Source organism: Zingiber officinale, chromosome 3B (genome assembly GCF_018446385.1).
Source record: "Zingiber officinale cultivar Zhangliang chromosome 3B, Zo_v1.1, whole genome shotgun sequence".
In the NCBI taxonomy this organism is placed as follows: domain Eukaryota; kingdom Viridiplantae; phylum Streptophyta; class Magnoliopsida; order Zingiberales; family Zingiberaceae; genus Zingiber; species Zingiber officinale.
In genome coordinates, this window is record NC_055991.1 from 341,768 (window position 1) to 621,033 (window position 279,266).

A 279,266-nucleotide genomic window follows, 5' to 3' on the forward strand; every position below is an offset into this window, starting at 1 on the left:
GCCGAATTTTGATCCCAAAACCTTATGTGACAAACGCTCCATGTCTTAACTACCGCACTACCTAGAGGAGACACCTATCATAGTGGACATGATGGCAAAAGGCGATATGTCAAGGGTGAAGAGAGGGAGACTTGTAAGAATATGTGTGGAGATTGATCTCAGTAAGCCTGTGGTGGGGAAGGTATGGATGAAGGGTCATTGATACAGCTAAGGCATGCGGTTCTTATCAAAATTCTCAGCACATGCCTTTGAATACTGGGGTCTTTTCTCATGGTAGGCCCATAAAAATAAAGGATGAAGTTGTTAATCCTCCTCAAGTACAACAACACTACAACAATTGATCGTGTATGATCGAAAATAATTTTAGATATCTTCATAATGGTATGATATTATCTACTTTGGACCTAAACTCTCATGATTTTGTTATTGAGTTCTACCCAAAAGACCTCATGTCAATGGAAATATCTTTTCCATGTGTTTTCAATGTGGGACTATGCTTGTAACATTGCAATTCCAACAATCTCCCCCTCAAACAAAGGACTACAGACTTCCCACGTCTGATCCTTGACCCACCAGGTCTTCCTGCCCCTCGGTCCACCTGACCTATTAGGATTTCCTACCTGGTGTCTGGTCCTTTTGATCCGAACATAGGAGCCCCCACTTTCTTTATTCGAGGTCAATATTGTACTCACATGACTCAATCAGATCATAGCTCTTGTGCACAGTCAGCGGTGAAATCTTCTGATAGTCTGGGCTCTGATACCAATTATAGGATCGAAAATAATTTAGATATATCCACAATAATATGATATTATTCACTTTTGGCCTAAGTCCTCATTGTTTTGCTCTTGGGCTCTACCCAAAATGTCTCATCTAATGGAGATATCTTTTCTCTTATAAACTCATGATCTTTTTCATGTATTTTCAATGTGGAACTATATTTGTAACCTTACAACCTCAACAGATCATTCCCTCTCCAACGATGATGAATATTTAGTAGCTCGACCCGCACTATTTTTAATTTATTGATGACAATCATCCACCCAACCCTGATTCATCTCATCTTATGAAGATAAATGCCAACACTACTCAAAATAGAATGTTGAGGAAACTCATAATGTTTGTGAGGTGGAGATGGAGGTCTCAAAGGTTTGATCTCTTTTTTTTTTATCTTTTTGAATAATGGGTTTATTGATGGTATTTATTAATTGGTTTGTATTCCTAATCTTATTTGTATAAATTTAAAGATATTACTATCATCTCTAGGAATATAAGGAGAGCTTACAATATTAGGGCAAGAAGGCACATCAAAGAGGTTATTCGAAAATGTCATCTATGTTTATTTTTCTTATGGAGACACATATTCAATTTGAGAGGACTAAAACTTTCTATAATAAGGTTGATCACAAGCCAGTAACTATTATTGAAGCTCGTGGCCAAGCCGGTGATCTCTGTATTTTAATTTAAAATTCGATCAACTATGTGGTCACCGTCATGGATATCTGTCCTTATTTTGTGACTTTTACCATTGCTATAGGTATTAAAAAATAGGTTTGCAAAGGTGTGTATGCGAGTCTCGTTCCTTCTAACTATATTATTTTTTGGCGTCATATTTGTAACAAGAGTTTGATATTCATTCTCCTTGGGCTCTTCTGGGAGATTTTAATGAAGTTATGATTCTCAAGGATCAAAGAAGTGACATCTTTCGCCAATCAAGAGTTTGATGCCTTTGTGAATATTTTGGGCCAATGTAAGATTGTTGATATGCACACTAACAGAGGTAGATTTACTTGACATAGGACTTGTAGAGGGAATAGAACCGCTCCCAGGGCGTAGCGTAGACGGTGGGCGTAATGGTCAGGGATCAATTCTCAGGAACTGACGACCTGGGGTTTACCCCGCCATACGCCTATGGCCTGTGTACCTGCATGAACCTCCCTTCATATCCGTGAAGTCGACACTAGGGAGCCGCTAAAGTAGCGGATCTACCTTTTTTTATAGAGAGAATAGAGTCATTTCCCAAAAAAATTTGATAGAGGATTGACCAATGTTTAGTGGTGTCTAGTCTTTCTTAAAGTTTTTATCGAGGTTCTTAGTGTGATATGCTCGGATCATAATCTCATTCTCCTTCGCTCGAGAGGATTGCCTCAAACTCGAGGCTTTAGACCCTTCAGGTTTGAAGTTGCATGGATTGTGCATAATGATTATAAAAGTATAATGGAAGAAGCCTGGTATGATAGGAAAGGAAGACATGTAGCTATCTCAGAGAAAGTTAAGGAATAATCTATTAAGTTTAATCATGAGATCTTCAGAAAAAAATTTAAAAATAAGAGAGAAATTGATGCTAAAATAAAGATGATCCAAAAGAAGCTAGAAAGGGTAGATTCAATTATTATGATTTACCTTGTGTTGGACACAAACAATTTGTTGTCGGAGATTTTGAGGACTTAGGTGAATTTTAAAATTATACAGAATTTAAATTCAACTTACAATCGAGATGACCTAAATGGATAATCTCAGGCTGCCAGCAGGGGCTGGTTTCTGCTATGTGCCGAAGAGCGACAGATCGAACTCAGTCGTCGAGCGAACATATCTGCTGAGCAGCAGGTCTGTATTTCCGAGCTGAGCAGTCAAGAGGCAGACAGGCCGATCAGACAGATCAGCGGTCCAACCAGAGTGATCGAATAATACGGGCGGGCGGGCAGAAAGGCCTGGCGAGCTGACAGGCAAACAAGTCGGTCGAGCGAAGCAGTCTGGCCGAGCGCGGACAGACCAGTCGAAGCAAACAGGTCGGGCGGTAGACAGGCCGGTCGAAAACTGGCCGATCGAGCGTAGCGACAGGTCGAGCGCAGACAGGTCGATCGGGTGAAGCAGGCACGTCGGGCGCAGAGACCGAGCAAGTGGTTGGCAGGGCTTCGATGCCGAACGAAACCGACAGATCAGAGCAAGCAACGGACCAAGGCCAACGAGAGTCGCAGTTTCCTTAAAACAGATTCGCCCCACCTCCGACAGTGCTTTGAGGCTTACTCGGGTCGTCTGTTTCCCAGGATACAACTGTTGACCGTGAACTTCACCAAGCACTGGTGGTCACGGCGAACTGAGGGGCACCCGATTGCTATCACAGACACTTCGCCGAGCAGGAGTTGTACAATAGAGGAGGAGGGAACACTAGTGGAGAACTTATGCTATTTTTCTGTGACTAAACCTATGATCGCAGCCTCCTTTTGTAGGAACTCAGATCAACGACTGCTTTAATGGTCTTAATGATCATTATTCACCGAGCAGTGCCCGTTTTGATTTTGCATTAATCTCGAATTTAATGTATCCGTTTCACAGCAGCAAAAGGTTTATGTGGCAAAACATTGGTTGTTTCACTTGGACAAATTTTGCCCCGATCGGTCCGGCATTCGCCGCCCACACACGAGTCAACATGGTTCAGTGCAATCCGGGCCCTAGATTTTCACCCCCCCTATACACCCACGTGTGAGAGAGAGTCTCTTTCCATGCATTTGTTCACATCCTCAATGCATGTGAATCAATATAAACCAACTATCATGCCATGAAACTCTCAATGTGGGACTAAAGTCTTATTCACAATGGAGCCTCTTTCTTCTTCCACCTCTTCTCTATTCGCTTTTATTCAACAATCCTTCACATGAATGGAGATAGGGTATGTGATAGCATTCAGCAGTTGAGTCAAGTATAGAATATATAGGTTTTACCCTTTGGACCTTCCCTTGTGAAGATATGGTTACTTATTGGCTGATACTAGACACGATGTCCTTGAACTATACTGCCGTTTGTGTAAGCAATGACAAATATCACACAAGACTCTCCCTGATACAACTCAGTTCTCATGAGTGTGTTCGTTCTTTGCCATGAAGACGCCTGGTTCTGTAAGAAGCTCTAAGAATTATGTCTCCAATTCTCTTCGAAGTGACCCTACTTCTTTCTCATATAGGTAATCCCTTAAGAGTTGTCATCTACTCTTCTTGATCATTAAAAGGCCATCGGCTTACCCCAGTCTAGTCACTATTTCATTGGGATATTCCTCACAGTGTATCTAGTCAGTGCAGATTAGTTGTCCATTTGAACCTAGTTCTTGGGATCTTCAACCAACATAGGTTGGGTGTCCTCTACACTGATTGCTGACAACGGCATTAAGCTCATTCCTTGTGAGGAGCTTGTAACTAACTCTCGATTTAACCCTTTGGTTAGTGGATCCATTAGGTTATCCTTTGACTTCACATAGTCAACAGTGATAACTCCCGTTGAGAGTAGTTGTCTAATGGTATTATGTTTACGACGTATATGTCTACACTTACCATTATGCAGATGGCTCTGCGCCCGAACGATTACTGATTGACTATCGCAATGTATGCATATCGCCGCCACACTAAGAATTGTCGTAGTCATTCAGCCTCTTCACCACATTTGTCAAGAGCTACAAAATCATATTCCATCGTGGATTTGATTATTATAGTTTGCTTAGAAGATTTCCAGAAAAATGGTTACACCTGCTAGAGTGAAGACATATCCACTCATAGACTTAGAGTCTTTTATATCATATATCAAACTTACATCGTTGTATCATTCGATCACAGCATGATATCTTGTATAGTGTAGTCTATATTCACGAGTACCCTCAAGTACCTTAGTACTCTTGTTATCCCTTTCTAGTGCTCAACACCGGAATTACTCGTGTATCTGCTCAGTTTACTTACTGTGTAGGCCAAGTCTGGTCGTGTACAACTCATCAAGTACATCAGATATCTAATTACTCGAGAGTACTCTATCTGAGAGATACTTTCACCTCAATTTTTGATAGATGTTGACTCGTATCTATCGACGTTCGTGCCAACGCAGTATCACCCTTGGTGAATTTCTCAAGAATTTTGTCTACGTAATGTGACTGACTAAGAATAATTTATTCTGTTGTTCTAAGAATTTTAATTCCTATAACACATCAGCTAGACTCATGTCTTTCATATCAAATATTGAGCTCAACATATTTTTGTGGATTTTATTATCTTATCATTACTTTCAAAGATAAGTATGTCGCCTACATAGAGGCACAAGATGACATAGTCACTCTCTGTGAATTTCATGTAGATACATTTATTACATTCATTGATTTTGAATCCACATTCCATTATGGCATTATCAAATTTTTCATGTCACTGCTTTGGTACTTGTTTCAAGCCATATAATGACTTCATCAATCTACATACCTTGTTTTTCTATCCTGACATAAAAAACCCTCAGGTTACTCCATGTAGATTTACTTTTCTAAATCCCCATTTAGAAAGACAACATTTACATTTATTTGATGTATTTCGAGATTTAATAGAGCGGCAATAGCTAACAATACTCTAATGAAAGTTATTCTCGACACTGGAGAATACGTATCAAAGTAATCGAGGTCTTCTCGTTGTAGCTATTATTTGATTACCAATCTGGCCTTATACTTATTAATCATGTCATCTGACTTCATTTTCTTCTTGAATTCACTTGCAAGCTAGTGGTTTATTTCCCGGAGGAAGACTCACAAGTTCCCAAGTGTGATTTTGCAAGATAGATTATATCTCATATGTAATTGCCTCTCTCCAGTGAGGTCCATTAGAAGAGCCTACGACTTCTGAGTAACTTTGAAACTCACTCTCCAACATAAAAGTGATTAAATCTTATCCATAGGATCTTTCTACCCGTACTCTTTTGCTCCGTCTAGGCTCAACCTCCACAAGTTTCTCATCATCATCTTCATCTTGTGTTTCGTATATTCGTTTTGAGGAGCTAGCATCCTCACGGGTCTTATATGTAAACACATACTCGAAGAAAGAGGCATTTCTCGATTCGATTATGGAGTTCTTGTGTATCTCCGGTATGTGTGGCTTATACACACAAAATCGATACACACTGTTGTTCTATGTATATTCAATAAATATGCAATCAATAGTTTTTGTCCTATCTTAATCCTTTTCGGAACAGGCACTAACACTTTGGCAAGACACCCCCATATTCGTAAATATTTGTAGGCGGTTGTATTTCATTTCACAACTCATAAGAGCTCTTATCTATTTTCTTCCGGGACACCTTATTTAAAAGGTAATTAGCTGTTAACACAGCTTCCCTCACATAGACTCTGACAATCCAGAGTTCAATAGAAGAGCATTCTGTTGGTGCGGTTAGCACTAACGATTTAACCCAGGTTTTGATGAATGACAAATAGGTTAAGTTAGTTTTGTTGTTGTCTGACACTTTGATCGAGTGTGCAGGAGAAGTCCAGCTAGGTCGACGGGCTGACCGGATAGCTGGCGAGAAGTCCAAGCGGGTCGACGGGCTGACCGGACGCTTGGCGAGAAGTCCAGACGGGTCGACGGGCTGACCGGACGTCTGGCAGGTAAGTAAGGTAAGTCACTGGAAGGGAGTGACTGTGAGGACGCGTTCCCGGGAAGGGAACATTAGGCGTCGATCCGGCTTAGATCCATTTCGGATATCTAAGTCGAGATCGTGACTAGATTCCGATCTCGGAAAGACGGAATCTAAGTCATACTCTTTTTATCCATCTGTTGAACTTTAACTGTGCTAACAATCTGTTTTACAGGATGTATATTTACCTCGGACTAACTTTGTTTTGCAGGAAAAAGGAGTTTTTCTGGAACAAGGTGGTCCGGGCGCCCGGAAGGCGAATTCTATCCAGCCAAGTCGTCGCCACGTGGAGCATCTTGTTTTGAGCAGTTTCGTCACATTCTAGGCACCCGGAAGGAATCCAGGCGCCCGGAACAGCATATAAAAGAAGCACCAGGCAGGAGCTTCAGAATCAATCAAGCTGAGAACTCTTCTACTGCTGGTCTTGCTGCTCGACGTTCAGTGCGACGCCAACAAAGCTCCGACACTACGCTCCGTTCTTTTCCCTTTTTGTCGGTATTTGTTTTCAGTTTTCATTAGCATTCCCTGTACGGTTCTTTTGTAATCATCATTTCGAATTGCTAGTGATTGCCCAACGAAAGTGGTCAAGGACCACGGGCCTTCGAGTAGGAGTCGTCACAGGCTCCGAACGAAGTAAAACCATTGTGTCTATTTTACTTTTCCGCTGCGTTTAAACTCTTGTTTTTCGAATCGATATTCACCCCCCTTTATCGAATCTAACGGTCCTACAAGTGGTATCAGAGCAGGTACCGCTCTGATTTGGTGCAACCACCAATCAGGCAAAGGGTGGACTTTTTGAAAGAAAAATTAGATATCGTTTGACTTTTCATTTTTTCCCCTCCAAAACTGTTTTTGAAAAACACATCATCATCTTTTCACCGTTGCTTAGTATTGATAAAATATTACATTTTCAAAATTTTGGAATAATATTTTTTTATTAATATTTTAATAATATTTTATTATTTTTTTTAAAATAGTGAAATATTATTTTTTTTCAGCACTGCTAATCCAAGACCAAGTCTTGGGATTTTTTTTCTATTTCTCTGTGTGCAAGAATAATGACTCTTCAAGAAAGACGGAACCCCCACGAACCACCACCATACGATCAAGATTTCAACTATTGGAAGCGATTAATGGAATGCTTCTTAGGAAGCGTAAACTTTGATTATTGGCTGATATTGAGAAAACCTTCTCAGAACTAAGAACTAAACACAAATGTAAGTAAAATCATTTGTAATGTTTTACCTAACAATGTTTTATGCAGAGTAAAAAAGTACAAAGATGCACATGAGCTTTGGACCCAATTGATCAAACTTCACGAGGAGCCGATGGAGCTTGAGGATCAAGTAAAAATCGAATCTGAACTCGGGTTAGATCCAATCGAAAAGCCTACTAAATTAGGGGTTGCGCTCAAGGTTAGTGATATTTACCAAAATACCCCTAGGATATTATCTAATAAAACAAATCTAATTAATTTAAAAAATTCAAACTTAAACCTAAACAAATCTGAAAACTCAAATGATAGAGATGACAAGGTCAATATTGATCTAGATAAAATTAATAAATTATTTAATAATCTAGACAATATTAATCTAGAAAATCCTATCCAAACCCAATATAATTTAATTAATAAAAAATTAAGTTTTAACGATAAGAATAATCTAATAAATTCCACTAATTATATCAACTTAAAAAATAAAGAAAATATAAGAATAAAATCAAACACTTTGATAAAATCAAAACTAAATTTAACAAAATTAAAATTAAATGTTAAAAATAACATATTAAATAAAGATAATCCGAAAAATTCAAAATTAACAATTAATAAAAGGTTAAAAGATAAACCTTTAAGGAAACATAATTCAAACATTCAAAGTTAAAAATGAACAAAAACTTAAACTTTAAAAATAAGCTATTAAAAAAAGATAATTCAATTAACCTAATAAAAGTGAAATTGAAAGAAAATTTAAATACTAAATACATTCTCTTAAAGAAAGATAATTTGACTAATTTAATTAATTCAAAATTAAAAACTTGAATCTAAATTACAAATTAAACATTAGATTTTAACCAAAACTTAACTATAATAAACTCGGAACTAAAAACTAAATTAATGACCAATAATTCAGGGGGAGGTTCCAGAATAGCTGACACCTCCAAAACTAACCTACCCGACAGGGTAACCCTAACCAACCTACCCGAAAAGGGTAACCCCAACCAACCTACCCGTTAGGGTAATTAGGACTAGTTAAAGAGGGTTCAAGTTTGACTTGAATCATGGTACTGGTGAAGTTTTTTGATGATAATACGTTGGGGAAGCTTGGGCATCGCATGTCTAGAAAGATATGGCTTCAATCTGGTGCATTTGGCCAAGTGGAACCGACCGAAGCTACCTTTAAATGGATCCTAACTAGTTAGACCAATGTTTAGTACTAAGCTCCGTGGATAGGATTATTCGGAAAATCTCGAAAGGTTGGTTACTTCTAATGACGTCCATGTGACTCACCAAGCTTAGAAGTTTATCCGAAGAATGTCTATTTGTTGAGACCAAAGCTAAACCTGAATCTAACACAAGTTAAACCAAACTCTGTAATAAAATCTAATTCATCTCACAAAATCATAGGATTCCCTGATTGATAATCTAGATCGGGTGAGATAAATAAGGATTAAATTATTTTCAAACAAAATTAAAATTAGTTAAAATTAAAATTCGAACTTCAAATTACTTAAAATTAAATTTCAAATTAAATTAAAATTAAATTTCGAATTTAAAATTAAATTAAAATTAATTTTTTTTTAACTTAAAAATTTATTTTAAAAATTAAACTTAATTTTTTTTAACTTAAAAATTTATTTTAAAAATCAAACTTTTTTTTAACATAAAAATTTATTTTAACCTAAAATTTATTTTAAATTAAAATTTTATTTTAAAAAAAAATATATATAAAAAAAACCTTTAACAAAATCATTTTTAAAACACTACTTTAAATTTTTTTTGAAAACTATTTTAAAAATTCATTAAAAAAAAAACTATTTTAAAAACTTCTTTAAAAACTATTTTAAAAAATCTTTAAAAACTACTTTAAAAATTCTTTGAAAACTATTTTAAAAAATCTTTAAAAACTACTTTAAAAATTCTTTGAAAACTATTTTAAAAATTCTTTAAAAAATTATTTTAAAAACTTCTTTAAAAACTATTTTAAAAATTCTTTAAAAATTATTTTAAAAACTCTTTAAAAACTATTTTGAAAATTATTTTAAAAAAAAACTCTTAAAAAAAAAAATATTTTAAAACTTCTTTAAAAATTATTTTAAAAAAACTCTTTAAAAACTCTTTTAAAAAGTTATTTAAAAAAAATATTTTAAAACTTCTTTAAAAACTATTTTAAAAACTCTTTAAAAATTATTTTAAATTCTTTAAAAACTATTTTAAAAATTCTTTAAATAAAAAAAACTCTTTTAAAAATCATTTTAAAAACTTAAAAAATTCTTTTAAAATCTTTTTTAAAAAAAAAACCATTTAAAAAAAAAAACTTTAAAAAATTCTTTTAAAACATTTTAAAAATTATTTTAAAAAACTCTTTTAAAAATCATTTTAAAAACTTTAAAAAATTCTTTTAAAAATTATTTTAAAAACACTTTTAAATCATTTTAAAAACTTCTTTTAAAAATTATTTTAAAAACTCTTTTAAAAATCATTTTAAAAACTTTTAAAAATCATTTTAAAAACTTTAATTTTTTTTTAAAAATCATTTTAAAAACTTTAAAAAGTTCTTTTAAAATTTATTTTAAAACATTTTAAAAACTCTTTTAAAAATCATTTTAAAAACTTTAAAAAAATATTTTAAAACATTTTAAAAATCACTTTAAAAACTTTAAAAAATCATTTTAAAAATTATTTTAAAAATCACGTTAAAAACTTTAAAAAATTCTTTTAAAACATTTTAAAAATTATTTTAAAAACTCTTTTAAAAATCATTTTAAAAACTTTAAAAAATTCTTTTAAAACATTTTTAAAATTATTTTAAAAACTCTTTTAAAAATCATTTTAAAAACTTTTAAAAATTATTTTAAAACATTTTAAAAATTATTATAAAAACTCTTTTAATAATCATTTTTTTTAAAAAAAAACTTTAAAAAATTCTTTTAAAAACATTTTAAAAATTATTTTAAAAACTCTTTTAAAAATCATTTTAAAAACTTTAAAAATTCTTTTAAAAAAATTCTTTTAAAACCTTTTAAAAATTATTGTTATTTTAAAAAATATTTAATTTAAAAATTATATTTTTAAAATTATTTTAACTTAAAAATTATTTCAAAAATTATTTTTAAAAAAAAAACTTTTAAAAAATATTTTAAAAATCATTTTAAAACTATCTAAAAATTTTGTATCATTTTAAAAAATTCTTCTTATTTTTCTCACTATAATGAAATTTTGTTAACTTAAAAATAGTAATAATAAATTATTTCTATAGATTATTTTCACTTTAAAATTATTATTTTGACTTTAAACTCATTTTTAATCTTAAACATCATTTTAACCTTAAAATTAAATTTTAATTTGACTTAACTAAAAATTAAATCTTAAATTAAAACTTAATATTGAAATTACAATTAAAATTAAAATTTTTAACTTAAACTTAAAATTAAACTTAAACTTAAATTAACCACTAATATTAATCTAAAATCAAAACTGAATCAAACATATGTTAATTCACATAAAACATATTATAAGAATCATTTTAAATTCCTTTTAAATGCGGTTTTAGAAATCCCTTTAAATTTTTTTTTAATAATAATAATAATTATAACTAACACTTTCATTGACCAACTCAATCAAGTAATATGAAATTTAAATTATTTCACTAAGTATTAAATTATTAAATCAAGTAAAAACTAATCAATAAATTATTGATAATGCTTAACTGTTATTGAATTAATAAAATCTTATCTTATTTAACCTTAAACTAAAGTTAAGTACCTGAATCAAAAATTAATTAAAAATTGATTAATCAAATTCAAATAAACAGTTATACCAAGGATACAGAGATAATAATATATGTATTACTAAATTAGACAAATGTGTTAGGGCTTTAAAATTTAACACAACCAAACCTTAGTATTAAAGGGGAGATATTAAATTAAGGGGAGTAACCAATTCAGGGGGAGGTTCAATTTCTTTTAAATCCCCTAGAAAAATTAATAAATAAGGAGGATTAATAAAGGAATATCAAATTCAGGGGGAGGTTTATTTTTAATTATCTCCTTAAGCGTTATTTTTTAATCTTCTCTTTAAAATCTCTCTAGAAAATTCTACCTCATTTAAAAAAATTTACTTTGAATATTTTTAGCAAATATTTTCAAATTTTTCAAAAGTTAAATTTAACTAAGTTTAATCCCACCTAATTTTTAAACCTTATTTTAAAAATAGCCTTAAAAATTCAACTTTCCAAACTTAACTTTTATCAAATTAGCCTTAAAAATTTATTTTGGCAAAAATTTTACTTCTTGAAAAATTATTCTTACTTGTTTAATTTTTGCTTTGTTTTGAAAAATCGAAGTTGAAAATTTACCTTTTTGAAAAGTAAATGTTACTTAAATATGAAAAGTAAATTTGAAAAACCTGATTTGAAAATTTTTACACGCTTGAAAAGTTAAACTTGATTAACTTTAAATTTATACTTTTCAAAATTCAACTTGTCTCTCCCAAGTCAACTTGACTATTTTTTTAACTTGGTGTTAAAAATTGTACTTTTATCTTTCAATTTTTGAACCAAACTTAGATATGTTTCAAAATTTGATTACCTTTTACAGTAACTATTCACTATGATTGTTTACCCTTGCTTATTTTTGATGAATGTCAAAGGGGGAGGGTTAGGTGGTTAAGTTAGCTAAACCAGAATTGAAAATACAAACTAACTTAAAAACCACATAAATGCATGTTGTTTCTTGCATATGTTTTCACTAACTTAACCAGGTTGTCATTCCATCAAAAAGGGGGAGATTGTTGGTGCGGTTAGCACTAACGATTTAACCCAGGTTTTGATGAATGACAAATAGGTTAAGTTAGTTTTGTTGTTGTCTGACACTTTGATCGAGTGTGCAGGAGAAGTCCAGACAGGTCGACGGGCTGACCGGATGTCTGGCAAGAAGTCCAAGCGGGTCGACGGGCTGACCGGACGCTTGGCGAGAAGTCCAGCTAGGTCGACGGGCTGACCGGACAGCTGGCGCGAAGTCCAGACGTAGCTGGCGAGAAGTCCAAGCGGGTCGACGGGCTGACCGGACGCTTGGCGAGAAGTCCAGCTAGGTCGACGGGCTGACCGGATAGCTGGCGAGAAGTCCAAGCGGGTCGACGGGCTGACCGGACGCTTGGCGAGAAGTCCAGACGGGTCGACGGGCTGACCGGACGTCTGGCAGGTAAGTAAGGTAAGTCACTGGAAGGGAGTGACTGTGAGGACGCGTTCCCGGGAAGGGAACATTAGGCGTCGATCCGGCTTAGATCCATTTCGGATATCTAAGTCGAGATCATGACTAGATTCCGGTCTCGGAAAGACGGAATCTAAGTCATACTCTTTTTATCCATCTGTTGAACTTTAACTGTGCTAACATCTGTTTTACAGGATGTATATTTGCCTCGGACTAACTTTGTTTTGCAGGAAAAAGGAGTTTTTCTGGAACAAGGTGGTCCGGGCACCCGGAAGGCGAATTCTATCCAGCCAAGTCGTCGCCACGTGGAGCATCTTGTTTTGAGCAGTTTCGTCACATTCCAGGCGCCCGGAAGGAATCCAGGCGCCCGGAACAGCATATAAAAGAAGCACCAGGCAGGAGCTTCAGAATCAATCAAGCTGAGAACTCTTCTACTGCTGGTCTTGCTGCTCGACGTTCAGTGCGACGCCAACAAAGCTCCGACACTACGCTCCGTTCTTTTCCCTTTTTGTCGGTATTTGTTTTCAGTTTTCATTAGCATTCCCTATACGGTTATTTTGTAATCATCATTTCGAATTGCTAGTGATTGCCCAACGAAAGTGGTCAAGGACCACGAGCCTTCGAGTAGGAGTCGTCACAGGCTCCGAACGAAGTAAAACCATTGTGTCTATTTTACTTTTCCGCTGCGTTTAAACTCTTATTTTTCGAATCGATATTCACCCCCCCCTCTATCGAATCTAACGGTCCTACACATTCATTATCTCCTTTCGAGTTCGATTCTTTCGCTCAGCAACTCCATTTTGTTGAGAAGTATAATGAGTTGTTGTTTCATGTCTAATCCCATTTTCTGTACACAACTCAGCAAACGGTGATACATATTCACCGCCTCAGTCACTTTGAACCACCTTAATCTTTCTATTAAGTTGGTTTTCAAGCTCAGTCTTATAGAGAGTAATTTCTCTATAACTCCATCCTTACTTTCGAAAAGATACACATAACAGTATTTTGTGTTATCATCTATAAAAGTGATGAAGTATTTATTACCACCATGTGTTGACGTACCTTTTAGGTCGCACACATCTGTGTGGATTAAGTCAAGTGGTTCGTTACTTGTTTGAATATGTTGAAATTATAACCTTGTCATTTTCGCTTCAACACAAATCTCATACTTGTGTTTTGGGTCAAGGTGAAATATAGGTATACTTTGCATATTAATTAATCTACGCAACACATTCCAAGTATAAATCTAGGTACACATGGCAGGTAATAAGGTACACATGCCAAGTATAAATCTCGGTACACATGGCAGGTAATAAGGTACACATACCAAGTATAAATCTAGGTACACATGCCAGGTAATAAGGTACACATGCTAAGTATAAATCTAGGTACGCATGGCAGGTAATAAGGTATACATGTCAAGTAAAAATCTAGATACACATGCCAGGTAATAAGTTACACATGCCAAGTATATCTAGTAGCTAGGCCTATACTTTGTAATGTATTGTATGCCACTACTTATATGAACATAAATACGCATGACAAAAATCAAAAGGCATAAACATAAATGCATAATAGATAACAATATAGGCATACTATGAGTATCAAGTAGTGACATACCAAGCAAATATAAACATAACCATTACTACTAGTTATAACTTATTACGCATATTAGAATGACAATATCGAAAGAGATAAGTCAAAGGTATCCGCCTTTATCGTAGTTCGTATCCGAACAATCCCATGTCGAGACACTCGTCTCGAATCAATGTCCTACAAATCACATGATATACAGTTTAGCTAATCACATATACATTAACTAACTAAACTCAAAACTCAATCTTTAACCTCTTATCATGAATCATAACCCTGGAATAAGTACACAGTCGACACTTAGATCTAATGTATAACGCAAACAAAAATCCTAAGAAATCTAACCCAATTATCTCACAATTTCTTCCGTAACCAATCTTATAATTAACCAAACTCATATCATTAATCATTCCACAATCCAATAGTTTAAACTAAACATAGATCAATGTCAACTACTCACCCAAATTTAGATATGCCCTGCTGACTCATGGCCGATGAAACTTGTTGTCCAAAATTGATGATTGGAGCTACATTGCCTCTATTGCCAATTGGAAAACAATTCCTAAATCCAACTAATTAAGAACCATTATAGTAATTTACCAAAAACTACATCATTATTGAAGTTAAAAGGACCATTACCTAACATTCTTTTTCCTCGACGATGACACAAACAACAGTGACTGGTGACACCAGATCAGAGCAGAGGAAGACAATGACCCTAATAGGTTGGGCTCAACACTGTGAGTGGGTATGTTGCTCTGGTGCGAAGCAGTGGTGATCGATCGATGCCAACACTCAGTGATGTGGCAAAGCAATGGTGTTGTGAGGTGACAGTGGGAGATGGTTGCTACTCCTATCGCGGCCAAAACCTGCGCTGGAGGTTGTAAGACTGAACCAGAGGCATTCGATTGCTTCGTGGTTGTCGGCGATTGCGTGGTCAGGGTAGCTCGCGGTGCACAGTGAGGGGAAGAGGAAATCATGGAGGAAGAAAAGCCACAACTCCCAGCTGACGGTGGTTTGGTGGCTAGGGCACAGGCGACAGATCGACTCGGACGCTCGACTTCTGTCTATGACCCGAAGAGAGAAGATCGGGTGGTGCTCGGCGTCTAGCAATCGACGTTGGGCAGTGGCGGTCAACAGATCGGGCGACGACGACCCTCGATCGAGTGACGTGGCGTGAGGCAGTGGAGTCGAATAGGAGAGTCGACGGAGATAGGGGAAGAGAAAGGGGGAATCGAGAGGTGAGGCAGTGTGTAGCGGTCAGTGTCTGGCGTCATGCCATGGTGGTTGCCGACAATGTAAGGAGGATGAGGGAGAGGAAGGGGATCGATGGTGGCTCGGTGTCGTGAGAGGGGAGAAGGCGACGGAATGGGATCGGGAGGAAGAATAAAGAGGAGAAGGGAATAAAAAAAAAATTAACTTAGGTTTTGATATATACCATATGTTAATTAAATTTATCAACTCTCACTTTAATTGGGATACCTAAACAGACTTTCATTTAGCCTATAAATTCATCCCCATTAAATTCTTCATACAAGCTCCGCAAAATTCTCAATTTTTTTTTTAAAATTTCTAAAAATATTCTTAAGATTATTCGTTTTTACGGTATTTTACACTGTGTTTATATGGTAACACCCCAACTCTTAAATACAAATCATATTGTAAATCAGAAAAATAAAGTAAAATACAAAATAATTATTTTTGGAAATGTTTTTATTGTTGACTAAACAGATCAGAAGGCAACTGAAATGATTACAATGCCAACTCAACCTTAAAGCCCAACTCGGCCCAAATGGGACTCGCAAGTCGCAAGACATGAAACGACGCTGCGAGGGAAAACGTAATGCAATTGGCGGGAAACCCAATCCCCATTTTCACGGACCGACGTCGATCCAACGGCCAGTGACGTTCCTTTCTCCCATCGCCACTCTTCATGCGATCTCGGCCATACGTTACGAGATCATTTGGCGCGAGCTTCGCCGCCGTCCGATATAATCGGCTTCTCATTGTCTCGCCGAAGGAAGCGGCGAGGTTCAAAGAAGCAAGCGAGACCGGTGGGAAAAAAGAGGAGAAATCGGGAAGAAAAGTTGACTCCTCGATCGTTTCTCTGCAGCTGCTCTTATCCACTGTGGGCGATCCAAAAGGTAATCTTACGATCTGCGCATGGCGAAGTTTCTTGGTTTTTTGCGATGAGGAAGTCTGGAAATGAGGGTTTTCTTGTACATCCTTATAATGTGATTACTGGGGTTTCGGTGTTAATTTAGAATAGCATCTGCCTTTTCAGATTCATTATTCGTCGAAGAGGGTTTTGATTAGTCTCCGTTCTTCACATCCTCAAGGGATACCGTTGTCGAGAAATTTAGGATCTTGGAAGATGTTTGACCTGGCATTGACAGCCTAGGGGTATCTAAAACTAAAAAAGTGTTGTTTTTTTTACTTTTTCGGTAGTGACTGCTATATTTTCCCTTGTAATGCGATTCATTTTGATGTTCGTGCTATTTACAGGAAACCCTTTAGTTGTATTGGAATTTCTGGAGTTGTTTCTTCCCATTTTTCATACCTGTTTTGCGAAATACTCTATAGAGTAACAATGACCTCTCCTGGTGCTGCGGTCACTGACAAAACAGATGAATGCAAACTTTCCAAAGTTGTCAGGGGCGATATGGTTTTAGACATTTGCTCAGGGAAAGAGGAAGACAAGGTAGTTCTCAACAGAGCCCTTGAAAACTACGAGGATCTGATGGTGCTTGATGATAGTCTTACTGAAGCAACGGAAAGGGAGAGCACCAAAGATCACTTGGATGAGAAGTCAATTCACTCTACCAATAGCACGGGCCTTCCTTGCGGTTCAGTACTGAGCTCAAACAGGCCTTCAAAATTAGTTCAAGATGTTGGGGAAAAGGTGAAACGCCAAGCCGAGTTGAAAGATGAACAGAATGGGGGTAAAAAGAATTTGAAAAGGAAAAGGATTGATGGGGAAATGATTCATAACAATGAATCACTTATAACACAATGCCAGCAAGAATTGGATGAACTTGTTGATTATTTTAAAGAGTTTTCTGGTCTTAAGCTACAACTTGATGATGTCAACTCTTTTTCAAATAACTCGATGATTGCTTTTTTGCTGGAGGAGAGAAATCTTCCATTTTCTAATTTAGCAGAGGAAATTTATGAGAAGTTGAAGGAAAGAGAAGCAGTTACTTTGGCTTCAGTTCGCTGTACTCTACTCTCTATTGGACAAAGAGTAATGTATGGCATTACCAGCCCGGATACTGATGTGTTGGAAGACAAATCAGATTTGTGCCTTTGGTGCTGGGAGGTGATACCTTACTTTTTTTCTTTTACCCCCCTTGGTTGCTTCTGTAAATATGATTTTGTAATTGACCTTTTGTTATCTGTTTACTTGGTTTACCAGACAAGAGATGCCAAGTTGCTTCCTGCATCCCTTCGCAGTGTTGTACATATTCGACGCATAGCTCGGAACAAGATCCATAAGAGAATTTCTACTCTTCATGGTGAGATTATCACTTTTTAGTGCCACTTGCAATTCATAGGTTAGAACAGTGTTTTTAAACCTGAACTAGTAATTGAACCTGTGGTCCTGCTTGTTCCTAGGCTTTGTATGGCCGGTTTGTTTTGGTTTTGAAAACACTTGGTATTAGGGTCACACAATTGCATTTTGCCACATGCCTATGCTATTGTCTTTGTGTTAATTGTGTCTTGTTTATTTGTTTTCTATAATTTCCACTTGTTCTGTTAACTATCTCAAATCCATACCATCCTAGTGCATTTTCCCCCCCCCCCCCCCCCCGCGCGGTATTGGTGCATTAGACTGACATCTTTGCCCTTGGATAATTTCAGAAACATTGTCAGCGTTAGCAAATTCTCCACAGACAGAAAGCTATAAGGCTGATCTGATTCAAGCGTCAATAAAACTTAGGAAGGTATTGAATAAACAAGGGATCTCTATGTTGGTTGATAGATTGTCCCAGAAGAATAATGCTGACATGTAAGAAATCTTTCTTTCCTTATTCTTTTTAAGCTTTCTATTTCTTGTTTTAATCATTAGTTCATAACTTATTTAAAATTATCCTTTTGTCATTCAAAGGGCAAAAAAGGAAGCCAGGTTACAAGAAAAGGAATTAATAAAGGCTTTTGAGAAGACTAACCAGAGTGCTGAAAAGGAAAAGAAGAAACTAGAGCGGGAGCTTCAAAAGGAAAAACTTCAAAATGTATGTCATTTTCATGTTGAATGCCATCTCCTGCTGTTTGTATAATTAATTGCTTTTAATACTATGTACCAACAGCCTTAAATAGATATTTGAGAAGAATGTAATTTCAAATATTCTATACCTATATATTAAAATTCTGCTAAAATTGTTATCCCAACATTCTTGAATGAAAATTGATAATCAAGGTTGCTGATGTTATATATCTTCATTTTGTTGTTAGTTTCATATGCTACTTAGGTTATGTTATTTCTTCTCTAAATGGGTCATAATTTTTAGAGAATTTATAGGGTTTAATGCCAGTTACTTGAAATTTTGTTGAAGAAGCGCACAATAAGAGAAATTGGGAGCATATATTTCCTCTGTATGCATATATATCCTTTAAGTAATATCTTCTACTTGGCACTGGGCCTTCCATTCTCTTGAAAATGTGGAATGGTTATTATTACAAATAGTTTCCATCTTTTCTCACGATTACAGGTTTCCTTCCTGAATTGCAGGAAAAGGAACTTAAGAGGATGCAGGAAGAAGCTGAAAGGGAAAGAAAACGTCATGAAAAAGAACAAATTGAACTGAAGAAACAAATTAAGAAGCAACAAGAAGAGGCTGCTAGGGAACAAAGACGCCGTGAGAAAGAAGAAGCTGAATTGAAGAAGCAACGGGCTGTGCAGAAACAAGCTTCTATGATGGAATTGTTTCTCAAGAGTAAGAGTAGCCATAATTCTGATATCCCCGATGGGAAATCTCCCATGATTAAACCATCTACTGAGATTGCTTCGAATGAAGAAATGCTTAATGCTGTTACATCATCAATGGATGTTGCTTTGCATCAGCAGCATAACATGACCATAGAGGATCTTCGCAGGTACTCAAGAGGATCTTTGTATTTATATTCACCTTATTTTTCTAACTTATGGCCTTCTAGGTTTCTCTATGCTTCATCCGTGAAAATGGATTTTATTTTGAAAACCATTCTTGTACCTGATGGTATGGATATGCTCAAAGGCAACTAATATTGTCTAGTTAGGATACTTAAATTGATTAAAATAAAATGTATAAGACAAGACTTTAGTTAACATAATGAGTGATTTAATTGATTTCAGAAGCAAGTCCAATGGATAGGATCCATTTTATATCTGATATCAAATGGCTGGTACAAACATGGGTTGTTGTTAATGATGAATCATTCTTGTTCCAATATTGAATGAATTAGACCATTGTTAGAATGATCCCTTGGATACAATTTTTTTTATAATTTAGTTTTCTTCTACAATAACTCGAGGGTGCTATTTTTGATTGTGTACAAATTGTCAGAGCAACATCTTGGTTCTTGAAGGTTTAATTAGATTTTGTGTGTATTATGTATATAGTTTGCAGATGTTGCAGTCACGGGGAAGTAATTAAAAGTTTAGGAAAACCTTTTGTTGCAATAACAAGAATTTGATCTTTAATTTTCCAGGTTCCATGTTGATGGCTGGCGAAAGTTGGCTCACTGCAATAGATCTTCATGCTGGGGTGTTAGGCATAATCCAAAAGCTAACTTGACGAAGGAGATTAAGCTTCAAAAATCATCCTTGTTAGGTGAAACTCATAAAAAAAGTGCTGCTCCAAAGATAGAAAAATCCTCTTGTGAGGTGATAAGTTATAGCCTTTCAAGCAGCGATAGGCTTGATGAGGAACTAGAATCTCTTGCAGACAGCATGTCTAGTCAAAATGATCTTGTTGTTACCTCAACATCAGCTCATTCACTGAAGAAAAAGCTTTTGCAGTTTGACAAAAGCAATAGACCGGCATATTATGGTACTTGGCGCAGAAAAAGGCAAGGTTTAATGCTTTCTAGTAGGAACTAGCATTTTTTATTAAAAGAATTTGATTACAACTATTATGTCTTTAACTTAATCTTTACTATTATAGCCTTGTTGTTGGTCAAAGGCACCCATTGAGGAAGGATCCTGAATTGGACTATGATGTTGACAGTGATGAGGAATGGGAAGAGGTGCTTGACACTTAATTTCTTGTATAGTTGTATTAGTCCCTTTGGGCAGGATGTCAAAAAGTACTTACCATGTTTTATGAATAGGAGGCTCCAGGTGAAAGTCTTTCTGACTGTGACAAGATGGATGAAGAATCTATTGAAGGAGAAACTTTGGAAAATGAGAATGATTGTGAAAGTGAAGATAGTTTTGTTGTTCCTGATGGCTATCTCTCTGAAACTGAGGTGCGTCTTAAAAACACTTGGGAAAAAACATATATCTATTTTGTTCTGTTCCTAGTGTGCTCATTTCCAAACTGGTCTCTGTTGTGTTACTCTAGAATACATTTTCAATTTTTCTGATTAATTGAAAGATTAGGTTTTTCTTCCAGAAAAGTTATCACTCTTTTTGGGCATTCATGATTCTTTCTGATACTTTTTCCAATGTGATTAGCAAAGTTGTGTTTTTTTCCGCTTCATTGTCATGCTACCTATTGGTTTTGAATGCATCTTCACTATCAGTCTATAGGTAATATATTTTTTTATCCCTCTCATATACTAATATTGGTCATGAATTAGTTGGTGATGTGATATGATATATTTGTCAAGAACAACAGTGTAAATTGTTACAAATGTAACTGGGACAAAAAGTAAAATGGACTTTCACAACTGGATAAATTTCAGTATTACCTTTTTTTTCAGCTGCTCTCAAATATCTATGCCATTTGTTAGTTGTCTTCTATAATTCCATTGTTTATGTATTTCTTGATAATATTTGAATTCAAGCTTAAGCTGAATTTCTACTTTGGTGACTATTACGAATCACAATGACAGCATGTGAAACTGAATGTAAGAACTATTGGTTTTGCTTTTCCCTCTAAATTTTTACTTGAATTCCTGGTGATTTTTCATGTGAATCACTAGTATATTAGGAGCATTTTTTGCTCTGGCATACATTTTTTTTCCCGATAGGTTTGAGTAGTAAGCTGCATGAGCAACCTTATACATTTTATAATTTTGTGACAATGTCAATTGCCATTTACATCTTTGGCATCTAGAATTTCCAGGATCTGTGATTTGTTAGGTCACTGCAGTGTGTAAAATGGAAGTGACTCAGTTATTTTTGTTCTAGATTAATTTCTGTTTTTAGTTTTTTTCTTATAATCTAAAACATATTTATACACAGGGTGTTCAGCTTACTCCAACTGATTGTACTGAGAACGAGGTGAAAAACTCCTCAACTTGTAAGTTGGAGACTGATGATGTTGCAAAATTGCTTTGGCAGCAGAAGGTTCTTTTTAATTTGACTGAGAAGGCTCTTCGAAAGAGCCAACCGTTGGTGATATCCAATTTAAATCATGAATTATCTGAACTACGGATAACTGAAGAGTTGTCTGGCACAGCTAAAATTGAGCAGATTTGTTTACAAGCTCTCTGCATGGTGGCCTTCCCTGGATGCCCCATCATTTATGTCTCTCCAAATCCTAGTACTTTGAACGAAGTTCAACAAGTTAGTGAATCTTCACAAGAGACATCCACTCAACCAGGGACTTCAGAAGTGATATCAGAGTTGGACTTGCCAGAATTTGTAAGTATATTGTTGGATATGCAAAGCTAGATTGTTTAAGTCTGATGTCCTTGTTTGTTCATCATCATTTTCCTTTTTCTTTATCCCACAGGTTAGGTTGGTTCAGTCTTGCCCACATGGAATTAACAAGATGGTAGAGGTGCTGCAACAGAAATTTCCATCCATCTCAAAGACACAATTACGAAATAAAGTACGAGAAATATCTAGTTTTGTCGACAACCATTGGCAGGTAAAAATCTAACTTCACATGCTATCAAAGTAATCACTTTAATCTAAAATATTCCTTCTTTTTTTGGCTGAATTCTTATTGTGACAATCTTTGCTAATTTGTGAATGCAGGTTAAGAAAGATATTCTGGAAAGGCTTGGCATGCCTGCTACTGAATCTTCTCCAGGTACTTACAATCTACTATAGTAAAATAAATCTAGGAGACATGTCTCAATTGGACTTCCACTTTATCATATGGAACCTTTGTATCTGGCTTATTCATACCACATCTAAGTGGTAGCTTGTTATTCTCGACAGACACTGTTAAGAAGCAGAAAAGCATAGCAGCTTATTTCTCCAAACGCTGCCTGCCACCGCCAGAAGTGGTGCCCATGATCCTCTCTGAATCTTTGCCGGAGTCATCGTTGAAGTCCAAGACACAGGACTTGAAAGCTGAAGGTGAGTCCGCAGAGTAGTGTCTGCAGTTCAATGTTCACCAGGAAAATAGTTAAAGACAGTTTCCTTTCTTCGCTGCAAATTTTGGGCTTTTGGAACTGTATCTTCTTAAAAATTATGAAGATTGAAATCTTGATGTACATAGAGGTGCGAAGTGACTGGCTATTCTATTTTGGCTAATGGCTAATAGTTTATCTTTTGAAACCGTGGTGGAACTGTATCCGCTAAATGTACTTTCTTTGCCCTACCAACACCTCTTTTAAGTTGTATTTCTAGTTCGTTTATCAAAATACATTGCCCTTTGTTCTTATTGTCCCTTTACGTGAAACAACTACAGCTCCTCAACTCTTCATATTGTCTGTGTTCTCTCTTTTATGTGACAAGTCATAAAAAAAAATTGATTTTTATTTAAGTTTTGGCCGAGCTTTTCATGAGTTTGTAAACAAACACATTTATAAAAGCTCTAGAATGGGTTAATCAAACTCGTTCTTAACACATTAAATGGACACAATAAATTCTTATTCATAAACAATAGCCTTCATCAGGCTAATTTTATTTTTTATTTTTAATTGGTATTAGATATCTAATTTGTATTAATTAATTTTTAGAGTGACTAATTTGGTTTTACGGAAATTTTTTACTGACTATTACTATAAATTAGGAAGCGTTTGTATTGGATGACTTATTCGCATAACGTTTTTAGGTTAATTACTTATTAAAAAAAAATCTGTTGATTTATCAAAGTTGAAATTCAATTGTTAGATGTTGGCGAAATTAAAAAAACGTCCTGATGTTACACCACCATTGTCCGAGTGGTTAAATTTTATAAGATCTGTGAAGATTTATATATGGATCCAAACTTGAATTTTATAATTATATATATTTGATTTATTATTGTGTTTTATAATTTAAATTTATTTATTTTATTTTATTATTTATTTAACATATTGATAAAAGTTTATTAATAATATGATTCGTAAATATTATTTATGAACGTTTATTCATGAATATTGTTTATGAACATTATTCACGAACATCATTCATGAACGTCATTCATAAACATTAACGAGTTGAATACATATATGTTCAAGTTTGTTTGTTTAATTTAACAAGTTGTTCAATCTTGTTTGTTTAATTAATCTTATGTATATTGAACGAATATAAACAAACTCTTACCAAACTGAATATTAAGTTTGTTCACGAATGCTTGATTCATCTACAGTCAGAGCCGTACCTGTATTCGACGGGGCCTGAAGCGCATACTAAAAAATGACCCTTTTACTACGATAAATAATGATAAAGTTCAATTTACAAATAATATATATACTAAATACATAAATAAATAAAAAATAATATATTATTATAACACTGCTTGACTAGCTATTTTAGAGGTCAAAATGTTTATAAAATCTGAATAATTCAATTGTCAAACTATTTCTTTCTCAATCTATAACATTGATAGTTCATTTAGTGTATCTTGTAACACTGAGACTAATACGGTGGCCGTAGGTAGTAGCAAGGCGACAAACAGTAACCACCATGTAATTAGGTTGTCGTTCGCACAAACGACCGGGGTAGCGTGCGACAGCCACCGCGCCGTGCAATTAGGTCACATGAGCAAAGACCAACAACCACCAGCCCGTGTTGCGTGAGATAGCCACTGCGAGAATGGACGTGATTAGGCCGCACAAACGACCGTTGTTGTACGATTAGGATACAATTAGTGTCGCGTGTTGTAAGACGAAGAAGAAGGTCAAAGAAGAAGATTAGGATTACCTCTTGTTCAGTTAATCCATGCATCAGTAGAAAAGAAAGCTAGAGAAGAAATCACGTGCAAAGAAGAGCAACATTAGAGAAGAAATTGCATTCAAAGAAGAGTCGCACATCGATGCGTGCCTCGAAGCCGTGATTTGTTTTAGGTATAATTAAAAAAAAATGGGCCCTTCATTGAGCTAGGCCCTGAAGCGGGTGCCTCTCTGGCCTTATGAAAGTTACGGCTCTGTCTACGGTCCTACAAGGGTGATCAAAAATTCATTTAAACTGAATAAATCAAATTTTAAAACTGAGTTTGGATTTGATTTAAAATTTCCTATTCGATTAAATTAAATAAATCAAAATTTTAAATTGAATTAAATTTTTAGACTGAAATTTAACCGAAGTTTTAGACTCTAATTAGAAAATTTTGATAAATTCGGTTAACTTGATTTTAATTGATATTTTATCGGTATGATTTATTTAATTTTTTATTAAAATTTTTAATTGATTTGTTTTTTTTTTAAAATAAATTCTGTTAATTTCATTCATTTCAATTTCAACTGAATAACTTTGTGAAAATTTAAATATTGATTTCAAACTTAAATTTTATAATTGTATATATTTTTTTTAATAAATTCACATGGAGAATTTAGCACGAGTTATTGGGCCGAGCGAGTCGGTAAGCAGATCAAATCAAGCCCATTTATGACCATTTGAGATCGCAACCGTTGGATCTCGTTATGCGATGGCTTAGGGTTTCTGTAAGAGCCACCCTATTTTAAGCCCCCTTCTCCTATCCTTCAACTCCACAGCGGCGGCAGTGCGTGGGGAGAGGAGCAAGATGGTGAGATGCCCTTGAACCCTCTGTTTTCTATCTAGTTTTATGAGTTAAACGCATCGTTTTGCTTCGCCCTTATAGCGTCTCCGTAGCAGTAAGGTTTTCTCTTGATCCGTTGTACACGATCCATGATGATTAATATCGATTATGAAGACATGTAACCTTTTGCGATTTGTGATACATTTAAGGTTTCATATCCGGGCTACTTAGCTGTTTCTGAAAATTTGCGTCAAGTTCTACTGCTTCCGGTAGTTTACTGGTGCTGCTGGTTATTAGTTTATTAGATTTTGGTTGCTCTGTAATACTATGCCCAGATCTAACTCTTTTACGTTCTATTTTTGACTGGTTGAGCTGTATTACATCTTTGAATGACTTATGGGTTGGGTTTCGTGTTTGATACTGCAACATTGTAATTTTGTGGCTTGTTGTTTTAAAGTTGAATATGTTAGTTTGGTTAGCGTGGATTGGCATTTGGATTTTGGCGTTGTTGCTCTAATGTTTTGAAGGTGCGCGTTTAAACCGGTGGCTCTGAGTTCTTGAAATTAAAATTGAAAGGCAAGTGATCGGAATGAAGTCATGTGTATGGATCACCAATTTTTACCTTTTTAAAATTGTTAGCTATTAAATATTCTTCTTTCGCACCTATGAATTGTCTTGATCTGTTGTCTTCTATAATTTTTTTCTTATCTTCTGTGTTGTTTTTACTGGGATTTAAGTAAGAGGAAAAAAGAAAAGAAATAAAACCATAAATTTCCCCTGTTTTCTTGAAATCTTTATTTTATATTTTTGCAAAATTGTAATAAAGTATATGCCATCTTTTGAACTCAAAAAGGTGATATTTTTTTCTTAATTAGTCCAAGTAAATAAGAAAAATGAAATAGAATGAAAGTGAAACCATATATTTATTTCCTTTCTTTTCCCTTCAACATTATACTTAACTATTTTGAATCTTTAGTTTTTTTTTGTAAAAGCATGGTGTAACTGAGTTCCCTGTTTTTTGCTATTTGTTAACCTCAGGTTTTCGTCAAAACTCTAAAGACCAAGGCTTACTTCAAGCGATTTCAAGTCAAGTACAAGAGAAGGAGAGGTCAAATTTTCATTTGTGTCTTTAACTGTCATTGTGCTGTTGGTATTTATTAAGAATTTTTTTTGATTGCACAGAGGGAAAGACTGATTATCGTGCACGAATCAGATTGATTAACCAGGACAAGAACAAATATAATACACCTAAGTATAGATTTGTTGTCCGATTTGTATCCTCAAAAGTGGTCTTTATATTATATGATAGTTATTACCTTTTTTTACCATATATCATTCTCTGGATATACTTCTTAACCTGATTTGCTATCAGACTAACAAGGATATTGTTGCACAAATAATATCTTCAACCATTGTTGGTGATTTGGTTCTTTCATCTGCGTATGCCCATGAACTCCCACGATATGGGCTTGAAACTGGTCTTACAAACTATGCTGCAGGTTAGACACCCATTTCCTTGTTTGTTTATGTTTGTGCTTCACTACCTCAACCTGTATTTGTCGTTGATTAGCATACTGCACTGGACTTCTCTTGGCAAGGCGTGTCTTGAAGAAGCTTGAGTTGGATTCTGAATATGAAGGAAATGTTGAGGTGTCTTTTATATTCTTGGTCAATATCAAATTATTTTGTCAAATACTTCTTGCATCATATCATTTCTCCTTCAGGCTACTGGAGAAGATTTCTCTGTTGAACCCACTGACAATCGAAGACCTTTCCGTGCTTTACTTGATGTTGGCCTTTTAAGGACAACTACAGGCAACAGAGTATTTGGTGCTCTCAAGGTATCTGTCTAGTTAATACATTTATCATGCAGCCTTATTTCCTCTTTCTAGAATAGAATTAGCTTTGACAGCTCCATTTCTTGTGAAGCTAAGTGCTCACATTAAATAATAATATTTGAATGTTCGATTGAAGGTTGTTCAGAAATGATTAATTACATGTGCAAAAAGAAGTGCTTTAGATGTTTTAATTCCAGAATAATTTGTGTTGAAAAATGCTCTACTAATATTATGTGTGGTTAGGTACTTATATAAAAAAATTCCTAATAAGGTTTTTGGAGACCCAAATGAAGAATGTTGCAATCTTTGAATTGTTTTTGTGATGTATACAACGAATGTCTTATCTTTAAGAATTTTAAGATTCCAGGACAAACTATTTCATGTCAATTTTTAGGTACCATTGAATTGAAGTTAATTGGCAAATATAATTTTCCTACTTTGAAAATGACAGTTCATGACTCATTTTGTATGTGATTTATATGCATTATGGTCTTTTATAATGAATTTGCAGCAAGAAAGTAATTTTATGTTAATGCGTTCTGAAATTTATGCATGTTAAATTGCTGGTTGTGTTCTTATGCAATTACTGTTAAGAGTGAGCCGTTGAGTGGATAAAATAATGAGTCTTGGTCTCAATTTGATGAACACTGCCTATGAATGCAAGGAGAATTGCTTTGTTCTTATTCTTTGGTTGCATGTATATTACAATGTTTGATCAGAACATTAAATAGGGACATAAAATGTATTTTTCATGGGTCATGACAGGAAGCTGTTAGATCGTCTCATTTGAAATAAAATGATCAAGCACTCTGCTGACGTGTTATTGAAATTTTAGGTGTTTTAATTTTACTGGGAGGCTAGGGTTTTTAAAAATTGGACTTTGTTTACTATTTTTTTATTGTTAAAAATTTGTGCTTTTGTACTGTTCGTTACATTTCACTGCTTAAAACTTAACATATCTATTTCTAATTGATCCCCTATTAGGCTGCAGTGTGAATGTTTCTAAATTGGACGTGCATTTGCTTTTGCTGACACCCCTATGAAGTGTTGCATTTGTGTTTCTTTTATCTAATCTCCACTCATGTGAATGTTCAGAACATTCTTACAATTCACTGCTATTTCATTATTGTTGCTGTATGTTGGACCCATAAAATGTTTCTTGAATCTAGGGTGCATTAGATGGTGGTCTTGATATCCCCCACAGCGATAAAAGGTTTGCTGGTTTTAAGAAAGATGAGAAACAACTTGATGCAGAAGTTCATAGGAAATACATTTATGGTGGTCATGTTGCCTCTTACATGAAGGTCAGTTGCTTTCACTGGTTTTCATCTCTCATTCATTCACATTTCATTCTTATCTCAATGGTCTTGATATATCTAAAACCATTTGGTACTGTTCATATATTGCAACTGTACATCACATTATTTTTAGTTGAAATATTTTGGTAAATGATTGTCACCCCTAATTTTTTTCCCTCAGAGTCTTATGGAAGATGAGCCTGAAAAGTATCAGCAACATTTCAGTCAATACATAAAGAAAGGAATTGACCCTGATAACCTTGAGGAGATGTATAAGAAGGTCCATGCTGCCATTCGTGCCAATCCAACTCAAGTGAAATCCACAAAGTCACCACCAAAGGAGTACAAGAGGTATGCAATAAATACACACATTAGATGTTTGAATTCTTTGAGAAGCAATGCATTAGTCATCATGTTTTTGGCATCTTTTCTGTACAGATATAACCTAAAGAAGCTCACCTACGAGGAAAGAAAAGCTAAGCTCATAGAACGACTGAATGCTCTTAATTCTTCTGCCGGTGCTGATGACGAGGACGAAGATGATGAGTGAAAATTATATCAAGTGTCAACTTTTGATATTCTACTTTTAATGGTTGCATAAGCTATAGGACAATATTTGGTGTTGAGCAGTTTAGTTGTTTTGATCCAACAGAATTTATGGGACTTAAACTACTTATGCAATTGGTTTTGTTTTCATTATGATTTTGGTTTATGCAATTGGTTGTCACCATCTTATGATTTTCATGCGTGCCGCTTTTTCTACTGTTAATCCTCTCTAACCAGTTTCTGATTTTATCATTGTGATGCCATCAAATGATTAGATTACAAGTATGCTGTTATCTGATTTTATTAAATTTCCTGTTAATTCATCAATATTTCTTTGTTTGTTAGTATAAGAAGTGGTATTCTAATCTTGTCAACGTTGTTGTGGGTGGACTGTTCCCTGATTTAAAGATTTTGATTTTACGTTAGATAGGATTGATGGCAGTTAGGACAAATGCTTTTGAGAAAGATAATGCGTTTTTGAGAAGGGCATTATTAGACCCATAAATTAAACATTTCCACTTCATTCCTCAAATCATGTTTTACTTTCACATCAATATAAACAATGTTAAGATTGAGATCATCCTATTCATCTCTTGCGAGTTGTTTCTGTTTTTAATTTGCAATTGAACGCATTTATCATTGCCTTCCTCTTTGTATAAACACTCTTATGTGACAAAAGATATAATGCTCATCCTATACGGTTACGCTATAGTATTGTTGGGTCTCTTAGGGGCCTAATATAAAGACTTACTATTATCATCAATCGATTTATAGGAATCGATCTGGTACACATTTAAAAAATTATCGATTGGCTCCTTGCACAGCTAACCGCAACCTAAAGATGAAAAGTACGTAGCTGATCATGCCCATCACATGCATTTTTGTATGCATTTGAATGTTGGATGCAACTTTTTTGTTACTTTTTTTTGGTTACTGATTTAAATCATATTTGACCGAATCGTTTGATCTACATCTAGATCAAACTTATTATACTCACTCAATGGTCCCAAACCGTCTAAAAACCAAGTGTGAATCAATTAAGCTAAGCTCATCGAGTCTGTCATAAACTACGAAACCAATTGCCACTGGATTCTTCTCCACACATGCCTGCCTCTGTCTCTGCCTCTGCCTCTGAATTAAAATGAAGAGATACTCTCGCAGTTTTACCTCTCTTGGAAATTGGAACCCACAAAACACAAACAGCCGATGGAATTATTGAGCAAAATGATGAACGGAATAATTGGCTGTGGGGTTCGGTGAAAATGCAAGGTGAGAGAGAGAGACTCTGTCAGGCTCCAGGCTTATTCTTTTGCTTTGCTGAAGCTTTTTCCATGCAGCGTGTCAGAGTGAAATCTACTATTTTTTTTTGATCTTTCTTTTCTTTTGCTGAAAGCCATGCATGGATTTATTTGTAGAAAGGCGGGTGGATCAGCGTGCGTCCCCACCATTGGCAAATGGCGATCCAATCAATTTGGCATTGCTGAAGATTCTCATCACTGTTCCTTCTCCAATGACCTCCATATCAGATCTTTCCGCTGCCTTCTCTTCGGGATTCTTCCGGACGCACGCAGCTTGCTTTTGCTTTTGCTTTTGCTTCAATCAGTCCGACGCGATGCACGGCAGGCGTTCTCTCCATCGACCTTTCTTCCCTCTCGCTTCCTCTTCGCCGCCCGGTGAGTCACCGCCCGGCTCGTTCGCTGCACCGGACCACCTGCCGTTCTTCTTCCCCGTCTACTCCTCCACTCCGCCGCCGCTGGCGACCGTCGCCTCGCAGCCCACCTTCCCTGCCAGTTTCTCCTCATTCGCTGGCCCCGCGCCGACCGCCTTCCACAACTACAAGCCCGCCTTCGTCGTCTCTCTTGCTTTCCTCGCTCTGCTCGCCGCCGCCGCGGCGATGTACTTCCTTCACCGCCGGCGGGGGCTCTGCTACTTCGACAAGGAGGGTGCTCGCTCCGACTCCCAACGGCTGTTCGATAGCGTCGCGTCCGATGGCGGCGCTGCACCCAAGAGTTCTCCTCGCGTCTCCTCTGTTTTTGCATCAAAGCTGTGGTCGCCGGAGCTCCGGCCGATGCCGTGGCTACCGCGACACGCTCGTGGGCGCGGAGAGGAGGAGAAGGTGGCGGAGGACTCGTCAGGGCGGGAATTCTACTCGCCGAGGCCGTCCTCGGCTTGGAAGGGGAGCTCCGGAAGGTGGGAGAGCGGGCGGATATCGAGCTCCCGGTGGCCGTTGCCGGCAGCAGTGCCCGAAAGGTGCGAATCCCGCAGCTCGACGCTGGACACGCTTCCCTATCTGTCTTCGCCCCTGGTCTCGTCGGCGAGGTTCGGATCGAGCCCCGGCCATTCGAGCCGGAGATCTTTAACGTCCATATCGGAAAGGATCGCGCCCGGAGATTGCCGCCTCACAGCTCCACCGCCACCACCTGAAACTCTGTCTGCAAATACAAAGGTGGCGACTTTTGATCTCGCAGCGCACGGACATCAACAGAGTCACGTTCCCCGGCCGCCGCCGCCACCACCGCCGCCGGCTGGATACTGGGAGACGCAAGTCCTAAGGCCGCCGCCGACACAACCCAACGATCAAATAGCCATATCAGACGGCACGGAGAAGAACGAGGACGCCACTCGCCCAAAGTTGAAGCCTTTACATTGGGACAAGCTTCCCGCCAGCTCCAACCGGACGATGGTGTGGGATCAGCTGAAATCAAGCTCCTTCCGGTGAGATTTCTCACCAAGATTCAATTTTTCTTCCATTAAAGAATCCTTTTCAGCTGACGAATCAACAGGGTGAACGAAGAAGCGATCGAGACTCTGTTCGTCTGCAACACAGCCAAGGAGATCAACAAGGTCCTACCGGTTCTTCTTCCATCGCCGACTCAAGCAACCACGGCGCTTGATCCGAAGAGGTCTCAGAACATTGCTATTCTTCTGAGATCATTGAACTCCACCAAGGAGGAGGTCTGCGAAGCATTGCTGGAAGGTGACATTATTTCTCACCGGCATTCAATTTCTTTGCATCTCATCTTGCTCTTCTAATTCATCACCATTGATGAAAGCAGGCAATGCAGAGAGACTGGAAGCTGACCAGCTCGAGATACTGCTAAAGATGGCTCCGAACAAAGAAGAAGAACATAAATTGAAGGAATGCAAGGATGATTCTTCCCCACCATTCAAGCTCGGTCCAGAAGAGAAATTTCTCAAAGCTTTGCTGGATATTCCATTTCCATTTAAAAGAGTGGAAGCCATGCTATTCATGGCTAATTTCGATTCAGAAGTCAAATTTCTCAACAAATCCTTTCTAACTCTCGAGGTAGATTTGATCTCTTCTTAACTACTTTCAAAGTACATTTGTTCTTAAAGATTGTTCTTGGCACCGACTATGAATTCGTCATCAATATCAGACAGCTTGCGAAGAACTACGCGGCAGCCGGCTGTTTCTCAAGCTTCTGGAGGCTGTACTAAAGACCGGGAACCGGATGAACATCGGGACGAATCGCGGCGGCGCACAAGCCTTCAAGCTCGATACATTGCTCAAACTAGTTGATATAAAGAGCAACGACGGCAAGACCACACTCCTGCACTTTGTTACTGAAGAGATCATCAGATCAGAAGGAGACGCAGTCGAACACCGGAAGCTCGGTCTTCAGGCCGTCGCCGGCCTGGCTCAAGAGCTCTGCAATGTGAAGGCTGCGGCTGCAATGGACTCCAATGTACTCAACGGCTATGTGTCGAAACTCGCAGGCGGGTTCGGGAAGATCAATGAGGTGTTGAGGATGAATGAAGCATTGGGGTGTGAGGAATACAATGAGAGGTTTCATGAGGCAATGTATGAGTCCATGAGAAGGGCAGAGGATGGGATCATTAAGGTGCAGGCTCAGGAGAGTGTGGCAATGTCAGTGGTGAAGGAAACAACAGACTACTTCCATGGCGACTCGGCGAAGGAAGAAGCACATCCTCTGAGGATCTTTGTGGTGGTCAGGGACTTCCTAGCGATCCTGGAAAGAGTTTGCAAGGAAATTGGAAGCATCAAGCACCACCACCATGTTTTTGTTAGCTCAGAATCTCAATTTCCTGTGCCTGTGAACCCAACTTTGTCATCTGAGTTCACTTAGTCTCGATCTGATAAGGAGGATAGCTCTCGGTCGGTCGATCGGTCGGTCGATCGGTCGGTCGGTCGCTGTAGATTATTATCGGCACCAAGTTGTGTTTGTCTCGGCTATTCAAGATTGACTAAGTAGATGTTTTGAGCAACTATTATCTTTGTCTTAGAGATTAGTAGTACTAAAAAAAGTAATTGAGGCAAATAGAATTCATAAACAACATGAGCATAGGCCTTTACCCTACTCAAAAGGGTGCTATCGCTTTGTGCAAATTAATATTGAAAAAAAAACTGTTTTTTAAAGTTTGAAAATAAAAAAAAAATTTGCACCAGCCGGGAATCGAACCCGGGTCTGTACCGTGGCAGGGTACTATTCTACCACTAGACCACTGGTGCGATGCTTTACTATGTACAAACTTTGAATATTGATTAAAATTTAATTTAAATTTATTTTTATTTTTCCAAATAAACAATGCAAACTTTAAATCTCTAAATCATTTTATTTATGTCTTTTAGAAATTTTATTTATTTGATTCATATAATTTTCATACTTTATTGTAAGATTTTGTTGTTATAAAGGAAATAAAAAGCTTTTTTTATTACATTGAATTTAAATTTAGGTTATAGATTGCGTCTTATTTTTTTCCATTAAAAATTGGAATTATTTAACATTTTCCCCCGAATAATGTTTTTGTGAGGATTCATATGAAATTTTGCCTAATTAAGAGTACTAGATTATAATGAAAACCCTAATACCTGTGCCGTTAACGGGAAATCTCTGCGCGCCGCTACTTCAGGAACGAGAGCCAGCCCTCGCGATTTCTTGTTCTCACGTCGAACTCTTCCCCCTGCCGACCACCCAACAAACTCTCCTCGCGTTTCCTCCAGCTCTTTCTCTGTTCGGTGTTTCCTTTGTTGAACCGTGAGTTATCTACCCTTTCTCCTGTTTTCATCTCGATGTCACAATTTCCAAATGTTAAAAATACGATTTTTAGGGTTCTCGTTTGCTTGAGAAAATCGACAAGAATCGGATCTGGTTCATGCAGTTTCTGTCCAACTATGTTTCTTGTCTCATCGTTTTGTATCCTCTTTGCGTTATATTTATGTATTCCGTCCTTCAAAACTCACTGCAGCTTGTTAACATGATTTTTTTTCTTTTCTGATTTTAGTATATGAATTTGGTTTTAAGCTTTGGCAATAGATAACTGTGTGCATGTAGCAGCTCAAAGAATGTGAAAAATCAAAACTTTTGTCACAGTTTACCCGGTAGTATTAAGGGTTTTTTTTTTTTTTTTTGGCACATTGTCTATTGTTAGCGTGATCTCGGTCTCATCAACATCGCATCTTATGATATACGGTACTTGAACTTACATTGTGCTCCATGGTCCTTGCATGCCTACATTTTTTATCATTAGATGCACAATGGTAATTATTTATAGTGTTTAGTTTTTGAATCATTCTGTTCGTTATTTACAAGAAAACACATTTTCTTCTATACAACATAAAATTTGCGTCCTGGAGCTATATTGATATTAAATTTTTGTTTTGTTCTGAAATTTATACAAAAATGAGTTGACTTTTTTTTTCACTGAGTGCAGTTTTATGCTCCTTTCTAATGTGTTTAATTTATTATATATAATTGAAGGATATGCATTTCCTTTTCCCTTTTACAAAGAGCTTATTATTTTTCCAAGATCATGATGCCATTGTATTAGTTTTTGTTGACTATTCTAAACTTGATTGTCTACTATCGATCTATGTACTTTTATTGAGCTATTCTAAACTTGATACTCTTCTATCATCTATGTGTCAAGAATACAACTGTTTGATTGGGTTTCGCAGATAGTTGTATTAGTGTATGTTCCTTCAAATGATTGATGCACACTGTTTAGTCAATATAGTTTTGTCATTTCATTGACACCTGTTTAAGAAATGTCATACTCATGTTTTAACTTGATTTTTTAATGATACTGTACAAGTGTCAAATGTTTCAACAGTTATACCATCTTTTGATATGATGCTATGATATCAGAAACCTATTGCTTGCATATACCCATCAATTTGATATCAACAATCTAATTTGTATATGTAATCGAACAGCAAGAAGTTAGAGTAATCAGACGCTGTGATGGACTCTGTTGGGAGTGGAGGGCGACCCGAGGAGGAGACTCGTGTGGTGCTCTCTCCGCAATCTTTGTCCTTTCTTGGTGAAGGAATCTCACTTATGTTTTCTCGCTGGACGGCACTCCAGATGGCTGTGGAGAATGGATGGGGTGGGCAGGAATCCCGGTCCAAGTCTGAGGAGCTTGTCTCCACTGTTCTCTCATGGTTCTCCCAATCCAAAGGTTAGTTTTGATCTTCAAAATCAAAGAACCTTCCATGTTTAGTTTACAATTTATTATCCTTTTTATACATTTTTTGTTAAAGTCGGTGCTTTGTTGATTCAAATTCTTCCCTTCCTATCAGACATTTGAAATAGAGCTCTTTGTTTCACTATTTCAAGTTCTCCTGTCTGATATGCTTCCAAAAATTATGAGTTTCTTTCTTTGAGTATCACAACTTCTTTGGTTTAGTCTTTCACTCATTTCTCTGGAACAAGTGATGAGACTTAAGTAATTTTGCAGTTTGGCAATTGATTAGTGAAATTAACCTTTTATGTTTTGCAAACTAAATTGACCTTCTTTCTAGGTCCACTTTATATTGATGATTTGGAAAATATGCTTGAAGAGAATATGGAGGAATTATTCAATACAGAAGTTGAGGACGGTAGCATTGAAGAGGTATCCAATTTCAATATGTGTTTTAAAGAATATGAACCTAACAAATCTTCTCTCAATATGTCATATTAGACTTTTTGGTCTAGGTAGTCATGGCAGTTGATACTTGACATTGAAATTCATTGAGCATTCAATAATAAAATTCATGTGTGCAGGTTGCTGAAGAATTGGTGATTATGCATGAAGATTTTCTCAAGGGAAATTATGAATCAATTGAAAAGCTGAGGAGGTTAGGTCCCATAGCTACCTCGGTTGCTCAGAGTAAAAAGGTAATCTATTTTGAATTCTAACTCTTATGTTCATTATCACTATCACTATCACTTCATTTAAACCCCGTTTAGTTATTTAAATGTTCTATTAGTCTAGGCTATGCTTGTTTGAAAAGGCAGGCTAGATAATAATTGTAGTTTCCAACAAATATATGCCATTATTGGGTTTAGGACAAGACAATGGAAGATAGTTCCAAATATTTAGCCTATGATGCCTCCTTGCCCATCTGTCTCACAATTTAGCCTTATGTTTGAGTATAACCGTCCCAACCTGCACATTAAATTGCCTTTGCATTTTGGCAGTAACAGGCTCGGTTGCAGCATTGGTATTCCACTATTGTATGGTTTAATGTGCTTAGCGACTGAGTTAAATGTCAATTGTTCACCTTGGAAGATTTTTGTTAATCTTTTTAAATTACCTTGTTGTCGTCTCAAGGCTATGAATGGCTCTCCTGAAAAGCTGAAAGGCTCGAAACAAAATTGAATCTTTTACTGGTTTGAGTTATGAAATTGTTCTGAACCATTTATTGCCTGTGATTTTCGGAACTCTACATATGTAAGATGCTGTTCTACTTCTGACGATACATATATTTCACAGTGTTTGATAAGATTCATGTAGCCGACCCTACTAGACATTATTTGTTGTAGATGTATAGTTGAACCAAACTGTCTCTTTTAATGAAATTTCATCCTACTCTTATCATATGAGAGCATATGAGACCAAAATGATAGGGTTCACAAACTTAATTCTCACAGAATGATTGACTTTGATTCGCCCTATATGTTATTTGAGTCCCTTTTTTTGTTGTTTTATCGTCATCGCTTGAGTTGTTTCCGTGTGTGATCTCTATATTGTAGGTGGTGCTAACAAATGCTACACTTTGTGATGCAGATAGTTGACTATGATAGTGATGAGGTTTCAGAAATGATTGTTGATGAATCAAATGCGAGTGACATGGTCGTCGAAAAGCCAAAGTCAGAGCGAGTTCCTGACGAGGATGGATGGTCGACCGTTACTTCTCGACGCAACAAGGGCAAGAAATCTAGATGAAAGCGAGAGTGAACAATTATATACCAATCAAACAAAAACTTGAATCAGATGCTGTTGATATGATTCCAATTTTCTTCAAATGCTTGCTTGTTACACTCTTTCAATTTTGAACTTATTAATAAAAAAATTGACATAAAACACTCTCCCTTCAACTTTTCTCAATTGCAAGGGATAACAATTGAATATGTTAATTTCAACACAAAGACTACGTTTGATAGGGTAGGGTGTAATCTGCTTTGTGTTGATTATTTTGTTTGGTTTAATTTGAAATTTATAATGTAATGTAATCTCAATTATAAAAGATAGTGAAATTTTGTAATCTGGATTACAAAGTAAATATTATGTAATCAGATTACATTATGAGGTCACTGTTTAATCAAAATTTGAATGCTGAATATACCCCTAGTTAGTCGTTGCCCATCGATTGTTCGTTGGTCGTCGTTCGCAGATCGCTCGTCGACCGTCGCCTGGCAATCGCTCGTCGGTCGTCGTCTGTTGGTCGTCGACGGTCGCAAGCTCCGACAGAAGTACAGCGGCCATCGGTAGAAGTTGCAGGACCTTTGATGGATTTCCAGTGGACTTCGTTCCGACCTACAACACAAGTAGCGTTAGTGCTGAATCAGGGAAGAGGTCCCGGTGATGGTCCTCCGATATTCAAGTCAGTCTCCGACGAAGAAGAAACAGTAAACGGAGCAACAAGAACTGTAGGTCAGAGCGAATTCCACTGGAGGTCAATATGAGCGCCACATTTCCAGCATCTATCTCATTGATTTTCGGATAAGATCATATTTGACGCCGTCTGTGGGAACATCATATGCATCTGAGCTGAAAGGATGGAAGACGCTGGACGGCTCACCACCGTGGCACTCACTCAAGAGGAGCTTGAGATGCTTGTTCAAGCTTGAGTAGTAAAAATGATCGAGCAACAACAACAACAGGCGTTGGTCGATCGAATAACGTCACAACTTGCAACATCGACAGCCGATAGGTGAGCGGGCTAAGAAGACCAAGCGGAGCAACTCTCCATATGAGGACAGAATCGAAGGTCGACCGACACTAACACTATTTGTGTTATAGGTCGGAGCGAAGTCCATCGAAAATTAACAGGAACACCACATCTCTAATATTTATCTCATCAACTTTTGAATAGACTCAGCATACATAGTGGAAGTGATGTTCTAATCCTTAGTAATTTGTACAAAGATATCAATAAAAAGGAAAATTCATTATTTCAAGGAGGAGACGACTTCTTTCCTTGAATACTTTAGGAAAGAAATTTATACGACTTTGAGTGTTTCTCTTCCTTTAGTCTTGTCAAACAAGATATTGGATATAATAAATTATTATTATTAGCCTAATTCAGCGCAATTTGGATAATAAAATAATCAATATCCAAAACCATTCTATACATAGAAACGGGCGATCGACGGAGTGAAAGGTCGAGGTGAATGCTTCGCCTTTCTCGGACCGGCGTATATCTGCGAGCTCAGGGCCTTGCACGTTCTCTGCCTGAGAAACCGCTGTCCACTCTGCTGCCGGCTACAGAACGCCTCACGGCGAGGATGGCCTGCGGCGGCGGAGACGAGCAGCGATTCCGCGATCCAGCTTCGAACCCCAGGGTCGTCCAACTTCGAGAAATCATGAAATCCGATGCAAAAGGTTCGTTATCCTAACTCTCCCTCCTTTTTTCTTGCTCGATCTTGCTTGTGGGCGAACTATGCTTCTTTCGTGATGAGGCGGCGTCAGTGATTTAGGGCCGTGCACCATTTTCTCTTCAATTTTAACTGCATGGGATATCCCTAGGAGGGCGCTTCGTGGTTACCCACTCTACATTTCCTTGCACAAAAGCTTGTCCTTTTGGATTTTTTTTTCGTTTTTTTTATTTGAAACTACTTTGAATATTGTAGAGATGTCTTTCTTTGTTTTTTTTACTGTACATCTTACATTAGTCCGGGCCTTCAAGTTAGTAATCAGGTGCCAATTAGTTACGGAGTTATGGTTTTTCTTGATGGTAATTTCTATATTTTTAGTTCCTCTAAGACGTTCTTGTAGGTTCATACCATGCATCTAGTGCTATGCATGTTCTTCGTCGTGTTTCTATAATCTTTTTCAGCGTTCAGAATTGATGTGTTTTTGCCTTACAATGGTTTTTGGTTGATCAGACGGTTGGAACAAAAGCTGGGAAGAGGGAGTGACCCCATGGGATTTAGGACAAACAACACCGGTAGTCCTTCAGCTTGTTCAAAGTGGATCTCTTCCAAAGGGCAGGATTCTTGTTCCTGGATGTGGCAGTGTAAGCTTGTTTCTCACTGTGATGATCATTCAGTTCATAGATGGATGTTTACTGTTCAATCTCCACAGTCCATTGCAAATTGATTGTGGCTTAGTTTGTTGTTTACATGTATTGAGTTTCCTGAATCTCTTTCATATTTAAAATAACCTAATGCCTATGCTGAGATATATTATTACATACCTTTTCTTATTGATATAACTTTTTATATAATTTCATTAAAATTCCCATATTTTCCGAATGTTAATATAAAGTGCAACATGATTTATCATGAAAAGTATACATGTCTATTTCTGACATACTGTATCTGTTGCACTCCGACCCGATCCTTTGTACGCTTGCTTTGCAAAGCTAAATAATCTGATTTTTTGCTGCTTCAATGAACTTAATGATTGAAACATATGTTTAATTGTGTAATCACAGGGATATGATGTGGTCGCTATGGCTAGCGCTGAACGGTTTGTTGTAGGCTTGGAGATAGCTTCAAGTGCTATTAAGAAAGCAAAAGAGGTATTAGTATTACAAGCACTAGTAGAATAAACACCTATCAACTTAATTCGTGATTGAGAGCAGATGCCATAATCTTAGATGTTTAATTATCATGCAAATGCTTGATCTGGTACTTCACTATAAAATTTCTATGATGATTGTTGGCAGAAACAGATAAGTGTTATGTAACAGGAAAGGAAAAGGAAAGGGATGAAAGAGAACATCGTTAAATGATATGCTTCTTATTACTACTTGGAAGTTATATATCTTTGCTTAAAGTTCAAGCATGGGATAAGATACGTGTAGTTGACTCCCAATTGTGGAGACTCATGGCTTGTTGTTCTTGTTTGTCACGTTTTTTGCTATCGGTATCATTTCACTTCAAGAGAGAATGAAATTACTGAGAAGATTGAAGCAATACACACATAAAGGAAAACTGTTATTAGCTAATGACATTATCCAAGTTGAATATTTGCCATGAGGATTTATGCATTGGCTCATTGTCTTAATCTCAAATACCCTTCTCACGTGGTAGCATTAAATTCACAAGTAGGGACTCACATTGTTTGTTTCTCTAACTTGCTACATAAAATATGACCTTGCCCTGCAGACATCTTTTTCCTCGTTATATATCTGATCTTAAATTTTATTTTTCAGAGGTGTTCCTCTTTGCCTAATGCAAATCAGTTCACCTTTGTGGAAGCCGATTTCTTTACTTGGCAGCCAAAGGAGAAGTTTGATCTTATCTTTGATTATACGTGGGTCTTCATAATCATCTATATGCCACCTGTTCTTTCCTTAAATTCAAGCTTATTCATCCAACTGTCTTGCAGATTCTTTTGTGCTATTGACCCAAGCTTGAGGTCAGCATGGGCTGAGAGAATTCGAGAGCTTTTAAAACCTGATGGGGAGCTTATAACTCTGATATATCTGGTATGCCATTTTGAGTTTGTAACTAGTGGAATCCTTGAAAAATATTGTGGTTTATGATAACCTTTGCTTTCTAGAACCATTCACTAGCTCTTATTGTTCTAGAATTATTGCATTTTTTTGGGCAGAATAAAAGAAAAATCAAGCATATGTTACATATAAAGAACAGTTAGATTATTCAATATGGTCTATGGATCGTCTTAAAACTAGTTTAGAAGGCAGCAAACTTTGAGGATGGAGGTTTCTTTTCTCTGGATTGTGCTATGGTAATGCAAGTTTTTAAAGCTGCTTAACTAGGTATGATAATTGTGCAGCTTTGTGTCGCAATCAGAGCCCGATTTAAACCTAATCGGCTCACAGCGAATTCATTGACACCAAAATTGAACCCCCTAAATAACATCAATGGTGGTTCGGTCAACTCTAAACAAAACCATTCCGACTTAAATTTGAGTCTAACTAAAACCTAATTTATAATCAACTCCAATCACAAATGAATTTAAATATATCCTTAAAGTTAACCATTACTCCCTAATTGCCCTCAATTGTTGTTAAATCCAACAATTTATTCTTATTTAAATTTTAGGGTTGTAATGCATACGGTGCTTCCAGTGGTCATGCAAGAAAAGATGTAAATCTTATGGTTTATTGAAGAACACCATCATGATTCGTTAACTCAAGATTAAAAAGTTTAAGCAATAGACTTTTCAATAGATTGTTGGAAATTCTTACCATTTTAAAATCTGCAGTTTGCGTCTTTTGACCTTCAAATTTTCATTTGAATATAAACCATATTGACTTTGTTTTAGATGTGTTTAATGGTTACATTTGTTTTCATTCTTAATCCAGATCAGTGACCAGAAAGAAGGCCCACCGTATAATAACACAGTAGATGAGTAAGCATCTTTTCTTCACTATCTTTTTCCTGACATTGAAGCACTCTTTAAGTTTCCCGTCTTCTTATAGTCAAGTAAATAACCTGTTTCACTTCATAATTTCTTTCATAACAAGTTTATGGTTTTGCAGCTATGAGAAGGTGCTGAACCCTGTGGGTTTCAGCTGTGTCGCGATCGAAGATAATGAGATAGCAGTCGAGCGACGCAAGGTATGCTTTAAATGTACCTCATGATATGATCTAAACACTGCTTCAAATTCAAATAAAGGAAAGAAGAAGAAAAATAACTTTTATGTCGAATGTGTTTTTTTTTTTTTTTTTTTTGCTGCTGATCTGATTATTGCTTCAACTTCTCAGGGAAGTGAGAAGATTGGCAGGTGGAAGCAGCATGTGACCAAGTCTTTCTTATGAACCAAGCCATTTCTCCAAAGCGTTGACATAGTTTATATCAACTTATCGATTAATGTCATATTTAGTAGACTGTAATATTGTAGCTTGAACAATATGCCATAGAATTCACAAATGTGTTGTGAATTTTCTTCAATAAAAGATACACACAGGGAATTTCTATTGCCAAAGAGAAATATGATTTATATCCCTTCCACAAAGAAGGATTGTTATTCGATATTTCGGTGTTAAGACAAGAAATTATCTCGTAATCTTCAGTATGGTTCAGTATAGTCTTTGACGCCTGATGCGGTGATGGTAAGGGACCCCGTTCCGTCGTCACGATGGAGGTCAAAATTAAGAATGTCAACGGATAGACGGTCTAGGCCGGTCGGACGAGTCATATTCCGATCGTGGGTTGAGCACCGATCCACCATCTCCGATACGGAGTAATCAAACCGACGCTCAAAGGATGTGTAGAAGTCGAGCTGAGCGGTCAGCTCGCTTGGTTTAGCAACGGGTGACACGGATTGAGGACTTTCAACCGAGCGGCTCTTCCGCTCGGCGCGAGAGTGGGGTTCCGCCCAAGCAGCCATCTTGCTCGGCCTAGCAATGGACGACACAGATCGAGGACTTTCAACCGGGCCGCTCTCTCGCTCGGTGTGACAGTGGACTTCCGGCTAAGCGCCCATCCCGCTAGACCCAACAACGGACGACGCTCGGGCAGGGGACTTTCAGTCGAGCGGCTATTCCGTTCGGTGTGGCAGCAGACGCAAGGATATCAGAATCCTGGCCGAGCAGCCATTCTGTTCGGTTAAGCAACAGACACAGCAAGGTATCCTTCGATATCCTTTTGAGAGCTAATGTCACTGATAGGTGACATGGTCAGACAGAGGATCATACGACGGAAGCTTCCACTATCACTTCATAGATATGCTCGACCCATTAAAGTACTGTGTCAGGGACACTTTACTGACATGTCTCTTCAGGGAAAGTTTGGGATAGCGTGCCCGCTTTAAGAAACACGCACACACACTACAGGAGCCCTATATAAAGAGTGATCCAGGCATCGGTGGCATACGACGGAAGCTTCCACTATCACTTCATAGATATGCTCGACCCATTAAAGTACTGTGTCAGGGACACTTTACTGACATGTATCTTCAGGGAAAGTTTGGGATAGCGTGCCCACTTTAAGAAACGCGCACACACATTACAGGAGCCTTATATAAAGAGTGATCCAAGCATCGATGGAGTATGCTTTTCTCGTGATTTCTACTGTTGCGTTAGAGTTCTCTTTGCTTTTTCTTACTTTGTCAGAGATTGACTTAAGCGTCGGAGGGTCATCGTCCGGGATCTCTTCCCTGACTCAATACTAACGTTATTTATATTACAAGTGAAAGAAGTCAAGCCCTTTCATATTACAATAGAAACACCATATTTTTAATATTCATCTCTTCAACTTTTGGAGAGAATCAACGCCATTGTTGATCAAACTAGAGGCATAGAGGAGCAGCATGCGAGGGACAGAATCTAAAGCCAAGCCCTTTGACTGTCTGAGTCCGACAATGAAGGAGCCGCCGGATCTAACTTCAATCTATGAAATCTAAATGCGCCACGTGCCTTCCAAGACAATCCATCTCTTCTTATCTCTGCGCGCACACTCCTCTCCCGTCCCCCATGGCTTCTCTTCCGGACCACCGCTTCAGACCAAAAACCAGCGCTCCTCTCCGCTTCCCCGCTCGCGCTCTCGCCAATGCTCTGCCCCTCCAAATCGCGACCTCCAATTTCAAATCCTTCGCTCGGATTCCACCCCTTTCGTCTCCAGACCGCCTCTCCATGCAGCTGTCCACCCTAAAGATCCGACCTTTCTTCCCCGTCCGCGCTTCAACGCACAAGACTTCGCCTCCGTTCACATCTCCACCTGCTTCTCGTTCGAGCAAAAAGCTGACATCTTTCGTCGATCTCCAAGTCGCTTCTTCCACTCTCGCATTAATTTCTTCAATTTCTTTCGCCTTTCCTACCCTCGCAGCTGAAGCGGATCAGGTTTCGCAGAAGATTAACATCGAGCAGATTCTTGTGTCCATTGACGATTTCTTCAACAGGAATCCATTTTTTGTCTCCGGCGTCACCGTCATTTGGCTTGTTGTGATACCTCTGACGCAGGAGTATCTGAAGAAATACAAGTTTATTAGCGCAATCGATGCCTTTCGGAAATTGAGAGACTTGCCCAATGCCCAGCTGCTGGATGTTAGGAAGACGAGGAGTGTCAAGTATATGGCTTCCCCCAATTTGAAGATTTTGAATAAGAGTGCGGTTTGGGTGGAGTATTCGGAAGAGAACGAAGAGGGCTTTGTAAAGGAGGTTCTTCAAAATTTTGCAGATCCTCAGAACACTGTCGTTTGTGTTCTTGACAAGTGAGTTTTCACTCTATATCTTACATTTTAATTGTAACGGTGTTGAGTATAAGCTTTAGTTTTAGAGACAAGAATCCATGGAGCAAATTTACATGATTCAAATGCTGAAAGACCATTGGAATTCAGAAACAGTTGAAGCATCCAAATTTAGGGGTTAGGCATAGTAGACAGTAAGATGATAGAATGCCCAAGATAAAAAGCCTTAGGTTGGAACTTCCAGGGCCAGTTCAACTATGAGCAATGAGAGTGGAGAGTATGATCACTGAAGGTCTTGCTTCTCATATGTGGTTTTCTCCTTGGCCTATGATTACCATGTAAATCCTTGTGTTCGCATGTCTTATCGTTCTTGTGTTAGCCGTGTGCATTTTGCATTACGACCTTCTGTTGAATACTTACTTTCTTGTGTAAGGTAGCTTTGATGTTGATTCTCTTAAATTGGCGGAGCTACTTTACAAGAATGGTTTCAAAGAGGCATATGCAATTAAAGGTGGACTCAGAGGAAAGAATGGATGGCAGGTTGGCCTCTGAAACTATATTTGTCGTCGCTATAATCAATAAGTTATCCTTTTAGTCGATAATAGAGATCATGTACTCTTTTGAGTATGTTTCACTAAGAGACCCATATTGAATTTGACTATTTCATTCTATGCAGGAAACTCAAGAAACATTTCTTCCACCATCTGTACATGTTCATCCTAGAAAGAAGCGCAAAGAATCAAGAACACAGATAGAGGTGAATGGCTCAACTCAAGCTTCCATTAGGGATAACCAGGAGGGCTTGAATTCCAACAATGCTGCTGTAACTAAGATCCATCGTTCAAAACCACTATCACCCTACCCAAATGTAAGTTTCTGAACAGGAACTGTTTTAACTGTTTGTTTATAGAGAAAATTTCCAAGTTTCTGTCTTCAGTTTTCCTTTTTCAAGAAAAGAGTAGAGAAGAAACCTCTCACCATTTTCTTGATGCAATAAAATTTTATTTTATAAGAATAATACTTAATCTTCCCCGAAAAACAATGGAAAAGATTACTATAATACATTGGAAACTCCACATTTCTTTTCAATTTTTGTAAACCAACACGCAGACATATCATTTGTTGTTTATTCTTGATTATTCATGTAATTTTATTTCATTATCAGAAAGGAAACTTTTGGATATGCATCTTTGAAAGATATACTTTCGAGGAAACACTCTTATTTTCTTCCATGATGCTTTTAACCTTACTCATTTCCAGTTTGCAATTAAAGCTATGTTTTATCTGATTGGTTAATTTGTTGTTGTTGTTGTTGTTGTTGTAGTACCCCGAACTGAAACCGCCTTCTTCTCTGTCCCCGACAAAGCCTCCAAGTTGATGCTGTGGTTTTGCTGTACAAAACTAAGCTTTCACAAGCCTTCTTGTATGTAACTAAGTTTTCACAAGCTCTGAAACTGATAGAGTGTATTCAGTCTTTCTGATCTTATTCTACTTTAACCTTGAGCAATGAAAGAATTTGAGTTTTGAGTTACTTTTTAGACAATTTACATCATTGTGAAAATATCAATCTTGATTTAGAGAGATTGCTCTCAAACAATACGATTCGTCTCCTTGAAAAGCAATCCTCCATGTATTTTTTTTCAACTGTAAAAAATAAAACAAAGAAAATTTCAGATTATATTAGATTTCGTGCTATGCGTCTTGTTGAGAGATTGGAGAACTTTCTTCTTTATGTAGGGCTTATCTCTATCACTTGTGGTAAAAGACGAAATCGTTCATCCCCAGTGTCCCTGATCTCAGGTCATCACAAAAAAGGTAAATCATGACAGTCGAGAGGGCAAGTGGTGGTGGGATGAGTTGCACAGGATCTGGGGATTTACCCGACAGTCTTGCGGTTCGACCCCGCGATCTCATGTGGCAAGCATATCACCACTTACCATCTCGGGTGATTTTTGGAGTCACTTATCTTTATCACTTGCTTGTATGAAAAATTTATTCTCAATTGTGAATTCTAAATTAGTTCCTACTTTAATTTATTATTATTATTATTATTATTATTATTATTATGTTTTTTTTAATTCAAGGCAAAAATATACAAAATTTTCACAAAATAAAATAGAAATTTCGAATGCTAATTTTGATTTTTCAAAAAAAAAAAAAAAATCTAAATATTGTTCCAAGGTGTTATGCAGTTCATAAGTTAAATAAAAGCTTTTTTTTTTAAATCATTTTAGTATAAAAAATATATTTTAAACAAATAAAATTGTATGTCAAATCTGAGGTCTCAATTTTTTCTAAAATTTATTTAAAATTACTATTTTTAAAAAATTATTAAACAAATAATTTTAAAAAACTTCAAAATAAAAATTAATTATTAAAATCATGAAATTTTTGTTATTTTTAAATATTATTAAAATTATTTGATCTTAAAAGCAAGCAAATCCAATTAGGAATTTCCCGATATTTTCTCCTTTTTTCCGTTATTGACTTATTGTGCCTATATATTAATCCCGTGCCCATGTTTCCCCCCAACGGTAGGGTTCCGAGTCTCTGCAGGTTCTCAGAGATGGCGTCGGGATCCCTAGGCCTCCAGCTGCCGCGTTCCACCCGCGTGAAGAACAAGACGGCAGCGGCGATCCAGATCACCGCCGAGCAGATACTGCGCGAGGCCCGCGAGCGGCAGGAGCCTGAGATCCGGCCACCGAAGCAGAGCATTACCGACTCCGACGACCTAGCCGACTACCGGCTCCGCAGGAGGAAAGGTTTCGAAGATGTAATCCGGCGCGCTCGCTGGAAAACTGGTACTTGGGTCGCATATGCCGCCTGGGAAGAGTCACAGGGAGACATCGCTCGCGCTCGATCCATCTGGGAGCGGGTTCTTGAAGTCGACTATCGCAACCCTACCCTGTGGCTCCAGGCCGCCGCATTCGAGATGCGAATTCGCTGTATCAATCATGCTCGCAATATATGGGACCGCGCCGTCGCCTTCCTTCCCCGCGTCGACCAACTTTGGTACAAGTACGCGCACATGGAAGAGATCCTTGGCAATGTTGCAGGTGCACGTCTGATATTTGAACGCTGGATGGATTGGCAGCCCGACACTCAGGGCTGGCTTTCGTACATTAACTTTGAGCTTCGCTACAATGAGGTCGATCGTGCGCGTGCTATCTACGAACGGTTTGTTGTTTGCCACCCTCGTCCTTCTTCTTTCATCAAGTATGCCAAGTTCGAGGCCAAGCGCGGCGAAATTGCTCGTGCCCGTGCGGTGTATGAGCGCGCCGTCGATCTTCTTTCTGAAGACGAGGAGGCAGAGCAGCTCTTCGTTGCCTTTGCAGGCTTCGAGCTCTGGTGCAAGGAGATGGAACGAGCTCGTTGCATATACCGTTACGCCCTAGACCACCTCCCCAAGGGGAGGGCTGAGGATGTTCATAAGGAATATGTTACTTTTGAGAAGCAGTATGGAGACACGCATGGAATTGAAGATGCTATTGTCAGACAAATGAGATTAAAGTATGATGACGAGGTGAGGAAGAACCCTTTCAATTATGACTCCTGGTTTGATTACATAAGGCTGGAGGAGAATGGTGGAAACAAGGATATGGTGAGGGAGCTGTATGAAAGAGCAATAGCCAATGTGCCTCCAGCAGAGGAGAAGCGGTATTGGAAAAGATATATCTACTTGTGGTAAGCCATTTTAGCTTGTTAGTGGGCACAATGCGATTCTTCAATACTGATAAATATCTACAACTTTTGTTTTTGTTTGTAATTGTTTGGTTGTTTGATCCATGACTTTTATTGTATCATAGGATAAATTATTCATTATATGAAGAACTGGATGCGCAAGACATGGATAGAACGAGGGAGGTTTACAGGTAAGCATCAACCTCTACAAAGAACACTTTCTTTTGTATTCTTCATATGTGCAAACAAAAATTAAAAGGGTGTTTTTTAAATACAGTTTGTAACCAGATATAAGAGGTTGAACCAAATGATGTCTGAGTAGTGTAGCTCATGGAGTTTGTTAGGATGGAATGTGTAGTTCTTAAATGTGACAGCACTCTCAGTAGGATTTATGCTTGGAGAAGTTTATAATATCATGTACAACCATATTGCACCATTTACTATAGTACTAGACTTACTGCCAATGTTTTAGATAGAGTTAGTTATTTAGATAGTGGTAGCCATGTTTACGATTTTTATGATGAGTATATATGGGAATGGCTTCTAATAAATTTCCATCCATTATTCTAACTTACCCTCCATTCCCAAGTAAATGGTGGCAGGTTTTTTTTAATTACTTTTTCTAAGTAAACAGGATGAAATGTAATTGAACTTAATTCCAGTCATTATTATTTTTCTTTTCACTAAGTTAATTGCTTTGCCTGCTTATTTGTTCTTTCCATGTAACAAGAAAACAGAGCATTAGTATCTTCTTAGCAAAATTCTGTTCATGAACTTTTAATTTCATCCATATCAGGTTTTGCATGTGGTATTTTTATCCTTGATGATATGAAAAATTACTTAGTAGATAAATCATTACTTTTCCTTGTTTTATTGCAATATTTATGATAGATGACATTACGACTGTGTTTTGACAGCATTCTATGTCATATGTTATACAGTTTCTTATATCTGCTTTGTGCTTGATCTAGGGAATGTTTGAAGTTAATTCCTCATAAGAAGTTTTCCTTTGCAAAGATATGGCTCATGGCTGCCCAATTTGAAATCAGACAAAGGAACTTAAAGGTTGCACGCCAAATCTTAGGAAATGCCATTGGAATGGCTCCGAACGATAAGGTACGATGTTAGTTGGAAATGTATAGTAGATTTAAAAGTGTTTGTTGTGGTCATTTATTCTAAATATTTTTATACATTTAACAGATATTTAAGAGCTACATTGAAATTGAACTCCATCTAGGCAATGTAAATCGCTGCAGAATCCTGTATGAGAAATATCTGGAGTGGGCCCCTGCAAACTGCTACGCATGGTTGAAATACACTGAGTTTGAGAGAACATTGAATGAAACAGAGCGTGCTCGAGCATTGTTTGAGCTTGCAATTGCTCAACCTGCACTGGACATGCCAGAGTTGCTCTGGAAGGTATGCAATGTGAAAATTTTCTTGTTTAATGAGTGATTATCACTTGATTAAGTTGATTGTATTGTGTAGTTGTGTTAGGACACTTGTTCTTCTTTTTTTGCATCCTTTAAAGGTGTTGACACTTATATCATGTATAACTTCTTGTCCCTTGTTCTCAGGCATATATTGACTTTGAGATACCCAGAGAATTTGAGAAAACAAGACAGCTCTATGATAGACTACTTGATCGGACCAAACACTTGAAGGTTTGGCTTAGTTATGCTAAATTTGAGGCTTCTGCTGGCATAGAAGACAAAACCATGGATAATGAGGTTCAGGAGAATAATCATGATATTGAAGAGCAACAAAGGAAAGAGAATTGAACGATGCAGAGGTAAATTTAGTTCAATTTTCTTGTTTGTGATTTCTTATCCTTAGGAATTGGAAAAACTTATATCTGTTATTCAATCCCCTCTTTGATTAAAACCTTTTTGCAAGTGCATAGTTGGGAACATCTAACTGTTCAATTTAAATAACCAATCATTTTTCCATCCCAACAGGGGTCTTCGAGAGGGCATTTGACTACTTCAGAAAGAATGTGCCAGAGTTAAAGGAGGAAAGAGCAATGCTTTTGGAGGAGTGGTTGAACTTGGAGAGCAGTTTTGGTAGTCTCGGGGACATTAGCATACTACAGAGTAAACTGCCAAGGAAGGTGAAAAGGAAGAGACCTATTTCATCAGAAGATGGAACTCGCACTGCTGCGTATGCACATCCTCTCATCTTTTGCATTTTTGCATTGGTTTTTAATCCTGGTGTGTGAAATTGAGCTAACAAAAGGTGATGATTCTGATACAGGTTTGAGGAGTGCATGGACTACATCTTCCCTGACGAAGTAGCTTTAGCGCCTAATATGAAGCTACTAGAAGCAGCGTACAAATGGAAAAAGCAGAAAATCGCCACAGATGAAAATTGAGCGAGGACTTAATCGAGAAGTATCATCCTATAGGAAGGATCTGGCTATGAATGTCACTCTTCTATGTATCATCCTATAGGAAGAACTTCAATCAAGTTCTAGAATATTTTCGATTTAGCTATGTATATATAACTTGGACAAAGGGTTCTCTATACTATGTGCTCGAGCCCCACTGTCCCAAGTTATTGTGAATTGAATAGTTGTTGATATTGTTTGTGCTAGGGGGAGCATGGAACACAATGCTGCCTTTTGTATTTCATTTTATTTCATGTTATTTCCATTTCACTTTTCTTTTTATCTCCCTCAATTGCAAATGTTGACAGTGCAGTAGGAATTTTCTTTCAAGCCACTTAATATACTTGCCAAGGGTTTTTTTTTTCATCCATCCAAAAATATCTGACTCATCAAATTATTGTTCCTTTTCAAGATTATGACAAACTGATCCATGGCAAAAGAGAAGGAATCAAGATTCTGACCAAGAGAGAGATAGAGACTATTTCACTTAATTGAGCTAGTTCATCATTTGAATCATGTTGCCATATCTAAAATTACAAAGGCAATCAAGCATTTAGTATATTGTAATCCTTTCTAAATAATGAACACACACGGTGCAGTGCAACAAAGTTACAGTCATAAAATATCTGGAAGATAGATATCCTACTTTAGATACACACACGAGTATAGTTTAAGAACAACACTGATAACTTGATCAATGATCTGAAATTTGAGACCACCTTGAGCACAAATATCGCTTGCGATACACAACATAGTTTCATTCGACAGCGTTCGCTCGTGTATTGATAGTAGTAACCGGAGCTCACTGCAGGCTGGCCACAGACCACGGTGTCAATCCACTGGAAGTTAGCGAAGACCTTATGATGGGAGCTCGCCTCAAGATGGAGAAAGCTTCATTCAAACGAGCAGCATGAACCTTCAACTGGGATGCTTTCTGTACACAAAAGGGAAAAGAAGCCTCAGTAACAAGTTACACTAATCCTATTTTATCAAGCAGATATGCCATCCTATAAGCCAACCAAAAGAAGAATGTAGCTACTTTCCAAGACATGTCCAGTGAACAAAAAGTTGATAACATACCCCAAAAAATGCAAGCTATCAATTTCTTGAGACCAGGATCACATACAATCAAAACATCCAGTTCTTAGACAATAATGAAATAGATAGGATAGGCAATCAAAAACCTGTCTTTACTTATTAAAACACCTGGATAGCCCTGGTAGTGAACAGAAGTGCAAGTCTTTTTTAGCCAAAACTACATGAAGATCAGTCAAACTAACCAAACAACCAACCAAAAGCAATTAACAAGGGAATCTGCTGAAGAATAAACATAGAAAGGATCAATTGAACAAGGAAACAAATAGCAAAAGGCAACCTTTTCATCTAGGATGATCCCGAGTGGAATACTTCTAGTTTTCTCTTTCATCCTGTACAACCTTTTTCCAAGCATCATCAGCCCCAATATGGCTGCCGCAGCTATAGAGATCGACCAAACTGGCTTTACATTGAAAGCGCAGAGCTTTAGAAGCTGAAAAGGGAACTTCCACCACACTGCCCCTCTCTTCTCTTCCCCACCAGCCAAAGCCTTGTCCAAACCCACACTTTTGCCCTCTGAATCCCCTGAAGAAATATGAATCTTCACATTTTCATCAGGTTCTTCTTGGGCGAGATCCTCGTTCACCACACTTATCGCTTGAATCTCCCTAATCCCCTCAGCATCCACAACCTTCACATCCTCCTCTGCATCAGCCCACCACTTTTCGCTGCAAACCAACGACTCATCCGAACCGATTCCGGGAAAACTCACCTCTCCCTTGGTCCGATCATGATCATCGCATCGAGAATCGGATTCAGGGTCAATCCAGCTAGGGTTTTCTGAATCAACCTGCGCATCTTCCTCGTGGGCGTCGTCGACAAAGCCGGCCCCTTTGTGGTAGCGCTTCCCGGAATCGATCCCGAAGTAGTCGAATTTGATGGCGCCGTCGTCGGATTCGTCCGCCGACGATGATCGCAAGGGCTTGGAGTCCTCCACGGAGTCGGACCCAAAAAGGATCTCCCAATCTCGGATTTCGTCGTGCCCCTCCATGGAAACGACGAGCTGGGCCTGAGCGATGCCGGAGGAAGGCTTCGAGCACAGAGGAGAAGTGAAGGTCGAGAGGGGTATCCAAGAGGAAGAAGGGAAGCCATCTACGTTATCTTTTTCTTTTTCTGCAGAAAAAAAAGGACAAAAATGGAAAACAAACTCAATCCGCGGTCGTTATCGCGATCTACGGGAATCTTGATGCAATTATCCTTAAGATTTAACATATTTTTAAAATACCCTTTGATATTAAAATACTTTCTAATATTTTAATTCTACTGTCGAATATTTTAAAATATTTATTTAATCTTCTAAATTACCACTAAAATCACTTATTTGTTAATAGGAAATGGGTATTTGAGAAAATAAAAAATAAATAAAGGTCATTTTGAGGGGAATATGTTAAACTTTGTGGGGCAGGCTGAAAAGGCGAATTACCGTCTCGCTTGTGTGCAAACCCACCGGAGATCCGCGACCTAGGAAAAAGGCCGCGATGGGAGAGAAGTCCGATTCGTCGCCATTAGGGTTCCTGCGGAGGCACTTTGAGGAGGTGAAAAAGCACTGGAAGAGCAGCTTCGCCTTCTCGGATTTCTAGCTTAAAGACTTTGGGGGCGCAATGAATCTCTCCCCAAGCGGTCCGATGCTGATGTCCAGGAGTTTATCGCCTCCGATCCGATCAATGGCCCGCAGGTATTCGCTTTTTCTCCTATTATTCTCTGTTATTCAATGATGCATTTTGATTCGGTGCCATCCAGTTTTTTGGTTGTATATGCATCTGCTATTAACCTGGCTATGATTCTTATCCGATGATAGTTCAAGGTTCGATCTTTTTTAATCTTGATTGGCTTCATTCTGGCACTAACTGTGGAACTCTTTTCGGGACTAACGAGGATTTCGATTTGGTTTAGGTATCTACGCAAACCTCTTTTAACTGGACTTGTGATTTGAGTTGGGAAATGCGGAATTTTGATCTTCAGCTTCCTTGATTAGTTTCTTAATCATTATTTCCTATTTCTGGGGATTTACTGATGCTGTTCATCCATTTTGTTAGACGAGTTTCTTAATAGTTATATTTCATGGCAAAGGATAAACACAGTGCAAACTTTGTATTCCTATAAATCATATTTGGCATTCTAAAGCAATACGGAATTTATTAAATTATTTTCTCTAAGATTATTAATTCGAGTTAGTACTTCTCAAGTAATTGACCACAATGTTCGACATGTTCAACTAGTTAACTTAGGAAAGAGAGCACAATATAGAGTTAATTAAGGACATCCAGTTCAACAGGAAAAACCATGAACTGACTATAGAGACGACAGGGAGTCTGATATTTATATTTCTAAGTATTATCCGAATTTGTATCTGTTTAGATTAGATAACCTGTATTTTAAAGCAAATTTAAGCTTCTCTGGAATTTGATCCGACTATATTATTAAGCATAATCAGGCATTTAAATTCCACTTAAATGGGTTGAATACCCACAAATACTCAATCTTTATGTATCATTATTATCTTCTTTCATGAATACTATGATAGTTTGGAACTATTATCATTAACGATCCTCACTATACCTAGCCATATATTACCCCTTGCAGCATGATTGACTGTATGATTGTCATCATTTGATTGGACTCTAATAGAATTGCTAAGATTTTAATAATTTTGAATCACTTGTCCCATTTGATTAGTCTGATGAGTTAAGTAAAGTATTCTATCAAGTTTGGCAAGTGTCACACAAAAGGTTGTGTGTACCTTATAGCAAAAAAACAAGATTTGTATATGTTCCTATCTGACAAAAAGAGATGAATTACTAATCCAAATTTATAAAATTAAAGCAATTAAAATCCTTAAGACGCAAAGATACAGGGACACATAGGCCATAGTCATCAATTACGTGCACATAGATCACTGAAAAGAGATGAGTTGGTTAACAATTGCCACCTACCACCCTTTAGGTTCAACCACTGACATTAAGATACTCCTTCATCCCATATTTTATAGCTCACGCCGAAGTTAAGCTCCACAAGCTGCAGCTATGGACTTCAGTTGGCCGGAGCCAGAACCGGCCACTGACTATGTTGGCCGACGACCTCTTCTGACAACTGTGCGGCACAGCGACCTGCTGCAACGCCAGACGTACCTGCGCAGCTACCAGTTCACTGTGAGGGAGACCTTCAAGGGCAGGGTTCGCCGGAACCTGAAGGAGGCCAGCAAGGTAGGGAAGGCGATCGTGGCGGAGATCATCGGCCGGGTGTTCGACGCTGGGTTGAAGTTGCACAAGATGAATCCGTTGAGGTGCTTCAGGCCCTGCCGCAAGAAGTTCTACTTGGAAGATACGAACTTTGCTTGCTGATGCTTTAAATGAATACAACAATAGTTGTCGAGTGCATGCGTGCACTTGGTTCATGTTTTATGTTGTGTTTTATTCTGGTGTTCGAAAATTAGCTGATCTTAATTAAGCCTCCGTTTCTTTAGTATAAATTAAATATTCTTGAGGAGAGATTTTTGTTTGTAAGAAGTAGATGGTCTTTCTTTTGTTCGGCTTATAGGGCTGTAAACAAATTGAGCTGAGCCAAGTTTTGGAGTGTTCAAGTTTGTTTGATAAGGTAATCAAGCCGAGACGAGCTTAAAATGAACCAAGCTTTTGAAATGAGTGTTCAAGTTTGGCTTGGTTTATTTTTTATGAGCTTGAGCTTGTTTGAAGCTTGGCTTGAACTTGGTTCGTTTAAATGTTATCAAGCTATCAATTCAATCTTGGTTTGAGCTTGGCTCGAGCTTGGTTCATTTAGATGTTATCAAGCTCTCAATTCAAGTTTATTTGATTATTTGATTGTTTGAAATTTTTAGTTATTTGATTAGTTATTGTGTTTGATAATTTAAATTTATTTATTTATTTTATTTTATTATTTATTTAGCATATTGAAAAGAGTTTTATTAATGAATATGATTCGTGAATATTATTTATGAACGTTGTTCACGAATATTGTTCACGAACGTTAACAAGTTAAACACATATGTGTTCAAACTTGTTTATTTAGTTTAACAAGTTGTTCAAGTTTGTTTGTTTGTTTAATTAATCTTATATATATTGAACGAACATTAACAAACTCTTACCAAGTGAATATTAAATTTGTTCACGAATGTTTGATTCATTTACAGCCTTATTTATCTATCACACTTTATATATGCACATTAGAAGTCGATTGGGATTTAATCTTGGTCCTAATTATTTCTCTGATCAGTGTTTTTACCATTACACTACACCTTAGGGATAAAATATAATAATAAATAATTTGTTAAAAAAGTTCTTTGTTTGGCACAAAGGTAGGATGGATAGTTTAAGTTGGTTCAGATTAGACTTGATCATAGGCTAGTTTCAAAGTAGATAAAACCTTGAATCATTATCAAGTTAATTGGATTGTCGCCATTAGATACGGTTGAATGGCGATTTTTATTGAACTGATCCAAGAATATTAGAGTATTCACATCTGTTATCCTATTTAAAAGTTTTATCTTAAATTTTAGATAGGATAGTTGAAAATTTTTTGCATCAATTATTCTATCTATTTCCTAAATTTAGATTTGATAAATAGTAATTTTCTAAATTTAGGAAATGAAATCTTTATTTTATAAATATAATAATAAAAAAATAAAAGAAATAGAAGAAAATAATAAAAAATTAAGGATAATGAAAATTTTAGGGTAGTTGATATAGTGATGTCTAAATTTAATAAAGTGAATAATTTATTTTAAATTTTAGATATAGTAATAAGGAATTTGATGTGGATGTTCTTATTGACCCAATTGCACCAAGCGGATGGGAATTATTAGTTGATTGAGTGAATCAGGGTCAATTAAGCCTAATAAGTCGAGTTGCAAGTCAAAGTGATTGGCTAGGTCAAGTGTGAGGATTAGGGTCGACTAACCTACAATGAATAGTTGAAATAGTTTGTGACAAAATAAAATAAAACTACATACAATATAATAGACCTTTCATCTATTTTCCATTCACCACATTTTTCTTCTCATATTCAAACACTCGTGGCGGCAGCGTACAATGTGTCAAATATGAACACCTTGGAACGACGATCAAATATCAACACACTAAAAAAGTCAAATTTGTCTTATGCCTCCCTAGTCTCACTACTACGCGTTATAGTCAACGCCAAAACTTATTTGAATTCTTACTTCCTCATGTGCATCACCTACCCTACCCATCTTTGATTCTATGCTTTATATATGCCATCCAATGCTAACCTTTAGCCATAGATATTGCAGCTTAATTCGCTCGGTAAAGTGTTTGTTTCCGCCATGGCCACGGCTCGAGGGACTTCCTTGCTCGTAGTCTTTGCGCTTATCGCTATCTTACTTCTTTCTAGATCGGGTATTTGGAGAGTCGATGCGGCAAGGCCGATGTCGAACACTGCGAATGAGCAAAGAAGCATGTATGAGGAAGTGAGGGCCGCCATGGCAACATTGATGGAGAGGTTGCCTTCTGGTTCCAGTCCCAAAGGCCCAGGCCATTAACATGTATACGATCATGCATGCTGTTTACTAGATTTTTTTATAAACAGTTATACAATAAATTTAATTTGTAGTGAATTTTTCCTTGTGATCATCAACAATATATATTGTATTATTTCATTTCTTAGTAAATATAAATGTCTTCTTTTCCAAGGAAAGTCAAACTGTGTGTGTCTCTCTATATGGAGAGAGAGTTTTGTTACTCCATTCGTCTATGAATTCTTCTGTTTTTTTTTAATTTCTTTTTAACTTAAATACTAAACTCTAAATTTTAAAAAATATTTACGTGTTTTTCACGCATGGATTTGTTTTTTTTTTAAATCAACATCTCCTCACTTAATACGACACGCCGAATTTGTTATTCACGCATGAATTTTTTAATCGAGCCAGCTGATAAATATAGAATAAAATTATAAAAATTGCCCCCATGCAGGATCGAACTACAGACCTTCAGTTTACAAGACTGACGCTCTACCACTGAGCTATAGGGGCATTGACGAACCAAATTCTTTTTTGATAATTATTAAATATAAATTTTAAACCGGTTATCTAAAAATAAATAAATAAAATTTTAATCAGTTAAATTATGTTAATTGTTTAAAACTTGAAAAAAAAAAATATAACAAACGTCGACATAAATAAATATAAATTATTATGTTTGTTGAACAAGAGCATATATATATATATATTTATAAAATTATTATTATAAAACTTCATATTATGTTAGAATATTTAGCCTAACTTGATGAGACTTTAATTGGTCCATGTTATTCTAGGTTCGACCATACCTTTTACAAAATTGACTTAAAAAAAGGCAAAAAAAAAATCAACAAGATTATTTTTATTATCATTTTTGTTAAAAGTGTGCTTTTTTAAGCTCTATTATTATAAGATACAGATGTATAAAATTTGCTTTGCTTTATATCAAAATAATTTTGCTAACTTAATTAAAATTACTTTAAATTAGTTAAAATGACTTTAGCACTAGTACAATAAATTATAGTCATAAATAATACAATACAATAAATTTATTTTAATTAAATTTAAGCAACTTTAATGAAATTGATTAAGTAATCTAATAGAATAGGTTTGCCCACATAATTTTTTTTTCAAAATTAGAATAATTTTATTTTAAATTATAATTATGGTTATAATTAGTTAAGTAACATTAAAATATGAGTATTTTAGATAAGGGAAAGAGAAAATGAGAAGAAGTCAAGACAACTATAATTAACAAGTGAAAGAGAAAATAAAAAGAACACTCTATCTATCATTAAATGAGAATAAGTCAAGATAAAGATATTTTTTATTGATAATTAATATCATAATTAAACAGGAGAAGATAGAGGGTCACTGAGAAAAGTATATATAAAAGAATATGTCAGGTATAAAGAATGACAAGATGGACCTCGATCCCTAGTACTTCACTCTTTTCTTCATCTATTTCTAACTTAAACGTCGGAGGATCAATGCCAAAGACCTCCTTCCCTAGTTTTGATTTTATTTTGTAGAGAGGAGTGAAGTTTTCATCCAGTCAGCGGAACTACCACCTCCTCTACTTTCTAGCTTCGCACCTTCAGACAAGATCAAATAGAATACCAAACCTACCCACGGATTGGATCTAGCTTTGAAGGCGAGTCTAATGTCCTAAAGTAATCTATTGACATTTTCATATATTAATTAATTATTTAATGACTAATTAATATTTTTTTTTTACTATATCGCTATTCTTCTTAATATCTGAAACAAGAGTTAGAGAGTAAAAAAATAACAATATCTTTCAACTCTATTATAATAAGTTTGTTTATACTAATGTGATTTAAAATTTAGAGGGAAGTAGTAAAAATAATTTTGATCATAGAATGATGATTCTGATAATTAAGAGAAAGGTTATTTTTTATTTTTTTAAATTATTCTTACTGATGACCGATCAATATTTACGAGGTTCATGATACTGTTTTTATTAAAGATATTTATAATTTTTAATCAATCTATTAGAACCGCCGAATAGACCATAAATCTGACAATGATATAATTCATTTGGGCAAAGCTTAAATAATTATACATTAAAATATGATAGAATGCTATTTTATTTTTTACCATAGAAAAAGGAAAATATTAACATGGCATATTTTCATTGGGAGTGACGTGTACTCATAAGAAGACAAAATTAGTAGCAGGTTTCACGCGATCCCCATGATTAAATAATTTACTAAATAAACCAAATAGTCAAATAAATTGCATAAAATAAATGAAAAAAAAACTGTGGCAAATGGTAATTCTCCTCCAATTATTGAACGATAGTTACCCGCCACGTGGGTAGGTGCCCACCACCTGTTCCCTGCACATGAGCCATGCCGCCATGCTCATCCATCCATGTCGCGCCATCATCATCGCTACGTTAAACCGGTCCACTTATCGAACCGGTTCACAAAACCACCGTGAACCGCTCCTCTACTTAATTACTCAAGTAAACAAGTAAGTAGCACATTAATCAAGTTAATCGCTAGTAAGTAATTCGGATCCTTTATTGTGAAATTATGTGTCCCCATATTTTCTTGCCGATTAAAAATGGTCATGATATCCTTAATGTGTGTAATATCCGTGATTTGATCTGTCTGATCAACGAGCAAGACAAAGGAGACGTGATTTCGAGATAGAGAATCTGAACTCCGATAATAGACCTCCATTTAAAGAAGAACTGAACAATAAATTTGGTTGTTGAATTAACGAAATCATGTTAACTTCTCTTCCTACTTCCTAGTTTAGCCCATTGAGGTCCGCGGGACTATGATGCAGGCTACCCGCTATGAGCGTTTCTCAATTTATCTTGATGGTTGATGGAAAATTTTCATGGACTCGAATTGATTATCCCAGATTCGATGTTACTTATCCTGATTAATCATTTTCTTTTTTAATTTAGCCCATTGAGATGATGAATTTAACCAAATTAATAATTGGAGATGGGACAACGAAAAGGATATTTCCTTTGCTTCACTACCTACACAAGTGAGATTGTCCCTCCACACACACTTACTTAAAGTTACTCGTGCATTTCCTCACATCACAAGCATTATGCCACTTAAACTTTTTTCCTTTTTCATCAATAAAGTAAAATAGTCACAAAAAGAATATTTCATGACAATAATTTTCTCACCCATATTTTCTTTTTAAAATAATTAAAGTGGAAGTAATTCAATAAATTAAAATTTAAAAGAAAATTTTAGTACTTCTATATGGTTAGTAGAAATACTATAACAATCATTAAAATAAATATTAACACAAAATAACAGTTCATAGCTAAATAATTTTATTAGCTACCAAATAACATATCGTCTCAAATAATTCAATTATTAGTAACGATTTTAATAATATGTTGCAAATAATCAAAGTATTGGTGATAATTTTAATAATTCGTCGCTACTAATTGATTAGGACATTGTAGAAAAAAAATATTGACGATGAAATTTGAAATTATTCATCGCTAATATTTATGTATATTAGCAGTAAATTTAATTAAATTTGTCACTAATATTTACATATTAGCAATGAGTAAATTCGTAGCTAATATTTACGAATTTTAGTGATGAATTAAATTAATTTTATCCCTAAAATACGTTAACAAATCCTGTCGGGATAGAGGTAGATTTAGGATTTTTCTGGCTTCGGCTATTCTTCCTCTCCCTGATGTTCCCTTCTTATGCTATGACGATTCTTTTTCCTAGTGATTGCTCTCTCTCTTGATCTAACCTACTATCCTGACCACTCCTCCGAATCTTTTCTCTCAGATTATAGTAGCTCTTCATATAGTATCTTTAATTTTAATTTTAGGATTATTTTGATACTTAGATGATAATTTTACGTGTATTTTGATACTTTGGTGATGATTTTAGGATTATTTTAATGCTTAAATAATAATTTTGATCAAATTAGCTTGTGCATACGTATGACCCAATTTAGTGAATTTATTTTTAACTGTGCATAATTTTCTTTATGATATTTTTAACATGTTTGTTATTTCTACGATGACATGATGAGAATGTGTGATGAATATATTCAAACACAAGAAGATACAAAAAAAAAAATAACATTGGTTTAGTCTAAATTACGAATACACTTTATGATCAGGTTCTCGATACTTGTTCTAGATATATTAGAATATTTAGAAGTGGATCAAAGCCAATTAGGTCTACTTTTTCGAATGTCACTTCCTCATCCAGATTAACTAACACAATATTGGGTGAAATACTTAAATCCACCGAGCAATGACTAAAAGATACACTGGAGAAAAGTGAGCAAGCACCCAAGTTCAATTAGTAACCACTCAAGATCAGTTAGAATTAATGAGATCAAGAAAAGATATATTTGAACAAATTCTTAACCGGGCTTCGCAATTGGAGTATTACAATCCTTGATTTCTCCTCAGCTCCTCCTCCTCCTCCTCCTCCTCGACCTTAGAATTTGATGGTGTGAAATTGTTGTTAAAGTTGTGAATTTGATGATGCGAACTTGATGTTGTGAAAATTTTGTTGTTACTTGTTATTAAAGTTGTACACTTGATCAGGTTTATGATCTAGAAATGTGAATGTTGTGAAGTTGAGTTGTGATATTGTGAACCTATATATTTTGTACTACATGATATAAATATAAATGAACACTATTCTGTTTTAAAAAATATGGTTAGGGAAGAATTTTAAGAATTCATCGCTAAAAATCACTGATTTTAGTAACGAATCATAGACAATTAATCACTAACCATCGTGTTTAGCAACAGATTTTTTAGAATTCATCACTAACCATCGTCATTAGCGATGAATTTATCAGAGTTCATCACTAACCATTGCATTTAGCAACGACTTTCGATAACTTTGTTAGCATGGGTGTATTCATACGAGGTCTTAAACCTCGTCACTAATTTTGCAAACCATAGCGACGGATTTTGTTAATTCATCGCTAATATTAGGGATGAATTTTCTAATTGTTGTCCCAAAAAATAATTCAATTTAATGTCGATTAGGATTATTTTAGTGATAGTTCTCATGTTATTAATCTTGGAGATGAAATTTTTATTTTCGTTGCTAAATATGGTTTACAATAAGTTTATAGCGACGATGGCAGTGATGAAAAATATTCATTGCTGTTGAATATTAGTGACGCCAACATATATAGAGATGACAATGGGACGGGAGACGGATTTGCTTGCTCCGTCCTTGTCCCTGAAAGATATTCCCGCCCTTGAATCCACCCCAATCCCCGTCCCCTTCTAATCGGGGAATCCCTGTCTCCACCCTTACGAGGATTAAATCCCCATCTTTCAGCCTCATTCCCGCTTCAAATGCCCATTAACCCCAAGTCAATGGGCATTGAAGCGGGGATGAAGACAGGTATAGGGATTTAATTTCCATAGGATCGGGGATGAGTTTCCCCGATTAAAAATCAAAATCTTTGTCATATCGGACCGGGTTTGGGGATGGAGATAGCATCCCTATACCCACCCCTGAACCCGAATCTATATCCAAAAGTTTCCCGAATTCGAACCCAGACGCAAAATATCTCGCAGAAATCTGTCCTCATTTAAGATTTTCTTATAAAACTTTGAACCCATAAAAAAAATTATCATCCTTAGATAGATATATTAGCAACAAAATTAATCGGTAGACATTAGATTTAACATAACCATGATAACATATAAAATATCTCAAATAAAATTAAAGTCTTTTTATTTTAAAAAAGTTAAATTTAAATAACTACTTCAGAGATAATTTTAGGCTCGGCTCATCATTATTGGAAAATAATTTTAAATTATAAAAAATTTGATCGAATCATCCCTACGGCCGTGGACGGGTATCCAGTAGGTTACCCGCCAGTATTCATTCACGAGACAGTTTAGGTGAATTGGCGGGTAAAGCAAACACGTCGCTAAAAAATGAAAAGAAAAAAAAAAATCTTTTGCGGTTTACCCGTTGAGAGAAGACTCGTTTCCTCACCTGCCTGGATCCGTTCGATACTCCGGGTTGATACCCTCTTCCTGTAATCATGGAGCCGTTCGAGATATTGCTCGCCTTGTGCGTTGTCGTTTGCTGTAGCCAGCGAAACTCCCGTGCCATGCCGATGTGCAGTGAAAACGTACCCTCATTGTTAGTTGAGGATCTGGGAGGGACCCACAGGACGTCAATGTGTACAGTCACAACGTACCTTCGCCCACAGGACGTCTAGTAATACAGTGGTTAATCAGTGGTGTGTGAAATTGATTCCTCCCCCCCGCGCCGCAACCATCATCATGATCACATGCATGATTTCTCATGGCCATCCATCATCTCACGCACATCATCATTGGCGAAGCAGCCATTTAAAAGCTTACGGAGATGAGCATCAAAGGAAAGAGGGAAGGGAAGCCAGAGAGAAAGAGAGAGAGAGAGGAAGGAAGACGAGATGGGAGGCCATTCGTTCGAGAGAGAGATCTTGATCCCTACTCCCAAGGAGAAGAGTGAGGAGGAGGAGGAGGAGGAGGTTGAGGAGCCGTTGATCGCGGTGCCGGAGGAAGAGGATGCAGGGGGGATCCATTGGGGAAAGGATTTGAAGCAGGAAGAGACGTGGCGGAGGAAGACCGGCGGAGGAGTGACGCTAGAGGGGTACGTGGACGGCGGCGACGGCATCGAAGACAGGACGGACGGTGTCGCGAGGACGAAGAGCTTAAGGGGCGAGGACCTGGAGGAGCTCAAAGGCTGCCTCGACCTAGGGTTCGGATTCAACTACGACGAGATCCCCGAGCTGTGCAACACGCTCCCTGCTCTGGAGCTGTGCTACTCCATGAGCCAGAGGTTCCTGGACGAGCAGCAGCACAATCGTTCGCTCGATCGCTCCTCCTCGGGCGATTCATTGGATCTGTGTGAATCCCCGTCGTCCCCTCTCGTCGCCAACTGGAAGATCGCTAGCCCAGGTAAAAGCTCCTACTCTTCTGCCCCCTTTTAACGGAAATGAGCCAAAAGCTCGATTTTATTTTATTTTTTCGCATCCCTTGATTTTGATTGTGCTGTTAAACAAACTTCGATCTCGCTCAAATCCGAACGAAACCTTACTGGTTTAATTTAGCATCCTCATCTGGTTCATTTTCTTTAACCTTTGCTGCCAGGAGATGATCCAGACGAAGTAAAAGCAAGGCTAAAATATTGGGCTCAAGCAGTGGCGTGCACTATCAGACTGTGCAACTGATAAAAATTTCATCTTTTCGATTGTTTCTGGTGATGAAAAGGCGTAATTAACCGTCAGCAGAAAAGATTCAGAAAATAAAGCATGAGAAAAAGAGAGGAAGCGATGAGAAGACTCAAAAGATGGCAATGGAAGTACGAAAAGAAGAATAGAGGAAGCAGTAGAAGAGGGAGGTTGAGAGCAGATTGATAACGCATTTCCTTCTTACTGCATTGTTTCTGTAACGATCGAGGTGATAGAAACGTTGTACGATAATGTAAATGAGAATAATGTTGAGGTTGCTCTCTGTAAGAAGTTTCTCAAGGAATTGTGCAACGTGAATGGAGGATCTGATGCTTGCAACCCATAATTGTGTTGATATGTGTTTGGAATTAGAAATATCTCTATGTTTGAGTGTCTTGAGATATTGATAGGAGGTGACTTTAGTAATGCTGGCATGTTGCTTCTAATACAGCAGCAGGACGAATGGTTGATATAAGGAGGGGCACACAAAAATAAAATATAAGAAAAATGTCTCAAGAAGCTGCTTAACTTATCTTTACCTTATCGTTTTGATATCTTAATTTTAATATAATTAACTACAAGTACACGATGCTCCCACCTCAAGAGAATCATTGCTTTTCCTACCAATCGATGCTCAGGCAAAAGAAATAGAAAAGGAGTATGAGCTAGAAAGAACAATGGTACACAGGATAAAATTCAAAAAAATGGATGATCAATATAAAATAGCACGTCTATCTACACGAGAAGATGTAACAAATACTCTACTAATCCAATAAAACCCAGGCAAAACCTGCTATGACGCATTAATCTAAACAAGCGTTGAGTTTGGGGGAGTGATGCCCTTGGAGATGTAGTATGCCTTCTCGGCCTCTGCCAATCGGGTTTGAAACAAACCCCACTCTTTTCTACACCTCTCTCTCACCTGTGCAAAACATGTTATTCATGTCATATTTTTCATTGATTGTCGCCATTAAGATATTTGAAGAATGTCTGTTCAGTTTATGACGTGGGAGTTACTTACCCCTTCCCATGGCGCTCTGCCGTTCTCTGCTTGACCCTGAAAAATCAATAGCGAAGTCGAGATGATGAGCAACACAGCATAAATGTGGTAGTAACCTTGACAATGTGTAGAGGAAGTAGGGCTGAGTCCCCTAACCTGGTTCCCGAGTGAAGGAACCACCTGATGAACAATCCATTGAGCATCTACAACTCCTATTTTCTCATGAGCCGGCTGGGACAGAGGACAATCACACACAAAAAAAGGAAAAATATCAGAAAAGAGAATGCATAATTGGGTGCAACCAATTGTTTAATCTTTTTACACATTTGTAAATGAGTCTCGTTGCAGAGATCCAATGAAAAAATAAGTACAAAAGGTGCATCTTACCTCTACACATTTTCTAAGTGCAAAATCAAGGCCCCATCCATGAACCAAGTCATTCTACAATGAGAGAGTCAGGATGAGCACGAAAATTTGCAAGGACGATTGACAAATAGTATATGGTTGCGGACAGCGAGGACAATCAACATTTTACCTGAATCATATGCCAGACACATCGCCATGCATCCCGAGAAAATACAGTTGCCATTATCTCTACAAATCTGGTCAGAAAAATAAAAATAAAATTTGAGAGACAATGGTTAAAATGCATTCACCAATAAAAAAATATTACATACGCTGCACATGGGGGCAAGAGAGGGTCAGAACACCAGCCTGGTCTTTCCTCTGTTTCTCTATTGAGAAAACGGGTAGGTCATCCATTAATTAGTGGTTAGAATAAAAAACAATTGAGGAAGTTCTGAACTGGCAGATAACAATTTGACAATTATTTTTGCATTAAATGGTACTCAAAAAGCTTACTTATGGACTTCACGATCACCTCTTCTCTTTGTCATTTGCCAAGTTAGACCATTGTTAGGCTCTAAACCAGGCTGTGAAATCTCTAGCCCATGCTTCTTGACTAATTTAATATACCTAAAATGAAAATAGTACCATTAAATCACCCTTTCATGAACGTTTTGGTTAACAAATCTTACTTACTCTTCAGCATTAAAATGCTCGACCCCAAGGTCTTCATCCCATATGAATATGTACTCATATCGCGCCACAATATCAGGGTGCAAAAACCTTTTGGCATACCACCTAACATATAATAACAGGATTAAATTATGAAGTAATTGATTAGATGCTATAAAGATGCCAAATTTCTACTCATGAAAAAAAAAACAAAATAAAAAATTAACAAAGAATTATTCTCTTACCATTTTGTTTGTTTCCTGACACTTACATGAATAGCTCGTTTTGACCATTCAAATTCATCCCATTCAGAAGTTCGGCCATCATAATGGAATAACAATATTGTAAAATCTTCAGAAAACTGCAGGAAAAATAAAGCATCCTCAAATAATGCAATAAGCAAAAGGAATTATTGGATATATGAGGTTCCCTAACTTGTCAACAATGTTTCAATTAGCCAACATAGTCAAAATCTAAAGCCAAAACCATTCCATTTGGATACATGAGATTCTATAACTTATCAACAATATCAAAGCAGCCAACATAATCAAGCAGTGGTGAAATGCAAATTATGCTAAGAAAAATGGGACCTTCCAGGCTACCGTAGCTCCTTAGCAGTGGCAATTAAAATGGACCAAGTGAATCCCAAAAGAAAGCTCCTCCAAAAGTGTAAAAAACATGAAGGGCTCAAGAAAAGAAACAAGCTACAAGTCCTCTAATACATCTTCAGCAATGGTTACTAAAAATCACCAACATATTATCAAGGTACAGATTATCTAATGCTCAAAACAGTGAAGAATTAAGAAGCAATAGAATAGTTATTCTTGGGGAATGAATAGAGTAGAAATAATTATTTCTTAGAGATGCAGGAATAGCTATTTCATGACATTAGACTTTCATGACATTAGACAGATTCATCAAGAATGGAAGAGCTATTCCTGCAAACTAAACCTGGAGTTCATTTTGTTTTATTCTTATTGTTATCATTTTCGAAAACCTGTCATCTACATATAGTATTTATAGTTAAAGGCAGTGTGGAAACAGTTGTCTCCTCATTCATTTTGCTTTTGAGCATCATTTGATTATAAGGTTATTTACAACAGTCATCATCCCATAGCTATACTGCCATTTAGCTTAAGGATGCCTAATCTACATGTATGTAAATGCTGCATTAAATTGGATCGATGAATCTCAATTTGATAACTTCTCGCATCTCAATCAATGTTGCTTCCTCAGTTTTATTTGTAAAGACCATGCCTCCCTATTTGAAGCATAATTTACGTATTTCAGTGTTTTAACTTTAAATCTGTTGATTTACACTTTTCCCTAGATCAACATATTCAACCAAGTCCAGTTAGACCCCAGAAAAAGGGAACTCCAAAAATTAATTTAGCAAAGAGAAAATGTTAAAAGTAAACATGTGCAGTTTGTTATTGACAAACAATTAAGAGTCAGGCCTGCGTCATTATCCTTTCTTCAATGTTTCCACCAACAGCAACACATTCTACCAAAGTGATCAAAGTTCTACTTGTACACATTCAGTAACTCTAAATGAATCAAATGCTTGAAATAAATGTGCATTTTCTGTGAATAAATTGACAGATCCACAACGAATTCCTACATGGTAGTCTGAGATTATCCTTCAAATTACACTGATATGCTATCTGTAGCAATTATGTCATTACCATTAGCATACAATAGTTTTGAAACCAAACAATGTTGTGACTAATATACATACTGGATATAAGTAGCATCGTTACTGAACATAGCTAAACTTGGAAAACATGCCACTTGTACTTTTATTCTAAAAATCCTATTAGCTCATCTAATATCTTACCATGGTTTGAAATAATAATTAATGCTTATTCAGAGTCTTCTAAGTAGAAACATTATTAAATAGATAACTATTTCACCTTTTTAACTGCAGCGTTGATATTATTTTTCTGATCATATCCAACAGTGAATGTCACAAGATACTTCTGCCGTATGGTCAAATCCTGTTCATTTCATGCAAACAATTACAACTTCATAAGACCATGCCATATGAGGTAGCATCATAAAGAAGTTGGCAATAAGTTATCTAATTTATCCATATGTTGGAGGAAAAAAAACTTGATCATGACAAATTCAGTAGATGCGCACGGGCTATTATTTTGGTCTACCATTATAAAATATACTCTTGATTCCTGATTGAGAATACAGGATAAGCTCATGATGTTCATACATCCAATTATAAAAGAAAACATGCTGAAAAACACATCAGAGAGAAAAATTCAATAATATAACGTTGGCGTATTGTAATGGTCATTCAAATCCGGCCAAAAGATTCATGATTACATTGATGAATTACTTCTTAACCAGTGACTATACTGAAGCTATGCATCAAGAAACTATGGAGAAAATTCAATTTTTTTTTCAAATATTTTTTTTATACAAATAATGTAGCTTGCACAATAATTTCACAGATTAGTTAAGAATTTATAAAAATGCAAATTACGGATTACAAAAGGAAAGGGACACACTACAGCGAGCATGCCCTCGATGGTTCCCTTGTTAATTTGTCAAATATTCCCTTGTTAATTTGTCAAACATATACTTCATATATGTATCTAAATATAGTTAACAAACTACCTACCTCATCTGGGTTTCCCCATAATCTGCGTAAATAAAAATCTGATTCAGGGACAACTATCTCAGGTGGTAATCTCTCAGCACCTTTGGGGTTTGTTGGAACATAAATCTGTATAAGAATCAATGAAGAAAATTATGCAATATGTTACAAATATCAAATCTCTTGGCATGAACATAGCTTTTCATTGTTTCATCAACTAAGGAAATCAAACAGAAAAAAGAGTTTTTTTCACTTTAAAAGATTCTGCCACCTATATGTGGATGATGAGACTACAGTGTAAAGTTAGGATGCATTTTATATGCAAAAAGTTATCAAGTCAGTAACAAATATAAATAATAAAGTATTGGTGAGCGGTAACTGATAATTAGAATTTAGTAAGAGCCATGGAAAACAATATACTACACTAGATAACATACTGAAAAAATAGTATGTAATCTCAGGATAGATGGCTAGATAACTGTTAATTGTCAATGTAGTTTCTCATGTACCTCCTGTAGAACTAGAATTGATTGTCAATACCATGTCACACCACTCTAACTGGTATTCTCTTAATATCCAAGTGATTTCCCTTTTAGTTACTAAATCCAGCATTATCCATGTCACAGGCTTAACAAACTACAAACCTTCAACTTGTAGTTTTTCATTATTGATTGACAAAAGATAATTGTCCATACAATTCACCTACCTAACTTTTCCCTTTTTGCCTGAGACTCACAAGATTAGCTTGACATTACAAAATTATCTAAAGAATCAAAAAATATATAATACTGAAATGACTCAATGGATTAAAAAGATAGCAAATAAGAGTATCAGACCATCTAAAGAGCAACGGACCTTTAAAGCATCAGTAGAGTTTGATGTAGAGTTGTTTCTCATCTTTGTCAAAGCATGGTTCAATAAAGTTTGGGTCGTGATGCCTGAGTTCCTATCTTCAATGTAAGATATAATGCTAGGAGGAAAGTGAAGCTGCCAAATTTGATGACGAAAATATTTCATCTGATATTAGGTTATCAAAATAAAAAATAACAAACTAAGCTATTTATTTTACCTTTGTTATGCTAACTGTTGGAAAGGAAATGCCAATCAAGTATCCAAACACTACTCCGATGACAGTTGAAATAATAATCCTCATACTCTCATTTGATTTTCTAGGAAGGGTACTGCTAGTCAAAGAACAAGATATTACGTGAGCCATATTTGTGATTCTTTCAAGCAAATGATGAAATATCTGAAATAATGTGCTAACTTAATTACCCGCGACCACCAATTCCAGGTTTTGCCATGTTTTTTGTCTTTCAACTTCAATGTCAGAAAGCCACCACAATACTAGTAGTAGAAAGAAGCTTGACATTAATTGGCAGGTAACATAATTATTATCTAGTAAAGTGTTCTCATCACAGTTGACATACCATGAGCAACAGCCTATGAGAAAAATCGGGTGTTAGGAACAGTATAAATAAATCAATGAGATAATGTGTCCAAGTTTATAGTGTTGCACATATCAGCATCCAAGGTTGCATAGGAAGCCATCAAAGAAAGCTATCTCTATTAGTTGAAATAGAAATACACTATTAAATACACTTTGTCTGATGTCTCACAACAGCAAAGCACTTGAGTATTGTAAGACTAGTAAAAAAAGCTCTGATTTATGAACCAAAAAAATTATCTATCTTCTCATTTAAACAAAAACAAAACAACTAATTAAGAAAGAAATGGAACAAAAAGTTAATTTTGAATCAATAGAAAACCACATAATTTAAAAAATTTTTATAATCAGTTGATATAGCTATCGAAGTTTACTTGAAACTAAATAAAACATAATAGCTTAGAGATATTCACGTTTAAAAATGCATACATGGCGTATATTAGTTTAAAAGAGTTATTTGAATGGCGAATGGAGGCATACACTAATTCCTGGAAGTGAGATCTTCTCACAGGCCTCGATTTCCATTTGTCTCCAAAATAAAATGAAAAATTCTCTCATCGTCAAAGCCATGCAGTTAGGGTTGCAATTTTCACCGCTACCGCACAGAAGTGTTTGGAAGAACAGCAGTCAAAGAACGATCTTTCACCCACGCAGAATCACATCAAATATATCTAAAAACAAACGTCTTCGCAAACATGGTACTGAAGAGACATACAATTGCGAAAAAAAAAAAATCCACAGCAGAATCGTTTCTTATCCTCTCAATCACCAACAGCCTTTAAACGCACACAAATTTACGGCCACGCTCGCTTGAAACAGAACGTATCGATATGAAGGAATAAAGTCTTTTTATAGAATCCAGAAAGAGCGAGGTAAAATGGAAAACCGAGAAGGATGCGAAGAGACAACCTGGAACAGATCGACAAAAGGCGGATCTGAAACCCTAAAGCCCCAGGCGTGTTCTAAATCCACCGCCTTCAACTCGATCCGGCGATTCTGTCACAGAACAATGAAGATGAAGAAGAATGAAGACGAGGGATTTGGGATCTGGTCGTGGTCGGTTGATTTAACTGCTTAGCAAATGATAAATAGAGATCAAAAATAGACCGACAATATAAATAAATACTAAATACAAAAACAAAATACAACTGCATGAAATTTCTAGGAAAAAGAGAAACGGACTATCTTTTAACTTTCCAGTAGACTTGTTTACATACTGCGTTTTCGTCTACTCCTATCATTACCTTCTCATCCATTGAACATTAGAAGCGAACCCACGTCTCTACGAAGCCCGTAGATATAGGTGACCAGTTGAGTAGAAATCTCTGCGCTCCGAGTTCAAATTGTTTGCTGGTTGACACCTCCGCAGACCTACCCATCAGCATCATTACTTCGTGATTCGATGTTTCAGCGGGCCCCACCGGCGATGGACCAGATGGGTAGGCGAACCACGCGTGACCTGGCCGCCAACAGCGCGAATGGTCGCCGCGGATTCGGGCGACGTGTCGAGATGCGAAACGAGCCAAGCCGGCCGGAATCTTGAGCCGAGGCGAGTAGCTACAGGGAGTGTGCGGTTCGTTTGGAATGGACCGGTTTATTTTGCAATGGATTAAGAATTTCCGAATTAAATTTGCAGAAAATGAAAAGGAAATAATATGATAAAAACCCGAATTTGGGTTCCCCGAATCAATTCGATCCGGTCCAATTTGCGTTCATGGTTCAGCTAACCAACTCGGCAATCCCGACTCACAAAACCCTTCTCTGCGCATCCCTCTCGCATTCTCCTCTGCCTCTCCCATGGCGGCGGGTGTACTACGCCATCTCCTCCTCAAGAAAACCGCTCCTCCCTCTCCGCTCCGCCTTCTAGCCTCCTTCGACAATCACCTATTCCACGATCCTGGCCCCTTCAAAATCCCACCTCAAGCGCTTTCAATCCCTGACGCCCCCGCCGGCGAGGCGCCGCCGACGCCCTCCGACTGCGCCCCTCTTCACGCTTACCCATCCTTTCCTCACTGCTTCCTTCCGGGCCCTATCTATGGTCCTTTACCTTGCGGATCCGCCGCCGAACTCGACGATGCACTTGTGAGGGACCCAGCGCCGATGTGGGCTGACAGCGTGAAGAAGAAGAGGAAAAAGAAGATGAACAAGCATAAGTTGAGGAAGCGGAGAAAGCTCCTCCGCCGGAAGACGTAGGAGGTCGGGTTGGGGTTCGTATCTGTCTGAAGGTCGTTCTTTTCTTCTCTTCTGCGTTTTCGATTTGGTTGGATGTGGTTGATTTATTGATTCCTTCAGCATCATAAGACGGGTAGGAGAAGTGGTTCCTTGTTCACTAATCCATGCATCAAAAGCTCATGGGACATCGTTTGTGCAATATTTACCCAGTACACTGTTTCACCTGAAGGAAGAACCAGAGCTAATTATAGAAACGATATGCTGAAATTTTCTAGTTTACCATGTTCTTTTGCTTCCATCTGCTTCTTTACAATAAAATTCGTTAAAAACTGTTTGATTATCATCAATATACAATTGAGATTCTGTTTCTTTGCCATTTAGTAGGATTCCTTGTTATGCATGCATATTTTCGCTATTGATGCAGCAGCTAAGTTGGGATTCTGGAGTTATAATCATAGACAAACTTTATGGCTTTGGATATATGTTCATTGAATTGCCATTTTAACCAGAAAGTTGTCTTGAAAATATTATGTAAGATAGCTTGGTCTTCCAAGTTTACTTCTGTTCTGGCCAGGGAATTAAATCTTAGAAATTTGTACAAACCTGTCATGGCTTTTCCAATTTATTGATAAGGTTAAGCTTAGACTTGTAGGAAACTTGCTTGCATTGTTTTTTCAACTGTAAATATTATATTTTTAAATAAATATTAGATGGTTTTCTTCTTGAACTTACCACATCATCATCATCTCTATGCTGCTATTGACCTATTATTGCAGTATCCTCTAAATCCACCATCGTGCCAAAATTTCCACAATAGAGTAGTTTTACTCTGAAACATATGATTGTAAATTTTTAATCTTTGTAGAAAGCATTACCTTTAACTCCATCTTAATGTACATTGGAAGCTTCTGTCTAGCATGAATAGTAACATTCAACAGGAATATTACTTGCAACTGAAGCTTTAAACAACTCAAAAAATTGAGTTCTCTGAAGATCCAATGTAAAGTAATTTGCAAATTATCTGACACGATTCTACCAACTCAGAGAAGCTACTAAGTGAAATGTGAGAATTGATTTAGAGTTAGAATCTGAGAACATATGAATTTGAATATAGAGAGGAGATATTTCCAGTAAAACTGATCTGCTTATCCATAATTAGAAGCATTAAAGGAGGTTTGAAGGAGAGGAGGATAATCAATCTGGTCATCTAAGAAAGAGTCAACATAGGATTTGCTTGTTTAGCATACCATTTTGTTCATGTAAGCTTGATGGATGATATGAATTTCTAGTTGGGAATGAAAGTACATATACTTGTGATCTTAAGGCTACGTTTGATAGGGAGTAATCTGCCATGTAATGTAATCCTGATTACATTACAAGGCTGATTATTTTGTATGGTTTAATTTTAAATTTGTAATGTAATGTAATTTGGATTACAAAAGGTAGTGAAGTTTTGTAATCTGGATTACAAAGCAAATATTATGTAATCTGATTACATTACGAGGTCACTGTTTAATCAAAATTTAAATGCCGAATATACCCCTAGTCTACCGTCGTCGGCCGCCACCCACCGCCGTCGGCCGTCGCCCACCGTCGTCGGCTGCCGTCGGTTGTCGCCGGCGGCCGGCGGAGGAGACCAACGGCAGTGGTGGCTGGTTCCCGCAAGCTCCGGCAGAGGTGCGACAATTGTCGGTAGAGGTCGCAGGATATTTTTGTCATTTTATAATAATACGAATTACATTCCTTATAAAAAATAATGGACACCAAATAAAAAAATGTAATCATCCTTGTAATCAAAGATTACATACATTATATTACCAAATGTAGTAATGTAATGAACATTACATTACAAATTTGATTACATTACAAGCTAGATTATATTATACTCAACCAAACGTAGCCTTAATGTTTTGTAGTTGGAATGAATGTCAATTGAGAACTGTTAAACTGTGTTAATTGTAATACGTTGCTAACTGTGCTCCTCACGAATGACCTATGGCCTTCGTGAAGTGTCACCATCAATCACCCTCCTCCCTCATGAAGAGACAACCTACCTTTCCTTCTAATGAATAGCTAATCACGATATCTACCTCCCTTGCTTCTCTTGAACATCTTTCAGCCACAGCATAGGGAGATACGGCCCCTTTGTTTGGAACAAGCAAACTCAGGCTTCTTTTATCATATTTGTGATATTTTCATATATTATATTGCTTCGATGTTGATGCTTGCTCATGTGGAACAAGCAAATGCCTGTTCTTCCTGGTTTGTTTTAGCAACTAACAGTTGCAATTTTCATCTGATTAGAACCTGTTTTGGACTACAAAGAGGTTCCCTTCTTTTTTGCCTCCTGTTGGTGGGGGAAGTGTTTATGCATTTTCCTTGTAAACGAAGATACATTTTGATGTTCTTGTTTTTATCTTTTCTTCCTCTTCTATTTTTTCTTCTTCTTCTTCTTGGTTGAATGACCCACTACTGTCTTCTTACATTGTAGTTAATTCTCTGCTGAAATGTAGTTGTACTTGTTTTGTGATTGTACTTACATTCGAACTCCTTGTTCTGTATCAAAATGTAGTTTACCATGATAGAAAATATTCTCTTGTAGGCATTTTCTCTGCTTCTGAACTAGTTAACCCTTGTACCCCTGCAGTAGCTAACTAAACCTTAATTCTGAACCACCAAAAAAACCTCTCTATAGCTGGATAGCATCACAAGTCACTCTTATCATCTCTGATTGTATATTTTACATGGGGACATTTCTAGTTACAAAGTTCTCAGATAAAGTGTTCATCTGGAGTCATAACTGTTGGATGCCCATAAATTTTACTAATTTAGCAAATAAAACAGTTCTATAAGTTTAAATAAAGAACAACTAGGGGATTTAAACATCTTGAATTAGTGATTGGGTGTAACAAGTTAATAGCTGAGTTCTTATTTAATTGGATTGAAACCATTACTATTAACTTGGGATTAGCAATTTAATGCGTTAGTTTTCTTTGTGTTTGTTTAAGTGGATTGCGATAAGTAGTGTAGCCTGCCCTAAATTCCTAAGAGATAGAGTGATAAGTCACTGCTTGAGTGGAGACAACTACATTTTAATACCACATTTACATTTATGTTTTGGATTTTAATTGAAAGATTAATCTGTATGTTGGATTGTTAAATTGTGTGTGTAAATGAAATTAGAAGGTTGTGGTCTCTTACCCTGTAGGAAAATGTTAATATATTTGAAACATTTAGTTGTATCAATTGCTTGCAGAGTCAGATTAACTAAATCCCGAGTCATGTGTGTTAAGGTCGAAATATTAGGGGGCGGGGAGAGAGGGGTGAATAGTTCGTCGCGCTTGATTATTTGTTTCTTTGATGATGATATGCAGTGGAATGAATTTGAAGCAAACTTACAACGCTAACACAAATGATTTACTTAGTATTCACCTCAAGAAGAGGTGACTAATCGAAGGATTCACACATGACAAACTCTCCATTAATAAAAATACTCATTCTCGGTCGCAGTCAAAGGTAGAGAAATCTCGTACATATTGACACAATAATATATAACACCCATAAGAAGAAAGTCTAAAAGATACAAATGGAAACTCTTTCTTTTTTTCTTATTTGTTGTTGCCTTTTAAACCTAAGTGTAACTACACTTGTCGTTGAGATCGCACTGTAGTCGTTGGAGAGGAGTGTGGAGAAAACGCTCGCCCACGATTATAACCTGCGCAACGATCGGATCGGCTGATCGATTGGGGAGGCTTTGAATTGATCGGCTGATTGATTTAGAGCACTTTTGTGCTCTGCTGGAAATGGCTGAATCGTTCGGCCAATCGATCCAGCCTTTCTCGCGTCTGCGCGCGCGAGAAATCCAGTCTCTAATTGATCGGCCGATCGATTGGAGATGCCTAATCGATCAGTTAATCGATTCTGTGTTCGTGATAATTGCTCTCGATTGACCGATCGATTGGGCCAAACCTTCTTCGTGACACACTTCCAATCAACTGATCGATTGGACTACGATTCAATCGATCGACCACCTTTGACTTGCATAAATCAAGTCCAAGGTTCTCAAATTCAATATCCAGTTGATCCTGTCCGAACCAGAAGTCAACAGACGCTGGGCACGTGACGCTCCAAGGCTCGCTGATGTAGGTCTCCAACTAGTGTCGAGATGCTCCGGCTATCCTGCACAGAAGTCGAGCCGGGAAGGGGATTCCCAGCGACGACCCTCCGACGCTCAAGTCAGGTAAATCACGATGAACAAGGTGGCTCCAGAAGTCTCAGAGTACATACCATCATCCTCTGTCGATGAAACCTGAGGTTCTTTATATAGAGCTGTGAAAGGTTTGGGCACGCGTACCAAGGTGCATAAGTGTCCCCTGTCCTATCCTAGGTATGCGGCTGTCAGAAAGCTTACCTGTCCTTTCCTAGGTACGCGGCTGTCAGAAAGTTTACCTGACCCATATCGCTACAGTCAAAGCATGCCCTCGATGGGACAGCAGAATCCCCTGTCACAAGATTTGGAGCATGACACACACGTGAAACCTACAGGTTGTCAGAGAAAGAAATCCTCTGGCCCTTTCCTTTGCTCCAAACTTGTAGTCCGAGCGGAAAGATACCTAAACATCCGACCGGACATCCGCAGTGGTTTACTTGTGCTTTGTGGAGACTAACAAACAGGGGTGCTTTATGACTGTGATCGGTCAAAAGGTCAGCTCGGTCCATGACCTTTTTAACTGAGCGTCGGAACCCCGATTTGACAGGGTGCCTACCAACTATAAGTGCAAACCGGCCGGACCCTTCCGGGTACTCGATTCCATCGGCCGGCCGGCAGTCCAGTCGGACCGGCCATCTATGGCCGTCCGTCCGGTCGGACCACACTCTCTGGGTGGGCGGCTGTTCCGGTGACTTCCACTTGGCGTTGACTTTGCAAGAGAATCACTTGCCTTCCCTTCAAGTCTAGTCGAAGGAGGCGCATAGTCCGACTGACTGGACTGTGAGTCTAGCCGAACGGCTCTTCCATGCTAATCTTCTCCGCCCGGTCAGCGGCAGAGGTATCCTTGAATGAATCAATGATGGCTTTCGCCGGATCTCCTTGCGTTCTGCGCCAATCTTCGACATCAATGTCGATCATACCTTCATTAAATGCTCCGAATGATTGACTGCCACGTGGAGCAATGCCATCAGAGTACGGAGGCGGTTGCATGATATTTTGATGTGACCGAAGCAATTCGAAATAAACGGCTAGATGTATGCATTGATTCCCGTGACCTGGATCCGACGGTGGAGGCCGACCGGCCCTCACCCTATAAATTCTTCGTTTCCTTCTCGCCTTCACACGCCTCCGTTACCTCTACTGTTGCTCTTTGCGCTGTGGAGCTCCGGCGATCTTGTTGCTGCCTTCTGACGCTCTCCGGCGCCTTTCCTCGATTCATCTCCCCTCAGTAAGGTTTTAGATCTCTCCTCCTTCCTTTCCTGTATCTAATCCGTATTTCTTCCCCTAGCTCGAGTCTTTGAAATTCCATTCCTTCGTCTTTGGAACTTCCTTTTTGATTTCTTCTGCCCCGATCATGGCCAGTTCTTCTCATCCCGAAGAACAATCCTTAGGCCCATGGTATACTACCATGCGATCTCGTTTCGAACAACGGGATTTTGATATTGTGGTTGACAATTTCGAAATCCCCGAGGATATCGTTCGCCTAGCTGGTCGGCCACCGGCCGCCGCGCGGTGGTTTCTGTGTCTTTCGCGACCAATTTACCGCCGGTCTGCGGTTCCCCGTCCATCCTTTTATAGCAGACGTCTGCAATTATTTTGGCGTGCCGCTCGGAAGTTTAGTACCAAACACCTTCCGTCTCCTCTGCGGCGTTGTCGTTTTGTTCAAGATTCACAACATTCCTCCGAGAGGTCTTCTTTTATTTCTATTATCCTAAGCAAGGAGCGCACCTTTATGTTCCAAGCTCGTGGTCTTCTTCAATAAACTACCCACTTCCAATAAACATTGGAAGGACTATTATTTCTACCTCCGCATGCCCAGTCAGCCAAACTTTCCGACCTAGTGGCAAGTCAGTCTACCTCCCCCTCCCGAACTGAAGAAATTCAAGACCCGACCGGACTATCTTCACGCATGTACTAGCGGTCTACGACTTGACATCAACAAGCTTCTTCACGAGGGAGTGATGTACATTTTTGGTGAGTCCTATACGGACCCCACTTCCCGGTAAGAACTTTGCTTTGGCACTTGCTTTAATTGCTAACTGATTTCTTTTTCTCTTCCTGCAGCTGACATCGTCATGGACTCGGTGATGGCCGGCATTCTAAAGAGAAAGGCAGCGGCGCTGGAGGCCGTGGCAGCCAAGGAAATGAAGGCGCTGGGTATTCAGCCGGTCGGTTCTCACGAAGGAGAAAGCGGCACCCAGGCTGAATCGGCCGCTCAAGCCTCTCAACAGCAGGTGGACAGCGGAGCTACCCCCTCCAGGGAACCAACGGCCCCCTCCCAACGGCCCCCGAGGAAGGGTCCGTTTGGGAGGAGGATCAGCCACTGCAAAAGAGACGCCGAGTGGAGACCCCGCTACGCTCGGCTACCTCCGCGGTCCAACCCTCTGACCGGGCCGGAACGTCGGATGGTTTTGGCTTTTGGGGGGACTGGCGCTTCCTGCAATCTTCCCCGAGAAGGAAATCAGGAGCCACCGAGCAAGGATGCGACGTTCCCGTCGACCTGCCGCTGCCGTCGTCTCGATCTCTTCTTCATCTTGCGATCAGGAGGCGGGATCCGATTCGGACGATTTCGAAGAGGAAGAGGAAGATGTGGAGGAGGAGGAGGAAGAAGATGACTCTGATGATGAAGACTACATCGATAGCGATTGCGACGACCAGGATGAGGATGAAAAAGCGTCTTCTAGGTTATTTCGGCTTCTAACAACTGCGCCTTCTCGTTTCAGAGGTGGGTGGAAGAGATAGCAGTTTCCAACCGTCTGGCTATGGCGGACGAGGAGATAAGGCAACTGCGGGCGGCAGGTGGTCCGAGCGGCTCCCAAGGACCTTCCTACTCCGAGCTGCAAAAAGAGCTGAAGAAAACTCAAACTCTGCTAGCTGCTGAGCAGAAGAAAACAGCTGATCAGGCCCACGCCCTAGCCGAGTCCGAGCGACAGGTCAAGTCGCTTGACACAGATAACTCGGCCACCACTCGGAAGAACACGGCCATCTCCGATCTGGAGAAGAAAAACGTGGAGGCCCGGGGCCTGGAGTTGAAGATAAAGGAGCTGACGGAGCAGCTCGATCGGGAGAAGGCAGGCCGCTCGGCCGATGCGGAGAAGATTGAACGTCTGAATGAGGCCCTGACAAGCTCCCAGGCAACCTTCAAGGAATACCAGGATGCCGAGCCGAGCCGAGTCGCCGCTCTCCGACAAAGTTACATCCGATCGCCCGAGTTCTCGGAGAAAATTTGCGAGCGGATGTACTCGGCTTTCGACCTGGCAATTACGGCCACTATGACCTATCTGAAGTCGAAGGGCCTTCTTCCGGAGTCCACCAATATTCCAGCCGGCGATCAAGTGGAGCTCCTGAGCAACATTCCGAGGGACCTCTACGACTACATCGAGTAATTTTTGTAATTTCGCCACTCGGCTGAACATGCACCTTTTTGTACTTAGGCCACTCGACCTAAGGTTCTAATTTTAATGAAATGCTTTCCTTTCGTGTACCCTATCTTTTTGCACTGTTCCCTGGCTAACACTTGTACGGTCCGCTCGTCTTCTATCACATCATACCTTGGGCATTCGAGGTGCATTCTTCCAGAATGAAGTGTTTTCCCCAGCTCTTCCGTCCGGCCGGCGCGGCTCTCGATCTTTAACGACGGAGCTCGTCGGCGCGGATATTTATAGCCGGTCGGCGCGGCTCTCGATCTTTAACGACGGGGCTCGTCGGTATTCCGCTCGGAGGGTTTATAGACGCCGGCTCGTCTCTCGATCTTTAACGACGGAGCTCGTCGGCGCGGATATTTATAGCCGGTCGGCGCGGCTCTCGATCTTTAACGACGGGGCTCGTCGGTATTCCGCTCGGAGGGTTTATAGACGCCGGCTCGTCTCTTGATTTTTAACGACGGTGCTCGTCGGCGCGGATATTTATAGCCGGTCGGCGCGGCTCTCGATCTTTAACGGCGGAGCTCGTCGGTATTCCGCTCGGAGGGTTTATAGACGCCGGCTCGTCTCTTGATTTTTAACGACGGTGCTCGTCGGCGCGGATATTTATAGCCGGTCGGCGCGGCTCTCGATCTTTAACGACGGAGCTCGTCGGTATTCCGCTCGGAGGGTTTATAGACGCCGGCTCGTCTCTTGATTTTTAACGACGGTGCTCGTCGGCGCGGATATTTATAGCCGGTCGGCGCGGCTCTACGGTTTAACGTCTGGGCTAGACGGCCGTCAAGGCTAATTTTGACACTTCCGTTCGGCGTTGCTCTTCGCCTTTCCCCCAGCTTGGATAATGCCCTCCTGGCCGCATGGCTCAGGATCTACTTCATCGAGTATTTTGGCTCGGATAATATACCTCCGTTCGAAGGGTACGGGGCCTTCGATCTTCGAGCGTTTGGCATGACCAATTTAATTCCGGCCGAACGGCACGGGTTATTTGCTTACAAGTCTAACCACATAAACCTCCCGGCCGATCGGCCTGGGGGCCTTCGCGCTACGATGATAATGCCTTATATTCGCTCCTTTGACTTTTCATCTCTGCATTTCAAGTATTTAGTCGAAAAATGAAATACGGTGATTTGATACACCTTTCACCCGCCGTAAGTGGTTCGCTCCACGGTCTATCTAGCTTCCGTCCTCCATACGCGAGCGGAGCTTCTCGATGATTTTGAAAGGGCCTGCCCATGGCGCTTCAAGCTTGCCGACGTCGCCGACCGGCTTGACTTTCTTCCAGACGAGATCGCCGACTTGGAACGATCTGGGAATTACGCGCCGGTTGTAGTTTTGCTTCATCCGCTGACGGTACGCCATCAGCCGAACGGACGCCTTTGCCCTCTCCTCTTCTACCAAGTCCAGCTCTATGTTTCTTCGTTCGGTGTTGTCATCATCATAGTTCTGGATCCTGGCTGACTCAACGCCTACTTCGACCGGTATGACAGCCTCACCGCCATATACCAAATGGAACGGTGTGACTCCCGTCCCTTCTTTTGGCGTCGTTCGGATAGCCCACAAGACGCTCGGCACCTCGTCCGGCCAACTCCCTCCTAAATGGTCGAGCCGAGCGCGCAGAATACGAAGAATTTCCCGGTTGGCGACTTCAGCTTGACCGTTGCTCTGAGGATAGGCCACGGATGTGAAATGTTGCTCAATGCCGTAGCTTTGGCACCAATCCTCCAACATCTTCCCTGTGAACTGCCGCCCGTTGTCGGACACCAATCGGCGAGGGATGCCGAACCGACAAATGATGTTCTGCCAGATGAATTTTTTAACCATTTGCTCAGTGATCTTTGCCAGCGGCTCGGCCTCCACCCACTTGGAGAAATAGTCTACCGCCACTAGTAAAAATTTCCTCTGCCCGATCGCCATCGGAAATGGACCTACAATATCCATTCCCCACTGATCGAACGGACATGAGATGGTTGATGCCTTCATCTCCTCGGCGGTGGGAGAAGTTGTGATACTCGGCATGAAAGGCTGTCGACGGCATCGCTTGTAAAGTTGGCCAAAAGTATCCGCCAAAAGGATCTTCTTGGCTAACGAGGATGACCTCCACATGATCCTTGATGTACTTCGGAGGAGTCGAGTCCTCCGAGCTTACACATTTTAGCAGAGGACGAGAAAGCTTTCGTAGGATCTCCGATGAGTGTAAACCGACCGGCTCTTCTTGAGGAGCCGCATATTCATCGGATGATGTGGTGCGAACGGAGGAATTCTATAATAGGTGTCCTCCACTGAAACGCGAGGCCTTGCATCCGTCGACATGCGCCACCATCGTTTTTATTGGGAATGACGATCGGCATTGAGCTCGCGAGTTTGGCCACTCATCGGCTCGGTTCTTCGAATAAGCACCTCTCGAAAGTAGCTTTGAGTTTCTCAAAGGCTTCACAGAGAGTTTAAGCGAACACGTTGATTTCAAAGGTGGAAAGTTCGAGCGCCAACCGTGAACCGAATAGAGAGTTACCCGACGGCCCCACATGTCGTCTGTAATCCGGCTATAAGGGCCTCATACTGCCTCATTGTTGGTGGCCTTGTAGTCCAGGACGGATAGGTGCATCTTTTCTTCTTGGTGAGAAGTAATATCCCAATCCGGAGTCGAGTGGAAGACCCATCCACATATATCTTCCAAAGCCTCCTCAGCCACAAAATCCCAAGGATTGGGCTTTAATCGCGAGCGGGCTGTTGGATGTCAAACTCGAATTCGTCCACTTGATAAGCCGTCCGGACGCTCATTCAAGACTCTTCCGAGTGGCGTCCGGACAATGATTGTGTGGGCCAAGAAATACGGTGGCGCGCGGCTAGAACCAATGCAAAGGCCAACTTCTCGAGCCGGTGTAGCGAGATTCATCTTTCAAAATATGGCTCGAAAATACACCGGCTGCTCTCGCCACAAGTGAGCCTACAATGCTTTGACGACAAATACATATGACTCGCCTCCGATCGGCTTGGCCAACAGGGGAATTCAGATATGTTTTCAACTCTTCAAATGCTCGGTCACACTCTTCGTTCCATGGAACTTAGTAGCTTCGTAGGATCTTGAAGAACGCAGCTCGGTCGGCTTGAGATGAATCACAAAGCGTTATCCGACCCAACCGCTGCACTTCCCTTGTGTTTGGGAGGAAGCATGTCTTGCAGAGCTTTCTGTTGGGATTTGCTTGACCGCTCGGTCACTATATACCGACGCCTCCTTTAGCTCGCAGGCATTTCGGGATTTAGCTTGACTCCATATTTGTTGTTCGGAAGGTTTCTTCCATATCCTTGAAAAGATCGCTGACGGATTTGATAAGAATGTCCCACGTAAACTTCGTTCCGCCGATCGCTCCTTGAATACCTTGTTCATCAAGCGATAGGTGGCCGGATTCTTCAATCCGAACGGCATCACATTGTAGCAATATGTGCGTCGTGATGGCTCACCTTTCTTGATCTTCGCGGTGCACGTGATAGGTAGGCGCGAGCATGCAATTAATTCACAGTAGAGTCCACCTGATCTATCCGGCAGGATAAAATCTTTGGGACATGCTTTGTTTAAGTCCCAGTCAATGCAACTCGCCACTGCCGGCTGAGACCAATACCACGTTGGCTAGCCACTGGAACCGCACCTCACAGATGTGGCGCCTCCAGTTTCTACTTCCGCCGGATTATGGCATTCGCTGCTAAAATCTCTTTTTCGCTTTCCGGCAGTCGGACATGCAACTCATGTCGCTAGGCTAGGCGAAATTCGGCAACTCGTGTGTCGACCAAACAAAGACATCATGATTCTGGAGGCATTGGATCCTTCTTCTTTTTTCCTCTAGATCCGAGGCGATGAAAGTGGTGGCCTCCGATCGGGTCGGATGGATCTGAACTTCTCCTTTTCATCATAAATTAAAGCGGAGGTTTCTGGTTATGGCGTGTACCTGATTCGGGGACCTTCCGAAAGCTTCGCGGATCATCTCTATATAGCAACGCCGAGTTGATCTCTCCGCACTTCTCCAACTTTGTCCTCCACGGGAAATTTATCTTGTGGAAGGTTGAGACAACCGCTCGGAATGAGGGTCGTCCAAATGACGTTGTAGGATGAGGGAGAGTCAACCACCACAAGTTTGTTGTCCTGGTCCTCCGCTCTTCTCCGGAGGTGGCCAAGGATTTGTCCGACAATTCATTGCCGTAAACCCGTAGAGCGGGTCGTCATTGAAGCAGCGATCAATTCATGATCGACGCCTTCTTGAATAGTATGTTGACCGAGCTCCCGTGTCAACAAATATGTGAATGGTGTAATTTGCTATTACCGCTTTAATGAACCGTCGTGGGGTACTTCTACTCCTTCCAAGTCTCCGGGACGAAAGATTTGTCCACTTGCCCGCCTTGGCTACCACGAGTTGTCGGACGCCCGCCTTTCTTGCTCGGTTGAGTCTCCTCGGCCCACCATAACGTTGATTTCGCCGGAAGTATTGCTCCTGTTTTCTTCCTCCCGAGTGGATGGTCGGGACCGTTCCCTGGACGTCCGGCGACTCTCCTGTCTTGGGGATCTATGCCGATCGGACGTATGGTGATGTCGCCTCTCTATGCGGGTCCGGTCGGCTTCCTGGGTCCTTTGCCTCGTGTTGAGGGGAGGAGACCGTCGTTCGGCTCTCCGGGGAACAGGATTGGACACAAAGGGAAGGCTTCGGCAATCCCTCGTGTTGTGCGTATCCGTTTGGTGGAATTTGCAGAACATTGGGGTCCACCTCTTCTTTGGCTTGGGCCGAGCGGCAGCCACTTCTTGCACGTGCGATCTGGTGTGGGGAGATCGAATTGCTTCAGCCCTTGGTCCTCTAGGTGGTTGCTGAGCGGAGTGCTGCTTCCGCTCGGCATGAACAAGTGCACGCTCGGTTGGAGCTTCTTTTTTCCGAGCGGCTTGCGCTTCTTCCACGTTTATGTATTCGTTGGCCCGATGTAGCATGTGATCATAGTCTCGGGGCGGCTTTCGGATGAGCGACCTGAAGAAGTCCCCATCAACAAGGCCTTGTGTGAAGGCGTTCATCATCGTTTCCGATGTGGCTGTTGGGATATCCATCGCCACTTGGTTGAATCGCTGGATGTAAGTTCGAAGCGATTCCTTTGGCTCTTGTTTGATGGCGAACAAGCTAACGCTTGTTTTCTGATAACGCCGACTGCTGGCGAAGTGGTGGAGGAAGGCCGTTCGGAAGTCCTTGAAGCTTGTGATGGATCCGTCCGGCAGTCTACGGAACCACCGCTGAGCCGATCCCGAGAGCGTGGTAAGGAAGACTCGGCACTTCACTCCATCAGTGTATTGGTGGAGCGTGGCGGTATTATCAAACTTACCCAAATGATCATCCGGGTCCGTTGTTCCATTATACTCGCCGATCGTAGGGGGCACGTAGTGCTTGGGCAGAGGATCTCGCAGAATGGCTTCCGAAAATTGGCGGTTGGTCCTCTCGGGAGATGAGTCCGTCCGGGGAGCTTTCCCCTTCCTGTCATCCCGCCTTGGCATTTCATCTGAGGAAGATCCTATATCTCTCCGGGCTGGCGTGGCTCCAGGGGTGCGAAATAAGGCCCGGTGGAATGCGACGGTGGCTGGCGCTCGGCCCCCCGACGCGGACGTTGCTTGTTGCTCCGCCCGCTCGGCGGATGCTTTTTGCTTTTGCTCCACGAGTTTGGCGGCCCTTATCTCGACCAGAGCGTCGAGTTCCTCCCTTGAAAGCGTCACCGTGTGCTGTCGTCCAGCCTCGTCCATTGTCTCTGTGCAGGAGCGTTCCCAGACGGCGCCTTGATCTGTCCGAACCGAAGTCACAGACGGGCACGTGACGCTCCAAGGCTCGATGTAGGTCTCCAACTAGTGTCGAGATGCTCGGTATCGCACGGTCGGGAAGTTCCCGACGACCCTCCGACGCCAAGTCGTAAATCACGATGAACAAGGTGGCTCCAAGTCTGAGTACATACCATCATCCTCGTCGATGAAACGAGGTTCTTTATAGAGTGTGAAAGGTTTGGGCACGCTGCAAGGTGCATAAGTGTCCTCCTATCCTAGGTGTCGAAAGCTTACCGTCCTTTCCTAGACGCTCGCCGAAAGTTTACGACCCATATCGCTACAAAGCATGCCTCGATGGGACAGAATCCCTGTCACAAGATTTGGAGCATGACACACCGTGAAACCTACAGGTTGTCGAGAAAGAAATCCTCGCCCTTTCCTTTGCTCCAAACTTGTAGTCCGAGCGAAAGATACCTAAACATCCGACCGGACATCCGCAGTGGTTTACTTGTGCTTTGTGGAGACTAACAAGGGTGCTTATGAGTGATCGTCAAAGGTCACTCGGTCCATGACCTTTTGCCACCCGATTTGGGTGCCTACCAACTATAAGTGCAACCGGACCCTTCCGGACTCGATTCCATCGGCCGGCATCCTCGGACCGCTACGGCCTCCGTCCGTCGACCACACTCTCCTCCGGGTGGGCTCTTGACTTCCACTTGGCGTGACTTTGCAAGAGAAGGGGGCCCGCCTTACTACGGATCACTTGCCTTCCTTCAAGTCTAGTCGAAGGAGGCGCATAGTCCGACTGACTGGACTGTGAGTCTAGCCGAACGGCTCTTCCATGCTAATCTTCTCCGCCCGGTCAGCGGCAGAGGTATCCTTGAATGAATCAATGATGGCTTTCGCCGGATCTCCTTGCGTTCTGCGCCAATCTTCGACATCAATGTCGATCATACCTTCATTAAATGCTCCGAATGATTGACTGCCACGTGGAGCAATGCCATCAGAGTACGGAGGCGGTTGCATGATATTTTGATGTGACCGAAGCAATTCGAAATAAACGGCTAGATGTATGCATTGATTCCCGTGACCTGGATCCGACGGTGGAGGCCGACCGGCCCTCACCCTATAAATTCTTCGTTTCCTTCTCGCCTTCTAATTTGATCCTGTCCGAACCAGAAGTCAACAGACGCTGGGCACGTGACGCTCCAAGGCTCGCTGATGTAGGTCTCCAACTAGTGTCGAGATGCTCCGGCTATCCTGCACAGATGTCGAGCCGGGAAGGGGATTCCCAGCGACGACCCTCCGACGCTCAAGTCAGGTAAATCACGATGAACAAGGTGGCTCCAGAAGTCTCAGAGTACATACCATCATCCTCTGTCGATGAAACCTGAGGTTCTTTATATAGAGCTGTGAAAGGTTTGGGCACGCGTACCAAGGTGCATAAGTGTCCCCTGTCCTATCCTAGGTATGCGGCTGTCAGAAAGCTTACCTGTCCTTTCCTAGGTACGCGGCTGTCAGAAAGTTTACCTGACCCATATCGCTACAGTCAAAGCATGCCCTCGATGGGACAGCAGAATCCCCTGTCACAAGATTTGGAGCATGACACACACGTGAAACCTACAGGTTGTCAGAGAAAGAAATCCTCTGGCCCTTTCCTTTGCTCCAAACTTGTAGTCCGAGCGGAAAGATACCTAAACATCCGACCGGACATCCGCAGTGGTTTACTTGTGCTTTGTGGAGACTAACAAACAGGGGTGCTTTATGACTGTGATCGGTCAAAAGGTCAGCTCGGTCCATGACCTTTTTAACTGAGCGTCGGAACCCCGATTTGACAGGGTGCCTACCAACTATAAGTGCAAACCGGCCGGACCCTTCCGGGTACTCGATTCCATCGGCCGCCGGTCGGACCGGCCATCTATGGCGTCCGTCGGCGACCACACTCTCCTGGGTGGTGTCGTGACTTCCACTTGGCGGACTTTGCAAGAGAAGGGGCCCGCTCACGGATCACTTGCCTTCCTTCAAGTCTAGTCGAAGGAGGCGATAGTCCGATGACCTGTGAGTCTAGCCGAACGCTCTTCCATGCTAATCTTCTCCGCCCGGTCAGCGGCAGAGATATCCTCGAATGAATCAATGATGGCTTTCGCCGGATCTCCTTGCGTTCTGCGCCAATCTTCGACATCAATGTCGATCATACCTTCATTAAATGCTCCGAATGATTGACTGCCACGTGGAGCAATGCCATCAGAGTACGGAGGCGGTTGCATGATATTTTGATGTGACCGAAGCAATTCGAAATAAACGGCTAGATGTATGCATTGATTCCCGTGACCTGGATCCGACGGTGGAGGCCGACCGGCCCTCACCCTATAAATTCTTCGTTTCCTTCTCGCCTTCACACGCCTCCGTTACCTCTACTGTTGCTCTCTGCGCTGTGGAGCTCCGGCGATCTTGTTGCTGCCTTCTGACGCTCTCCGGCGCCTTTCCTCGATTCATCTCCCCTCAGTAAGGTTTTAGATCTCTCCTCCTTCCTTTCCGGTATCTAATCCGTATTTCTTCCCCTAGCTCGAGTCTTTGAAATTCCATTCCTTCGTCTTTGGAACTTCCTTTTTGATTTCTTCTGCCCCGATCATGGCCAGTTCTTCTCATCCCGAAGAACAATCCTTAGGCCCATGGTATACTACCATGCGATCTCGTTTCGAACAACGGGATTTTGATATTTTGGCTGACAATTTCGAAATCCCCGAGGATATCGAAGTTCGCCTAGCTGGTCCTGCCGCTCGGCCACACAGACCGCCGCGCGGTGGTTTCTGTGTCTTTCGCGACCACCAGTCAACCATGACTTGTTGGGACATCATGCTTAGTATCCGGTCATCCTTGATCTGCTAGGGCTTCTTCACTAAGTGTCCGGTCAATTCCTTTGACTCACTTGGATTTTCTCCTTGCGTCAAATGTTCGGTCAACCTTGACCCACTTAGACTTACCGTCTCATGCCAAGTGTTCGGTCCTCCATGACCCACTTGGACGTCCACCAAATGTCCGATCATCCTTGACCCACCTGAATTTTCACGTGTCTGGTTTCACTCATCAAGACTTTTCATTTGCCTGACTTCACTCATCAAGACTTTTCATTTGCCTGACTTCATTCATCAAGACTTTCACCTAGTTTCACTCATTAGGATTTTCATCTGCCTGGTTTCACTCACAAAGACTTTCACCTAGCTTCACTCACTAAGATTTTCCCACTGCACGACTTCACTCATCGGGATTTTTACTTGGCTTCACTCATCAGGATTTTCACTTTCCTAACATCCAGATAAGACTTTTCTAATCAAGTATCCGGTCAACCTTGACCTACTTGACTCTTCTTCACATTAATCTAGTCAAATCCTGATCAAAGGAAAATTGCATCAACAATCTCTCCAGTCGAACGATTACACTTGTAATTTTCATATATTGTTAAACATCGAAATTCAAATATCAAGATTTAAACTTGAATCAATTTAAACTTAGTCAATCTAGACAATCTTGATTCAGAGGATACTGCACCAATAATGTGAAGCTAAGCAAGAGAAGTCATTGCTCATTAAACAATTAATTACTCGTCAACAAGATAGGGGAATTTGAGACTTAAATAGAGAGTCATATTTGGTTGACAAATGGCAGCTATCTCGTCATTGATCTTTGAATTAGATATTGAATTGAGTGATAAATGAGTCTATTGATGTTTGAATTAGATATTGAATTGAGTGATAAATGAGTCTATGTACTGTCCAATCACGACTTCAAATTCTAGCCAGGATTGAAGTATAATAAATCATTACTCCATTCTTTTCAACAATACAATTAATTGACTACATTCTTAGGCATCCGTTGGACCACTCAACAAATATCGAGACAACGACAAGAAGTCGTGAAGTACATAGATAGCATATTCTATTTATTTGTTCTTTGCCTAATAGTCAATGGTGTGTTAAACAAAATGACCAAGCCTTCATTTAGTAACACAGAAGGCGCTTTCTACTTGCGTGTGTTGTTTAATTGATTCCCTTTTGCTCTATTTTTTTTTTAGTTTTTAAATGGAGTTATGTCCTCTTATTCATTGGGATGGAGTAAGATGTCTTCTATCAATTTACTTGTGAATCATTGTGAACTTATGCAATAAATGCTCTAATTAAAAGATGATGCCCTGTTTTACAGCCTCCTTTGGAGGGTCTTCTGGTCGTATGGTATGCTACCGTTAAAAGAGATTTAAAACTTAAACGATAAAAAGGAAATTCGAAGATAGACAGTTATAAGACTCCAAAGTAGGACTTCACATTGCTCTAAAAAAATTTAATAAAAGACCTTAGAATCACTTACTTTCTTACTAGGTATCTCTTACCGCCAAGCAAGAACAAGAACAGCGTGCTTGCCACCTTGTTATCCTCCCTCGTTAAACTCCTTGCTCCTACAAGCAACGCAATGCAAATTCAATCATCAAATTATTTAACGAAAACAACAAAAAGCATACACAAACTGACAAGCAACGTGAGCAAAACATTCACTGCAGAAATCATTTGGATTTTGATCGACTCCCTGGCAAATTGCGTGATCTTCCTTCACCCACCACATGTGATCTACCTTCCTTGAGAGCCTCTTCGCCATTCATTTCTGAAACCATCACCACTTTCTCTCCATGAATTTAAGCTCCCAGCCGTTCCCCACAAGCAACACTCAAGTGCATCTCCTCTATAAATCAACACTCCACCGCAGCGGCATTCCATCGAACAGTTGGTGTGCAAGAGCGGCAATGAAGAAGATGGCCGTGCTCCTGCTACTGCTGGTCGTCGCAGTGGCCACCGCCGAAGCCATTCCGTTCGAGGAGAAGGATTTGGCGTCGGAGGAGAGCATCTGGGACCTGTACGAGCGGTGGCGGAGCCACCACACAGTGGCGCGGGACCTCGACGAGAAGCGGAGGCGGTTCAACGTGTTCAAGGAGAACGTGCGGTTCATCCACGAGTTCAACCAGCGGAAGGAGGCGCCGTACAAACTCCGCCTCAACAAGTTCGGCGACATGACCAACCACGAGTTCCGGGCCGCCTACGCCGGGTCCAAGGTCGCCCACCACCGGGCGCTGCGCGGAGGGAGGGAGGAGACGGGAAGAAGCAAAGCTAGGAGCTTCGATTACGAGGAGCGCACGCCCCGCCTGCCGTCGTCGGTGGACTGGAGGAAGAAGGGCGCCGTAACTCCGGTCAAGGACCAGGGCCAGTGCGGTGAGCCTTTAAATAACTTGCTCCAATTTATATTTCGCCCCTCAAAGAAAGTTTAATTACCAAAATCAGTACCTTCCGAATTATAACAAATATATTACGTAAATATCATAATATTTGGTAATTAAATAAAAACAAGATTTAATTCTAAATTACTCACTATTTTGTGGCAAAATTCAGGGAGCTGCTGGGCATTCTCCACTGTGGTGGCCGTGGAAGGAATAAATCAAATTGAGACAAATAAATTGATCTCTTTATCCGAGCAACAGCTTATCGATTGCGATACGAAGGACAATGAAGGGTGCAATGGAGGTCTCATGGATTATGCATTTGAGTTCATCAAGAAGAATGGGGGTCTCGTAACTGAGGATGACTATCCTTACAAAGCTGATGATGGAAAATGTGCCATCTCAGAGGTATGTATAGTTTTCGTTTGTCAGTTAGAACAATGAATTCTTTTCTTTTTGTATTGATTTTTTCCCCTCTTTATTTGCTAGAACTTGCCGGTAGTTACAATTGATGGTTATGAGGATGTTCCAACGAACAATGAAAATGCTCTGATGGAGGCTGTAGCAAATCAACCGGTGTCCGTCGCCATTGAGGCAAGCGGATCGGCATTCCAATTCTACTCCGAGGTTGGTCGACTTGATCCTTTTTTATAGATTATTTGAATGGATCAAGTTACGGATTTTGAGATATGAATTTGTAATGGTAGGGAGTTTTCACCGGGCGTTGCGGCACAGACTTGGATCATGGAGTTGCAATTGTTGGATATGGAACAACGTTAGATGGGACGAAGTATTGGATAGTCAAAAACTCATGGGGAGAGGAGTGGGGAGAGAAGGGCTACATCAGGATGGAAAGGGGAATTAGGGCGAAACACGGATTGTGTGGTATCGCGATGGAGGCTTCTTACCCCATCAAGTCGTCACCCAACCCTACAAAGAAGGCATCATCTTCCAAGGATGAACTTTAAGATGATTCCTATAGTGGATGGAAATATCTTTAGTTATGTTTGTTTGGATTGTTGCCATTAACAAATAAAATACCAATAAATATTGGCATACTAGAAATTGAGTATTTTGCTGTGTGCATGTTTCCATGGGATCTAGCTAACTAACATGTTCAACTTGTTGGACTTCGAATCCATATGATCTTTACTTGTCTAGTCTATTTGATCCACACAATCTATCAAACCCACTTAATCTATTTGAGTCACTCAACCTCAATCTACTACATTTTGCTGATCCTTAGTCAAGCTTGCTTAAGCCGCCCAATCTAAGCTTATCTATCCCAAATGAGTTTGAAAAACTCATAATATTATATTAGGAAAGGTGATATAGAACATTTTTCTTAAATTATGACACCATAAATTGTACTTTCAAATACTGTAAGGGAATAAAGTAATCTAATTTCATTTCCTTCTACCCTACTAAACATAACCATTGGCACTTCCAAATCCAATTCAGAATTCAACCATGACTTAATTGCATGTTAGATAAGAGGAACAAAGTTTATATCATCACAAGCAGGGTTACACCATCGATCAAAATTTTCATGCCTAAGAGTTACTTCAGGAATTAGCAACACTGAACCATGTTAAACTCAATAAACTTCAACCAAGATGAAATTATACTGCACTAGCATATAATGCAGACTGCAATGAAGAACAAAGAGTCATAAGAAGCAGCACTAGACTGACCTGTATGAAATTACTATTCGATTTGGCTAATAACATGCAGTAGAATGCAGCCATAAGCTTCTGAAACCCTGCAATTCGAACAGGAAACAAAGAGAAGAGGGTAACGAAGCTCATCATCATTCAATGATTAGAAGATAAGATGTGCCCTTATGCTACAAAAGGACAATCAACAAAATCAAACAAGTTTTCCTTGGCAGGTGCTATGTCTGCCAGTTTCTGACAACCACATCTACATCAGTCTTCAACTGATTGATTAAGAAGATGGCTTACAAATCAATGTCAATTTGATTGGATCATAGGCAGAACCTAGAAAGATTAGTGTTCACTAATGGAGGAAAATGCAGTGAGGCTTCTACCCTACCCTGCACAGCCAGCAATGGCACATTCAATCAAGAACATTAATTTACAATCTTCCAAATTGTCTGAATCAAATAAGATTTTCTGGACCAGTCCAATACTAGTCAGGATAGTGGTCATCTTCGACCCCTTTTTACTGAATGCCCTGTTTTACGCTTGTGACGGCTAAAATCCGACACAAAGCGAAATGTCTGGCCACAATCAGGTTCAGAACAGACATAAGGGCGATCCCCAGTATGAACACGTATATGTTCAGTTCGTGCCCATGGCCATTTGAATGTCATCTTGCACCCCTTCCATGGGCAGACCAATGGCCGGTCATCAGTATGTACCTTCCTGTGCTGCACCAGATACTTGTGAGAGAAAAACTTCTTCCCACAACCTTTCACAGGGCAAATGTCTCGCTTGTGTAATGTCAGTTCATGCTTTGTGCTGAAGCTCATTGAGCAGCCCTCAATATCACACGTGTATTGTCCATCCTCTTCCTTGGTTGTAAGATTCACAGGTTGAGATTTTTTGGGCTTCCTCTTTGCATATCGTTTATCACACGTATATGTTTCATCCTCATCCTTGGTTGTAAGATTCATTGGGTGAGATTTTTTGGGTTTCCTCTTTGCAGATTGTTTATCACACATGTATGGTTCATCCTCATCCTTGGTTGTAAGATTCACAGGTTGAGACTTTTTGGTTTTCCTCTTTGCAGATCGTTTATCACTCGTGTATGGTTCATCCTCATCCTTGGTTGTGAGATTCACAGGTTGAGATTTTTTGGTTTTCCTCTTTGCAGATTGTTTATCGTTCACGTCTTGTTCATCCTCATCCTTGGTTGTAAGATGCAAAGGTTGAGATCTTTTGGTTTTCCACTTTGTAGATTGTCTCTTGACAGTCAATTTATTCTTTAGATCATCAGACTTGGATGGTCGTTTCCTAAGGCGTGAGCTTGGACCTCCAGATTCATTTTTGGAGCTCAATTTAAGCTTGCTAGCGCTTTCATTCTGCCTTGCCCGTGTGTTTCTTAGGGTCCTTCCTGAAATTGACGCTGGAGTTTCAGATACATCTTCGGGTTTGGGATTTGGATCTGTCCTGGAGTATCTGGGGTTCTTAGATTTTTCCATCCTCGTAGACTTCTTCCTCTTCTTTCCAGACCTCGATGCAGATAAATTTCCATCAGATTGCTTCCTTTTGGATGATGCTTTGCTTGTATGATCAGTATCAGTGTCAACCAAAGTCTTTTGATCAGGGTCAAGTGAAAACATCTCTTCATGCTGATCTTGGTCTTGAGCTTCATTTTTGTAGGCTAAAAACGGATGGACTTGGTTTGACATCCAAACCTTCCCACACCACCTCCCAGAAACAACTATTTTCTTCTGCCTACCTGAACGTCTACCAGAAGCTTTAGACTTCACTGGGGAGTTACGCACGGAATTGTAACCAAAGGCTTTGTATATGATTGGATTATATGGAACTTGCTTGCTGTAGAGTGGTGATTTGCTGAGGCTTGCTGTATAATACAGGTTGATTCCCAATTTAACAGTCCAATCGATATTCACGGGCATGACTTCTTCATCCTCTAAGGCTGCTTTTGTTTTTATTTGGTCTTCTTCATTGGCCTCCCTGAATTTAACATTCTTCCAAGCATAGTCAATTCCTAATTCTCTCGCCAAAGACTTTGCTTCCATTTCTATTTTGGGATAAACTGCATTTACCATTACAGGAAAGTCACTTGCAATGTCTCCGAAAGAACTTAAAATATATGCATCTAAAAAAACAATGGAAGTCCAGAGTCACTTGACAGTTAACAAGAATCTTGCATATGTTTATGCAGTTTCAACTTTTAACTCTTGATAGCAAACATGTATTTCAGGTATACAAGATTTCTACGTATGCACACTCTCAGGCTTATTTTCAACACATTTAATGGATTACACCCGTAACATAATTACTGCTGACTAGATAAACATTCCAGCAAAGATTTGCAAATTTCAAATAAATCTACAATATTCTGCGAGATAAGGAAGATCAAAAAATGCACTGATGCTGCTGGGCATAATGAGGCGGTATACATAAGTTACTCTATCCCTCAATCGGTCATAAGTAACAAGAATTTCATGCATTAACATTAAAATGATATTAAGTTATTTAATTCCAACATTAAAATGCTATGAAGTTTTTTAGTTCCTACATGTTTAATAGAATAGAGCTTTCTAGCTAATGCCATGATAATGAACAACTGTTAATTAGTTGCCGACAAGAACCAACTGGAAAAAGACCAATTGCAAATAAGTCTAAACATACAACAGTATAAAGATCAAGAAATGCATTGTTGCTCCTCGTCATAATGAGGTGGTTTACATTAGTTAGGTTATCCCTTGATTAGTCACATGCACAAGCAATCATGCAATCACTGTAATATCTCCAAGGTCAGCACTAAATTGTTGAGCAGAAAAATAAGATTTAATAACTATTAACTACAACCTAGACTAAGTTCCTGTCTATCAGATAATAAAGCTACACAATGCTCAACTGAAACCTCAAGTGAAACCCGAGCAGTGAGCCATATCATACACCAAACAGCAATCTAAGTTTTTAGTTTTGGCAATTTGAAATGGAAATACAGCACACTTTCTTACACAATAACACAATCATCTTCTAACACTCGTGGATTCAGAAAGTTGTCCTATCTTAAACCAAACAGCAACCTATTTTTCAATTTCGTCAGTTTGAAAAATCGTGTTCCAATACCACACCTATACCTTAAAATGCACAATCATGTTCCAATACCAACAGCAGATTTTTGAAACTGTTTTCACTTTTCTGCTTCAAGTTTTCATGGAAACAGTGTCCTCTTCATTTTTCTAAAAAAGAAATGAAAACTAAAAAGGAAAAAAATGTTTAGGCTTTGATAAGCAAACATAAACTTTCTACAGAAGATAGAAAAATATGAACGCTTGAACCTTTAAGTTCTTCAGTACTCTGGGAAGATTGCTATATACAAAAGTAGTATATAACTCCAACACAGCAGACATGAGACAAAAACATTAATTTTTAAAATGGTTCTGTAAATTAAGGTAAGAACAAATCGTTCGGCACAATCTGATATTAAATATAAATGTCATAATCTAGAAAGCTGAATATCTAAGGGGAAGATGCAAGCACAAATATATACATGCTAAGGAGTGGTATAAGGATAAAAGGAAAAGAATAGAAATAATACAAAAAAATATCTAAGAATAAGAGCAAAAAAGAATAGAACATAACTTAGTAACTCTACAGGAATGCACAATCACATAATTCAGGGCATCACCTGGATGACATAGAAGCATCATATGCACCCCTCCCACTGGCTGCAGTCGTTTCTCAACCTCTGCAGCATGCTCAAGACAGAATACATGCATTCGGGAAGAATCCTTGTCAGATCCTTGCATGACAGATGGTGTAGATATCAACAATTTTGAATCAAAATGTTTTATTTCTGAATGTATTCCAGCCCTTATCCCTAACATAGTTGGGTTGCCACAAATATCACGTTTGACAGAGATATTTGATGAAAAAGATGTTTGATTTCCCATTGTCAATCTGCTGTAATAATTTCCAGCAGTCACAATCTTCTCACATACACCATATAGTTTCTTGCAACTTACATCTCTAGGTTCCCCCTCGAACCTTACAGTACCATTATCCTCTGAATCAGATGTATTCACAATGTCCCTTGTTTCTGATTGGTTTGGACTGGATATCTCTGATTTTATCTGGCTTGTTCCATCCACAATACCAACGGTTTTTCCATCTAAGTACTTCGAAACACCCGAAGAGTGAGGGCTTTGAGCTGATGTAGAAATTTGGCTGTCTAACAAGCACAAATCCAACTCACATAAAGCCTCCTTTGAAAAATGATTTTGGAGTGCAACAGCACTTTCAGAGTGATGATCGCCATTACATAATGTTGAATCTTTCATATCATTTTCTCTGCTCATTGGTTTTTCATTTTGGACATCATCTTCAATGTCTGACATATCAGCATAAACAGACGCTAAAAGCTCAAGTGCAGAAGTATCTCTTGGGCATGTAACATCAGAAAACAAACCGATGCTCTGGTCTGAACCCTGAGCTGCAGAAAGGTTACAGTAGAATCAGTTTAACATTACTGCAATACCAGAGTTAATTTTCAAACAGGTGAAGAACATGTAGCTAATAGAAATAGAGAAAGAGACCAGTGAAAAAACCTATTTATGACCAGTGAGATGCAGATCAAGTGCAAATAAACCAGTATTGTGTAAAAGCCAATGTAGATCAAATGCAAATAAACCACAAGCATAATGATTAACAAGGAACAACAGGGTAGATACCGGAACTGATGGCAAAGATTGAGTAAAAAAAGAATCCAGACATTTAAGTTATCCTGAAAGTTGTCCAATCTTATACTGATATGTGATATTCCAGAGGGAAGTTATACCTCCCCAAAGTCTTAAATGTTTTGTTTGATCAAGCAACCTATCTCCTAAGTAAACATCCTTCAATCACGTAAACATAAGAAGAAAAAAACATTAGCTCACATGAACAGCGAGCAAAGTCGAGCATCTAGACCTTGAAAAAAAAACAAATTTATTAATAAACAATAAAATTTCCTGGTTTTGCATCAGGACATCCACATAAACTTTACATGATTAGGCATTTAGCAACAGACTTCAAATATTAAAATCTTGAGAATGACTGTCATTTGCAGCAGAAAGCCAGGAAGCACAGAATATGGTGAAATCTGTCAAATGTTAAAACTACTATATGTTTGATTAAGAATTTAGCAAACAATCCTTAACAATCTCAAGCTGCAAAAGTTTTAATAGTTCATCTTGTAGTATCATTTACAATAGAAGGTCCTAAGAATACAAGACTCAATAATTAAAGTGTCCCTATACTATCAATGTCTGAGAGAAGAAAACAGATTTTCTTTACACAAATATCCCATTTAATACTTGAGCAAATTTAAGTAACGCAACAACCACAACTAAGCTTTTATCCTTCATTACAAATGAACAAGAGAGTTAATCTGGTGAAAATTCGAGAAAACTTAAAATTGAAGGCAAAGCAACAGCTTACCAATGCCAGTAACCAAATTATTTCCATTTGTCTTCCAATTTGTATTTGTATTTACGCTAGTAACATCTCCAGAACCAATAATATGATCCTTAAGAAAATTACAATCAGTGGAAATTAGATACTTGGCTGCTGACTCTCTTGGTTGAATGATAGCCACACAAGCAAAACTCAAAATTCCACATGTAACACACGACAACAATCCTTGATCCAGTAAGCCATTAGCTTGTATTGTCCCATCTTTTTCACCTTCTGAGTGTAAGGAGGTGGAACATGGGCTAGCAAGTTCACTAGATCTGTTAGACGAAATCATTTTGTCACTTTCAGATGAATTTCCTCTGGATGAAAACAACCCATTGAAATCTCTAGTTCTTGAATTCCAGCCAGGACCAACATCATTAGAAGGTACAAGTCGTGCATCTACAGCCTCTTGATGACTGCATAGACCAAGTGATAGCCTTGGCTTTATCTTGACTTGAGATCTGACTAGTGAATTTGCATAGAAAGGACTTTGAGATGTGTTCTGTGGAAGAACTACACAGGATGTTCCAGCATCAAGAAGAATATCAAGGAGGCGGTTATTTTGAATCACACTTTGAACAAATGCATTTTTGACCACCTCTTCTCCTTCTCCTTTCATCTTATCTTTTAGCCGAGAACTTCGTGGCTCACTTCCATCACCTATGGGCATTCTATTTAGGAAAAGCAACTAACCATTATACATAGAATTATGCATTCGAAGCATAAATTCAATCACTAGGAAAAACAACAGAAAAACAAAACATTTTCAAAGATAATCATAAGAAGAAAAATCATTGGCGTCTGTAGCTGCCAGCCTACCACAAGGAAAACATCCTACGACATTCACATTTATCAAACTAAAATATAAACATCAAATATTGTATTTCACGACCAAAGAAGAAGTTGACCTTATATTGCTTCGTTAAAAACATAAAATACCGAAGAAAAATAGATTCTGTAAAATGGCAGCCGCCAACTGAGAACATACATAGTTAATTATCACATCACAGTTCGTTCTAAGTAATTTTTTTTAAGAAAAAACATTCATATAAGCTAAAAAAACTGTATGAGTAACTAGAAGCATAAGGCAAAGATAGATTGAGAAAATACAAGTGGATATAATGGGTATAGATCAAACTCATTGTAAAATCAGAATATGTAGATAAACAGCCAATGGGCAAAGAAGTGTTACGTGTGAGACATATTGAAGGAACAGAGTAAAAAGAACTACATGTTTCCAAGTAATGCTATTTTGCCAGCGACAAACACATCATAATAAGTTCTTTCCTAGAGAAACAAGTTTGTTGTCCAAACATGTATTGATCTCCTGCAAGTCCCTTTATTATTTCTGACCTCTGTGACAGCCAACTATTGATCAGTAAAGCAATTTTACTTCTGACCTCTCTTTCAAGTACCTTTGTTACATTTTACCTCCGTAACTACCAGTTACTTGCAAAGCAATCTTATATGAAGATCAGTAAAGATGTAAGAGAAAGTGAGAGAAACTAACAGAAAGATGATACAATAAATCAAGTAACACGCAAACCTTCTGCTTAATGATAATGCAAGTGCGTATAGCAATTGATAATGAGACACCATAGGAGGGTAATTTATTGAAGCCCTTCGCACTGCAGCTTCTTTAGCAAACCTCAACCATTCAGGAGTAGCTATATTTGCTGCTTCTCCACAATTAAATCCTACAATGAAAAAAAAATCATTCTAATAAATACAAATAGCGCTATGTTGGTGCAAGAATTTCCACAATATGATAAGATAAATCACCTGTAAATGTAAATGAGGTCAAGTTCAAGAATCTTGGAGGATTTACATACCAGACCCAAAACCAAGGTGTCAAAGATTAGGAAATACCACAATGGTGGTACAACTAAGTTTTCTTATCCAGTCAAAAGTATATTACAGATTATCATTAACAAAATTATCCAATCAAACTATAAGACAGAACTTCATGACTAGCAATTGCACTAGCTAACTTTTCACAAAATTCCATTTGCAGCATGGCTTAACTCTCCAACTACCACTAAGACGATATATTGAACGGGAACAAAATCAAAATTAGAACCTTCAAAAATATAAGGTTTGTCAGTAAAAAAAGGCTAATTATGTTAGAATCCAAAAAATATAATATACATGAACCTTGTCATAAACTGTCCAATTATGATACTAGATTTGAGATTCTCTCCATCTGAAAGTTGCATAAACTTTCAACTCACAGCATGTAATCATCATAGAAGATGTGTAATTATTATTCTTACATTTCCATTATGCTTGAATTTTCGGTAAGTAAAGAAGCCTATCGACACAAATAGAAATGGCAATATGACAAGAACATGATAGATTTTAGCTGATTGGTAAAACCATGCCAGTGTTGCCAGGGGCGTAGCCACCTTAAGGAGAGGGGGTACGACCGCCCCCTCTCACATTTTATTAAAAAATTATATATATATATATATATATATATATATATATATATATATCGTCACTTTGAGTAGTTGATTCATCATCATTCAATGTTGAAAACTGAAATTGATCACATATTTGAAAAGTTCATGACTAAGTTATCCATTGGTACCACTTCTACGAGGAAATATCATAATTTGAAATGTTAAGTATTAAATTTTAAAAATAAAATATATAATAATAAACGGATAAACTAAATCGTAGGGTACAAAGTAAGGAAGCTAAATTAAATTGAATCGAGTTTGAACTAAATTCAACGGATAGATATGGAGACAAGTATTATGTTGGTTCAAATTGGAATTGATTTGAAGTTGAGTTATAACCAAACCAAGTTTAATGTTTAAACGAGTTCGAACGATTTAAAAAGAATTAGGATATTTTTGGCAAAACCTTTTATTTTTTTTCTCTCCCTCTTCTCCCTATGCATGTTACATCCAATCATACCGTATGCCACCCCTTCGCTCATTCCTCTCTTTTATTTTTTTTCCTCTTCTTCCTCATTTCCTTCTTCTCTTTTTCTTCTCCAATGTTAGTAAACCTACAATTTTTTCCTCTCCTCTTCTAAATCACAAGAGCTTTTTTCTTCTCCTTTCTCTTCTCCAGCAAGCAAGAAATGCAATACCAATTGCTACCCTCTTCTAGCAACAAGATCAAGCAGTCATCAACCCCCCCCCCCCTACTTCTTCCTCTTCTGGTATTTTTTAGAATTTTATGGGCACAACAAAATAGTCATGTTTTATCTTACCTTGCTCCTTGCTCTCTTTGTGTTATTGTCGAGCTCACCGAAACTAGTGAAAGTTGCTAACGAAGAAAATAAAGTTCTCTTTTTTTTTTACTTCTTCCTCTTTATTTTATATTCTCTATTTTTCTCAAAAGCAATGATCTTCCAAGAGTTGTAAGTTATTCCTTTATCATTTCATGAATTTTTGAAAATTGCCCCTTCTAATCAAAAATCCTAGCTACGCCCCTGTGTTGCCAATAAGAAACCTCACTCCATCGGCACCCAGCTCCTGAACCTGGTTAACAGATCTGATACCTTTTACCAGTTGAAGCACAGATTGTACATGCACTATCTATTTTTGCAAGACAAAAGAAAATATACTTAAATGAACTTATAAACAATTTACTAGAGTGTGAAGACTTTAAGACAAGGTTAAGGATTAACAAATATCAATGCTGTTATCTTAAATTCCTACTGTTCCAGGTCATTTTTGAAGATAGTTGTATATTTTAAGACTAGGCCTGTGAAACAAAGGCACAAGTGAAACAGAATGTTGATGCGCCAAATATAAGTGATCATCATCCACATAGTTGTAGAAATATAAGGCATATATGAAATGTACGGTCAATACCTGAGCCTTTTTTATTTTTAATTCTATCAATATGGAGCATCTATCCAACAGAATAATTACTGATAATAAGGCTTACAAAAGGCATTATGAGAGAGAAAATAATGGCTTACCATGACAGAACCCTGTATGATAAGCCCCAGGAAAAGTAACAACAAAATCACCAGCATTCTGAACCAACCTAATTTAATCAACATACTTTAAAGCATTAGTAAATGATAAATAATGGATCAGACTCACTATCTTCTAAATTATCACCTGCAACATGGGATTCCTACTCCAACAAGTACTTCAGGGGACATAACTGTCGTCTTCTCACCCAGGATTGCATAAGTAACTGTGCCTTAGTAGTATATTAGCAAGTAATTTATCAAATAAATGGGAGAAATTTGACTAAAAATAAAATAGTTCTAAGAAATAGATTCTAAAGCTACAGCAACCATATGATATTCTATCCAAAGACTTCCATGCTGCATAGGTTGGTATGCTTTATATATAGACTTCCAAGTGTATGCATGACTAGCTAATCAAGTTTCGAGCAGGCTAATTCCATTTTGTGCAGTGACTCATCGCGTTTAGTTTCTTCTATGTGTATCAGGATAAGGTTGATAAGGTATAGTCGTTCTAGCCATCTACATTCCTAATTTTTGAAGTTCCCGTGAAAGCCTCTCCCGTATTTAGTGAAGACTCAAGCTCTTTGAGAAAAGAGCACAAGGCTAAGATGAAATATCAATCAGTAGATAGGCATAAGACATATAGGATAAACATGGATGTCAAGGCAGTCAAACCCACCAAGAGGATTCACCTCCCCTCCATAGCCATGCACACGAACAACCTCCTCAAATGCAAGCCTAGCATCCCTCGGCACTCCGTACCACGTCTTCCCCGCGCCCATATGCAGGTAATTCAAGCTGTGCAACTCGTGGTCTTCAACATGCCAAGCAAACCAACTGAACAGCATTGCGACGTAGACCATGGGGGATGTCACCCCGGGGATCTCCTCCTTCATAAACCGCAGCAGCGACCCCTTGCCTCGCGACACTCCCCGCATGTTCCACGCAGACTCACCAATATTAGCCGGGACGTCGTCCCGCCAGCGCCGGGTGGAAGAGGCCAGCGGCGGGAACCCCGATCCAGGCATGTCGTTGGCATACTCCACCGCGAAGGGTTTGTCAGCGGAGGCACGCCAGAACAGGGTCTCAATCTCCACCGGGGAGAGGGCATCCGGGGAGGCAGCCTTGCGGCCGGCGGCGCGGCGGAGGTGAGAGCGCTCGAGTTGTCGGGCCTTGGCCTCGAACTGCTGGAGCGTGTACCGCTCGCCGCTCTGCCAGACAGGCTTCCGCACGGGGCGGGGGCGGCGTGGGCAGAACCCTACCTGCTGCTGCCGAGTAGTGAAAGAGGAGGACTTCCTACCGCCGTTCCCCAAGGGATTGCGGGCAGTGAAGGATCGATTGAGGTTGGCGACAACCGTCTTCTTAGGAGCGGGTGGGAAGGGAGGCACGATCTTGCAGATGCCGTAGGATGAAGCCTCCTTCTCGATCTTGAGGATGTAGGCAATAGGGTCGAGGAACTCCTGCTCAGTAGGGTGGAACTCCGGCGCCAATGGCAGCGCTTTGAGCCACGGCGGGACCTCCAGTGGCAGTGTCTCCGGCGTCACCACTCCCGGGGCGGATGAGGACGTCGTAGACGCCATTAATGACGCAGAAGGCGGTTCCCCATTCCTAGAGAGAGAGTGCGAGCTTTGTGCTTTTCCCTTTTGGGGCAAAAAATGAAGGGTTTTGGAGTGTATCCCTCTGCTCGTGTCGGAGATCAGAAGTGGAGATAGAGGGGGAGGAGAAGCTAATATCATAATTTTATTATTATTATTATTATTATGGAAAATATTCGCTTCAAATCATCTAATAAATCAATATTTAAAAGCTTTGAACTATATAAAACATATTATATTACCATTTCTTTATTTATTATTATTTCTTTTACAAATTTTACTGAGCCAAGCTTTTTTTTTAATCCTAACAATTTTTTATCGACCATTAACGCAAATCAAAAAGTGTTCATGAAAAAATCCCTTAAAATATATCATAGTTAAATTCAAAAAGATACAGACAACTCAGAATCTTTTAGTTATATCTTTGTTTATGAAAAAAAATTCTATAAATATATTATAGTTGGAGTTCGAACGGATATCTAAGTTACGCATTAATATTTAGAAGTAAATCATTATTTAGTTGGAGTTCGAACCACGAGATGACTACCGTAGAAGTCTAGCATCTTTTAATTGTGCCTTCTATTTGGTAGCATCTTTAAACCGTATATCATTATTAGTTTAGATTATGCCCTTCATTTAGAAGAAAAATTTCTATAAATATATCATAACTAGAAATTAAATTATAAATATATGGATAATAATCTGAATATCCCTCGCGACACCTTGCTCCCAGACTCTTAACAAAGTTTTGAATTATGCATGTGTCGGTGATTATGCAATCAATACCAATAAGGTCGAATGCTCTAATAAAAATATGAATTTTAAATATGCATAAATTATACTTTTCATTTTTTTGTCATTTTCAATGGGCATCAAAAAGACCATTAGTTTTTAAAATGCTCGTTCTATTATCTTTAATTATTAATATTATTATCTTACTTTAATAAAGCAGTGACATGACCAACAGGTGTCAAATCAACTAAGCTGTTAAGTAAGTTAAAGAGCGTTACTGACTGTAGACCAAGCTGTGACAAATTTTAAATTTTCAAGGAAAGTTTTAAAAAAAACAAATAAATTAACTAAACTAGACACTCTTGGAATTATTACACTGATGCCCCTGCATTCAAATTTGGAAAGGGACAAGTTTTTTTTATTAGTAAGATAAAGTTGCCTTTTCCAATCATTTCTTTTCGTTTAAAATATTAATTTTCATTTCTTTCTCCTTATGCTAGGCGTAGGTTACATGGACTATTTGGGCCTCTCCATATTGGGCTGGGTTCTTTCTTGGATTTAACTTATTGTACTTTCACACAAATATATATATATAGAGAGAGAAATCTTATGCTGCGGTGCCTTATGTACGGTTAAACCACACATAAAGCACCATAGCATAAGATTTATATATATATATATATATATAAAATGAGATCTATGGTTCAAATTTCTATAAAATCTACATAAATATTTTATTTATGTACTGATCATTATTCTAAAAATCAACCACTTCATATATATTGGGTTGAGTTTTTTTATTTAAAAGTATTTTCTTATAAATTAATTAATATTTGGAAAAGATAATTTGGATACCTTTGAATAAGTTAAAACGATTTATTAGAGTAAAACTAATTTTAAATAAGTTAAAAAATAATATTGTTTATAATTTCATGTTATAATAATTTTAATCAAAATGATTACGTAACCCTATAATAAAAAATAGATAAAAATTAGGATAATAAAAAATAAAGTTGTGTCATTTTTATTTTTTCTATATTATATTGGCCGACTTGTCAAATATGTACTGAGTTTTTTTTTTATTTACCAAAATACCTAACATTGTCCCTTACTTTCCTGCATTTTGTTAAATTAGAAAGATCAGGAGTGAGTTTGCTAAATTGTACCCTTCATTTAAAAAAAAACAAAATAAATTATTTTTCCCACCTCTCTCATCTCTCTCTCCCTTTTTAAATGAGGTTTTTATCCCTTTTTTTAAAATAACAAATTATTTTATTCTAACTCCTTAACTTTTATTTTATTTTTTATTTTTTTAATCAATTGTTTTTATTTTTTTATCAATTTTTTAATCTTTTATAATTTTTATTTTGATATATAACTTTTAGATTTTTAAAATTTTTACAAATAATAACTCTTAAAATTTACTATTAAAAAAAATAAAAGATTACTACTATTAAAAAAATAAAAAATTATAAGTGATCGAATCCTCAATAATTTTAAATAAGTTAAAAAAAATAATATTGTTTGTAATTTCATGTTATAATAATTTTAATCAAAATGATAACATAATCTTATAATAAAAAATAGATAAAAATTAGGATAATAAAAAATAAAGTATGTCATTTTTATTTTTTCTATATTATATTGGCCAACTTGTCAAGTACGTATTGAGTTTTTTTTTAATTTACCAAAATACCTAACATTCTCCATTACTTTCCTGCATTTTGTTAAATTAGGAAGATTAGGAGTGACTTTGCTAAATTATATTCTTCGTTTCTCCAAAAATAAAGTAAATTGTTTTTGAAAAATGATATGCTCAGTGAAAAAATATTAATGAAATACTTAAGAATAGATATATAAAATGATAGAGCCCATAAAAAATAAAATGATGAGATATAAATTTATGTATTTTGAACATTTCATTGAGATTTTTCTATCAGCGTATCATAACTCATTGTTTTCCCACCCCTCTCACAACACTCCCCCTCTCTCTCTCTCTCCTTTTAAAAACGTTTTTACCCCTTTATTTAAAATAACAAATTATTTTATTCTAACTCCTTAACTTTTATTTTTTTTTATTTTTTCTTTAGTTTTTTTTTTTATGTTTTTATTTTTTCATCAATTTTTTTATCTTTTATAATTTTTATTTTGATATATAATTTGGAGACTTTTAAAATTTTTACAAATAATAACTCTTAAAATCTACAATTAAAAAAAATAAAAGACTACTACTATTAAAAAAATAAGAAATTACAAGAATCCTCTGTTCACAATATCACCTATCTCTATGCTCCACTCGTCGCCCCAATCCATCACCAGCGACCTCCGATCGTCGTTCCGATCAAAACTATATCTTAGGAAGAAGGTGAACACAGGGGATCGTCACTCGCGTGATCGGCGTCGAAATCTGACCAGATGTGAGCAGATTTTCTTTATCGTCAATCTGAGTCCTTGTTCAGATTCGATCGGATTTCGACGCAGATCGTGCTGATAACAACTCTCTGGGTTCATCTTCCTCCTAGGATATAGTCATGATTGGGGCGACAGTCCCTGAGTTCATCTTCCTCCGATAACAACTCCCTGAGTTCATCTTCCTCCATCACCAACGACCTCCGGTCGTCGTTCCGATCAAAACTATATCCTAGGATGAAGATGAACGCAGGGGATCGTCACTCGCGTGATCGGTGTCAAAATCTGGCTAGATGTGAACAGATTTTCTTTGTCGTCAATCTGAGTCCCTGTTCAGATTCGACTGGATTTCGACGCCGATAACAACTCCTTGGGTTCATCTTCCTCCTAGGATATAGTCATGATTAGGGCGACAATCGGAGGTTGCCGGTGGTGGGCTGGAGACAATGAGTGAGACATGAAGACATCAAAAATTAAGAACAAAATATTTAACTTTAATTGCTTCTCCCCCATAGTACCCCTCCTTTCAAATAACCTTTATGTTTTTGTTAAATTATTTTATTTATGATTTTTCATCAAAATTTTATATATATAAATTTTTATTTTATTTTAGATTTAATCAATTTTATTTTTATTTTGATTTAATTTTAGATTATATATTATTTGTATTAATTATATATATATATATATATATATATATAATCTACTATTAAAAAAAATACAAATGTATAATAAAAAATATTAAAAAATAATCTTTTATTTTTTTAACGCTAACTGATAAAATAAAATAAAATTGATAAAAAATATAAAAGTAAATTTGAAGGTGGGGTCGAAGAGGAAAAAGTGCTAAAATGGTCAAATTAGCACCATATCTCTAATTATAAGGGTATGGGTGAAAGTGTGTTGTTTATTAAATTACAAATTGATCCTTCCCTTTACTGTTACGCAACGCACCGTGTTTCCTCTCTTTCGCTGTCGTCTTCTTCCTGACACGATCGCCGCTCCACACGAGGACAAAATTAAACTCCTCGCTCCTCGTCGCCTACGTTCCGACACCCCTCGCAGGCTATCGCAGCCTTTTCCGCCTTCTATGAGTTCAATCTTTTCCCTCTCTCTCCCATCCCCGAAATGTCGCCATTGGCTTGCCATGGCGAGACTCCCGAGGCGGAGAACCACACTTCGCTGACCTCCGTGACGCCCCCACCACCGCCACCGCTAGATCACACGCCTCCCAGCGACTTGGCGATGGCTTCCTCGCCGATCCTATTTAACCCGAGGTGCCCCATCCGCGGCTCCCCAGGCATAGGCGCAGACCCCGGTCCTAGATCGCTCCGATAGCCCCGCGGGGTTAAGGTTATGCCGGGCGGGCAATAAAGGTGCCATTTTTATTGCTCTGTGTTGGGAACCGTCCGAGCAGTGTTGTCGCCGTCTCTTTTTTCTTCATCTTCTTTGACTCTGAATTGACAAATGCCCTCCTTCTCATTGTCTTGCCGACGCCATTGATCTTTCTTGGAGATCGTCAGGAGGGGTAAACTTCTTACTAAATTTTCAATTTTGTGTTTGTTTCTCTCTTGCGCGTGCGTGTGTTCCAGTAATCCTCTTCTACTTTTTTTTTTTCATGTTTCTTCGGTACTTTATCCAAAATTAGGATCCTGTGTTTTTTTCCCGATTCCTTGCTCGTTAATTGAACGTTAGTTTCAGCATATTCTCTGATTTTCGTTCTGTTCTCTGACACTGTTCAATTTGTAGAATTTGGAATGCTTCAAGTAGGAAAAGAAACTGTCAGCTGGGAGGGCTTCTGGTTGGTACGAAAGTTGTAAAAGAATGACCGAGACGAGAAGGCATTCTGTCGATATCCCTTTATCTAGAACCCTTGTGGCTCTCAAGAGAGTACGATCGTTGAGAGATCCTGATACGAGTTCACTGAGCAAGATCGCTGCTTTAGTCGACAATATCGTTTTGGAAACCAGCTCTTGCAATGGCGTTATTATTGGATCAACCAATGGGGGCAGCAAGCAGAGTCTTGCACAAAGAGACGACATTCGTCAGTTGCAAGGTGCTAAATTGGATCCAGCGAAGCACAGCTTGTCGTATTTCCATCCTTTGGTTCCTGATGCATCTGCAACTAGATCAGTTAAGAACGCGTGTGTTCATGGGTCCTGTAGTGGCAATATGTGCAGATCCCTAGACTCAAAGTTGATGCCTTCTTGTACCGATTGCCTGGAAGAAGAACTAGATTTGGCTCACAACGACAAGTTCCAACAACTTGAAATGATACGCTCTTCATCCTTAAAGCAACCTTTATATGGAGGATCATATTGCAGCAAAGAAATTGATCTTATGTGCAATGCAGAAACTCAATGCGCATGTAGCGTTGGATCTTGTAGACGTGCCTTGTGCCGTAAACCAATTGACCCTACTACCGAAGAGTGTGATCTTGCTTTCCTAAAAAATGCTACGGGTGTACACAACCGCCACTGTTCTAGAGTATCGAAATTCGATGGTCTAAAGCATCCTTCTCATGTCGAAGTTCGGGAATTTCAGTTGAATTCTCAATTTGATAAAGAATCTGTTTTTGGTGGAAGTGTTCCATCAGAAGAGGAAACCATGAGCTTAATTGAAAAATATAAGCCTAAAATGTTCCATGAGCTAGCAGGACAAAGTGAGGTAACTCAGTCTCTATTAGATGCCATTTTGAGAAGAAAAATAGCACCAATTTACCTTTTCCAAGGTCCTAGAGGTACAGGAAAGACCTCAGCTGCTAGGATCTTTGCAGCTGCTTTGAATTGCCACTCCCACGAGGAACGTCGGCCTTGTGGATCTTGCCAGGATTGCAAACTTGTGTTCACAGGTAGGAACAGGGATGTTGCGGAACTAAATGCTTCAGAAACTAATCATCAAGAGTGGTCGAAGTTCCTTTCAGAAAGTGTTCTTGCTCCACGTTCCACGCGCTTCAAAATTTTCATCATTGATGAGTGCCAGCTTATTGAAAGGAGTATATGGTCTGCCATTTTCAAGACCATGGAGAAGCTTTCCAAACATGCTGTTTTTATTATGATTACTTCTGAACTGGATAAGTTGCCTTGCGTGACTCTGTCTTTGTGCCAAAGGTATCATTTCCTGAAATTAAAGGATCATGATATAGTTAGCAGATTGCAAAAAATATGCATGGAAGAAGAATTAGAAGTTGAGGAGGAGGTGCTTATTTTTCTCGCGAAGGAATCAAGTGGTTCCCTTCGCAATGCAATAGCAACACTTGATCAGCTCGCTTTGCTGGGTAAAAGGATAACATCATCTCTTGCTTTTGATCTTGTAAGTCATCAACTCATTTTAAGGTCAAGTTTGTGCACTTGTGACCAATGCCGAAACAAGGAAGATAAACTTAATCATCTTTGTTGTTCAGATGGGAGCCATTTCTGAAGCTGAGTTGCTCAAGCTGCTTCAGGCAGCACTATCTTCAGACACTTCTAGTACTGTTAAAAGGGCAAGGGAGCTTATGAGCACTGGAATTTGTCCGATGAAGTTGACGTCTCAGCTAGCAAAAATTATTACTGATATTCTTTCTGGTGGATGTGGATCCGTCGGTTCCAAATCCAGTAAGTGCACACACAATTGCTGTTTTCTATCTTCCTCTATATCCAATAATGCATACTTATTGATGATCACTATGTAAACAAAATAGTAATTTAGATTACCATCATGCACAGCACCATATTTCTATTAAATGTGTTTATATCTGAAGTTTGTGAAACATGATTTCTAAGATTCACAAATTGACAAATACAACTAAAAGAACTTAGTTGTTGCATTAATTTCTTAACAATTATTTTAATTTTGCTTTCAACGTATATTAGAAAATTAATCAGTTAGTGAAAGCATGCTATGTTTTTATACATACATGTTCATCTTCGCCTTGAAAAACTACCTTTGCAGTTGCTGGAGCCAGTAAGGAGAAACTGACCAACGCATTGAAAATACTGGTTGAAACTGAAAAGCAACTCAGAACTTCGAAGGATAAATCTACATGGCTCACTGCAGCTCTTCTTCAGTTTAATACAGGAGAATCATTTCCCCCATCCAGAATGAATGATTCTATGGTATCTCAAAAATTTGCTCACTCAACAGGTAGTAGTGTAGTATTTTCCCCATCTGTACAAATTTGTTCATTGCTAAGAATCACTTATTTGTTCTATGCAGATGACTGTAAGTGTTTGTGCACATCACCTAAGGAGAGTGTAGAAAGTTCTACTTTTTGCGACAATGAGTTATCCACTTTAGAAAAGAATTATGATGAAGCAGAAATGAAATACATATGGCATAAAACCATTGAAAATTGCCAATCAAAATCACTAAAAAGCTTCTTATGGAAAGAGGGAAGGTTGTCATCTATTCTGGTGCATGAAGGTAAAATAAATTGTAGTCTTGATTTTGCTAAATATAAGTTGATGATTATATTATCAGATGTTTCAAAGCTTATTGTTTGTTTTCTGGTTGATTACTTCTTAGTTGCACTTCCATAATTTGTTGCTTTATGCATGGTGTCTTGATAAATTAATTGTGAATGTTTAGGCTCGACGCTTGCCGATGTAATATTTCGTGATCCTGATCACGCCCTTAGGGCGGAGGAATTCCGGGAAGTGATTGTAGCTTCTCTTGAAAGCATTCTCAGTTGCAATGTGGATGTTCGAATCAGTCTTGACCCGATAGTTACAGTTAAGGCTTCCAGAAAGAAATCATTCAGATTTTTATGCTGTTCTAGTGCAAGGCAAAAGGCAGCATATTCATCTGTAAAAGGTACAACACTTTGTGGACTACAATTGTGTTGTCGCTTGCCCTTGGATTACCAAAAACAGGGAAGTAACAAGGAAATTAACAAACTTTCTTCCCCTAGGAAAAAGGAGAAGACATGTATCATGGCTCTATTATATTTTAAATCAAAGAATAGTTGAAGTTCTCTTCAGTAAGAAAGGTTGCTCCTGAAATCAATGGAGTTGAAATACCTACATTTGCTTTTTCAATTCAAATGAACCCATTAAGTATAGAGCTGAAGGAGAGAAGGTGAGTGACTAATGATACTTTCTATGTTTTCTTTTGATCCGAATGCATCTTTTATTTTTTTCAAAAAAAAATTGTATTTTGCATTAAACTGCCACATTTTGGTGGAATCTACTATCTTGTTCTCTGATTAATCTGATGTAGATTTTGCTTGAATCTGAAACACAAAGAGGTTAACATTTTGATCCTGTATTCTATTTTTGCTTTCAGAAGTTATGCAAAGTTTTCAATTTTGATGTTGCATCGTTTTGGTTGGATATTAAACACAACTTCTCATGAAATCAAATCATATTTCAGGTTTAACACTGCATAAGTTTAGAAGAATAATCTTGTGCTGATAAAGTAATAATCTATTTGTAGTGAAAAATTTAGGGTAAAAATCAAAAGGACGTCCCAAATTAATAGAAACATTTATCCCTTAAAAAAAAAAATAAATCAAATGAGCATTTCTCCTATAATTTTATCTTGAGAATATCCTTAGATCCAATATTATTAGAGAAGTTATTTGATAATTTCTACATCATGTAAAAGCTAATCAGTAGCTATTATAATGTGTTAAAAGTGGATTTAAGAGGTAGGATTTATATCGTATAGAAGCTATTAAGTAATTTCTATAATGTATAAAAGCTATTCATTAACTGCCACAATATATTTAGGATGAGTTTAGTGTTTAAGGTTTAGGGAGCTATGTAATAGCTTTTACAACTATTTTAAAATGATTTTGATTAAGTTTAAATAATATTTTGATATAAAAGTACTTAGATATCTTAAATTTTAAACTCTAAATCTTAAATCTTATATTCTACACGTTGTAGCAATTACTAAGTAATTTTTACACTATATAAATCTTAAATTCATTCTAAACATATTGTAATAGCTATTGGATAACTTTACATAATATAGAAACTACTCAGTAATTATTACATGTTATAGAAGATACCTTACAATACTTCTATACGTTATAGAAGTTATTCGATGGCCAATGGTAAAGCCACATTATAGCCTACCTAGGGTTTAGCTCGAGGAAGACAACTCGGGGGCCTGAGATTAGGGAGATTAACCCAGCTGGCTTTGTCTTTATGGGTACCTTTTCCAATAACGCTAGATAAAAGATATTTTTGAGATAAAATCATGGTTGAGGTGTTTTTTTTATGATTTGTAAAATTTAGGACGACTTTTTTATTTTTTTTGCCCAAAAAATTTTGTGTCGTTGAGGGGAGATCTGAACTTGGATGTTTGTTCAAAAACTACAGTGGTCAGAGGATAAAAAATTCAAAACTTTTAATGAAGTTTAAATAATATTTTGTATAATAAATAATATCTTGTACAGAATCAATTTTTTATATGTTGTAAATAGCTATGAGTATTATTTTAATTTTTTTGAAAAAGGAATATTTTTTAGAAAAATAATAATAAAGGGTATTATTTAGCTTTTCCGCTAATTTTTTTTATATAAAATGCTGTTTAATTTTTTCTCTATTTTTTTTGGTAACGTATCTTTCAAAATATAATCTTATATTCACCCATCCTTACCCAACTCCCTAATAAAAAGTGGGCCCCGCTAAAACTGACCAATGTAAGTGAAGGTAAAAGAGCAAGGGAGTAGAAGAATAAATTGATTAGTTTCGGTAATCTCGTACTCCCGCCGTTGGCTGCCCTAATTATAATAATGCCTCCGCCGTCACCTCGTTCCTTCACAATTCACGCCCTGTCCCTTCTCCGCCCTCTTTCTCTGCCTCCCTGCGATGCCGGCGATAACCTCGACTTTGGCCGCCGCCGCCTCTCCTGGCGGAGGATCAATCGAAGCCGAAAACGAGCCGTTGCTGGCGGAGAATCCCGACCGCTTCTGCATGCTCCCCATCACCTATCCCTCCATCTGGGAGTTCTACAAGAAGGCGGTGGCCTCCTTCTGGACGGCGGAGGAGGTGGACCTCTCGGCCGACCTCCCCCACTGGCAGCACCACCTCTCCGCCGACGAGCGCCATTTCATCTCCTACGTCCTCGCCTTCTTCGCCTCCTCCAATGGCATTGTCGTCGAGAACCTCGCCAGACGGTTCATAGTCGACGTCCAGATTGCCGAGGCCCGCGCCTTCTACGGCTTCCAGCTCGTCATCGAAAACATCCACTCCGAGATGTATGCCCTTCTCCTCGACACCTACGTCAAAGACCACGAGGAAAAGTCGCGCCTTTTCCACGCCGTCCACACCGTGCCCGCCGTCGCCCGCAAGGCGGACTGGGCCCTTCGCTGGATCGAATTCTCCGGCTCATTCGCCGAGCGTCTCGTCGCCTTCGCCTCCGTCGAGGGCATCTTTTTCTCCGGCTCCTTCTGCGCCATCTTCTGGCTCAAGAAGCGCGGGCTCATGCCGGGTCTCGCTTTCTCAAACGAGCTCATCTCCCGCGACGAGGGACTCCACTGCGATTTCGCCTGCCTCCTCTACTCCCTCCTCCGCAACAAACTCTCCGAGGACAGAGTCCGCGCCATCATCGCCGACGCCGTGGACATCGAGCGTGAGTTCGTCTGCAGCGCTCTGCCTGTGGCCCTCGTCGGTATGAACGGCGACCTCATGAGCCAGTATATCGAATTCGTAGCAGACCGCCTGTTTGTGGCGCTGGGCCACGGCAAGATGTACGGTGCGGCCAACCCCTTCGACTGGATGGAGCTCATCTCGCTGCAAGGGAAGACCAATTTCTTCGAGAAGAGGGTGAGCGATTACCAGAAGGCTTCGGTGACGTCGAGCTTGAACGGCAATGGAGGAGCCAACCACGAATTCAAGCTGGACGAAGACTTCTGAAGGCTTCCAACTGCTAGTTTTGGGGATCGCAATGCTTTGTTTCTTCTGGATCGTATAGTGCTCGACGAAATGCCTAGGTGGGCTTTCTGCTCATCAACTTTCAATAAGCTACATGTTTGAAGAAATGCTTAAGAGATGGTTTGCTCAGTTTATTGCCCAGAAATGAATGGCACATGCTCGCCCATTTCAATTTAGGTGAAACAAAGGGACATGCAACTAATGCTCAAAAGAGAGTGTCTAAGTTCCCATGTGACTTATCAAACACTTTGCACCAAACCACAAGTATTAAATGAACAATATTCAAGGCCAATTCAAACTTTCAAGCTTCCTAAAAGTGAGTTCATATCTGATACCCTAGATCATACAACACAACTAAAAGAAACACTTTTATGGTCGACTAACATGACGGTAACGACGGTGAGGGTCATGCGGTAGTAGGCCAATCCTTTCGAATCTCAAAGTAGTAGTCCATGTCTAAATAACACTTTCCATCATCATCCACAAACTGAAACAAAAAGACCAAAAAAAGGGGGAAGTGTATGATAACTCTCATTTTTTGTTTGTTTCTATTGTTTGAAGATGACAAGAATGAGAAGAAAATGTCGTAGATTTTACCTTTGTTTTCGCGGAATAGGATCCCCTTGCAAAGTAACCGGAAGGGGTAGACTCTTCTTCCAATTCGAATGTGTAAGGCTCCTTTTGAGGACTGAATGTTCCCAACATAACTTTGTTCTTTGCAACTACACCAAGGAGGCATCATACAATGCAATATAATATTTCGATATGCAAAAACATGAAATAGAATGGAAAGATATAGGATGAACCTTTCACTCCGGTCTTCCAAACAATGTTGGTGTATCTAAGGCCGGAAACAATGTTATTAGAGACGGTGAAGCAAAATTTGAGGTGGTAGCGACAACCATCCTTGAGTGCAAATGCAAAACCCTTTGAATCAGGCACAAAAGGAATAGGTAAAACTAAATCCGAATGATCAGGAATTATTATGGTCAGTTCTTGAAACTTTACATCCGGATCCAATGTCTCTGAAAAGATAACATATAAAGTCTAGATTAGATATGAATGTATAGAAATCCATCAAAATTGTTTTTTTCTAAATAATTAACTACCTCCAACTTCATTGATATCAATGCTTCCAAGGAGTTGCTCTTTCCATTTCCTCAAACTCTCATCATCCTGAAAAAATGGACATGCATTTTTATACCATAGATTTTGTCTAAGAAAAAGGACTTAAAGTGTGCACCTTATCCATCTCAAGTTGTTCCTTGAGTGCAATTTGCGGGCCAAGAGCAATGGCTCGCTTTTCATCATCATCGTCGTCACAACCACCATCCTCATTGTCCATGGAGGCAATAGAGGCATGGCTTGACTTGCAATCCATCTTCTCCTCATGCTCACCGGATGCCCTCTCCTCTTCCTCCTCCTCCTCCTTGTGCTTGGAGTTGTCCATGAGTAGTAGAGTTGAAATGAAGGCCTATTGAGCTATGGGGAGAGAACTCAAAACAACACAAAATAATCTTCTTCTCAATCTCCTCTCCTTCACACTTAATGAATTTGCACACACACAATGAGAGAGAGAGAGAGAGAGAGGTTTTTTGAATGGAGGAGAAAGCAAGTGAAATTGTGATAAATAAAAAAGGTCTCTTGTTCCTCACTAAGATTTTGGCGATTGGGAATAGAATAAGGAAGAGTTGGTTGGTAGTTAATGGGATTTATTAAACTTAAAGCACAAGAGAGAAAAAATGGCTAAGTAAAGAAAGGAAAAGGGACAAGTGGTGGGAGAGCATGAGCTCCAACTCTTCTCCCTCCATTCATTTGCATAATTATTAGATTTTTATATATATATAAAAACCTATTTGGGATATATTTGAATTTAAATATGCTATTTATTTTTGTTAGTTTTAATTAAATTAGTTAGTTTATAGTAAGAACATACATCTCGTGAAAAGGCAACGTGTGTCATTATGTTCTGTTCTTGGTTGGTAAAAATCATTTAAATTTCCAAGAAATTCACACAAATCTTGCCTTGGCATTCATTGGTCACATTTAATTTGAAGAAATACATCTCGTGATCAATATTAAATTATTGGATTGAATTTCTACTTGAATTCTCCAGTAAGGTGAGTTTATAGTGAAATTTCAAACCCGTTCTTTCATCGTGGGGCTACTAATTAATAATGTAGCATCCAAAAAAAAGTTATTGGAGGTTTTTTGATAGGGAAAAGAGTGATATATTTTTATGTTTTTGATATGGCCTTGAGGTAGCATATCGGAGACTATAAAAAAATTCATATAGAGCTCTAATTATTGGAGATGTCCTTAGATTCGGGACCAGGAAAATAAATTTTTATTAATTTCTCAACTCTTTAAAAAGACATCTGAGTGAGATTTTTAGCTGATTTCAATCTTTTATCCACCAAAAGTACTTTTGTTGCCAGCTTAATCCTCAAGATTAGATCAGTAAGAGAGCCAAGTTTCCTGCAATTATTTTGCTGATAAATTGTTTGTAAGAAACAGGTACTTATAATTTGGTGACTGACATCATTTATCACATATAGATTTTATTACTGTAAATCCTGATATAATCAAGCCATACAGGTTCAATGCCCCTCTCAAAGTCAGTTCTTGCAGCAAAGATTGCAACTGAAACAAGAACCAGAGAGAAGGCAACTGCACCTCACTGTAGCCAGAACCCATTCATGTTCATGGTGCTGCTGAACCCATCACATCCAATATGAGCTACATGCAGCACATCTGTGGGCAAACTTATCTCCATATCTGCCTCCTCTTCCTTGTAAACCAAGTGTGACAAGCTCTTGATCATCTTCTGAAACCCCAAAGAGATGCTGAGTTTCGGAAAAGGAATAGCACCGAATGCGCTTTTGCTCTTCTCAATTGTGTGCATTGTGCAATCTGTTTGCTGCTTCTTTGGCTGGTTTTGATTCTCGCAGACTGACACGCTCGACATAGAGACACAGGGAGTAGAGAAGCGAAGGATAGTGAACCGATCCATTGCTCGGTCTCTCTTGTTACTGTAAAATGATCCCCAGAAGGGTGTGTTATATCTGGATGTGTCATGTGTGTGTGGCTTTGTTGGCAAGCATGAAAGGTTTCATCCAAGTTTGGTGAGGAGGGAAGACATTATGTTGGTTTGGTAGCTTTTAAGTTGCACCTCTCTTCAGGGCCAAGAATTAACCCTCCTTGCTTCCTGGTGCTGCCTCACCACCAACTACACATGCATCAAAAGTTCAGATCAGAAACAATCTTTTACTCTTCAAGAGAGATGAATGATGTCTCAATCTTTCAGAAGCAGATAAAAGCATCTAAACTAGTAAATTCTGAAGCAAAATCAGATTCTGAGTACTGAACTAATTGACTGAACTTACTGACAGAATATGGTCTAAGGGATCGACATTCTGAAGCAAAACCACCATAATGCAGAAACTAAAGGCAGCTGGAATCAAAGATCAAGATGAACCCAAACCTGGGACATATATGTTATCAATAAGGAGTCAGGTAAGGCATAGCAACGACATCAACTGACTCAATTCTGATTGGTTTATCCCAAACCTGGGACAGCTCTTCATCTGTCATCTCCCTTTCTCTTTCTCTTGTTACTTGTTGTTGTAAGAATCATCTTCTTCTTCTTTTCCAAAATACCTCTAGAATTTAAAACTTATCAAAATTACTTTGAATTTTCAGACTCTCTAAGGATGAAAATATAGTTAAAAGATGAACCAGACTTGTTTCCTGGGCGCCTCCCTCTGTTGGCCACCATCTTTAACTGCTACCTCCATGATCGATCGCAAATGTTCCTCGAGTTCATGGGGAGGAGAGGGTTTAAGGAAACGCAGACGAAAAAGCTAACAATGGAATGGGAGATGAATGTGCTCGATTAGTCTTTTTAGAAGGATTCAGTGAAAAAGTGTTATTTTGATGCAGAAAGTGTGATGTATTTGTGATGGTGGATTGCATTCTGTTTAAATGACCTAAAATTAGATAAAGGATGCGATCTTGTCCGAACTATGAGTTGATGAAAGCTGGGAACATGACATTCTCTGCTGGCTCCGCGTAGATGTCGGGATGAGGTGGACCTCCGGTGAACCTGCAACAAACTCGAGCCGGGAAGGGGTTACCGACGACAACCCTCCGACGCTCAAGTCAGGCGGGAACTGAGCGGCCGCTCGGCCCAATCAGCTGTCGTATGTGGATTCCTGAGCGTCGAAAACTCGAACCTTAACCGAGTTATCTCCTTGCCGACCTGGCCTCCTGCCGCGGCCGATCGGCAAGGTGGCCTCCCGCTCGGCTCACCTTTTACGTCGATCGTCTCGACCTTGACCTCCATATGTCATTAACCTCTGTCCGTAAGGGACCCCACCTTTGCTACCGGATCATGATGAATTCCTGATCGATCAATTCCATAACCATCTGCATACTTGTGAGCTTCTGGCATTTGGTTGCGGCTTGAGTAAGAGCTCGAGGCCGTTGCACGTCTCTCTCGAGATTCATGCCTCTCAATTGAGTGATTCCTCGACCGATTTGAGTATCATCGTTTGACGAAGGCAGCTTCAAGAAAGGTTGGATTTTGACTCAAAGGAATGCTCTCAGAGCACCCCCGTATCGCCTGGTCACCTTATAAATTTGGGGATCTTCTCAAGGTTAGGGATGATGGTGAGGTGGCGCCGATGGAAGGAGATCGCTGCTGCTCAACGAGCTCGCTCGTGGTGGTCAGTAGCTGGCGAAGCCACTATTGTCCCTTTCTTATGCTTCAGAAAGTAATAAGAGTACAATGCATTGTCCTTTTCGACGGAATCAAATAGCCAGTTAAACATTATGCTAGAGAACTCCAAAGAAGGGATTCTCCATGGCTGAGTGAAGCTGTGACAGAGCAGCATTCAGCACAGTCAAGTCGACTTTGTCCCTGGGCAAATACAGATACTTGTCCCCTTCGACCTTCTCAAATCCACATAGCTCGAGAAACTCCATGCCTCCCTTCAGTCTGCCAACTCTATCCTGTTGAAGATCACAGGAAAGCAGAGCATTAGCTTTGCACCTTGGTGAAGTTGTGGGTTTCTGGTTGTACCTGGAAGTTGAGGTTACCGAGTCGAATCTTCCTGAACTTCTCCTCCTCTGGATTCTTGGCGACATTGCGCACGTAGATAGCAAGAGTGGCAAAAGCTTTCTGAACTCCAGCACCATCATTCTACCATATCAAATGCACATCCATGTGTAATGGATGGAGGTCATAAAACTATGGTGTTTAAATGTTTTTCTAACACTTTGGAAGCTCAGAAAGTAACAATATGATTCCACAAAGTCAAATAACAATTGTAACCTTGTGATTCTTCTTAAGAGAACGTAAGCAATCCCTCATGTGCTCTGCCCTTGCAGTAGGCTTCACATGTATGGATCCCTGCATAGCTCAGAATTCAAAGGTCAGCACGAAGTTTCAGTTTTCAGATTTCAAACTAACATAATTAATACAATTTCATTTACCTTATTTTCCTGCACAGAAAGCGCATGTTTTGCAACTGCAGGGTCTTGGGGCTGCGATCGCAGCTGTCTTCTTCTTTCTGCCTGAGTTATGTAGATATTGTGTGAGCATAGAATATGATAGACCAAAGAGAACTGACTGAAAAACATAGTCATAACCTTGTCCTCCTCCAATTTTTGGCGGATCCTTTCCCTTGCTCTCTTCTCCTCCTCTTTCTCTACCTTCCGCAATAGCAAATTTCTGCATGAAAAGGGAAGAAAAGAACTACCTCTTAAATGGACAATTATAGAGGAAGGAAAAAAGAATTTTTCATTGGATAATAGAATGCCAATTCAAATAGGCACAGGCCTTTTTCTTTCATTTTCCTCGTTAATTCGCGTTGCTTCCTGAAGCTCTTTGCCTGCCCGTATTCTTTCCTACACATAATAGTTACAGAAAGGTGAGTTGACAGATGAACTGGCACACTTGCCCTGGAAGAATAAGATTCATAAATGTGAACACTGCAATAAAATGAAGCTGACATCAAAGAATGTTTGATTTTGGCTTTACTTTCAATATCTCAGATCAAACAAATCCCAATAAGTGATCTCAATTAGGCCAGTTTGCAATGGATTGCCAGTGGTGGGGTTGGAAGCACAAATTTATTGAAATTATTGAGGCATAAGCTTGCATTCATAATTTCAAATGAGTTAACCATTAAAAATGGCAAATACCTTCTCTCTTTCTCTTTGCAATCTCTGTTCCTCTACATCTCTATTCTTGCGAGCAAGTTCCCTATGAAAATAAATATTCCATTTTAGAGAAAAGATACAATGTATAATTCCTGACCATTGATTTTGTTATGGAAATGACATTGGCATAACATAGACTGTTTGAAATGGAAGAAGTAGATATTTTCAAAAACACTAGCTAGGTTAACTCTTGAATCAGAAATGTCATATAACAAACCAAAAGGTTAAGTGGTAGCATTTACAGACCGTAGTCGCTCTAGTCTTGTTCTCACTTCATCCGGGGTCATCCATGACGTTCCATTTTCAATTTGGACATTGACATGGACCTGAAAATTACTATAAGATGTTAGCCAATTTTGAACGTAAACGATATAAAATTTTCTTTGCCCAGTATTAGCTAACTACTGACCTTTCCAGAACAAAAATGAAGTCGAAAGAGATTCAGTGATGCCCATAAATTAATAATTAATTTGATTTTGGCAAAGAGCAAGTAATTTTTCTTAGAAAAACATAAGATGTAAATTATCATTATATTCAACATCACGGGACGCTGTGAATTTTTTCACTAATTGAAAAATAAAGCATCAACAATCACTTATTGGAGCATATCTCATCTTTCAGACAAATAAAAAAGGTTTTTGAAAAAATTATAAAGAATCAACTATAAATCACCAAAGAGGTATAACGTCTGTAAAAAAGGAAGAAAATTTACCATGCATGCATAGAATATGTGGAACAAAATGAGGCTCTAGTTCTTGAGCAGCATTTGTTACATCTGACAGTTTTTTATAATGAGGGATCAAAAGAAATGGTAGCATGTCACAGATATAGATATTTCATCATTCTCAAGACAAGAAATAAGGAGAAAGAACAACTACAGGGTAAATTTAAAGTTAATCAAAATCTGACACCCCCATACCAAAGGAATTTCATCAATATCCCGGTCGTTTTCATGTTCTAGAAGCCAGTCTATCGCTGCCTCAGTAGTTGAATTACCTGAAATTACAAAAAGGAGTTTATCTTACAGGAAGTATTAAATCATAACTGAAGCTCTCAAACATCTCCCTTAACCCCCAAAGCACAATTAATGAGCATTGCATAAATAGAATGGGAATCGGACAATAGATGAAAATTGAAGAACAAAAAAGTATCTTAGTACTGACCAGAAAAATGAAGGGCTCTTATAGCACGGACAGTTGGAAATCCCATTGACTCGAGCTCTTCAAGCATTTGCTTGTTAACTTCCGGTACAGCCATTTCTTACGAATGGTAAACCTTCATCGGCAGAAACGACGCTTAACAAAGATCAAAGTAAATAAGTAGGGAAAAAAAAATTCCTACAAAAGTTAAGAGATTGCCTCCGATTCACAATGCAGGGCGTCAATAGTGGCGTCGCCGCGCGAGGAAGAAATGAGATGGGAGGAAGCCATCGGAGGAAGATGGAGACTCTTGAGAGAGAAGGGACCGCCGCCCTCCGCTTGCCCTCGCCCTTCCTCCGATTCTTGCCTTCGCGCAGAAGTGCTGGCATCGTGTTTCGCTCTCTTTTGAGGGATTCCCCGGAGGAAAGTGCACATTCTTTTCCTATAGTTTATGTAGACTAATTTGCCTTTATTTAGTAACTAATACCAGATTAATATTATACAATCAGAAAAAAAACGTTTTTAAATTTAATTGTTTAAAAGAATTTTCTAAAAATGTTTTTATATGTCCGAGGAAGTTTTTTCCAACTCCATATACAAATATGGTATACTGATTGATGCGGTGATGAGGATCCATTCAGTGGATGGTCATAGTTATGATGGAGGTCAAAGGTCAAAGTTAGGGTGATTAATATCCTTGTATCACCGGTCGGTTGGACGGATCACTCGTCCGACCAGGATAGAGAAGGTCTGATTCAACATTATCACAACTCGACCACATACCGAGCTTCTAACACTCAGATAAGTGTGTCGGTGAGGCACACGCCGAGCGACCAACCCGCTCAGACTTACATCAAATTTTGAAATCAGCCCAGCGGAGCCACGATCGAGTAAATTACATTCAAAACGGAACTCGGACAGTGGGTGGTTCGCCGAGCGACCATCCCCCTCGACTTGAGAACGATAGCATCCGGACAACTGATGATTAGTCGAACGGCTCATCCGCTCGGCCTAGTAATGGACAAAAGGAGGATCTGTGATATCCTTCTGAGAGCTCGTGCCACCGACAGATGCCATGATAGGCGGCATAGTCAGATAGTGGATCGTACAACGGAAGCTTTCATTATTACGTCAAAGATATGCTCGGATTATTAACATATATTGTCAGGAACACTTTCTTGATATGTCTTTTCAAGAGAATCTTTGAAAAATATGCACACCTCGAGAAGCATGCACGCGCGCCCTCGGAGCCCTATATAAAGAGCCCCAAGCTTCAACAAAAGTATGCTAATTTTTATTGTAGTTACTATTAATCCGCTTCTCTTACTCCGCTTTCTTGCTTCCCCACCACCGGTGACTGACTTGAGTGTCGGAGAATCATCGTCGAGAGGACTCAGCACTGATGCTATTATGATTGCAAGTCCTTCTAGTTAGGAGCCCACGCAGTATCAACAGAAATATCACATGCCCAACATCCATTGCCTCGACTCTCGAATAAGATCACAGATCTTTCACCTACGTTCTCTTAACTTGAAAAGGTAAAACTCAATTGATTTCAAAGTTATTTGATTCATACAAAAATGAAAGTAAATAGTCATCTGAATCCATACTTGAAGTTAGAATTCATGATAAAAAGAACAAAAAGAAGATGGATACTCTTTGGTCTTTACAACATCCATTTCATGATAGACAAAACAAAGCAGCACACTAATATATCGAGTCCATTGACACTAGCATTACAACGGGCACCATGGCTGAAGACGAGATCCAAATTTTACTCATTTTACCGAATCTCGTTCAACTAATTCGTTCGTGGCATCCACTACAATTCATCTTTCAGGCGCGCAATCAATTCATCCTGTCATAATGAAACAAGTAGTGCACTTTTAGCATAGCTTAAAGGAGAGATTTAGGAAGTAGGGATACAACACCAAATCCTTGCCTTTCTCCCTTTTGGTGAGAGCCCTCTTTCCTTCAGAAGCAAACGCAATCTTTCAACAGACATTGTCTGAAAGGTGTGCTCCGAGAATTCAGTGCTCGAACTCCCTAAAAATGGAAAGTTTCTTAGAATATAAAATACTCTCACTTGTTGATCATGCAACTCTTTGCCGAACCTTGGTAGGTTTACAACAAAGGAAACAAGTTGACAATCATAATAGAAATTACTGGCACATAAGGGACAAAGAAACCTATTTTTCAGTTTTTATGACACATTTGGAACTTCTTTGACAAGAAAGAATTAAGTTACATAGTGTACAGGGACTATATCAACATGTCATGGCACCAAAAGAATGTTTTTCTACAAATGTTAAGTAAACTTGTTAGTAGGAGTTACAGATTTGAGGAGAAATAATTTATATTATTGCTTAATTCATCCTCTGTCACATTATGATTACTTATAAAATAAAAATACGACTTGGTTATAGTAAAAAATTTAATTTCTGTCTCATTAAATTGTTGGTTTCTCTGAATTAGTTCTTTGTCAAGATTGCTTCCTTATTCCCAATCGAGGTTAAATGGCTCCCTGGGTCAAAGCATAATACAATATTTTGTAGAGCTCAACAGAACATGTAGTTGATCATCAGCAAGTCATCTCTATCCTATGTTCTTTGGGTCAACTACATAGGTATTATCCATTACGAACATATCACCTACAATAATCTAATCTTTCCAATAACTTTTAATTAGGTTAATTAGATTTTTTTTTTTTTTGTATTTGCTCTACCTCTCATGCCTTTACTTAATTTAACTTATCTACCTATATAATCTATTTATAGTCTCTATACATGTTGATACCATATTAACATATTACTCTTATTTTATCATCCGTTAGAGCGACAACTAAAGCTCAATATTTATTTTATTAATGTTTCAGTAAACCCCACCAAGAACCCCACACATCCATTCTGCTACATAAACTTTTGCATGTCTGGTTTCTTAATGATTCAATCCTCTGATCAGTAAATCTAAAACTATATATACTTCATTTTGCTCATTTGGTTCTATAGAGCATATTGATGTTGCTTAATTTTAGAGCTAATAAAATAAATATTTTGTTTTTCAAAAACAAGAATCTTCCTCAGATTAATTTCCTTCAATGTGCTGTAGAATTATTGATTAATTGATCCCATTTATGTATTAACTCTCCTGCTTCTACTAATTTATTTCAACCCTGTGATTGTGGGGATTAATTTAATTTGTATTACCAAAATAATATAGGCTAATTGTAGAAATTAAAGTTGTACAGCATGCAGGGCCACTCCTGAGCTATGACAACACAAGGCAAGAATGCAACTTTCAGCATACTCTCATAAAAAGTTAAAACTGAGAACTTAGTTCGCATTATTACATCAAAATTGTATTAAATCATACCTTGGCAAGGTTTTTTAAAAAACAATCATTGAATCAGGAAATGGAAAGATAAATAAAAAAACAGCCCCAGATATTAGTATGTAGTAGGTCTAAGGATGGTGGTTATCTCAGTCACACTAATTCAAAAGGCTCATTAGTCATTATATTCAACACCAAACATGTTGATCATTCCCTCCACGCAGATAAAAAAACACAGGAAAAAAAAAACAAGCAAATGATAAAAAAAAATGCAATTTGTTATCAATACTTATAAGCTAGATCAACCGTTCATCATCCACCATTGGTAATTAAATCTTAACAGAGTATGTCCATGACTACTAATAGACAGAATTACCTTTGATCTTTTTTGGTGGAGCCCTTCCCTCTGTAGTTCGGACAGATCTGGAAAAATAAAGGAAAAAGATAAATGTGATTCTTCAATGCCTCAATAGATCATGCATTGTTATTTCTTGCATCTATAGGATAAAATCAAATATGGACAACCTACCTCCTAATTTTATTCTCAAAGTTCTCAAACTGGTGAAGATAGAAGTTTATTCTTGGAGACTATGAATTACCTTCAGTGCCAGCAGCCTTCTATTATTGACAACTAGTACAAATTTTAGACAACAGATATACCAGGATAGCCTCACACTTATTGTTTTGTACTCTTAGTTTCCATTGTCGGTGCGATGTGCACATCGATTTGAATCGAAAACTAACTTGTGTGACGTAGAATATCAATTGGAAACTAAACAGGAAATGGTAATAGTGTGTATATATATATCCAAAGTAAGTTGGGAAATTCCGAAATGACAAATTTAAAAGAGGAAATGTCTTCCTATTCTGAGTATTCCATGCTGCCTTGAATTGCAAGGCAACAAATATAAACATACTAGCAATCCATGCATAGCATATAACATGAGAAATAATGGGGGTGGGGGGTAAGGTCAATGCATTGTAAAACATGAGATGATGAACAATACCTTTTACCATTACAGCCATCCGTTGAAGATTTAGCAGTTACATCCTTCAACTCGCTCTTTTGCTTGTTGATTTGGAGAGCTCTAATCAATATGTTTGTTGTGTTTGTCTTGATTAATTGATCCTCTAATAATAAAAGCGAAAGTATGGGAAATGTTAATCTTATAACTATTTAAAACTGTGACTAACAAAAAAAACCTACCAGACATTCTTGAAAAGATACATAAATAAAGTTTCTTCAACCAAATCAGGAAAAATGTGGAGCAGGTGAGGAAAAAATTAATGCGATCCCTAGATTTGCAATTAATTCATATATCTACCGACATAACACAAATCAACTCTAGAGGTCAATGTCACTACACTAAGCATTGCCAAGACCAATGAAGTATGTGCTAAGAATACGAAATGGATTCAGGAGTATCTGCACATAAAATTCGGCAATGCAACCTAAAGATGCATTAGCATGAGTAAGATCCGAGTTCAGATCAACTATAGTTCAAGTTCAAATTAGTTAGATGCAGGCTTTACTGTGATCGAGAATTGAAATTTGAGAATTTGGAATACAGTCCTGCTTTATTATAATCTGATCTAGTCGTGGTTCACATAAAAAGACAAATTTTGAGAGCCGCCAACAAAGTAAAAGGAGGTGAAGAGACCGACCTGGTGGCGCCGTCTCACGCTCGCAAACATACACGCGCATTGTCCCCTGCAAATTGTTCAAGATTCATTAGGAAACCATCGTGAACTACTCCAAGAGATAAGCAAACGCCACGCTGAGGAAAACCGTAAAAGAATAAAGATAGGGTTCGGGCGAAGGGGAGTGGAGAGGAGAAGAGTACCGGAGTGGAAGACAACACCGGGGAGGAGAAGAGGCCGCGGGAGGGGAGGTCGACGAGGTGTTTCGAGGCTCCGCCGGCCGCCTGCGTCGCTCCTCCGTTCGACCGAGGCGGGGAGGAGAACTTGGCCTCCATTAGGTCCGCAGACAAGGGAAAGGGCTCGAAGGGGAGAAAACTCCGTGACGATTGGCGACGGAACGGTTTATGCTACGAACTGCCAGCTGTCCAGAGCTGTCGGTTCCTGCTCTATTTATGAAATTTGTTTTACTTTTTATTTCATTTTATAAAAGTAAATTCAAAAATAAATCAAATGTATATTTTTAAAAATAAGATACATATTTTTTCTTAAAAAACAACAACAACACCAAAAAAAGTGAGACACTCGTCTAAGTTAGAAAGTAACTCTAGTTAAGTATATTTTGATGTTGGGTTAAGTTAGGGTTTGGAGATAGTTGGAGGCCGAGGTACCTTTTGGTTGGTTGGGATTTTTTTGGTTTTTTTGATAAAATATCAGAGTAGTTCTTCGCATTTCAGATTTGGGGGAAACCAAATTGGGGATGCAGACGTGCGGGCGCTTCAAATCCCTGCCTTCGACTCGATTCCTCCTGACCGGTAATCTCTTCTTCGTCCCCCTCGCTCCTCCTGCTTCGGATTCTGCGCCCGTCGTGGTTGGTTGTCGGAGGTCGTGTGGTTTGGGGTTTCGAGGAATTGGACTTTTTCCGACCGGTGGGTTCGCGCCACCGTAATCTCAGTTTTGTCGTCTGTCGTTCTTCTCTGTCCGCACTGTACTTTGGCTTTTTTTGCCCATTGTTTTTTTTTGTTGTTCTATGCCTTGGATTTCATGCTTGCAGTGGTTGGTTCAAGTATTGATCTTTCATGATATGTTTGCAGGTGTTTGTTCCATTTTTTTTCTGTTGATTCATGGGATAGTTGATTCTGCTACTGCAATTCGGATGAAAGTTATGAATTTTCCCCGTCAGGATTTTCTGAGTGATTTTGGAGAGTTTTACGTCTGTAGTGTTACTGAGATGGAGTCAAATGATTACTCTGACCTGTTGTTTGGAATCTCAGACTTGCTGCGGACTGTTCATCAAGTTTAATTCGAGCATATCCGCTCAAATCTATCAGGAAGACTGCAAGGAGCAGCATTGCAATCACTGGAAGAAGGTCAAAGAATGGAGTGCAATAAGGATGAAGCTCTCAGAGCAAAAGAGATTGCTGAAAAGTTGTTCGACGATAAGGATTTCATTGGTGCCAAGAAATTTGCCTTGGTGACCCAAAATCTCTTTCCTGCTCTTGACGGATTGGAACAGTTGATTGCAACTCTTGATGTTTATATTGCGTCTCAACGCAAGGTTCATGGGGAGAACGATTGGTATGCTATTCTCCGCGTGAATTTCACAGCAGATGAAGATACTGTGAAGAAACAATATAGAAAGTTGGCTCTCTTGCTTCATCCCGACAAGAACAAATCTGTTGGTGCCGAAGGTGCATTTAAGCTAATTTCAGAGGCATGGAGTGTCTTATCGAATAAGTCCAGAAGAACACTTTATGACGAGAAAAGAAGCGCCAAAAGTTTTTTGGAGATAATTTTCCAAACAAACAAGAAAAGAAATGGCAGCACCAAAGTAGCTCCTGCAACCGGGAATCTTTCTCATAAGCCATCAGCAGTTGAAACATTTTGGACATCATGTTACAAGTGCAAAATGCAGTATGAGTATCTCAAGCTGTACCTTAATCATACTCTTCTCTGCCCTAATTGCCACGAACCTTTTCTAGCCACACAGACAAAATCTCCTTGTGAATTTGTATCCTCAGGGCCTATTTCTCAGCAGAATCAGCCAAACTCCAATGGAGCAAATCCAGGTTCTTTCAATCACCCAAATTTCCAATGGTGTCCTTTTTCTAGAACTGCAGGAGTTGCAAGTGCAGCTGCCTCATCAACTGCTGCTGCACATGCTGCAAATGTTGTCTGTCGGACTTATGAGAAGGTACGTAGAGAACGTGAAGAGGCACAAGCAGCAGCTAGATATAAAGAGGCTATCCGCAGTAAGAATAATGCTCTAAAGAGAGATACTAGTGCATCTGGAATCCTTAAAGCAGGCCAAAGTAATACTATACCTGCAGAAAAAAGGGGAGGTATTGGTGATGATCCTGGGAATGACCATACAGAGGTTGTGACACAACAGATTCCTGCTGAGGCAAACAGATCAAACAGAAATCTCGTAGACTTGCTAAAGTTAAGAATGGCTGGGAATCAAAGCAACCAGTCCAGAGAGTTTTATCTTTGTAGTACCAAAAATATGTTGACTGAGTTGAGTAAGTCGGCAATAGATGTGAAATTAAAACAGTGGAAATCTGCTGCTTCTATGAAACTTGATGTGAAAGACAATGCTAAAAAGAGACAAAAACTGAGTGAAGCTGGCAAAAAAGAAAGCAAGGATGTGGTGCATCAGAATGTTACTAGTCAAGAACAGCCCGTTGAACCTAAGAGTGAGACAAAATCAATTTATTAATGAGAAGAAGTTATCAGATGCCCACTCAGACAATGAGAGTCATGAACCAGTACCAATGGATGCTCCTGATCCAGATTTTCATGTTTTTGATAATGATCGTACAGAACAATCTTTCAAGCTGATGAGATATGGGCTACATATGATGATGAGGATAGTATGCCTCGTTAGTATGATCTGGTTCAGAAGGTTATCAAGTTGAATCCTTTCAAAATTCATCAAAGTCCATTAGTGAATTTGCCCCTTTGAATTGGGTTATATCTGGTTTTCCAAAAAGCTGTGGAGATTTCAGAGTAGGGCATTATGAGGTGAATGATACAATCAATATTTTCTCACATGAGGTTGGGTTTAAGGGTCTTCATGGTGTCATAAAAATCATCCCAAGAAAAAGGTGAAACCTGGATTCTTTACAGAAATTGGTCTCCAGAATGGAATGAGCATTACTCCTGATGATATCATCTACAAGTATGACCTGGTAGAAGTGCTTGAAGATTACCTTTAGTGAAAGTTTCTGGGTTTAGAACTGTATTTAGTCGTAACATGAATTCCAAAGCAGAAAAGAGAATCCAAAAAGAGACAATCATCATCCCAAAATTGGTAAGGTGACAATTATCATCCCATATACATTCAATAGTTGTATTTAGAGAATTTATGTACAAGATCTATATATTCACATCTTTTCTTCAATCACACTTCCCCTGTACTAATGATGTAAAAAAAATGCACATGTTCCTCCATTTGGTTTGTGTATGGCTACACCTTTCATACTTGTTACATACAATATGTAAAGATTATTTCCTCATTGATGATAAAATTGTTATGAATATGATGCTTCCACAAGCTGGTGGTTAGCTTTCACTTTTATGTTTATTTTTACACCTGTTTTTGTGGTGTTTGAATTCGTGTCATTGAATGCTACCTTTGAATAGGTTCTTGAAGTGATCACATCTATTTCAACCATGTCGGACGTCTTGTGAGAGTTGCAAAGTTCTATTTTTGTGCTCGACCGAGTACCTTAAGGACACTCTTCAATTGTAGTAAAACTTTTCAAGCTGAGTGAAGAGAAAAGTATCCGATGTGGCAAGAGGAAGTGCTCCCGTCACACCCGACCCTAGGTCATCACGAGAAAGGTAAATCATGGCAGTCGAGAGGACAAGTGATGGTGAGGTGAGTTGCACAGGGTCCGGGGATTTACGTCCCAACAATCCTACCTCATGTGGCAAGCATGTCACCATTTACCATCACGGATTACCCAAATGAGTAGGTTGATTACATTTTTTTTTTTTCTTTTGGTTTTCTTTAACAACAAGCCTTTGCAATTAGGAAAAGACATGATCAATCACAGAACAGCTGTTTCAAAGAGATCGACACCAAACTGTTGTTTATTTCCAAGCTAGCATAGAGTTAGGCTGCAACAAACAAGGAAACTTAGGAAGAGCAAAGAATTAATTGCATTACTTACAACATCAGATTCTCAAACTGAGCTCCTCCATTCATCGCTGTAGATTTATCCTCAGTTGTCACTTTTCCTGTGTCATCATCTTTTGCTTTGTCTTCGAAGCAACTGTGCTCATGATCAGATTCGATTACTTCGAGTTCATCTGGCTCAACTTTTGGAGAGGAATCAACAGGAACAACTGTCATGGTAATGGTATGCTCTGGCACATGTGGGCTCAGAGTTGACAATTTCCTGGAGGAGATGATCACATACAACACCATCTGTGTTGCACCAAATGCGAACCCAAAGATGTTTGGAAGCTGGAAGAAATTGATAGTAGGTGAGGCATACAGGTAAATGAGATCAGTTGAACTCAATGAATAAATGATTGCAGAATTATTTACCATGACGTATAAATCCTGAATGAGGAGGCCATACGCAAACCAAGCGACGGAACTAATTGTGAGGAAAAGTGAGAGGTAGAATGGCATGTACTCCACACTCTTAGTCCGCATGACAAGCCTCTGGAATTATCAAGTCACTCTATCAATACAGTGTTAACCAAAGTACATAATAAATTATATCAAAAAGTTTTAGTTTCTCAATTACAATGATGCTCAAGGGTGCAGCAAAGACGCTAATGGAAAAGCCCATACAGATCCAACCTATAACTTTTACACGCCAAGGGCCATGAAAAGCGAGTTGTGTTAATAGAATGATTGAACCGAATGAAACCACATTCAACAGGAAGATGATGCAGACAGTGGAGACCTACAAATCCAAAGGTATAACTTTGTCAATAATGTGTTTAGGTAGTGGGCATATAATTACGTGGACTTAAAAGACAGTGAGAGCTAATATTTCACATACCCTTGCGGACCTGGGAGCATATATGAGGTAGATTGAAGAGTAAATGGTTTCAATGAAGCACCCAAATGAGTTGATGGTGATGAGAAGTGTTGAGTCTGTTTTTTCAATAGCATAGTAAATCCACAGCATGGCACTGAACAAGGCAACCACATATGGAATTGACTGAAACCCCTCCGTTGATCTCATTTTATACACACGGTAGAATGTAGGACTGTGATGCAAAGAATTTAAGAGTTTGATCACATTGAAATTCAAAAATGCTATGAAGATGATAAGTTGGGAATTATCTCAAGATAGAAAAAGATTTAGTAGTATATACTCACAGTGGAGCAAGATAAACCATGAACGAGATTATGTTGCCTGCAAGTGATAAAAAAAATGGGTATCCATTAAAAATATTACATCAAAGTAAAGGCTGACAAGCTCTGTAACAATAAAGGACAAGTTTAATTGCAAGCATTTAACTCTCTCTAGATTTGTCAGTGTTCACATTATCATATTTGTGTGCGGCTGCTAATTTTAGTATTTGGTATTGAAAGTTAAGCTATGCCTTAATTATATTGCTTGCCTTTGGCAGGAGCTTAAACTGAAAATCAACTTTCATATTTAAGTAAATGTCATAAAATAGAGAAAATGAGAAGACAAAGATGGCCACTATCTATTGATTTGCACAAAATTAACCTGTAGAAACCAATATTTGATAAGAAAATCTTTGATAATTTTTTTCATAACTAGTGATCGTGCCTCCCTGTAACTCCTAGATAACTACTAGAAAATTTTGTCAAAGTATCATCTTACTTGACTTCAAATTGAAATAGAAAAAAAGAAGAAGGGCGCACAAACAACCCAAATCACAGCCTAGTATCATAAAATGCTCTACAAGTAGCTCAACAAGTTCCAAAGGTGAATCTGGATGACGAATTTAAAAAACAAGACAAATCAAGTAGGCAATAAACTTTCTGGGGCAATGGAATGTTTTTTCTACCATGAGACAGAGAACTTAAGAGGAAAAAATGAAGGAAAAAAAGAATCTATTTACAAATCAATGGTGTAGTGTTATACCAAGAATGCCAAAGGCAAAAGCCAAAGGATGGTTCAAGGGCAGGCCTGCCATTCTGTTTTAAATTGAAGAAGAAGAGCTGAGGAGAGCAAGAGTGAAGACTTTATGCCTCTCCAGCTCCCTCTGTGTTTGACACATGATTCCTAGAGGTCCATTATATAGGAGAGTCCAAAGCGACAGTAACTCCTTTAGGTATATATCACTGTCAGGAGTTCTTGGATCACTAAACACAATAGAAGTTGTACAATCATGTGCAGAAACCAAAAAAGATTACTTGTGATATACTTTGTTTGGAAAAGGTTCGTGTCATGTATGTGGCGAGCCTCTCTGTCATCTGAAAGCTTCCTATCTGATCTATGGACATATATATCATACTCTTCTAATAATTGTTACTAGCTGACGCAGGGACATGGTGCCATCTTTCTAGCACCTAATGCTAATGGATTGATTTCAATTGTAAGAAAAGTCAATACACATTTTTGTCCTTTTATATTTCCAGAATTTAAGAACATAAACTGAACAACTATGAATGAGTGAAAGGTAGAAGTGCTAATTAAGTTTTAGTAATTCACTTTACAACTCATTGGATCACTGTTGGTATTCACCATTGGAAACCATTTGCTTTTCTAAATGAAGATGATGAAGCATAATAGAGTAATTTCACTTTGTGGAGTTATTTTTATTCAAAGGACAAAAAAAATATGAATTTTTGAGATGTTAACAGCTATTTCAAGCAATTATTTAGCGAATCATCATCTAGACCAAGTTTATCCATAGAGAATGCAAACCAGGGACTTTTTGAAGCAAAGGGTTAAGTAAGCTTATGCCAAAATTTTGTAAAATATAAAAATAATCATTTTTCAGTATATATGCCACACTGCAATTTTGACACTTTCTGTATGAGGGTTTTTGAATTTTAGAAACTGAATATCTTAGAATTATATAACATATACAGTTACCTTTCTATCAGAAGCAGTATACTTTATGTATCAGTCTCTGTCTACATAACAGAGCCTAATATCCTGAGGTCATAAAATAATCAAGGAGTCCTACCAAGCTCTAGACACATTTATTCCTTTTCCTAGATCCAAATATAATTTTTCTTTTTTCCGCCTTAATCTTGAGACATAAGGTAAGCATGAGACACAAGGCAAAGGAGATATGTCCACTTGCATTTTCTCTTGTTGCAAGTAACTTGATTCTTTTGAGAGTAAGAAGTGTTAATCTAAAGATACTAATTAAAGAAATCAGACAAGTGGTGGACCAAAGAACATCATCTTAGCCTTAATTAAATGCCTTGTGAATGCAGATTTCATAAACTGGTGAAACACTATAAATCAAGCCTTCAAGGACCTAGAGCCATCCAACTTCTGAAAATACTAATGCCGTGAATTAATGCAGACTTCAGAAAGTGCTGTTCTTAATCCTTACCTCAACACAGTATGGTCCTAATATCTATTTGCTGGCAGAGTCGATTCACTGCAGCTAAATAAAACTAGAAAGATCCATCATATGATTTGGAAAATTGATTGTATATGAGCATCAATGTTTGTGATGATATGTCTTATGGTAGTGTATGACAAAGCATATTGTTTGGGATGCACATACAAGCCCACAGTAACAATTCATTTTTGAAAAATTTATCATTTCACCTAATTGTTTGAAAAATGATTTGATTTTTTAAAAGTTTCTGCCTTCATTCCCCTATTGGACAAATGTTCTTAATATACTTCTCTCAGTACTAGTTGTATAAAATTCATCCTTGTTTATACTAAGTAACAATAAGAATATGAGTCATTTACTAGAAATGTAAAGTGTTTAATTTGATATCAGATAACTATAATTATGTGACAAATTAGCAAATTGCTATTCAACAGTGTTCTTACTGAGGACAATGTCTTATTTTAATTTTATCAGATTAGTTGCCCAACAAACAAGAGGGAAAAAAATTACTTTTGCTACGTGACAAACTCAATGCATCACCCAAAGTTCTAGGCTGCTATCTACCACTGCACCTGTCTCCAACAACATACATGAGATGAGTTTTGCACTTTATCATTCTACTACATTTGGAAAAGGAATCCAGAGGGCTCATCAGCATACTTGCAGATGATCTCTAGAGACAATAGGTGCATGTTTAGATGGAATTGCCTCCTTTCCTAACCACTGAAGCTTGTCTACCTCTAAATATCACTTACAATTCTAAGAAGGGGTTTTTCAAGTCAATGGGAAGGTTGCTGCAACCTGCCACTTGATCAAATGCAGTATTTTACAGCTTAGGAGATGAAACTAGATAATCTTTACAGCATGCAGTGCAACGTTAAAGAATTATGACAAGATGAGTATGGACTTTAATGTGAATCACAGTTAATCAGATTCAACTACTATAACCTGCCTATTCTTCCTCTAGTGCATGCAAATAGCCAGACAAAGGTTATTGCTTCAGTTTGACTTTATTGAATCCAACCACTACAAAACCACTGTCTAATGTTTCTTACTTTTACTGTATATACCTAGAAAAGGGAACTTTTGAGATACAGAGCTCGCCTTAATGGAATTACTAAACATCCTGAATGTTTCAGCTTACCTGATTGAATATAGTTCTATCTCATTTCATCTTAGGCACATTTAAATTATCTGTAATTAATAGATGAAAACTTCAAGGAGCCACAAAGTCATATTGGTGGTCCAACCAGCATAGAACTGGACAGAATGGAATCCCCCATTACCATGCCCAATTTTCTGAAAACCAGACTGGAGAGACTGGTATACCAAGTTAAATAGAGAAATTATTCAAAATTTGAGAACCAGAGGCAGTCGAGGCAATCCTCAGTTCAGGTCTCCAACCAATGGCCATGCTAAGTCTACAGAGGAACTGAACATGGATTTTGTACTTCAACTGCAAGTAAAGGGAATAAGTCAGGATAATAGATTTACCAGGAAGGATTAAATGGTACAATCCCAAACACACAAGTTGGTTTTAAAGTTTTCGTGCCAACATATTTTTGTCAGAGTGCCCTAGGGCAATCATATTGTATACTATACTGTATGGATACACAATTTTGTAATTGCACTATGAATGAATAAAATTAGCCTTTTATTATATATTTGTAATTGTAAAAAAGTCCAAATGACACTAGTCTACTAGTGTATAGATCCAAAAAGATGTGAGATGATACTGATTCATATAAGTAACATATTAAATATCTCTGGTATTAGTAATGTTGAAATTGGATATCCAATAAATAAAAACATATTATGTTTATTATTGGATAGCAGTAAGTGTTCTCATGTCTATGGGCATGGTAATTGTTAGACATATTTGGTGGGGTTGTTGGTGAACAAATCACTGAATGTGGTTCACTATTAAAAAATCATTTGGTAACTATCTACTGTCTATGGAAATCTCATACAGACGGTTGCAAACAATCCTTGATTTGAGACTATCACAATCATCTCATATAAGGACTGGTATACTTTGACACCTATGAGTTGAACCTTAATTGAAGAATTGCACATACACTTGTCGTTAGATGTATTGCAAATTGTATAGAGGTGGGTGTATGGCCAATTGAGCACTCACACCAGGTAGAAGGTAGAAGGTAGGAGATATCTCATAGGCCTATTCAATGGAGGATAAGTCAAGAAATTTGTGCATGGTTAAATTAGGATTTACAGTGGTCTCAATTTACTTTCCAGTGAGTGGACCAAGAGGAGATCAAATGATAGTATAACGTGGACCTAAGGGGCAAACACTACTTCAGGCCACATGATAATAAGAGGATAAGAGGATCAAATTGAACAACAAACATCCAGTTGAAGGCTTTGTAAATAGTCATATCTTTCAAGCATTGGTAGAGGTCAATCATGACGCCCACATAAGCCAATGAAGAGGAGTCTTCATGCGACCAAAGAGTTTGGTCATTTATGGTATGCTGCTAATAATTCTAATAGCCTATTGAATCAAACACACCAGAGATGAATCTCAAGCACTTTATGCATAGTAGCAATCAAAAGGAAAAAAAATAATTGAGACGAATAAGTGATTGATTGGACCAATTAAATTTAAGAGATTTAGTTATAATAAATTAAGGGTCAACTTGTTATTAAACTTTGGACGAGTAAATTGGAAACCAATTAGGTGTTATTCGGGTTTTCAATTAGAATGAAAATAGTTACCAAATTGAAGCACAATTAAGTTTCCACAAGCCCAATTAAATTCGTAGAAATGTTAACATTTAAAAGGACTACAATTAGATCATTGTACAAGTGTCAGACTAATTAAGTAAAGTCTATTATGTAGATGATTATCCTCTATTGATTAGAGAATATATCTCATTGAAATTTTAGAGACACTAAAGATTTGGAAAGATATAAGATAATTGAGATTTCTCTCATTCTCTCTCTTTTCCATGCTTAGCCAATCGCACCTAGAGGGTTTCAAGGGGGGGTTCACAAGTGTCACAGATTAATTAAGAAGGGTCTATTACATAGATGCCTATTCTATATTGAAAAAGAGAATATAATTGATCTAATTGAGATTTTAGAGAGATGAAAAGATTTGGAAAGATACAATATAATTGAGGTTTTCTATGATCTCTTTTTTTTTCCATGTTTGACTAATCACACCTTGAGGATTTTAAGGGGGTTCACAAGTGTCATAGATTAATTAAGTAGATTCTATTACAGTTAATCTATATTGAAAAGAGAATATACCTCATCTAATTGAGTTTTTAGAGACACAGAAAGAGTTGGAAAGATATAAGATACTTGAGATTTTCTATCAATCTCTCTCTTTTAGTCTTTTCCATGCTTGGCTAATCACACCTTGAGGATGTTAAGGGGGTTCACAAGTGTCATAGATTAATTAAGTAATATCAATTATTATTATTCTCTATTAGAAAGAGTATAACTCATCTAATTGAGATTTTAGAGAAACGGAAAAATTTGGAAAGATATAAGATAATTGAGATTCTCTCACACACACTCTCTCTCTTTTCCATGTTTAGCCAATCACACCTAGAGGAAGGGTTCACAAGTGTCATATAATTAAGTAGTTTATTACATAGACGATTATTCTGTGTTGAAAAGAGAATATTAGATGAGATTTTAGAGAAACTAAAAGATTTGAAAAAAATATAGGATAATTGAGTTTCTCTCAATCTCTCTCTTTTCCATCCTTGGCCAATCACACCTAGATGGTATTAAGGGAGTGGTCAGCCACCACCTTGGACTGGCCAGCACCACTTCTTTCTCTGGCACACCAGTGTTGGACGGCTCTCTCAATTCTTGAGTTTCATCAAGTCTTGATAAAGAACTCTCTCCCTCCATGAATTGCTTAAGAGTTGATATCAACACTCTGACGCCTCCATCACTACACACAAAGGATTCATACCATATGGATGACTTTAAATTGAATATTTCCTTGATCTAATGTGTTGGTTAAGCTTGATCAAGCCTAGCATCAAATTTTAAATTTCTGCTGCACCTGCAATTGAGGCTCACGATCCCACCAGCACATACAACAAACATACTAAGATTTTGCCATGTAAAACAAATAAAAATAAATGAATGAATAAAATGTTAGGCAGCCTGTTGATTAATGACACTGAGAGCTAACCGATTTAGATAACTTCAATTGTACCTGAAATTGAGGACTTTGAGTTCTGTTGCAAGTTCATATTGGCTTGTTTAGGCAGAGACACCAAACCCCTAAGTTGGTGTCATGTGGCAAATTCATATTCGTTCGGTCGTTCCTTCACAGAAGAGCAGGTGAACCTAATTCCAAACAAAACACGGCAAATTCTTACTCGTTCGGTCGTACCACAATTGCCATCAAGAACATGATTAGCACATGGAAGCGAGTTCCTGACCTTTGCCCTCGACTCTGCGAGAACAACCATGGCTGAAGACTAGATCGAGGCGGCAGAAACGGCGTCGGCGCTCTAGAGGAGATTCGAGACCCTGGAGGTGCCTGTATACTATCTCTACCTGAACCGCCCGATTCACCGCAACGCATTCACCCCGCCTCCTTCGACGAACTTCCCGCGCCCTCGCCCTCCTCGATCACCTCCCCTCCATCCCGCAGGATCGTCCACGCCACCCGCGGGCCCCCATTTCTACGCCGGCATCGAGCTCTCTTCCCTCGCCTCCATCGCGGCCGCTCCCTGTGGCGACCGTGCCGTCACCAGCGAGCCTCTTCGCCGCCGGATTCTCGTCCTCCAGTCCGCAATATCCGTAATTGAACGGTGTCGGCAGCCGGTGATCGCGGCTATCCACGGCGCCTGCATCGGAAGAGGAGTGGACCTGGCACCGCCTGCGACATTCGCTGCTGCGACGAGAGGGCCTACTTCGCGGTAAAGGAAGTGGATCTGGCCTTGGCAGACGATCTGCGTTCGCTGAGGCGCCTTCCGGCGATCGTCGATTAGAGAATGCAGCCGATATGGCGCCGACGAGGCTGAAGGTGCGGAGGCAAGAGCGATGGGGCTCTCACCCGCCTCTTTCCGTCGCGGGCTAACCGAGCTGAACAATAAGCTCTCAATTCCATTTTACTAAACTCGAGTTCGATTTGAAAACGAAATTAAATAGTTCGACTCCAAAATCACTCATTTAAAAGTAAACGAGCTTAATTTAAACTCAATTTAAAAATAATTTATCTAAGACAATAACAAGGTGTAATATTTATTTTTATTAATTTAATATCTAATATAAAAAATTAAATTTTTTTTTTTTAATGAAAGAGAGTCTATTATTAAGAGTCCTAGCTCACACAACACGTATGCACGATAATTAACATATATTGAGAATAAAGGATACACCAGACGTATGAAAGGATCGTCCAGAAATATACATCAAATAGATATATGATCCTATCCGAGAGCTGAGTTGACGGGCGTTGGAGACGTGGCATTCCTATTGACTGGTTGAAGACTTCGAAGGAGTAGATCCTCTGTCGTCGTGAACTTGCAAATACAATGTCGAGCCGAGGAGGGGGTTCCCCGACAATGGCCCTCCGAAACTCAAGTCAAGTCTTCGGCAGAAAGAAGTATAAAAAAGAAGAAACGAGAACTGTAGCTACAGTAATGATTTTTTCATACCTTCATCGAAACTTTGGGGTCCTTATATAAGGCTCCCCAGAGGCGTATGCACGCTCTCTGATGCGTGCACGCTCATAAAAGTCTACCTGGAATGGATGTGTCAGGAAAGCGCATCTGTCGTCATACCTTAACAACACGAGCATCTCTATGACGTGACAGTCGAAGCGCGCTTTCACCGTACGATTCTCTGTCTGACCATGCCTTCTGTCGGCGGCACTGGCCCTTAGGAAGATATCGCTACCTACTCCCTTTGTCCTTTACCGGCCCGAGCGGAGGGACCCGCTCGGCTAGCGCCTTCCCCGGGCCGAGCGAGGGAACCGCTCGGCTAACACCCTCCAGGCGCCACCAAGGCTGGACCGACTTGGATGTCCGCTCAGCCTTCGTCTATTCCTGTCCTGCTATATGAGCGTCGGAAACTCGGCCCCAGACCAAACTGTCGAGATGTCGGGTCGGCTATTCTTCCAGCCGATCAGGAAGGTAATTTGCCCTGTCGGACATCTACCGGGCGTTGACCACTTTGACCTCCTACCGAGCGGGCTCCCCCTTTACCACCGGATCAATATATAATAATACAGGACCCCGCGGGTCATTCGAGTTGGTATGTGACGGGTGTTGCCACAATGAGGTGAGAGGTCGCAGGGTCGATCCTCGGGGCAGCTGGAGAATAAATCCCCTATCCCTGTATTACACCATGTCCGTCACATGCTCGCTCGGATGCTGCGATTTACCTCCCTCGTGATGGTCTTGATTTATGTCCTAGTTGATCCTGATTCGACATTAGAAGTATATTGATTCTTCCCCAATAACCGAATACTTTTTTCTGTAAATACTGCATATTTGATTCCATCCATAAATCCATTTTCTTTCCTATGAGTTCCAGTATCGATAAGAATTCTAGCTCTTACTATTCATATGTTATGGTATGAATATACCATACCAATTCGTTATGGATGGATGATGAGATTCCATTGATACAGAGCCAATTACCATAACATATGAATAGTAAGAGCTAGAATTCTTATCGATAGTGGAACTCATAGGGAAGAACATGGATTTATGGATGGAATCAAATATGCAGTATTTATATAAAAAAGTATTCGATTATTGATGAACAATCATTATACTTCTAATATCGAATCAGGATCAACTAGGACAGAAATAAAGCATTGGGTCGAACTCTTTGAGCATTTCACCTTTTTACCACAATATATAATAATACAGGATAAAAAAATTATATATAAAAGAGTCTTAATAAATATATTCATGAACCTCTTCACCAATATGTTAAGTTTCTAAATAAATATAGTTATAAATTTATCAATTAAATAGTATCAGGCTCGAATTTTTTTTTCAAACTTAAAATCAGACGGGAGCTCGACTTATTAACTTAATTAAATAAATTCGAATGAACGTTTTTTTCAAATCGACTTCAGAATAGTTCGCTGACATCGCGCACCGCCGATGAAGTGGCCGACATCGCCCGTGATAATCTCGTCATTTCGATTTCTTTTCATTAGAAATGATAAGATCGACGCAAATCGACGGTGGCGATGATGAGAACGAAGGCGTTGTGCCGTTGAATGCCGAGGAGTCGGGATCTGACGGTGGAGCAGGGTCTGGTGCACGTGGAACGCTGCGATGCTTATGTCACGTGATCTGGTGGTGGCCGTAGGGGCCTAGATCGAGAAGCACAATCCCAACTTTTTCCAAACCGGACCTAGAAGTTGGCCCGTTAGCTAGTGCCAGTAGTTCGGCCCGATAATGGCAGCCGAATTTTTCAAAATTAATCACGCGGCAAATACCCTTATTGAAAATGCCCCCATTGACGTCACTATTATTTGCCCCAAAAGACAAGATGAAGAAATGAAGTTTAGTCTTGCATTAGTAATGAAAAATAAAACATAATAAGGGAATTTGGTTCGAGGTATTTTTTTTTTTTAATTTCAAATTGTGTCAAGATAGTTACAAAATATGAAGGAGAAGGAAAACTCACAAGAGAAATCTAGTTAAGATTGGGAGTTTTAGTAAGATGTCAGCTAAACTCCAGGAGAAGCAACATCCGTTATGCATATAACTGAAGGAAGAGACTTGAAGCGAGGAGAAACCATGATAAGTAACATTTTCATCTGAAACCTATTGAGAAGTAGTTTGCTCCTACCATCTCAAACTCATTGTGAAATCAAGCCACAAGATGAAGCACAAACTCAGTAACCACGCAAGCACAATGACTGCATCAAAATAGAAAAATTGCCGCCGCAATTGAAGCTTGTCAAAGAATATTTTTTTTGATTAGCAACAGCGACAATATTAATTTCCGATGCCAACATCTATTCAGTGGACTTGACAAAACGACCCTTTACTCGCTTCCTGTTGTCCGCCCTTGCCTTCCTCGACACATAACGAATCTGTTTATCGAATCTGTGCATAATCCAAGTTCAGCATATCAAAGTCAAAACATATTTATGACAGAGCCTAGTAGAAGATTGATCAACAAATTGTATAAGGATGCGAGAATTTTAGCTTTTAGATTCATATATACCTGCGATTTTTTCTCTTTTCTCTGTACCGTATCATGGCATTGCCCCTGTTTTTAGCCAGAAGTTGGCTGTCCAGCTTGTTTGTTTCTTTAACAATATCATTTCTGACTAAGATTTCTCCAAATGATATTTGTCTCGTGCGGCTAAGATCGTGCGATGAATCAACAAAAGACTGAATTAAGGTTGGCATGGAGTCTGTTGGTCCTTTTACTTCCGAGAAGTTCGAATTGTGCTTCCATTTGGCTGCTGCAGCACTGTTGTTCTGCTGGAATAAGAAATACAAAGGTAAGAAAACAAAGACTGGAAATGAAATAAATGTTGCTTGATGGTCTCTGTAAGAACACAAATTGTTGCCAATATTTTATGCGATTTGGAGAGTAAGAAAATTCTAGAAATAAACTATAGAGTTTGCTCACTTTATGAGACTGTATGTGGTGGGCATTTGATGAGAATATGTCATCAATTGAGGAAGGGCAACTGGCATCGCCAATTTCATCCAACATTTTCATATCTGCGATTGAGTTTTCCTTGATAAGGTCACTGTAACTCTTGATCATGAAACCCTCATTGTTGGTCCCGTATGCAATTTCAAGTGCACCAGATTCCTTCTGGTCTCTTAGTCTTCCAAGATTGAAATCCCATATCTAAAATTTAGAACATAAATTTGTAAGAGGGACTGGAACAACCATGAACAATTGAAAACATTACATATTATTGGGCATGTCGAAGAAAAAAGAAATGAAGCAAACTGATTGAATAATTGGCAAATGGCACATATATTTATATGGTTTGAGAGAGAAAAAAATAAGAATCCTGAAAGCAATGCTAGATTTGATTATAATAAATATAATTGAGATATCATTAAAAGAGAAGATCTTCCAAATGGGAAGTACTGTCTTCAGATTAAAAGTGTATCAAAAGCATACTGTCAAAGTTGGCCTTCAATGATCATATCTGAGTGACAACTTGAGGCTAATTCGAATTTTTCTTGCCTGTAATAAATACCTATTTATGTTTCATCGGCTTAAGAACTTTTTGCCTACCCAAACACCTGAATCACAATGGTTAAGCAACTTTGGTGCGATATTCCCGTCTTTCCATTCTTCTTCCGAAACCTCTCTCAGAATTTGTAAATGATTTTTTATAGATAAAACCGTTGTTTGTATAATCTAAATCAATAACTCTTATTAGAGGGGAAAAGGAAGTCCAACAATCTCAATAAATTAATAGTTTAAACATTTGTAAAGGCAAAACCTGAACGGGATGATCCGGCGGGCTGCAGTCCCACAGCAGAGATTCCTGTTCGACAAACCGATCGCTCCCCTTAGGCCCCGTGGGATCCAGCATGAGCAGGGAGGTGTGATGCATTGACTGTGGCTCATGGAGATTCTCCTGGCTACTTCCGGCAGTCCGAAGCGGTGTGCTGGGGCAGAGATCATCCGGTGCCGAGTCCACCAGGTCCGTCCTGGAAAGCTCCAAAAGCTGTTGGAAGAGCTGCTTCTTGCTCTGGGCGTTCTTCTGGCGCTTGGCTATACCCTGCTTATTGGGAGCATACGGCACGTAGAGGTCGATGAATACCGGATCCGCGCCCAGGACTGGATCCAGAGGCGACCAAATGAAGAGCGACTGGTCCGGGATGGGGTTTATAGGAAGGGAAGAAGAAGAATCCGACTTCTTGGCAGCGAGATCCAAGTCCCAGTAACCAGAGAGCTCCAGGGCCGTGGGGCAGCCGGAGAATCCCTCGATAGAGACCCGCGAGTGGCGATGGCTTCCTTCGGCGCTCCCGTAGGAGTCACATTCGCAGTCGGCGCAGAGAGCGAGGGCGTCGGCGGCGTACCGAGCGGCAGCGGGCATCGCCGCGCAGTTATCGCAGATCGGGGAGCGGACGTGCTTCTGCGACAGGGCGTTCGCCGCGTGCACGTGGCGGTCGCACGCCACGCAGAGCCGAGCGGAGTCCGCGCGGCAGAAGAGCATCGCCTCTGCTTCCCCGCAGTACTCGCACGCCGTCCGCCGCCCCGCCTCGTCGTTCGCCTCCGCCATTTCCATCTCAAAGAAAAACCCTAGTTGCTATCCGTCTGGTCCTCGAGCTGGCGAAGCCGGAGGAGGAAGGAAGGAGACGGAATCACACCTTTTATAACCGCGAAGAGCCACCGCAACGGCACGTGCGGAACACGAGGTAGCGGAAGATGCCTATCGTATTCAGAGAGTAGCTGGATGATAAAGCTGTCCGTCTCCTAACAGCAAACAGAGAATCGCTTCGCTCCCTATCTATCCACGTCGTCATCGCCAGCCACGTAAAGGGACAGCAGTTAAAAGTATGTATTGTGGGACCCACACATAAAATAGCTTAAAACAAAAAAAATAAAGGCGGAGAGAACTTTTAAATCAGTAAAGTTAATTCGTTTTAAAATAATATATATATCTAATTATTTAATTCAATAGGCTTTAGCCGGAATTTTCCTTCGCATAAATTTTGATTGGAGAATTTAAAAAATAATAATGATAATTTTTTATTCCTTTTCATGTTCCTTTCATTCGTACGAAATTAGACAAAATTTAATGCACGAGTGCCGGTGGCCCACATCGTCGAGATATTTCTCCATTTGGGTTCACATTAGGGACGTTGACCCTCCCGCCGCTTAATTGTTAACGGTTGACTTTGCATTAGATTAGTAAGATTTCTACTCTTAATTGCTAACATTACGTAGATTTTAAACTAAGCTACTTTCTGGATGTTGATTATCTCATTTTAATTATCTCAAGAAATTTTGAATTAAATATTTTTATTGATCATATCAAACATCAAAAAATAAGTTTGTCTTTTTCCAAACTTAATTATTTTACAATGCTCAAGCCACTTGCCTTTGATTAGGAGCGTATACTTAATTAGATGGTCTCTTATATCGATAGCTAAGTGTTGTCGGCCATCTAATATTATTGGGGTAGTCTCTTTTTTATTATTGTACTAAACATCCTTAATCCTTTGTTTAATCACTCATTAATGGTGCCTTTTCAGAAGTGCGTCATCCGTGACGCACGCCTTTTCCACATTGCCCCTCCATCTCTCATAAATTATATAAAACAGCAAATGTATTCGGCATGTGTGCACGTTTTCCCACCCATTAAAATAATTCATTGGATCTTACCAAATCACTTCCCTTATCTTTTCGGATTTTCTCTCATTTAGTTTTAAAATATTTTTTATTTTTTTAAAAAGTGTTTAATTCTATTAAGTCAATTTTACAAATGTGAAATTCATTTCAAACTCTTTAGTTTTTACTTATTTTAGTTAAAAATATTTACCAAAGCTAGCCAATTATTTGCCATGTGTTATTTATTTTAATTAGACATGGAGATCTTTCAGCGCATATTAAAGATTCGGATCCATATAATTGTACTTGGAAAATATAGATTATTTTACATGAAAATACTTATAATATTAAAATATTGTATGACTCGAAGATCAAAAAGGTCTTAGATGCTTGTGGAATTGGCTGGTTAAAAATAAATAAATTTATTATTAGCAACATTGTTTGATCTTGTGGCATTATAAAATTTAAAAAAGTGTGATTTTGATTCCCACAGCCACAATGTGTTGGCATCCAAAATCTAAGGAGATATTTTGGCACCAAAAGGAGTTGGTCCCCTCAAAAGCAAACACTAAGAACACTATAATCCTATACTTGATTAAAATCTAATAATTGGATAAATATGTCCAAGACTCGATGTAATGATAAGAGGTGAGACAGTTCCAATATGATAAGAATTTAATTCTCTTTTAGGATATATAATGCACTCGGGATGTTCGAATTACTCTATAATACAAGTCGTCTGTTAGGATTCATCTATGCATTTCGAATTTATCTTGATGACTGATAAAAAAATTTCATAGAACTCAACTGATTATCTTAATATTAGTGTTCAATAATAATAATAATAATTAAAAATATTAGATAAATATAATTAAAATATGATTGATGAAAGACAATTCAGTATCATTTCATTTGTTTTCTCATGAATCTTTCGTTAATCATTTGCCACATTTTTTTAATTTCATATTATGGAAATTATTATTTGCTTTTAAAAGATTAGTAGTTAATTTGATGCAGGCTGAAATTTATCAACAAGGCCGGCCCAAAATATGCGTCAGTGGTTCAAATGAACACAAATGATACCATGTTTTTACATGTCGCCCATTGGGCCCTGGAATATGCTCACGACTTAAGTAATATAAAGTAATATAAAACTAAAACTGTGGGCAAAATTGTCTTTTTATTAGCACTAATTATTCGCTCTCCATTTCCGCGTCTCGACGTCGTTCCAAAACCCTTTCTCTCTCCTCTTCCTCCGCCGTCGATGGCCGCATCCGAGGAGAACCTCCGGCGAGCTCTGGCGGAGAAGCAAGCCTCAGTTGACGCCCAAGCCGAGACCGTACGCGCTCTCAAGTCCAGTCCTGACGCCCATCAGGCCGAGGTCGACGCCGCCGTCGAGGCCCTCAAAGCGCTCAAGGTGGAAGCGGGCGCCGCTGCCCGCCGCCTTGAAGCGGCCATCTCCAGCAACACAGATGGGGCCTCTTCTGGAAGCAGGGAAGCTTTCCGTCAGGCCGTCGTCAATACCCTCGAGCGGAGGCTCTTCTACATTCCATCCTTCAAGATCTACCGCGGTGTGGCTGGGCTCTACGACTACGGGCCTCCCGGATGCGCCGTCAAGTCTAATGTGCTCGCCTTTTGGCGCCAGGTAGTGAAGCTGAATCCTCGATCTTGGCACCACCAGATCCCAATTTGGCTGATCTGTGGCAAGCAGTTTTATAGTACCCAATAGTGTCGATTAGCTCATAGCCATCTAAATTTCCCTGTCTACACAGTGGAGTCAACAAAAGGGAATTTTTTTGAAGTCAAATTCACGTTTTTGGACCCGATCTATGGTAGTCTAGTGATTTTTAGCATGCTTTAGTATGTAGCTATACTGATTCTAATTTTGCTGCTTTCAACTGTTTCTTGGGCATTGATTTGCTTGTATATAGCTCACTAAATTTTACTGCGTTTCATCTTAGCATTTTGTTCTGGAGGAGAACATGCTGGAGGTTGATTGCCCATGTGTCACACCTGAGATTGTCCTCAAAGCATCTGGGCATGTCGAAAAGTTTACAGACCTGATGGTGAAAGATGAGAAGACAGGGATGTGCTACCGGGCTGACCACTTACTCAAGGATTTTTGCAAGGAGAAGCTTGAGAAGGACCTTACGTTGTCCTCTGAGAAGGCCTCAGAGCTCAAGCATGTCCTAGCAGTGTTGGATGACCTTTCCGCTGAGGAATTGGGAGCAAAGCTGAAGGAGTATGGGATCACAGCTCCTGATACAAAAAATCTTCTCTCTGATCCTTATCCATTCAATCTTATGTTCCAAACCTCCATCGGGCCATCTGGCCTGAGCCCAGGGTTAGCTGTGAACTTATCTCAGATCATCATCACGTTTGATATATATCAGAAGTAAACTCTGTTGTATATGTGTGTTGGTTTTAGGTATATGCGGCCAGAGACAGCACAAGGAATCTTTGTGAACTTTAAAGACTTGTACTATTATAATGGGAATAAGCTTCCTTTTGCAGCTGCTCAGATTGGTCAGGCATTCAGAAATGAGGTGTGGCTCTAGCTCATTGTGTATATATATGTTTATGGTTACTTTTGACTATGGGTTTTGGCATAAATGTTAACTGGAGCATATTGAATAAATTGTTCAAAAGTAAATTAAGTTAAATCTTCTCTGTCTCTCTTCATTGTTCTAGCGTATTTGGTAAATTATCTGACACTTGCACCAAATGCTCAGCTGAGTATTTATCATTGTTTAACTATTGTAATTATTGGGATGTCTTGCTACTCACTCGTGACTTTAATAATAGGGTTAACTTCACCTTGCTTTCCTATGTATTAATTCTGTCATTCTTTTCCATTCAGTATTTGTGTTGTTTTTCTTTTGTGGATTGTTGATGTTCCCACAAGGTTTTTTGGGAACAAGTTAGCTATTTTTTATCTCTGCTGCATGAGGATTTAGATTCCTCCATATTTCTTTCTTGGTTAATCTGACGGTATTTGGTTATCTGTGCTGACCAGATTTCCCCTCGCCAAGGTCTTCTAAGGGTTCGAGAATTCACTCTAGCAGAGATTGAGCATTTTGTAGATCCTAATGACAAGTCTCACCCCAAGTTTGGTGATGTCGCCGAGTTGGAATTTTTTATGTTCCCTAGGGAGGAGCAGCTAGCAGGTAAATCAGCACAGCCTATGGTTCTTGGTGAGGCAGTTTCAAAGGTTCGTCTCTACTTGTGCTGCCATTGCCCTATTTTCAGAGTATACGTTCTAGTTTTGAAATTCCAAGATTATATCTCCAGGGAATTGTCAACAATGAAACACTTGGTTACTTCATAGGGAGGGTATACCTCTTTTTAACACTGCTTGGGATTGATAAAGAACGATTACGCTTCAGGCAACACCTGCCAAATGAGATGGCTCACTATGCTGCTGACTGTTGGGATGCAGAGATAGAGTGTTCCTATGGATGGATTGAATGCGTGGGGATTGCTGATAGATCTGCTTATGACTTACGGGCTCACTCAGTAAGTCTGAATCCTCATGATTGCTGCAGCAAGTTCTAACATGTAGCAAGCAATAATTGCGATGCTATTGCCATTAGATTTTTTTACTTTATTCTGAGGATACAGATTAAAAAATAATAATCATAGTACATACCTTATTTTTCTTAAGTGACTCACACCTCTTGCATTCTCCTTTCTTATGCTAGTTACTTAAGAAACGAAAATATTGGCTTGTTGGTTCATTTTACGTTGATAATATATATTTATGGCATTTCATGTCTGATTGTATTAACAAATTTTGTAAGATTGATTATGGTTGAAGATGAATGTTCTTTTTTTTTTTCAACAATTTGATGACAATTAAACTTTAAGCACATATCCATCCACACACCATGGGAGAATATTTTGGCAAGCATGCATGCAAATGCTTAGTCACATCTAGATCTAAGCGTACTTTTTTAGCCCAATTATGAATACTGTTTATTGATTTTTTTTAATTAGCACCCTCTACATGGATACTAAGCTTCCAGTCCATATTTCTCACATTTATATGGGAATATTTACAAAACTCTATTTTATGGGTACCTATGTTATTGTAAATTGTTCACAGGAGAAAAGTGGTGTTCCTTTGGTTGCTCACGAGAAATTCCCTGAACCTAGAGAGGTTGAGGTAAGCTGTTCTCCCTTTCTTTTCTGATTTGGAAATTTATTATTTTACATGGATATTTTGCAAACTGTCGCATGTAAATCGACGAGCTATTCTTTGGCCTAGACTCCTACATGCTATTTCTCTCTCACTTTCAAGATTGAGTATTTCTGATTCTCCTTGCTTGTGGTTCAGAAACTTGTTATTGTACCATCAAAGAAAGAACTTGGTCTCGCATTCAAGGGCAACCAAAAGATGGTGGTTGAAGCATTGGAGGTAAAGCACAAAGTTTGTTTGCTTATGACAATTGTGATGCCATATTTAACATTTATATCAATTTAATTTCTGATAATGCCAAATTGCTCCATGGACAGGCCATGAGTGAAGAAGAAGCACTGGAAATGAAAGCCACTTTGGAATCTAAAGGCGAAATGGATTTCCATATATGCACCATTGGGAAAACTGTTTCCATTACAAAGAAGATGGTATCTATCAGCATGGAAAAGAAGAAAGAACACCAAAGGGTCTTCACGCCTTCGGTTATTGAGCCATCTTTCGGAATTGGACGGATAATTTACTGTCTTTTTGAGCATTCTTTTTACACAAGGCCTAGCAAAGCAGAAGATGAGCAGTTGAATGTGTTCCGTTTTCCTCCTCTTGTTGCTCCTATCAAATGCACTGTCTTCCCTTTGATCAAATCCCAAAAGTTCGATGATGTTGCCAAAATCATTGCCAAGTCTCTTACGGCAACTGGGATTTCACATATCATAGACATAACAGGTACTTTGGAAGTAGTAGATTGAACAATCAAACTAAGCATGAGTTCTTATATAAGCTTAATCAATTTTCTTAACTTTACACAAACTATTGATGTACAATTTGTCACTCTTGGAACTTTGCAGGTACCTCAATAGGGAAGAGGTATGCTAGGACAGATGAGATTGGAGTACCACTTGCCATTACTGTTGATTCGACGACAAGTGTAACTATCCGTGACAGGGATAGTAAGCAGCAGATCCGTATCGGCATTGATGAGGTGGCTTCAGTCGTGAAAGAGGTAACAGACGGCGAAAGCACGTGGGGGGATGTAATGTGGAGATACCCAACCCATTCAGTTCTACATACTGAAGATGAATGAGCAACTGAGGAACAACATACTTGGATTGATGAACAATTCATTCGCCTTGCGGACACTTGCAGTTTATTAGACTAAGGAGATATAATTGTCAGTGAAACTTGGACATAACTTTGTTGTATGAGTTTCCAGTTTCCACATGGTTTGGCTTCTTTATTTATCAAAACCTGTACTGTTATTTTCAGAAGTTTTGACTTTAGTAGTGTGAATTTTGAGTGTTTTTTATTGTTTGGTTCTTAAGTTTCAAGTTATCAGGTGGAAGAATTAGTCAAATGCAGCATCAGTATCCACTGTAAGAATTTTTTTTGCTGCCACTGATAGTTTTGTCATTAGGTCTTTTAGCTTATATGATGATCATACATTAGACATTAACTAAAAGTGATAAAGTGAAATTTCACATACCTTATTTCGTTCTCATTTCTTTCATAGATTATGTATTTCATCTACCAAAATCAATAGTCTTTGTATATTATCACTTACCATTGAAAGAGTGACCTCTACTATTATGTCCCCAACTTTATCAAGTGTTCTTTGTGATGCAATCATTCATGCAGTCCCTCCACTAAACATGATCATTGTTCATATCCCACATGCTTCATTACTACACAGTTTGCCATCTTTTTTTAAATATCATGTTAAATTTAAAATAAAATAAAGAGATTTTGCTAGTTTAATAAAGTTTCTTAACTTTTCCACAATAATACAAATGGATAAGGTCAAACAACATTAATTGCATTTTATCTTTTAATGTCAAATACCAATTACTCATTAGTTCGAGTGATATAAAAACGAGTTCGCTTGACTTTAGTATTTATATTTATTTGACAATAAATTGAAATTTATATGAAATTATGATGTTTGTTTATATTCTTTTTTATGAACACACTTTTGTTTCATAAATTAATTGATATAAATGTAACTATACAAAGAACAATTTTATCGGAAGTACACAAAAGGAAAATAATTGATACGCAAACCATTTAGCCATTGCACATTTCCGTACCCGATTAATCAGTAATCTTTACAAGTGGTCCCCAGCTTCAAATCGCATATAAGCAGGAGTAGACAAGTGAGTGCGTTAAATAAGCGAAACTTTTTGCACAGAAAGATAGGGGAATAAGAGAAAAAAGAGGAAAATTTCGAAAATAGTTGGGTACCACATGTGGGCATGTCTATCGAATGAATATTATGGTAGCATCTGGGTGCCAGTACAACGGGTACGAATATTTATTTTTTGGAAGTCAGGGCCTTTTCTCACGTCATTATCAGCCAAACTCGAAAATTACACTTTGGTATCCAAAATTTATCCAAATTACATTACACACTAACTATATATATATATATATATATATATATACAGGGATGCTCTGCTGCGGACTAAATCCTGCGAACCGCTGCAGACTGCCCTCGTGGCACAGTCCGCGTTACAACCATTAACAGCTCCTCTTTCTTTCTCTTCCTCACTTCTCGCCACGATTTTCTGCAGTGCCCTAGCTCCTCTTTCTTCCTCTTCCTCCCGACGCCGCCGCATCTTCCTCTTTCTCCCGACTTCCTCACCCCCTCGCCCAGTCCCTGCAGAAAATCTCCAACCTGCCCTAGTGCCTCTTCCTCCAGACCTGTGCCCTAGCGCCTCTTTCCATTCCCTATGCCCTAGCGCCTCTTCCTCCCAACGCTGTCGAGACCCGCCGCAGAGACCCCTCCAGAAGCCCTCTTCTTCCTCCCAACGCTGCCGAGACCCGCCGCAGAGACCCCCGTAGAAGCCCTCCTCTTCCTCCCAACGCTGCCGAGACCCGCCGCAGAGACCCCCGCAGAAGCCCTCCTCTTCCCTCCCTGCAGAAAATCGTGTCGATCTGAAGTGCAGAATCGCAGCAAGCCGTCCTCACTAGCTTCCGTATCCCTTCATTGCCGGTAAAAGCTTATTTTTATAAATTGAGTTATCATTCTTTGAAATTAATGTCTTCAAATTCATATGGGCTAGTGATTATTTATTCGGAGTGTTTAGCGTTTTTAGGTTTGTAGAGGAATATATTTTCTTGTGGATCGTATTTTGGATTTGAATCTTAAATGCTAGATAACAGTTGGAGTGTCAGATAATTCTTTTTGTTAGGGTCTATGGAAGTTTTTTTTATGTTCATCATTAAAATAAAATGGAAAGTATTTATGGAAGTCCATTGAAATGTATTGTAGTTGAGATTTTAATTTTAAATTCTTTAATTATTCGTTATAGTGTTTAATCATTGTCTCACTTATAAAGGTTGTTTTATTGTTAGGGGTGTAATCGAATAATCCAAGATGAATTATAAGAGGCTTGAGCTCGGGCTCGGTTCATTATCTTTAAGCTTGAGCTTGATTCTAGTTTGATTCAAAATTGGTTCAACGCAGCAGAATTATTTATACTTTGTTGCAGTAGAAAAATGTTATTTGAAAATTGGTTATCTGTTTTTTCAAAAAAAAATTAGTGTGTGGGAATTGAGTCATGCCATGTTTTTAACAAAAACCCCCAAATCTTGTTGTGGTTGAAATATCTTTAAATTAATGAATTTGTTGTTTTTGTTGTAAATTTTAAAACACGATTTGAATCTTTGTTTTGCTTCTGTGTTATACTGTCATCTATTGTCAATTATGTATACTGCCAATTATGTTTTTCCTATCGGTTATGCAGGAAAATTGTAAAACAACGTTTCCTTTTATCAACGAATGGTAAATCATTTTATTTTAAGTTCTAATATTTTATTTATACAAAATTCTGAATATTGTTTTTATGTAGGGGAAAACGTATGTTGTATTTGTTGGATACAATCCGGGTATTTATGAAACATGGATAGAAGCATCAAGTCAAGTTATTGGTTTTAAAGGCGCCATACATCAATCATACAAAAGTAGATTGGAGGCACAACAAGCTTTTCAAGCGCACTTGGACAAACAACTTTTGAGCTCTGAAAAAAAACCTAAGTTGAAGGATACATAAAAAAAAAAAATAGAGCAGCTTTCCAATTCCTAATTGTTGTTATTGTTGGTGTTATGTTTTATTTTTTTTTAATCTGAGTTCAAGTTGAACAATGTTGTTGCAAGTGGTGTATCAAATTTAAAACATATGTTATGTTATCTTAATATGTTGTGAAACCTATGTTGTTGTTGTATGCTTCAGATACTTGCTCCCTTTTGCAATCTAGAATCATTATGCTTACTATTTCTTCTTATTGTAAATTGTATTCTTCATTTCAAAATTGTTGTTGGTGGTGGAGAACATCCTCCAAATATTTTTTTTATGAGCTGTTTTGCAGTCCCTCCAGATGCTTCTTTACTTTTGGTGCATTTGATTATATGTTTCAGCAGCATTATAATTGTCCAATAGAGATTTGGAAAAAATAATCAGGCAATACAAGCACACCTAACTTGCATTTCAAAACCATATATGTAAAAAATAAATTCGTCTCCGAGTGGATTGAATGTCAATTTAGCACAGTTGTATTCTGATCAGGATTCTTCTGATGAACAACTGATATTACTCCAATGATAGTGTATATCGTGTGATTACAAGAAACAATATCTATTCTGGAAAAATATAAATAAAGTTACAGAGGATACCGAGCAAAGATTCTTGAACCAGATTCTTGAACTCCTAGAAATGCATCTTATATAATTGAAGCTGCAGCAAAGATTCTTGAACCAGATTTTCACAGCACTACCATGGGTGGACTTCATTCTTTCAGGATGCCTTTGAAATCACTAAAGGACAGTGAATCCAATGGGATCATAGAAACACGTAGGAATATATCAAAACAGATAGAATCATCTGGTCAGAGAGGGCTCTGTCAGAGAGGGCTCGGTAGCTCGTTCTGTAACGCCCGAAAATTCTCAAAACTATATTAGAATTATGCTACGATTTTTCTGGAATTTTTAGATATTTTTCCAGAATTTTCCGAGTAGCTAGAGTATTTAGTTTATCATGTCTTGTTTAGTTTATCATGTTTAGAACGTTAGTATTTACATGCTAGAGTATTTTTCATGTATCTAGAGCTTGTGTATGTGATTTTTGGCACGAATCAGTGCTGGAAATCAGAAATTATGATTTCGTTTCAGACTATCAGAACCTGGATCGGTCAGCAGACCGATCCAGTGCCCTTCCTTCTCCTGGATCGGTCAGCCGACCGATCCAGATGGATACAGTAGCCTACTGTATCTCCCTGGATCGGTCAGCCGACCGACCCAGTATCGAACAGAAGGCATCCAAGCGTCTCCAGGTGCCTGGATCGGTCTTGCCGATCGATCCAGCCTCTGCTGGATCGGTCCGCAGACCGATCCAGCAGGGCACCGAATCGCGGCAAGTTGGATCGGTCTGTAGACCGATCAGATAACGATCAGAAAGAAATCTGGGAGCGGGGGATCGGTCTGGGGACCAATTAGCCTAGGGCCTGATCGGTCCACCGACCGATCAGGATTCGGACAGAGAGTTGCTGATCAGTATGGGGACCGATCAGCCTAGGGCCTGATCGGTCCACAGACCGATCAGGAAACGATCAGAAGTTCACTGATCGTAGCCTGATCGGTCCACAGACCGATCAAGCGATTCCCGGACCGATCATGATCTGCTGAGCTCTCGGTTTGCTGAAGCTTCTGCTAATTCTTTTTCTTCCTCTTGAGCTTTGCTGAGCCGCATCCGAAGTTCCTAACACGGTGATCCTACATCTCTCAGAGGACGAACCTTAAAAAGTTCAAAGAGCCTCCTCAGTGGAATGGAAGTTCAAATGAGTCCCAGTCTTCTGAGATCAATAGAAGATTACTCTTTTGATCAATTCATTCAATATATATTCCTTCAGAACCTTTTGCTCTGTAGTCTGTAGCTACTTAATTACCACTTTTTACAATATACTGAATCATTAAGTAGACAAATTCAAACAATATACTGAATCATTAAGTGGACATTGACATAAATTAACTTCAAATTAATATGTTGCAGAATAATACTGTAACTTCAAATATTGTAGGGCAAAATTTTAAATCCAATGTAAACATGACAGTCTGAAGCTACAAGTTTCAGAATATGAGAATATAAAACTAACAGTCTGAAGATACAAGCTCCACGCAAACATGACATGGAAGTAAAGATGCAATGGAAAATAAAACAAGATCAAGCTCATCGCTTCTTAGAGACATCAATAGTTTTTCCCCTCCTAGTAGTTTTTGTGTGCTGACCGCGAACTCGGAGGCCCAGTAGTGTCAAAGTCGTTTATGATTTCTGCAAAAAAAAAAAATGAGGCCCTTGTATAATAATAGAAAAATGCTAAACTTTACTTCTTTGGAGACTACTAAACCTATGAATTGGTTTCAGACCATAAGATGGATAGTTTAAGAGTGTCTTCCCTTAGCTCAAGACTTATAAAGGAGGAATGGAGCATTAATTTCTGCAGTTCTGTACGAAGTGAGACCTGCAACCAGTCTAGAAATTGGCATGCAACCAATCTAGAAATTATGACAATGAGCAAAAGTTGAGAAAACTGGTACAGAACTTGGCATGCAACCAATCTATCAGTTTTCATTTTCTTTATCCGTGATTATCTAGTTATCTATAGCAAGCTATTCTTGCCAATCATGATTTGCAAGAAAATTCTCTGTTGATGATCATGAATCATACTTGAATGATAGTGATCACCTCTCAGTGCAAAACCCATATAATTAGAGATTACATCTATCCGCTGGAGTATACATCTTATCTTATGGCAAACCAAATCCATTTTTTGTTGAAGATTGCTGAATTCATTTTGAGCAAACAAGAATACAAAAAAGTTTTTAATCATACCGTTGCTTCAAATACAGCCATAGTGCAATGAATCATTACTGTATCATCCTAGTGCATGTTGTTAGAACCTGCAACAATAAATATAATTATTAACTTTATTTTCTCAATGAACCACTATAATTTAACATATTAAAATTTTAATAGTACCTGCTATAGATGTCAAATCTGGTTCATACGTGTCGTCAACAATATTATGATTAGTATCTTCAGTCGATCTGATAATTGACACATTGTCATATTTACAAAATGTAATGACATAAATGTATGTTTGCAAGTCAAATTACAATAAAAATGCATCATTAATCAACACATACCCCCCTTGTTGCAAATTTGGACAATTGCGCTTGTCATGTGACACTCCTCGATGTCCGCATCCATGACATAGCCTGGAATTTGAGGTTGATTTCTCCTTTGATGATTTCAATCTTTTCCCACATCCCTTTGTTCTTACTGAAGAAGGATCAATAATGCCAAGACCCTCATCCATAGATTTGTTCTTTTGACTTTTATCATTGCATGTTATACTAATATTCATCTCTTGAATTTTGGTATAGATAGAATCGAATTGTTCATCCAAAAAGGTTGTCCCCTCATTAGTCAAAGATGCATCATCAATTAATATTGAAGCTTTATAAGATAACCTTGAGTGTCTCGACATCAAACACCTTTCTGGATCTGGATCATTAGTGTAATTTTGCTCCCCCAAAGCATATATTGCTCCAATTTTTGCATCTCGTGTCCATCGTTTGAGTATATATGTATCAGGCAAATGAAACACTTGGTTGATACGAAAAAAAGCTAGCATATGTCTGCATGGAATACCCTCAAACTCAAATTTCTTGCAACTACACGATATGTAGTCTCTTTGTTTGTCATGCGTGAGCACTCTTGGTTTCGATGAAGAAGAACTTTGAAATTTCATCACATGGTAAACCACTGAGTCAACTCCTGTAAATGCTTGTTGCACATAATAACCATGGCTCTCGCTGATTTCACTTTGAAACTCAAGCCATTTCTTTTTTATGTACAATTTAACCATTTGAGTTTCCATTGGCCAATTTGTCTTAATTTTCGGATGCTCATTTATGTCAATATGATCAGCAACTAACTCATTGTGTCTTTGATGTCTCAGTGCTCTATTAAAACGGGTGATAAAATCCATTAGTGAGTTCTTATTTGAGACATATCTCTTGAAAAATGCATGTGAGCCTTCAGATCTTTGACTACTTGACATTCCAGCACAAAATAAATGGCTAAAATATACTGGCACCCATTTGTGTCGTAATTCATACATCAACGATAACCAATCATTATTCTCTAAGTTAGCACACTTGATAGCTTCTTCCCATGACTTTTCAAAATCATCAGGTGTTGTAGAATTTGCAATGACATTCTTTAAGCTTTGATAATGATTTTGAAAAGTCAAAGGGTTTAATTTTTCTGGAAATTTGTTCAGTATGTGCCATAAGCAATATCTATGTACTGTTTGAGGGAAAACTTGTGCAATTACTTTTGTCATAGCAGGATCCTGATCAGTGATGATAACACTTGGTGGGCCTTTAGGCATGGCTTCTATGAACTTTTTAAGCAACGAAACAAAAGAATCAGCTTTCTCATTACTTAGAAACCCACAACCAAATATAATTGTCTGCTGATGATGGTTAACTCCTACAAAAGGTGCCAAAATCAAGCCATATTTGTTGGTGTTATATGTTGTATCAAATACAACTACATCACCAAATACACTATATGCCCGCCTGGATATATGATCAGCCCAAAAACACCTACTAAATCTATTATCTGAATCAGTCTCATAATCAAAGAAAAAAGCAGAATTCTTCTCTTGCTCAGATGTAAACAACTCGATCAGTGTTTCAGCATCAATACCCTTTTGCTCATCTCTTAGATTTTTCTCAAAATTTCTAATATCTTTTTCTGTACAGCCTACTCTCTCAAGTCCTCCATATTCTATCTCCAATATTCGCATTTGTTGACAAGTTGGTACATTGGCCTCTGAAAATTATTTCGTCAATGTTTTCTTTGCTGCTGAAACATTACGATGTGATCGTAGCAAATGCACCTTGGATGGAGTAGAAAGTGGATGATTATGGGTTTCTATAAAGTGACTAACAACCCAATTAGGCCCAGTTTGTTTCTTCACAAATGTAATATTTGATTTACAACCAGTTCTAACTGCACCACGTGCTCTTTCTTTTGTCGGTTGATCAACTTTTGTATGTTTATTCCACCGCATTAGATCTGTATGTCCTTCTTTAAAGCATACAATTTGTTTCCATGTTAATTCATTTGTGATATTATTTTTCTTGCTCGTGTGCATCCTTGAACTAAACCCAGCTTCTCGTGCATATTGATTATAGAATGAATATGCCTCCTCTAGTGATGAGAATTCCATTCCAATTTTTAGCTTTCGATTATCTGAGACTTGGGGAATATATTCCTGATCATCAACTCGATTTTCTTCCATTTCTGGACACCCTCACATTATAATTGACAATAGGTAATTAGATAAACAAATAAGAAATACAAATTATTTCAGATAATGTAAAATAAAAACAAAAACACTATGTAAACAATAAAACTATTGTAACAATATGATGACATTTGCAACATAAATAAAAATAAATTGGATTGTAAATAATATTGTAAACAATATGATGAAATTTGCAACAGAAATATAAACAAATTTGATCGTAAGTTAATTTTTAAAACTAGCTCCAACAATAGGCATTCATCATAATCTTGCAAATTATCATAAAATAAGAGAGGGAATTTTAGCATACTGATAGCTAAAGAACTCTATCAATTAACAACAATTTATAAAAAAACTGATAGCTAAAAATCTAGATGTGAAACTAGTAGGATTTTCTCTGGTGCACTTGTACCCTTAAGGTTGCTTTACTTGTCAACTTTTTCCAGAGTTCTTATGGAATTCATAAACTCAGATTGGGAATCATTGGGCCACTTTTCTTCAACTTGATGTTATTATTCTATTTTTCCATGCAACTTGATGTTATTATTCTATCATTGGGCCACTTTTCTTCAATCATCATAACTTTTCTCCTTCTCTTAAAACTGGTAATTGTTTCATCTCAAATTTAATTACCATATTGATGTAATGTTCAGTTTTGATTCTAGTCATAAGATCTTAACCAGAAAATAAGATATGAAAAAACAATGAAGAAATCCCAAGAAGAAATCTCCATTCTTCTTATCCTTACAAACAATAAAAATGTTGGTCGAGTATCTCATATCTGCATACTAAGCATCTCTTCATAATCCCAAGAAGAAATCTTTTATTCTGCCGGTATAATATAGAATCATAAATCAATTTATAAAAATAAGCTTTTACCGGCAATGAAGGGATACAGAAGCTAGTGAGGACGGCTTGCTGCGATTCTGCACTTCAGATCGACACGATTTTCTGCAGGGAGGGAGGCTGCGGCGGGTCTCGACAGCGTTGGGAGGAAGAGGCGCTAGGGCACAGGGAGGAAGAAAGAGGCGCTAGGGCACAGGTCTGGAGGAAGAGGCGCTAGGGAACAAGGAGGGTGAGGCGGCCTGTGAGAGGTTCCACTCCTTGCTGCGATTCTGCACTTCAGATCGAAGCGATTTTCTGCAGGTCGGTGGGAAGAGGCGCTAGGGCACAGGTTGGAGATTTTCTGCAGGGACTGGGCGAGGGGGTGAGGAAGATGCGGCGGCGTCAGGAGGAAGAGGAAGAAAGAGGAGCTAGGGCACTGCAGAAAATTGTGGCGAGAAGTGAGGAAGAGGAAGAAAGAGGAGCTGTTAATGGTTGTGACGCGGACTGTGCCACGAGGGCAGTCCGCAGCGGTTCGCAGGATTTAGTCCGCAGCAGAGCATCCCTGTATATATATATATATATATATATATATATATAGGGTATTGCTAAATGGTCAGAATCTGGTCAGCTAGAATATATGCATGCATGTATATGCATGGGTATTTTAGTAATTTCATATGGCCACATTAATTATATGCATGTCCATGCATGTATTTTAATTGGGAGATAGAGATTTCTAGTTGGCCAGATTCTGGCCAGCAAGATTTACTCATATATATATATATATATGGGTATTACTAAATGGCCAGAATCTGGCCAGCTAGAATATATGCATGCATGTATATGCATGGGTATTTTAGTAATTTCATATGTATATATTAATTACATGCATGTACATGCATGTATTATAATTGGAAGATAGAAAATTCTAGCTGACCTTGACTTCCAATTTGGATAAATTTGATATGCTAAGCAACACTTTGTGTGCGATCGTGAGCGAAATCCGATGTGGGTTATCTGACGCGGTCAAAATCTAATTTTTTTAATCTCTCTCTCATTTGCATGCAACAACTTTTCTCTCTCATCTGCATGCAACAATTATAATTTTTTTTAATCTCTCTCACTGCATGCAACAACTTCTCTCTTTCCTTTTAAATTAAAATGATATTTTATCTTCTCTCTTCTATTATTACATATAACAACAACAACAATAACAACCAAGCATTTTCCCACTAGGTGGGGTCGGCTGTATGAATCCTTTTACGCCATTGAGCCCTATCTTCTATTATATCATCATCTATATTTAAATAAATTTTATCTTGTTTTATTGTTGCTAACCAAGTCTTTTTTGGTCGTCCTCTTCCTCGTTTGATATGCATGTTTATCATAGTTTCACATCGCCTAACTAGAGCATTTATTGGTCATCTAAGTACATGTTCGTACCATCTTAAACGTGTCTCTCGGAGTTGTCCTCAATAGATGCAACTCCGACTTTCTCTCTAATGCTCTCATTCCTTATTTTGTCTATCTTCGTATGCCCACACATCCACCTTAACATCCTCATCTCTGCAACTATCATCTTATGCTCATGTGCTTGAGTCATAGTCCAACATTCAGCTCCATATAACATAGCAGGTCTAACTGCGGTTTTATAAAACTTACCTTTAAGTTTAAGAGGTATTTTAAGGTCACATAAAACACCCCGACGCTCCCCTCCATTTCACCTATCCTGCTTGTATTCTATGTAAGACATCTTTCTCAATCCTTCCATCATTTTGTAAAAATGATCCTAAATATTTAAATCTCTCGGTTCCGGGCAACTCGTCCTCTCCTATCTTAACAATTGTTTCATTACTTCTAATGTTGCTAAACTTAAATTCCATATATTCTGTCTTTAATCTACTAATCTTAAAACATTTCCCTTCTAGTGTTTCCCTCCAAGATTCTAGCTTAGCATTTACTCCTTCACGTGTCTCATCTACCAAAATAATATCATCTGCAAACAACATGCACCACGGTACTGTGTCTTGAATGTGCGCAGTAAGTTCGTCCATAATTAGTGTAAAAAGATAAGGACTTAGGGCTGATCTTTGATGTAACCCTATCTTTATTGGAAATACTTCAGTTACTCGGCCTGAAGTCTTTACTCTGGTCGTTACATCCTCATACATATCATTAATTAGTTCAATATATGTTACGCTAACACCTCTCTTTTCTAAAATTCTCCATATAATTTCTCTTGGGACTCTATCATAAGTTTTTTCTAAGTCAATGAATACCATGTGTAGATCTTGTTTTTGCTTCCGATATTTTTCAATTAATTGTCTAAGGAGATGTATAGCTTCTATTGTCGACCTTCCAGGCATGAACCCAAATTGATTTTCTGTCACTGTGGTCTCATTCCTTAATCTTTTTTCTATTACTTTTTCCCAAAGTTTCATAGTATGACTCATTAGTTTAATACTCCTATAGTTTGCACAATTTTGTATGTCTCCCTTGTTCTTATATGAGGGAACTAGAGTACTTATCCTCCATTGATCAGACATTCTTTTCATTTTCAATATCATGTTAAATAATTTTGTAAGTCATTCAATACCTTGTTTCCCTAAGCACTTCCATACCTCTATCGGAATATCATATGGTCCAACGGCTTTCTCATTGTGCATCTCATTTAAAGTTTATTTTACTTTTGAAGTTTGAATTCTACGATAAAAATTAAAATTTCTATGCTCATTTGACCTAATTAAATTACCTAAGTTAAGTTGGTCACCTAAACCTTCATTAAAAAGTTGATGAAAATACCTCTTCCACCACTCTTTTATTTCTCCATCATTTACTAATAACATATTACATTCATCTTTAATACATTTTATTTGGCTAAGATATCTTGTTTTCCTTTCTCTCACTTTAGCTATTCTATAAATGTTTCTTTCCCCTTCTTTCGTATCCAATTTTTGATATAAGCGTTCAAAAGTTTCATTTTTTGCTTCACTCACTACTTTCTTAGCTTCTTTCATTATATATTTTTTTAAGTTTTCCTCGTTCTTACAAATATATAATTCCTTATAAGCTATTCGTTTTTCCTTCACTTTCTCTTGTACTTTCTCATTCCACCACCAAGATTCTTTACTTCGTGGTGCATGTCCCTTTGACTCACCGAGTACACTCTTAGCTACTATTTTCAACTTTGATACCATTTTATCTCATGTTGTATTAGAGTCATCGTATATTTCACTTAATGCTTGTACTTCTACCTTCTCCTTAAATATATTTTGTTTCCCATCCTTTAACTTCCACCACTTAATTCTAGGAATTGTATATATTTTCTTTCTATTGATACTATGTTTGTGGCGTATATCCAACACTACTACCCTATGTTGGGTAGTTAAGCTTTCTCTATGGATGACTTTGCAATCTTTACAAATCTTTCTATCCTTCTTCCTAACCATAAGAAAGTCAATTTGCGATTTATTATTCCCACTTTTGAATGTGACTAAGTGTTATTCTCTTTTCTTAAAAAACGTATTAGCTAATATAAGGTCATATGCTATCGCAAAATCTAATATAGTTTTCCCTTTCTCATTCCTCGTTCCAAACCCATAACTCCCATGTACTCTCTCATATTCCTCATTTTTCACTCCGACATGCCCATTTAGATCACCTCCTATTAAAATCATTTCATTTGGTGGAATATTTTGTAATATTTCATCTAAGTCCTCCCAAAACCTTGATTTGGTAGCTTCATCTAATTCTACTTGTGATGCATATACGCTAATTATGTTCATAGTTTCTTTCGCCACTATTATCTTAAGGGATATAATTTTATCCCCTTTTCTAATTACTCCTACAACTTCATCTTTTAACAAACTATCTATAATGATACCCACTCCATTTCTTGCTTTACTCTTTCCAGTGTATCATAACTTAAAACCTGAGTTCTCCATCATCTTTGCCTTCTCACCTATCCATTTTGTCTCTTGTACACACAAAATACTAATTTTTTTCCTAATCATCATATCTACTATCTCTATTGATTTACCAGTGAGAGTTCCTATATTTCATGTTCCAAATCTTAGATTATTAGTTTTCCTATCATATTTGTTCTTATCTAACCTATGGTGTGAGAACTTTTGCCTATTTAACACTACACCCAAGTTCTCATGGAGATGTAGCGGTCCTTACTGAGACGTTACAGTCGGACTCTGTAACGCGAACTCTTGCATATTTATCACTACACCCGAGTTCTGGAGATGTAGCGGTCCTTGCCGAGACGTTACAGTTGGAGCCTGCAACGCGTTCCTTCTGGGGAACAACCTAGCATTAGCACAATATTTTAATAGATTCATTCATTGAATATTTGCCATAATTTGGCGCTGGCTGACAACCTAACGTAACCCTCCTCCTTTATCCGGGCTTGGGACCGGCCATGACCGGTTATTATGGGCGGAGTTCTTTTCTATTATTACATGCAAAAAATTATTATGGTAGTGATGATACAACGTTATAACAGCTACTATGCAATGTCTGCTATAACTTGTAGCAGTTACTATGTAGTAGCTACTACAACTTGTAGCAGTTACTATGCAATATCTGCTACAACGGTACAGTAATAGTTACTATGCAATAGCTGCTACAACTTGTAGTAATTACTATGCAATAGTTGCTACAACGGTGCAGAAGCTGTTACAACTGTGCAGAAGTTGCCACAACGGTGCAGAAGTTGTTACAATACAACAGGGCAGTAGCTGTTACAACGGTGCAGAAGCTGCTACAACGACGCAAAAGCTGCTACAACGGCGCAGTAGTTGCTATAACGACACAGTAGCTGCTACAACGGTCTTCTGTTACAATGTCGCAGTAGCTGCTACAACGGTGCAAAATGTACTACAATAATATAGTAGCTGCTACAACGGTGCAGAAGTTGCTATAACGGTATAATAGCTGCTACAATGATGCAGAAATTGCTACAACGTGTAGCAACTATTGTGTAGTAGCTGTTACAACGTTGTAGCAACTACATCACTTTAAAAATTAGCAACACAGTGATTGTTACATGCAATCAGATGAGAGAGATTAAAATTTTTTATAGTTGTTACATGCAGATGAGAGAGAAAAGTTGTTATATGCAGATGAGAGAGATTTAAAAAATTAAGTTTTGACCGCGTCAGATAACTCACGTCGAATTTCACTCACGATTGCACATAAAATATCGTTTAGCATATCAAATCTCTCTCTCTCTCTCTCTCTCTCTCTCTCTCTATATATATATATATATATATACATACAGTATTGATATTGTGCGCGACGCGCACAGTCGCGCACAATATCAGTGTTTTTAATTTTTTTTTAATTTTTTTTAGTTTTTTTGAATTTAAAAAATTCAACATTTCCTTATTTAAAAAATTTCTTTACGATTTTATTTATAGGGTTCAGGCTTTGGGTATAGTGTTAAAACTATTTTTTTTTTAGATTTTACCTATAGGGTTTAGACTTTCTAATTAGGTTATAGTGTTTGGTTTAAAAAAAAATTAAAATGAAATTAATTTAAATATTTATTGAGTATTGTAATGTGTTTAGGGGATATATCTATATATTAAATTTTAAATAAGGAAATGTTGAATTTTTTAAATTAAAAAAAACTAAAAAAAATAAAAATAAAAAAATAAAAAACACTGATATTATATATATATATATATATATATATATATATATATATATATATATATATATATATATATAAATATAAAAGCATGATATTTTCCTAGTTTGAAATTTGGGTTTTCTTTCGAATGAAGTGATATTTTTGATATTATGGGGGTGAAATTAAAATTTGCTCCTGTATCATATAATACTAAGGTCTCATAAATCAACAACGGACCGGCAGTGGCACTGGGAGTCTGGGTCTACTCGGCTTCAATCAAAGATCTTTCCGAAATCTCTCTCCTACTCGCGCATCCACGCGTAGAGGCGAAGGCGATCGAGCGGCGATGAAGGGGAAGAGCCTTCCGATCATCACGTTCGAGCACAAGAGGTAAGCGATGAGCAGCGATCCGTCTCCTCCTCCATCGCCCTGCGTCGTTGTTCCTGTTGGTGGAGATGGCGCGGGGGATCGCCACCACGTGTTCATCTCGTCTCGGAACTTTGCACTCCGCGATTTCCGCTCTCACTCCATTCCGATTTCTTTTCCGGCCCCTTTTCGCTATTTTACTTTTTTTTTTCCCGTGTCCTTTTTGTTCCTGTACTTTTGAGATCGAATTGGGCAATGTAGTTACGATCCGTGGCTTCTAGTTTTTATTTTTTTATTGATTCGTGTTAGGGATTCCGGAATATTTGTGTAAAATTTAAAAAATTAGCCGATCGTGGGTGATGCCTTCGCGAATTGACATCCTAGATCCCCTTCTCGAATCTAGGGTTTTAGCTTGATTGAGAAATCAGTCGATGGGTCATGTGATTGGAGTTTCTTTTGAGGTGTTTGGATTGGATTAAGCATTTCCTTTTCTATGGAAGCTGAATTGAGGTAGATTCAAGACAATTCCTTTTTATTCTAGGGTTGTAATCTATTGATATATAAGAGCGATCCTTGGGTTTTGAAGTTTTTAAGATTTCATTGATGTGTTTTGTGCTTGGTGGTGGAGATGTGAGCAGGGATGCCTACGGGTTTGCAGTGCGGCCGCAACACTTGCAGAGATACCGAGAGTATGCAAATATTTACAAGGCAAGGATGACATACGGATTTTCCTTGTATTATTTGGTGGAATAATGCTGTGGATCAGGTTTAAAAACTTTGATGCGTTTAATTGCAGGAAGAGGAAGAAGAGAGATCGGAGAGGTGGAATGATTTACTCAAGAGGTTGTCTGGTTCTGGTATGGCACTCACTGATGGCTTATCAGCAGGGAAAAGGAGCATTAGGGAGCATTTGGAAGCCGCCATCGTGTCTGGAATGGATAATGTTCTTAATGAGACTAGTGATTGTAATGCCATTGATGAAGTTCTCTCCACGAAACAGACATCAGAAGAGGAAAGAAAAATTCATTGTGCCCAAACTTGGGCCCGGATCCGTCCATCCCTTAGTGCCATTGAGCAGATGATGAGTCACCGGGTAAAAAGGAAAAACTCAGATGGTGGTGATCAAGCTGCCCCAAAGAGTAGGCCAAACCTTGCATCTATAGAAGAGTCGAAGGTCTCAGAAGAATCAGAAGATGAGTTTTATGATGTTGAAAGATCTGATCCTGTTCAGGAGGTGTCTTCCGGAGATGATGGAAATGTTGATTCCAGTACGAGTATCTCTAGTCAAGGGGTACCAGAAGAGACAAAAGAAGAGCTGGAGTGCTTGGTCCGTGGGGGGCTCCCAATGGCTCTTAGAGGAGAGGTGTATTTCACTTATTGCCTCTACTTCTGGTATTGCAGTTCTTTTTACAATATTAATCTTTATCTGCAACATCGCTTCATCTGTAGTTATGGCAAGCTTTTGTTGGTGTTGGAGCACGTAGGGTGGAAGGATATTACAATAGTTTGCTAGATGTAGAAACTAATACAGACGGCAAAGAAGTTGGATTTATGCTTAAGGATGAGAATGGAAACAAAAAAAGGATTTCTCAGGGAGATGAAAAATGGAAAGGACAGATTGAGAAGGTTGCTACCAACATAAGCTCTAGAACTATCTTTCATTTTATGTAATCCCTTGCCACTTGTCACGCTATGTTTACTTCTCTTAAATTAATGCGTGGCTTCCATTTTCAAGGATTTGCCTAGAACTTTCCCTGGCCATCCTGCTTTAGATGAGAATGGAAGAAATGCTTTAAGGCGCTTACTCACTGCATATGCTCGGCATAATCCATCTGTTGGTTATTGTCAGGTGTGTTCTACTAGCTTCTCATTTGTCTTCAAATAGGTTTGCAATGAGCACTTTCACCAGACTTGACCTTTATGTTCTATTGCATGTCCCATTCTGAATTTGATCAGTACATTTTCTTCAGCAAATATTGGATGCACATCCCCATTTTAATAGTTTATAGATATCCTATTTTATTCCTTTTTAATACATTGAACTGTGTTATATCTGGCATGAATTGCAGGCAATGAACTTCTTTGCAGGATTACTTCTTTTGCTGATGCCTGAAGAAAATGCATTTTGGTATGCTGTGCCATTATTTTCAGATTTATTGAAGGAAATATTTTGCACATGTAGCGAGAAACCTTGTTGATTTTCCATAATTTGCTTTAGCATTGTAAGAAATGACTTTTTCCTTAACTATATATATATCACAGATTAATTGGTTCTAGTTTACTTGAAATAACCACAGGACTTTATTGGGTATCATTGACGACTATTTTGATGGTTACTACTCCGAGGAAATGATTGAATCTCAGGTGATCCTCTGTTGTTAGTACCTTTAAGTGCAAGTGTATTTTCCACTTACAAAATTCTTTTAGTAAAAGGGCTTGTCTTGTAGATGTATTGACATAAAAACATTCATATATGTCCCAGGTGGATCAACTTGTTTTTGAGGATTTAGTCCGTGAAAGATTTCCAAAATTAGGTTCTAGCTTCCTGTAACCTGATCAATTTTGTATATGTTTTAAGGAAAGCTGAAGTATTAACAAGCACATTTTATTGGTCACAATTTACATCTAATTTTTTTTTCCTATCATATTGTAGTGAATCATCTGGATTATCTCGGAGTGCAGGTGGCATGGGTTACAGGACCATGGTTCCTTTCCATTTTTGTGAATATGCTTCCCTGGGAAAGTGGTCAGGTTTTATTTGATGTCATATATGTGATAGTTATTTGCAAATTACTTCAACATTTTTGAATCTTCTATTTAACATTTATCATTGTTTATTTATTATTTAGAATAAAATGTCTGTTTTTATAATTGTGATGTATTGGAAAAGTACAGTTCTTCGAGCTTGGGATGTGCTTTTGTTCGAGGGAAGTAGAGAGATGCTTTTTCGCACAGCATTAGCTTTGATGGAATTATATGGTACCGATCTAATGGTTTTTTAATATTCATTTGATAATATAAGAAGCCAACCCCACCTAGTGGGATAAGGCTTGATTGTTGTTGTTATTGTATTTGATAATATAAGAAAAGTTTGATTGGAAACTGACATCTAGTGTAGTTTAAATATTTCAGTGAGCTTATCAACAGGACTTTTCTTGTCTTATGCATATATTTCTTATGCATATTTTTAGGTCCTGCAATTGTAACAACAAAGGATGCAGGAGATGCTGTAACATTGTTGCAGTCACTTGCTGGTTCTACTTTTGACAGTAGCCAGCTTGTTTTGACTGCTTGCATGGGATATCAACCTGTAAATGAGATAAAACTACAAGAATTAAGGAACAAACATCGACCATCAGTGATTGCTGCCATGGAGGAAAGGTCTAAAGGGCTTCGTGTTTGGAAAGACTCTAAAGGTCTTGCAACTAAGCTATATAGTTTCAAGCGTGACAATGGACCACTAGTATCTGAAGCAAAGGCTAAAGAAAATGTTGGTGAAGCAAACAACAATGGGGACATCCAATCTACCGAGTCTGATTTGACAGATTGTGAGGATGTTCTTAGTACTCTTACAGTTGATGCAGAGTTGGATTCTCTTCCAGATCTTCAAGAGCAGGTATTTCTTCTTTTAATTCCTTTTGTCATGTGCATTCACCTTTTCCCTAGTGAAACTGAAAACTCTACAGCTTTGGCAAAGCATTTAATTTGACTATCACAATGTGAAACACTTACTGCTCATTGACTCACGACACAATGTTATGGCTTCATTAAATTGAAAAGCTAACTAAAATTTAAAAATGCTTACCTTTTTGTAAAAGGAAGAATCCAATGTTTAAAGTGCCCTTCCATGCTAGAGTTTCCATCTCCTTCCAGAATTATAGGATTTCCATATCATGCCATGCCAACCTTCAACATGCTTAAAACTTTTCTGAGATAAACTCAAATGAGTTCTAATCCTATAACAAATATCTCAACTAATGATTATATTTAGTGAGCATCAGATTAACTTATATTTTTCTAGGACCCACATAATGCTCTGAAGTATGAGTCATCAGAATAGATTCTTTCTATCCTGTCACTACTGTTTGTTGAGGCTTCTCTTTCCCTCTTCTTTGTTTTTAGTTTCATCTCCTTCCTGTGACCAACATACAAAGTCGGAGGTTTAGTTATGAAAAGTCTTACTCGATTCTGAATTGTACAAGTTTTGTCTAGGCAACTAGAGTGATACTTTTTGGCAAATACCATTCGGTATTATAAACTACAAGAATGATTGCTGTAGGCACAAATACTATAGACTGTGCTTTAACCTCAAGTTCAAAGGCTAGTTATGGTTCTTTTGACCTCGCTCTTAATACATTCTTGGCTTTTAACTTGCATGGAATGAAAATTTCAGCTATATTTGCATAGATATTTAATCTGGTCAACTGGTGGGATATTGCTTGCCTCCTTTTCTTTTCACAAGTACTGGGACCATGTATATTTTCCCATCGTGAATAGACGAGTAGATTTTATGTTGGGTGATGAAACTAGTATTCTTTATTTCTATGTCCCTTGTTCTAAATGCTATTCATGTCAAATTGAACAAGACGGTAGATAGCTGCAGAGAGCTTTCTTTTGAGAGAATTACTGATCGATGGAATGTAGTAGATCAGTTCGGGAAGAGAAAGATATTGAACTAAAGAAGATGGATCTCTCTGCTAGTTTCTGAATCTTAGAAGCTAACTTTGCAATTTTTGTAAAAGTGACCTAATCCTATGGGCCAATGAAAATATCAGCTTCATTTTATATATTTATATTGGCAGCTTCATTTTACTAGACATACAAACTTCGAATAGAGTAGATTTAATACCATTTACCTGCAATTTCTATAGCAGTAACTAAAGATTCTTACCGATACCATCTTGATGGTTTACCTAGGAATTTGTACATGGCAAAGGGCACAGGATTGCAAATACAAATGTGGTCCATCTTTCCAATATAAGATCTATTGATCCGATAATTTAAAGAACTGAAAATAATGTACCGTCGTGATATACAACCATCGCATCCTGGAGTTATTTTGAATTTTTTTTTCTGTTTTTTTTCAGGCCACATGGTTAAGGGTAGAACTATGTAGATTGCTTGAGGAGAAAAGATCTGCCACCCTCAGGTTTGTGTTTGTACATGAAGATTTTAGGTATTTCCTTTAGCTATTAAATTATTGCAACTGCTAGTTTATTCTGAAAATGCCAGAACCTGAAACCATCTAGAGAATGATTTTAGATTTATTTTAAGTTAAATATGATCTACTGACACAATCTGAAAGAGCCTTCTCATATTTAATTCATCTCAGCACTTATGTTGAGTCTAAGTTTCTATTGTTCTTTTTCTGCCATTTTATAGAGCTGAAGAGTTGGAGACTGCATTAATGGAGATGGTGAAGCAAGACAATAGACGACTTTTGAGTGCAAAAGTAATACAAGCTACTCATTTTTTGTTTTACATTGTTACAATTGTTTAAACTTATATATCATACTTTTTGCTAGGATGTTGTCACTCTCAAGAAGGGTCCCAATATAATGTGCACATGTTCTCGAGGTCATTCATATTGATTGCCTTAAGTAATGCAAAAAACAATTCTAGTTGACCATTGCTAAGTCAAGAACCACTTGAGTCACAATGGGCAAGAATCTGGTTGCCTAGGTGCACATTTCATAAAATACTAGAATTTAAACCGACCAAAAGATAATAAAAAAATTCATCAGTTATGTGACTTTGAAACTTGTTATAGCATTACTAAATCAACTGAATTTTTTTTTTTTTTGTACTGATCATAAAAGTGCTTAATTTAGTTAGGACGACTTGAAGTTTTATCTCAATGGAAGCACTGCTTGATCTGAAGGGTCTTTACTACAGGGATTGATTGTTATCTAGGTGATGATTTCAGAGGAAAATTGTCGTAGACAGCACCCTTCTATTTTATCTTTTGAATTCCCCTACTCGGTTATTTTCCTTCCACCTTCTCCAATTTCCTGTTTGAGCTTCTTTTCCTTATCTTCGTCTCTCCCTGCTTTCTTTGAGATAAAGAAAATTTTCATGCTTCTTATTTTTCTCTTTCTCCCTCTAGTTATCTCTTAACTCCCTTGTCTCTGAATTGAGTATTTGTATATATCTATAGCGAAAACCTCATACAGCTTTCTTTGCCAAAGCTAAAGCTTTTCCTATAGTGGTTGATTTTTTTCTTTTAGCTCCTTTTAGACAACAACAAAGAGAAGTTGCATGTTTCTAATGTCAACTAATTCTTATTAATGACAGGCAAACTTCATGAATGAAAAGGATTCATGCTTTTTCTATAATAAGTAACCACCTTTGCTGGAATGAGTGCACTGCACCTCAACTGGCATAGTGCTTTAGTGTATTAAAATGCCTAATGTTTTGACAAACTTTCCTGATTGACAAGTAAATTTTCTTTCAGTGATCGCATGCAAAATTTTCTTTGACTACTGTCAGACCATAGCATAAAGGATGAAAAAAGGAGTTTATGAAGGAGCATTTTGCTTTTATCTTTTCAAATTTTAGTAGACAATAGATTGACTTTATTCATGTTATTAATTTGTTAAGCTAGAACCTTACCTTTTCCACCAGACAATTGCTTTCAAGAATTTGGTATATACTACTCACCATTTATCTTAATTTAAATCCTTAACATCTACTAGAATAATATGTTATTAAAACTGTTTTTAGGTTGTGATATTAAAGGTTTTTATACATGTGCATCGATCTCATTTCCAGTTAATATTCGACTTGTTTGAATATATTAGTTCATATCATGTTTAAGTTTTTAGTAAATATCATCTTGTTTTAACAGATCTTTGACAGATTGAATAGTCTTATCTTTTAGACGATCTTCCTTCGTAATAATTTCCTACACTTAGGGTCAGATGCTGTGCATTATGTTCATAAGATGGAAGAGAGAGTACTCTTAATCAGTTTTGCATTGTATGTGAGATTGTCAAATCGCTTTAGCATTCTAGAATAAATAAAAACATCTGTGAAAAATTCAATAATCAGGTTTTGAATGGAATGGTGTGTAGCTCTCAAAAAAATGACTACATTGTATAATTTCTGCAGACAAATGTCACCGAATGAAAGGTGCAAAGGTGCAGCCATGCATCCAAGCATTACAGGATTACAAATTGGACAAATTCTTTGAACATACCGATTATTTCATACAACAAATATCAATATTTTTAAGAAACAAATAATCTGGTCTTGAATGAAATAATTAATATTCTTCAACAATGTCTATATGATAGACTTTCTGCAGATGCGTGATTTCTAATGAAAGGTGCAATCACACTATCGCACTAGCAGCACTTATAAAATTGGAATAATTGTTTTAACACTTGGTTTTTTTCATTTCATACCAAAGCCTATGCATCTCTTTGCCAATAATAGGTTGAACAATTGGAGAATGAGATAGCTGAGTTACAGCAGGCTTTAGCAGAGAAGCAGGAACAAGAACGTGCAATGCTTGAGGTGCATCATCATGCCTTTGTTCATCTGCGTATTGATATATGATTATATCCTTTCAGACTATTCATTATACTTAGTTCTATATCATAGAAAAATAATGTGCTTTGGTTTTTGAAGATATTGATGCGGGTTGAGCAAGAACAAAAGGTTACAGAAGATGCTCGCCTCTTTGCAGAGCAAGAGGCTGCTGCTCAGAGGCATTCTGCTCATGCCTTGCAGGTTATTCTCATCCTGGATTCATTGTTTTAACGAAGCTTGGATACCCATACCTTGTTATCACAATTAAGGTTTATATAGACGAATGACAAGAGATGGCACTCATGGAGTTGGGAAATGAAATTCCAGCATATGGAGTACTATCTTTTTAAATAAGATGAAGATTTGGATTACAAACTTTGTTAATGTTTGACATTAAACTTGAAAGTTGCAGGCCTGATAGCATTGCTGATGACAAATTTAGAAAAATCAAGAATGCCTCAAGTAATGTTCTTTTGTTTAATTATTGTAGGTGCAATAAAATTTGCACTCCTATATACTTCCAACCTAAGGTATTTAGGCTATTGATGGATTATATGACTAATCATACTATGGTCATTCTCACTCAGCAGCCGCATATTATTTTTTTTATGTCTTATCATGTTAAACCAACTCTCAGATTATCTGTCGAACATTATTTCTGCAATTATTGACATACAATATGAACAACAACTAATCTTTGGTGCCCTTAGTTTAACTAATTCTTGTCTCGATATTAAGTTGAGAACTCTTAAGCCATGCTGTGGGCATTTACCTTCTTATTAACTATACTAACTATTTGAATGACAAGTAAATTTCAATTCTTTAACACTGTTGCCTCTCTTTGGTTACATGCTTATATAATCAATCCTTGTTTAATAACACAACTTCTAGCTTAGGCTCCATAGATTTGACGGAAACTATTTCCTAGGACGGAAAACATTTTCAAGGAAAAATTAGATTGCCTTTTTGTTTGTACGATTATAATGAGCGGAAAGCTATTTTTAGTGTTGAACTAAATGGTTATTAACTTGAAAAGTCAATTTCCATTGAATTATTCCTTAATCATCTTTCTTGATTATTATTTATTTTATTCAAGGAATATGTATTACTACTCTATTAAATTCTACATTAAATACATATTTTGAGCATACTCAATAAGCCAACCAGACCCACAGATTAGCTGCGCTAATGGGATGGGACAAACATGTCGTGCATAATGGGTAGGTTGTGCGAACTAGACCAGTTGGATGGGTTGACTGGTCTAAATGAACCATTATCTATTATTGGTAGGGATATTATATCATCACAAAGACTATATTACTTATACCATTCCTACAGACCAGATATAAAAATGAAAATGATCCATCTATTTTGTTTCATGAACCAAAGTAAGGAATAGGCATTCCTGGTTTATTCATCATATTTTATCCCTTAGAAATAACTATTCTATGTAGAATAACAAGTTCAGCTAGTTCAATTGGCAAGGCCTTGGTTTGAGTTTGCACAAGTTTTGGGTCAGATGCCACTTGTTGCTCTGTTGGGGTTTATCCCTTCCTTTCTTCTAAGGAACTATCATTTTGTGTTAACTAGACCTTTTTTTCTCAATGCAAAAGTTTTCTTGGAAACAATGTTTAGTCAACTTCACAATATTAAGACGACAAGTTGAAAATGTTTGCATACACGCCTTTCTTTGTCCTACCACACACCATAGGTCTAACTACGACTACCAATCATAGTATGCATTTGAATTTCCTTGTACAATTTTTACTATGATCTTGTGTCTCCATTTTGGTATTATAGATGATTCTTCCTAGTTTTTTAATTATCAGAAAATCTGTGTCGTCAAACATTGATTATTGAAGCTGATCTCTGTATCTGGGACTTTTAATCCATTCTTGCTAGATCTATGCAGGAAAAATATGAAGAAGCGATGTCTTTACTTGCACAAATGGAGAACAGGGCTGTAATGGCAGAGACGATGCTCGAAGCTACATTGCAGTACCAATCTAGCCAGCTCAAAGCACTGAAGTCTCCAAAGTATAGACTGCCTGTTGATTTTACTTTTTTGACCTCTTAGTGGTTTGAGGAGAATCTACTTTTCTGGTTAATGCAATATTTGTTCATGCACCACTAAGGGATGCCTCAAACTATCGTCTCTTTTTTTTTTTTTTTTATCTCCTTTAACTTGTCCAATTTTTTAAAATATCCTTATTGTGGTTTTCCTTGAGCATTGTCATTCATGTAACTAAAGCTTGCTCAAGGTGCTGCTGGCACAAGTTAGTACCAGTCCAATACCTTCTGCTTGGCATCTTATGGTTCCCACATGATATTCCTTCTTTTTGTTTTTCTGAAACATCTCTGAAGATTAATTTAACTCGACAGACTTTCTTCTCATTTTTCTGATATCAACATGCAGTGCATTCACGTGAGTTTTGCTATTGTATAGGACACCAAGTTCAGATAAATCATCTGTGCCATCAAGTCTAGACTCATCTCAGGAAATTCCTCCCAGAAAAATAAGCTTGCTTTCTAGGCCATTTGTTCTTGGTTGGCGCGACAAAAATAAGGTAAGCCCTGTACAAGCAAATTCTTCATTTAATTTGCATTGGAAGTTTTTGACATGTTTGCTTAATACATGACTGTTGCCTGAAAACAAATTTACTAAATACAAAACACGGTTCTTCATTTGCAAAGCTTCAAATGGTTTAAATGAAACAAGTAGATTTGTTCTCCAGTAATTTGTGATTTAGTGAAATTCTCCCGGTGAACTTGAATCATTACAGCTTTTCTATGATCTGATGCCATCAGCATCACATTAATTTGTCCAAAATATAACATAGATACAAGACCGAACATATGCAACAATCTCTAAATTTCTGCATGGGAAAGTCTGTAAAAATCAGTCTGTACAGCCTAGAATGATCAATTAATATTAATGTCAGTATGATATGATATCTTACTCTACCAACAATATGAATAATGTAAATATTTTTTATTAATATTAATCTTGCCGTGGTACGATGTATTTGTCCAAGAGAACTTTGAGAATTGACATCTGCCCCGGACCAAAATTTTAAATACCGTCACGTGAGAAATTTTTTACTTGGTGCATTCAATACCACTCAGCTTCATTGTACTCTTCTTTAAAATTATGTGCATCGAAGTACCATCCATTGCAACCATATTTCTCCCTTCCCTTGGACATTGTCACTCCATCACTAGCTATACTTTCTAAAAGTGTCACTAGAAATGTAGTGAACTCAAAACATAGAAATAATGCATAGCATTGAATTGCCAATGAGATGCCGTTAGGTATATCTTCCTTGTATACTTTATTTTAAAAGATTATACTGTTATGAGAGCATACATCGATTCAATCCATCTATTACACTAGAACCGAGCACCTTTTTCAGTACGTCGTTAAAATTAACTTCAGTAATCGAACAAGGTGAGTCCTCTTATAATTCTTCCGTGATGCATTATTATTTGTTAGGCATAAAAGCTACCTTCTAGCCAACGACCATAGTTCTTGAACTGTTTGTATATTTTTGTGATCCTGTTTTCTGCTGAATAAGCTTCATAAAGCAAGATTACCAATGTATGGCTAGTAATATCTGTATAGCAAATTTCTGGCCGTTGTGGATTGGCCAACTGGGGCTTCTCGATCATATCTTAATCTTATTGCATTTGGATGATCACATATCATGTTTCTACTCATTTCTTAAGTACGATCCTTGCATTTATTTTCCAGAGCAAACAGAATGCCCCAGAGGAATCCGTTGACGGGGAGCAAAATGTAGAAAATCGAAAGAGCGATACGAACGGGCACCAGGAGCAGGAAAAGTAAAATTTTGGAGAGGCAGAGGTCTCATCGCTTGTTCCATGGCTGCCATATATTTCGATGCTCCAGCCTTTGGCCACGTCGGGAAGAGATGTTATTGTGCGCTTTTTGTATGCATTTAGGTTGCTTAATTCATGTTGTAATTTGTGTAGTGAAATAGTATTAGTTCATCTGTTGATTGCTTGTTATTAATAAAATTTAAGCCTGGTTAACTTTTCTGTGTCATAGACCTTGGTCATCAATGGCGTCTGCTCGAGGCCGGAAATATAAGCACATAACCAAGGCTGTTTACAAGAACTAACTGGGCAACTAACCGGGCGTGACCTGTTCGAGTATTAAAAATTTTAAAATGTTAACAATTTTACGACAAAAAAAAATAATAATAATAAATTTAAAATAGTTTAGCAATAATGATTTTTTTAATATATTAACCATTTTTTATTTTATATATTTTAATTTTGTATTTTTTTTTTAAAAAAAAATCCAACGGGCTCGGTATGGACCAAGTGAATCTTCGATTTCAGTCAGCCGTGGCCGATGCTCTTACGCTTTGAATCTGAGCTCCTCCTACCACAACAGATTTCTACACATTTTGAATGCCATTTTTTTTTTATTGAATTCATCTTAAAAAAAACAATGAAAATCTAAAATGTCTCAATTCTAAAAAATTATAATTTAGGTACGGGACATTATAATTTTTTATTTTTTTATGAATTCAATAATAATAATAAAAAAAAACAAAGCAAACCGCTTCCAGTGCGTTCTCGAGTACAAGATCAGCATCGGCTCGCTGCAAACCCTCCTCCGACGATCTTTTTTCACAGATTTGATTTAGAATTTTAGACTTCATACCGTGTGATCACATTAGTCGACAACTAGGAACAACTCTGTCTGAGATGCCAACTGATCCAAAGAATCAACATTGAGATTTTTCTAACAATACCAGGCTAATTATATTCTATAAATCGATCGATCGTGCATAGCACAACACACGCCGTGTCCTGTTCATTTCAACAAATGTACCGTAAATTTACAAGCAAACAAAAACAAACATCTTCCTGCAACCTCATTATCTTATCTCATTCATTAAGCTGCCAATTCTTTAGCAACATAGAAGAGAACGTATAGGAGTAAAAGATTATGAATCCAGTAGAATGCCATCAATCCCCAGAGCTACCGTGGTCGGCCGTCGGACCAGACCCTGTCGTAAGAAAGCTCAGTGTCATTACCACATCGGTCATCAAGGGGCGAACCGCAGACTCCTCTTGGAGACACATCGCTGCGACCGCAACAAGTTGATTCAATTCTTTCAAATTAAACTCCCCATCCAGAAGCGGATCGAGTAGCTCCGGGTATCGCTTTTGATCTTTGAACATTGGCGTTGCCTGTTGTTGAAGTAACAAGAAAGAATTAGTAGACTGATCAAGGAAGGTCTCTCTATCAGACAGATGAGCTCAATTAAGAGAAATTGATAGGGATAATGAGGGCATACCCAAGAGACTAGGTTTTGTTCATGTGTTGGCTTGGTGGTATCGATGACTCTTCTCCCAGTTATTAGTTCCAGCATAAGCACCCCAAAGGCGTAAACATCTGCCTTCACTGATAATTGGCCTGAACTTGTACATTCAGGTCCAGAATAGCCATAAGAACCCATCAACTCACCCATCTGTCCTAATCTTGATAGCCCAAAATCAGAAAGCTTTGGTGTGAAATCTTCGTCGAGCAAAATGTTGGACGATTTGAGATCGCGGTAGATAACCGGCGGATTTGCTTTCTCGTGCAAATATTCTAGACCCTGCGCGGCACCATAAGCTATTTTTATCCTAGCAAGCCAGCTGAGAGGTTGTTGGCTAGATGGAAGGTCTGCCAACCAAAATCATATGTAAAAAAAAGCAATTCATTATGAAATATTGTTGTTTTTAGAACAATGAATCCAATCTATGTAAGTACCTAGCAAATGTTTCTCTAGTGAGCCCAAAGGGATGAACTCATATACTAAAAGTCTTTGATCACCATCCGCGCAGTATCCAATCATGTTGGCTAGATTTTGATGATGGAGGAGACAAAGCTTGTTAACTTCAGTAAGGAAGTCTTTGTTTAATCCATTCTTGTCTAGTTGCTTAATTGCCACAGTCTAACAAAAAAGAAGGCATTAGACATATAGAAGTGCGAATTTAACTATGCTTATGATTTTACTTTTCACCTGTCCAGAGTTCTCTAAGGAACCTTTGTAGACTCTACCGAAACCCCCTTCGCCTAGAACATAATCAGGTCGGAAATTTTTGGTAGCTGTGGCTAGCTCGCGAAATGTGAAAGTTTTCACTCCATTACTTTCATTGCCAACATCAGTCTGGGCAGGGGCATTGGAGTTTTGTATTGGGACGTTGGTGTTCTTTTGTGTGTTGTCTGCATATCGATAACAAAACACTTGAACATCAAGTTTGTTTAGTTTTTTACAAGCAAAGAAGTACTGAAATGAGCTTTGAGTGGAAGCAATGCTACTGCACATCTCATAAAATATGTGAATAACTTTGCTAGAAAAAGCTAAGTAGGTGCTCTGTAGCTTATGTATCAAAATTATAATAAGTAATTAGATTCAAACTTATAGCTTATGTATCTGTGTTTCTTGATTGATTTATAGGATAGACAAGAGGGAGAGAAGCTCACCAAACTCATCCTGTTCTGCATTCTCTGTCAGAGGCGGTTCCTTCCTCGATTCACTCCTTTTAGACGAGAAACAAGGAAAGCAGCTCATGTTTCAGAAGACCACCCAGACCGCCTCGAATTTCATAGCAAACGTCTAACCGGCATTTCACCAAACAGGTGACGGCCGTCCGACAAGAGCGAGCATCCAGATTCGCATCGAGCACGCGAGAGCTTCAGGGCATGCAAAGGTCCGGTGAAGAAAGGCGAAGCGCGCGAAGTTTGATGAAAGATTGGATTTTGACGGAGGAAACGAGGAGGAGGAGGAGGGGAGTTGGGGAGAGAGGAAGGGAGAGTCCCCGTTTTGGGAGGGGGGCGGCGATCCGTCCGGCGCCTCGAAGGAGAGCCAGACGTGGAGAGGACATATTTGAAGAGCGGGCGTTGAGAACCAGAGGTGGATGCGAGCTTGCGGAGAGCTGGCAATGGCGGTGGATCGCCTCGCCTGCGGTTAGATTTCTTCCCGGCGTTTTATTTTAATTTATTTATATATTTATTATTGCGTGAAATAGAGACTTTGATATTCTATTTTATTTTAAAATGACATATAATCAGATCACATATATTCCTATAGTCATTTTTATTTTATATATATATATATATATATATATATATATATATATATATATATATATATAATCTCCGTTAATCTTATTCTATAGAAATTTTTTATCGATTATCAGAATAAATCAGGAAGCATACGTGACAACTAACTTAGAAGCCCAATATCCTTTGTTTACATTCTCCATTTAGAGGAATTTTTTTTACAAATATTTCATAGCTAGGGTTTGAACTACGGATATCTGGGTGACAACTTGAATATCCTACCACGACATCATAACCCCGAGGATATCTTTATTATATTTATACTCTTGAACATTATTGAGAGACACTGATTAAAAGCACTGATTTAAATTTGTATTCAATAAATTATGTTTTTAATATAGTTTATCAAATTAATGTTTGAATGTATAGGTATAATAAGAAGAACTAACGAATTAATGAATAAATTATATATTTATTATTGTGTGAAATAGAGATTTTGATATTCTATTTTATTTTAAAATGATAGAATTAGATCACACATGATAATCACATTAAATTCTATTGATTATCTCTAGGTGACCAGTTCGATTTCACATAAGTTTTTTACTGGTCATTAGGATAAATTAGGATGCACACGATGCGGTTAGTCTAGAAATCTAATATCCTTTGTTTACGTCCCTCATTTGGAGAATTTTTTTTTTTACAAATATTATATAGTTAAGATTTGAACCGCGAATATTTGGATGACAACTTAAACATTCTACTATAATACCATTACCCCCGGAATATCTTTATTATATTCATCCTCTTGAATATTATTGAGAGACACCGATTAAAAATAATAATTTTTTAAATATGAATCAATCTAATTTATTATGTTTTTGATATAATTTATTAAATTAATGTTTGAATCCATAGATATTAAATTATTGGAAAAGATTATAAAGGAAATCTTCGGATTCACATTCAAAGTTAGTGACCTGTAATCGCCAGGCTCTTTTGTCAGCTAGATTGAGCCCTTGAACTGCAATGGGCTAGCCCGATCCCACTGGCCCAACTGGAAAACCTGACCCGGCCCAACTATCCCATCAACTTAAAACTACTACACCTAATTCAGGTATCCAGATTAACTTGACTTACATTTACACATAAATATGAAGTGATCGAACCATTGGCATGTCGGAAGCAACACATGGCCCAACATAGCCCTTGCGGTTACGGTGCGATAGAAAATCCAAATTTAATTCATGGCACATTATGCATAAGAAGTTTGAATTACTTGTGACGTTGAGCTATTTGCCAGAACTCATCAACTAGTAAAAACCTTTCATAAGACCAATTCAATTATCGCCGAACATAAGAGGAGATTGCTCCAGGCCAACCAATTAAGGGAATAAAGAAATATTATAGATTTTAAAAATCCTGAAGAACTTAATTAGATTCCTAAGCATACAGAGGATCTTAAATATATTTATGGATAAATATTTCATTATTGTCTCCTGTGAGAAAAAGATAGTGAATGATCCAAATTGCTGGGTGAGTGGCTAAGTCAGTGCTATCATGCACGTCAGTCACACCAAAAGCTTCAGATGGGAGATGGCCAACGCGCTGACTCAAAAGGCCAGGACAGGCCCGGCCACTCTTCCACTAGATAAACTCAAACATGATTCTCATCAGCTACCTCCACGCCTCCTCCAAGGGTCCCAAATCATTTGCCTAAACTCGACAAATGTCACCTGATCATATCTCCCCAGTCCATGTCTGTTCCTTCCTTTAATCTAATGCATTCATTCCAGCTTCCTGAACGAACAGTCTGAGCCTGTGGAGTCGCAATAATTGAATCCCTTTCTCCTTTGTCATCTTGTTCGTTTGGCTGCCTCAGGACAGAGAGACTTGCACATCAAACATGGCCGCATTTGACCTGCCTGACGATGATAAATGCTGCTAGTGGTTTTGTTTGTTTGCTTGCCTGCCTGATCAATAACTGCAAACTGAATATGTCTTCTGCTGTTTGCTCCTGGGAACGAACAGTCCAAGGCTAAACCCCCTCCTAATGAAGTGACGCCAAATCTTTCTAAATCTCCATGACCTTTAGCTACCGGATTTCACTCTGGCTGCCGTGGAGCTGTCTCCCACTCCGAGCACAGTGACTCGTTTGGCAGGGAACGCGGAGAGATCGCAGACTTCTCTGTCATTAATGACCTGGGACTGGAAGAAAAAAATCTTATGGAAGATTCAGTGCCACTGCTTACACGTTGTTTTTTTTGTCCGCTCCACATCAAAAAACCTTTTCCGAGATTACGCGTATCTAATAAAAATCCAAACATGCATCGCGAACAGGAAACCATGACAGTAATTGATTGAGCAAAATGAGAACGGCAAGTTCGGTTTGCTAGTGCTTTAGTCAATGATCAAACATGAACTCATTTGTTGCCACGAGGATGATGACTTCGCAGGGCAATGGAAAGATTGGCACGATCTTGTAAGTGGCATGGCAGTGGGGCCAATCTTGATGCAGGGAAGAGGGGTAGGGTTTTGCCCTAAGTGATCTTATTTGATAGGGGTGGAGATGATGTGTTGGATAGATAATTTTATTATTGATTGAGAGAAGATTTTGAGATGAAGAAGAGATGACATTTGATATTTTTTATTGTGTATACCGCAAATAGAGCAAAGGAGAGTGTTATAGCAAGAATTATGAAGGGGATACTTATAACTCGCGCGGTAGGATGGCTTCAGAGTCTGGAATATAGGTGCAAGATAATGCTCACTTGTAACTTGGTCGGACAGCTCAAGAGTCTGGAATATAGGCACGCTCGATTACAACTCGACCGAGCAGTTCAAGAGTTTGGAATATAGGCGTGAGATCATGCTTGCTTATAACTTGGTCGGACGGTTCAAGAGCACGTTCACTTATAACTCGGTTGGACGGTTCAAGAGTTTGGGACATAGGGGCCAAAGTATGCTCGCTTATAACTCGGTTGAACAACTTAATAGTACAGGATATAGGAATGAAGCATACTCACTTATAACTCGGTCGAATGGTTCTAGAGTCTAAAATATAGGCGCGAGAGGTTGGTCGCTTATAACTTGGTCAGACGACTTGAGAGTTTGGGATATAGGCGCAAGAGTTTGCTCGCTTATAAATCAATCGGATGGTTCGAGTATCTGGAACATAGGCGCAAGAGTATGCTCGCTTATAACTCAGGCTAATGGCTTGAGAGTCTGGGACATAGGCGCGAGAACATGCTCACTTATAACTCGGCTAGATAATTTGAAAATCTAGGACATAGGCACGAGAGAATGCTCGGTTATAACTCAACTGAACGGCTCGAGAGTCTGGAATATAGGCATGAGAGCATGCTCTCTTATAACTCGGCTGGATGGCTCAAGAGTCTGGAATGTAGACGTGAGAGCACTCTCACCTATAACTTGACCGGACAACTCGAGAGTTTAGAATATAAGTACGAGAGCATGCTCACTGTTGGACCCCGTGGGTGTTTTGATGTGATCAACCAAGTTGGTTAGGTCCTGCGTTTTGTCTGAACCCTGTGTCTGAGTGTACAGGAGCTTAGGAGCACAGGAAGTCGAGCGGAAGACGCAGCTAGCGAGAAGGACGACACGGGAAGGGAGCCGACGGGCTCGGTGCGTTCGAAGGACGAGAGAGCTGTGGAAGAGTACTCCGGTGGAGCGGGAAGAACGTGCACGGCGTTCGAGGGACGAGAAGCCGGACGGAAGCCTGCTCGAGGAAGGTCGGAAATTGGGTTCGGGTGAGTCCTATTTCGGTTGGCCAGAATCACCCAAAAGACCGCAACTACGGAATACGTCGGAAGATGAAGCAAAGAAGCAAATGAGCTGAAAAGGCAGCTCAAGACGCCTTCATCATGCTTGAAGGCGCCTTCAACTTGAAGGCGCCTTCAAGGCTTGTTTAAGGCGCCTTGAATCTGGTCAAATCGAACGTTTGACTTCGGATAGAGTTCTATCCGAACACTTGCTTGGAGGCGCCTTGGAGCTTCGGGATAGACTTTCCAGGGGCTATAAAAGGACCCCTGGACCTATGAATTAATCATTCATTCAAGCTTTCAATTCCTAGCAACTTGTGAGTTCATTAAGTGTGTAAAAAGGCTTCTCCGCCTACAGTGAAGGAGACTCTGCTAGTGCGATCTTCGATTGTCCTGGATTAACAACCTCCTTGGTTGTAACCAGGTTAAACCTCGGTCTCCCGTTTTATTTCTGTCTTTTTATATAGTTGCTAGTTATTTTTACTGCTGATTTTATTTCTGAGTTGAAATCCGAGGAGGGTATAGTCAATTTTTGATTTCAGAAGCAATTCACCCCCCCCTCTTGCCGGCCTCCGCTGCACCTACACTCACTTATAACTCATCTTAATGGCTTGAGAGTCTGAAATATAGGCATGAGAGCATGCTAGCTTATAAGTCTGTCGGACAGCTCGAGAGTCTAGAATATAGGCACGAGAACACGCTAACTTATAACTCAGCCAAATGACTTGAGAGTTTGGAATATAGACGTGAGATCACACTCAATTATAACTCTGCAAGACAGCTCGAGAGTCTGGAATATAGTTGCGAGAGCATATTCGCTTATAACTCGGTCAGACGGTTCGAGAGTCTGGAAAATATGTGCAAGAGTATGCTCGATTATAATTCGATCGGACGACTAGAGAGTCTAGAATATAGATGTGAGAGGATGCTCTCTTATAACTCGGTCGGATGGCTCGAGAGTTTAAAATATAGGTGTGAGAGGACGCTCGCTTATAACTTAGTCGGGTGGGTTAGGAGTCTGGAATATAGGTGCGAGAGCATACTCGATTATAATTCGACCATACAACTCGAGAGTCTGGGGACATAGGCGCAAGAGTATGCTCGCTTATAGCTCGGCTGGATGGCTCGAGAGTCTGGGATATATGCATGAGAGCATGATTGCTTATAACTTAGACGAACAACTCAAAAATATGGAATACAGGCGTGAGAGCACGATCACTTATAACTTGACTAGACGGCCTAAGAGTCTGGAATATAGGCGCGAGAGCACATTCACTTATAACTTGGTTAGATGGATCGTAAGTCTGGAATATAGGTGCGAGAGCACGCTTGCTTATAACTCGGTTGGACGACTCTAGAGTCAATGACATATGCGTGAGAGCATGCTCGGTTATAACTCTGTCAGACGACTCAATAGTGTGGAATATAGGAGCGAGAGTACGTTCACTTATAACTCGGTTGGATAACTCGAGAGTCTGGGATATAGGTGCGAGAGCACGCTCGCTTGTAACTATGCCAGATGGCCTGAGAGTCTATGACATAGGTGCAAGATATACTCTCTTATAACTCGGCTAGACGGCTCTAGAGTCTGACATATATGCACGAGAGTACGCTCGCTTATAACTCGACCGAATGTCTCTAGAGTCTAGAATATAGGCGCGAGAGCACGCTCACTTATAACTCAGTCGGCCGGCTTGAGAATCTGAAATATAGGTGCAAGAGCACGCTCGCTTATAACTCGGTCAGACAGTTCGAGAGTCTAGAATATATGTGCGAGAGCACACTCATTTATAACTCGTCCAGATGGCTCGAGAGTCTAGAATATATGCACAAGAGCATACTCGCTTATAACTCGACAAGATAACTTAAGAGACTGAAATATAATTGCGAGAGCATGCTCGCTTGTAACTCTGCTAAACGGCTTGAGAGTCTAGAATATAGACGCGAGATCATACTCACTTATAACCCAACCAGACAGCTCAAGAGTTTGGGACATAGCCACAAGTGTACGTGTTGGAATCCCAAGGTTGTTTTGGTGTGATCAACAAGTTAAGTTAGGTCCTGTGATATTTTAACCTTGTGTCTAAGTGTGTAGGAGCTTAAGAGCATGGGGAGTCGAACAAAAGACGCAGCTAACGAAAAGGACAGCACGGGAGAGAACTGACGGGCTCGGTGCGTCTGAGGTACGAGGTGCTACGAAAGAGTACGCGGGCGGACGAGAAGGAGGCGCGCGTGTTTCCGAGGGACGAGAAGCCGGAGCGGAAGGTTGCACGAGAAGCCGAAATTAGGTTCGGGTGAGCCTTATTTCAGTTAGCTAAAATCACTCAAGCGAGCGAAGCCGGAGCGGAATACTCGGACCGAGGCGAGCAACACCGGAGTAGAGGGCCCGGACCAAAAGTCAACTTGGTTGACTTTAGTGGTCCGGGCGCCCGGAGCCATTCCGGGGGTCCAAGTCAAGTTTTGACCGAATCGCGGTCAAACGCGGTCCGTTGTGAAGGGGATAAAGTTTTATTCCCTCCCAGGCGCCTGGACCCCTTCCAGGCGCCCCGACCAAGGCTATAAATATAGTCTTGGTCCAGAAGCTTTGAATCAACTCAAGAATTAGCAATCCAACAATTGTGTGCTTTCATTTCCATTTTAGCTTCTGTTTTTTGTGTTTTCACTGTTGTAAGAGGCTTCTCCGCCTGAAGGAGATATTCTAGTGCGCGTTTCATTCCTTGGATTAACAATCTCCCCGGTTGTAACAAAGTAAAAATAATTGTGCCTCTTCTTTTAGTTTCTTTATGTTTATTTAATCTATTTTATGCAAGTGTTATTCTGAGAGTTCGAGAAGGGTTGTGTTTTGTTTGTACAGGTCTATTCAACCCCCTTCCAGCCAGCCAACGCGGTCCAACAAGTGGTATCAGAGCGAGGACGCCTCAGGAGGACTAACCGCCGACTGAAACAACGAGATGGCCATAACGAACATCTACCCACCAACATTCGCGGGGGAGTTCGATTTTTGGAAGTGACGAATGCAGGTTTATTTTAAAACTGATTTTAATATGTTATTAATAATGACGTATGGTTATGAAGCTCTAAAGGATACAAAAGAAGAAGAACTTGAGGAACATCAATGGACTGACGAGCAACGCGATGAATTCATGACAAATTGTAAGGCTGAATCCCGCCTTCTGAGTGTACTACCTATCCAGGATCTCGAAAGATTCAGAAAATACAGAAGCGCAAAAGAACTTTCGGAAAAGTTTGAAGCTCTACGAATAACCATTTGAAACTGACTCCTAGATGGACACTGAGCCGTCATCAGAAGAATCCGAGACGGAGAAAATTGTCGGGACAACCCTAACAGCCGAATTCCATCTCGAGGACACAGAAAACTCATCCTAGATAAGCATCAATGAAGGGGGAGAGTCTTCGGAAGAAAGCAGCTCAATAAGGGGAGCATCAAAAGTCGACAAGGTAAGTCAGGTACGGTCTCCACCTCCTGACCAATTGCTTAATTCAGTTAAAATACTGTCAAAAGATTTTTTTTGAGTTAAAAATTATATTATCCAAACATTTTTGTGAATTAGAAATTAAAAATAAAATAAAGAATAGTGAGTTTAAAGAAACTCTAGCAACAGATTGTCGATTAAAGAATCTCGACAAACTAACAAGAGAAAATAACATGTTAAAGGAACAAATACAATTTTCTGCATGTTCAGAATTCCCTGCTTTAAATTTGAGAAATTATGACAAACTAAAATAGAAATTTAAACATCACTAACCTAAACTATCAATTAGACTTAGCGCTTTCAACAAGAAAATTAAACAGCTAATTTCCTTATGAGGCTTTGTCTAAGAAAGTGGTTGTTGCTCCAATAACCAAGAATGCTTAGTGTCTTGCCACTATCTGAAAGTCAAAATATTGAAATAAAATGTTTAATTAACTTACTGATAAAGTATTGAAAGTAAATAATGCTTTAAAATGTGTTTTAAACATTTTTTTTGAATTTTTTTTCAAAATTGTCGAACTTAGGTTTTTTTTCTTACTTATAAATTTTCTTTTACTTAGAAATGTTTTCTAAAAATCATTGAAATAATTTTCAAAATTTTCTAAGTTTTAATCCTTAGATTTTTCTTGGAATCTCATTTTTTATGAGATCAAAGGGGGAGAAGGAAAAATATAAGTCTAGGGGGAGGTAGACCAATTTTTTCTATAATTTTTCTATCTTTTTACACTTAATTTATTGCAATATTAGTTATTTCATTTTTATGTCTATTTATCTTATCTTAACTTGGGTTGCTCACATCAAAAAGGGGAAGATTGTTGGAACTCTAAGGTTGTTTTGGTGTGATCAACAAGTTAAGTTAGGTCATGTGGTGTTTTAACCTTGCGTCTAAGTGTGCAGGAGCTTAGGAGCATAGGGAGTCTAGCAAAAGACGCAGCTAGCGAGAAGGACGACACGGGAGAGAGCGGACGGGCTCGGTGCGTCTGACATACGAGGTGCTGTGGAAGAGTACACGGGCGGACGAGAAGGAGGCGCGCGGCGTTTCCGAGAGACGAGAAGCCGGAGCGAAAGAGAAAGCCGAAATTGAGTTCGGGTGAGCCTTATTTCGGTTGGCTGAAATCACCCATGCGAGTGAAGCCAAAGCGGAAAACCCGGACCGAAGTGAGCAGCATCGGAGCAGAGGGCCCGGACCAAAAGTCAACTTGGTTGACTTTAGTGGTCCGGGCGCCCGGAGTCAAGTTTTAACCGGATCGCGGTCAAACATGATCCGTTGCGAAGGGGATAAAATTTTATCCCCTCTCAGGCGCCTGGACCCCTTCCAGGCGCCCCGACCAAGGCTATAAATACAGCCTTGGTCCAGAAACTTTGAATCAACTCAAGAATTAGCAATCCAATACTTGTGTGCTTTCATTTTCAGTTTAGCTTCTGTTTTTTATGTTTTCACTGCTGTAAGAGGCTTTTCCGCCTGAAGGAGATATTCTAGTGCGTGTTTCATTCATTTGATTAACAACCTCCCCGATTGTAATCAAGTAAAAATACTTGTGTCTCTTCTTTTAGTTTCTTTCTGTTTATTTAATCTATTTTATGCAAGTGTTATTCTGAGAGTTCGAGAAAGGTTGTGTTTTGTTTGTACAGGGCTATTCAACCCCCTTTCTAGCCGGCCAACGTAGTCCAACAGTACGCTCGGTTATAACTTGGCCAAATAGCTCAAGAGTCTGGAATATAGGCATGAGAGTACACTCACTTATAACTTAGCCAGACGACTAGAGAATCTGAGACATAGGTGCGAGAGCATGCTCGCTTATAACTCAGTCGTACGGCTTGACAGTCTGAGATATAGGCGCGAGAGCAAGTTCATTTATAACTCGACCGGATGGTTTGGGAGTTTGGGATATAGGTGCAAGAGCACGCTCGTTTATAACTCGACCAGACAACTCGAGAGTTTGAGACATAAGCGCGAGAGCGTGCTCGCTTATAACTCTGCCAGATGGCTCAAGAGTCTGGGACATAAGCGTAAGAGTATGCTCGCTTATAACTCAATCGGATGACTTGAGGGTCTGGAATATAGGCATGAGAACATGCTCACTTATAACTTGGCTTGACGACTTGAGAGTTTGGGACATAAGAGCGATAACATGCTCGCTTATAAGTCGGTCAGACAGCTCAAGAGTCTAGGACATAGGCATAAAGCACGCTCGCTTTTAACTCAGCCAGATGACTCGAAAGTTTGGAATATAGGTGCGAGACTATGCTCGCATATAACTTAGTTGAACAGCTCGAGAGTTTGAAATATAGGCATGAAAGCACGCTCATCTATAACTCGACCGGACAACTCAAGAGTCTAGGATATAGATGCGAGAACATGCACGCTTATAATTTTGGACGAATGACTTGAAAGTCTGGAATTTAGGAATGAGTTTAAGCTCACTTATAACTCAGCCAGACGACTCGAGAGTCTAGGATATAGGCGCGAGAACATGCTCGCTTATAATTCAGTCGGACAACTTGAATGTTTGGGACATTGGCGTGAGGGCAAGCTCATTTATAACAAGGTTGGACGACTCGAGAGACTGAAATATAGGTACGACATCACACTCACTTATAACTCGACCGGACAGCTCGAGAGTCTGGTATATAGGCGCAAAGCATGCTCACTTCTAACTTGGCCGGATGACTTATAAGTTTGGAATATAGTCATGAGAGCACACTTGCTTATAACTTGACTGGACGACTCAAGAGTCTGGGACATAGGTGTGAAATCATACTCTCTTATAACTCAGTCAAACGACTTGAGAGTTTGGGACATAGGTATGAGGGCATACTAGCTTATACCTTGGTCGAACGACTTGAGAGTTTGGAACATAGGCACGAGAGCATGCTCACTTATAACTTGGCTGAATGACACGAGAGTCTGGGATATAAGGTTCTTGAGATAAACTTACCTGCATTTTCATTAAGTGTAAATATTCAACATGATACAATAGTTGATTACAGGCGTACTCTTAAACCCTATAGTGCTGTAGATGATTTACGTTCTAAGGTCGTTCCAAATTCTTTCCATCTATATCCTAGAAGTAATAAGAGCCCGAAGTGAACTTTTGCACTACCTTGTATAGTCCATCCCACTATGGCTCTAGCTTGCTGACATCCTTGATCAGCTAAATCCACTTCCAGACCAAGTCCCCTACCTTCGATTGTAATTTTGCTTCATTCGTTGACGATATACCATCAACCGAGCTGCTGCCTTGTCACTGACCTCCTCTATCAGATCGAGCTCTATAAGGCGTTGACTAACATTGGCTTCATTGCCTCCATCGTATAATTTCCTTCGATCGAATTCCACGCCAACTTCGACCGAGACAACTGCCTCACCACCAAAAATAAGGTTAAAAGGAGTTCTACCTGTTGTATCTTGTGGAGTGGTACGATAAGCCCACAACACACTAGGAAACTCCTCGACCCAACTTCCTCCCACATAATCAAACTTAGTCTTATGCCCTCTGATGATTTCTCTATTGGTGACTTCTACCTTACCGTTTCTTTGAGGATATACCACTCATGCAAAAGCTTGTAGGATGTCATAACTTATGCATCATTCCTATATCTCCCTTCCCTAGAATTGTCTTTCATTATATGAACTAGCTTGTATAGAATTTTGAACCAACAAATAATACTTTGCCTAAGGAACTTGATGATCATGCGCTCGGTTATTTTAGCCAATAGTTCAGTTTTCATTCACTTAGAAAAATAATCTACCACCACTAAAAGAAATTTTTTCTGAGCTGGTGCCATAGGGAAAGACCCTACAATATCTATACCCTATTAGTCAAACGGACAGGAAACAATTGAGGTCATCAATAGTTTAGTAGAGTGGTGAGAAATGTTTTGATGTTTCTCACATGATATACAAGTTGCTACCAATCAGGCCAAGTCATCTTGTAGAGTGGGTCAAAAGTACCTGACCAATAAAATTTTCCTAGCAAGCGACCAAGAGCCTGAGTGACTTCCACATAAATCCTGATGAACTTCTTGTAGAATGTACTACACATCATCTTGTCCGATGCACTTAAGTAAAGGATGAGAAAAGCCCTCTTGTATAGATGCTCCCTAATCAAAATGAAACGACCAGCTCTTTTCTTGATCATACATGCTTGATCCTGGTAAGTTGGTAAGATTTCTTACTGGAGAAATGAAATTGACGGTATTCTCCAATCAATTTATAACTCCAGCTCGGTCTGTCTTTCGATGTGAGCTATTAATATTGTTTGTTTCACAAACTTATCTAGAGCCCACAGGATTAGGGAGCTAGCCAATTTGGCTAATTCGTTTGCCCTCTGATTTTCTGATCGGGAAATCTTTTGTAAAATAACTTCTTGAAATCCTGCTTTCAACTTCTCGAATGTCTCCACATATAACTTGAGTCGTTCATTATTGATTTCAAAATTACCTGAAAGTTATTGAGCCGCTAATTGAGAATCTGAGTAAATTAAGACCCGGACGGCCCACACATGCCTTACAGACTGTAGATCGGCTATTAGTGTCTCATATTCTACTTCATTATTAGTACTCAGATAATTTAGCCAAATAGATAGTTGTAATTTGTCCTCCCTAAGTGAGATTATAAGAATATCCACTTCACTTCCTTATCGGATGGATGACCCATCTACCTATATTTTCTAGGTTTCCCCTGGCCCTAGGCTTTGCATTTCAGTTACAAAAACTACTTAGGCTTGAACTTTGATGACCACTCAGAGTTGGGACTGTATGTTATACTCACTGAGTTCAATGATCCACTTAAACAATCTCCCTGTGGCTTCCGAGTTAATGAGCACTCGGCCCAGGCTGCTATTAGTGAACACGATGATCGAGTGAGAGAGAAAATAGGGACGCAATCTTCGAGCGGTTAAGACCAATCCGTACGTCAATTTCTCCAGAGTGGTATAGTGACATTTAACATCTTTCAATAAATGACTCAAGAAATATACAGGTTGTTGTTCTTTCCCCCTCCTGCCTTACTAATACTGACCCGACGACACTCTCTGTAGTGGACAAATATAACCACAAAGGCTCGCCCACTATTGGTTTAGCAAGTATAGGCAAAGTGGATAAATAGTCTTTTAACTCCTTGAACGCCTTATTACACTCAGCATCCCATTAAAATTTGATGGCTCGGCAGAGTATCTTGAAAAAGGATAAGCTTCGATCGGTTGATCTTGATATGTAGCAAGACAATGTTGTGATCCACCCAGTCAATCATTGTATCTCCCTCAGATTATGCGGGAGAGCCATGTCTTGTAGAGCTTGTATCTTACTCGAGTTAGCTTCAATTCCTAGCTCTGTAACTATGTAACCCAGAAAATGCTCGCTCTTAGCTCCGAATATATATTTGCTAGGGTTGATCTTGAGCCCATACTCCCGTAACATTCGATAAGTTTCATCTATGTCGGCGCACACATTGATCACCCGGAGTGACTTGATTAGGATACCATCTACGTATACCTCCATATTACATCTGATCTGCTTCTGAAATACTTTGTTCATGAGTCGCTGGTAAATAACTCCTGCATTCTTTAGTTCGAACGACATAACATTGTAATAATAGGTTTCTTCAGCAATAATGAAGCTAACATTTTTCTAGTCGTCTTTGGCCAATGGGACCTAATGATAACTTTGGTACACATCCAACATACATATCAGTTCACAGTCGGAGGTCGAGTCCACTACCTGGTCAATGCGGGACAAGGGATAATAGTTCTTGGGACATGCCTTATTTAGATCCCTGAAGTTGATGTAGACTCGTCAATTATTCCCTGGCTTAGATACTAGGACCACGTTGACCAACCAACTTGGGAACTATACTTTATGAATATATCCGACTTTGTCTACCTCCACATGGATGATTTTATTCTGATCGACCCCAAAGTCTCACTTTCTTTCCTTGACTGACTTGACTTCCGAGCAGACGTGGAGCACATGTTCCTTAACCACTAGCGATACTCCTGTGATTTCCTTAGGCATCTAGGCGAAGACGTCATTATTGTGCATGAGACAAGTGACGATCTCTACTTTAAGTTTTGGGGTCAGCTACTATATGGGTGGTGGCTTTCGGCCAACCTGGTTGAATCTGCACTTCCTCCTTCTATTAGTAGATTAGTGTTGGGGGCTCTTAGCGAATGGTGTTAACCTCCATTCGCTGAGTCACTAACTCTTTCGAGTTGTGTTGGCCTTAATCTTGATGATATTAACATAACACTTACTTGTCATCAACTGACTTCCTTTGACTTCCCCAACTTGATCATCCACGAAAAATTTAATCTTCTGACAAAAAGTTGAGACGACAACCACCCGAAACTCATTTAAGGTCAATCAACCCAAAATTACGTTGTATGCTGAGGACGTGCCCACCACGATGAAGGTTGATTGACGCGTCCTCATTAGGGGATCCTCCCTTAAGGATATGATCAATCTAACCGAGCAGTTGAACCTCATTGCCCGTGAATCCGTACAAAGGCATCATCATAGGTTGGAACTCATTTTTTTTTCTATTTATGGCTATTCGAACGCCTTCTTGAAAATAATGTTGACCAAGCTACTTGTGTCAACAAAGGTACAGTGTATGTTATAATTGGCTATAAAATCTTAATAATTAAAGCATCGTAAGGGGGTATTTCTATCCCTTCTAAATTCTTAGGTCCGAAATGAATCTCGGGCCCTTGTGCTTGTTCCTAGCCTGAAACTAATCTTCCTGGCCTGAAACTAATCTATAAAGGTACGGTGTATGTTAAAATTGACTATAGCAATCTTAATAATTAAAGCATCATCATAGGATATTTTCACCCCTTCTAAATTCTTAGACCCTAAACTAATCTTGGGCCCTTGTGCTTATTCCTAGCTACAGTCGACTGCGTGGATTTTCAACCAGCAGACATGTGACTTTCTCATCTGGTTGGAGTCTCTGTTGGTCAGACCTCATGTAATCATACCAATATCTCCCAAGTGGCATTATTATGGTTTTCTTTTTGCCGCATGAGGGATGCTCTTGTTTAACCTAGGCAGGGGACTAGGTCCGATTCTCTTGTTGTTGGGGCATTTGTCAGCGTCGCTCGACATCTCAGTGGTCCCTTTGAGGCGGTCCATTCGGTCGTGGATAACACCGATGGTTGGGAGACGACGAGCACTGGCAGAACCCTTTGTTAGTCGCCCGATGCTTCTCTTGATTGTAGTAATAGTAATCTTGAGTATTATGTGTATTCAACCGATGACAAGTGCAGAATCTTGGAGCCCATCATGGGGGCTTGGGGAATCATACCCGCTCAGCCTCCACATGCTGTACAGTGTGAGGCCTTTACTCATGGGAATGCGACGGCGGGCTTGCTTGGGGTCCTTTGTGCGACAGAGGAGGAGGGGGAGCTCGTTGTTCGGGGGTAAAGGTGGGAGTAGGCAGTACTATCTCATTCTTCCTAGAGGATTGAGCTTCCTCCACGTTAATGTACTTGGTCACCCTTCCAAGTAAGTGATTGAAGTCTCTAGAGAGCTTCTTGATCAAGGAGCGAAAGAAATTGCTATCTATGAACCCTTGAAAGAAGACGCTCACTAGAATCTCTAGGGTAACAGAAAGAACATCCATGACCACCTGGTTGAACTTTTTGATGTAAACCCTTAAGGCCTCCTTAAGCCCCTGTTTGAGGGAGAATAAGCTTAATGTGATTTTGTGGTACCAACTGCTGTTAGCGAAGTAATAAAAGAATGCCTTGCGGAAATCCTTGAAATGGCAGATGAACTCGCCTGGGAGCTAGTTAAACCATCTCTGTGCTAAGCCAGAGAAAGTTGTAAGAAACATTCGGTACTTTATGCCATCCATATACTGGTGAAGGATAGTTGCATTTTCAAACTTAAGGAGATGGTCCTCTAGGTATGTTACCCCTTTCACCTATCGTCAGGGGTTTGAAGTGACCAGACAATTTGTCCCCTATATTTCTTGGGAGAACGATATGCTAATCCGTTCGAGAGAGCCACTAGGGACCGGAGCCTTTACCTTTTGTGGATCTCGAACGAGAGCATCTCCTGAAGATGATGTTTGAGGCCTTTTTACTCGACCCATCTCCTTGAAAGATGTGCGAAATAATACCGGGTGATATGCAACCAGGGATGGTGGCGCAGGCGGCAAACTGATTGGTTGTGCAGGTGCTTGCATAAAGCCAGTGGTAGGTGGAGGAGGGACTGGTTGGAACCCAGTTGGACCTTCTACTCGGATCCCTCATTCGGTGTGAGGGCACGTCATCGATGCAGCCGAGTCACGTGGCAAAGGACCGCTGACTGCTGCTTGTTGTTGATGTTATTGCATTAACTTTTTGCGCTCGAGTTGCTATTAGCAACTCCAAATCTTCCTGTGACAAGGTGACCGTAGTGAATCATCTAGTCTCATCCATCTCTACGTTTCAAATTCAGGCGAAGTTTTCACAAACGACCCCAAATTTGATCTTTTCTGAAAGTGGTGGAGATGACACACTGAGCATATAGCTCTGTCGTTGACTGGGAGAAGATTCTGAGATGGAGAAGAGATGACACCTGACACTTCTCGTGCACACCGCAAAGAGAGCAAAGGAAAGCGTTAGCGCAAGAACCAAGGTGGGAGGGGGCGTTCTTTGGCACAGACACTCCGACGCTCAAGTCAGTACAATAACCGAGTGAAAAGTGGAGAAGAAGACAAACAGTAGATGTGTGCGTATTTTTCAATATATGAGGACGTATCTGGCCAACGGAGATGACCCTTTTTTATATTAATCCTCAAAACTCCGTAATTATAAGGTATTGTAGAATATTTAGTATCAGAATATGTCGAGTAATGTCAAATAATGGAAGTTGTACGACCATTCTCGGAGAAAGGTTTTGTTTCCTGTATATGCCTTTGCAGCAGAATATTCCCTGTCTAGCTACTATTCTTTGATAAGTTGTTGGGATTCCTTGATAATGTTGTATCTTAGAGGCAGTCTGACCGGCCTAGTAACTGGTTGACTATATATTAGGAGGCTTGTACATGAAAAGTGGGGAACCGAGCTCCAAAGGTTAGACCGACTTCATAGTCGACCGATCGTATGCAGGGTGTCTTGGCGTTGACAGATGGGGAACCATGTCTCCGAACTCTAATCGACTATAGGACTGACCTACTGCAAATGGGAAGCTGACAAGAGAGGCTATTACACATGCATGAACTTGCATGAATGGAGAAGAAAGAATTTGATGTCGAATCATTTTTACATATGAGATATTTAAATCTTATAATTCAACTAATCAAAAGTAAACGGGTTGGTTCTATATTTTACTCATCAAGTAAATTTTAACATAATATTTTAATTTTACTAATAGTTCAATTGTTATAGATTTATCCTACTAATTTGAAAGTTATGATAAGTAGACTGTAGATAGAGTAATGCTCAAAGAATAGAGAAGAGTTCACTAGTTTCAAAAACTTCACTTTGCACCTTTGCAATGTTTTGAAATTGTATTTTTGTCTCTATGGGTCAAAGTGACATTTACTAGGGATAAGTGCTATCTGAAAAGATAAACTTAAAGCAAATATTAAAACTTTAAGGGGTATAATAAAATTTATTAAACTTTAAAGACGAAGTAAAAGATTTTAGAAACTTATATGGGCTAAAGTGATATTTATTTCTCCTTTCAACCAAACATTGAATCCATCCACGATCGCACACGTCCCTTTCTCTAAATATAATAGAGATAGTGGCATTGCCACTAAATTGACAAAAGTGAATCTATCGACTTCTTTTTGAGAGTGGGGGTGGTCCCTTGCTAGTCACAACTTACACATTTACGATTTATAATTTGATTTGATCGAGAATCAAATGTCAATCCTACAGTCACACTCATATCGGTTCGGTTAGATCGAAAAAATTGTGAACGATGATGATCCTAGTCATCTCGTTTTAGATAAACTACTCGGTTACATCCTTATCTAATAGATATATGTTTTTCCTCTTTTGCTTGATTCAACTTTATACATCATAACGAATCTTGTGCATAGACACATTAAAGTATGGAATCCAATGGAGCATCATCAAATTTATTTATGTTTATCAAAAACTAATTTGTTTATCTTTTATATAAAAGTATATAGTTCAAAATTTTATTTCTTGAAGCAAGAGACAAAGGGGAGGAATTAAAATAGAGAACGAGGCACCCCAAAACAAAATAAAATGAACCTTTTGTGTTCTTGAGAAAGAAAGGCTTTCCTAATAAAATCAAGGGACACCTCATTCCATCACTATAAAAGATATAGTGTGTGGATGTTTGTGTCAATAATGGAAGGGACCCCTACTTGATTCTCATGCCAAGCTCCAAGGAAGGAGGGTAAGCCAAGTGTGCCCTAAATTCCAATTTCAAAGATATTTTTTTTTAATTTTTTTTGAAAAAAAATTCATTTATTTATTTGGTTCAAAAGGCCTTGAGGTGATGTTTGTGGTAGGCAAAGGGCTTAGGGTTCTTATTCCCTTTCAATACTTTATCATCAAAAATTTTATCTCTATATATTTTCCCCCTTCTAAAAACATAAATATTTATTTGATTTGATGTCACTTTGATGTAAAGTACTGTGCATTCTTGGTGCACAACAAGTGTTGAGCAAAGACATAGAGGAATTATTTTCTTTCTTTTCTAAAGGAATCATAATGTGATTATTTAGTGGTGCCTGCATGATGAGGAGATAAAAGAGATAGGCAAAAATATTAATAAATATATTATCTTAAGAATTTTAAAATGTTTAACTTTTATTATCTGTATCTCTAATTAAGGGCATCTCGTTAAATAAGATTTTTTTTATAATTCCTAATATGTCATATTAAAAATAAAAAATTTATTATTTTCTATAATGAAAAATCTCCCTACAAATTTTATTAATTATCATTTCATTAATTATGCAATATTCCTTTAACAAAGGGTTGCCCTCCATTTAGAGTGTTGGCATGAATTTTTTAGTTTTCTAAGTATTTAAGTATCGAGGGGCATTTTTAGTGGATTATTTTTTTAATGAACGGTTGACCTAAGAACGATGAATTGATAGATTATTAGTTATACGTGTTTGTTGATTTAATCTGATGATATATGAAATTTTTTTTTTTAAGAATTAGATCAATCATTTTAAAATTAATAGATATAATTTGAATATCTAATATCAATTAAAAAAATAAAATAAAAAATAAAAAAGAGAGGGAATGGATAAGTAATGGTTAACTAAGGATCCGACAAGTATAACTCCGATAGAGCTTAGCCGACCCCATCTAACAGTTAATTGAATTGACCTTCCACCTAACTTACGTCTTCATTTTAGTTTTTGCCACTTTGGGATAAATTTGCTGATCCAGAAATTTGACCGGGGACCTTTACCTTTCTTAGCCAATTATTTTTTGGTCTCATGTAAAAATTACAGGTGTCCTTTGGATGACTTTGCCAAGGACCATAATTTCCTCTCCCCTCAAGAGATCTTGAATCTAGTGGCTAACGGATAAGTATTATCATCATAAAATTTAAAATTCAAATTTTGATAAAAATAAATTAAATATCTCTTTTATATATTAGTTAATATTGCAAAAATTAATAATTATATATAATTTATCTCTTCTATTTTGATCTATTATCAAAAATCTTAATTATTTTTAATGGAGAATCGATACCAAAAAATTTGTTAGACGTCATTAAATAATGGGGTCATAAAGTAATCAATAAATATTTTTGGATTTATGTATAGAGATGTGTCTGGTAGAATTCTATTTGTATCTAATATGAATATCTAATTAAAAATATATACTTTTGTAGAAGGATAATAATGGAATAGATTAAAGAAAATTATTAATATAAATAGGAGCTTAATTTTATAGGATAGTAATATTGGAATAAATTATTAGGCAAAAGTCATACAAGCTCTTCTGGTTTTCTGAATTATCAAATAGTGTCCCATTTTAATTTATTATCAAAAGGAGGTATACCCTCTAAAATGATACATCTCTCCTTTATTGTAAAGTCACTATTTATTTCCATCATTATATCTCTTTTATTTTTTACAGTCTACATCTACGCATTGAAACAGTTACGAACCCGTAGTTATTATAAAATTGTAATAATTATAGTATTATAACTGTTACAACTGAGTTACCACATAATTATAGCAACTATAAAACCATAACTACTGCTACAACTACTAAGCTATCACATAGTTGTAATAGCTATGAAATCGTATCTAATATAATTGAGACTAGTTAGTTAATAATGTGGGAACAATTGAACAAATTTCTAAAGGCCATAAATTTTAACTTGAATAAATTTTTAATCGAAGTTCGTTCATATATTTATATTATTTTTAAGGGGAACCCGTAACCAACCAAATTTTGGATGCAAAAAAAGATCGTTTAGAATTTTTTTCGGAAACTTCGAACATCTACAATTATTTTTTTTATATTGTAGCAACTATGGTGTTGTAGCTGCTACAACTACAATAGTCATAGTTGTAGCAACTATGCAACCATAGATACTACCAAATGCTAATTTATTTCTTTTCTCTTAAACATTATGTTATTTTTTTTTTTTTGCATATCTTCTTATTTTAACTCAAGTTGTCATTGTTTCAAAAAGAGGGAGATTATTGTTGTAGTTAACACCAATGGTTAAACTCAAGTTTTAATAAATGATAAATGGATTAAAGTTAGATGTTGTGTTTTCTAACCCGTTTACCAAGTATACAGGACTGAAAGACTTGGTAGGACATGACATCATGCTGAAATACAGTTAGATTGATAACTGGCGTGGGAAGACTAGTTAGTTTGATATCTAGCAGGAAGCCCAGTTGGGTCCGCATGACCTGACAACTTGCTGAAATCCAAATGGGGGCATCTGACATGAAGTCCTAGTGGGTCAAGTATCGAGTAAGTCGGCAAATGGTAAGTGAGGTAAGCACTGGATGAGAATGATCCAGTAAGGATGAGCCCAGTAAGGATTGTAGGCGCTGGTCCAACTTAGATCTATTTGGGAAGTCTAAGTTGAGACTATGACTAGATCTTGGTCTTGGTGAGACTAAATCTAAATCATAAATTGATCTTACTTTTAATGTGTCAATTTTGTTTTGTAGGGTATTTTTTATTATTGGACTAACGTGTCTTGCAGGAAATTAAAACTACAAGTTGGTTGAAAAAAGGATCTTCAGGAGCCCAAAAGGGTCCAAGCGTCCGGAGGTCTTGGCACGCCAAGTGGATCCAGACGCTTGGATGAGGCCGAACCTAGCCACGCATGCAATTGAGTTGGCACACTCTAATTAGCCGACACACTTCAAGGTCCAGGCGCTTGGAGTTGAATCAACTTTCACAAATAAAGCTTCGCCGAGGTACAGTCATGTCAGCGATCCAAGCGCCCGGAGGTGGTCTAGACGCCTGGAGGTGGATAATCCAGTGACGAAGCGGGATCGGATAGGCCTAAGTCCAAGCACAGAGCAGGGGAGGGGATAGGCCTTCTTGAATTCCTTTTTCACAACTAAATGACTCAAAATGAAGGTTGCATCACTACTTGCTCTCCATTCTTCAGTGGAGATGATTTCTTTTACTGGAAGAAAAGAATTGAGGTATACCTGAAGGCGAATATCGAACAATGGCTGAGCACTCGACGAAGATACACGACCCTGGTGGGTAATGTGTCGGGTGCACTCATCGACCAAGAAAAATGGAACCCAGAGGAGAATAATAAGGCTCAAATAGACTCCAAAGCAGTAAACACTCTCCATTGTAAACTAACGAAGGAAGAATTCAACCGGATTGGACCTTTCGAGAACACAAAGGAACTCTGAGACAAGCTGATCGAGCTGTATGATGGCACAAGCGATGCTAAGGTAACAAAAATTTGACTTATTGTTAAATAGTTTACATAATATAAAAATGCAGGATGGAGAATGATAAGTCATGGACATCCTCAACAGACTGCATCTAATCAGTCACCAATTAGAAAATAAGGATATAATCAGGTATGCACTTAATTCTTTTCCTCGAAATACACTATGGGTATCTATAATAGATGCCTATAAAGTTTTGAGGAATTTATCTAAATTAAAATTAGATAAACTTTTTTTTGTGAGTTAGAACTTCATGAACAAACTAACTCAAAATAAGTCGAGAAAAGTGTGACTTTTCTTACATGTTCATCAAAGGAGATGAAAATAAGAACCCAAGTCAAGCCCGAGTCAGAAGATGAATTTGACTCTGAATCAGACGAAGAAGAGCAATTAGTGAACTTGATAAGAAAAATGTTCACTAGAAGAAGGAAGAACTTCACCAAAGATGATCTACAAAAAATGATCAACTCAACAATCAACATCCAACAATCCAAAGGCAAATGTCACTTGCTTTAGATGCAACAAGAAGGGTCACTTAAAGCACGAGTGTCCAAAGCTAAAAAAAGACAAGTCTAAGAAGACAAAAAGGAAGAAGGCGCTCCAAGCCACCTAGAGTGAATCTTCTTCAAGAGAATTGAATGCTAAAATATCGAAGCAAAAAAATTATCTCACACTGATGACAACCAGAACCGAGATAGAAAGCGACTCAGATCGAGAAAGTGAGTTCGAGTACAAGTCAAGCTATGGATCCGTATCTGTTTCCAAAGGTTCCGTCAAGGTAGAATCTAATTTAACCACAATTTTTTTTTAAAATTGTTACATGTCTAAATAAAAAATTAACTAAATCTAAAAGACAATTTAACTTGCTCCTTAAGGAAAATCAGGACCTTAAGAAACAACTTAACTTACACTCCTCAATTGAACAAATTCAAAATGGAAACACAAATCAAGTTGCAAAACTTGAAAAGGAAAATTCTATTTTGAAATGTGAAGTTGAGAAGTTTAAAAGATGGCTACAAACCTTTACCACAAGATCTAAAAATTTAGATTTAATACTTGGATCCTAAAGAGTTGTATATAATAAGTCCGAACTTGGATATAAATCCATTTCAACAAATAAGACTTTTATTTCTCTGGTTAACCAACACAAGAAACAAACAAAAGTCTAGGTTTTGAAGCTTATTTAACAAAACAAGTAGGATAAAATCAATTTTATATACTAAAAAATGAAATTCACTATATAAACTCAAAACATAAAATATATGATTCAGGGGAGGCTCTAAATTAATTGACACTTCAAAATCAAAACTTACTCACTTAGATAAATAGGGCTAGATAAGAATAAGATAGTTTGATTCTTGTCTAACATAGTACTAGTGTGGACGAGATGTAGTATGTACATTAGGGAAGCTTGGCCTATGAAGTCAAGGTAAGGTGTATTCTACTTGGTCTGCATAGCTAAATGAAACTAATCGAAGCTATCTTTCTACATCTTAAATTAATTAGACCAAGGATTTTCAATATAAAAATTAAAAATATAGTTTCATAAAAAGACTTTGTCTAGAATTAATCGTTACTCTGATACCCAAGAAGACTCCTGTGTCTAATCATAGCCTGGAAGTCAATTTCTGAAATGTCTATTTAACAAACAGACGATTAAATCTGAATCTAACAAAAGGTCAAACTATTTTCAAAATAAAAAACTAAACTAACAAATCCCACAAAACTATAGAATTACCGTGGTTTAAAACTTAGATCGGGTGAGATAAATGAAAGAGTAAAAACTTTAATTTCAAATTAGAATTAAAATTTTTTGATTAAGTTTAATTAAATTTCAACAAAATGGAAATATTTAATTAAAATAGAAATTAAATATTATTTTAAAAATAAAAAAATTATTATTTTAAAAAAACTTAATTAAAATGAATTAAAAATTGGTAAAAAATATTTTAAAAAATTAATTCATTTTAAAAATATTTTTTAAAAATATTATAAAAATCTTTTTAAAATTTTTGAAAAAAACATTTGACAAAAATTCTTTTAAAAACCATTTAAAAATAATTCTAAAATATTCTTTTAAAAATACAATAACAAAATCTTTTAAAAACTATTTAAAAATAATTTTAAAAAAATTATTTGAAAAAATTCACTAAAAAGATTTTAAAAAATAATTTTAAAAAATTCTTTTAAAAACATTTTTAAAAAGATTTTAAAAATCATTTTAAAAAATTCTTTTAAAATCATTTAATTAAAAATAATTCCAAAATATTTTTTTAAAAATTCATGTAAAAATTCTTTTAAAAACTATTTAAAAATCATTTTAAAAAAATTCTTCAAAGAAATCATTAGAAAAAATTCTCATAAAAAGATTTTTAAAATCATTTAAAAAAATTCTTTTAAAATCATTTTAATTAAAAAAACCATTTTAAAAATTATTTTAAAAATTCTTTCAAACACTTTTTAAAAATAATTTAAACAAATTTTTTTAAATATTTTTTAAAAATCTTTCAAAAACTTTTTACAAATCATTTTAAAAAAATTCTCTTAAAAACGTTTTAAAAATCATTTTAAAATTTATTTTAAAACTTTTAAAAAATTCTTTTAAAACTTTTTAAAAAAAAATTCTTTTAAAACGTTTTAAAAATCATATTAAAATTTCCTATAAAATAATTTTGTTTTTTAAAAATTATTTTAACAATCATTTAAAAAAATATTTTAAAAATCAATTTAAAATTCTTTTAAAAAACATTTTAAAAGTTCTTTTAAAATCATTGTAAAAATTCATTTGAAAAACCTTCTTTAAATTAATTTATTTTTTTAAAACCATTTTAAAAATTATTTTATTTTTTTAAAAAACCTTTTAAAAAGACGATTAAAAATTCTTTTAAAAAATATTTTTTAAAATTATTTTTAACATTATTTTTAAAAATTTTTAAAAATCATTTTTGAAACTTTTTGAAAGTCATTTTGAAAAAATCTTTTAAAAAATCATTTTGTAAAATTCTTTTAAAATTTTTTTTAAAAACTTTTAAAAATCATTTAAAAACCTTTTAAAAATATTTAAAAACATTTTTTTAAAACTTTTTTAAAATTCATTTTGAAAATTCTTTTAAAAATCTTTTAAAAATTATTTTAAAAATTATTTTAAAAACTTTTTAAAAATATCATTTTAAAAACTTTTTAAAATTATTTGAAAAAAAAACTATTTAATTTTTTTGTTTAGCAAAAATGAGAACCTTCGGTTAGGGAGGAGTGTTTAAAATGTTATTGAAAATATTTTTTTTCCTTAAAATATGTTAAAAAAAGAAAATCTTAAACACGCCTTCAAAAATACTTTTTGAAAACTTCTAAACTACTTTCGAAAACTTTTAAATCTTTCACTAAATATTTTTTAAAAATTACTTTAATTATCCTTTTAATTTGATCAATCTCTTAGATACTTATGTAGATTTCTTTGTGCTTGAAAATGATAACTAGGGTGTTGGGTGTAAACCCATTACAATCTGTGTGATTGTTTCAGAAGCTCTGTTTCACGCTTCTGAGTGCGTATCAGATGTACAAAAACTTACAATCAAGTAGGTTTGAGCAGATAATCTCAAACTGTCGACTCTACCGAGCCGAGCCACGTGCCGAGTAGATGAGTTGCGGACACCGTGAGTTGTCGAGCGACACCACGTTGCTGCTGAGAGTTGCTGACAGGATGTCGAGAGCTGTAACACGAACTCAGAGTGGATGCCGAGTCCAGCAGAGCGCTGTCTCCTTAAAACAGATTCGGCCCCTCCGCGGTGCTCAGAGGATCAGGTGGACGTCTGTTTCCAAGGATAAAATGGCAGGATCACGAACACAACCGAGCACTGGTTGTCGTGACGATCTGAACTAGATCCGAAAACTATCACTATTTCTATTGAGCAAAAGAAGTGCACAACAGAAGAGAAGGAAACATGGGGATTCAAAAAGGAAGGGAAGCATGTGCTCATGTGCTCTTCTCACACAAATCTCACATAAAGCTCGAGTTTTTGTTCTGCTCTTCTCAAGCTTCTTAATGGTCTTATATAGACCTCTGCCTCTTCTCTGCTTGCAACGAGCAAGCCTAACAAGCAAGCCACGTTGTGGCTTGCATGCTTGCCAAAACTGCCAGCAAGCCACGTTAACGTGGCTTGCATGTTTGCCAAAATTGCCAGCAAGCCACAACGTGGCTTGCTTGCAAGCTTGCCACGTGGCGAGCAGGCAAGCTGCCACGTGGTGTGCAGGTAAGCTGGCGACCTTCCTTGTCTTGTATGCTGGCCAACAAGTTGTCTGTCTGATGTTACAAATAATGGGGTTCACAAATGACTCTTCGGGTTGATGTCATCCGGGCCCTGGATTTTCATCCCCTTTGTTCCGAATCAGCCGGCCGGAAGGCTTCACTTTCTTTGTGGGACTGAAACCCACATGTCGTATTTCCATTCAAGTTTTTCCAACAATCCCCCATATGAATGGAAACAAGGATGTGTGATAGTCTTCGACAGTTGAGTCGAGTATAGGATAGGTAGGTGTTACCCTTTGAACCTTCCCTTGTAAACTCTGTTTGCTCATTGGCTGATTAGTAGACGTGATGTCTTGGAACTGTTCGGCCGTTGGTGTAAGCATGGACAGATCTTACCCAAGACTCTCCCTGATATAGCTCAGGTCTTATGAGTGTATTCGTTCTTGGCCATGAACACGCCTGATTCTGTGAGAAGCTCTTAGAATTGTGCCTCCAATTCTCTTCGAAGCGGCCCCACTTCTTTCTCACATAGGTGATCCCTTAAGAGTTACTATCTACTCTTTTGATCATTAAAAGCCCATCGGCTTATCCTGGTCTAGTTACTGTTTCAATGGGTTCTCCCTACAGTGTGTCTAGTCAGTCCAGATTAGTTGTCCCTTTGAACCTAGTTCTTGGGATCTCCAGTCAGCATAGGTTGGGTGTCCTCTGCACTGATCGCTGACAACGACATCAAGCCCATTCCCTGTGATGAGCTTGCAACTAACTCTCGATTTAACCCCTTGGTTAGCGGATCCGCTAGGTTATCTTTTGACTTCACATAGTCAACAGTGATAACTCCAGTTGAGAGTAGTTGTCTAATGGTATTATATCTACGACGTATATGTCTAGACTTACCATTATACAGATGACTCTGTGTCTGACCAATTGTTGATTGACTATCGCAATGTATGCAAATCGCCGGCACAGGTTTTAGCCAACGTGAAATATCTTCTAAGAATTGTCGTAGCCATTCAGCCTCTTCACCACATTTGTCAAGAGCTACAAACTCAGATTCCATCGTGGATCTGGTTATTACGGTTTGCTTAGAAGATTTCCAGGAAATGGCTGCACCAGCTAGAGTGAAGACATAGCCACTTGTAGACTTAGAGTCTTGTATATCAGATATCCAACTTGCATCGCTGTATCCTTCGATCACAGCAGGATATCTTGTATAGTGCAGTCCATATTCACGAGTGTACCTTACGTACCTCAATACTCTTGTTATCCCTTTCCAGTGCTCACTACTGGGATTACTCGTGTATCTACTCAGTCTGCTTTCTGCGTAGGCTAAGTCTGGTCGTGTACAACTCATCAAGTACATCAGACTTCTAATCACTCGCGAGTACTCTATCTGCGAGATACTTTCACCTCGATTTTTCGATAGATGTTGACTCGTATCTATCGGCGTTCGTGCCAACGCAGTATCACCCTTGGTGAATTTCTCAAGAATCTTGTCCACGTAATGGGACTGATTAAGAACAAGTCCTTCTGTTGTTCTAAGAATTTTAATTCCTAGAATCATATCAGCTAGGCCCATGTCTTTCATATCAAATCTTGAGTTCAACATGTTTTTAGTGGATTTGATTATCTTATCATTACTCCCAATGATAAGTATGTCATCTACATAGAGGCACAAGATGACATAGTCATTCTCTGTGGCTCTCATGTAGACACATTTATCACATTTATTGATCTTGAATCCACATTCCTTCATGGCATTATCAAATTTTTTATGCCACTGCTTTGGTGCTTATTTCAAGCCATATAATGACTTCACCAATCTACATACCTTGTTTTCCTGTTCTGACACAGAAAACCCCTCAGGTTGGTCCATATAGATTTCCTCTTCTAAATCCCCGTTTAGAAAGGCTGTCTTTACATCCATTTGATGTATTTCGAGATTCCATAGAGCAGCGATAGCCAACAATACTCTAATGGAAGTTATTCTAGATACCGGAGAGTATGTATCGAAGTAATCAAGGCCTTCTCATTGTCGGTGTCCTTTGATTACCAATCTAGCCTTGTATTTATCGATTGTACCTTCTGACTTCATTTTCCTCTTGAAAATCCACTTGCAACCTAATGGTTTACTTCCCGGAGGAAGCTCCACGAGTTCCCAAGTGTGATTTTGCAAGATAGATTCTATCTCAGATGCAATTGTCTCTCTCCAGTGAGGTCCATCAGACGAGCTTACTGCTTCTGAGTAACTCCGGGGCTCACTTTCCAGCATGAAAGTGATAAAATATGATCCATAGGATTTTTCTACCCGAACTCTTTTACTCCGTCTAAGCTCAACCTTAACTAGTTCATAATCATTATCATCTTCTTTTTCGCCTTGTGTTTTATTTGCCCGTTTTGAGGAGCTAGCATCCTCTCGGGTCTTATATGGAAACACATGCTCGAAGAACGAGGCATTTCTCGATTCGATTATCAAGTTCTTGTGTATCTCCGGTATATGTGACTCATACACATAAAATCTATATGCAGTGATGTTTTGTGCATAGCCAATGAAGATGCAATCAACAGTCTTTGGTCCTATCTTAATCCTTTTCGGATCAGGTACTAACACTTTGGCAAGACACCCCCACATTCGTAAATATTTGTAGGACGATTGTCTTCCATTCCACAACTCATAAGGGCTCTTATCTATTTTCTTCCGGGGCACCTTATTTAAAAGGTCATTAGCTGTTAACACAGCTTCCCCCCACATGGATTCTGGCAATCCAGAGCTCAATAGAAGAGCATTCATCATCTCCTTAAGAGTCCGATTCTTTCGTTCAGCAACTCCATTTTACTGAGGAGTATAAGGAGCTGTTGTTTCGTGTCTGATCCCATGTTCAGCACATAACTCAGCGAATGGTGATACATATTCACCACCTCGGTCACTTCGAACCACTTTAATTTTTCTATTACGCTGGTTTTCAACTTCATTTTTATAGAGAGCGAATTTCTCTATAGTTTCATCTTTACTTTTGAGAAGATACACATAACAGTATTTTGTGTTATCATCTACAAAAGTGATGAAATATTTATTACCACTACGTGTTGGCGTATCTTTTAGGTCGCACACATCAGTGTGGATTAGGTCAAGTGGTTCATTCATTCTTTCAATATGTTGAAAGGATGACCTTGTCATTTTCGCTTCAACACAAATCTCACACTTGTGTTTTGGGTCAAGGTGGAATGTAGGTATGCTTTGCATGTTTATTAATCTACGTAATAAATCGTAGTTAACATGTCCTAGTCTACCATGCCATAAACACGAAGACTCAAGCATATAAGTGGAAGAGCTTTCATTTTTATTTATCTTGGGCCTAATGGCCATTACATTGAGCTTAAACAGCCCATCAGATACATAGCATCTTCCTATAAACACTCCGTTCTTGGACAGTACAACTCTGTCTGACTCAAAGACAATGCGAAAGCCATGCTTGCTTAACAGTGATTCAGATACTAGATTCTTTCGAATCTCCGGAACATACAACACATTGTTCAGAGTGAGATCCTTGCCCGAGGTCATCTTTAGCACCACCTTTCCTTGGCCCATTATGTCTGAGGTTGCTGAGTTCCCCATGAACAGTTTGTCTCCAGTGACTTCTTCGAAGTTGTGGAGTAGCTCCTTGCTGCAGCACACATGTCTGGTGGCTCCAGTATCGATCCACCATTGCCGAGGATTGGAACCTATTAGGTTTACCTCAGAGATCACGGCGCAGAGATCCATATCCTGTTCTCCTGCCAGGTTGGTTTCAGGCTTTTTCTTCTTTGGCCTTTTACAGTCTGAAGCCTTGTGACCCATACGATCACAATTGTAGCATTTCCCTAAGAACTTCTTTTTCATGTTTTGTCCTTTGGGTTGCGTCGTGGAAGATTTTGGATGCTTCCGTTTTGAGCTTTGTCTGTGCTCAACAACATTGGCTTTTACAGTAGCCAGAGAGAACAGTTTTCTCTCTGAATTCTTGTTGTCTTCTTCTATACGAAGGCGAACAACAAGTTCCTCTAGGTTCATTTCCTTCCGCTTGTGCTTCAGATAATTCTTAAAGTCCTTCCAGCCAGTTGGTAGCTTTTCGATGATAGCTGCCACTTGGAAGGTTTCGCTCAGAGTCATACCTTCTAAGTGAATTTCTTGTAAGAGTACTTGAAGCTCCTGAACTTGACTGATTACAGACTTCGAGTCACTCATCTTATAGTCCAGGAAATGACCAACAATAAACTTTTTGGCCCCAGCATCCTCCGATTTATATTTCTTATCCAGAGATTCCCACAGTTCTTTTGCCGTTTTTATCTCACAATACACAAGATAGAGTGAGTCGGCAAGATTGTTAAGGATGTAGTTTCGACAGAGGAACTCAGACTCGTTCCATTTGTCGATAAGAAGGAGGGTGTTCACCTCATCTACACCCTTAACAACCTTGGAATCTCCTCGGTCAAGATACGTGCCAGACCTAGCGTGGTTAAGTAGAAGAACATCTTCTACTGCCACCGCTTGAAATTCACTCCTGTGAATTTTTCTGGCTTTTCCCCGTGATTGATTGACACGTTCCCAATCGGGGCGGAGGAGGCCGGCATATGTTGAGCCTGTTGCATCTCAACATTTTCTGCCGCCATGGTAACAAAACGAACCTGTTTTAAGTATTGTTGGGTGTAAACCCGTTACAATCTGTGTGATTGTCTCAGAAGCTCTGTTTCACGCTTCTGAGTGCGTATCAGATGTACAAAAACTTACAATCAAGTAGGTTTGAGCAGATAATCTCAAACTGTCGACTCTAGCGAGCCGAGCCACGTGCCGAGTAGATGAGTTGCGGACACCGTGAGTTGTCGAGCGACACCACGTTGCTGCTGAGAGTTGCTGACAGGATGTCGAGAGCTGCAACACGAACTCAAAGTGGATGCCGAGTCCAGCAGAGCGCTGTCTCCTTAAAACAGATTCAGCCCCTCCGCGGTGCTCAGAGGATCAGGTGGACGTCTGTTTCCCAGGATAAAACGGCAGGATCAAGAACACAACCGAGCACTGGTTGTCGTGACGATCTGAACTAGATCCGAAAACTATCACTATTTCTATTGAGCAAAAGAAGTGCACAACATAAGAGAAGGAAACATGGGGATTCAAAGAGGAAGGGAAGCACGTGCTCATGTGCTCTTCTCACACAAGTGCTTCTCTCACACAAATCTCACATAAAGCTCGAGTTTTTGTTCTGCTCTTCTCAAGCTTCTTAATGGTCTTATATAGACCTCTGCCTCTTCTCTGCTTGCAATGAGCAAGCCCAACAAGCAAGCCACGTTGTGGCTTGCATGCTTGCCAGCAAGCCACGTTAACGTGGCTTGCATGTTTGCCAAAATTGCCAGCAAGCTTGCCACGTGGCGAGCAGGCAAGCTGCCACGTGGTGTGCAGGTAAGCTGGCGACCTTCCTTGTCTTGTATACTAGCCAACAAGTTGTCTGACTGATGTTACAAATAATGGGGTTCACAAATGACTCTTCGGGTTGATGTCATCCGGGCCCTGGATTTTCATCCCCTTTGTTCTTAATCAGTCGGCCGGAAGGCTTCACTTTCTTTGTGGGACTGAAACCCACACGTCATATTTCCATTCAAGTTTTTCCAACATAGGGTCTGTCAGTAAAGGATGGTAGTATTAAAATATTTTGAAAAATCACTTTGAAAACAATTGAAAATGTTTTAAAAAATTTCTTTTAAAAATTGTTTCCAAAATTCATGAAAACTTACTTTGGAAACTCATCATTTTGAAAATTGCTTGAAATATATATTCTGGTCAAAATTTCTTAGATTTTTTCAAAAAAAAAAAAAAATAAAAAAATAAATTTTAAAAAGCTTTGACTTTAACATGATTATTTTTAAAGAAATATTAGGTTAAGGGGAGGATCTATTTTGAAAATTTTCTTTAAAATATTCTAAAAAATATTTTGAAAATATTTTGAAAAATACAAAAATCTCTTTGAAAATAGATTTTTTTAAAAATATATTTATACTATTTTCGTAATTCTCCAAGAACATGTTTAACAAAATTGTCTCAAATGACTTTGAAAAATTCCTTGGAATATTTTTTCAAACACTTTGAAAAAAAATTGTTTTAGTAATTCTTTCAATTTCACTTATAATTTTTTATTTTTTTAAATCCTACCTAAAATAGAGTTGAAAATTAAACTTGTGTTCGCTAATTATAGTACATATTAACGGTTAACTATGTATGTTATTCATTTATACTATGTATATTTATTTTGATGAATGCCAAAGGAGAGAGTTAGAATTTGAGTAAGAAAAATATGAACATTTTTAAATCATAACTCAACAATGATTTAGAGAATGAAGAAAATGCCAATTTATTTTTCTAATTTTGACTCATGTTATCATTATTTCAAAGAGAGGGAGATTATTGGTGCAGTTAACATCAACGGTCAAACTCAAATTTTGATGAATGACAAATGAATTAAAGTTAAATGTTGTGTTTTCTAACCCGTTTACCAAGTATGCAAGATTGAAACACTTGATAGGACATGACACCAGGCTGAAGTATAGTTAGATTGATAACTGGTATGGGAAGACTAGCTAGTTAGGTTGATCTCTAGCAAGAAGTCCAGTTGGGTCCGCGGGACTTGACAACTGACTGAAGCCCAAATGGAGCATCTGACATGAAGTCCTAGTGGGTTAAGTGTCGAGTAAGTCAGAAAATGATAAATGAGGTAAGCACTGGATGAGAGTGATCCAGTAAGGACGAGCCCAATAGGGGTTGTAGGCGTTGATCCAACTTGTATCCATTTTGAAAGTCTAAGTTAAGACCATGACTAGATCTTGGTCTTGGTGAGACCAGATCTAAGTCATAAATTGTTTTTATTTTTAATGTGTTAATTCTGTTTTATTGGGTATTTTTTGTTGTTGGACTAACGTGTCTTGCAAGAAATTAAAGCTGTAAGTTGGCTGGAAAAATGGTCTCCATGCAACCGGGAAGGGTCAAGGTGCCCGGAGGTCCGGGCGCCCCGAGTGGGTCTAGGTGCCTAGATAGGGTTGAGCCCAGCCACGCATGCAGTTGAGTTGGCGTGCTCTAATTAGCCGACACACTTCAGGGTCTAGGCGCCCAAAGTTAGATCAACTTTCGCAGATAGAGCTTCGCCGAGGTGCAGCCACATCTACGCCATGTCAGTGATCCAGGCACACGGAGGTGGTCCAGGTGTCCGGAGGTGGATAATCCAACAATGAAGCATGATCAGATAAGCCTCAGTCTAGGCGCTTGGAGGTGGTCCAAGTCCCCAAAAAGGGCTATAAAAGAAGCTTCGACCAGCAGCACCAGAAAAAATAACTGCTACACCTTTTGTACTCAAGCATTGGTCCGAAAAGCTCTCTATGATGCTGAAACGCTACTCCAATGACCACACCCAAGCTTCAACATAAAGTCATTGGTATAACTATTTTTATTTGTACTTTAATTTGTTGCGCAGCGAGGCCGATTAGAGCGGGGTGAATTGGCTATATAACAAAAATTAACCTTTACCAATCTTCTATCATAGATTAGTAGCACAATTATAACAAAAGAAATTGAACAACTAAAAATAAAATAGGCTAAGAAACTACTTGGTTACAACCTAGATGGTTGTTAATCCAAGGCAAATGAAAGCACTAAAAAAGTCTCCTTTGTTGAAGGTGGAGAAGCCTCTTACACTATTTGATCGCTCAGAAATAAGCTAGGAAATGAATACAGGAGTTGTTGATTATTTTCTAGGTCCAGAGGTTTTTTTATAGCCCCTGAAAAAAGTTATCCGTAGCTTGAAGGCGCCTTCAAAGAGGTCTAAGGCGTCTTCTATCGAATAGAGTTTATCCGCTAAGGATAAAACTTTATCCTCTGCTAGCGGCTAACGAAGGCGCCTTCAAAGGCTGGAAGATGCCTTTATACTATTCATCGAAGGCACCTTCAAATGTTGGAAGGCGTCTTCGTACTGTTCATCGAAGGCGCTTCCACGGGGCAACTCAGCTCAAAGTTGATCTCTTCGCGTAGGTGATTCTCTGGCTAACCGGAATTGAGCTCACCTGAACCTAATTCTGACCTTCTCCTCGAGCAGCCTTCCTTCCCGGCTTCTTGTCCCTTGGACCGTCGCGGGTGACCTTCTCATCCTTTGGTATACTCTTCCGCAGTATCTTATCCTTCGGATGCATCTAGCCTATCGACTCCCTTCCCGTGCCATTCTTCTCACTAGCTGCATCTTCCATTTGATTTATTATTTTCCTAAGCTCCTGCACATTTAGACACAAGGATAAAAAAATAACAGGACCTAACTGAACTTAGTTAACCATATCAAAACTAATTAGGGTACTAACAATCTCTCCTTTTTTGATGTGCATCAATCCAAGTTCAAGTTAGGGTTAAAAATGTAATGAAATAATATAGTAAAGCAATGAATTAAACAAGTTAATTGTAAAAATAAATACAAGGATAACAATTATGGGAATTATCTTAACTCTCCCTGAATCCCCCTTAACTTCTACTTTACCTATATTCCTCCTTTTGATCACATCAAAAAAATTAGAAAAAAAATTGAAAAAATAAAGCAAACTGTTAGAAAATTTTGAAAAAACTTTCAAGGGGTACATTACAACGATTACTAGTAAGCTAATACATTTTTGTTTTTTTTTGAATTTTTAAATATTAATAATTATCTTTTCGGAAAATAATTTGTAATAATTCAGACATTAAAAAAATTTAAAAATATTTATAATCATGTTTCATCATAGAAAGATCAAAATTTAAATCTATGAAATAATTTTAACTTTCAAAGTATGATTTTCGTCAATAATTAATTAAAAAAATTCAATAGAAAAAAATCTCTGTTTGTAGATTAAATAATCAGATAGGAAAAAAAATTTCATCTCGTAATAATAAAAAATATTTTTTAATTAAGACAATTTCTAAAAAAATTAGAGTTTAATGTAAAAAATATTTTTGAACCCAATATAGATTCCTACCTACTAGATTTAATAAAAATTTGGGAGGTACATAATTTTTAGAAATTTTCTTAATTTATCCCTAGTGATTTTTAATATACCAATTGATTCTACTATAATTTTTAAACTTTGGTTCAATGTAGTTAAAATATGCATGGTAATCTTTCAATTTCTCTATTTGTGTTTTCAATTTTTTATTTCCTAATTTTAAATTATCAAACAATTCTAGTGGGCATGCATTGACTAATTATCTTTTCAAATCAATATTTTTTTTTTCTAATTTGCACATATTTTTAGAAAGTATTTTGATAAATTCAAAAGATTTCTTGGGAGATAACGCACATACCTCACTTACCTCGTGTTCTGATGCTCCCCCTTCATCGCAACTTTCCTCTGATGATCCTCCCCCTTCATCGATGCTCATCTCTAAGTTTCTTTCATTTTCTCCTTGGTGGTCTGTCATTAGAGCTAGTCCGGCTTAAGCTTCGATCTCAGACTCGGAGGTTGACGATTTATCCCATGTAGCTTTCAAGATCTTGTGCTTCGATCTTGTTGGTCTTTTGTCATTTTCCTTCTCCTTCTTCTTCAGTTCAGGGTAGTTGTCCTTGATGTACCCTTCTCCTTGGTAGTTGTAGCTGTTGGACCGCGACAGCCGGCTAGAAGGTGTTGGAGCAATCCCAATGGTCCGTGGGACCATGTGTTTTGGTGTTTGGGCAAAGGGTTTAAGTTAGGTTCACCCTTGTATTTGATATCTGCACGAAGGAAGTGTCAAATGAGTTGTAAGGGTGAGGATTCGAGTGCTGTGAGAGAATGTACTCGGTACCAGTAGACTGCATGTTTCATCAGTCGACTGGCGTAGTCGACTGGGAGCGAACAGAATACTTCTGTTCGCTCAACCAGTGTGGAGCAGTCGACTGTTAGTTTTAGCAGTCGATTGGTATTGAGCCGTTGGGATGTAACGATTGAATTTCCACAGAGGACAGTTGACTGCATGTTTTAGCAGTCGATTGGTAGGTGGGGTTTCCAACCCGTGGCCTATATAACCAAGCCTTGGGAGCTTGGTTATAGTTGACGAAATAGAGGTGGTTAATTTCTATTAGTAGTTTACCTGTGCCCTAGCGTCAAAGGAGTCCTTGGTGAGAGTTGTGGTGAGGTTTCTCCACCCACAAGGAGGTTGAGCTAGCCGGAGTTTGCCGGGGACTAATCCACCAATGGATTGAGAGATCGTACACCTTACGGACACATCGTGGAGTATGAGCAAGTTATCTCCGAACCACGTAAACGAACATGTTAGCGGTTTGCATTTCCTTTCTTAGTTTTAGTCTTTCTACTTGTTTGTTTGTATTTCCACTTGCGCACTAACATTGTAGAAAAAAGCGAGGATTTAGAGGTGCTGTCTATCCAACCCCCCCTTCAAGTCGGCCACCGATCCCTTTTCAGAAGGGGGGGGGGGGGTGGAATAGCTTGAAAAATAATAAAATGAAAATCCATCTCGACTTTTCTTAAACTAACACTTGTAAAATAGAAAAGCAATAAACTAAAACAGAAAGTAGAGGCACAAGGATGTTTTACTTGGTTACAACCGAGGAGGTTGTTAATCCAAGGAAAGTGTCACACTAACTATCTCCTTCAGGTGGAGAACCCTCTTACAGCAATGAAGTGCACAAAGAAAGAAGCTAAACTATAAATGAAAACTTGCAAGTGTTGGAAATGAATTCTTTGAGTTCTTGTGAAGCTTCTGGACCAAGGCTGTATTTATAGCCTTGGTCGGGGCGCCCCGAAGTGTTTCGAGCGCCCTGGAGGAATAAAACTTTATCCTCAATGCACAGATCTCGGTTTGACCGAGATCTGGATAAACTTTTGATTCGGGCGCCCGGAAGGGTTCCGGGCACCTAGAAGGGTTCCGGGCGCCTCGGACTGTTCCGGGCACCCCGGACAGTTCCACTCGCCCCGGCTGGGAAAGTCAACCCCGTTGACTTTTTCAGCCGGGGTCTTCTGCTCCGGCTCCATTCGTCTCAGTCCAAGTTTTCCGCTCGCTTGGGTGATCTCTGCCATCTGAAATAGGGCTCACCCGAACCCAACTTCTGATCTTCTCGAGCAGGCTTCCGCTCTGGCTTCTCGTCCCTCGGAATCGTCGTGTGCTTCCTTCTCGTCTGCCAGCGTACTCATCCGTAATCTTCATCTCCCGATCGCTCCCCGTGTCGACTTTCTCGCTAGCTGCGTCTGTTGCTCCTCGAGCAGTCTTCCGCTCTGGCTTATCGTCCCTCGGAACCACCGCAGGCTTCCTTCTAGTCCGCCGGTGTACTCTTCCACAGCGCCTCATCACTCGGACGCACCGCGTGTCGTCCTTCACGCTAGCTACGTCTTCTGCTCGACTCCCTATGCTCCTAAGCTCCTACACACTTAGACACAAGGTTAAAAATCCGAAGAAACGGATGAAGAAGCTCAAGTAGAGAAGGATCAATCGGATGTGGAGACCAATTTAACATCAAAAGAAGAAGAGGAAGTGAATTTGGTCACATTTGAGGAAAAGGATGAAGAAAGGCCATCCACAAGTGTGGGTGAGGAAGATATAACATCTACATCCTCAAAGGTTGAAGAAGAATCCAAGACAAGTGAAGAAGAAGAAAAAAAAATGTTGGAAGAAGTCAACCTAGTGAGCACCTCCACCGAAGCAAAGTCAAAAGATCACATTGTGTGCTTCGGATGCAATGAAAGGGGACACTACAAAAGTAGATGCCCAATGGGTAAGAAGATAACTCCTAAACCCACTCAAATTATTTTAGATACTAATTTGGGTTGTAGGAATGATGGTGCCAAGAAGAAGGAGAAGAAGCACATTAGATGCTTTACTTGTGGTGAAATAGAGCACTACCACACCAAATGCCCAAGGAAGAGAGAGCTCAAAAGGTTGGGGCATTTAAGGATGTGGGAAAAGAAGTAAAGGAAGAATGGAGGCTCATGTCAAGAGGAAGCTTCAAAGGTAAAGGGTAAGGTAAACCTTAATTTAAATTTGATGTCAAATTTAAATTCCTCCATGAATGCTAGAAATAATTCTCATTATATGCCCATGCAAAATTTAGGTTTCAAATATCATGATAGGAGTAGGGTAATTGTAGATCAAAACCCTAGGAGGCTTATTCATGAAAAATCTCGAAATGGTAGACCTAAGGAGACCCAGGGCATTAATCCCAAGAAGGGGAGACATATGCCTAGAAAGGGTAGGTCTAAGAATGTCCAATTTGGACAAATTAACTCTAGGGTTAGGAACCTAGAGAAGGAGAATCAAGGCTTAAGAGGAAAGATTGATAAGTTAGAACAATTCCTTAAGATATTCAATGTTGGATCTAAGGAATTAAATATGGTGTTGGGTAGCCAAATACCCAACCATGATAGATCGGGCTTGGGATACCGACCTAGTCCCTCCAAGGCTAATGAGAGATCATATGCTAGGGTGACAAATGATCATGGCAAGGGAGAGTCTTCCAAAGCTAAGGGAAAGTCTTATGCTAGGGTTGCATATGACTATAGCAAGGAGAAGCCAATAAATGGCAAGGGAAAGCCATTTAAAGGTAAAGAGAAATTAACCAAGGATAAGATGTCCAAGATTAAGAAAGTTAGGTTTGTAGGTCAAGTGTCACCGGAGGTGCACCAATGTGACCTAGCTATTGTGGATGAGTCACCTAGGGAGGTGGCTAAGACTAAGGGGTATAGGGGGAGGTTTAAGAGTCAAGTTGGGACCCATGACCATTGGATTTCAAGTGGATTTTACTTGGGAGTCTAGGTTGGGTCATGGAATGTGTCAAGTGGTTTGGAGACGGACTTGAGTCTCAAACCTAGGGATTTGACACAATTGGTTTATCTTTCATGCAAGAAATATGACAATTGGGGTCATATAGCATGAAAATTGATTTTGGATGTATATATGCCATATAAACCAATGCTAGGGATGCATAATGGGTTAGTATGGGCAAATACATCAATAGGAAGCCAAAACTAGGACTTTAGATTAAGGTTCAATTGAACCATTTAGCTAGTTTTGAGTTTCGTGTCAATCTTGGGATTGGTGATAGATACATTTTTGAGTGTATTTTTCCCAAGTAGATATGGGTAAAACAGACTTCTCCACAAAATTTGGAGATTTTTTGATGTCTGTGGAATATTTGGTGCATTTTTGAATTTGGGTCAAAAATGTTGAAAAGGGCAGAAACAGTGTGCCAGTCGACTGGTAACAGTAAAAATTGAACACAGAATGGTTCTGTGTGCTGTTTCGATGAGGGCAGTCGACTGATACCAGGTTGATTCTGTTTTCAGCTTTGGTTTTGACCAGGTTAGCTCATATATGTGTATGAGATCCATGGGGGATGAATACACAAGTTTAGGGTCAATTTGGATGATAAGTTTTCAACAATTGAGATATTGTTGGAAAGCTTTTTGGATGTTAGGCAAAGGGGGAGAAGTAAAGTTTAGTTGAGAAAACCTGAAAATGCCTTTGCGTAGGGGGAGCCTTGGGATAGGTTCTTAAAAAGCCTTGTGGTAAAATCCTAGCTCAATGGGGATCTTAGGTGTAGGGGGAGCCTTGTGATAGGTTCTTAAAAAGCCTTATATGGAAAATTCCTAGCTCAATGGGAAGCATAGGTGTAGGGGGAGCCTTGGGATAGGTTCTAATGCATGTTTGCATTTTTATTTCGGCGGTGTAAGTCCAAGTGTGTAGCATTGGCAACGTAAGTCCATTTGCTTTAGCATGTTTATTTGCTATTATGTTTTCCCTAACTTAAACATATTGCCAAACACCAAAAAGGGGGAGATTGTTGGAGCAATCCCAATGGTCCATGGGACCATGTGTTTTGGTGTTTGGGCAAGGGGTTTAAGTTAGGTTCACCCTTGTATTTGATATGTGTACTTGAGTTGTGCAGGACTACAGGATACACATGAGACTCAGGTTGACGGCTTTGGGTCCGGTGAAGGATGGCATTGGGGACGAGCTGCGGGCTTGTATGCATCCGAGGGACCGTGGACAAGGCAGCAAGGACAAGGACCGAGGGAAGCGACTTCAAGGAATACGCGAATGATGACATTGGGGATGAGCCGCAGGCTTGTATGCATCTGAGGGACGAGAGCTAAAGAGGAAGTAAGCTTGAAGGCAAAAGGTCAACGCTGCGAAGGAAGTGTCAAATGAGTCGTAAGGGTGAGGGTCCGAGTGCTGTGAGAGAATGTACTCGGTACCAGTCGACTGCATGTTTCATCAATCGACTGGCACAGTCGACTGGTGCAGTCGACTGGGAGTGAACAGAATGCTTCTGTTCGCACAACCAGTGTGGAGCAGTCGACTGTTAGTTTTAGCAGTCGACTGGTATCAAGCCGTTGGGATGTAACGGTCAATTTCCACAAAGGACAGTCGACTGCATGTTTTAACAGTCGACTGGTAGGTGGGGTTTCCAACCCGTGGCCTATATAACCAAGCCTTAGGAGCTATGTTATAGTTGATGAAATAGAGATGGTTAATCTCTATTAGTAGTCTACCTGTGCCCTAGCGTCAAAGGAGTGCTTGGTGAGAGTCGCGGTGAGGTTTCTCCACCCACAAGGAGGTTGAGCTAGCCGGAGTTTGCAGGGGACTAATCCACCGACGGATTGAGGGATCGTCCGCCTTACGGATACGTCGTGGAGTAGGTACAAGTTATCTCTGAACCACGTAAACGAACGTGTTAGCGGTTTGCATTTCCTTTCTTAGTTTTAGTCTTTCTACTTATTTGTTTGTATTTCCGCTTGCGCACTAACATTGTAGAAAGAAGCGAGAATTTAGGGGTGCTATCTATCCAAGCCCCCTTCAAGCCGGCCACGGATCCCTTTCAGAAGGGGGGTTGAATAACCTGAAAAATAATAAAATGAAAACTCTTCTCGACTTTTCTTAAACTAACACTTGCAAAATAGAAAAGCGATAAACTAAAACAGAAAGTAGAGGCACAAGGATGTTTTACTTGGTTACAACCGAGGAGGTTGTTAATCCAAGGAAAGTGTCACACTAACTATCTCCTTCAGGCGGAGAAGCCTCTTACAGCAATGAAGTGCACAAAGAAAGAAGCTAAACTCTAAATGAAAACTTAAAAGTGTTGGAAATGAATTCTTTGAGTTCTTGTGAAGCTTCTGGACCAAAGCTGTATTTATAGCCTTGGTCCGGGCACCCCGAAACGTTTTGGATGCCCTGGGGGGATAAAATTTTATCCACAATGCACAAATCTCGGTTTGACAGAGATCTGGATAAACATTCGATCCGAGAGCCCGGAAGGGTTTCGGGCGCCCCGGACAGTTCCGGGCGCCTCGGCTAGGAAAGTCAACCCTGTTGACTTTTTCAACCCTGTTGACTTTTTCAACCCGGGTCTTCTACTCCGGCTCCGTTCGTTTCAGTCCGAGTCTTCCGCTCGCTTGGGTGATCTCTGCCATCTGGAATAGGGCTCATCCGAACCCAACTTCCGGTCTTCTCGAGTAGGCTTCCGCTCTGGCTTCTCGTCCCTCGGAATCGTCGTGTGCTTTCTTCTCGTCTGTCAGCGTACTCATCCGCAATCTTCATCTCTCGGTCGCACCCCGTGCCGATTTTCTCCCTAGCTGCGTCTCTTGCTTTTCGAGCAGTCTTCCGATCTGGCTTCTCGTCCCTCGGAACCACCGCAGGCTTCCTTCTAGTCCACCGATGTACTCTTCCACAGCGCCTCATCCCTCGGATGCACCGTGTGCCGTCTTTCATGCTAGTTACGTCTTCTGCTCGACTTCCTATGCTCCTAAGCTCCTACACACTTAGACACAAGGTTAAAAACCGACATGACCTAACTTAACTTGTTGATCACACCAAAACAACCTTGGGGTTCCAACATTCTCTCCCTCTTTGATATAAGCAATCCAAGTTAAGATAGGATAAATCGACATAAAGTTAAAACAATAAATTCTGTAATAAAGTGCAAAATTTTTTTATTAAACTCTTATTTTAAAAATATTGATAACAATTTTGATAGCGCTAATAATGTTATTATGTTATTATGTGTATGTATAACACTTATCTACCCGTGTGGGCTGTTGAATATGTTATTATGTTATTTGTGTATGTATATTGCTTCATATTGTCATCGGTACAGGGGAGATGCTGTCGAAATTTTATCGATAGGGACTCCTCTGGGGGCGTGACAGATACGATCCGCGACAAAAAAAATGAAATTTTACATATATTGATCCTATATTCTACAATGGAATGTACATAGAGTCTAGATCGAACAAAATGTAAAATCCTAATACTAATACAGCTCCTACTGTATTTAATAGATATAATCATGCACACACATAAAATGCCCTCAACATGTTCGAGGGTCCAATCACACATAATCACAATAGGTCATAATAGTTAGAGTCTGCAACCACAGAGTTAATCTATTTGCACATCCTACTATTTTCATGCCTAAAATATGTATAACATGCGCATAATTAAACTAAAAACCAAACACACAAAGGTAAAACCTAGCTCTGATACCAATTGTTGGTTGCTACTCGGAATACCGTTCTAGTTCCCCTGTACAAAAATTTGTACAAGTATAGAACTATCCTAGCTACCCATGTGCTCTACTGAAGTTAAATTTAGATTGCAAACGATGCTTAACATTATTAATCCAAATTGTCCTTCAGAAGTTAAACTTGGATTGGAAACGATACTTAACATTTTTACTCCAAGTTTAACTGATGTGTTCTTCATAAGGTAAACCATATTACAGAAGTTAATTAAATATCTATTTCAAAGATCGGCTTCCAGGTTAAACATGGCAAGACACTAGGTCTTCTTGGATATAGGATCATCCACCACTTCCTAGACAAAGCCTTCCAAAGAAATCAGATATTTAACTTCTTACAGTAAACTAGGTTTAAATACAGAGACCTCAATAGAAACACAATATCGAAATATGAAATCAAAAAATAAAATCGATAACAAAAATGATAGCCTAAAATCGATAATCTCTTGTGTTTGGGGTTTCAAGATCTATACAAAAGGATGAGATAGTTATGATGTGGAAATAAATAACTAGTTATAACTTTTGTGGCTTATAGACCTCTTGATCTTCTGTTGTATTCCTCTCCTTCTCTTGGACATCGTGTGGGCGACGATCTACCAAGACAAAATCCACCCAAGCTTCTTCCTTTGCTTCCAAGTTTCGGCCCCCTTCCACCAAAGGATACTAGGATGCAATACCTTCTTCACTTCTTTCTTCTTCTTCTCCAAGCAACCGACCACCAATGTCTCTCCAAGGCTTGATGCCGCCGGCCACAAAGAAGAGGAAAGGGAGAAGAGGGAGAGCCGGCCACAAGGAATAGAGAAGAGGAATAAGAGATGTGTTCAACCATAAGGCACCACCTGCTCTTCTTTTATAATCCTTGGTGATTGCAAAAAAGGAAAGTTTTATAACAAAAAATAAAACTTCCTTTTCTATCATGGCATGGCAGGCCACAAGCTTGTGCTCCAAGCAAGGAAAGATTTTAAATAAAATTAAAATCTCTTTTCTAAAATCCCTTTTGTGGATAGCTATAAAAGAAATATTTTATAAATTAAAATCTCTCTCTCTTTTAAATCCCTTTATGGATATCTATAAAAGACTCATCTTTTAAAAACATGGTTACAAAGGAAAGTTTTATCAAAAATTAAAATCTTTCTTTCACATTATAGATAACTACAAATAAGGAAAGATTTCAAATCTCTCTTTTTTAATCCTTTGTAGAAAAGCTATAAAAGGAAATATTTTAAAATTTAAAACTCTCTTTTAAAATCATGTGGATTACATCATAAAAGGAAAGATTTTATCAAAATTTATTTTTAATAAAACTTCCTTTTCTCTTATGATATGGCCGACCCCTTGCTTGGGCACCAAGCAAGGCTTAGCCGACCCTAGCTTGAGCTCCAAGCTTAGCTTGGCCGACCCCTTACTTGGGCTCCAAGCAAGGATGTGACTGACCCTTAAGATTGGTTAAGAAGCTGGGTTTTGGGTAGATATAAGACTTTATAAATAAGAGGCTACAACATGGACCGAGAGGAAGAATTGGTTTTGGTCTCCTGATGAGCTTGAGCTTTCCATGTTCGCCCCGAACACCCTACTCAAGTTCATCAATAATAACTCATACCACTAAAGAGTCATTATTGCACTACCGCACTAATCCCATATTACAATACGGGCTCTTTCTTATCATGAGTGTGTTAGTCTCCCTGTGTTTAAGATATCGAATGTCCACTAATTAAATGAGTTATTGACAACTCACTTAATTAATATCTAGCTCCAAGAGTAGTACCACTCAACCTTATTGTCATGTCGGACTAAGTCTACCTGCAAGGTTTACATGACAATCCTTATGAGCTCCTCAAGGGGACATCATCAATCTAGATCACTAGGACACAATTTCATTCTATAATCAACAACACACCATATAAATAATATCATTTCACAACTTATCGGGCATATTGATTTAACAAACTAAATCTCACCCTTTGATAAATTAAAAAAAAATAAATATTAAGTATACGTGCTTGTTCTTATATCATGATTAAGAGTACACACTTCCATAATAACAGAGGTCCTGTTCTTTTTTACAGTCAGTATTAAAACAACAACCTCAAATGGTCCTGCTCAATACACTCAGAGTGTACTAGTGTAATTTTATAGTCAAGATAAACTAATACCATATTACACTACAATCATTTCAATGGTTTGTCCCATTCCATCTTGGTTGTGAGCAACTATTTATAATTTATAAGGAACTGATAATATGATCTTCTGTGTGGCACCACACACAATGTTATATTCAATATAAATTAAATAAACAATTACATTTAGCATATAAATGTAAACATTTGACCAATGTGATTCTTATTTCGAAATAAATGTTTATACAAAAAGCTAGACTTTTAGTATATATTCTAACAGTGCTCTCACTTCAAATCCAAAAAGTATCGGTAAAATTTTGATTTGTGTAATTAATTATTACAAAAGGACAACTGCAGGGTGTTACACTTATTATAACTTTCCTTTATATTTCGATTCCCTCTTCCGGAGGTACCAGAAGAGGTTCATAGTGAATCACCCATCGATAAGTCCACGGACCTGGGTCTTGGAGTAGGAGTCGCCGAAGGCTCCGAACCAAGTAAATCGCTTGTGTTCTTCTCTGCTTGCTTTTCATATTTTTCTTTTCCGTTGCGTTCACACTCTATTCTTTTAAAACCGAATAGATAAGATTTGAAAATCACATGATTCACCCCCCATTCTCATGTGCGTCTTGATCCAACACATTCGCACTGTTCATGCGAGTTGTCTCTCAAGTCATTGGAGGTGCTTTCCATAAAGTAGATCAACCTTCCATACGAATGTGTGAGGGTGCCTCCAAGTCTCTTGGAGACACCTTCCATGAAGCAGATCAGCCTCCAAACTGATCTTGTTCGCCTAGGTGATGCTCGGGTTAACTAGAATTGAGCTCACCCAAACTCAACTCTGACCTTCTCCTCGAGCAGATTTCCTCCCCGACTTCTCGTCCGTCAAACGTCGCACATGTCCTTCTCATCCACCAGTGTACTTTTCCGTAGTACCTTGTCCCTCGAATGCACCAAACCCATCGACTCGCTTCCCGTGCCATCCTTCTTGTTTGCTACATCTTTCACTCGACTTCTTATACTTCTAAGCTCCTGCACACTTAGACACAAGATATCAAACACAAATAAGACCTAACTTAACTCGATTGACCACATCAAAACTACCACGGGGTACTTACAATCCTAACAGCGGTTAGGTAAAGAAAAGTTCAAGTGGATCAAGGAGGACTACACATTGGCAAAGGAAAGTCCTAATTGAGGTTAGACAAGAGACAAATCCAAGTAGGTCAAGGAGAATCGTACTTATTGATCGGATATTCAACGAAAAGTTGGTAAAGAGAAAGTCCAAGTGGGTCAAAGGTTGACCGGACACTTGACGGTCGTAAGTCCAACAAGGAGTTAGTATGAAACGAGAAAGTTTCGACGTAGCAAACTTTCGAAGATAATAACTTTTGACTCGGATATCAGAATGAGATGATCTTAAATACGAAACAAAGCTCGTTTAGAGCTCTACACATTTTACTGCTTATTTATTGATTGGGTAATCAATAAAGATTTTTTTTAATTGATTAGGTAATTAATTGGAATACTCGATGAAGATGAGGATGAGAATAAATGATATGGAATATAATATAAATTGGAACCATTGCCATATTTATCCATAAGAATAAAAAAGGTAAACACGAGCGCTTCGAGCAATGGTGCAAAAATTAAATCATTCAAGCGGCCAATCAGATTTTTAAGAGTTGAAGTTTAACTATACGTATTGTAATGATTTTTTCTATTAAATTGAATAATTTGCGCGAGTGCTTTTCAATTGTAAATTGATAATCATTTGGGAACTTTTGTCGGATCGGACTAGATCCGTTCAAGCCGGATATCTGGATTTTTTTTAAGGGAAAAAATAGACCCGAATGACTCCAATTATTTGAGTCGAACTGGACCGGTATTTGGTTCTCGGATTTTCCGGTTCGGCCGTTGGGTCTGATATTCCGGCCGCTCGATCGTGGCCCAATGGGACGCTGCCATCTGTCGATGCTCTCTTCCTTTTAAAGCAAACGAAGCGAAGCGACTCGTGGGAGTCGTTGAAGGTCGAGGGGTTGGTGTACTATTTTATTTATGGAGAGACCCTCAGAGATTATAATATTACTGAAGGGGAGTAATTTAATATTGGGAGTAAAGTGAACTTTTATTCGTATATGGTCCTTGGCCGAGGCCGCAAAGGGATGCCGACGCCGGTTAGCAACGCACGCGCCTGCCTGGCGGAGGAGGCGGCGGCCGCCCTTGATGAGGCGGTGGCCGCTGCACGCTTCAGGTACCACGCGCAGACCACCTCCCTCCATGTCGTATACGCCCTCCTTCTCCAATCCGCCGGCGGAGCCGGAGCCGGAGCCGGATCCGGTGGCCAGTCGCCTTCTTGCTCGCTCCTTCGCGATGCTCTCTCGCGCACGCGGAGCGCGGCATGCTCTCCCAGGATGCATCTCAAGGTGCTCGAGCGCTGCTTCGGGATGGCGCTCGACCGGCTGCCTTCGTCGGGGGGTCAAAGGGAGGGGGGCGGGGATGGACCACCCGTTTCTAACTCGTTGATGGCGGCGATAAAGAGGTCTCAGGCGAACCAGAGGCGGAATCCGGAGAGTTTCCATTTGTACCAGCAGCAGCAGCAGCAGAACGCCGCCGCCGGCGTGGCGTCAACCTTCTCCGGAGTGAAGGTGGAGATGCAGCAGCTGATTCTTGCGATATTGGATGACCCTATTGTTAGTCGGGTGTTCGACGATGCGGGATTCCGGAGCGGGGACATCAAGTTGGCCATCATCCGCCCCCCTCCGACCATCCTCCGATTCCCTCACGCCGCCAAGTGCGCGCCGTTGTTCTTGTGCAATTTCTCGGCCGGAGATGGATTCGAGGCGCCGATCTCTTCGAGGAGGATCGGTTTTCCCTTCGCCCCTGCGGCCGGTCAGCTTTCCTCCGACGGCGGCGACGATTACTGCCGAAGGGTTGGCGATATTCTCTCCCGGAAAGGAATCACAAGGAACCCGATGCTCATAGGAGTCGGGGCAGCCGAGGCAGGCAGAGACTTCACCCAAGCCATTGAGCGGCAGAATTGGGCGATCTTGCCTCTGGAAATTCGTGGAATCGAACTTGTTAGCCTTGAGAAGGTGGTGGCTGAACTCAAAACTGACCGTTGTGATCTGTCATCCGTCGACGCTAGACTGATGGAGTTGGGAAAGAAAGCGACGATGCCCGGACTGGTGGTGAATATAGGAGATTTGAAGGAGATAGTGGAAGGTAAAACTGAATGTGATGAGCACGAAAGGCGTTTGGTCTCGGAGCTCACAAGGCTGCTCGATGTTTACCAAGGTAGGCTGTGGGTGATGGCCTGGTCTGCGACATATGAAACATACATGAAGTTCCTGTCTAGGCATCCATTGTTGGACAAAGATTGGAACTTGCAGCTTTTGCCGATCACTTCAGTGAGAAGTGGGATGGCTTCATCACTTCCAAGACCTCGCAGGTATATTAATTAGTTCTTATCAATTTGGTTCGTGTTTGTGATATATGATGATGGTGAAATTATTCTGCTAGCTGATTGTCTTATGCTTAGCTGACCTTTCATGATGTGCTCTGTGCTTTCAGCGAACTTTAGGGTTTCTCATACTTTGATATGTGAATTTAAGCCATGGACAACATTCGAAGTCTAGCTTTTTAACAATTTTATAGGTTCTTTAGTCAGCACGCCTCTTGGCTATCAACTTTTTGCAACGGGCACACAGTTTACATCCAATAAAATATAACTTCTAGATTAAACTGCCAATGAGAAAAAAGTTTGCGAATTCATCTACTGTCTAGCATATGATGAGCAAGTAGTTTTCTCTTTTTTCTTTAGCGCAAAGGACTCAATCTAAGGAAATAATATCCTCTTTTAGAAAACAAAAATAGAGCTTGACTTGGGACAGACACTTCAGATTGTCCTGAAATTTCTACTTCATTGCTTGCTAGAATACTTAAAAAGAGTATAGAATTTCCCATGTGATAGTATGATCTTTCATTACTTTTAATTTCAAGAAATTTTTTGTTTTTAAAATAAAAAACTATATTAGGACTTTGATAGAAAATCTCATTTCCAATCCTAGTAAGGAAAAGATCTAATCATAGCGGAACCTAATCTTTTACTCTTTTACAATGGTCTCTTTTTTACACATGCCTTTGAGCTTTACCTGACTTTCATTTTGCTTCATTACATTGTGCCAAAAATCCTGAAAGGAGAAAAAAAAGCCATCACTTGCCTAGAATTTTTCACCAATATGGTGTAATCAAGTAAATATTTGCAGAGAAGAAATTATCATTGTCTGCTATCTCAATTGTTGAAGAAAGATTTGATTTTGCCAACCATTTTGAGTATTAGCGCCACGTTTACCTGGAACCTATGGTGTCTAAATCTGACAGATCTACCCCTTAGTAGTCCATTCAGTTTTTTTTTTGGCACAATTGAGATGACAAGTTTTCCAATAGATCCTTGGCTTTGCTAAGCAAATGCATGGATGGCAAACTTTTAGTTTAGATTTGCTGCAGTACTACGAGTTGTTCTTAAAATTGAGTGTGAGACATTTTAGTTGGTTTATGGTGATTTCTAATGGTTTTTCTTTTTTTTTTTTCCTCTGTTGGAAACTTTGTTGTGGTGAAACTTCACTCTCTGGAATATTTGCATTTTATAACGTTTAGACAGTTTTGTTCTTAGAATGTCAACCATGCTGCATTATGTCACAGTAGGATGGAGTCATTTGTTCCATTTGGAGGCATTTACTCTACAGCATGTGAGTCTAAAGACCTTGGCAGCAGTGTATCTCCACCAGCATCTCGCTGTGAACTGTGTGATGATAAGTATGAAGAAGAACTTTCCATTTTTCTCAAGGGACAATCAGCTTCAGTTTATGAAAGGAAAAAAGATACCTTGCCCTTTTGGCTGCAGAAATCCAGCACAACTGGCTTGAACAATGAATATAATGCAGAGCAGGTGAGTTTTCTAATAATATTAGTGTCTGTTCTCTGTACTAGGAAATTAAGAAGCCGTCTTAGTTCACTTCCATGACAATAACTGATTCAGAAATTTCATTGAATCACCATGTGTGGTGTGAAAAAAAGTGAGAGATACATTTTAGTAATCAACTTGTTTGTTTGTTTTTTGGATTCAAATCATGTGATTTTCTCAACTGCAGACTAAAAATGCTAAAACTATGGAACTGGAAAAGAAGTGGAATGAAGTGTGCCAGAAACTCCACAATTGCCGAACAACAAAAACTGATGTTTACCGTGAAATTCCTTGCACTGCAGATACTTCAAATGTTTCTAGCAAAAATAGAACCTCCAGTAAAATTACTGAAGAATCTCAAACTCTTGGCAATTCACTATCTATCTCTCTAGGCACTCAGACAATCACCATGGCCAACCAGAGTGTCTCATTGCCTTTAGTTATGGAATCGAGAAAAAGTGACCTTCTATCAAAACTCCAGGTCAGATCTTCCAAAAGTGAACAGCTTCGTGGAGTGGATCTCCCCTATCACCAGGGTGATGAGCATGCTTCCCCTTCCTCTATAACATCAGTAGCAATAGATTTGGTTTTGGGTAGCCTCCCAGAGTCCCTTTCCAGTGATGAAAAACCTGCTAGGGATGTTCAAAAAAGTCACATGGAGAAAATGTCAAGTTGCTTGCCCTCAGTTGATACTGTCAAAAGAAATGAATCAGATGTTCCTATTGCATCATTTTCCTGCTCCGGCATTCAAGAGTACCAGGCAAAGAGTGCCTATCCAGTCCATCCGATCCGCTCATTTTCACAAATCTCAAATGGCTGTGCTTCTACTTATGGCAAACCCCCTTTCCTAATCTCGGGTAGTACAAAGCCAAATATTGAGCTGAGTAGCTACAAATCATTTTGTAAAAGTTTCATTGATAAAGTTGGCCGACAAGAAGAAGCAGCTATTGCTATTAGTCAAGCCATATTCCGTTGTAAAATTGATGAAAGGCGTCGTGGTGGAAGACTGCGAGGGGACATTTGGCTCAATTTTCGTGGTGCTGATAAGATGGGTAAAAAGAGAGTAGCAGAGGCACTATCAGAATTATTACATGGAAGCAAAGATAACTTAATTTGTATTGATCTAAGTTATCAGGATGGTGTTGTTCGACCTAGTACCATATGCACCCAACAGGAGGTCACTGAAAAAAATGTGCAAGTGAGAGGGAAATTGCATGCTGATTTCATTGCTGGGGAGCTGGGCAAGAGACCAAATGCTGTTGTTTTCCTTGAAAATGCCAATAAAGCTGATTTTATCGTTCAGAACAGCTTATCTCAGGCCATACATACTGGAAAATTTTCTGATTCTCATGGAAGGGAATTTAGCATAAACAATGCCATATTTATCCTGACTTGGAATAGAACCATAGCTAAAGACTTATCTCGGAGAAAGGATTGCAGTAGTTTCTGTGAGGAGACTGTTCTGGCAGCTCAGTGTTGGCAGATGAAGATTTACTCAGAAGCATATCAGGAGATGACTTGCTGTAGTTCAAAGTCTACTATCCAAAAACCCATAACAAGTCAAGTATATCTACAATTATCTTCTTCAAGTAAGCGTAAAGCCAATTTGTCTGATGATTACTGTGATAGGCACTTTGGAAAGTCGATGTCTGGCAAAAGAGCGCACACAATGGCTAAGGGCTTCTTAGATTTGAATCTCCCTGTTGAAGAGGTTGAGACAGATGCTTCTGATGATGATTATGATTCTAGTAGTCGCAAAGAAAATTCTGTATCTGACAACTCGGAGCTGTGGATCAAAGAATTCTGCGACCAAGTTGATGCAACAATAGACTTTATGCCTTTTGATTTTGATGTCCTTGCCAATGATATTTTGAAAGATATAAACAGAATCTTTCAAAGCGCTGTTGGTTCAGACTCCTTGTTGGAGATTGATCCAAAGGTCATGGAGGAGCTACTTGCAGTAGCCTGGTCATTGGAAGATCGAAGACCTTTAGATAATTGGTTCAAGCAGGTTCTTGGCAGGAGCTTCACGGAGATAAAGCACAAGAACAGCCAATCAAGCAATAACACTCTTAAATTAGTTTGTGAGGATGCTCTTGTCGAGGAGCATGCACCCAGAGTTATTCTTCCTTCAAGAATCATCCTAAGTGACAATTTGTTGAGTTTTGTAAAACAATAGCATGTAGCTTTCCTTATGGAAGAAGTATGAGTGTATGACCCTCTTTAGTTGTTGATCCTGTTGTTTCTCTAGGGCATAATCAGGTTATCACCTATCTTTGTAAATTGAAAGCAGTCTAAATTTCAGGGAAGTGATTGTAGCTATCCAGATTAACATAGTGGTACTTTTATGTTTCTGATTCTAATGACTAAAAAGCACTAATTGTTGCTCAACAAGGTATTCTTCTTGGATTAGTTGCTCACATTTTATGGGTCTGTTTCAGGTCTGGTTTTAGCAAGCATTGGTTGATGGAGATCTGCTTTAACTTGTTCATGAAGGTAACTTATAGTAGTTTTCTGTTGACCAAACACTATATCACACTCCCCTTGAATAATTGATCTAAATGAAGCAAAGGATGATTTCGTTCACCCCCTCTCCTTCATCATCAGTCCCAAAATGAGATGAAGGAATATAAGATCGAATTTGTTATTATTTTGCTGGAGTTTTACACTTTTAAGATATCATTTCCTTTGCAGGTACAAAATGGCTGTCAGTTTACCTCCACATGAAGAATATATCCACCTTTATTTTTTATACAAGTTATAAGCGAAGTCGATCATTCTTTCTTTCTTTCATGAAGGGCAAGCTCCTTCCATCGAAGTAAACATCAAAGTAACAGGCAGGTTTTCAACGGTGAATGAAGATTTTGAAAGATTTGGAGGGGTAAAGTGTAATTTGCCACCCAAATTTAGCAAAGCCCCCGAATTATTAATTCGGCTTCAGTTTCAGATCTGCATCTCGTCCTCTTTCTTCCCCTTCCCTTCGCCGATGGCTTCCTCCGCTCCTGCTCCGCTGCCTTCGCTGCCCCTCTCCACCCCAGTTCCCGCCGGATCCGAACCAGCCGCCGCCCCTGCCGTCCGCGTCTTCCTCTCGCGCCTCAACGACTCCGTCCGCCGCTCCCTCTCCGATCGCCGCCCCTGGTCCGAGCTCGCCGATCGGTCCACCTTCTCCCGCCCGGAGTCCTTCTCCGAAGCCACCTCCCGACTTCGCAAGAACCTGGCCTACTTCCGCGTCAACTACGCCGCGGTGATCGCTGTCGTCCTCGCCGTCTCCCTCGTCACCAACCCTTTCTCCCTCCTTGTCCTCCTCTCGCTCCTCGTCGCCTGGTGCCTGCTGTACCTCTTCCGCCCCTCCGATCCGCCCCTGGTCCTCTTCGGCCGCACCTTCACCGACCGCGAGACCCTCGGCGGCCTCGTCCTCCTCTCGGTCCTCGTCATCTTCCTCACGTCCGTTGGATCCGTCATCGTCTCCGCCCTCGTGGCTGGCGCCGGCATAGTCGCCGCCCACGGGGCCTTCCGCGTCCCGGAGGATCTGTTCCTCGACGAGCAGGAGCCCGGAAGCGCCACCGGGCTGTTGTCCTTCCTCGGCGGAGCCGCCTCGTCCGCCGCCTCGGCAGCCGTCCCCGTACGCGTCTGATCCCCAGATCTGATGGGTTCTGCTTTCCACCATGGCGGTTAGATCATGTCACCCTTGTCATTCAATCACTTTATATGGTTTCAAAAATCATTTTTAGGTAAAATTTTTCATTTTGGATGCTTATATATGTATTTAATTATTTAACAAATAATTCGATACCTTCGATGTATACTTCAACTGTTCCAAACTCTATTTTGAACCTAATGTCTTATTTTTTGCGATCAATCTTCTTGTTTTTTTTTTTAGCCACATAGATTGATCATTGCTGATCATGTACGCATGGTTGAGCTACTTCGCGTCATTCTTTTTGTATTTGGATGATGATTCTTGCAAATTCCTTCATGGATTGCTCGGACAATACTTTTCGATGCTTCAATCGCTTCTACATATTATGCATTCTTTCCCCCAAGAACTGTGTCCTTCCTCACTTGTGCTCCCTCATCGAGATCGAGCTGTCAGACAATCTGAGAAATTATCTGAGCTTATGATTCCTCCTGATCTCTGGTTGAGCAATTTTTTACTCGAGTAACTTTCAAGTATAGCGATAAGACTCCGACTAGCGATTTGTTGAGTGCGCGTTTGTCCTCGAATCGCTTAGGGACTTGGATATTCCCATGGCCGCCACCGACGGTGATGAGATAGCTGCTGAGGAGGTGGTCTCTCCTGCTCTATTTTGGGATAGGAAGCCAAAATTTTAAAACTTGACGGAAGAGATGAGCTCACTTTATGTAGAATTAGGCAGAAATTTCAATCCTATCTTACCCTTCTTGTCTCTGTTGCTTAGAGGAATATATAATATAATTAAATTTTGAATTTCAAAATAATGAATATTCTGTTCTCTCTTTTTCCAAATGGGTACAACTTCCATCAGAGAAACTCATTTGTAGGTGCAATGTTGCTCAACTTATGAGACAAAGGAGTAAAGTCATGAACAATTTAATCACTACTACCTCATTATCTAACTTCTCAAAGGATCATCTCTTCTCCTCTCTTTCCTTCCCACCCTAGCCCTCTGTGAAAAAGAGGCCTAAGGCCATTGTCTTGTTGTATTTGAAGCACAGACGAACATATCATCCCATAAATTTAGATTTTTGATTTGTGAAACTTTACAGCATATCACCAGAACAAGATAGTCATGAATACAGAAAAAAAAATAGTATTTCACATTGCAAAAAATTTTCGACAATGACACAAATGGCGGCTCGTGCATATTTGGGGACTCCACGGCAAACAATCAATTAACATATCTGTGTTGTGATCCACTAGAACAAGCAAAAACAAATCGCAAAAGGATGACCGGCAAAAAGAAGCTTAGTGAACCGCAGAAAACAAAAACCAGCACTACTAAGGCCGTGTCGAAGAGATGATTTTAATCGAGTCAATTGAAGAAAATCGTACGAAAGAAACGAGCCGGTGAAGAATGAGTTTTCCAAACAGGAAAAAAACAAAAAAATCAAAAACGAAGAGGCTCAGGCACGCCCGTGCGTTGTCATTCTCCACTCCACTTTGCGATCAAAGCGACGGTTGCCTGGAGAGGTGCTAGAGACACCTCGTGGTCCATTTCAAAAAACCGCAGGCCATCCATGTCGCTTCCTATTTAAGATCCATCTTTCTATCCATCTTTCTATATATATATATATATATATATACACACACACACACACAAACAGTGGGGGAGATCCAGAGGGAGAGGAAGAGGAAGAAAAGGGCAGATAGAGTGGGCAAGCTCATCATCGCCTCAGGCAACAGGAACAGATGCAAATCAGAGCCGACACATAGAAAACCCCAAATCGAGCAGAGACCACGTAAAGACAGCAGAAAATACAAACAAAGATCCGGAGTTTAAAAAACCACAAAGGATTCAACATGAAGAAACTTTGTCAAATCCCAGATCTATGATCCAAGTAGAGATCAAGTTGCGGGTGGAAAGAGGCTCAGATTCTTCTTTTCTCGAACACAGACACGAAGCAGGCAAGCAGCATTCGATCATCCCTCCCTATATCCACCCCGTCCGACCGAAAGGGTTAGGGACGGCCGCAGCGGTTGACATGCCGGCCATCCGAGCTGCTCCGCCGAACCCCCTGATCAGAAACTGGCGCTCTGAGGGAGGAGATCGTAGAAAACCCAGAAACTCACAGAAAACCTGGAACCGTAAGTAAAAAACCAGGTTGTGGGCGGAAAGAGGCTCAGATTCATCTTCTCGAACACAAGTACGAAGCATCCTGCGACATTCGCTCCCTTTTTCCGCCCCGATCCGACCGGAAGAGTTAGGGAAGGCGGCAGCGGTTGCCGTGCCGGCCGTCCGAGCTACTCTGCCGAAACCCTCATCATTTCCGAACGGAATCTGGAGCTTCCTAGGGACGAGATCGTCGATGATCGTTCAAGTCCGTCCTTGAGCACCTCCATTCTTCCTCATAGCCTCAAGCAGAAAGAAAAAGAGAAGGGGAAGAGGAGAGAGAAGGAAGAAGCAAGCTTCTCCTGAACCCTGATCTCTATACGTTTTACATCGGCCTTTATAGGTTTTAATTCGGGCCTGCTAAATTGGGCCGGCCTTGGCCCAAATCAAGCTTTTGCTAGAACCCTATAAATAAACAGAGAGTTGTCTTCTTCTACCCAACTCATTAGTTTAAGTATGAGGCATCCGAGGGCCGCGGCGTCGCCTAGGGTTTTCGGTTACCTCCGGCAACCTGCGGCGGCGCCGGCGGAGGAGGAGAAAGAAGAAGATGGGTGTTTTGGAAAGGGTTGCTGCTTCCTCCTCGTCTCTCCTGTCCCCTATTGCCGATGATTCTTTTCTCAAGTAATGTCCGTCGAAAAACCCTTTCTCTTGCGCTTACCGAGGCGATGATGATGAACTGAGAACGAAGGCGGATTCGATCGCCCAACTGGAAGAGGAGGTCATGGTGAGGAGGCAGCTCGGATGGCTTCTATAGCAACCGCTGCAGCCATGGATGCCTACCTCCCAGGCTGGGATCACCCGATGTCCGATAAAAGGCGAATCTGAGCCTCCTACTCTTTTCACTCCTTTTTTTTTTTTTACATAATCTCGAACCTTTTTCACTAATTTTTGTTCGATTTGATGCCAAGTTTTTGAGTTTGAATTCGTTTCATTGTTCTCCCTCTTTGAGTTTCCTTCTTAGAGATTTTTCTCAGTTTCGAACATCCGGGCTATTCTTCCTCGACGCTTATTCTCTTCTGTAAAACCTTTTTTCTTGTTTATCTTATTCATGAAATGAAGCTTCTTCGATACGATCTGGGCTGAGATTATAACTTATCCGCACTTCGAAAATGATTGTTGGAGCTTCTTTTGTGGGTCTTTCGCCCAGGCGATCGATCGGACCTTATAAATCATGAAACAAACGGGAAAATGGTAGAGATATGAACCTGCAGTTGTAATTCATTGCTCGAAGTCGGCGATGATCACTACATTACAGTTTCAATTAGCCAGTTCTGCTTCAGGTAATTGATGATCGATGAAGCTGTTCAAATCTGAGTCCTTTTTTCTTGTTTCTCGCCCTTTCTTTTGTTTCTAGATATCGTTTCAGTGTCTGTTAATTGGATTCCTCAGCTAAATGTTTGACATCTTCGTTGAGCTCTATCATTGTCGGAACCGCCGCCGTTGATGATTCTTCCCACAAATTTCACTTCTCGACTCTTGAGATTCTATTTCTTGGCAAAAGATTTCCATTTTACAACATCAACGGCAATAGAACAGGGAGATTCTGCTATTACGTTCGTCACCGCCGTCGCCATCTGCTCCGCCAAGTCCTGCTGGAGCTCCACTGTTGATTCTGTCTTCTTCGGCCGCTTAAATTCCGGCATCATGTCTCCCCCTGCGTCGCCGGAGTAGATCGTTTGCGGCGGCGGAGTTTGACCGTGGTTATTTTAGATCAAATTTAGTCGATGAGATAAATGACTAGTCAATTCTTTTTTACCTATTTTTAGTGTGGAATGTGAATGGAATAACCTTTTTGTTGTTGTCTATTTGTTAAGCAACATTTTATAATTATTTTTCTAATATTTGACGACTAGAGAAAATTATTTTAGCACAAGACACTCTAGACCGACCATTTCTTTTTAAAAAACAAAAATCAATTTTTAAATCAAATATCTTTTATCTAAAAAGTAAAATTGGACGATAAATATTTCTTTCCACAACTCTTTTCGAAATTTATTTATTTGGAAATAAGAATTTGTTCATATTTTGCATTCTTAAGCAAGATTAAATAATAATCGTTGATTAAGAAGAAGGCTAACCAAATTCCGCTCTTTCGTTCGCAGGAACAGCGACCACTACATGGGGGAGGTCACCTTCATCAAACCCTAACCCTACCTCCCAATTCCTCTTCTGTCAGATCTTGATCGGATCTCGCGGATCCGGCTCCTCCTCCCCATGGCGTCTCCGCCGATCCTATTCCTCTTGCTTTTCCTCCTTGCCGGCGCCGCTGCCTCCTCCGCCGACGATTGCAGGGCCAACGCTACGCTTGGCGGCCTCGAGGCCGACCTCGCCATGGTCCAGCACCAGGTTCGCGGAGTCGTCCGGGTCCTCGACGCCTGCTCCTTCTCCGTCCGTGGCTTCGACATGCTCGCCGGATCGGACCGGGTCCGGTGGTGGGGCGCGGCCGGGGACGACTTCCTCAACCTGACGCTTGGTTCTCCGATCTCCGACATGCCCCTCAACCACACCTACCGCAACGAGTCGCTCACCGTCAAGCTGTCAGGCAACGCCTCCTGGGACCAGATCGCCGTCCTCGCCATCTGGGATGAGGCCACCGCCTCGGATTTCGGCCATGTGGCCCTTTTGAACGTCTCCGAGAACGAGACCGACTCCGACGTGGCCCCAAGCCCGGATCTTTCCCCGGCCCCATCTCCAGCCGCCAATCCGCCGGTCGAGATGATGAAGAACAAGAGCCGGATCCATCACCAGCCGACCATGTTCGAAAACTGCCTCACGTTATCTCCCAGATTTAGAGTTCGGTGGACGCTGTACCCTGAATCGGACTCCGTCGAGGTCGGTCTAGAAGCAGCTGTTGGCTCAGAGTACTATATGAGCTTTGGGTGGGCGAAGCCTGGTTCGCCGTCGCATATGCTCAATTCAGATGTTACTGTCTCTGGGTTCACCGAAGAAGGTATGCCCTTTGCTGAAGATTACTACATTACACAATTTAGTGAGTGTCTTCTTAACAAGGATGGCAAGGTCGAAGGTGTTTGTCCTGATACAATCTACGAAGGATCAGATCCAATTGGACTTGTTAACAATACCGAATTGATCTACGGTCATCGGAGAGATGGGGTAGCATTTGTCCGGTACAAGCGCCCTCTAGTCTCTGTCGATGAGAAGTATGATGTGCCGGTGAATATCACAGCGAACATGACCGTGATTTGGGCATTAGGTCTGTTGAGGCCACCTGATTCCCTCAGGCCTTATTATCTTCCTCAAAATCATGGTGGTCAGATAGAAACAACTTACAATTATCTCTCCCTGAATTTATCCGAGGAGATGGATGATTGCTTCGGGCCTCTGGATGCCGAAGATAAAGAGGATCAAGATCTTATCATTGCCGATGCAAAAACACCGCTCGTCATCACATCAGGGCCAGCATTGCATTACCCAAACCCTCCAAATCCTTCGAAAGTGCTTTATATCAACAAGAAGGAGGCTCCACTGCTGAGAGTTGAAAGAGGTGTGCCAGTTACTTTCTCTATTCAAGCCGGGCACGATGTGGCTCTTTACATCACTTCCAATCCAATTGGTGGTAATGCAACATTGCATAGCATGACTGAGGTTATCTATGCCGGTGGACCTGAGTTTGAGGGTGTCCTTGCCAGCCCAACAGAATTACAATGGTCACCTGATCGAAATACGCCGGATCAAGTTTACTACCACTCCTTGTTTGAGCAGAAAATGGGTTGGAAAGTTCAGGTAGTTGATGGTGGTATTTCAGACATGTACAGTAGCAGTGTTCTCTTGGATGATCAACAGGTCTCCTTTTTCTGGACTTTATCTGAAGGCTCTATCTCTGTTGCCGCTCGGGGCGAGAAGAAAAGTGGATATGTTGCGATTGGATTTGGAAATGGAATGATCAACAGCTATGTGTATGTCGGTTGGATAGATCTCGACGGAAAAGGTCATGTAGACACTTACTGGATCGACGGCAAAGATGCGATGCATGTGCACCCAACTTCTGAAAATTTAACCTTTGCTACATGCAGTCAAGAAAATGGAATCATAACATTCGAGTTCACTCGTCCTCTATCCCCTTCGTGTAACGGAAAGATAGAGTGCAAGAATATCATTGATCCGACCACTCCTCTTAAAGTTATTTGGGCGATGGGCTCCCATTGGTCGGAGGATAATCTAAGTGAAAAGAATATGCATTCTGCTACAAGCAATCGACCGGTCAGGGTTCTTTTGTTGAGAGGATCTGCAGAGGTAGAGCAGGATCGGCGACCGGTTTTGGCTGTTCATGGGTTTATGATGTTTGTGGCTTGGGGCATGCTTCTTCCGGGGGGAATATTGGCGGCGAGGTATTTGAAGCATATAAAGGGCGATGGCTGGTATCAGTTGCATGTCTATTTGCAGTACTCTGGAATAGTTATCATGTTACTCGGTCTTCTTTTCGCAGCTGCTGAGCTTCGAGGTTTCTATCTAAGCATAGTGCATGTGAAATTCGGTGTAGCTGCTATCTTGTTGGCATGTGCCCAGCCGATAAATGCGTATCTACGGCCCAAAAAACCGACGGAGGAAGAGATGGCGTCTTCCAAAAGAACAATCTGGGAGTACTTTCATGTAATCACAGGGAGATCTGCCATTGTAGTCGGAGTTGCTGCACTGATCAGCGGAATGAAGCACTTGGGACATCGATATGGCAGCGAGAATGTTCAGGGTCTTACTTGGGCATTAATATTATGGGTTTTAGCTCTTGCACTTTTGGTTATGTACTTGGAGTATTCCGAGGCTAAGCGAAGGCAAAACGATAGGAGCTCTTTAAGAGGTGAATGGGTGCTGGGGAGCAGCGATGAAGACGATTCACTGGACTTGTTGCATCACGAAAGAACTGCTACTACTAAACCTGTGTCTCGATCGTCAATGTCGGTGGTAATGGAAGTGCAACTCGAACCTCTTAACAGATAGAATGCAATTTTATACACAAAGAAACACACAGAAATACTTCAGCCATCATGTTAAATGTATAGAGAAGAGGGCGCCATGCCGATTGATTTCCTTTGCCTAAGACAGTTATATTTTTTTGTAAAGACATCATGCAACAACAGCTTACCGAACAGTTAGAAATGATTATTTGCTTTTCCTCCTTGTTATTCTCTTTTATATTTGCAATATGAAACTGTGACATGCATTTGATACAATTTTGAAAGGACGCCTGTTTTGCATTTGTTTCAATACATTCGTGCCCAGTGACTCAGTGAGGCCTCTCTGAGTTAATCAGTGTGTAACTTTTTTAGTTGGAGTCAGGTGTTAAATCGAGTTTTCTTTCCAACACAAGAAAAAAACAGGGAAGGGGAAAAAAAGAATAAGTTCTTCCTTTGTAATTGTATCTTCTTCAGCAGCGAAGAAAGAAGATGTGGCTTCAAATTAAATCCATGCAATTAAGATGATTTTTTTCCCCCGTCGGTTACTGCTTTGGAGGCCACTGACGCCGGCTCATGTATGACGAGTACATGCCTTCATCGTTTCCAGCTCGTTCACATGAGACGACCCTTTATCATCATTTTTGACATTGCCTGAGCGCTCGCTAGAGGTATAAACTATTCATGAGTTATTTGAAGTTCGATACAAATTCGTTTGAACTCATTTAATGACACTCGTTAAGATAAATAAATTAAGTTCAAATTTCACAATACTCGATTCATTAGCTCGTAAACATGTTCGTTAGTAAATTCATAAATCGATTTTTAAATAAAAAATAATAATTTAAATATTGAATTTATAAATTTTACACTCTCTATTTTTAAATAAAAAATAATAATTTAAATATTGAATTTATAAATTTTACACTCTCTTTATGAAAAATATAGATAAATATATTAAATTTATTTATTAGAATAAAATTATAAATTTTAATAAGAATGTTATAATTTTATTTAAATATATAATTTTATTTAAATATATAATTTAATTTTTAATTAATATTTAAATTTATAATTTATACTAGTGTTCGCAAAAAAAAAACTAATAGAAGTATATTTTTTAACATCGTTAGTCTAAAATATTTATACAAACGTCTTTGATCATAGTGTTATCAATTCTAAGATGTGGGACTAAAGAAAATTATATTTTTTTATATAAAATAACCAGAGAAAATTAATGATGAGAAAAATTCATAATAATACGTCGCAGTTGAATTTCGAACTCTAGATCACTGATTGTTTCGCTTGTGGAATTACTAATAAATCTTGAAATTATTTTTAGTGTGAATAGGAAAAAGGACATTAACGTAAATTCATTTTAGGCTTCAACAAAGTTAGTTAGTTAAGGGGGGAGATTTTTAATAAAATAGTAAAATTTGCTAAGCTGATTGAGGTTTCATAAAAAGCTCAAATAAATTCATGAACTGATTATAAACAAGTCAAACTCAAACATTTAAGAATTCGGCTCAGCTCGGTTCGATTACACCCCTAGCGCTCGCCTTCCCCCTCCTCGTCGAATGTGATCCACCAGTCGTGCATTGCAACACCAATGTACTCTGCTTCAATTTCCAGGCAAATACCTCCGATTTTGGTCTCTGTCAGGATTAAGACCGTCGTCGATCTCCCTGAGTTCTTCAGCCAGGATCTAAGTGAAATTGTATATGGCAGAAAGAAGAGTACTTTCCAGATACTATTCCAAGCGCAGCATTTCACAAAATGTAAAAAAAAAATAAAAAAATTAGCGGATGCAAGAAGAATTACGCCAAAATGGTTAGGATTGGGGAAAAAACAAGCTCAATTCCAAGTGATGAGAGCATTGTTTATTCAATTGTGCATAATCTCTTATATGATACTTGACATGAAACAAATGATCTTCGTATAGTTTCCGTCTAAATGATATTGATTTCCTTGAGCCAAGCTGTATGCAGAGGGCATGGATCTCGCTTTCCTTCTGCTAGTGCCTTTTCCGTGAGCGAATAAAACCAGCCATTCCTCCACTTGAACTGTACATTTATTAGACAAATGTTCTACCATGTCATGATGCAGCTAAATAGGTTCGTATAGTTCGATCTTAAGCATTCTCACCTCCTTAACAGCAGTTGGAAAATGTGCAACTGCCCTGGAATAAGCACATAGCCTGTCTACCATTCCTCCTTCAAATGTTATTCCTTTTTCTGCAGCAGCAGCAGATGCTAGTTCCGCAATGAGGCTTTCTACCTGTAATAATCAACACTTACAGAGTAAATAGACACATTTATGCAGATTATCTGTGATATTCTTTATTACAAAAGATTAGTAGCACTTTTCTAGTGGAGATAGTTGACTAGATTATTTCCAGAACAATATAGAAAGGTTCACAATGCCAAATTGCAATAGTCTTGGGCAAAAATAAGATCACGAGTGTTATGTTTCATTCACTCACAAACCGGTAAGAAAAATTTACATACAAAAACAAATGAGTAGCTGCATCTCCAGCATGTTTTCTTAGCTTTGGAGCTAATTGTAAGAAGAGGATCTCCAAAATTATTTATATATAAAATCATAATCAAATGTAGAGTCATTTTAAAAATCCTTAGTAACAATGTATAACCTACAGTTTAGTCTGACGCCGTCCTCTTTTTGTAAATGATCTCCACTTCCATTTTGTCTCTACAATTTTCCAAACAGACCAATTTACATTGTATTGAGTACATCATAGGCTTACCTCAGTGCGATATTCCTTTTCAACGACACCAACAGTAGCTCCTGGATGACGAGCTCCAACAAGCATGAAAGCCGAGATCCATATCAGCTTCTCCAGCATTTGCTTCTGAAAAGCTTCCTTTTCAAGGACCTTAATCCAATAATTCATTATACATAATTGTCAGTGTCATCATCCTATCAAGAGTAAAACTACAGATACTGTTAAAGACGATTTTGAGAGTAAGGAAGCTTAAAGTGCAGAAAGAGCCAAAATAATACTATCGAAACATGCATGTATAGGATTGATCAAGATTCTTAAAGTGTGGCTTTTCTAAGGAAGCATTTTATGGAAGAAGAATAATTTGGTTCAAATTCAAGTTTTAAATTAGTTGTTTTGAAGATTTTTTCTTAAATACAGCTGGCTTCGCCAAGCCTTGATTGCAAACATTTTATAGTTATTGCAGGAGTCTAGGGATGAAATCAAGTTTGATGGCCCATGTTATGGTACCAATTGCCAAATCTATTTTTTTTTCCCAAATTTGTTTACGCTATTGCTAACTCATGAAGATGCCTGACAACAAGACTCCTAAGAAAGCTTCTTTTTCCATAACAAAGCTTAAATCTCCCTTTATCTTAAGAAGATGAGCATATCTACTAGGATATAGCTTCATATCGTCCAAGCAAATATATTGGAGCTGTATAAACAGTTAGATATTGCTAGGAAGATTCAGATGATTAACAGCATGCAGATGTTGAATCTGAATCTTTGCTTCTTCAGAAGCTGCAAAATTATGGTTAACCTAAGAAGCATCACACAAAATTACATGGCTAGAGTTCACTAAGGGTTCAATGACAACTTCTTGACCTGAGAGCTTTGGTAAGTGACGTTCGAATTTTCAGTAAGGTTTATTTTTCAGTTGCATGTAAGCGTGGAGTTGAAGCTCTAACAGTATCACCAACTCTCTTAGCTAGGTACGCATGTATCAAAGGTGTTCTCTTTTACTCTAATAAGGAGGACAGTGAACTCTTCATAAAGTATCATATTGAAGCAGTAACCGATGGCCAATTTCCTCAAGGTAGCTATAAATTTGAAGAAAAATGGCATTAAACTCCTCTACAGCTTACTTCAGAATCATTTTGTGTGTGTGTGTGTGTGTGTGTGTGTGTGTGTGTGTGTGTGTGTGTGAGACTGGAGAAGGTAAGCACAAATGTTTAAACATGTGTAGCAATTTTCCATCTGTGGAACACCACAAGAAACCACAGCATGAGAGGACATACCTTGCAAGAAAGGCCACCACCGTGGAGACGTGCCGCTATCGCTGATGCCCATTTGCCGAATACTGCTGTCAACCCTTCAGGGTTAGTGTCAGTCTTCCCATCAACCGGAGCTTCTCCGAGCTTCGACACAGCAAAATACGCCAAGACCTGATCTGCATCACCCAATCCCTTGCTTTCGAGCCACGGTTCAAGCATACCATTCTGGAAGAACACCAAATCTGCCACCACATTGCGATCCCAAATTATGGATCGTAAGGAAAGAGAGGGACTTCATTCGTGTTTAGGAAGATTAGGTTAAGCGCAGACCGTTCCACCGGGAGCGAGGGGTGGAAGCAAGGACGGCCTCGAGGTCATCGTTGCGGGTACAAACGAGTATCGGGCCTTGAAAATCGGCGGGCACCGGCTGACCCCTTCCTACGACAGCGTCACGACCGTCTCCCAGGGATCGCAGCATCTGGCCGACCCTCCCTCCGCCGACGATCACCGCGGGCGCCACGGCGGTGCCCATCGTCGCCGTGGAAGCCCTAATCCCGCGCCTAGGGAATGAATAGCAGCGGGAGAAGAGGCAGGCGGTGGCGGTAGACGGTGCCAAAGAAAGCTTAACGGAGGTTGGCATCTCGGCGGCGGAGAGGCGTCATAGCGGCGCCCGCGATGGCTCGATATGTTTAGCGAGTGAAGCAGAGGAGAGCCACCCGTTTTGCCGTAATCCGATTTGGTTCAGCTCATGCTCATGTGACGACCTCGTGCCCTTGAATGCACTTTGGCCAGGGTCTGGTAAAAAACTAAACAAATAAATAAATAAATAAAAATGAAAAATTAACTTGATATGCAAATCAAAACGATAAATCAATTGTTCTGAATTAATTTGGTTTAAAGTATTTTTCCCGATTGCTACGAATCATCAACAGCTTGAACGAGGCCGCTGAAATATTATGAATCATCCATGAGACCAATGTAAGAGTCCGAGGCCACTTACAGATCAAAAGAACTTGAGTTTGTAAGTTGTGAGCCTTTACAAAGAAGCAGCTTTGGCCTCATAAAGAGCCTTTTCAGCTCTGGCCATTCCGGAGGATGTATTTGTAGGCCCCAAAGTGACAGCAACGTCGAGAAGAACCTGTGCCGGCTGAAGAGAATAGACCAGGCACCAGACTCGTCGGGGGCTGACGCTTGCTTCTTAGACAAGGATGCGATGAAATTTGCTGGCTGTGATCTCCTTCGAGGAGAAGATACTGAATCGACAACCATCAACTTCTAAGCTGCCAGAGGCCCTGTATAAGACAAGAAGTGAATAAAATGGAAGAACTTGAATGATATGTTAATCTTATTGTGCATGAAAAGTTGAAATAGCTAAGAGAAATACTATATGAAACCAGGTTTTCTAGCATTCTCGAATTTCTACGTATTATATGAAATTTAGCATAAATAAATTCAGGATATAATGATAAAACTGATTGAACTAGCATCTGATAGATTTTTGTGGTGGAATGATATTGCATTCAAAAGACATTGTGAAAGATGGTGATGAGGAAAAGATGACGAAGATGTTGTGTCAAAAAGAAATTTATATATCTCTGTAATAGTATGATATTATCTATTTTATATCTAAATCCTCATGATTTTATTTTTAGATTCTATCCAGAAGATCTCATACAATAGAGATATTTTACATTCTTTTAAATTCATAATATTTTTCATATATTTCCAATATGGGACTTTGATTGTATCTTTAACAATTCTCGACTTAAACGAAAGACTACCATTACTTTCATGGTTCTACTCCAGACCTCCGCGCAAACATCCACATCTGGTCACTCCTAACTTGCTCCGAGCCTTCTCGCAAGCATCTGATCACCCTGATATGCTCCGGACCTTTCTCGTGAATATCCGGCCAATTGTTAGGACCAAAAGAATTAAGATATCTTCACAATGATATAACATTGTCCACTTTGAGTCTAAGCCCTCATGATTTTATTTTTGAGATTTATTTAAAAGATCTCATACCAATGGATTCATAATCATTTTCATGTGTTTTAAATGTGGGACTTTGTTTGCAACCATTGCAACCCAACAATCCCCTCAAACGAAGGATCGCCCCTCAAGTCTATCAGCTTGATGTTATTTGATCATTGACCCACCAGGACTTTCTTGTCTCTCAGTTCAACCGGCCTACTAGGACTTCCTTGTCTCTCAGTCCACCCAACCTACTAGGACTTCCTTACCCCTCAGTTCAACCGACTTTCTAGGTTTTGTGTAGCCGCAACTAGGACTTCTCTGCCTGATGTCTGATCGTCTTGATCCAGACAGCTCGATTGGACCATGACTTTTGTGCACAGTCAGCAGTCAGCGGCTAGTCCTTTTGACAATCTGGGCTCTAACATCAATTGTTAGGACTAAAAGACTTAAGATATCTCCACAATAGCATGATATTGTCCACTTTTAACTTAAATACTCGTGATTTTATTTTTAGACTTTACCCGTCTTTTGTGGGACTTTGTTTACAATCATTGCAACCAATAACCCTGGCATGCTCCGGACCTTTCCTGTGAGCATCTTGTTATCTTGATCTGCTCTAGGCCATCCCCTCAATTTCGTTCAAGGTCACCTCATATGACATCTGGTATGGACCATGGCTCTGATATCATTTACTGTGTCCAAAAGAATTCACATATATGTACAATTGCATGATATTATCAACTTTGGGTCTAAGCTCTCGTGACTTTATTTTTGGACTCTATCAAAAAGACTTCATACTAATGAAGATATCTTATATCTTTTAAATATATGATTTTTTTCCATATATTTTTAATATATAACTTTATTGATTCCGCGGAGGGAGTGAAGAAAATTAGATTATTGCATTTACTTGGGCAAAACCATATTAATATAAGATAGGAAAGCATAGTATGAACACCGGAAATGCAACAAGCTAAACGTGCATGGACAAGATGATATGCTAAGAAAGGATGAAGAACATAGAGGATGCATAAGGAAAAGCGTAAGTATGAACACACTGTAATCGGAACAAGCAAAACATGCATATATCGTAAGAGAATTGTAAAGAAAGAGATTTATGAGCAAAAAGAAAATAACAATAAGATGGATAATCTATGTCTGTTAACAAAATCAAACAAGATTTAAACTACCTCTTTAAAGCAAAGGTGTTGCATGGGTAGAAAACAGGAATGTAAGAAGCATAACCTTGAAAAATACTGACAATAAAATAATTGCACAAAAACGTAACATGTGTATGCTTATATGTTAGCACACTTTTATTTAGATTCTTTTGTTCAAGTCATGCCAAATAGTCAGTTCAAGCCCTGCATCTGATTTTAAAAAGATATATATATTAAACCAACAATCCTCTTTTTGTTCTTATTTTTAATGATGGGAATCCCTACTTCCAAGAATCATCAAATAGGAATGACAGATTCTCCAATATATATATATATAAAAATATCCTCCTATACTTGGTGGCTAAGTAGTGATAGATTCAAATCTTGCAAAAAAATAAAGTACAAAAGACAATCCATTGCATTAGCTATGAAGATCGGAAGATTTACTTTACTTCAATGTGCATACCATTGAGATAACGATTGACCAAACCCTACAACAGATGCTAACCAAATCAACTTAGCTGGTTGTTAACAGAAATTTAACATCTACATATGCTCAACGCCTATGTTATTGGATTAAAAAAAAAGATAGCTAAAACTTTTTGAAATAAGATTTTCTTCCTATTCTCACAAACATAATCCACACGCAAATGTTACTTCTACTTGATGTTCTACGGTACAACATCAATAAATCAAGTAGCTACTTAAATGCAAGCATATCTAGATAAGCCATATTTCAGTATCTCATTATTCTCTAATTCCAACCAAAACATAAATCTCAAAGACATGGATGACCAAATATCTCTCGTTATGTAAATAAGTAAAACTAATGGAAGAAACTTCTAGAGGTTCAACCAGAAAACGCAGCTAAGGGTTAAAAAAAACAAAGGAATAAGCCCACGACAGATTCAATGCAGTTTTCACAGAGGCTTGCAATTTGCAAAACTGAAATAGTTACTTCCGGAAACAATTTTGAAACAGAGAAAAGAAGGAAGCTCATCACTATGCGGAATCGACCACAGCATACCGATATGGAAAAAATCAATGATCTCAGCTTAAACAATTCTGCATTGGCCCGATCCATTATGATACTCATCCATAAACAAGCAGCATCTAAGACGAAAGAGGATTATCTAAGACAAGAGGAAAAACATAGAATCTTACAGAAATCGCCGCAGCGGCAAACCTAAGCGATAGTTCCAAACGTCGAGATCTATCAAAAAACGGCGGAACTCTAAATTAAGGAGTCAAAGTGACCATCGGGGATGAAGATTCTCACCGATCGCTAGGTGCCGAGGCGACAGCCGGGATCCGCCGAAGGAGCGGCGACCTCGGCTCCACCGGATCGCCGTCCAGTGACAGAGCCGAGAGAGAGAGACTGAAGGTCAACAAAACGGTTCGTTCGAACCGATATAATACATTTACGAGTGAACCGGCCGGTTTAAAGAGCGCTGGACTATCGGTTGCCACAGCAACCTTTGCTTAAACTCTCAGTCAATTGCAAGCCAACACGTGTTCCTGTTAATTACATTCCCTATACCCCACAGAATCATGGTTAAAACTGCATAATTATCGGATTGAGACATGCACTCAGCCCACCGGTTTATCGTTACTTTGTGCTCTAATCATCATCATTGAGAAATTAGAATAACTAATTGAAACTTATCCGAAACAAGACACTAATCATAACAGATTAGTGTAAAGAGGCAATCCATGTCTTAGTTGGTTAACAAACTCACTCGAGGAAAAAAACCATGCAGGTCTTAGTTAGTTCATTGGCTCGCTTGATCGACTTCATTTGTTGTGTTAAGTCACAAACTTCATACTTAGTGATTAGTGATTCATTGGTTCGTAGAATGAAAATGAGATTGATAAAGTAGAGAATGAGAATGATTTCTCTCATTTTGGTCCGTAATGACTCATTCTCATGTTTGAGGATTGAATCTATGGAATCCATCATTAATCTCTCAAATCAAATATCAACTTTCAATTCTTTTCTCATTCCATCTAACCACCCCTTTAGTGATGCAGAAGAGTTGAGCAGTTTTTAAATGTCATAATTTTTAATTTAGATTAAATTATAAGACATACAATATATCAAATCAAAATTCATTCAAATATCTATAAATGATTATCGAATGGAATCTGTAACGACATAATTTCATATTAAAAAAACATAGTTTAAAATTTTTTGTAATGCTCAACAAAAAAATTTAGCCTTTTTATTTTTTTTGTTATCTTTTGCCCATTCAAGATTTGAAAGTATTTTCCTCTTTTATATAGATGTAGAGTTTGAGGCTATTTAAACATTTGATTAGTTAATTTTTATCAATAAGATTTCAGCATCTTTTATCCAAAATTTTAAATTTTTTTTATGCCAATTTTCTTAATACTTTAATAAATTAATAGATTTTTAGAAGATTACTTCTAGATTTATATTTGTATTTGAATCAACGGAATTAATAGTATCTTATTAGTAAAAGTAGATGCTTATGCCAAAGCAACTACTCCACTTGACTTAGATTGTGTTTTAAGAAAGAAATACATGATACCAAGTTGTGAGTGACTCAAGCAACATCATACCCAAAAAAAACATAAACATGCAATTCAACGACAAAATCCAAATGTTTGGCTTCATATAACCACTAAAAATCATACCAAAAAACAAAACAATGGGCTTTGCTTAGCTTTGCTCATCCGCTTCTTGCTTATCCGATTGATGCACTTGAGAGTGGAACCAATCACCCTTTCTATCCTTTCCAAGGACGTTAATTATATTACCCAAAGTAATTGCCAAAGGGGGTTCCAAAGCATAGATTGGAACTTGATGCTAAAATAAAATAGTTACAAGAGATGATCAAATAGAATTGCCATGGAAGAAGAAGAAGAGAGAGCGAGAGAAAGGGCCCCACCATGCACCTTGGCCTTGTAAATGATCTCATTCCTTGAATGGTGCCTTTCATGAGTCCCTCCATTATTTACTTCTTTGGATATCTAGTGCATTTATCACTAAGCTTGAAGGAGATGGCTAACAATGCATATGATATTTGGGTGCGGGACCCCTTACCATTGGATAAGTACACACTCAATGCCTCAATGGGGATCCATAGATACAAAATTTGAGGAGGAGGAATATTTTGTTGGGATTATGTCATTCTGGTTTTGTTAATATATAATTACAAATATCTCGTACGGGAACTAACTATTTATTTATTTGTAATTGTAAAATTGTAAAAAATAATTATTTAAATTTAATAAAATTTGCATAAATAGAATTTTACCCATCTTTATAAATGCTCCTCCACTTGCTCGTCTACACAGCACGCCCCGCGAAACAGAGCTCGAGGCTTTCCGATGAGGCCGATGAACGGATTCCACAGCTCCGCCGCCGTCGCGCCGCCGCCGACTGCCACCCACCGCCCCACCAGCCTTCCTCACTCGGCGTTGCACTCCCCCGTCCCGTACCTCTTCGGCGGCCTCGCCGTCATGCTCGGCCTCATCGGCCTCGCCCTCCTCATCCTCGCCTGCTCCTACTGGAAGCTCGCCGGATACCTAGACTCCGAAGGAAACGCTTCTGGCGGAAGAGGCTCCGGCGCAGACCCCGAGGCTGCCGATGCCGCCTGCGCCGTCCGTGTTAAGTGCCCGCGCGACTTCGAGGAGAGATTCGTCGTGATCATGGCCGGCGACTGCAAGCCCACCTTCCTTGCCACCCCTACCGCCGGCGTCTCCTCCGCGTCTTCCTTCGCCAACAGGAGCGACGACGCCGAGGACGCGGCGGCCGTGACGGACGGGAAGAAGACGGAGACCACGGTGAGTTCACCGCCCGGTGACGCGACCCAAGGGGCCAGAGTGACTGATTAGGTTTTTCACGTGCATATTTTTTTCCCTCTTTCTTTATATTAGATTGTATAGTTTTCTATAATTTCAAAGAATTGAGGGTCTTTTCTGAATTGATTTACGCAAAAGACAAACTGTAAATCTTAGTCTCAACTCTCAACTAAAATTCTGGTTGGCTGTCAGTATTCATGAAATAATCATATCAAAATATAAAATAAAATTATTTTCACTATTTTAAAAAATTTTGTCGAAACTCAGTGTTTTTTTTTGGGATATTTTTTAAGTTAAATTTTTTGTCAAAACTTAAAATAATTTCACTATTGATTGCAGAAATCGTCACCGCCGCGAAAATATTTTTAAAATCTTTGTCAAAACTCACTGTTTATTTTTGGAACAAAAATATTTATGAAGTTAAATTTTTTGTCAAAATTAAAAATAATTTCATTATTCATTATATATATATATATATATATATATATATATATATATATATATATATATATATATATATAGGTCAAGTAATTTCATTATTATTAAAGTAAAAAATACTTAAAATAGAATATATACATATAGTAGAATAAATATACATACATATACTAACTATAAATATACACGTACATACTAAATGTGTCTGGTAAGGTCAAGTAATTTCAATATTTATTTTTATTCGGGATGAATTTAGGATTTTAGGTTGGGAGAGAGGTGGGTTGATGCGTCTCCTAACTATACGATAACTTGTTCCATAAAAGTGACGTCATAAGACAACATGATTGATCAATCGACAGTCAATAGCCTAAACTCTTCCTTCGCTTTTAAGGGATTTTAGATCGCAAGACAGCATGATTGATCAGTCACAATGGTGCATCCAAGTTTAAGCCTACTCGGATTGTAGCCCGAGGGCAAATAGCAGTCATAACTCATAAAGGATAAAAAAAAATCAGAATTTATCACGGGAGAAAGAAAAAGAAACGAGAGAATGAGGAAACAACCTAGGTAACGATGTTGATATCGACACTTGTAGCCAACAATCTGGATAGATCATTGTTGGGACCGAAAAGTAGCTAGAGGGGGGGGTGAATAGCTCGTCGCGTGCTAGATGCTCGTCGTTACTTGTTTCTTCAAGATGTGCAGCGGAAAATACAGAAACAAACCACACAACGCTAACAAGGTTGGTTTACTTGGTATCCACCTCACAATAGGTGACTAGTCCAAGGATCCACACCTACACACACACCCTCCACTAATAAAACTCTCCTTTATGGTAACTACCAAGGGCGGAGAAGCCCTACAAGACTCAATACAAGAAGAAAGGGAAAGGTAATGAAATACAAGCTTACAAGCTTACAATGAGAGCAAAAACCCTAACCCTAGTTTCTTCTTCTTGCTTTGATCCGCCTCTTGACTTGGAAGAACCTCCAAGAGCCTTCAAGAACTGGCGATCTCGAGCTTGAGAAGAGCTGTGGAGAAACTGGTGAAGGTCTGAAATGAATCGGTGAAGAGATGCCGAAGACAACGCTCGCCTGCGGCTCAAATACGACGCAACGGTCGGATCCCGATCGATTTGATTATTCCCAATTGATCGGGGAGGCTTTAGATCGATCCACGGATCGATCCAGAGCGCCTCTGTGCTCTGGAAAAACGCCTGGATCGATCCATGGATTGATCCAGCGCTTATCGCGCGAAGCAGCAGCGTCTCAATCGATCCACTGATCGATTGGGACCTCTGGATCGATCCACTGATTGATCCAGAGGCTCTTTGTTCGCTGGGAAAGGCCTGGATCGATCCACTGATCGATCCAGCTCTTGGTTTTTGCCCAAAACCAAGTCCCAAGCCTCTCAAACCAACATCCGGTCAACCTTGACCTATTGGTACATCATGTCTAGCATCTGGTCACTCCTTTGACCTGCTAGGACTTCCCACCAAGTGTCCGGTCAATCCCTTTGACCCACTTGAACTTTTCTCTTCGTGCCAAGTATCCGGTCACTCCCTTGACCTACTTGGATTTCCCAACACCAAATGTCTGATTATCCTTGATCCATCTGGATTTTCCCTTGCCTGGCTTCACTCACCAGGACTTCCATTCTGCCTAGCTTCACTCACTAGGACTTTCACCTGGCTTCACTCACCAGGATTTCCTTCTGCCTAGCTTCACTCACTAGGACTTTCACCTGGCTTCACTCACCAGGATTTCCTTCCACCTAGCGTCACTCACTAGGACTTCTTTCTGCCTGGCTTCACTCACCAGAATTTCCTTCTGCCTGGCTTCACTCACCAGGACTTTCCTTCTTCCGCCTAACATCCCAGTTAGGACTTCCCAGTCAGGTATCCGAAGCCTCTTGACCTACTTGACTTTTCTTCATTTACACTGATCAATCCCTGATCAGAATCTCCTCACATGAACAACTGCACATGCATTGTCCATTATGTCTGCATGTATTGTCAAACATCGAAACTATGACCAAGACTCAAGCTTGATCAACTCAATCAACCTTGACCTAAGGAATATTACACCAACAATCATCCAGATTGACTCTGCCATCGGTCAATCAACAATTAACAGTCTAAACTCTTTATACGACTAGGGACCGCAGACTCCTAATTCTCCGCTACATTTTATAAGTTGAGGAACTAGGACATAGAAATGAGTAGTAAAAAAAATCATAAAAGGATGAAAACTATGGACTTTAAAATAAATAACGGAGGGGCACCAAAAATCCTGAAAAATAAAAGGTTGTATTTGAAGTTAAAAAATGAATTTTTAAGTGAAATAAGTTTTTTTTTTATCAAAATATTGTTTTGATTAAAGCTACTATAATAAAAAAAACTCGATGAGAATGATTTGAAATTAGTTTTAACCAACTACTTTATGTTGGAGCACTTTAATTAAAATTATTACAAATAATCACATTAAACTCTAATTATAGTATAAAAACAATTAATAGTTTATTTTATGATTTTGTAGTGATAATGAAAATTAAAGTCTCCACCAATCCACTAATACAATTTCTAAAATTTTTATCTCTTAGGGAATCAAATCCCTACTGATCACTGTAATTTAATAATATGATTAGACAAAATTTCAAATTTTTTAGAAATTTTGTTAAATTCCAAATTTAAAAGAAAAGCCAAAGGAGAGGATCAAAAAACCCCCCTCCAAAATTATGCTTCAAGATTTGTGCCAAGGGATTTGGAAAGCTCCTCTCACTTCTTTTTCTTCTATTTTTGTTTTATTCATTAGTAAGTAGACTACACGCCAAACACGAAACCGGATCAGCATTCAGCAGAGGGTTAGAAGGGCACGACGCCGTAGTCGGTCTCCACCAATGCGAACTCCGCCGCCGCCGCGTCTCCCACTGCGGTCTCGACCTCGTCCCTCTTCGCGAACCGCCCCTTGATCCGTGGCCGCGACTCCGCGTAGGCCTTCCGAGACGCGTACCTGATCATCTTCTCGAACCGCCGGCTCTTCCGCTTCTCTCGGTACCTCATCACCCTGGCCTCCCGATCCGTCCGCGCCGCCACTCTGGTGTAGGCATTCGCGAAGTCCGGCGCTGTGCCTCCGCTCACGCTTCCGTCCGGCACCACACCCGTCTCTGACGACGATACCTTTTCCGATCCAACCGCAATTGAGTAAGAAATCGTAGATCAGCATCAAAAAGGGCTTTTAGATCTGAGGGCTTGATGTGTACTTACGCTATGGCTCATTGATCGGGTGATGTAGGAGCTGTAGGAGGGGTTCGATTGGCCGCGGTCAAGCTCGACGGAGGCATCGGGCTGGAGGAACGACGGAGGCGGCCGAGATTCGATGACTCCGGCGTGCTTGGAGAGGAAGGGAACGACGCTGTCCGTCTGGTGGATTTGCGCTTCTATCGAAGCGGCGTATTCCATGCCAAGGCACGAATCCACGTCCGACAAGAGGTAATCCGTATAGTTAAGCTCCGGCACTGCTCCGATCTGCTTGGGTCGACTCGAGAGGAGAAACGACTCGGCCTTGGCCGCCGCGTCCGTCGCCGCCTCTTCCTCGTTGATCAGGAACGCGGCCACGGCGGAGTAGGGTTTGAGAGGCTCGAGGAAGGGGAGGAGCGGTGCGCGGTCGTGGCGGCGGGCTAGGGGGTTGGCGCAGTGGATGTCGGCGTCGCAGGCGACGCAGAGCGCCGCCGCGTCCGCCTTGCAGGTGACCGCGGCGGGCGCCTGCTCGCACACCTCGCAGATCCAAACGCGCTCGTGACGCCTGCCGCCGGCGAACGCCTCCGTCCCGCCGTGCACCCTCGCGTCGCACCCGCCGCAGAGGTACGCCGCGTGCGCGCCGCAGTACAGCGCCGCCGCCGCCGACTTGCACGCGTCGCACCTCCTTCGCTCCCAAATTCTTCTTTTCGCCTCCGCTTCACTCGCCATTTGCTCTTCCTTTCGAGTTTAACTTCAAAAATCGTCTTAACGAGTTAAATAGAAGAAGACGATGATGATTGGAAGAAGACTAATCACCCCGGCGACTGCGTCAGAGTGTTACTTCCCCACCCGTTGTCTGATTGGAAAAAAGATCGTGGGACCATTCGGGTCCGCTGGTTTGACGAGTGATAGAGCGGGTGGCGTGTAACTCGGAAAAACTCGGTGACGGTTAACTTTGACATAGTTTAGCCAGACCGATGGATACGTGGTGGCTCCGAGACCTCGCGAAAAGATACGGGAACTTTAAAACGGGTCGGCATTGGTGGCACCGCATCCACGTAGTGTCGCTGTGCCGACGTGGGCCCCGTGAGCCACAAGGTGTGCAAAATCTTCAATTAATTATTATCTCATCTCTTATTTAATATTTATAATTCCCTATTCAGTGCTACAATTACTAACGCAAGCCCCGGATTGGTATAATTTTTGTTCCAATAAATTTTAGAATTAATTTTCAACTAATATAAAATATTTAATTAGATATTAGATCTTTGTGTAGGTTAAAATAGCCTCATAATTTATCTATATCTTATAGCGATATCATTTTTCTTTAATAATTAGTAACATGTGAAATAATTAAACTCCAAATAGTTCCAAAATCCAGGTCAGATATATTTGACTACTATCTGTCATTATTATTTAGATATTAAACGTGTGGCCCCAGTTAAACTAGAGCCCATTTTTATTTTTCTGGGGTCGATTAATTAATTCCGAAAGCAGAGTCTTCCTGACGATGGCGATGACGTCACCGCTCCTTCAATTGCCATTTGCGCCAGAGTTCAGGACAGGCGACGGCTTCATCCTCCAACGACAGGCGCCTCCGTTGAGGCGCGGAGGCTGCAGAGCGGCCCGGCTAATGTTTTCCTACTGAATTGTTGCAGGGGATCCGCGAAGCCGCGCGTGCCAAAAGGTTGTGGGGCCCGGTTATTAATTGGGCAAATTACGCTATGTCTTAACAGTGACTGCTATCCGTTTGGCCAGCGTATATATCGGACTCTTGATTCAATATGTATTTTTACCTTTTTTTGTTTTTAAAAAAAGACGGAAATATAATTTCTTACTTCTTTTATATCCTTCTAATTATAGAACAAATAGAACCACCCAGAGTTAAATTATCTTAGCGTTTTATCCGCTTCTTAGTTTTGTTGAATTAGAATGGATGAATAACACACGTAAGATACATATTAATATGTAAGAGGAATAAGTCCCTTCGGATGGGTCTAATGGTTAGCGCATGAGGTATTATCATAATGAGGACTGAGGTTCGAATCTCGGCAAAAGACGAGGTAAATACCTCCCTTATGTGTTAGTCATTATTCCAAAGGTTAGTAGCCGTTCGTAATTTACCTCTTCCGTGTTGACCTTGGGACGGGTTGACGAGGGTGCTCGGGACGAATGTATTCGCCTTTTACCATAATATGTAAAAGGAATAGAATAAAGAAAGATTTTTCTTTTTTACTGAAAAATCTTATAATGAGATTCTTTAAATACTTAAAAGAAAAGACTAATTCAACTAATTAATAGGAAAGATTAACATCACTAAATCATAAAAATATGAGAGATTAATTCCACTAGTTAATCTCTTAAAATTAGGAAAGATGACTAATTTTACTAGTTAATCCCTTAAAACTATGAAAGATTAATACTACTAATGTAAAGAGGAAAAAAAATTCGACAATTACTTATCATGTCCGGATTGTATGCTCATATTACCTCTCCTAATCCTGACATGGTTCTAAGTCATGGACGACAAGAAGTTGTCGCATGGCAGCTAACTTCACTCCTGACAATGTTTTAGTTAATACATCGGCTCGCTGTTCTCCGGTATTAACGAACTCAATCACAATTTGTCCCTTCTCAATGCATTCTCTGATAAAATGAAATCTTGTATCTATATGCTTGCTTCGACCATGGGATACCGGATTCTTCATGAGAGCTATAACAAATTTGTTGTCAACAAATCAAGTTACCGGCTTTGGCTTTACACCTGTTAATTCGCTGGCAAGGCTGCTCAACCACAAAGCATGGTAGACAACAGTTGTGGCTACCATGAACTCTGCCTCACAAGATGAAAGTGTCACTGTCTTCTGCTCCTGTGAGTTCCAGGACATCAAACTTTCATTAAAATAAAAAGTCATTCCACTTGTGCTTTTCCTTCCATCGAGATCGCCGGCTAAATCATTGTCTGAGTAGCCGAATACACCAATTTCCTGGGGTCCCTTTATGTAAGCAAGTACAAAATGGATTGTACCTTTCAAATACCTGAGAGTCTATTTGACCACCTTGTGATGTATGATTGTAGGCCTCTCCATGTATTTGCTCGTCATTCTAACAGAATATGACAGGTCTGACCGTGTGTATAACAAATATCTCAAACAGTCAATGATGCGCCTATACTCTGTGACGTCAACTGGAGTCCCTTCCAAGTCTTTATGCAGCTGTGTCTTGGGTTCCATTGGATGTTTTGTGGCATTGTAGTCTGTCATCTTGAACTGAGATAGAATTTTCTTGGCATAAGCTGATTGCCTAAGTAAACTTCAGCTCTTCTGCTGCTCCAATTCAATCCCTAAGTAGTAGGAGAGAATGCCCAAATCACTCATCTCAAATTCTGTCATCATTTGTTGTTTGAACTTGTTGATTTTTTCTGTGCTGATTCCTATCATGATGAGATCGTCGACATACACTCCAACAAATATCCTTGCTTCTCATTCACATCTTGTATATACTGCATGTTCTTGAGTACATTTTTTGAAGCCAAGCGCTTCCAAACTCCTGTTCAATCGTATGTTCCAAGCTCGTGGAGCTTGTGACAGTCCATAAAGGGTCTTGGATAACTTGTACACCTTATGTTTTTGATTTTGTACCTCAAACTCTTTCGGTTGAGTGACATATATTTCTTCTTCTAACTCTCCGTTAAGAAATGCTGACTTCACATCTAGATGGTGTACCTCCCAGCTTTGGTTTTCAGCAAGTGCAAGAATAACTCGGATAGTGTCAAGTTTAGCAACAGACGCAAATACTTCTTCAAAGTCGATGACTTGTCTTTGTACATAGTCTTTAGCCACTAATCTTGTTTTGTGCTTAACGACTTTCCCATTTGAATCTTTCTTCAATTTGAACTCTCACTTTAAGCCGATAAGTTTGTGGCCTAATGAGAGCTCAGTTAGGTTCCAGGTATTGCTCATCTCAATAGATTTCAGCTCTTTCTCCATTGCTTCGTACCAGTAAGCCTCGGTTGCAACTTCTTGATAACATGTCAGCTCTTCAGATATCACCATCATCACCTCACCTTCTTCTTCATCAATACCAACCACTTCCTCAGTGTTGACATAGATATCAGCAATGGATCTAAAACGGACTGCCCCTTCATAAGACTCGGGTGAGTTTGTTATCGAAGGCGAGGAAGCTGCATGGGTATTCGATGATGGTGTAGATGGACTTGACGCTCTTGTCATGGGTACCACGCCTATTGCCGGTGTTGTGATATCTTCCGCCCCTACCTCAATGTCTGCTGCAACAATCACCTTGTTGGTGTCGAATGCATCCACTACCATAAACTCTGGTACCTTTTCTTCATTGTTGACACCTGCATTCCATGTTCATTCATAATTTTCTTGAAACATCACATCTCTACTGACTTGTAGCTTGCCATGCCTTGGATCAAATAGAATATGAGGTTTGCAGCCTTCCTCGACACCCAAGTATACCATGGGTGAGCTTCTGTCGTCAAGTTTCTTGAGGTGAGAGGCTGTAGTTTTCAGATATGCAACACAACCGAACACTCTTAAGTGGGCGAGATGTGGGTTTCTCCCCATCCAAGCTTCAAATGGCGTACACTCTCCTAGCGTCTTAATTGGGAGACGGTTTAACAGATAGACAGCATGCCTAACCGTCTCTCCCCAGAACCTTGCCGGCATGTGTGTACCCTTGAGGAGAGATCTTGTCATAACCATCACGGTGCAGTTTCAACGCTCCACAACACCATTCTGTTGGGGTGTGTAGGGAGCCGTGAGATGTCGCTCGATCCCTTCATTTTCACATACCTGAGTAAACTCCGTGGATAGAAACTCGCCGCCCCAGTCTATCCAGAGTGTTCTGATTTTGTATTCAGTCTTGTTCTCCGTCAAGAATTTGAACTTCTTGAATGCTCGGAATGCATCATTCTTTGCTGCCGATATAAACACCCACATCCACCTTGTGAAATCATCAACAATCAGAAGAAAATACTTGTTACCGGCTAGTGTACATGGTGAGATTGACCCACAAATATCAGTATGGAGAAGTTCCAATGGCTTCTCCGCTCTAAAATTTGCTTGATACGGGAATGACAACCTTGCATGCTTGGCGATCACACACACCTCGCAAAGCTTGTTCGGCCGGGGCAATGGTGGTACATCAACTGCCAATTTCTTCTCCACTAACAGCTTCAAGTCATGGAAATTGACATGTCCGAGCCTTGCAGCCACAACCAGGTTGGGTCTTCTAGGCTTGATAGGAGACAGACTTGCTTAAATGTCTTCAAGGTTATCTTGTACAAGTGATTTTGTGTTCGCTTTACCAGCATCAAGAGCTTCCCGCTCCTATCAATCACCTTTATGGTATCTCCTTCCATGTGCACCTCGTTCCCAGTTTTTGTCAATTAATCGAGACTTATGATATTACTACAAAGTTTCGGAATGTAGTATATCTCGTGGAGAGTCTTCCGATCGTCGTTCTTGCATTCGAACACAACCGTCCCCTTGCCTATGATCTCAATGGTTGATCCATCGCCAAACCTCACTCTCCCGGTGATGGTTTCATCTAATTCTTGAAACTTCTCACGATGGCCAGTTATGTGGTCGTTGGCACCATTGTCAAGGTACCAGACGTCTTTATCTTCTCCTTTCTTAACACTGTGATATATCTCCGATAGAAACCTGTCTTCACTGAGTAGAATGATATCCTGCCGCTCACGCCTAGTGTGAGATTCCTCGTGGGACATGGTCATCATCAGTGCTGGCTCTTCATCGATGGCGTTAGTGAGGTGAGCCTCATCATCACAACGCTTGTTGTAGCATTCAGACGTATAATGCCCTATTTCCTCACAATTGAAACACTTTATATGACTCTTGTCTCGAGTGCCACTGTTGCCGCTAGTCCCTCCTGCACTGTCTTGGTGCTACATACCACGACCACGACCGCGCCCTCACCCACGCCCCTTGCCTTCTGCCGAAGTGTTCACGTTGCTCCCCTTCTGTCGCATTTGTCATGCGGCATGAGTAAGTAGGAGCTCTCCTTCAGTGTCATTAGTGTTGTCGCGTAATCGTAGTGTTCATTCCTCGTATGCCTTCAGTCGCCCAATAGTCTCCTTAAATGGTATCGTCTCAAGATCGTGAAACTGCTCAATACCGACAACAATAGGGAAGAACTTATTAGAGACAAAATCGAGCAACTTCTTTACCAAAGATGAATCTTCAAGCGTGGCACCAAGAGCGGAGAACTTGCTGCTCATAACGCTGAGTTTGCTAGCAAACTCATCAATTGTATCGGTCTCCTTCATCTGGAGGGCATCAAACTCGCTCTTCAACGTTTGTACGTGTGCCTTCTTCACTCGATTACTACCAAGGTACCTCATCTTGAGGTTGTCCCAGACTTCCTTCGCCGTCTTCTTTTTTGCTATCTGGAGAAGTATGTCTTTAGGGGCACACTGCAAGATATATGCACGTGCCTTTTATCCTTCTTTGCATCCACCTGGGCTCCTTCCATTGGCTCCACCGCCTCCCAGACTTCCTGGGCATCAAAAATCCCCTCTGTCTTTATTGCCCATACAGTATAATTGTGAGGACTTAACATCGGATAGAGAAATGACACTCTGTCGTTCTCCTTCTTAGCAGCTGGTGGGATGCCCGACATTTTATGGAATCGTGGATTCTTGGATGTTCTATACTACCAAGGCTCTGATACCAGATGCTGGCTTAGAATCGATGAATTGCACACCCAAGACACACACTAATATGCAAGAGGAATAGAGCAAAGAGAGATTTTTCCTTCTACTGAGGGCATCTCCAATGCAAGGTTTATGAGAGGTTTATAAAATCAAAAAAGCTGAATAAAAAATCTTGAACCATTGTAGAGGTAAGGTTTGAGAATTGTAGTTTAAGAGCAGTAGTGAAAAACACAAACCTGCTCTTTTGTGTCAAATTTGATACAATATGCATGAAATCATGCAACTCATGCTATGAATTGGGTCATAAGAAAGCTCATTTAGAGCTTTAACCGTTGAAAATATTTCAATGAACTTTCATATTATTGATGTGATATTTTGGGATCCTGAAAAAAAATTCATTTAGAGCTTTAATCATTGGAGATGCCCTGAGAAACCTTACAATGAGACTCTTTAAATACATGAAAGAAAAGACTAATTCAACTAATTAATAGGAAAGATTAACATCACTAAATCATGAAAATAGGAGAGACTAATTCCACTAGTTAATCCCTTAAAACTAGGAAAGATGACTAATTCTATTAGTTAATTCTTTAAAATTAGGAAAGATTAAGACTACTAATGCAAAGAGTAAAAAAAACTTGACCACTAATTATCATATCCGAATTATATACTCACAAGTTCTACTTATTATGGTAAAAAAATGAATACGTTCATCCCAACACCCTTATCCACAAGTTCTACTTATGTGTCAAAAGGTGATTCGCTCATCCTCAGCGCCCCAGCCAACCCGTCCCTAGGCCAACACGGAGGAGATAAATTACGGGTGACTACTAGCCATTAGTGCAAATGGCCAAGATATGGGAGAAGTTATGCTCGGTCACACTGAGTTTCGACTCCAAAATCTTATATGACAATACCTCATGTCTTAATCATCACACCGCCCTAAGGAGACTCCACACGTTCTACTTATGGCAGTTAGGTTACTTGTTAAGGACTTGACTAATTAAATTATAACGGACTTCTACGTGTCTATTTCCACCTCAAACCGGTCAATATGTCGGGAAAATTAACAGCATGATTTATTAAAACAAAAGATTATAGTTTATAAGAAATATATTAACTAAAAAAAGGACGAGCATTAGGCTACGTGTTATCCTAATTATTAATATTTTGACTCACTTTGTTGGAATATTCTGGAAGAACTGAGACAGTCGGACCGGCCAAACTCGTTTGTTTATCTTGATTTGAGACAGCCGAAAGCTTTGGAATCTTGTGAGAACTTTGGAAAATCTTACTAGCATCTTTTATAGATTTATGACGTTAAATCTTTGGGGACGTATCTAAACTCGGTCTAAAGTTTCTCAATTTTTAGGTGTTATTTGTTGTTAGGGAGAAAGTAGGTCTAGTTTTAAATAATCATATATAAAATTTTCCTATGTTTTACCTTTTCATTATTTAATTATATAAATTTTATAAAAAATCAAATAATTAAACATTAATTAAAAAGTGTACGCACATAATTGTATAAGATCTTGTTAACTATACTTATAAGTAGACATGATTACAGTTTGATAATTTAGAATTACTTATTTGATGGTTTGATTTAATCATCACCATCCAAGATAATTACGATTCACGGTTTGAAATTATCAGTTTGATGATTTAGAATCATTTATTTGATGGTTTGACTTAATCATCATCATCCAAAATAGTTATGGTTCACGGTTCGGAACCGTTAGATCATGATTAAGTTTATGATTGTCATTGTTCGTCATGGTTCAAAATTATTATTATTTTTAAAAAACTAAAAATTTATAGCAAAATATAAAAACAAGCTTATTTCACTTATTTAAGTTATCTATGTATCCCCTATGATTTTAAAAGAGTAATCCTTAGAAGTATCGCCATCGATACTTATTTGTATCTTGAGTGTTGAAATTTGTTTAGACTTATCATCGGTAAATTGAATATCGTGATCCTCATTTAGATTTTTTTGCCCCTTCAAAATTGAGATGAAGAACCTCCTCCTTCCATCATGATTAAAAAATTAAAGTCGAAAACAATTGAGATTTCAGAATTGTAGGATGAGAGTAGACAAGGCGATGTAGAAATGATGATATGAGTTTGTTATTTATAGAATTTGGAGAATAATAGATAATAAATCATAGTTATTAATAAAAAATCAATCAAATAATTTGAACGGTTAAAAAAAATCCTCCCCCTCTCACTCAATGATTAGAATCATCAGTCTAATGGTCGGAATTGTTTTTACTGATTCCCTAACTTTTAAATCGTATTAGTATAAACGAACTATTACAGAGTTGAAAAAATTATTTACTCTTTTACTCTTCCTTGTATATATATAAAAAACTATTATTAATTATTAAATAATTAACTACCACATATGGATATCAATATATTCTAGTCTAATTCATTAGGATACCTGGGTTTCGGCTATTAAGCCATTAAACCATAACTGGTCCGGCTGGGGGCTTGGTCGGTTATGGTTCAAGCCAGGTAACTGGGTCAATGGGTAACAAACCAGTTGACCCTGTTACGGACTCAATTCATGGTCAGGTCTACCTATAAGAGCATGTTTGATTGAAAGTTATTGTTGATAACCTTAGTAGGCCTTGGATAATATAATAATATAAAAGTCCTTAGATAACTTTGTACGCATCAACCATAGATGCCCACGAGTTAGTCCTTGGAAATACCTTAACTACATACCTGTTCAAGTTGTGGTTGTCCACCTGTTTGTCAATTGCATGACTATCATTTAGTAACTCTTTAAAGTGGTTGTGTAGTTGACTTACTATTTCACCTTTTTTTCATTTGGATGTTTTGAAGTTGGTTTAGCAATAGATCCTTTTTAATAGTTCTTGAGGCAGCTGAACCTTCATGTAGTTCAATTAGTTTTTCTTAGGGTTGTCTAGTGTTGTTTGTTGGTACAATTTACACTAACAATTTAACTTAGGTTTTGATGAATGATAATGAGTTAAGTTATATGTTATCATAATCTAACCTTATTACCGAATGTACAGGATTGACTAACTTGACATGTCAATAGGACATGATATCAGATAGAAAGTCCAATCGAGATGTTCGATTCCCAAATGACGAAATAAGGATGTGTGATTCTCGAGTGGCGAAGTTCGGATGTGTGATTCCGACATGAATACCTAGTGGCTCCAAGGAGGTAACTTAACACATGGTAAATAAAGAAAATCACTAGAGGAGAATGACTAAGTGAAAACATGTCCCGATTGAGGGGACAGTAGGTGTCAATTGAAGCAAATCGACACAAATTTAAAATCTAAAAGGTTTAGTAATTCAAGAGAAGACTCCAAGTTAATTGGCACCTCTAAAAATAATAAGTTACTCGACTGGGTAATTAGGACTAGAATAAATAGGGATAAAAGTTTAACTTGATAAATGATGCTGGAAAAATTTTGGATGATAATAAGTTAGGGAAGCTCTACTTATGCATGTCTAGTAATATATTGTTGGAACCCCAAGGTTGTTTTGGTGTGATCAACAAGTTAAGTTAGGTTTTGTTTATTTCTAACCTTGTGTCTAAGTGTGCAGGAGCTTAGGAACACATGTAGTCGAGCGAAAGACGCAGCTAACGAGAAGGACGGCAGTCCGAGGGACGAGGTGCTGCGGAAGAGTACACCGGCGGACGAGAAGGAAGTGTGCGGTGGTTCCGAGGGACGAAAGGCGGAGCGGAAGATTGCTCGGGGAGCAAGAGACGCAGCTAGCGAGAAGGACGACATGCGGTGCATCCGAGGGACGAAGACTGTGGATGAGTACGCCGGCGGGCGAGAAGGAAACACGCGGCGATTCCGAGGGACGAGAAGCCGGAGGGAAGCCCGCTCGAGAAGACCGGAAGTTGCGTTCGGGTTGTTAGAGTGTATACTAAAAGCCTAGCTTTTGGTATAAACATTTATCTAGAAATAAGAATCACATTGGTCAAATATCTACATTTATGATAAATGTAGTTGTTCAATTAATTTATATTGTAGATAACATGGTGTGTGGTGTCACACACAGAGGATCATGTTATCAGTACCTTATAAATTATAAACAGTAACTCACGACCATAATGGAAAGGAACAAACCATTGGAAGGTCGTAGTGTAATTAGGTATTAGTTTATCTTAACTATATAATTACACTAGTACACTTAGAGTGTATTGAGTAGGACCATTTGAGGTCGTTTCTTTTATACTGGCTTTATAAAGAAACAAAGACCTCGGTTATTATGGAAGTGTGTACTCTTAATCCTAATATAATAACAAGCACATATATTTGATATTTATTTCTTTAATTTATCAATGGGTGAGATTTAGTTCGATAAATCAATAAGCCCGATAAGTTGGGAAATGATATCACTTATAGTGTGTGTTGTTGATTATAGAAGGAAACTGTGTCCTAGAGATACTAGGTTGATAATGTCCTCAAGAGGAGCTCATAAAGATTGTCATGTTAAACCCTGCAGGTGGACTTAGTCCGACATGATAATAAGGATGAGTGGTACTACTCTTGGACTTAGATATTAATTAAATGAGTTGTCAGTAACTCACTTAATTAGTGGACATTCGATATCTTAAACACAGGGAGACTAACACACTCATAATAAAAAGGAGCCCAAAAATGTAATTTGGGATTGGTGCGGTAGTTCAATAATAGTTCTCTAGTGGAATGAATTATTATTGATAAAATTAAGTTGTGTGTTCGGGGCGAACACGGGATGCTTAATTTTATCGGGAGACCAAAACCAATTCCTCCTCTCGGTCCCTATCGTAGCCTCTTATTTATAGAGTACTATACCCACCTATACCCACCTTCATACCCATGATAAGGGGGCCGGCCAAGCTAGCTTGTGGATCAAGCTAGGGCCGGCCAAGCCTTGATTCATGGGTGGCCGGCCCTAGCTTGAACCCAAGCTTAGGTGGCCGGCCCCCATTAAATTTAAAAGAATTTTAATTTTAAAATTTTCTTATATGAAAGATATAATTTATTGGAGAGATTAAAAATTAAAATATCTCTTTTAAAAGGATCTACAAAAGATTAAAGAAAGAGATTAAATCTCTTTCCTTATTTGTAGATTAGAAAGGATATTTTATTTCTCTTCTTTATAAATTATTCACATGTTGAAAAATTAAAATTATAGAAATTTCTTTTTATAAACCAATCATAAAAGGGATTAAAATTATTGGAGAAATTTTTTATAAAATTTCTGGAGACAAATTAGGAAGTTTTAATTAATTAAAACTCTCCTTGTTTTGTTTTTTAAAGTGGCCGGCCATTGTGTTTAAAAGAAGAAAATTGTTTTAATTAAAATAATTTTTCTTTACATGGCAAAAGAATTAAGGAAATTTTGTAATTAAATTTCCTAATTTGCCTAGGCCAAGGAATATAAAAGAAGAGGTGAGGGTGCCTTCATGGTAACAACCTCTATTATTTTTCCTCCCTCTTTTCCTTGGTGTGGTGGCCGGCCATCCTCTACCTTTCTTCCTCTTTTGTGGTGGCCGAAACTTATCTCTTGCTTGGAGTTCTTGTGGTGGCCGGATACTACTTGGAGAAGAAGAAGAAGAAGGAGAGAAAGCTTGTATCCCTTGGAGTTTGGTTGGTGTTTTGTTCTTCGTCCTTGGTGAAACTTCTTTGTGATTGGCCGAACCTAGCTAGGAGAAGAAGAAGGTGCTTGGTGGTTTCTCATCTCGGAAGATCGTTGCCCACACAACGTCCGAGGTTAGAAGAGGAATACGGTAGAAGATCAAGAGGTTTTTCTACAAGGTATAACTAGTAAATTTTATTTCCGCATCATGCTAGTTATTTATGGAAATAATACCAAATACAAGAGGTTTACGTTCTAGAATTTCGAATATGTTTTTTCGAAGTTGTGTTCTTTTGTTTCTTTCTTTTCCTTGTGATTTGATTGTTCTCTTTGGTTAACCTAAAGTTATTTTAGGAAATTAAATATTAGCTTTCTATTAAATGTTTTGTCTAGTCGGTGGTGGTTGCTCTCATATCCAAGAAGGCCATGTGCCTCGCCACGTCAGTAGTGGGAACCTTTTATGGAAATTAATATTTAATGGAATTAATAACTTAAGGAGACTTGGGTCGAACGTGTTAAGTTCCGCAGGAGATCCAAGTCAAAACCTAAAAGAACAAATAGATTAAGTTTTGGATCAAACGTGTTAAGTTCCGCAGGCGATCCAAAATTTAATTTAAAAGAACACATGGTAGCTAGGAAAAGGTTCAGACCTTTGTACAAAATTTTTGTACAGTGGAACCTATAGGTTTTCCGAGTAGCAACCAACACGGGTGAGCCCTATTCCGGATGGCAGAGATCACCCAAGTGAGCGGACCCGGAGTTGAAGACCCGGACCAAAGCGAAAGAAGTCAACCGGAGTTGACTTAGGGTCTGGGGCGCCCGGACCAGCCCAGGGCGCCTGGACCAGTCCGGGGCGCCCTGACCAGCCCGGGGCGCCCGGAACCCTTCCGGGCGCCCTGAACTTGAATTTTGACCAAAACGCGTCTAATGCGTTTTGAACGTTGGGGGATAAAGTTTTATCCCCCCCCAGGGCGCCCGAAACCCCTTCTAGGCGCCTCGACCAAGGCTATAAATATAGCATTGGTCCAGAAGCTTTAAAACAATCACAAGCATTTCATTTCCAAACACTTGTACACTTTAGTTGTAGTGAAGCTTCTGTTTCTGCGCTTCAACGTTGTAAGAGGCTTCTCCGTCTGAAGGAGATTGATAGTACGCTTCATCCTTTCCTTGGATTAAAAACCACATCGGTTGTAACCAAGTAAACAATTGTGCCTCTTTCTTTTCTGCTTTTCATTTACTTCTTTACTTTATTTATACAAGTGTCAGTTTGAAAAGTCGGGAAAGGTCTTTGTTTATTTTTGTAGGCTATCCAACCCCCCTTCTAGCCGGCCACAACGATCCTACAAGTGGTATCAGAGTCGAGACGCTTCAGGAGGACTAATCGTCGAATGAAGCAACGAGATGACCGGACCTAACATCTACCAGCCAAAATTCGAGGGGGACTTTGCAAGCTGGAAGAAGCATATGGAGGTATTTTTCGGTACCGATTTCGATTTATTACTAACAATGGAACTCGGTTTTGAAGCTCCCGAGGGCAAAGCGAAAAATCAATGGACAAAGAAAGAGCAGGCCGAGTACGTGGCAAACAAGAAAGCAGAATTTCATTTGCTAAGCATACTTCCGCCACAAGAAGTCAACCGTATCGGCACCTACAACTCGGCAAAGGAGCTTTGGGAGAAGGTACTTGAACTACACGAAGGAACATCCGAAGCCAAGCTTGTGAGACGGGACTTACTTCGCAACCAGCTCACCAACCTCCGTCTTTAAGAAGGTGAAACAATTGCACATCTACACTCGAGAATACAGGAACTCATCACCAGACTTTCAAATCTCGGAGAAGAGGTAAGTAACCGAGATTCGCTCAGGTACGCTTTAAATTCCTTTCCTAGAAATTCAAAATGGCCATCACTCTTAGATGTCTTTTACATTTCAAAAGATCTAGAAAAAATTTCATTAGACGAATTCTTTTCAACATTTGAAGTGCATGAGTCAAGATGTGCAGGAATGAAGGAGCCCAAAAATAACGTCGCCCTCAAAGCTTTGAGAGACGAACCTGAGTCAGAATCTTCTCTCGACGACGAGGAAATGATAATGATGGTAAGACGATTTAAGAAGTTATACAAATATAGAAAAACTAACTATCCACAGGGTAGAAAGAAAAGAACGATCCGCTGCTACCATTGCGACGAAGAATGACACGTCAAGGATAACTGCCCCAAGCTAAAGAACAAGGATAAAGATAAAGGTAAAATGCCCTGTTCAAAAAGGCAAGGCCCTAAAAGCAATGTGGGACGATACATCGTCCGAATCGGAAGTTGAAGCATTCTCCGGACTCGCACTGATCGCGAGTCATCAAGACGACGACTGCGATTCAAGTTCCTCCGAGATGAGCATCGAAAGCATCGATGAAGGTGGAGCTTCGTCGGAAGAAAGCAGCAGCTCAGGGGGAGACACGGATAACGAAATCAAGGTAAGTCAGGTATGTTCACTTCCTCCCGACAAACTTTTTAAATTTATTAAATTACTAACTAAAGATTGTTGCAAGTTAGAAAAAGAAATTAAAAATTTAAAAAGAATATTAGCTGAATCTTGTCCGTTAGAAATGTTAGACAAATCAAAACTAGAAAATGAAAATTTGAAGTTAGAAATTCAAAATTTGAAAATTCAAGTAGAAAATTTAAAAAACCATACATGTCCATCTAAAATCAATTTTAGAATATCTAATAATTTAAATTGGTACTTTAAATATCACCCTGGACAAATTAGGAACATTTCAAGAAAATATGTCCCTAAAAACTTTTTAATTAATCTAGTGGGTTGGAACCTATATTGGGTTCCGAAATCATGCTTAAACTAATTTTAAAATTAAAATTAGCGCTTTAAGTGAGAAAATTAAACAAAGAATTTCTTTATGAGGCTTTGTCAAGGAAGTGGTTATTGCTCTAATAACTAAGAAGGCCTAGTGTCTCGCCACAACCTGAAAGCCAAAATATTGAAATTTACTTAGAAATTTTTTTGCCTAAGTCATTTTTTTTAAGAAAAAATGTGTGCTTAAAAATTCTCAAAAATTTAAGTTACGATTTTTTTAATTTAAAAATTTTTTTACTTAGGATTTTTTTTTGTACTTAGAAATATTCTCAAAAATCATTTTCTCCTAAGTTAAGAACTTTTTTTTCTGAAACTAGAAATCTCAGCTTAAATTATTTAGAAAAATTTCCTAAATTTCTTAAAAACTTAAAACTTTTTATAGAAATACTTTTCTAAACCCTTAGATTGTTTTTCTTGGAATCTTATTTTTTTGTGATCAAAGGGGGAGAAGGGAAAGTATACGTCTAGGGGGAGGTAGATAGATTTAATCTTTTCTATCTTTTTGCACTTAAATTGCAAATTATGTTAATTTACTTAATTTCATTTTATGTCTATTTTAACCCTAGCTTAACTTGGGTTGATCACACCAAAAAGGGGGAGATTGTTGGAACCCCAAGGTTGTTTTGGTGTGATCAACAAGTTAAGTTAGGTCCTTTTGTTTCTAACCTTGTGTCTAAGTGTGCAGGAGCTTAGGAACACAGGTAGTCGAGCGGAAGACGCAGCTAGCGAGAAGGACGACAGTCCGAGGGACGAGGTGCTGCGGAAGAGTACACCGGCGGACGAGAAGGAAGCGTGCGGTGGTTTCGAGGGACGAAAGCCGGAACGGAAGATTGCTCGGGGAGCAAGAGACGCAGCTAGCGAGAAGGACGGCACGCGGTGCGTCCGAGGGACGAAGACTGCGGATAAGTACGCCGACGGACGAGAAGGAAACACGCGGCGATTCCGAAGGACGAGAAGTCGGAAGGAAGCCAGCTCGAGAAGACCGGAAGTTGGGTTCGGGTGAGCCCTATTCCGGATGGCAGAGATCACCCAAGCGAGCGAACCCGGAGTTGAAGATCCAGACTGAGGCGAAAGAAGTCAACCGGAGTTGACTTAGGGTCCGAGGCTCCCGGACCAGTCCGGGGCGCCCTGACCAGCCCGGGGCGCCCGGAACCCTTCCGGGTGCCCGGAACTTGAATTTTGACCAGAACGCGTCTAATGCGTTCTGAACGTTGGGGGATAAAGTTTTATCCCCCCAGGGCGCCCGGAATCCCTTCTAGGTGCCCCGACCAAGGCTATAAATATAGCCTTGGTCCAGAAGCTTTAAAACAATCACAAGCATTTCATTTCCAAACACTTGTACGCTTTAGTTGTAGTGAAACTTCTGTTTCTGCGCTTCAACGTTGTAAGAGACTTCTCCGCCTGAAGGAGATTGATAGTGCGCTTCATCCTTTACTTGGATTAACAACCACATCGGTTGTAACCAAATAAACAATTGTGCCTCTTTCTTTTCTGCTTTTCATTTACTGCTTTACTTTATTTATACAAGTGTCAGTTTGAAAAGTCGGGAAAGGTCTTTATTTATTTTTGCAGGCTATCCAACCCCCCCTTCTAGGAGGCCGCAACGATCCTACAGATATGACTTCAGTATGGTGCATTTGACTTAGTGGAACTAACTGAAGCTACTTTTACTAATTCTAACTGGTTAAAGTAAATTTTATATTAAATTCAGTAGATAGGACTATTTGGATATTTTTGATGGCGTGATTATTCTAATAATGTCCCGGTAACTCACCACAACTTAGAAGTTTATCCAAATTTGACATTTCTTTTGCTTTTCCTAATTTGTGTTAATTTAAATTAAGCATATTCCTCAAATTTTGACACAATTTACTCTTTTAAAGAGTAATCAATTGAGTTAAGGCTTAAATTCGCCTTTAACTTCCTAAGAACATACCAAAATCCCAACTTGGTAGTTCTTATGATTTTCTCAAATTGTGTCATTTAAAATTTCATCTAATTTCTCAAAATATAACATATTTTACTCTTTCCAAGAGTAAGCCCTTTATCCTTTTCATTTTCAAAAGTTAATAATAACATTGAAAATGCTCCTTGAGCGTCAACTTCGTCATGATTGGGTTAACTACCCTTCCACTTAGAGTTGACACTCTCTAACCCATCTAAGGGGTAGAGAAAATGTTCCTAGGAACCCAAAACCTATTTGTGCTCCTTGGATGCTCTAGGTACTCGCTAGGGATAACCTCCCTAGATACCTTTCTAGTGACCTTATTAGGCTTCTTGGAAGCCTTGGTCACACTTTCTAAGTCAACCCTAGGGATTTCTTCCCTTGTGACATTTTTAGTGACTTTGTTAGACTTCTTAGAAGTCTTAGTCATTTTAGTTGTAAAAATACTCATAGGGATAACTTCCCTTGTACTTTTGACTTGACCCTTAGACCTAGGGTCGGTTCTATAACTATATGGAACCCTATGGTAAGAAATTACATTCTTCTTAGCCTTAGGTTTGTATCTCAAACCTTTATGACCATTGGATGGTTTTTGTGCTCCTAAACCTAGGTTTTGCTCATTTTGCCCTTTTAGGATATTTTCCATCCTTTTTAGAGTCTTTTCTAATTTATCAAGTCTTGACTTCAAGACTTGATTTTCTTCCCATAAATCCCTAGATTTAGGTTTTCTATTTAATCCTTGAGCATTTTTATTTCTAGGCTTATAGTTATTGACCTTAGTATTATTGCCTAGATTTTTATCTACATTTCTAGCCCTAGGTGTAGTGGTTTTAGCATGTAGAGTCATATGATTTTCATTAATGTCTCCATGCTTCCTATTCTTATGGTAAATAGCATTAAAATGATATAAGTTAGAGCTAGCATGCTTTTTACCATAATTTAAAGGGGTAGGCTCAATAAAAATTACCTTTGTTTTTACCTTAGAGGCTCCCCCTTGAATTGAGCTTACTCCTTGAGCCTTGACCACCTTCTTCCCCTTAGAGCATTGACTTCAGTAATGCCCTCTTTGTTGGTACAAGAAGCACACAATGTGCTCCTTGCTCTTCTTTATTGTGGGGATGGTCTCCTTGGGCTTCTCCTTTCCCTTGGGTGCCACTTGGCCCTTCTTCTTGGCCAAGTTGGGACACTTGCTCTTGTAGTGCTCATTCTCCCTACACTCAAAACACATAATATGATTTTTATTATAAATTGAGATATTTTTACCTTCACATGTAGGGATGACACTTGGTCCTCCATGTGATGTGAATGTAGAGGCTTCCTCTTGATCCGATAGTGATGCTCCTCCAATAGATTTGACTTGACTTGTGGAGGTGGAAGCTTCTTCATCCTCTTCTTCTTTTGACCCGGATGTGGAGGCTTCTTCTTGCTCTTGATCCGGTGTCAACGAAAATTGCTCCCCCTCAATCCTAGAGGTGGAGGCTTCCTCATCCTCATCTTGTACATGGAACAAGAAGTATGCTCCCTCCTTGCCTTCTTCATTGCATTCCTTTGAAGATGAAGCTTCTTGGACTTCCTCTCCTTCGGAAGTTGAGCATCTCTCAACTTCGGAGTCCTCTTGCTTTTTATTTTGATCCAATGAGTTGCCCTCTTTGGATTTTTCTTGGTCTGGTACAGTGGAGGGGATCTCATGAATTGATGCCAATTTGCTCCAAACCTCCTTGGCATCCTTGAACTTTCCAATTTTTCCAAGAATGTGGCTAGGCAATAAATTGACCAAAAGTTTGGTCACTTTATCATTGTCCTCATATCTTTGGATTTGTTCTTGGCTCCATTTGCTTTTCTTGAGGACTTTGCCCTTGGAATTTGTTGGAGCCTCGAAACCTTCCATGAGAGTAAACCATTACTCTATCTCCACCATCAAGAAATTCTCGATCCTTGATCTCCAAAGATCGAAGCTTATCATGGTGAATGGTGGAGGCACCCTCGTATCGAATCCGAGTCCATCTCGGAATTCCATTTGAAGTTGAGCTTCTTGTGATGAAGTCTTCGACTTGTAGAATTGCTCCAACTTCTTCACCCTCTAGCTTTGCCCCTTCCGGCGATGATTCTGGTGAAGAGCAACCTGGCTCTGATACCACTTGTTGGTACCGAAATGTAGCTAGAGGGGGGGGGGGGGGGGGGAATAGCTCGTCGCGTGCTAGGTGCTCGTCGTTGCTTGTTTCTTCAAAGATATACAGCGGAAATACAAGAAACAGCTACAACAATGCTAACAAATGGATTTTACTTGGTATCCACCTCACAAGAGGTGACTAGTCCAAGTATCCACACACACACACACCTCCACTAATAAACACTCCTTTTCGGTAACTACCGAAGGCGGAGAAGCCCTACAAGACTCTCAATACAGAAAGAAAGGAAAGGGAACAAAAGTATAAGCAAAGCTTACAATGAATACAAGAAACCCTAACCCTAGCTTTCTTCTTCTTGCTTTTGATCCGCCTCTTGACTTGGAAGAGCCTCCAAGAACCTTCAAGAACTGGCGACCTGGAGCTTGGAGAGAACTGTGGAGTTGCTGTCGAGGATCTGAAGTGAACAGTGCAAAGTCTACCGAAGAAGACACACGCCAACGACCTTTATCTGCGCCAACGGTCGGATCCTGATCGATTGGATTGCTCCCAATCGATCGGGGAGGTTTTGGATCGATTGGTCGATCGATCCAGAGCGCCTCTGTACTCTGCGGGAAATGCCTAGATCGATCGGCTGATCGATCCAATCTTTATCGCGTAAAAACGCGCCACCCCAATCGATTCACTGATCGATTGGGGTCTCAGGATCGATCGGTCGATCGATCCAGAGACGTTCTGTGTGCTCCGCGACTTGCCCACTCGAGGCTTGTCGCGGGGACCTTCCCAATCGATCGGCCGATCGATTAGGCATCAGCCAATCGATCGGCTGATCGATCCAGACATTGATTTTTGCCCAAAACCAAGTCCCAAGCCCCCAAACCAACATCCGGTCAATCCATGACCTGTTGGCTCATCATGCCTAGCATCCGGTCTCCCTTTGTCACGCCCCAGAGGAGTCTCTGTCCAAAGAAATTTCGGCAGCATCTCCCCTGTACGGCGGACAATATGAAAGTTTCTACATATCACATATACATCAGCCACAAGCGGCTGGAATGATAACAAAAAAATAAAAACAAACACCACGCAGTTTATAAAGATATTCAGCCTCTGGCTGTCACAACCACGCAGTTAATAATAGTAATCAATAACAATAGGACTCTGACTCAAAATCCACCCTACTCCACTACACTCGTAAAGCTCAAATTCAACGAACTCACCTCTTCTGCCGTCCAGGCAGGCACGTAGTAGAATGAAATCCAACATCATATCAAAAATCCATCAAAAGGTATCACTCCATACAATATCCATAGGAAAAATCCAAAGACAATACTAAAACAAAGTCTGATATAGCAAAAGGCCAAAATAAAACAAATAACGAACTAATAGAGAACTGGCTCTACGTGCAGATGGGGGCTAGCGACTGGAACTGCTCCGGATAGCCTCAACCTGAAAATATCAACAATGGAGGCGGGGTGAGTCCAACACTAAGCAGGTACAATTGATATACAAAGTAGGGAAACAACACCTAGCACTAATCATACGTACAGTCTCCTGATAAGAAAGATAAAAATGCATCTGAAGTAAACAGGAGAATACTGTACTAACCAGGTCCTGAGTATAAGGTCAAACAGTCCGAGGGATAAGGAAATCCTGTATGCATGTCAAACATAGGTATCCAAACAATATCAGCATATAAATGCAGCAAACACAAACACAAGCAATAAATGCATCATGCATATGATGCCAATGATGCGTCCTGGTCACCCCTGACGCCAGTCGATCATCTCACACAATAGTGAGGCCGAGTGGGTAGGGCTGTGACAACCGTGCACTCTGTCGTCACTACTCCTGATGAGTGACCGAGTGGACGGGATGCTGTCGGAGTACACCTATCCTCCTACCCCAAATCATAAATGGGGGAGCGCAATGCTCTCAACTCCCGGTACACGATGACGGGGAGGAATCCCTGCCGGATAACACGTTGTGTCTCACTACCCATGAGCGGACCAACGGTGCCTAACAGAGTCCCTGCTGCAACACACTCTGCCTGAATCGACCACTAACCCATGAGTGTGTTGGAGTGTATACTGAAAGCCTAAGCTTTGTAAACATTCATTATGAATAAAGAATCACATTTGGTCAAATTGTCTACATTTGTTTGTAGTTGTTCATTATATTGTAGATAACATAGTATGTGGTGTCACATACAGAAGATGATGTTATCAGTACCTTATAAATTATAAACAGTAGCTCACGACTAAAATGGAAAGGAACAAACCATTAGAAGGACATAGTGTAATTAGGTATTAGTTTATCTTGACTATATAATTACACTAGTACACTCAGAGTGTATTGAGTAGGACCATTAGAGGTCGTTTCTTTTATACTGACTTTATAAAGGAACAAAGACCTTAGTTATTATGGAAGTGTGTGCTCTTAATCCTTATATAATAACAAGCACATATGTTTGATATTTATTTCTTTAATTTATCAATGGGTGAGATTTAGTTCGATAAATCAATAAGCTCGATAAGTTGGGAAATGGTATCACTTATAGTGTGTGTTGTTGATTATAGAAGGAAACTATGTCCTAGAGATACTAGGTTGATAATGTCCTCAAGAGGAGCTCATAAAGATTGTCATGTTAAACCCTGCAGGTGGACTTAGTCCGACATGATAATAAGGTTGAGTGGTACTACTCTTGGACTTAGATATTAATTAAATGAGTTGTCAGTAACTCACTTAATTAGTGGACATTCGATATCTTAAACACAGGGAGATTAACACACTCATAATAAGAAGGAGCCCAAAAATGTAATTTGGGATTGGTGCGGTAGTTCAATGATAGTTCTCTAGTGGAATGAATTATCATTGATAAAATTAAGTTGTGTGTTCGGGGCGAACACGGGATGCTTAATTTTATCGGGAGACCAAAACCAATTCCTCCTCTCGGCCCCTATCGTAGCTTCTTATTTATAGAGTTCTATACCCACCTATACCCACCTTCTATACCCACCCAATAGGGGCCGGCCAAGCTAGCTTGGGAACAAGCTAGGGCCGGCCTAGGGCTAGCTTGGAACCCAAGCTAGTAGGGCCGGCCAAATTAAATTAAAAAAGAAATTTAATTTTAATTTTTATTATTATGTGGAAGATATAATTTAAAGAGAATTAAAATTAAAATATCTCTCTTATAAAAGATCTACAAAAGATTAAAGAAAGAGATTAGATCTCTTTCCTTATTTGTAGAATGGAGAGATGTTTTATTTTCTCTTTAAAAATTATTCACATGTTGATAAAATTAAAATTATAGAAATTTCCTTTTATCAACCATGAAGAGATTTTAAAGAGAAATTTTATTTTTTAAAATTTCCGGAAACAAATTAGGAAGTTTTAATTGTTGATTAAAACTTGTCCAATTTGTTCTCCAATGATGTGGCCGGCCATGTGATTGTAATTGAGGAAATTTTATTTTATTTTTCTCAATTAAATCATATCAAGGAAATTGAGGAAATTTTATTGTAATTAAATTTCCTAATTTGCCTAGGCCAAGGAATATAAAAGAAGGGGTGATGGTGCCTTCATGAGACACAACATCTATTATTTCTCTCCCTCTTTTGTTCCTTGGTGTGGCCGGCCAACCTCTCCCTCTCTTCCTCTTGTGGTGGCTGAATCTCCCTCTTCCATTGGAGCTCTTGTGGTGGCCGGATACTACTCGGAGAAGAAGAAGAAGAAGGAGAGAAAGCTAGCATCTCTTGGAGCTTGGTTAGTATTTTGGTTTTCCTCCTTGGTGAAGTTTTTCCTTTGTGGCCGAACCTTGCTTGGAGGAGAAGAAGGTGGTTGGTGTTTTCTCATCTTGGTAGATCGTTGCCCACACAACGTCCGAGGTTAGAAGAGGAATACGGTAGAAGATCAAGAGGTCTTTCTAGAAGGTATAACTAGTAGTTTTTCCTTTTCCGCATCATGCTAGTTATTTATGGAAATAATACCAAATACAAGAGGCTTATGTTCTAGTATTTCGAATATGTTTTTCGATGTTGTGTTCTTTTGTTTCTTTCTTTTCCTTGTGATTTGATTGTTCTCTTTGGTTAACCTAAAGTTATTTTAGGAAATTAAATATTAGCTTTCTATTAAAGGTTTTGTCTAGTCGGTGGTGGTTGCTCCCATATCCAAGAAGGCCATGTGCCTCGCCACGTCAGTACTGGGAACCTTTTATGGAAATTAATATTTAATGGAATTAA

At 38.9% G+C, this 279,266-nt stretch overlaps 29 protein-coding genes, 3 long non-coding RNA genes, 3 other non-coding genes and 2 pseudogenes across 49 annotated transcripts; 22 read left to right on the forward strand and 15 right to left on the reverse strand.

Moving 5' to 3' along the window:
• The first annotated feature begins 16,445 nt into the window (after positions 1-16,445).
• LOC122055316 (chromatin assembly factor 1 subunit FAS1-like) lies at positions 16,446-23,210 on the forward strand. The gene is made up of 14 exons (XM_042616694.1): positions 16,446-16,592; positions 16,733-16,851; positions 16,954-17,767; positions 17,864-17,963; positions 18,310-18,457; positions 18,557-18,680; positions 19,178-19,542; positions 20,137-20,496; positions 20,592-20,673; positions 20,758-20,895; positions 21,836-22,237; positions 22,329-22,466; positions 22,577-22,631; positions 22,763-23,210. Exons 3-14 carry the CDS (start codon positions 17,039-17,041, stop codon positions 22,918-22,920), a joined length of 2,799 nt encoding a protein of 932 aa, XP_042472628.1. The 5' UTR covers positions 16,446-16,592; positions 16,733-16,851; positions 16,954-17,038; the 3' UTR covers positions 22,921-23,210.
• A 2,175-nt stretch (positions 23,211-25,385) lies between these two features.
• LOC122055317 (60S ribosomal protein L5-1-like) lies at positions 25,386-29,307 on the forward strand. The gene is made up of 9 exons (XM_042616695.1): positions 25,386-25,499; positions 26,511-26,580; positions 26,655-26,746; positions 26,845-26,971; positions 27,043-27,122; positions 27,197-27,313; positions 28,480-28,614; positions 28,790-28,959; positions 29,047-29,307. The coding sequence occupies exons 1-9, from the start codon at positions 25,497-25,499 to the stop codon at positions 29,156-29,158; spliced, it is 906 nt and encodes a 301-aa protein (XP_042472629.1). The 5' UTR covers positions 25,386-25,496; the 3' UTR covers positions 29,159-29,307.
• A 656-nt stretch (positions 29,308-29,963) lies between these two features.
• LOC122055318 (formin-like protein 1) lies at positions 29,964-33,405 on the forward strand. The gene is made up of 4 exons (XM_042616696.1): positions 29,964-31,869; positions 31,938-32,131; positions 32,211-32,461; positions 32,553-33,405. Exons 1-4 carry the CDS (start codon positions 30,554-30,556, stop codon positions 33,261-33,263), a joined length of 2,472 nt encoding a protein of 823 aa, XP_042472630.1. The 5' UTR covers positions 29,964-30,553; the 3' UTR covers positions 33,264-33,405.
• Positions 33,406-33,575: 170 nt separating this feature from the next.
• TRNAG-GCC lies at positions 33,576-33,646 on the reverse strand. Its single transcript has one exon. It is a non-coding gene; the product is annotated as a tRNA-Gly (tRNA).
• A 370-nt stretch (positions 33,647-34,016) lies between these two features.
• Positions 34,017-37,485, forward strand: LOC122055319 (pre-rRNA-processing protein TSR2 homolog). The gene is made up of 5 exons (XM_042616697.1): positions 34,017-34,172; positions 35,351-35,595; positions 35,939-36,030; positions 36,183-36,296; positions 37,189-37,485. Exons 2-5 carry the CDS (start codon positions 35,379-35,381, stop codon positions 37,345-37,347), a joined length of 582 nt encoding a protein of 193 aa, XP_042472631.1. The 5' UTR covers positions 34,017-34,172; positions 35,351-35,378; the 3' UTR covers positions 37,348-37,485.
• A 1,250-nt stretch (positions 37,486-38,735) lies between these two features.
• Positions 38,736-42,526, forward strand: LOC122055320 (probable thiol methyltransferase 2). The gene is made up of 8 exons (XM_042616698.1): positions 38,736-39,006; positions 39,510-39,640; positions 40,061-40,147; positions 40,784-40,884; positions 40,960-41,059; positions 41,903-41,949; positions 42,080-42,158; positions 42,306-42,526. Exons 1-8 carry the CDS (start codon positions 38,796-38,798, stop codon positions 42,357-42,359), a joined length of 810 nt encoding a protein of 269 aa, XP_042472632.1. The 5' UTR covers positions 38,736-38,795; the 3' UTR covers positions 42,360-42,526.
• A 1,441-nt stretch (positions 42,527-43,967) lies between these two features.
• LOC122055323 (rhodanese-like domain-containing protein 4A, chloroplastic) lies at positions 43,968-46,259 on the forward strand. Its single transcript, XM_042616700.1, has 4 exons — positions 43,968-44,752; positions 45,166-45,268; positions 45,405-45,596; positions 46,053-46,259. The coding sequence occupies exons 1-4, from the start codon at positions 44,016-44,018 to the stop codon at positions 46,104-46,106; spliced, it is 1,086 nt and encodes a 361-aa protein (XP_042472634.1). The 5' UTR covers positions 43,968-44,015; the 3' UTR covers positions 46,107-46,259.
• A 212-nt stretch (positions 46,260-46,471) lies between these two features.
• Positions 46,472-51,077, forward strand: LOC122055321 (annotated as a pseudogene).
• Positions 51,078-51,323: 246 nt separating this feature from the next.
• Positions 51,324-52,979, reverse strand: LOC122055324. The gene is made up of 2 exons (XM_042616701.1): positions 52,171-52,979; positions 51,324-51,729 (listed from the first exon to the last, which is right to left on the reverse strand). The coding sequence occupies exons 1-2, from the start codon at positions 52,879-52,881 to the stop codon at positions 51,598-51,600; spliced, it is 843 nt and encodes a 280-aa protein (XP_042472635.1). The 5' UTR covers positions 52,882-52,979; the 3' UTR covers positions 51,324-51,597.
• A 333-nt stretch (positions 52,980-53,312) lies between these two features.
• Positions 53,313-55,359, forward strand: LOC122055325. Its single transcript, XM_042616702.1, has 2 exons — positions 53,313-53,565; positions 54,880-55,359. The coding sequence occupies exon 2, from the start codon at positions 54,914-54,916 to the stop codon at positions 55,229-55,231; it is 318 nt and encodes a 105-aa protein (XP_042472636.1). The 5' UTR covers positions 53,313-53,565; positions 54,880-54,913; the 3' UTR covers positions 55,232-55,359.
• A 2,463-nt stretch (positions 55,360-57,822) lies between these two features.
• On the reverse strand, positions 57,823-57,894 carry TRNAT-UGU. Its single transcript has one exon. It is a non-coding gene; the product is annotated as a tRNA-Thr (tRNA).
• A 5,874-nt stretch (positions 57,895-63,768) lies between these two features.
• LOC122055330 lies at positions 63,769-64,953 on the forward strand. Its single transcript, XM_042616708.1, has 2 exons — positions 63,769-64,342; positions 64,535-64,953. Exons 1-2 carry the CDS (start codon positions 63,835-63,837, stop codon positions 64,612-64,614), a joined length of 588 nt encoding a protein of 195 aa, XP_042472642.1. The 5' UTR covers positions 63,769-63,834; the 3' UTR covers positions 64,615-64,953.
• A 351-nt stretch (positions 64,954-65,304) lies between these two features.
• LOC122055327 lies at positions 65,305-71,759 on the reverse strand. 2 transcript variants are annotated; one of them, XM_042616705.1, is made up of 16 exons: positions 71,599-71,759; positions 70,673-70,685; positions 70,518-70,589; positions 70,312-70,423; positions 70,098-70,229; positions 69,267-69,371; positions 68,545-68,628; positions 66,877-66,992; positions 66,656-66,757; positions 66,476-66,589; positions 66,292-66,348; positions 66,150-66,216; positions 66,002-66,055; positions 65,771-65,845; positions 65,636-65,671; positions 65,305-65,536 (listed from the first exon to the last, which is right to left on the reverse strand). In XM_042616705.1, exons 3-16 carry the CDS (start codon positions 70,544-70,546, stop codon positions 65,423-65,425), a joined length of 1,197 nt encoding a protein of 398 aa, XP_042472639.1. In that variant the 5' UTR covers positions 70,547-70,589; positions 70,673-70,685; positions 71,599-71,759; the 3' UTR covers positions 65,305-65,422. The 2 variants fall into 2 exon arrangements, with proteins under 2 accessions (XP_042472639.1, XP_042472640.1); XM_042616706.1 differs by lacking the exon at positions 70,673-70,685.
• A 17,583-nt stretch (positions 71,760-89,342) lies between these two features.
• On the forward strand, positions 89,343-92,652 carry LOC122055329 (thiol protease SEN102-like). Its single transcript, XM_042616707.1, has 4 exons — positions 89,343-91,524; positions 91,702-91,937; positions 92,019-92,156; positions 92,237-92,652. Exons 1-4 carry the CDS (start codon positions 90,948-90,950, stop codon positions 92,495-92,497), a joined length of 1,212 nt encoding a protein of 403 aa, XP_042472641.1. The 5' UTR covers positions 89,343-90,947; the 3' UTR covers positions 92,498-92,652.
• Positions 92,653-93,350: 698 nt separating this feature from the next.
• Positions 93,351-104,337, reverse strand: LOC122055326 (lysine-specific demethylase REF6-like). 2 transcript variants are annotated; one of them, XM_042616704.1, is made up of 7 exons: positions 103,312-104,337; positions 102,778-102,856; positions 102,633-102,700; positions 100,239-100,389; positions 98,675-99,363; positions 96,885-97,688; positions 93,351-95,276 (listed from the first exon to the last, which is right to left on the reverse strand). In XM_042616704.1, the coding sequence occupies exons 1-7, from the start codon at positions 104,210-104,212 to the stop codon at positions 93,697-93,699; spliced, it is 4,272 nt and encodes a 1,423-aa protein (XP_042472638.1). In that variant the 5' UTR covers positions 104,213-104,337; the 3' UTR covers positions 93,351-93,696. The 2 variants fall into 2 exon arrangements, with proteins under 2 accessions (XP_042472638.1, XP_042472637.1); XM_042616703.1 differs by having other exon boundaries at positions 102,778-102,862.
• Positions 104,338-108,327: 3,990 nt separating this feature from the next.
• Positions 108,328-112,588, forward strand: LOC122055331 (protein STICHEL-like 2). Its single transcript, XM_042616709.1, has 6 exons — positions 108,328-108,896; positions 109,118-110,680; positions 110,772-110,964; positions 111,302-111,493; positions 111,566-111,772; positions 111,938-112,588. Exons 2-6 carry the CDS (start codon positions 109,193-109,195, stop codon positions 112,315-112,317), a joined length of 2,460 nt encoding a protein of 819 aa, XP_042472643.1. The 5' UTR covers positions 108,328-108,896; positions 109,118-109,192; the 3' UTR covers positions 112,318-112,588.
• Positions 112,589-114,076: 1,488 nt separating this feature from the next.
• On the forward strand, positions 114,077-115,409 carry LOC122055332 (ribonucleoside-diphosphate reductase small chain-like). Its single transcript, XM_042616711.1, has one exon. It carries the CDS (start codon positions 114,169-114,171, stop codon positions 115,213-115,215), a length of 1,047 nt encoding a protein of 348 aa, XP_042472645.1. The 5' UTR covers positions 114,077-114,168; the 3' UTR covers positions 115,216-115,409.
• A 106-nt stretch (positions 115,410-115,515) lies between these two features.
• Positions 115,516-116,873, reverse strand: LOC122055333 (rho GDP-dissociation inhibitor 1-like). The gene is made up of 5 exons (XM_042616712.1): positions 116,477-116,873; positions 116,343-116,409; positions 116,040-116,258; positions 115,831-115,955; positions 115,516-115,720 (listed from the first exon to the last, which is right to left on the reverse strand). The coding sequence occupies exons 1-5, from the start codon at positions 116,681-116,683 to the stop codon at positions 115,640-115,642; spliced, it is 699 nt and encodes a 232-aa protein (XP_042472646.1). The 5' UTR covers positions 116,684-116,873; the 3' UTR covers positions 115,516-115,639.
• Positions 116,874-119,955: 3,082 nt separating this feature from the next.
• LOC122055335 (UBX domain-containing protein 1-like) lies at positions 119,956-123,049 on the reverse strand. The gene is made up of 11 exons (XM_042616716.1): positions 122,817-123,049; positions 122,622-122,733; positions 122,378-122,454; positions 121,705-121,784; positions 121,441-121,501; positions 121,076-121,143; positions 120,886-120,967; positions 120,730-120,810; positions 120,569-120,646; positions 120,317-120,436; positions 119,956-120,246 (listed from the first exon to the last, which is right to left on the reverse strand). Exons 2-11 carry the CDS (start codon positions 122,713-122,715, stop codon positions 120,070-120,072), a joined length of 918 nt encoding a protein of 305 aa, XP_042472650.1. The 5' UTR covers positions 122,716-122,733; positions 122,817-123,049; the 3' UTR covers positions 119,956-120,069.
• Positions 123,050-124,146: 1,097 nt separating this feature from the next.
• On the reverse strand, positions 124,147-127,908 carry LOC122055337. The gene is made up of 6 exons (XM_042616718.1): positions 127,772-127,908; positions 127,593-127,638; positions 126,935-127,058; positions 126,304-126,350; positions 124,540-124,643; positions 124,147-124,455 (listed from the first exon to the last, which is right to left on the reverse strand). The coding sequence occupies exons 1-6, from the start codon at positions 127,901-127,903 to the stop codon at positions 124,420-124,422; spliced, it is 489 nt and encodes a 162-aa protein (XP_042472652.1). The 5' UTR covers positions 127,904-127,908; the 3' UTR covers positions 124,147-124,419.
• On the reverse strand, positions 127,880-139,664 carry LOC122055336 (bidirectional sugar transporter N3-like). Its single transcript, XM_042616717.1, has 8 exons — positions 139,523-139,664; positions 139,294-139,427; positions 132,913-132,949; positions 132,590-132,800; positions 132,329-132,490; positions 132,124-132,243; positions 131,744-132,039; positions 127,880-128,009 (listed from the first exon to the last, which is right to left on the reverse strand). The coding sequence occupies exons 2-8, from the start codon at positions 139,328-139,330 to the stop codon at positions 127,976-127,978; spliced, it is 897 nt and encodes a 298-aa protein (XP_042472651.1). The 5' UTR covers positions 139,331-139,427; positions 139,523-139,664; the 3' UTR covers positions 127,880-127,975.
• On the forward strand, positions 128,222-131,145 carry LOC122055334. Of its 3 annotated transcripts, none has more exons than XM_042616714.1 (2): positions 128,222-128,380; positions 128,660-131,145. In XM_042616714.1, exon 2 carries the CDS (start codon positions 128,944-128,946, stop codon positions 130,282-130,284), a length of 1,341 nt encoding a protein of 446 aa, XP_042472648.1. In that variant the 5' UTR covers positions 128,222-128,380; positions 128,660-128,943; the 3' UTR covers positions 130,285-131,145. The 3 variants fall into 3 exon arrangements, with proteins under 3 accessions (XP_042472648.1, XP_042472647.1, XP_042472649.1); XM_042616713.1 differs by having other exon boundaries at positions 128,840-131,145; XM_042616715.1 differs by having other exon boundaries at positions 128,224-128,494.
• On the forward strand, positions 139,504-140,077 carry LOC121967932 (annotated as a pseudogene).
• Positions 140,078-142,740: 2,663 nt separating this feature from the next.
• On the reverse strand, positions 142,741-145,381 carry LOC122055339 (zinc finger protein CONSTANS-LIKE 14-like). 2 transcript variants are annotated; one of them, XM_042616720.1, is made up of 4 exons: positions 144,538-145,381; positions 143,700-143,927; positions 143,286-143,545; positions 142,741-143,164 (listed from the first exon to the last, which is right to left on the reverse strand). In XM_042616720.1, the coding sequence occupies exons 1-4, from the start codon at positions 145,327-145,329 to the stop codon at positions 143,074-143,076; spliced, it is 1,371 nt and encodes a 456-aa protein (XP_042472654.1). In that variant the 5' UTR covers positions 145,330-145,381; the 3' UTR covers positions 142,741-143,073. The 2 variants fall into 2 exon arrangements, with proteins under 2 accessions (XP_042472654.1, XP_042472653.1); XM_042616719.1 differs by having other exon boundaries at positions 143,286-143,548.
• A 2,189-nt stretch (positions 145,382-147,570) lies between these two features.
• Positions 147,571-151,876, forward strand: LOC122055340 (glycine--tRNA ligase, mitochondrial 1-like). Its single transcript, XM_042616721.1, has 9 exons — positions 147,571-148,020; positions 148,337-148,719; positions 148,804-148,921; positions 149,392-149,586; positions 149,667-149,891; positions 150,481-150,540; positions 150,712-150,792; positions 150,891-151,296; positions 151,419-151,876. The coding sequence occupies exons 1-9, from the start codon at positions 147,640-147,642 to the stop codon at positions 151,652-151,654; spliced, it is 2,085 nt and encodes a 694-aa protein (XP_042472655.1). The 5' UTR covers positions 147,571-147,639; the 3' UTR covers positions 151,655-151,876.
• Positions 151,877-156,832: 4,956 nt separating this feature from the next.
• On the reverse strand, positions 156,833-157,989 carry LOC122055342. 2 transcript variants are annotated; one of them, XR_006132860.1, is made up of 5 exons: positions 157,766-157,989; positions 157,599-157,666; positions 157,452-157,519; positions 156,967-157,091; positions 156,833-156,890 (listed from the first exon to the last, which is right to left on the reverse strand). It is a non-coding gene; the product is annotated as an uncharacterized LOC122055342 (long non-coding RNA). The 2 variants fall into 2 exon arrangements; XR_006132859.1 differs by having other exon boundaries at positions 157,599-157,988.
• Positions 157,990-166,619: 8,630 nt separating this feature from the next.
• LOC122055341 (TBC1 domain family member 8B-like) lies at positions 166,620-178,360 on the forward strand. Of its 4 annotated transcripts, none has more exons than XM_042616723.1 (18): positions 166,620-166,798; positions 167,413-167,482; positions 167,571-168,166; positions 168,259-168,400; positions 168,510-168,623; positions 168,844-168,902; positions 169,072-169,138; positions 169,257-169,308; positions 169,428-169,520; positions 169,670-169,753; positions 169,966-170,390; positions 171,862-171,923; positions 172,157-172,226; positions 174,212-174,292; positions 174,407-174,508; positions 176,220-176,344; positions 176,754-176,874; positions 178,059-178,360. In XM_042616723.1, the coding sequence occupies exons 1-18, from the start codon at positions 166,755-166,757 to the stop codon at positions 178,152-178,154; spliced, it is 2,403 nt and encodes an 800-aa protein (XP_042472657.1). In that variant the 5' UTR covers positions 166,620-166,754; the 3' UTR covers positions 178,155-178,360. The 4 variants fall into 4 exon arrangements, with proteins under 4 accessions (XP_042472657.1, XP_042472656.1, XP_042472658.1 ...); XM_042616722.1 differs by having other exon boundaries at positions 167,571-168,137; positions 168,224-168,400; XM_042616725.1 differs by having other exon boundaries at positions 166,646-166,798; positions 167,403-167,482; positions 167,571-168,137; positions 168,224-168,400.
• A 796-nt stretch (positions 178,361-179,156) lies between these two features.
• LOC122055343 (probable serine/threonine-protein kinase PBL24) lies at positions 179,157-181,343 on the reverse strand. The gene is made up of 5 exons (XM_042616726.1): positions 180,816-181,343; positions 180,352-180,554; positions 180,099-180,282; positions 179,641-180,011; positions 179,157-179,533 (listed from the first exon to the last, which is right to left on the reverse strand). The coding sequence occupies exons 1-5, from the start codon at positions 180,901-180,903 to the stop codon at positions 179,309-179,311; spliced, it is 1,071 nt and encodes a 356-aa protein (XP_042472660.1). The 5' UTR covers positions 180,904-181,343; the 3' UTR covers positions 179,157-179,308.
• Positions 181,344-227,463: 46,120 nt separating this feature from the next.
• On the forward strand, positions 227,464-232,745 carry LOC122055344 (protein DWARF 53-LIKE-like). Of its 2 annotated transcripts, none has more exons than XM_042616727.1 (3): positions 227,464-228,898; positions 230,152-230,398; positions 230,601-232,745. In XM_042616727.1, exons 1-3 carry the CDS (start codon positions 227,586-227,588, stop codon positions 232,590-232,592), a joined length of 3,552 nt encoding a protein of 1,183 aa, XP_042472661.1. In that variant the 5' UTR covers positions 227,464-227,585; the 3' UTR covers positions 232,593-232,745. The 2 variants fall into 2 exon arrangements, with proteins under 2 accessions (XP_042472661.1, XP_042472662.1); XM_042616728.1 differs by having other exon boundaries at positions 230,155-230,398.
• Positions 232,746-233,152: 407 nt separating this feature from the next.
• Positions 233,153-234,868, forward strand: LOC122055346 (PRA1 family protein B3-like). Its single transcript, XM_042616730.1, has 2 exons — positions 233,153-233,294; positions 233,361-234,868. Exon 2 carries the CDS (start codon positions 233,400-233,402, stop codon positions 234,045-234,047), a length of 648 nt encoding a protein of 215 aa, XP_042472664.1. The 5' UTR covers positions 233,153-233,294; positions 233,361-233,399; the 3' UTR covers positions 234,048-234,868.
• Positions 234,869-235,997: 1,129 nt separating this feature from the next.
• On the reverse strand, positions 235,998-236,352 carry LOC122055347. The gene is made up of 2 exons (XR_006132863.1): positions 236,212-236,352; positions 235,998-236,128 (listed from the first exon to the last, which is right to left on the reverse strand). It is a non-coding gene; the product is annotated as an uncharacterized LOC122055347 (long non-coding RNA).
• Positions 236,353-236,522: 170 nt separating this feature from the next.
• Positions 236,523-241,488, forward strand: LOC122055345 (cytochrome b561, DM13 and DOMON domain-containing protein At5g54830-like). Of its 2 annotated transcripts, XM_042616729.1 has the most exons (3): positions 236,523-236,844; positions 237,371-237,503; positions 238,326-241,488. In XM_042616729.1, the coding sequence occupies exon 3, from the start codon at positions 238,438-238,440 to the stop codon at positions 241,177-241,179; it is 2,742 nt and encodes a 913-aa protein (XP_042472663.1). In that variant the 5' UTR covers positions 236,523-236,844; positions 237,371-237,503; positions 238,326-238,437; the 3' UTR covers positions 241,180-241,488. The 2 variants fall into 2 exon arrangements, 1 of the variants encoding a protein (XP_042472663.1); XR_006132862.1 differs by lacking the exon at positions 238,326-241,488 and adding an exon at positions 237,613-238,075 and having other exon boundaries at positions 236,523-237,503.
• On the forward strand, positions 237,453-237,544 carry LOC121968959. The gene has a single exon (XR_006108464.1). It is a non-coding gene; the product is annotated as a small nucleolar RNA Z223 (small nucleolar RNA).
• Positions 241,489-242,950: 1,462 nt separating the features above from the next.
• Positions 242,951-249,679, reverse strand: LOC122055348. 4 transcript variants are annotated; one of them, XM_042616731.1, is made up of 8 exons: positions 249,546-249,635; positions 249,431-249,479; positions 246,130-246,421; positions 245,460-245,924; positions 245,154-245,371; positions 243,898-244,026; positions 243,279-243,410; positions 242,951-243,196 (listed from the first exon to the last, which is right to left on the reverse strand). In XM_042616731.1, exons 4-8 carry the CDS (start codon positions 245,767-245,769, stop codon positions 243,083-243,085), a joined length of 903 nt encoding a protein of 300 aa, XP_042472665.1. In that variant the 5' UTR covers positions 245,770-245,924; positions 246,130-246,421; positions 249,431-249,479; positions 249,546-249,635; the 3' UTR covers positions 242,951-243,082. The 4 variants fall into 4 exon arrangements, with proteins under 4 accessions (XP_042472665.1, XP_042472666.1, XP_042472667.1 ...); XM_042616732.1 differs by having other exon boundaries at positions 245,460-245,935; XM_042616733.1 differs by lacking the exon at positions 249,431-249,479 and having other exon boundaries at positions 249,546-249,679.
• Positions 249,680-251,566: 1,887 nt separating this feature from the next.
• On the forward strand, positions 251,567-252,291 carry LOC121967990 (protein GLUTAMINE DUMPER 3-like). The gene has a single exon (XM_042518518.1). The coding sequence runs from the start codon at positions 251,621-251,623 to the stop codon at positions 252,125-252,127; it is 507 nt and encodes a 168-aa protein (XP_042374452.1). The 5' UTR covers positions 251,567-251,620; the 3' UTR covers positions 252,128-252,291.
• A 2,880-nt stretch (positions 252,292-255,171) lies between these two features.
• Positions 255,172-256,595, reverse strand: LOC122055349 (zinc finger protein CONSTANS-LIKE 3-like). Its single transcript, XM_042616735.1, has 2 exons — positions 255,795-256,595; positions 255,172-255,707 (listed from the first exon to the last, which is right to left on the reverse strand). Exons 1-2 carry the CDS (start codon positions 256,494-256,496, stop codon positions 255,393-255,395), a joined length of 1,017 nt encoding a protein of 338 aa, XP_042472669.1. The 5' UTR covers positions 256,497-256,595; the 3' UTR covers positions 255,172-255,392.
• Positions 255,589-257,624, forward strand: LOC122055351. The gene is made up of 2 exons (XR_006132866.1): positions 255,589-255,731; positions 255,823-257,624. It is a non-coding gene; the product is annotated as an uncharacterized LOC122055351 (long non-coding RNA).
• The last annotated feature ends 21,642 nt before the right edge of the window (positions 257,625-279,266 follow it).

What these genes read in the sequence shown, in the direction of transcription:
- LOC122055316 (XM_042616694.1), top strand. Translation starts at nt 17,039, where the DNA reads ATGACCTCTCCTGGTGCTGCGGTCACTGACAAAACAGATGAATGCAAA. An exon ending in CAGAAGAATAATGCTGACAT is followed by an intron (nt 18,458 to 18,556) that starts GTAAGAAATCTT and finishes TGTCATTCAAAG; the next exon opens with GGCAAAAAAGGAAGCCAGGT. An exon ending in GCTATCTCTCTGAAACTGAG is followed by an intron (nt 20,896 to 21,835) that starts GTGCGTCTTAAA and finishes ATTTATACACAG; the next exon opens with GGTGTTCAGCTTACTCCAAC.
- LOC122055317 (XM_042616695.1), top strand. An exon ending in AATATGAAGGAAATGTTGAG is followed by an intron (nt 27,123 to 27,196) that starts GTGTCTTTTATA and finishes TTTCTCCTTCAG; the next exon opens with GCTACTGGAGAAGATTTCTC. An exon ending in ATGTTGCCTCTTACATGAAG is followed by an intron (nt 28,615 to 28,789) that starts GTCAGTTGCTTT and finishes TTTTTCCCTCAG; the next exon opens with AGTCTTATGGAAGATGAGCC.
- LOC122055318 (XM_042616696.1), top strand. Translation starts at nt 30,554, where the DNA reads ATGGATTTATTTGTAGAAAGGCGGGTGGATCAGCGTGCGTCCCCACCA. An exon ending in CTGAAATCAAGCTCCTTCCG is followed by an intron (nt 31,870 to 31,937) that starts GTGAGATTTCTC and finishes ACGAATCAACAG; the next exon opens with GGTGAACGAAGAAGCGATCG. An exon ending in AATCCTTTCTAACTCTCGAG is followed by an intron (nt 32,462 to 32,552) that starts GTAGATTTGATC and finishes CATCAATATCAG; the next exon opens with ACAGCTTGCGAAGAACTACG.
- LOC122055319 (XM_042616697.1), top strand. Translation starts at nt 35,379, where the DNA reads ATGGACTCTGTTGGGAGTGGAGGGCGACCCGAGGAGGAGACTCGTGTG. An exon ending in AGGACGGTAGCATTGAAGAG is followed by an intron (nt 36,031 to 36,182) that starts GTATCCAATTTC and finishes TCATGTGTGCAG; the next exon opens with GTTGCTGAAGAATTGGTGAT. An exon ending in CGGTTGCTCAGAGTAAAAAG is followed by an intron (nt 36,297 to 37,188) that starts GTAATCTATTTT and finishes TTTGTGATGCAG; the next exon opens with ATAGTTGACTATGATAGTGA.
- LOC122055320 (XM_042616698.1), top strand. Translation starts at nt 38,796, where the DNA reads ATGCTTCGCCTTTCTCGGACCGGCGTATATCTGCGAGCTCAGGGCCTT. An exon ending in CATGAAATCCGATGCAAAAG is followed by an intron (nt 39,007 to 39,509) that starts GTTCGTTATCCT and finishes TTGGTTGATCAG; the next exon opens with ACGGTTGGAACAAAAGCTGG. An exon ending in GATCTTATCTTTGATTATAC is followed by an intron (nt 40,885 to 40,959) that starts GTGGGTCTTCAT and finishes ACTGTCTTGCAG; the next exon opens with ATTCTTTTGTGCTATTGACC.
- LOC122055323 (XM_042616700.1), top strand. Translation starts at nt 44,016, where the DNA reads ATGGCTTCTCTTCCGGACCACCGCTTCAGACCAAAAACCAGCGCTCCT. An exon ending in GTCGTTTGTGTTCTTGACAA is followed by an intron (nt 44,753 to 45,165) that starts GTGAGTTTTCAC and finishes TGTGTAAGGTAG; the next exon opens with CTTTGATGTTGATTCTCTTA. An exon ending in CACTATCACCCTACCCAAAT is followed by an intron (nt 45,597 to 46,052) that starts GTAAGTTTCTGA and finishes TTGTTGTTGTAG; the next exon opens with TACCCCGAACTGAAACCGCC.
- LOC122055324 (XM_042616701.1), bottom strand. Translation starts at nt 52,881, where the DNA reads ATGGAGGGGCACGACGAAATCCGAGATTGGGAGATCCTTTTTGGGTCC. An exon ending in GGATCATCCTAGATGAAAAG is followed by an intron (nt 51,730 to 52,170) that starts GTTGCCTTTTGC and finishes TTTTGTGTACAG; the next exon opens with AAAGCATCCCAGTTGAAGGT.
- LOC122055325 (XM_042616702.1), top strand. Translation starts at nt 54,914, where the DNA reads ATGGACTTCAGTTGGCCGGAGCCAGAACCGGCCACTGACTATGTTGGC.
- LOC122055330 (XM_042616708.1), top strand. Translation starts at nt 63,835, where the DNA reads ATGGGAGGCCATTCGTTCGAGAGAGAGATCTTGATCCCTACTCCCAAG. An exon ending in CTGGAAGATCGCTAGCCCAG is followed by an intron (nt 64,343 to 64,534) that starts GTAAAAGCTCCT and finishes CTTTGCTGCCAG; the next exon opens with GAGATGATCCAGACGAAGTA.
- LOC122055327 (XM_042616706.1), bottom strand. Translation starts at nt 70,546, where the DNA reads ATGGCAAAACCTGGAATTGGTGGTCGCGG. An exon ending in GTCAGGAAACAAACAAAATG is followed by an intron (nt 66,758 to 66,876) that starts GTAAGAGAATAA and finishes ATTATATGTTAG; the next exon opens with GTGGTATGCCAAAAGGTTTT. An exon ending in GAGCATTTTAATGCTGAAGA is followed by an intron (nt 66,590 to 66,655) that starts GTAAGTAAGATT and finishes TTTTCATTTTAG; the next exon opens with GTATATTAAATTAGTCAAGA.
- LOC122055329 (XM_042616707.1), top strand. Translation starts at nt 90,948, where the DNA reads ATGAATTTAAGCTCCCAGCCGTTCCCCACAAGCAACACTCAAGTGCAT. An exon ending in GAAAATGTGCCATCTCAGAG is followed by an intron (nt 91,938 to 92,018) that starts GTATGTATAGTT and finishes TTTATTTGCTAG; the next exon opens with AACTTGCCGGTAGTTACAAT. An exon ending in CATTCCAATTCTACTCCGAG is followed by an intron (nt 92,157 to 92,236) that starts GTTGGTCGACTT and finishes TTGTAATGGTAG; the next exon opens with GGAGTTTTCACCGGGCGTTG.
- LOC122055326 (XM_042616703.1), bottom strand. Translation starts at nt 104,212, where the DNA reads ATGGCGTCTACGACGTCCTCATCCGCCCCGGGAGTGGTGACGCCGGAG. An exon ending in GTAGGAATCCCATGTTGCAG is followed by an intron (nt 102,701 to 102,777) that starts GTGATAATTTAG and finishes TGATTAAATTAG; the next exon opens with GTTGGTTCAGAATGCTGGTG. An exon ending in TAATTTGGTTACTGGCATTG is followed by an intron (nt 97,689 to 98,674) that starts GTAAGCTGTTGC and finishes ACCTTTCTGCAG; the next exon opens with CTCAGGGTTCAGACCAGAGC.
- LOC122055331 (XM_042616709.1), top strand. Translation starts at nt 109,193, where the DNA reads ATGACCGAGACGAGAAGGCATTCTGTCGATATCCCTTTATCTAGAACC. An exon ending in CATCTCTTGCTTTTGATCTT is followed by an intron (nt 110,681 to 110,771) that starts GTAAGTCATCAA and finishes TTTGTTGTTCAG; the next exon opens with ATGGGAGCCATTTCTGAAGC. An exon ending in ATCTATTCTGGTGCATGAAG is followed by an intron (nt 111,773 to 111,937) that starts GTAAAATAAATT and finishes GTGAATGTTTAG; the next exon opens with GCTCGACGCTTGCCGATGTA.
- LOC122055332 (XM_042616711.1), top strand. Translation starts at nt 114,169, where the DNA reads ATGCCGGCGATAACCTCGACTTTGGCCGCCGCCGCCTCTCCTGGCGGA.
- LOC122055333 (XM_042616712.1), bottom strand. Translation starts at nt 116,683, where the DNA reads ATGGACAACTCCAAGCACAAGGAGGAGGAGGAGGAAGAGGAGAGGGCA. An exon ending in AACAACTTGAGATGGATAAG is followed by an intron (nt 116,410 to 116,476) that starts GTGCACACTTTA and finishes CCATTTTTTCAG; the next exon opens with GATGATGAGAGTTTGAGGAA. An exon ending in TTGGAAGACCGGAGTGAAAG is followed by an intron (nt 115,956 to 116,039) that starts GTTCATCCTATA and finishes TCCTTGGTGTAG; the next exon opens with TTGCAAAGAACAAAGTTATG.
- LOC122055335 (XM_042616716.1), bottom strand. Translation starts at nt 122,715, where the DNA reads ATGGCTGTACCGGAAGTTAACAAGCAAATGCTTGAAGAGCTCGAGTCA. An exon ending in TTTCTGTGCAGGAAAATAAG is followed by an intron (nt 120,647 to 120,729) that starts GTAAATGAAATT and finishes TGAGCTATGCAG; the next exon opens with GGATCCATACATGTGAAGCC. An exon ending in TCGGTAACCTCAACTTCCAG is followed by an intron (nt 120,247 to 120,316) that starts GTACAACCAGAA and finishes GATCTTCAACAG; the next exon opens with GATAGAGTTGGCAGACTGAA.
- LOC122055337 (XM_042616718.1), bottom strand. Translation starts at nt 127,903, where the DNA reads ATGGAGGCCAAGTTCTCCTCCCCGCCTCGGTCGAACGGAGGAGCGACG. An exon ending in GCGTGAGACGGCGCCACCAG is followed by an intron (nt 127,059 to 127,592) that starts GTCGGTCTCTTC and finishes TTTTATTATTAG; the next exon opens with AGGATCAATTAATCAAGACA. An exon ending in GATGGCTGTAATGGTAAAAG is followed by an intron (nt 126,351 to 126,934) that starts GTATTGTTCATC and finishes TTATTTTTCCAG; the next exon opens with ATCTGTCCGAACTACAGAGG.
- LOC122055334 (XM_042616714.1), top strand. Translation starts at nt 128,944, where the DNA reads ATGGAGTGCAATAAGGATGAAGCTCTCAGAGCAAAAGAGATTGCTGAA.
- LOC122055336 (XM_042616717.1), bottom strand. Translation starts at nt 139,330, where the DNA reads ATGAACTTGCAACAGAACTCAAAGTCCTCAATTTCAG. An exon ending in CTCAAAGTCCTCAATTTCAG is followed by an intron (nt 132,950 to 139,293) that starts GTACAATTGAAG and finishes TATCACTTGCAG; the next exon opens with GCAACATAATCTCGTTCATG. An exon ending in TTCAGGATTTATACGTCATG is followed by an intron (nt 132,040 to 132,123) that starts GTAAATAATTCT and finishes AATTTCTTCCAG; the next exon opens with CTTCCAAACATCTTTGGGTT.
- LOC122055339 (XM_042616719.1), bottom strand. Translation starts at nt 145,329, where the DNA reads ATGGAAATGGCGGAGGCGAACGACGAGGCGGGGCGGCGGACGGCGTGC. An exon ending in CGCCGGATCATCCCGTTCAG is followed by an intron (nt 143,928 to 144,537) that starts GTTTTGCCTTTA and finishes TCTAAATTTTAG; the next exon opens with ATATGGGATTTCAATCTTGG. An exon ending in GAAAAGAGAAAAAATCGCAG is followed by an intron (nt 143,165 to 143,285) that starts GTATATATGAAT and finishes GATTATGCACAG; the next exon opens with ATTCGATAAACAGATTCGTT.
- LOC122055340 (XM_042616721.1), top strand. Translation starts at nt 147,640, where the DNA reads ATGGCCGCATCCGAGGAGAACCTCCGGCGAGCTCTGGCGGAGAAGCAA. An exon ending in TTGGTGAGGCAGTTTCAAAG is followed by an intron (nt 149,587 to 149,666) that starts GTTCGTCTCTAC and finishes TTATATCTCCAG; the next exon opens with GGAATTGTCAACAATGAAAC. An exon ending in ATGACTTACGGGCTCACTCA is followed by an intron (nt 149,892 to 150,480) that starts GTAAGTCTGAAT and finishes AATTGTTCACAG; the next exon opens with GAGAAAAGTGGTGTTCCTTT.
- LOC122055341 (XM_042616722.1), top strand. Translation starts at nt 166,755, where the DNA reads ATGAAGGGGAAGAGCCTTCCGATCATCACGTTCGAGCACAAGAG. An exon ending in AGCTTTGATGGAATTATATG is followed by an intron (nt 169,754 to 169,965) that starts GTACCGATCTAA and finishes GCATATTTTTAG; the next exon opens with GTCCTGCAATTGTAACAACA. An exon ending in AAAGCACTGAAGTCTCCAAA is followed by an intron (nt 176,345 to 176,753) that starts GTATAGACTGCC and finishes GCTATTGTATAG; the next exon opens with GACACCAAGTTCAGATAAAT.
- LOC122055343 (XM_042616726.1), bottom strand. Translation starts at nt 180,903, where the DNA reads ATGAGCTGCTTTCCTTGTTTCTCGTCTAAAAGGAGTGAATCGAGGAAG. An exon ending in CCTTAGAGAACTCTGGACAG is followed by an intron (nt 180,283 to 180,351) that starts GTGAAAAGTAAA and finishes CTTTTTTGTTAG; the next exon opens with ACTGTGGCAATTAAGCAACT. An exon ending in ACTAGAGAAACATTTGCTAG is followed by an intron (nt 180,012 to 180,098) that starts GTACTTACATAG and finishes TTTGGTTGGCAG; the next exon opens with ACCTTCCATCTAGCCAACAA.
- LOC122055344 (XM_042616727.1), top strand. Translation starts at nt 227,586, where the DNA reads ATGGTCCTTGGCCGAGGCCGCAAAGGGATGCCGACGCCGGTTAGCAAC. An exon ending in TCACTTCCAAGACCTCGCAG is followed by an intron (nt 228,899 to 230,151) that starts GTATATTAATTA and finishes ATTATGTCACAG; the next exon opens with TAGGATGGAGTCATTTGTTC. An exon ending in ATGAATATAATGCAGAGCAG is followed by an intron (nt 230,399 to 230,600) that starts GTGAGTTTTCTA and finishes TCTCAACTGCAG; the next exon opens with ACTAAAAATGCTAAAACTAT.
- LOC122055346 (XM_042616730.1), top strand. Translation starts at nt 233,400, where the DNA reads ATGGCTTCCTCCGCTCCTGCTCCGCTGCCTTCGCTGCCCCTCTCCACC.
- LOC122055345 (XM_042616729.1), top strand. Translation starts at nt 238,438, where the DNA reads ATGGCGTCTCCGCCGATCCTATTCCTCTTGCTTTTCCTCCTTGCCGGC.
- LOC122055348 (XM_042616733.1), bottom strand. Translation starts at nt 245,769, where the DNA reads ATGCCAACCTCCGTTAAGCTTTCTTTGGCACCGTCTACCGCCACCGCC. An exon ending in GTGGTGGCCTTTCTTGCAAG is followed by an intron (nt 244,027 to 245,153) that starts GTATGTCCTCTC and finishes TATTGGATTAAG; the next exon opens with GTCCTTGAAAAGGAAGCTTT. An exon ending in AAAAGGAATATCGCACTGAG is followed by an intron (nt 243,411 to 243,897) that starts GTAAGCCTATGA and finishes TGATTATTACAG; the next exon opens with GTAGAAAGCCTCATTGCGGA.
- LOC121967990 (XM_042518518.1), top strand. Translation starts at nt 251,621, where the DNA reads ATGAGGCCGATGAACGGATTCCACAGCTCCGCCGCCGTCGCGCCGCCG.
- LOC122055349 (XM_042616735.1), bottom strand. Translation starts at nt 256,496, where the DNA reads ATGGCGAGTGAAGCGGAGGCGAAAAGAAGAATTTGGGAGCGAAGGAGG. An exon ending in CCCGATCAATGAGCCATAGC is followed by an intron (nt 255,708 to 255,794) that starts GTAAGTACACAT and finishes GGATCGGAAAAG; the next exon opens with GTATCGTCGTCAGAGACGGG.